Source organism: Saccoglossus kowalevskii, chromosome 20, assembly GCF_978046115.1.
Source record: "Saccoglossus kowalevskii chromosome 20, keSacKowa6.1, whole genome shotgun sequence".
Taxonomy (NCBI): Eukaryota; Metazoa; Hemichordata; class Enteropneusta; family Harrimaniidae; genus Saccoglossus; species Saccoglossus kowalevskii.
In genome coordinates this window covers 18,520,389-18,730,162 of record NC_140660.1, presented here as the reverse complement: position 1 = coordinate 18,730,162, position 209,774 = coordinate 18,520,389, and the positions used below count along the sequence as shown (strand labels likewise).

The following is a 209,774-nucleotide window of genomic DNA, read 5'->3' as shown; positions in this document are numbered from 1 at the left end:
CAAAAAATCGTCGGGGAAGTGAAAACTCATAGTAGATCGTTCTGTCGGGCCTGTGTTGAGTTTGGAGCACCGCGGAGGGCGCAACTCACGCTACCTTGTCAGGCGTGCTCCCGTGTGTGTTGTCACGTTTTCCGTACATCGATAGACTTGGGGGTCCACCTTTTGAAATCGTGGGGTAGATTTATTGATTATTCATTTTGCATGCCAGACATTGAGGGAAAAAAAACGCGACCATATTACTCTTATATGGACAATTTCACAAAAATCTCAATGTGTGATTTAATGCTCGATATGGGTTATATTTTCATGAGAATTCGTCGCGGAATACTGGTTCGGTGGTATGATATCAGTGTTTTGAAGGGCGTCGACCGTCGCACAGCGCATGCTCGAATTTTGTTTAAACAAACAATTTATTTTACTTTCCCATAAAATTCACGATTAAAATTAAAAAGGAGATATCTTATTGGCCGATTTAATAACATTGACACGTTTTCAAGCGACGTCGTTGCATAATGTGTTCATTGATTGGCTGGTTGGATTCATCTGCCATTGAAATTTATTAAGATGAAGGTAATGGTTTTGTTGCAATGTGAGTACCATATACGCGCTGTATATGGGTTCCATATTGAATAAGTCGCGCGATGACCATCGCCGTTTAGAAACTGTGTCAGTGCCAATGCTCTGAATACACACCAAATACGTGTGTCATCGTCCTGTGAGACCCGTAGCCTGATTTATTAGAGAGCAATGCTGAAGTTCGCACGTAGCATCTAACGTCAATAGTTCTACAAACATGTGACCATAGATATCGTTTTACAAAATGATGTATTATTTGTCATTTGATTTATCCGGTATTGTGGTGTTTAGAAACTGCTCTGTCTTTTTTTGTTGATTCTCAAGTTTTTCTTTTGAAATATATGTAGATCTCTTTCCCGATCTCATGGCTGAAAAGGTGTATCCCTTGGCTGGAATTCTGGCGTGATACAACAATAAAGGGACCCAATTTGACGGCGCGTCCATACCCCTCTAATGGTAACCATGAAGTTACAATGTTTGGCGCTACCGTAAACAGTGGGCATGTCAGAAGTAAACATAAGGGCGTGGCGAGTTCGAAACTGGGATATTGCCTTCATTTGAATTAGTTCACATAGTTCGATGTTTTTGTTTTTGTTTTTATTTTATTTTACTTACTTGCTAAAGTAAATAAGTTCGTTGAAATAGTACATCCATGTTAAACGTCAAACATCTCAATTTTCTCAATTATTATTATTATTATTTCCAAGGAAAGTGAGAGCAATCGTCACTGAAGTTCAAAAGCAGTTTAACGTGACATAGATTGAAAAAATATTGTGCGAATCCCCCTTGATTCTGGCTGCTGGCCATTTTCGATCATGAAATCGTCGGATTTCACCAGAAAACGCGCGATTTGTGCAGTTTTGAATAAAACCTAGTTAGCGATTATGAACAATGGTTATTAACATAACACCTGACCCCCTCTGCACTTTTTGTTTCGCATTTTAAGGTAAGAAATCAACATTTGAAACCGACAGGGTGTCGATTTACTAGGTGCCGTGTTTCACAACTTGTTTATTTATATACGTATAGCGGATGATTTTTTTTGAAAATTAGTATTTATTGATTTTCAGCCCCCAAGTGACTGTGATCAGTCAGCCTTCAAGTTGTTTGAATCCCTGTGACCATTAGATGCGGAACTTTGTGAATGTACTGGCATTTGGGCACACATTCAGCTGGTGCACACGTGGCAATAAAAGAACATAGAACACTTTCCTGGGGTATTTGAAACCCAAAATTGTCATTCCAGCTCAACAGCCAATCAGCGACGGCCTTACATTTAGTTGACAATTTCAGTTTCAAATACCCCGGCTTAGTGTTCTAGCTGACTGTGTGTGGGCACATCAAAAGCGTAAGCAAAGAAAAATTCATCGAACACACAACAAATGAATGGGAGGTCGAAACGACATATCTTGCTACTACTACTGTGTGTTTTTATTATTTATTCTTTTTTTTATTTATTATTTTCTAATTTATATTTCCAGTGAGTCATAAGTATTGTGATACATCGTTTAAAGCGGGGGAGTCGTCACCTTCGCATGCGGTAAACAGCCATAGCGTGTCCTTGTTTACAAACAAGCGTCTACCCATGAACCTTGGCGTATTTAGCGTGCGCTGTTATCGGGACTCAACTCCCGCGCATGCGCATGTGACGCTCCCCGCTTTGAAACTTTGTACTAATGATTAATATATTCAGCGAGTTTCATTTATAAATAATTGAATACAGACATATTATCACGTAACTTAGGGTACGACGCAATGCTTTAAAGGAATGTTAATTCATTTAATGTGACCTTTGACCGCAAGGTCTTGGCCTCTCGGTGACATCGATATCGGATAGCAATATGATTACATAAACTCCTTGTCCTTGTATTTCTAATGTGTTTTTTTTTAATGGAATAAATATATTTTAAAATAGTTATTTCTGCGGGACGGAGGTGGGTGGGTTTTTGCAGAGGAAGGGGAACTACAGAAAATTAAATCTCGGTGGTCGTCGCGCCATGTCCTGTTCGACAAACACGTATAAAATACATTCGAACACTCGCTGCGCGACGATCACCGAGTTTTAATACCGCCAACGGCCGCGGGGAAACTACAGAAAATTAACTGTATGTATACAAGCAAGCGCTTGATAGAAGCACGCAAAATATGAATTTATATGAGAAAATATCTAGCATAAAACTAAGTGAAAAAAAACACAATTTGAAAATGTTGTTCACCCCCACCCCCGTCGAGCTTATAATGGCCGGCCCCTTAAGGTAATTTCCCACGAGTGTGCGGTTTAACCAGGGATTGAGAGATTGGACGCTTTCATCGCCTGTCATTGATCTCATAATGGAGTTTTTGACGTTAGATAGTTTTAGAGTTCATCTAAGGTTGTTCATTATGTGGCACGTGGGGTTCGATCCACTGTTGAAAAACGCGTGTGAACAGGTTAACCCGGTGTCGACCCGAGATAGTTTAGATCAGGCTGGCCTCGAACCCGAGGCGGCAGTCGTCGTGCTGCGTCCTGTTCGATATGGGGACTCATAGCGACGTATACAACGCGTGTAAAATACATTGTTTATTTACATGAAATTCGAACATGCGCAGCGCGACGACCACCGCGCTTTAACTCAGCTAATGTGTCCGGCAGTGGTCCATATTCCATAACGTCACATTGCGGTTATAGTTCGGTGATTTTTTTCCTGTTTTATACTGGAAATAAGCAACATAGGTTACAGATCACTCAACTTCAAGGAACTGCTAATTTTCCTTGTTTTCCCAGTGTGAAAAGTGCGTTTTGTTTTGTCCGATCTATATATATATTTTTCATTGTTTTCTAAAAAGGCTAGCTTGCAATATTTGTTCTCCCATGATTTTAAATGGACGACCCCTAAGCTCGTATTCTCATGCGGACACCAGGGCATTTTCACTGACTGGCAACCATCACACTAAAAATCAAAGGCCGAAAAATCTCATGAAACTGCACTTTGGGGTAGTTGTTGAGACTCCCCTGAACAGTGTAACAAGATTACCCCTATATGTGCAACATATATAAATTCAGTTTCTCAGGATTGCTTCAAAGTTGAGTTTGCGCTGTTTCCTCGACTTTAGTTATTTTCACCGGCTCTTCGACTAGCGTTCCACAGCGGCTCGCACAGAATCCACAGAAATACATGGTACAGTGGTGCGTAGTTAAAAATTATAAATTTCGTCAAACTAATATTAAAAACACTGAATAATACACCATTGATGTAAATTGCGCCCTCTAGTGACGGACGCCATTGTTACGTCAATATGGCTTACATGTGAGAGCAATGTCGTTCAACTGGACAACTATAGTCATTTATAGTCATCTATAGTCATTTGTAGTCATTTGTTATCTATAGTCGTTTGTAATCAGTTGTCATCTAGAATATTAAAAAACATAATCTTCATTGATGAATCTTACTGGTCAAAACGATATCCTCGGGGGCGGAGCTACGTCACAAAATGTTCCACGTTGCTAGGACGCGCGCCTCTGTACATGTGTTTCTATGAGCTCTAAGCGTGCTGCTGTGGAACGCCGTCGAGCCGGTGAAAAGTCGAGAAAACAAGACAAACTCAACTTTGAAGTAATCCTGAACAACCAAATTTATTTATGTTACACACACAGGGCTAATCTTGTTACACTGTTTAGGGGAGTCTCAAAAACCATCTCAAAGTAGCGTTTTCTATGTTTTCACCGCGAGGGTTGCCAAGCGGTGAAAATGCCCGGATGTCCGCCCGAGGATTGACGCTTTCAACGCCCTTACCCAATTACGTCATAGATATGCTTCGAAGCTGGAGGGCGCAACTTATAGAAAAGACGTATTCGTACGAGGCATAGTAATAGCGATGAAATGGTATTGATTGTCTTCTATGAAGTCATTTGTTTTGATTTTCAAGACCGTTCAAGTTTAAGGAAATGCCTTTGTTGCGTCAGGAGTAACGTTGTTTGTAAACAAACAAAAATTGTGTAATTAATATTGATGAACTGTTTATTGTTCTGAGATGTTCTAAAAAACTTGAATGCCACGGTGCTTACTCATACCGCCATGGGGAAAACAAAGATGTTTCTGGCCAACCATTCAACCAACCCACCCCTACCGCCGGTGCAAAAACGTTTGAATCTTGTTTTCCAAAATTGTAATATTGTTGTTAATTGTAATTTTATTTCGTGAATATTGAATTGTTTCGTTCACAATGTTGACCAGATTACTGGACTAAACGTACAGTGTTCGAAATTCGTGTAAAGCAAACGATGCGTTCTACACGCGTTGTACTCTCGGCACAACAAAGGTACTAGTATTTCCTTCATCTTTATGAATATTTATAAATTACAATGGCAGATGATCAAACAGGCCAATCAACGAGCACGGAGCACAGCGACGTTATTGTTATTCAATCGGCCAATATACCCCTCTTGTTTCAGTTCGAAATTTATTATCAAATTTATAAATATTTATATAGATGGAAGGAATGCCTTTGTTGCGCCGAGAGTATATGTCGCAAGGAACGGACTAGTATATCGAAAACGACACATCGCGACGACCGCCGCCTCTTTAACTGTCGCGCGATTTGCAAAAAACATGGATATTTTTCTCTGGGTCCAATTAGCTAACAGGAATGAATTGTTATTATCACTCTTTTCAAATATAACACATAAATCCGTCGTGCTGTAGAGCGCTGCACTGCAGTATGATGCCAGTCGTGAAAGAAATACGTGGTCACGCAACTCACCCGTGACGCCATCAACGAAACCGAGGCTCCCAAGACTAGCCAACATCCGGGGAGATACAGAGCAATCAATTTCCGTCGGAGTTCACCGCGGGAGTTGCTTGCCCCGTTGAGGCTGATGAATAGACCAATTTTTACGCCGTGAATCAAATATAATTGCATCACACCACACACAGTGCTTTTGAAATGTTCCCCATGAATGTGAGGAGTATTGACAGAAGTTAAGTCCCCCAGCGACGCCGCACAAAGACGGACCTCATTGCGTTAAAGCTGTACTCTGAGAACGCACTTTTAAGTTTATTGATGTTTTGAGACTAATATGCGATAGTATTTGGCGCTAACAATCGAATATGAATTGCGGGAAATATGCCCATAATATTCAAATCGGCTTCCCAATCCGTATTCATCTGCTGTGCGAGAGATTTATAGTCGCGTTCCAAACCCCAATAAAAACCTGATTTGAGCTTCTAAGAAAGGCGTTCACGTGGTCGTCACGCCACGCATGCGCGAGATGTGGGTCCCATGCGAACAAAGATGGCGGTAATTCCCGGGAAGATTGGGTCGTATTATAATTTTCAAAAGTAACGAAGTTGATATTTAGTGCAAATCTCGTCCAGATCCAAACTCGTATAATATTTCGCACTTGCCACTTGGAGAACACATTGAATGGTGGGAGAATCGATGTTCATCAACGAAGATCTCGTATGTCTTGCACGGCGGTCATCTCATCATCGTCATCATGGAAACGGGTGCCATGACATCACTGTAACGTTACAAACTTTTGGTTACAAACAGTTGGTTGTTTAATAAAAACAATACCTAGACCCGCTGGCTACGCACGTGCAAACATCACCTAGACGACTGGTTATGCATTCTCATAGAAATAGAAACAGTTTTAGTTGTGAAATATATAAATCTTTATAAAAATCAAGAGAGTTGTCCTCACGATTATTCGTACATTTGATGCGTTTTATCAGGGTTTTGTATGAATAGTAATTGTTTCATATGACGTCAACGCCAATAATCATGACGTCATTTAACTTATTCGTGAAGACGTTCGATTTAGACAAATAATTGAGCAAAAAAAATAGAATATCGACAGGCGTATTTAAACTGTTCATTGTTTTATTATTTCTCAATGACTTTGTTCTCCGGAATCCACAACATAGTACCACCGAAACATTTATAGAAAAGTGACACAGTTGAGGTTGAAATGTTTCTATCGTATGCGCACGTCCATTTTGTTTATCTGTTTCACGCTGCACTACATTATTCGATTACGTCATTTCTATTTTAGTGAACTAAATGCGCGATCCACCAACACTCCTAACGCCATCAGCTCAGTAAATGTACTGTCAGTTTTAAAGCGCGGTGGTCGTCGCGCGTTCGAATTTCATGTAAATAAACAATGTATTTTACACTCGTTGTATACGTCGCTATGAGTCCCATATCGAACAGGACGCGGCACGACGACTGTCGCCCTTTAAATTCAGCCGCTCAAGTCAAACTCCAAGTTCTGGTTTAGTTCAAATTATGTGATGATTAGTGCGTCGCGTTTTTTTTATTTTTTTTTATTTTCCGAGACAAACATGTGTAAGCTAAACACGAAGTGAAAAAAATGCATGCAATTTGTTGCAGAGGAAAACTGTTTTCACATTCAAAAAATAAGACACCACGAAAAGAAAAATTGCACTGATCACACTTTTTCACCATCCCAATGATTTCAAACGGTTAACCCTTTAGTTTACCATTGTATATTAATGAGAAGTCACCTGGTTGATCGTTGAGTTTCGGCAAACTGGAAATGTTTTTTACTTTTCCTTTTTTCTGAAGGTCTATAACACTCGCAGGTCGATACTGTTAAGACGATTCGTGTTTTTAAACAAATATACATCATATTTGAACGAATTCGCGAAAATTGCAGTAAATATATCTTAGAGGTTTAACAAAAATAAAAACGATTGTCGGCGATTGTTTTAGCTTTACTTTTCATATTTGCTTCGGGCATTTGCTACTGAGTATGAGTAGCGTTCCGAAGGCACGTAAGTTCACAACGACCCGTCTCCAAAATAATTTACCTCTCTGTACTTCCATCGTCGCAATTTTACGGCAACCGTAACATCGTCGCAAGGAACGACCATTTTACGGCGACGGGCGAATCCTAAATGTTTTGGGGTATTTTAATTAGAGCGGAGGAGTCGTCACCTGCGCATGCGTTAGAAGGCCATAGCGTGTCATTGTTTACAAACAAGCGTCTACCCATGAGCCTTTGCGTGGTTAGTCACGGTGTGTATCAATAAATCAAAAAGTACTTTTCAAGAGTCCAACTCATTCCAGTTGATCGTCGAGTTTCGACAAAGTGGATTTTTTTTCCTGAAGGATTCTGATTATTCTTAGAATATTTGAAAATATTTGAAATTTAAGTCAAATTAGATACATATTTTTAGTTGGGCGTGTTTACACAACAAGGTTGTGTATGATTGGGTACAGAACCTTAACACATTTTAGCCAATCAGAAAGCAGCTTCTTTGTTGACAATTTTTCATGTGCTGTATAAATGGTACGGCTCAAATAAATAAAAAAAAAATCATGTAAGAAATCCTACAGCGTGAAAAAATACCCCACATAGTGGAATAAATAAATAAAGCAAATTCATCATAGAAAAAAAATTGCAAAAATTAAGTGAAGGGAAAATATTTTGCATAGTATTTGTGTCATCGCCCAGGCTAACAAGCGATGTGTTAAAATCATCATCCAAACATTCACCGATACACGAAATTGTTGGCGAATGACTGGGCTACATGTTACTGATAATCACTCGTAAACTCGAGTGATATTTTAGATTTAGATAGTGAAATGATACTGAATGTTAGCCCCCACACACAGATGTCCATGTTATGGTAACCGCGCGCTATTTTGATCAGAATGTTTGGATTACGATTACATTTTCGAAAAAAAATTAAAAACAAATATAAAAAGCCAACGCACGCATCAATTATAGAAAACAACATTTTTCTTGGCCTTAATTAGTGGTGTTGGGCGTTTTTACAAGGTGAATACCGGATGTTGTCACAGTGTCAATACCGGATGTTGTCACAGTGTCAATACCGGATGTTGTCACAGTGTCGATTCACTGCTTCTCGTTCTCGGGCATCCCCAGCTCGAACGTAAGGATAATTTACGGGGGTTGGCAACAATAGGTCAAGAGGTCAAACCTATAAATGTTGACTGTCTGACCTGAAAACTGATGACATTAGTACCGTCTATAATTACACAAGTATTGACGAACCGGGATGGGTGAGGCGAACTCAAATCCCATTCCAATATTTGTACTTACCCCCCGCCCCCCCCAAAAAAACACACGTTTGAACGTTACCGTGATGGGAAAAAAATATCCCTTGAACCGCCGCGTCAATACATACTTGGTTTCAAAGTTCACTACCATTTTGAGTAATTTTGAGCATGTTTAAAAAGTTGCTTTTATTTATTTATTTTTTGAAAGATACATTATCAAAGAAATGTTATTTTTACTTTGAACTAGATTTTGTAAATTTGATGATACCTTCAATGATTATGACTCTTTTGTTATGCGGTTCAAAATTATATTTTAATTTACAAGTCTCATTAAAATTGTATTAGTCTCTCATTTTTTTCAAAAAAACAACATAATTTACAAAGTTGTTCAAAGGAGATGAAATAAACACCAAAACAACTTTGATGAAGGCCACTGATCATACTCTACAAATAATTTCATGTTTAAAGCGGAAGTGTCAACACCAGGGCACGCGCGGGAATTGAGTCCCAAGCGACGATAACAACACACGCTAAACACGCAAAGGCTCTTGGGTAGACGCATGTTTGTAAACAATGACACGCTATGGCCATCCGACGCATGCGCTGGTGACGACTCATGCCAAGGTCAACTTTCGTCACCATTCAAATAATAAAACAGATTTCAAAATATTTTTATATAATTTTTCACTTATATTTTTCAAAAATGTTTATCAAGACTCATTATGATCGCCAATAGAAAATGTATGTCTATTTGGCCCAAAATGATCAACAAATATATTGAAAAATACTTAAAAATGAATGTAGTATTAAAATGATGATTAAAAGGCTAACTTCTTTACTAATAATTACAACTCATACGTAACTGACTTCAAAGTTTTGTGGATGCACAAAGATTCGCTGTTCACTGTTGTCAATACTATTAACTTTACTATTTCCAATAATATTATCATTACTTATTACTGTTATTGTTACTATTACTGTTACTATTACTATTATTATTACTATTACTATTACTGTTACTATTATTATTATTATTACTGCTGTACTGTTACTATTACTATTATTATTACTGCTGTACTATTACTATTACTATTACTATTACTGCTGTACTATTACTATTACTATTACTATTACTGCTGTACTATTACTATTACTATTACTGTTATTATTACTGCTGTACTATTACTATTACTATTACTATTACTATTATTATTACTGCTGTACTATTACTATTACTATTATTATTACTGCTGTACTATTACTATTACTATTACTATTACTATTACTATTATTATTACTGCTGTACTATTACTATTACTATTACTATTATTATTACTGCTGTACTATTACTATTACTATTACCTGTAGTATTACACATTACATTAATGGTACCATCTCAGAAAGCATTTTCATTGTGACTATTTGTCGAACTGGATATATATATATCCCGATCGCGATATACGCGAATCCCGATTGAAATATATATCCCGATCGCGATATATGCGTATCCTAATTGAAATATATATCCCGATCCCGATATACGCGAATCCCGATTGAAATATATATCCCGATCGCGATATATGCGTATCCTAATTGAGATATATATCCCGATCGCGATATATGCGTATCCTGATTGAGATATATATCCCGATCGCGATATACGCGAATCTCGATTGAAATATATATACCGATCGCGATATATGCGTATCCTAATTGAGATATATATCCCGATCCCGATATACGCGAATCCCGATTGAAATATATATCCCGATCGCGATATATGCGTATCCTGATTGAGATATATATCCCGATCGCGATATACGCGAATCCTGATTAAAATATATATCCCGATCGCGATATACGCGAATCCTGATTGAAATATATATCCCGATCGCGATATATGCGTATCCTGATTGAGATATATATCCAGATCCCGATATACGCGTATCCTGATTGAAATATATATCCCGATCTCGATATATGCGTATCCTGATTGAGATATATATCCCGATCTCGATATATGCGTATCCTGATTGAGATATATATCCCGATCCCGATATACGCGAATCCCGATTGAAATATATATCCCGATCGCGATATATGCGTATCCTGATTGAGATATATATCCCGATCGCGATATACGCGAATCTCGATTGAAATATATATACCGATCGCGATATATGCGTATCCTAATTGAGATATATATCCCGATCCCGATATACGCGAATCCCGATTGAAATATATATCCCGATCGCGATATATGCGTATCCTGATTGAGATATATATCCCGATCGCGATATATGCGTATCCTGATTGAGATATATATCCCTATCTCGATATATGCGTATCCTGATTGAGATATATATCCCGATCGCGATATATGCGTATCCTGATTGAGATATATATCCCGATCTCGATATATGCGTATCCTGATTGAGATATATATCCCGATATACGCGAATCCCGATTGAAATATATATCCTGATCGCGGTATATGCGTATCCTGATTGAGATATATATATATCGCGATCGCGATATTGTTTTATATCTCGGTCGAAGTATCTCCCCTTAGATCGCCTTGACACACTTTATACATGGCAGACATACTTAGTTCCACCAGAGACTTGGCCTGGGGTCGGTCGGGGTCGGACATAGGCTGTCCAGGACATTTTTTTCTACCTGTTGTTAAATTATATTTTTCCCGAATGGGATATTTATCCCGATCGTGGGCTAGTCCTGACTAAATCTTCATTAGAGACGCAGAGACGTTAGATTCGAGACAAATATGTTCTGCTCGAAATGCACTTGTACCCGATCCTTATACGTATCCCGTCTGTGAAACTATTTAAAAGGTTGACCATTAAAAACTCGACGGTGATTGTTTTAAAAAATATGCATTGAAAAAAACAGCATATTAAAACAAATCTACAGGGCAAAATATATTTATAAAAATCCTAACACGCAATTCTTGACAGAAGAAAAACAAAAACAAATTGCATCCACATCATACTTGAAATAAAAATCCAGATCAAAATCAATTGCCGGAAAAGATTCATTTTCTTACGGTTTCTTGGAACTTCTAATATTGGACGAAATTTTAAGCCCTACACGGAGATGCTATTTTGAGTGGCCGATTAATTTACATAATAAGGGTGGGCTCTTCCTTCAACGGTGACGTCACTATTTAGATCCGCCATTTTTGATTTCAGGCAGCAGAAGCCAGGAGGAAGCGAACTTTGATCAAGGTAGGCCGAAGTTTTTAATGATTTTACCCCGAACCCCGAGCTTTTCCCCGACACCGCGGACATTCAGCGCTTAGCGAAAAACGTGATAATGCATACGTGTCGCTGTTTCTTTATGGAAATTGACCAAAACCGCGCGAGAGGCGAGTAATTTTGGGTCAGATCGTGGGATACCCGACTCGAGTTTGTGTTGAATTCCCGAACACACTTATACACACTGTCAGCGTCTGTAAGTCATCTTGTTGCAATGACCTCGCATACTTGAATGACATCTGCGATTTTCCTTGCAACTTTATACGCTAGCTGTAATCCGTTAACCTGCTGACCGCAAACATCTCTCTTTTTCTCCTTTTGCGTGCAGACAAATCCTCGGCGTCTCGGTAATTGCTTGAGGTGAACTCGAGTATTGTAATCTGGCGTGAATGGTCGCTAGCCCAACCCACGCCTGGCCTCAACTTTAAATAAGACCCATCACACTTTATGACCTTCAAATGAAATCCGATCGGTCGTGCGCACTGTCGTTGTAACTAATTTTGCATGGGTTTTTTTTACCCGTAATTGTAAAATTGTGAGCGTTATGAATCACTTGTATATTTACAACGAGGCGAATTCTTGGAATTCTTAAACGTTATGTCTATGTGTTTTACGGCGTGCAGTCCTCAAATTAAGCAATTAAGGCGGTAAATTACTTTTGAAGTTGAACCCCAGCCATCTGTAACCTACATTTGCAGAAAAATGCTTTAAAATTTAGTTATGCAACTGTCTCAAGGATCCCTGGGTGTCAATTCCAGGATGTCTGAATCACCGGGGTCAGAGGTCACGTTGATGAATCAGTGTATTCGGCTTGGTTTTGGCAGGAAGACCAACAGTCTAGGAATCCTCTCAGTCTGGCATTTCTTTGGCAAGAGCAGTGACTGTTTATTTTAATCAGTTCGTAGACACCACGCTGTCGCTGTAGTTCAACTCTTGCATATTCTAAGACATATGCTGGATAGTTTGTTTATTTTTTTATATATGTTTTATTAAGGGTGACCCTTTCCATAAGTTGAAACATCTGTTATGAAGTACCACGCCTCTTTCACCTCTTTCTGAAAAACTACTAATTTGACACACTTTTTGTATGACAAAAATAACAATGCGTTTCCTTGTATTGCCTTTTTTAGTTGTTAAAAACGTTGCTAACTTGCAGAACAAGTTTGTAACTAGATGAAGTTACATCAGTTATGTTGAGACCCACAACAAAATATTTTTGCTCCTTTTTGTAAGGAGACACTGAGTCAATATTTATCCTAATTTCCCAATGTCACTGCTAAATATGGCAATCATTTGTTACCATGGTTACCTAATAGCTGTGCCCAAGTTTATTTATTCATTTAATTAGTTTCTTTGAAATCAAAACAAGAAGTTGTAGAGGCTATACATGTTCCCATGACAACATTTATTTCAACATTCCCATGACAACATTCACATTTATTGAAAATTTGTTAGATATAAATCATAATGGTATAAGGATAAAATTGAATAAGTTTTTAATCACTTTTATAGCTTTATTAAGATGATTTATATTTCCAAAATCAGAATTGAAGTTTATAGTATGAATATGAGGTTATTACGAGAATACCTCGAAGTATGCACGAAAACAGTACAGCTGGAGTATCGGCTGGCGTGCAGCGAACTTCTTTGTGTGTAGTCCGGTCAAACCCCGATGGCAGCTATGTTTGTTTTTATTATTAGAGGATGCTTATGTACGTAATCATTCCATATTTGGAATTCACATTTCCTTATACGGTAGGAGGAAAATACCCCGTAAACTACCGCAAAATTACGGCACGCTGTAACTTATGACGTTATGGTGACAGAAGTATAATAATATTATTTTTTTTATATTATTTTTTAAATATTTTTATACTTTTGTTCAATATTACATGTAACGTGGGATTACTCCACAGTAAACTAAAACACACTGAAAGAATATACTGCAAATGCATTAAGTATTAGGCGAGTTTTAATTTCACTAATAAGTAAAATCCGCTAATTAAATACTAGTACTGTAAAATACTTTATTTTCACTGGAATTAATTTTTTTAAAAGACTTTTCTCTATTTTGTATGGATTTTATTTTCACTGATTTCTGCCAAGTTGAATGTAAAATATAGGAAAAAAGGTATATTCGCTGGATTTTATTTTCACTGAATCATTCCTTCAGCGAAAATAGTGAAAATTAATTCCAAGTGATAATGAAGTATTTTACAGTACAAACCTGTAAAATTACAATAAGAACTCATTGTTTAACTGGCATATTCATGAACTTACTGATTAAAACCCTGTGAAATATGCTCAAAATATCTAAATAGTCATTCTGAAATTAAATGTCCGTAAAAATAAATGGTTTTACAATACTGTAAAATACTTTATTTTTGCTTGGAATTAATTTTCACTATTTTTGCTGAAGGAATGATTCAGTGAAAATAAAATCCAGTGAATACACTCTTTTTCCTATATTTTACATTCAACTCGTCAAAAATCAGTGAGAATATATTCCATACAAAACTCCAGCTAAAATAAAGTATTTCACAGTACTTAAAAAGTTTAATAATAAAAAAAGTCTCTCCTTCCCCCATATTGCGGCTGTATACTATTCACTGGATTTTAATATCACTGATAAGTAAAATTTTCTAATTTAAAACTACGTGAGCATGTTTGTAAAATAACAATAAATGAATTGAACTTTGATTCACATTGTTTAAATCCTGTTCATACTAGTGCATGCACTTATCTAACAAGGAACTTATGTTTGTGTTCTCGTATAGCTTCTTAGCTTTACTGTAAAACATGTCTTTTTCGCGAGCATGTCTTTTTCGTGAATTTAGCGAGAGAACTGATTCGCTAATTCAAGATGTCGCTAATGACTTTATTATCAATTCAAAATGGCCACCAAACAAAGAAATCAACAATGACGAGAGAGATTCGCTAAATCAACATTTTGCTATTATGTCATTTTACCACAAATTCGCTAAAATTGCATGCTGCTTTTTCAACATGTTTTACAGTATATTCTAACTATTCATTGCAGTATGCCATTTCCGACACAACAATCAACGCAAACGCATCAAGAAATGTTCTTGAGAAAAAATTAACCGAGAGTGAAACTCTATGCGCTACTTCCTATTGTTCTGCAATCTGTACTTTCTGTACATAATTTCACTATGTTGAGCATATTCACTGCGTTTTAATATCACAAATTTGTCAAAGAAACGATGAGTTTTATTGTTATTTTACATGTTCATGTAGATTTAATTTAGCGGATTTTACTTATCAGTGAAAATAGCGAAATTAAAACCCAGTGAATAATTAATGCATTTACATTTTAGACACTTCCAAGCTTCCTATCAACTGGCTTTACATTTTCATAACATTTTCTGAAGTGAGTATCATAGTCATCATTATTTCAACTTACATAAGGAATAATTCAAAACATGGTATGGTTTAACTATTTCCTGGTTTTTAGTATCATCTAAATTGATATCAACACAGAAATCAACACTTGAAGTTAACATTATGTTGTATTGTCTCCTTCACAAACCAGTGAATTTAAAACCTAGTGAATATCCCTACAACATGAAATCCACTAAAATTAAACCCAGTGAGTTATCCACAGAATGTATTGTTTCCTTCACAAACCAGTGAATTTAAAACCTAGTGAATATCCCTGCAACATCAAATCTACTAAAATTAAACCCAGTGAGTTAACCACAGAATGTATTGTTTCCTTCACAAACCAGTGAATTTAAAACCTAGTGAATATCCCTACAACATCAAATCTACTAAAATTAAACCCAGTGAGTTAACCACAGAATGAAAGCTAGTAAATATATCCTCAACATCAAATCCACTATTAAAAATCAAACCCAGTGAATATTCGTTCTCCTACAGTCTATAATTTATTGTGTTATACTACATCTATACATTAAATATGGAAAATAATATATAATAATATAAAAATAGAATGAATAATATCTATAGAACTCTGTACCATATGTTAATACTTCTAAAGGTGTATGTTTTCTGTTCTGGGCATACAAATTTAATACTTGGATAAATAAACAGTGATTATCTTTTTCTGTTTGCATAGTTTGATTGACATCAGACCTTAACTGTTAGGAAACTTGTCTCCTTGAAGTAGGCTATCTATTCCCAGGTATTGAACTACTGAATTACGTGATTAATGGTCAGTGGTGTTGTTTTGTTTATTTAGGTTACAAAAATAAATAGAATATACATATATATATGTTTTGAGTTGTTGATTTCACCGATCAAGTTGTTGATATTTCACTGATCATATTGTTGATTTCATCGATCCAGTTGTCTATTCACTGATCATGTTGTTGATTTCACTGATCCAGTTGTCTATTCATTGATATAGTTGTTGATTTCGCTGATCCAGTTGTTGATTTCGCTGATAATGTTGTTGATTTCACCGATTCAGTTGTCTATTCACTAATCCAGTTGTTGATTTCACTGATCCAGTTGTCTATTCATTGATATAGTTGTTGATTTCACTGATTTTGTTGATTTCACTGATCCAGTTGTTGATTTCACTGATCATATTGTTGATTTCACTGATCATATTGTTGGTTTCATCGATCCAGTTGTCTATTCACTGATCCAGTTGTTGATTTCACTGATCCAGTTGTTGATTTCACTGATCCATTTGTTGATTTCACTGATCCAGTTGTCTATTCACTGATCATGTTGTTGATTTCACTGATCCAGTTGTTGATTTCACTGATCATATTGTTGATTTCATCGATTCAGTTGTCTATTCATTGATATAGTTGTTGATTCCACTGATCCAGTTGTCTATTCACTGATCATGTTGTTGATTTCACTGATCCAGTTGTCTATTCATTGATATAGTTGTTGATTTCATCGACCCAGTTGTATATTCACTGATCATGTTGTTGATTTCACTGATCCAGTTGTCTATTCACTGATCATGTTGTTGATTTCACTGATCCAGTTATCTATTCATTGATATAGTTGTTGATTTCACTGATCCAGTTGTTGATTTCACTGATCCAGTTGTCTATTCATTGACATAGCTGTTGATTTCACTGATCTAGTTGTTGATTTCATTGATCCAGTTGTCTATTCACTAATCCAGTTGTTGATTTCACTGATCTTGTTGGTGATTTCACTGGCCTTGTTGCTGATTTCACTGATCTAATTGCTGATTTCACTGATCAAGTTGTTGATTTCACTGATCCAGTTGTCGATTTCACTGATCTAGTTGTTGATTTGTTCATTTTTTTGATTCCATCATTGCTTTCGGCATTGGTGTTTTTTTCTCATGTACGTACACTTTAGTTTACTATATGGTGTTTACGTTTAACAATAGGACATTGTGTAAAACTATTTTTAGCACCTGTCAGACTTTTGTGTTGTAAAACATTTCAATTGTTACTCGGCTCCACACTTGGCCAACACTTCCCCCTCATAAAGACTGACAGTGCTTGAACTCGGTCGCACTTTGTGAATCCTAGAAAAGTAAAACTGCAAAACAAGTCAAGTAAATTTTTTCGTAACTCTAGCAAGGTTGACTCTGTTACACATACTTGTTCAATATTTCATCATATCATTCTGTAAAATACTTTATTTTTACTGAAGAGATGATTCAGTTAAAGAAAACAGCGGATATACCCTTTTTCCTCTATTTTAAATTCAATTCATCACAAACCAGTAAAAATAAAATTTACACAAAACATGCAAAACTCTTTTCAGTGAAAACTGATTCCAGCTAAAATAAAATTGTTTACAGTATTTGCTCTATTAGAAGCGCATTTCCAATTGAAACTCATATACTGTAAAAACATTTATTTTCACTGACATTTAAATTCACTATTTTTGATGTTTTGAGCATATTCGCAATGTTTTAATTTCACAAATTTTTCGTGGAAACCATGTTTGTTCACGTACACCCAAATCTACCTTCTTCTCACATTAACATGCCGTTAACATGCCGGCTACCATATATGGGTCCTGTAATTAAACAATGTTAACATGTCGGCTACCATATATGGGTGCTGTAATTAATCAGCGTTAACATGCCGGCTACCATATATGGGTGCTGTAATTAATCAGTGTTAACATGCCGGCTACCATATATGGGTGCTGTAATTAATCAGTGTTAACATGCCGGCTACCATATATGGGTGCTGTAATTAATCAATGTTAACATGCTGGCTACCATATATGGGTGCTGTAATTAATCAGTGTTAACATGCCAGCTACCATATATGGGTGCTGTAATTGATCAGTGTTAACATGCCGGCTACCATATATGGGTGCTGTAATTAATCAGTGTTAACATGCCAGCTACCATACATTTGTATGTGGGTGCTGTAATTAATCAGTGTTAACATGCCAGCTACCATATATGGGTGCTGTAATTAATCAGTGTTAACATGCCGGCTACCATATATGGGTGCTGTAATTAATCAGTTTTAAATGCCGGCTACCATATATGGGTGCTGTAATTAATCAGTGTTAACATGCCAGCTACCATATATGGGTGCTGTAATTAATCAGTGTTAACATGCCGGCTACCATATATGGGTGCTGTAATTAATCAGTGTTAACATGCCGGCTACCATATATGGGTATCGTAATTAATCAGTGTTAACATGCCGGCTACCATATATGGGTGCTGTAATTAATCAGTGTTAACATGCCAGCTACCATATATGGGTGCTGTAATTGATCAGTGTTAACATGCCGGCTACCATATATGGGTGCTGTAATTGATCAGTGTTAACATGCCAGCTACCATATATGGGTGCTGTTATTAATCAGTGTTAACATGCCGGCTACCATATATGGGTGCTGTAATTGATCAGTGTTAACATGCCAGCTACCATATATGGGTGCTGTTATTAATCAGTGTTAACATGCTGGCTACCACATATGGGTGCTGTAATTAATCAGTGTTAACATGCTGGCTACCATATATGGGTGCTGTAATTAATCACTGTTAACATGCCGTTTACCATATATGGGTGCTGTAATTGATCAGTGTTAACATGCCAGCTACCATATATGGGTGCTGTTATTAATCAGTGTTAACATGCTGGCTACCATATATGGGTGCTGTAATTAATCAGTGTTAACATGCTGGCTACCATATATGGGTGCTGTATTTAATCACTGTTAACATGCCGTTTACCATATATGGGTGCTGTAATTGATCAGTGTTAACATGCCAGCTACCATATATGGGTGCTGTAATTGATCAGTGTTAACATACCGGCTACCATATATGGGTGCTGTAATTAATCAGTGTTAACATGCCGGCTACCATATATGGGTGCTGTAATTAATCAGTGTTAACATGCCGGCTACCACATATGGGTGCTGTAATTAATCAGTGTTAACATACCGGCTACCATATATGGGTGCTGTAATTGATCAGTGTTAACATGCCGGCTACTATATATGGGTGCTGTAATTGATCAGTGTTAACATGCCGGCTACCATATATGGGTGCTGTAATTGATCAGTGTTAACATACCGGCTACCATATATGGGTGCTGTAATTAATCAGTGTTAACATGCCGGCTACCATATATGGGTGCTGTAATTAATCAGCGTTAACATGCCAGCTACCATATATGGGTGCTGTAATTGATCAGTGTTAACATGCCGGCTACCATATATGGGTGCTGTAATTGATCAGTGTTAACATGCCAGCTACCACATATGGGTGCTGTAATTAATCAGCGTTAACATACCGGCTACCATATATGGGTGCTGTAATTGATCAGTGTTAACATACCGGCTACCATATATGGGTGCTGTAATTGATCAGAGTTAACATGCCGGCTACCATATATGGGTGCTGTAATTATTCAGTGTTAACATGCCAGCTACCATATAAGGGTGCTGTAATTAATCAGTGTTAACATGCCAGCTACCATATATGGGTGCTGTAATTAATCAGTGTTAACATGCCGGCTACCATATATGGGTGCTGTAATTAATCAGTGTTAACATGCCAGCTACCATATATGGGTGCTGTAATTAATCAGTGTTAACATGCCGGCTACCATATATGGGTGCTGTAATTAATCAGTGTTAACATGCCAGCTACCATATATGGGTGCTGTAATTAATCAGTGTTAACATGCCGGCTACCATATATGAGTGCTGTAATTAATCAGTGTTAACATGCCGGCTACCATGTGTTTATGTTTGTTATTCAGGAATCAGTATTTGTATGCGGCTTGTTTACAAATTTGTATAGCGTAAAGTAGTGAATACAGAGTAGCCAAGTGTCTTGAATGTATTCATCCTGACTATTCAATGAGATCTCATCAAGAACCTTTCGTCTTTTTGTCCTTCCCTTATGGTGTGCTCTTTTGTGAAAATCGTTTTGAATCTAGCTCGCCTTGAGAACTTCTGAGATTTTTTCGGCGTAACGTACAATGGTATGATTTAGGTAATGCATTCATTGAAACGTCTCCTGATGCTGTATCAGGAATGCAGTACTGGATCGACTGATATTAAAACATAACGAATGAATTCTCGAAAGTAAAGGAGCATCGTATGTTTCAGATTTATTTTATCGTGGTTAATCCTCTTGGGGGAGGGAGGAAACTGAAAAGCATGATAGTCTAGTTGCCGACTGCATTACGCTGTCTGCACAACTTTTATATACAGATTATTTTATGCAATCATTTTTTTGTAAATTGAATATTGGATTTTAAAATGGTTCCCGTGGTTTATAAATTCACTTGAATCAACTTGTGTATTTATTCATACCATATGGTATTGCTGATATTTAAAACACTCCACTAGTATTGATGATTACTGTAAAATACTTTATTTTCACTTGGAATTTATTTTTGCAATGAAGGGATGATTCAGAAGAAATAAAATTCAGTGAATCCTTTTTTTTTATCTATTTTTTACATTCAACTGATAGGTGTTCATTTCAGATTGTTTTTAGTAGTGTTGATGGTTACTGTAAAATACTTAATTTTCACTTTTTACTGAAATCAGTGAAAATAAACTCCATACAAATAGTCTTTTTAGTGAAATTTAATTCCAGCTAAAATAAAGTATTTCACAGTACTGTAAACACTGATAACTGAAGTTCGCTAGATTTTGTGACCATGTGAAGTAATAGAAACCATTATGTCACTGGAAAATCTGCGAATTTAAAATACAGTGGTTATGCTCAAATTGTCAAAACTGTAAAGTACCAGTACTTTCATTTTCATGTGGATTTTAATTTTCGCTATTTTCATTGAAAAGATGAATAGTATAATTTACATCATCAAAAATCAGACCGGTCACTGGTAGCATAGTGGTTGTCGCATCAGACTCATGATCGGTAGACCCAAGTTCAAATCGTACCTTAGGCTAAACATTGATGGGTCAACCCCTACCCTGGGTGAGTGTGCCACAGACTCAATGGGCAGGCCAATTCCACTGGCCAAGATTCATTCACTGACGAATGCGACTTGGGGGAACCTTTGTTAAGGTCCGCAGGTGCTTGTGTTCGACCGAGCCTGGTTGACGCCAGGATAGCACATTAAAATTGCCATTTGACAGAGAGATGGCCACACAGCCCTGTCATGTAGTCCCAAACATGAATATGACTTCTGTGGCAAAATGCACTATGTGTCAGCACTAGCACTTGCAATTTGCACATACAAAAAAAATAGTCAGGAGAGACAACGGTGACATTCAATGTCCAGAACTGTCGCCTGGCACAAAAATATTTAAAAAAAATCATCAAAAATCAGTGAAAATAAACTTCATACATGTACAAAACAACCAAAATGTTTTTTCAGTGAAACTTAATTCCAGTTAAAATAAAGTAGTTTCCTGTATCGTGAAATTAAACACCAGTCAAAATTAATACTTCTACAGTACATGTATCAGCTGTTCTTTCTACCCACTCCTCCTTTGCATCCGCTCATATCTATTCTATGTGGGATCATTCAAGGCTCTAAATTATTAGTGCCTCAATATGCACAATTCTCCTTATAAGGCTACTATTTTCTAAATAATTTTTTCTAATAATGACATTTTTCACATTCACTTGTTCTGCTTGACCTGATTACTGAATATATTAATGGCATGACAATGACAATAATTTTATTTCCTTGTATCCATCTGTAGTTGATACATTATTTATGCACAAAATATAAAAATAATATATAAATAAATATGGTTACAAGAAAAAGGGGACATAACGAAGCACTGCTTATTGATGATGTTCCCTGATTACACTCACTAAATTGGCAATTGCCTTAATGAGCGATTCAATATATTAATTACAAATAACATGAAATAACATGCATAACTTAATTTAACAACATCATAAAAGAAAAATCACATTTCATGATATTGCTTTTTGTACATTTGCTGGCTTCTCAGAAATGTAATCAACTTCAGGACCTGTCATTATTTACGGCAATAATTCCTGATGTGAACTGCTAAGCTTAGATTCTACTGTGAATAACTACTGTGCTTATCTTGTGAAAGGTGACAGTAGTTGACTTTGCTTCTTACGTAGTACGTCTTGTGAAAGTCATCTTGTGAACTGATTGATTGCGTGACCTCATGAACTGTCTTTATGTTTAGACAGTTGGTGTTCAACAAGTTAACACTTGTTATAAGCATCCATTACTTAGGGATGGACCATTATTAGTTTGAAGGGATTGGTGGAGTGTGTAGGGACTGACCAATAATAATGTAGAGGGATTGGATCTGTTTGTTTAGTGTTGTGTGTGCGGACAGACCAATAATACCACTCCATGATTTCAAATATACCACCCCATGATTTCAAATATACCCCCCCATGATTTTGAATATACCACCCCATGATTTTGAATATACTACCCCATGATTTTAAATATACTACCCCATGATTTTAAATATACCACCCCGTGATATTAAATATACCACCCTATGATTTCAAATATACCACCCCATGATTTTGAGTATACCACTCTATGATTTCAAATATACCATTCCAGGATTTTGAATATACCACCCCTCGTTTTCAAATATTCCACTTCAAGATTTTGAATATACCATCGCATGATTCTGAATATACCACACCCTGAATTCAGTAATCAGATCTGAATTTTTCTACTTTAAAAGCTATATCATCTTGGGTTGAATTTTCTGACTTTTGGAATTCACAGCAATTTAACACCTATGTTGATGCATGGCGGATATAGGCAAGACATTGTTGAGCCAGGTTGGTAGTTTGACCCGACCCCCCTACTTGTTCTATTATTGTATGGTATAATTAGGTTACTTACAGTAAGATGAGAGGATATGAGAACTAATCATGACCAAAGCACTTACTTGTGTGGTTACAGTTACGTGACAAGATTGTTAAATATGTTTGTGTGTCTGTCAACAACTAGAAGAATTCCTTACGTATGTGTTGCAATGCAAATGTATGTTTTGTAATATATTTTGTGTTTGTAACACAGAACTGTGTGTCATTGTGTGACTGTTGCATTGTAACACATACGTAAACAATTCTATTTGTCTATTTATAATAATGGTGTTTTGGCAATTTAATGCATACATACAGTGCATTTTACCACTGAAACCATATTCCATGTTTAGGACTACATGACAGGGCTGTGTGTCCATCTTCCTAATATCATAATCAACTCGTCAGAAATCAGTGAAAATATCCAAGAAATTGTTTCAGCGAAAATTAATTCCAGCTAAAATAAAGTATTTTACAGTATATTGTAACTTGTGTTTACTCATTTGTTTAATTCAAAAGTCTTCATGAACATTTAATAACATGCTTAGTGATGTCTTTTAACCTTCTCACAACCAGTTTCCTCTTTTCATCACATGCTTTGTGATGTCTTTTAACCTTCTCACAACCAGTTCCCTCTTTTCATCACATGCTTAGTGATGTCTTTTAACCCTCTCACAACCAGTTCCCTCTTTTCACCACATGCTTAGTGATGTCTTTTAACCCTCTCACAACCAGTTCCCTCTTTTCACCACATGCTTAGTGATGTCTTTTAACCTTCTCACAACCAGTTCCCTCTTTTCACCACATGCTTAGTGATGTCTTTTAACCCTCTCACAACCAGTTCCCTCTTTTCACCACATGCTTAGTGATGTCTTTAACCTTCTCACAACCAGTTCCCTCTTTTCACCACATGCTTAGTGATGTCTTTAACCTTCTCACAACCAGTTCCCTCTTTTCACCACATGCTTAGTGATGTCTTTTAACCTTCTCACAACCAGTTCCCTCTTTTCACCACATGCTTAGTGATGTCTTTTAACCCTCTCACAACCAGTTCCTCTTTTCACCACATGCTTAGTGATGTCTTTTAACCCTCTCACAACCAGTTCCCTCTTTTCACCACATGCTTAGTGATGTCTTTAACCTTCTCACAACCAGTTCCCTCTTTTCACCACATGCTTAGTGATGTCTTTTAACCTTCTCACAACCAGTTCCCTCTTTTCATCACATGCTTAGTGATGTCTTTTAACCTTCTCACAACCAGCTCCCTCTTTTCATCACATGCTTAGTGATGTCTTTTAACCTTCTCACAACCAGTTCCCTCTTTTCACCACATGCTTAGTGATGTCTTTTAACCCTCTCACAACCAGTTCCCTCTTTTCACCACATGCTTAGTGATGTCTTTAACCTTCTCACAACCAGTTCCCTCTTTTCACCACATGCTTAGTGATGTCTTTAACCTTCTCACAACCAGTTCCCTCTTTTCACCACATGCTTAGTGATGTCTTTTAACCTTCTCACAACCAGTTCCCTCTTTTCACCACATGCTTAGTGATGTCTTTTAACCCTCTCACAACCAGTTCCCTCTTTTCACCACATGCTTAGTGATGTCTTTTAACCCTCTCACAACCAGTTCCCTCTTTTCACCACATGCTTAGTGATGTCTTTAACCTTCTCACAACCAGTTCCCTCTTTTCACCACATGCTTAGTGATGTCTTTTAACCTTCTCACAACCAGTTCCCTCTTTTCATCACATGCTTAGTGATGTCTTTTAACCTTCTCACAACCAGCTCCCTCTTTTCATCACATGCTTAGTGATGTCTTTTAACCTTCTCACAACCAGTTCCCTCTTTTCATCACATGCTTAGTGATGTCTTTTAACCCTCTCACAACCAGTTTCCTCTTTTCATCACATGCTTTGTGATGTCTTTTAACCTTCTCACAACCAGTTCCCTCTTTTCACCACATGCTTAGTGATGTCTTTTAACCTTCTCACAACCAGTTCCCTCTTTTCATCACATGCTTAGTGATGTCTTTTAACCTTCTCACAACCAGTTCCCTCTTTTCACCACATGCTTAGTGATGTCTTTTAACCTTCTCACAACCAGCTCCCTCTTTTCATCACATGCTTAGTGATGTCTTTTAACCTTCTCACAACCAGCTCCCTCTTTTCATCACATGCTTAGTGATGTCTTTTAACCTTCTCACAACCAGCTCCCTCTTTTCATCACAAATTGACATAATAATCTTGTTTATAGTCTGCACTTTCCTTCTGCAGTTTAGAACAAAAATAGCCTAATTTTTTGAGTAAAGACTGAAAATTGACTAAAATTTTATCTGTTGGCTCCAAAATTGAATATAGAAATATTGAATAATTTAAGAAAAAAAGGCAGACAAATTTAGACGAGAATGTCTGGTAGTTTTTGAGTAAAAACTGAAAATTGACGCACATTTTGTTTGTTGGCTCCAAAATTAGGGTTCATTTTCAGAAATATTTAAGAAAATAAGAAAAAAGTGCAGGAAATGTTTGGGAGAGAAAGTCTGGTGGTGAAAATGCTTAAGCAAGTGCCATTTTCTTGGTTTCTTTGATTTACCCAAATTCAGACAAGTTTCACTGATTATAATTTAAGAGTCGAAATGTTATATGCGATCTCCAATCGTTGTAACGTAGGAATAAAATGCGATAGCATAATTAAAGCTATATTCTCGTCGTCAAGATTTCTGGAGTGCCGCCAAGTACCAATAGGATGTACTGTAAAATGACTAATTTTCACTGGGTTTAAATTTCACTGATTAAACCATTTCAGGCATATTCAGTGGGTTTTAAATTCACCGTATTTTCATTTAGATAATGTGTTCTATGCTAAATTTTACATATTCACTGGGTTTTAATTTAGCGCATTTTCCAGTCAGCGAAATAAGCCAAATTAAAACCCAGTGAATAATTAACCCCTTTACAGTATTGCACTACGTGTGTTTTGTAATCAATGATCTGTTCATTCAATTTATTATGAATTTTGAATAGCCCGAAGGATAGGCATCCATCGTACAGTGGTTTATAGTGATCGATTTTATTGCTTATAGAAAGCCGACAGGGTTTGGAATTTTATGTTTACTGGGGTCAGTTCCCGACACTCTGAACGATTATGCTTGTTCGATAAATCTGTCAAGACTAAAACCAAATCGTTATGAATTGACAGGTCTATATTAAGGTTGCTTGCTACGACTACTTTATTAAACATGTATTTTGTGTGTGTTAATGGATTCCATGCTTTCAGGGTGTATTTAGCGTACAATCTGACTTCTTAGACGTTTAATGCCGTCTTGACACATAGGGATTTTCTATGACACAACCGAATATTAACATTTGATAGACTACATCTTTTCTTGTAATCCCGCAATATACATTGACTTTAACTCTCGTTTTTAACTCTCGTTTACTCTCTGGGTAATCACTCATGTCTACTGACGTCAACTTTAGAAAAAATACGATTAAAGTACTTTATATTTATCATTTGTGTGTTTCCACAGACTGAAAAAAAAGCAAAACTATTGCTGTAATATCACTGATTATGAATTGTCTAATTTGCTTTTAAATTTTGTTTGTGATGGTGTTCTATCTTTGACCAACGTTCTGTGTACGGGGGTACGCTGTGTGAGGTTTCTGCTCGTACATAAAATTTGCATTTATTGAGTGACTGAACAATAATTCTAAAAATACATCCACTTGCCTGTATGAACCAATTTCTTTCTAATCCATAATTATCGACAGCATTAAAACCTGGAAACTCCAGACAGCCAGCCTCCTAACCATCTACTCTATAGAAGAAAGTATAATTAGGTTTTTAATTTTTTTAGCGAATATAGCAAAAATAACTTTCAAATGAAAATTATTTTACATTGTCATCTACTACACTATCATAGTTCGTTTTGTTTCTCATAAACCTTCGTTGAATTCTTGCTAAGAATTTACAGCCTAAATGTTGGTTTGAACTTTGACCTTTATAACCCATTAAAAATCCATGCAATGATCCAGTGTGCCCTCTGATTGGAATCCTAAAATTTACTGCTGAGTGAGGTTTTAAATAAAGATTGTAGAATGATTTCAGAAGTCGGTATAAAATGAGATTTTTTCATTTTACAAGTTTTTTTCCTTCAAATATTTCTTTTTCCCCATATTATTTCATTCAAAAATCAGTGAACATAAATTCCATATAAAACACCCAAAAAGTTTTTTCAGTAAAAATTAATTCCAGCTAAAATAAAGTATTCTACAGTATATCAGTGTATAACGTGTTAATGAACCGCTAGTGAATTAGTCCCAGTTACCCGTACTTGTAGTCACAACAGGTCTCAGTACGCTGTATCAACTCAGAGGGAACACTGCTTAGAACTATTGTGCACTTCATTTTGAATATTGATTTCTTAGCTTATGACATCATGGCATTGTTTGGAAGCATATTTTGAGACGTGATTCCTGCAGCCTTTCTCAAAGATGAACCGGAACAGGAAGTCAACAAAAGACAAAAGATTATTTCATTAGCATGAGGGAAAGTTGGTTAATAATAATAATCTTTAATCACTTCACATCCATGGATGAAAATCGAGACATGACAATAAAAAAAAATAAAAAAAAAAATACAATACAAACATTAATAAAAATATCTAATAACTACAAAAGAGGAGCAAAAAAAACTTTTAAGAAAAATGTTTTAAAGAAATAAATTATTACATTTATACATTATTAATAGTGACCTAATTATGTAATAGAGTTTATTCAAAAGTTTATTGTCTATTCTTGTTTGTGATTGATCCTTGCAATGTTTGGAGGACCGTGACATACATGTAGCTTGATCCGTCTTTGAGAATAGACCAGTATTCACATGAATATTGCACCCTTTGTTTCGGCCCATAAATCTGCCGTCTTCAATACGTGTACCCCTCAATAGGCAGGTACTGGTAGTAAAGCTTTATCGACATTCTGGTTGGATGTGTATGACACTGTGATGAAATTGCTTAAAAAGCATGATTTCATGGACACCTTTTTTCATTGACCTACTTTTATTTTTACAGTGCAGTCCGAGCGTAACTTAACATTAGCTAGCTTTAAGCTAGGTTAGTTTGCTTTCAAAACGGCCCAATATCTAAAGTACGGTCCAAGTGTCACATAACATTTAGCTAGCTTTAAGCTAGGTTAGTTTGCTTTCAAAACGGCCCAATATCTAAAGTACGGTCCAAGTGTCACATAACATTTAGCTAGCTTTAAGCTAGGTTAGTTTGCTTTCAAAACGGCCCAATATCTAAAGTACGGTCCAAGTGTCACATAACATTTAGCTAGCTTTAAGCTAGGTTAGTTTGCTTTCAAAACGGCCCAATATCTAAAGTACGGTCTAAGTGTCACATAACATTTAGCTAGCTTTAAGCTAGGTTAGTTTGCTTTCAAAACGGCAGAATATCTAAAGTACGGTCCAAGTGTCACATAACATTTAGCTAGCTTTAAGCTAGGTTAGTTTGCTTTCAAAACGGCCGAATATCTAAAGTACGGTCCGAGTGTCACATAACATTAGCTAGCTTTAAGCTATGTTAGTTTGCTTTCAAAACGGCCGAATATCTGAAGTACGGTCCGAGTGTCACATAACATTTAGCTAGCTTTAAGCTATGTTAGTTTGCTTTCAAAACGGCCGAATATCTAAAGTACGGTCCGAGTGTCACATAACATTAGCTAGCTTTAAGCTAGGTTAGTTTGCTTTCAAAACGGCCCAATATCTAAAGTACGGTCCAAGTGTCACATAACATTTAGCTAGCTTTAAGCTAGGTTAGTTTGCTTTCAAAACGGCCGAATATCTAAAGTACGGTCCGAGTGTCACATAACATTAGCTAGCTTTAAGCTAGGTTAGTTTGCTTTCAAAACGGCAGAATATCTAAAGTACGGTCCAAGTGTCACATAACATTTAGCTAGCTTGTAGAGCTGGCTTAAAGCTTTTTTATGATGCTGCCACATATCTAATTTATAAATTTACTTTGTTAACCCACAAGTGACTACTCAGAGTAATCTGCCTAAATATGTCTCATAATTAGTAATTTATGTAAAAAAATAAGTTAAAATTTATGTGACAATGCTATCCAGCAAGTTTTGCTTGGTATGAAAAAAATAAAATAATGATTCTTGATTCAATAATTAGTCACTTGTGGGTTAACAAAGTAAATTTATATTACTCTGTGTATTGACCGACCACAACATTGCAGTTATCGCAATATGATATATATGAGGTCAAAGGTCAAATCATTTCAACTTTATTAATATATATATTTTTTTTTACTAACAACTTAAACCAATTGTGTAATATTTCCACTTTAATTTTCATGCTGTGCTTAGTGGGAGTTCTCGTTAATTTCCAAATCGGTTTTTGATGTCGTGGTTTAGTCCAAAACGAGTGAAAGGAATCCTAAGTACAGAGTATTACATCCTGGTACTTGTGGAATTCGAGCTGACTTTGGAGTATACGAGCTGGCTATGAAATTTATCTTATTCTTGGTATTAAAAATAGTATTTCACATCCATTGTGCTGTATAATGTTTTAAACTGAAATTTATTCATTCAAAAAAAAAATTCTATTCTGTGTTTTCTAAAAAAATTTCACACATTGCAGACATTTTTAGTCCCCGTTCCAGGCGCAGTCTGAAAGGCGAACTATTAATTCTTATAGAACTAATACAGTAACTTTGCTCAGCAGTCATCACGGAGACCTAACTTGATTTTTGGAATCGCATTGTGGCTCAAGAACTCTACAAACTCGTTTCTGTATGATAGAGGGCACACTACTTACCACTTTGACATATCTGATTCCGTTGATAAAGTGATTATAAATATCAAGGCTAGACTATTAAAATACTAGGTATTTAATAATGTAATTACTGCGAAAGTGACAGGGAAAATAAAAAATAAATAAATTATTAGTTTTTAATTACAAGGTCATTCTCTACAATTCCAGGAGTCTTGTTTTTAGCTCCGCTGTCGACTTTGTCGAGCGGAGCTTATCATATGAGTGATTGTCCGTCGTCTCCGTCTCCGTCGTCGTCGTCCGTGTCAATGTTTTACTTTTTCGACTTCTTCTTGAAAACTACAAGCCTAAATGCTTTGATACTTGGTGTATATGTACCTTGGGTAGACCTCTCTTAGGTTTGTTCATTTCATGTTGATATCTTTAATTCTCTAATTTTGGTGAATATTTTTGTCATTTTTGGTAAAAACTATATTTTCGACTTCTTGTTAAAAACCGCAAGTGCAATTGCTTTGATATTACATCTATAGGTACTACATGTGGACCTCTCTCAGATTTGTTAATTTTGTAATGATATCTTTAATTCTTTAATTTTGGTGAATATTTTTGTCATTTTTGGTAAAAACTGATATTTTCGACTTCTTGTTAAAAACCGCAAGTGCAATTGCTTTGATACTACATATATAGGTACTACATGTGGACCTCTCTCAGATTTGTTCATTTTGTAATGATATCTTTAATTCTCTAATTTTGGTGAATATTTTTGTCATTTTTGGTAAAAACTGATATTTTCGACTTCTTGTTAAAAACCGCAAGTGCAATTGCTTTGATATTACATATATAGGTACTACATGTGGACCTCTCTCAGATTTGTTCATTTTGTAATGATATCTTTAATTCTCTAATTTTGGTGAATATTTTTGTCATTTTTTGGTGAAAAGTGATATTTTCGACTTCTTGTTAAAAACCGCAAGTCCAATTGCTTTGATACTACATATATAGGTACTACATGTGGACCTCTCTCAGATTTGTTTATTTCGTGATGATATCTTCAATTCTCTAATTTTGGTGAATATTTTTGTCATTTTTGGTAAAAAGTGATATTTTTGACTTCTTGTTAAAACCGCAAGTCCGATTGCTTTGATATTACATATATAGGTACTACATGTGGACCTCTCTCAGATTTGTTCATTTTGTGATGATATCTTCAATTCTCTAATTTTGGTGAATATTTTTGTCATTTTTGGTAAAAAGTGATATTTTTGACTTCTTGTTAAAACCGCAAGTCCGATTGCTTTGATATTACATATATAGGTACTACATGTGGACCTCTCTCAGATTTGTTCATTTTGTGATGATATCTTCAATTCTCTAATTTTGGTGAATATTTTTGTCATTTTTGGTAAAAAGTGATATTTTCGACTTCTTGTTGAAAACTGTAAGTCCGATTGCTTTGATATTACATATATAGGTACTACATGTGGACCTCTCTCAGATTTGTTCGTTTTGTGATGATATCTTCAATTCTCTAATTTTGGTGAATATTTTTGTCATTTTTGGTAAAAAGTGATATTTTCGACTTCTTGTTGAAAACTGTAAGTCCGATTGCTTTGATATTACATATATAGGTACTACATGTGGACCTCTCTCAGATTTGTTCGTTTTGTGATGATATCTTCAATTCTCTAATTAATTTATTTTGGTGAATATTTTTGTAATTTTTGGTAAAAAGTGATATTTTCGACTTCTTGTTAAAAACTGTAAGTCCGGTTGCTTTGATACTATACATATTGTTCATTTTCTAATGATATCTTCAGTTCTTTAATTGAAATGTGCATTGCTAACAGCGGAGCTATCTCAGCCGACAGGCTGCTTGTTGGTAAAAAGTGATATTTTCGACTTCTTGTTAAAAACTGTAAGTCCGGTTGCTTTGATACTATTCATATTGTTCATTTTCTAATGATGTCTTCAGTTCTTTAATTGAAATGTGCATTGCTAACAGCGGAGCTATCTCAGCCGACAGGCTGCTTGTTGGTAAAAAGTGATATTTTCGACTTCTTGTTAAAAACTGTAAGTCCGGTTGCTTTGATACTATACATATTGTTCATTTTCTAATGATATCTTCAGTTCTTTAATTGAAATGTGCATTGCTAACAGCGGAGCTATCTCAGCCGACAGGCTGCTTGTTGGTAAAAAGTGATATTTTCGACTTCTTGTTAAAAACTGTAAGTCCGGTTGCTTTGATACTATACATATTGTTCATTTTCTAATGATATCTTCAGTTCTTTAATTGAAATGTGCATTGCTAACAGTGGAGCTATCTCAGCCGATAGGCTGCTTGTTGGTAAAAAGTGATATTTTCGACTTCTTGTTAAAAACTGTAAGTCCGGTTGCTTTGATACTATACATATTGTTCATTTTCTAATGATATCTTCAGTTCTTTAATTGAAATGTGCATTGCTAACAGTGGAGCTATCTCAGCCGATAGGCTGCTTGTTGGTAAAAAGTGATATTTTCGACTTCTTGTTAAAAACTGTAAGTGCGGTTGCTTTGATACTATACATATTGTTCATTTTCTAATCATGTCTTCAGTTCTTTAATTGAAATGTGCATTGCTAACAGCGGAGCTATCTCAGCCGACAGGCTGCTTGTTGGTAAAAAGTGATATTTTCGACTTCTTGTTAAAAACTGTAAGTCCGGTTGCTTTGATACTATACATATTGTTCATTTTCTAATCATGTCTTCAGTTCTTTAATTGAAATGTGCATTGCTAACAGTGGAGCTATCTCAGCCGATAGGCTGCTTGTTGGTAAAAAGTGATATTTTCGACTTCTTGTTAAAAACTGTAAGTCCGATTGCTTTGATACTATACATATTGTTCATTTTCTAATGATGCCTTCAGTTCTTTAATTGAAATGTGCATTGCTAACAGCGGAGCTATCTCAGCCGATAGGCTGCTTGTTGATAAAAAGTGATATTTTCGACTTCTTGTTAAAAACTGTATGTCCGATTGCTTTGATACTATACATATTGTTCATTTTCTAATCATGTCTTCAGTTCTTTAATTGAAATGTGCATTGCTAACAGTGGAGCTATCTCAGCCGATAGGCTGCTTGTTGGTAAAAAGTGATATTTTCGACAGCTTGTTAAAAACTGTAAGTCCGGTTGCTTTGATACTATACATATTGTTCATTTTCTAATGATGCCTTCAGTTCTTTAATTGAAATGTGCATTGCTAACAGTGGAGCTATCTCAGCCGACAGGCTGCTTGTTGGTAAAAAGTGATATTTTCGACTTCTTGTTAAAAACTGTAAGTCCGGTTGCTTTGATACTATACATATTGTTCATTTTCTAATCATGTCTTCAGTTCTTTAATTGAAATGTGCATTGCTAACAGTGGAGCTATCTCAGCCGATAGGCTGCTTGTTGGTAAAAAGTGATATTTTCGACAGCTTGTTAAAAACTGTAAGTCCGGTTGCTTTGATACTATACATATTGTTCATTTTCTAATGATGCCTTCAGTTCTTTAATTGAAATGTGCATTGCTAACAGTGGAGCTATCTCAGCCGACAGGCTGCTTGTTGGTAAAAAGTGATATTTTCGACTTCTTGTTAAAAACTGTAAGTCCGGTTGCTTTGATACTATGCATATTGTTCATTTTCTAATGATATCTTCTGTTCTTTAATTGAAATGTGCATTGCTAACAGTGGAGCTATCTCAGCCGATAGGCTGCTTGTTGGTAAAAAGTGATATTTTCGACTTCTTGTTAAAAACTGTAAGTCCGGTTGCTTTGATACTATGCATATTGTTCATTTTCTAATGATATCTTCTGTTCTTTAATTGAAATGTGCATTGCTAACAGTGGAGCTATCTCAGCCGATAGACTGCTTGTTTGTTTTTTTTTTGGCGTCAGACGAGTGAGCTACTTTAATTTAATGTATTTTCGCTGAAGGAATGAGTCAGTGAAAAAAATCTCGTGAGAAAAATTTTCTCGTATATTTTACATCACCAAATATAAACTTTTTACTAAACTGCCAAAATATCTTTTCAACAAAAATGAATTTCATTTATAATAGAATCTCTTCAAAATACTGTAAACAGTTTTATTTTCACTGCTAAAAAATGTTGTGATTCAGGAATTTTATGGCATTCGTGAACGATTCTCACTATTACTTCCTCAGTGTACCACGGGCGTCTCGAGCCTGCCTAGTTTTTGTTCGACTGTTTTGTCGCATCACAACTGGGGCTACTCGGACAGTTTTTACTGCCCCTGCTCACAGTGCCTGGGAAGTTTATGAAAAAAAAATAGAGAACAACAAACGACAGGCAAAGTGGTGTTTAGGTAATTTTTTCAAAAACATATAATGCAACTGGGTGTGTTTTAAAAATGAATTGTACTCGTTTTACTCAAGTTTTGCTTGCAGAGTAACAGATCAATACAGTCACGTGACACTACTTCCCCAGTTTACGTTCGCTTAAACTACATGTACTTTCTTGGGGAACACTTTCGTTGCTACGGGTCACTACAGCCACGTCGCTTGAGGCACCTGATACAGGGGCGAGAGCGCACTCATGGTATTCCACAATTTTTACTGGCTTGTGATATTACAGCAGTGTTAGTTTGGAATTAATTAATATGTAGGAATTACTCTACTAAAATAACATGAACAGTGTATATAAATATGTTCAAGAAGTCGTCAGATGTAGAAGAATGCCACTGTAGATATATTTTGATATGATAATGCTCATGATAAAAATTTGTTCTCACAAAGTTTTTCCAGTCTTGCGTCGCTGTGTTACTGAGTCTCAAAAAGCTCTCAGCATGCCTTGCTGTGAGAGACTGGGGAAACTGAAAAACCACTGAAAAATTCTGCAGGAGTAGAAAATGTTGATATTGTCTAACCACTGTATCAACCAGTGTTCTCCCCAGGATCTTTTGTTATCCATTGTTGTTTTTAATCCAGAAAGTAAATTTGTTGTGAGATTATGCTTAAATTGAAGTGCCCCTTTAAAACAGACAAGACAAGAGTTTGTAGTTATGGAAATGTCTGCAATGTGTGATTACTATCAACACTCTACAATGTCTTCGTTCAAAATGCTTTTTGACATGATAGACTCATTCTCTGTGACTTTTTCTCTCAGTTGTGTATAATTATCATCATCACCTCAGTTGTTGTCTCCAGTTGCTAGGTTACCGAGTGTGTAGATTCCATAATTGGGTGGTCAGGTGATATTTCATAACCAGTTATTTGTGAGACAGCATACTGAACCTTTTTCACAAGCTTATTAGATTTCCACAACTCTTTCGTCTTGTTCAGAGATGCCCTGGACTGCCTGTATAGTTACCATGGTAACAAACTAAACAGTCTGAGCCTATAGTACCTCTCAAGCTAGCTTTGAATTTTCATAAAAATCTTTTTAAAGAGAGTATCTTTGTAACATTGTCATGAATAATTTCAACTTCTTCTTTGTAGTTTACGAACAAACAATCTTACTAATATTAGACATAAAAGGCAGATTATTTTGTACAATTTAAAAAATGTACATACAAAATGGTTTTGAAAGCAAGTTACACTAGCCTTAAGTCAGTTAAAAGCTAGCTAAAGGTTAAGTTATGCTCATACTGTACGGTAAATTATTTTTCCTATTTCACAAAGTCAAGAAAATCTAAGGCCTAATGCTTTTTTTTTTTAAAACTAAAATGATTTAATCAAATGCCGCAATGCGTTTGAAAAATGCAGAAAGCCAGAGGGGCTGTAGATGGTCTTGTAACACTAGAGGTCACACATCCTGGTATTTTGCACGACCCCCCCCCCCCCGAAGGTCACTCATCCTGGCATTACACACAACCCCTAAAAGTCACTCATCCTGGCATTTTGGACAACCCCTAAAAGTCACAACTTGTGGAGTCTGGGTGTCCAGGAATACTTCCTAGTAATATTACTGCAGTGTATGCCAGGTAAAATTGTTTTAACTTTCTGTGACAACAGCTTGCAAGTAATTAAAACAGGCAGCTGTGCAATATAAACAAACTGATTTGGGAGATTTTCAATAATCCTGGATTATTGAAAGAAATGATTATCCGTACAAATTTTGCTTTGATCTCATGATCAGAAGGTTACTGTAAGCTGCTTACATTTCGCGAGAGAAAAATTCTCCCAATTTTTGCGAGTTTGTAAAAATAATGAAATTTGACGGCAGTCAAAAATTCTTCAGCCCGTAGTAGATGTGTGTCAGCAACTTTCACAAAATATTTACTTCATAGATGCCATAAAACCTAAGAATTACGAACACATGGCAACAAAATTAAGCGTTGTAAATTACTAAAAATGAGGTGACCCTTACCCCAATGGGATTCATCTACTAAATGGATTTGACCTACTAAATGGATTTGACTTTTGGGGTAACCATGGTGATGGTCCACATGTGCATATATTTGACCTGGTCTGGTTGGCACGACGATCTCCCATTGATTTGTTAGACAGATAATCACACTGCTCACTATCATTAGTACTCGTAAATGTAGTTAATTAAAAATTTTCTTTAAAATTTAGAAATATCTCAAGATGAGTTAATTAAAATTACATGATGATGTATATAGAATATTTACTACTGTGGAATACTTTATTTTTTCGCTGGAATTAATTTTCGCTGAAAAGGCTTTTTGGGCGTTTTGTATGGAATTTATTTTCTCTGATTTTTGACCAGTTTAATGTGAAATATAGGAAAAAAAGTATATTCGCTGGATTTTATTTTCACGGAATCATCCCTTCAGCGAAAATAAATTCCAAGCGAAAATAAAGTAATCTACAGTATTTATTTTTCTCAATTTATGATTTACTAACTCTTAAATAAATCCAGATGCACACCATGTCATGTAATCCCAAATATCAGGTTATACAGTAATGGTTCCCAAGCTTTAATTTTCGATTAACCAATTTAGTTAGCATCACAATTATTACATTAGAGGAAATTAACATATTATAGATTCCAGAAGCAGATTTAGTGTAGCCACACCCCATGCTAATGCATTTACTGTATATGTAGTTAATTCATGTTGTTTGCAGAGAAATTCTAGAAAGATAGATTTAGAATTGAAATTTTATTCCGCATAACTTACAAATGTGATCTGTTCATATCAGGAAATACTGTAGATTACTTTATTTTCGCTTGGAATTTATTTTCGCTATTTTCGCTGAAGGGATGATTCCGTGAAAATAAAATCCAGCGAATATACTTTTTTCCCTATATTTCACATTAAACTCATCAAAACTCAGTGAAAATAAATTCCAAGCAAAACGCCCAAAAAGCCTTTTCAGCGAAAATTAATTACAGCAAAAATAAAGTATTCCACTGTAAGTCCCATTCTTATAATCGGTTCTTATAATCGTGAACTCCGGAAGCAGATTTAGATAAGATCTCGCCTGTTGGTGTTAGTCTATTTACTGTATACATTGTACAAGTAATCCAAATATCTTTCACGGCCTCCACAAAAAAAAAAAAAACGAGTTTACTGTATACCTGTTATCCAAATAACCTTATATGGCCTCTACAAGAAAAGCATGTAACACTATCCAAATATCACCAATGTTTTTTTTAGTCTATAATCACTTGTCTGTTGTAATTTATATCACGCCAAACAGTTTTATCCTTTTCAAACTGTCCCAGGCTTTTTATAACCGTGTTATGGTTTCCTGTTTGGGGTCAAAGGTCATGTGCTCCTTAAGATTATGTAAATAAGCACTGTAAATGTAATACCTGTGTTCAGGTGTTTGTATTGCCAGATTGGTTACACGTAGCTGACAACTTGAGGAATGTTTTTGGTTTGAAATGTAAACTTGGAATGGAGTTGAGTGCACTTCAAGCCTTAGTGGATTAATAAGGTTTATTGTTTATTATCTGTTTATTATCTGTTTAGGTGTAATATGGTGTAGTGAATATTATATCACATGTACACATATTGGAAGAATCAAGGAGCTTGCCAAAATAAAATTCCTATAAAAAATAATAATCATATTTCTGGTCATCTCGCACATTAGTAAACTTTTTTTTCAAAATTTTTTTTTCCAAAATTACAAAAAATGTTGCCTCTCTTTTGGAAAGCAAATTACGGTAAACAGAATCTTTATTCTTTTTTTCCAGATCTTGACTGTTTTTTTTTAGTGTGTCTGGGTTTGAATGTTTTTCGAAAACTTTCATAGAGTAAATGCGTTTTTTTTTAAACATATTCCAATACTGTTGCATTCACCAAAAAAAGTTGTGAAAACTGTTGTATCATTATTCTTCTGTGTGTTCATATTTTGTGCAAGCAAATAATGTATTTTCTTTAAATTTTGTAAAATTGCTTCCGATTGGCTGCCAAACCAGAAGAGCTATCTTGCAAACCAATCAGAAAATTCGTCTTTGCTGGATGAATTAGAAGTATTATGCGAGACTGCCTCTCATTGGCTGCCCCGCACTAACACTGTCAAATTTAAATTTTCTAAGCTGATTACAACCTTTACCTGCCAGTTGTAAAATTGCTTCTGATTGGCTGCGAAACCAGAATAGCTATCTTGCAAACCAATCAGAAAACTCATCTTTGCTGGATGAATTAGATGTATTATGTGAGACTGCCTCTCATTGGCTGCCCCGCACTAACACTGTCAAATTTAAATTTTCTAAGCTGATTACAACCTTTACCTGCCAGTTGTAAAATTGCTTCCGATTGGCTGCGAAACCAGAATAGCTATCTTGCAAACCAATCAGAAAATTCTTCTTTGCTGGATGAATTAGAAGTATTATGTGAGACTGTCTCTCATTGGCTACCCTGACAGTCACATGTCAAAATTGATAAATCAGCTGTCATTCCACAACTCAGGTCTAAACTAACAACTGATATCAGAATCACTTGATAAGATTTCACACTGTAATGGTATAAATTACATCACCCTAGGGGGTTAGACTATTAATTACATCTCGCTGGGGGGTCAGGCTATTAGTTACTTTATTTAATCTTGTACAATTTACTTCTAATCAGAGTAATCAGTTGTCAATGAGCAATTTGGGTCCTTTAAGGTTAATACAGTTTAGTCCATTTGACTCAAATATTTTGTCTGATTCAAAATAGTTGGGTTTAATAACTAAGAAGTGAAGAAAATTTATTATTCATATTGATTAGTAAAGCGACATACTTATTCTCCCCATGTGGAAATAATAGACTTGTTTATTATTGTTAGCTCCGCTGTCGACTTTGTCGAGTGGAGCTTATCATATGAGTGATCGTCCGTCGTCGTCGTCGTCGTCCGTCGTCCGTGTCAATGTTTTACTTTTTCGACTTCTTCTTGAAAACTACAAGCCTGAATGCTTTGATACTTGGTGTATATGTACCTTGGGTAGACCTCTCTCAGATTTGTTCATTTCATGATGATATCTTCAATTTTCTAATTTTGGTGAATATTTTTGTCATTTTTAGTAAAAAGTGATATTTTCGACTTCTTGTTGAAAACCGCAAGTGCAATTGCTTTGGTATTACATATATAGGTACTACATGTGGACCTCTCTCAGATTTGTTCATTTTGTAATGATATCTTCAATTCTCTAATTTTGGTGAATATTTTTGTCATTTTTGGTAAAAAGTGATATTTTCGACTTCTTGTTGAAAACCGCAAGTCCAATTGCTTTGATATTACATATATAGGTACTACATGTCGACCTCTCTCAGATTTGTTCATTTTGTAATGATATCTTCAATTCTCTAATTTTGGTGAATATTTTTGTAATTTTTGGTAAAAAGTGATATTTTCGACTTCTTGTTGAAAACCGCAAGTCCAATTGCTTTGATATTACATATATAGGTACTACATGTGGACCTCTCTCAGATTTGTTCATTTTGTAATGATATCTTTAATTCTCTAATTTTGGTGAATATTTTTGTAATTTTTGGTAAAAAGTGATATTTTCGACTTCTTGTTGAAAACCGCAAGTCCAATTGCTTTGATATTACATATATAGGTACTACATGTGGACCTCTCTCAGATTTGTTCATTTTGTAATGATATCTTTAATTCTCTAATTTCGGTGAATATTTTTGTAATTTTTGGTAAATAGTGATATTTTCGACTTCTTGTTGAAAACCGCAAGTCCAATTGCTTTGATATTACATATATAGGTACTACATGTGGACCTCTCTCAGATTTGTTCATTTCATAATGATATCTTTAATTCTCTAATTTTGATGAATATTTTTGTAATTTTTGGTAAAAAGTGATATTTTCAACTTCTTGTTGAAAACCGCAAGTCCAATTGCTTTGATATATTATACATATAGGTACTACATGTGGACCTCTCTCAGATTTGTTCATTTTCTAATGATATCTTCTGTTCTTTAATTGCCATGTGCATTGCTAACAGCGGAGCTATCTCAGCCGACAGGCTGCTTGTTTTGATTATTATTTTAACTTTGTTAGTCACCCAGGGTCTGTATATATGTTCACAGTAGTTTCAAGTACCCTGTTGAAAAAACAGTGATTAATTTGACAAGTTGAAGTATGCTTTGTGTGCTTAATGTATTATGGATCATACCATTGTGGTTTTGGGGGATAGTTAGTCCGGGAGGGACAGCATAAAACTTTTGAGTAACTAGGCCATTGTACGGAAGGTCACTATAGACGGTGGTTGACCTTTTGATGCCATAATTTCCAATACATTTTGAATATTTTTGTATATTTTTCTGCAATTTCTGTTAATTTCAAACCAAAGGAAGTCTTGATCAAAATTGTGTATATAATTCTAAACTGTTTAGCTCCGCTGTTGACTTTGTCAAGCGGAGCTTATTATATGAGTGATTGTCCGCTGCCTGTCGTCCGTGTCGACTTTTTACTTTGGGGAACAAAATTATTGCTTTGATACTTGCTGTATATGTACCTTGGGCAGACCTCTCTTAGATTTGTTAATTTTGTGGTGATATCTTCAATTCTCTAATTTTGATGAATATTTTGTCATTTTTAGTAAAATTAATTACCCATAGAGGCACAAGTCCAGAGCTGTCTCTATATTGTATAGCAATGTTTTAAATTTCATATGTATTCATCGTCAAGTCAAGATATGTTTCAGATTGTTTCAGTACATCACAGATACTGGGGAAATCGCAGACAAAGCTAACGATCAGTACTCACTAGAGTCAATGTTCATTCATGAAAATACTTTTTGGGTGTTTTGTATGGAATTTATTTTCACTGATTTTTGACGAGTTGAATGTAAAATATAGAAAAAAAGGTATATTCGCTGGATTTTATTTTCACTGAATCATTCCTTCAGCGAAAATAACAAAAATTAATTCCATAATACCCATCAAAAAATGAATGTTTTTAACAGTGTTTTTTTTTTGGTAGAAAAGTAGCATACTGTAAAATGATTAATTATTCACTGGGTTTTAATTTTGCTTATTTCGCTGACTGGAAAATGCACTAAATTAAAACCCACTGAATATGTAAAATTTAGCATAAAACAGATTATCTAAATGATAAAACCGCGAATTTAAAAACCCACTGAATATACCTGAAATGGTAAATCCGCGAAATTTTACAGTAGATTATTGGTTAATTTGGATAACATTAACAATAGAATATGTTGACCACCTCTATTGTATTTATTGTTATGTTATTGGTTCTATTGTTTATCCAAATTTTAACAGTTGGGAACCCCTCCTCTGAAATGCCCTGGGAAGAACCCTGTTTTTACACCGAATCTTAAACAGTAATCTTGTTTTTGTTGTGAACAGCGCCCTCATGAGGTGCATATTGGCCTTTGCAATTTCTTGTTTCAGCTGAAGACACCAGTTAATGAGACACCGATAAAACTCTGAATATTGGTTAAGTTAAGCTGACACATGCTGGACAAGTACTCCCTAGGGTAACTGGTTTATTTCACCATGTGAATGTCAGTAGTCGCAACTAACACTTGTCAGTCAACACGGGATGTAGATTTCACCGGGCACAGGTGGCGCTAAAACACCGTATCTCCCAGTGGACAACCTGACTACAGTGACTATATGTTCGGGAATTGATTGACTTGCTTTGATAGAAAGGTTATAACAGTCTCTTTTGAATTACTGTAAAATCATTTATTTACACTGACAGTTAATTTCACTATTTTGATATTTTGAGTGTATTCACTGGGTTTTAATTTCACGAATTTGTCAAGGAAATAATGAGTTTTATTGTTATTTTACACGTTCACGTAGATTTAATTTAGCCGAATTTACTTATCAGCGATAATACATTTGCAGTATATTGCCGCAATATGGTGGAGGGGAGACTTTTTTTTTACTATTAATCTTATAAGTATTATTCAAACTCATAACACCTTCCAGGAAAAAAATCTCGGAAAGACCCCAGAAAAACTGCTACAAAATATCGCAATTTTTCCGGTCTCGCTAAGTTAAGATAAATTTAAATTCAACATCAAAATGTATTGTTTTCTTCACAAACCAGTGAATAGTAAACACCTATTGAATATCCCCGCAACATCAATTTGTTTTTTTAAATTAAACCCAGTCGTGAATATTTACTACTGTCATTTTGTGCAAATTCTTCTCGGATTCTGTCTCCTCAAAAGTGAATCACCAAATGTTTGTTAAATTGTAACTAAATCATCTTGTACAAAAATAAAACATAATTTTTTAAAATTTGTTCAACAGTTTTCATCAAGAACTGTAGCTAAGGAGAAATTAGGTCTATTTCGTCAAAAATTATTGAAAAATTTGCAAAATGTTGTACCGCAATTTAGGCGGGGAAAATTACATCAAAGCCTAGTCACATGACCTATTCCTTTTAATGTTTGCCCCAGGTTCCCACTCCTTCTGTGAAGTCTCATTTCCCAATATGACCACTAGTTGGCGCTGTTCAATATTTTGTTCTGATATGGTTCTACTAAACTCTTTCTAACCACTCATGATATGGAAAAAATACTGAATAGACTCCTTGAACCAAAAAAGTCAGATTATTAAAATAACCTCATTAGTAACAAATAGTACGGATATAAACATGCTTTAATCTGTGAATGGTATATAATTACGGCTCAGAAAACTATCGTGACGGGAATCTATAACTGATTAAGTGCTCTGTATTACGAGGCTCACTTAACGTTCGGGTTAAACCATTTTAAAAAAGTGGGTGTGTCAGGCAAGATATATTATTTCATTGACTTTGTTGTTGATTAATCGCCTGTTAAATTGAATAACTTAACAATTTAGATCATCAGAATCTTGATGAGCATTTGAAAAAGGGTAAAATGAGGACAAAAACTGTTTTTATGTCGATAATAAATTATATTTACCCATGGAGTTTTTCAATGTTTTCTATAAGTATAATACGCAGTCCTGCTTAATGGTGTTGTAGATTGTTTTCTAGGAATGTCTCAATTTATGTAACGTCTCATACCCTACACAGAGTTAGAATAAACAGGTTCGGGCATTCAAGGTTTTCAAACAGCAGGTCAGTGATTTTATTCCAATCGGAATACTTTCAATTGTGCGTGAGAAGAGTGTTAGGCTGAGAAAAAATATGTCTCTGTTTCTCGTTTTCCCGCACGCATCATTTTGAACTATGCGCCTCAGACATTTTTTTTTTCCCTTCTAAAGCATTCCAAAATGCGTCTGTACTCAAACTTGTCTCAACTTCCCCCATTTTAGCTCAGTATTCAAAAAAAAAAATAAAAAAATCACCATGGAACGAGAAACAGCATTTTTTTTCCTGGCCTTAGGGACAGTCCCCAAATTTTGTAGCAAAGAATATTCTAGGAGGATCGGGCTGATTTGAATTTATTGGTTGTACTTTCATTATAATGGATTTATTCATTTATTATGAAAATGAAAAATAATTGGAATCTCTGGACACTTTATAAAAGTTTTAAAATATCATGAAAATGGTTGAAATTGTCATTTTTACACGGGTTTCTATGGTGATATTATTTATTCATATCTCAAAATATTGCTCAATGGCATGTGATGAAAAAGTCTGATATTGTTATTGACATGAATCCTAACATTCATAAAATTGACATTGTTTTTAGTTAGAACAAGTTTTTCATTGAACGAGTTTTTTGGTTTTGCATTGTATCCAATTTGATCTTCTCTACCATAATGCATTGCACATATGTGCAGTAACACTGATGTTTCATTAGTAATGAACATTGATTGAACACATTTAATGATGTTTTTTTTATTAGTGATGAACATTGATTGAACACATTTACTGATCTTTCATTAGTGATAAACATTGACTAAACACATTTACTGATGTGTAATTAGTGATGAACATTGATGGAACACATTTACTGATGTTTCATTAGTTATAAACATTGACTAAACACATTTACTGATGTGCCATTAGTGATGAACATTGATGGAACACATTTACTGATGTTTCATTAGTGATGAACATTGATTGAACACATTTACCGATGTACCATTAGTGATGAACATTGATTGAACACATATACTGATGTGTCATTAGTGATGAACATTGATTGAACACATTTACTGATGTTTCATTAGTTATGAACATTGAATGAACACATTTACTGATGTTTCATTAGTGATGAACATTGTCGGAACACATTTACTGATGTTTCATTAGTAATGAACATTGACGGAACACATTTATAGATGTTCCATTAGTTATGCACATTGAATGAACACATTTACTGATGTTTCATTAGTAATGAACATTAATGGAACACATTAACTGATGTACCATCAGTGATGAACATTGATTGAACACATTAATAGATGTTTCATTAGTTATGAACATTGAATGAACACATTTACTGACGTTCCATTAGTGATGAACATTGATTGAACACATTTACTGATGTTTCATTAGTTATAAACATTGATGGAACACATTTACTGATGTTTCATTAGTGATGAACATTGATGGAACACATTTACTGATGTTTCATTAGTTATAAACATTGAATAAACACATTTACTGATGTGCCATTAGTGATGAACATTGATGGAACACATTTACTGATGTTTCATTAGTGATGAACATTTATGATATAACAATCACAGATTAACACTGAACATGTACTGAAATAATCAGTAATGAACACCAAATGAACACTAATTGGTCAATGTTGAACAGTCCACTGTACAGTGAGCGAATGGTTCATTCCCTACAAAGGCGATGAATTCCCTTAAAATTGATTGCTTTCTATGAAAGGAATCTAAAGCCAACGGGGGAATAAGACTTACATAGAATTCTGGTTGTGATCAATTCACTCACACAGTGAATGAATACTAAGTAAGTTTGTGATGTCGTTGCGCAACATGCGATAAAAAACGCTTAGAGAGAACATAACATATTATGGGATGGAATTCTCGTAACTGTATTTCAGCGTTTATGGGCACTGGCATCATAAAAATTGACAGGTGTACTTTTGCTGTATATTTTTCTGATAAATTCTCTGTACATTTTAGTTGTTTTTATATGTTGAAAAAGTAATGAATCTCTGAAATCAACAAAAAAATGTTGTATAAATTTTGATCAGGTTTTATCACAAATTTAATTAACAAATAAGTATTAAACAAGTTTGATGAGAAATTATAAAATTGTAGAAAAATACACCAAAATTTAGACAGGACAAATTCCGTTGTATATTAAGCAATGTAATTATTTCAGAAATACAATATTGATTTTTTTTCGAAATAAATTTACTTTTTAGGCGCCAATGTCAACTTTTGTCACAATTCACAAAATTATAACTTGTTTCTTATTTCTTCAAAATTTTGATTAAGACCTTGTCCATTTGTTATTATTCAAATTATTCAAAACAAATTTTGAATAAAATTACAAAAATTGGCTGAATATTACCTAAAAATGGGTTAATATTTTGCTTTTGAAATAAGCTAGTGTTTTTTTGTTTTTGTTACAATTTGTTGACGGAGAACAACAAATATTAGAGTAGTAACAGTTTTATACTTGTGAAAACACCAACAAAGGTAAATTTTAGGAATGCATGCAATTGTTATTAAATTCTTACCAAATAATCGTATTCCTGTCTTATTTTTTTAATGAAATCTATTAATAGTGGCAGCCTGTACCTTTTTGGGTCAAAACTGTCGGGGGGGGGGGAATATGAAATGTGGAAATTTTCTGTCGGATTATCGAATCCGTGGAAAGGTTAAAGAGAGTTGACTATGTATCTTGTCTGCTCTGATCAGTATTTGTATTTGTGTATTTACGCAGTCATTTTACAAAGAGATCTGTAGGGATTTCTTGTCAGTCAGATCACTTGCAGTCCATTATACTAATCCTCTTCACGTCAATCTTAACAAATTCACAATTATTTTCTGCGGTTGTGCTTATATTTTTTTTTTGGTCAAAGTTTTGATGCAATATTTTTGAAATTCAAAAGCATTTTTTGTAATTTAATTGAGTTTAATAGACAATATTCGGTAGGTCTTCATCAAAATATGAAAAAGTTGTGCTATTATGTTTTATGCAATTGCAATTATGCTTTGGCCTTCTCATTGAGTCTGTGACACACCCACCCGGGGAACAGTGGCTTTGGCCTTCTCATTGAGTCTGTGACACACCCACCCGGGGAACAGTGGCTTTGGTCTCTCCATTGAATGACACACTCACCCGGGGGAACAGTGGCTTTGGTCTCTCCATTGAATGACACACTCACCCGGGGAACAGTGGCTTTGGTCTCTCCATTGAATGACACACCCACCCGGGGAACAGTGGCTTTGGTCTCTCCATTGAATGACACACCCACCCGGGGAACAGTGGCTTTGGTCTCTCCATTGAATGACACACTCACCCGGGGGAACAGTGGCTTTGGCCTCCTCATCGAGTGTGTGACACACCCACCTAGGGGAACAGTGGCTTTGGTTTCTCCATTGAGTCTGGCACACTCACCAGGGGGAACAGTGGCTTTGGCGTTCCCATCGAGTGTGTGACACACCCACCCCAGGGTACAGTGGATTTGGCTTTCTCAATGAGTCTGGAAAAATGCAAGAAAGTTTGGGAAACTGGAAAAGTCTTGGAAATCATTTGGTTCTTGGCGCTATAGACTCTATTAAACTGTCAAATTTCCCATGCAGCCTGTTTAGGTCAATTGATAATTATTCATGTTCACAGGCCACTTGAATGTAATTTCTGTAACTTTCTTTTAATTTTATGTTAATTAATGATTACTCAGCTTCCCAGGCTGCTCATACTCAAATTCTGTTATCCCTGTTTAGGTTAACTGATAATTATTCAGGTTCACAGGCCACTCGTACATAATTTCTCTAACCTTCTCCAAATTTTACATTAACTAATGATTATTCAGCTTCCCAGGCCCCCAAATTTCTGTTATCCATGTTTGTGATGATTATTCAGCTTCCCAGGCCACTTGTATGAAATTACTCCAATTTTCTTTCTATTTACGTTAACTGATGATTAAACTTGTTTTCTAAATGATCGTTTGACCTCGTCTCTAATCCCTGTCAGTTTATTGTTTTTACTGTCACCAAATTGATGTCTTTTATCCTGTAATATTCTATTTTATTTATCGTAATGACGTGAAATTGCTTGCATTAATCATCTTAAAGTCGTCAGAGTGATTAGTAATCTGGGAAGTGACGCTTTAGACGATAATATGATGTGCAAAAGTCGCTCACATCCTGTATGTATTATTTATACTTGACCTCTAAAGGTCACACATCCTGGCACTTCTTGGTGTCTTTGTTTTATGAAAGAAGTTATTTCTGACTTTATACCTTGGTTTTTGTAAACTTTTGTCATGGTTTGGAGTGGGGGGATAATCATGAAATTCAGGTTGGTTGACTTGACATAAAGCACTCTTCTTATTTTGAAATTCATCATATTTTCATTATTTTAGGTTAATTTTTTTTTAATTTTAATAAAAAAATTGTTTATTTCCCAGTGAAGAAAAAGAAACAAAGCAGACAATGACAAAAAAAAATGTACATCATGACAAACCCTGACTGGTATACGGTGGTGAAACTTAAAAAAAATAAATTTACTTTATTTAAGAGCTCCCATATATGAATTATTTTGCATTCATAATACTGAAAGATATGGGGTCAACTAATGAATTGTTGAGGTACAAAATCCCTAAAGCAAGGAAAATGAACAAAATTGACTTTCTAACAGTGGTTACTATGGTGAGATTATTTATTCGTGTCTCAAAATTTAGTAATATGCTCAGTAGTGTAAAATTTAGTTATCTCCCATAATGCATTGCATATATGTGCAGTAGCATGCTCAGTAGTGTAAAATTTAATTATCTCCCATAATGCATTGCACATATGTGCAGTAACATGCTCAGTAGTGAACAATTTAGTTATCTCCCATAATGCATTGCATATATGTGCAGTAACGTGCTCAGTAGTGTAAAATTTAGTTATCTCCCATAATGCATTGCATATATGTGCAGTAACATGCTCAGTAGTGTAAAATTATGAGTGTAGAATTATGCTCAAAATGCCTGAATCTGAATAAAACTGAGTTGTATAATTATTGACCACCAGAGGGCACTATATTGTTTGTGAATTGCTATACTGTATATGGAATGTAATTTTATTTTTCACTTCAAACTCGTTGTCACAGTGGGGCTCAGTGATATTGTGAAATCATTGTTTCCATGGTAATTTGCTTGTTTTGTCTTTTGCTTGATATAACCTTTTGAATGGCAGAATGTTTTTCAACAAAATTTTGGAGCAAATTTTTTACAGTTTTTTTTTTATTTTTTACAATTTCTTTGTTACACATTTGAAACAAATAAACATAATTTCTAATTGACTGCTACCTTTAAGGAAAATATTTGAAAAATGATATAGGTTTATTTTGTAAAAAGTGAGAAAGATGATTCATGGTTCAAAGAGTCAAAGGGTTACATTTCTAATCAAGGAAATATTGTAGACGGTAAACTAAAATTAAACCCAGTGAGTTAACCACAGAATGTATTGTTTCCTTCACAAACCAGTGAATTTAAAACCTAGTGAATATCCCTGCAACATGAAATCTACTAAAATTACACCCAGTGAGTTAACCACAGAATGTATTGTTTCCTTCACAAACCAGTGAATTTAAAACCTTGTGAATATCCCTGCAACATGAAATCTACTAAAATTACACCCAGTGAGTTAACCACAGAATGTATTGTTTCCTTCACAAACCAGTGAATTTAAAACCTTGTGAATATCCCTACAACATGAAATCTACTAAAATTAATCCCAGTGAGTTAACCACAGAATGTATTGTTTCCTTCACAAACCAGTGAATTTAAAACCTTGTGAATATCCCTGCAACATGAAATCTACTAAAATTAAACCCAGTGAGTTAACCACAGAATGTATTGTTTTCTTCACAAACCAGTGAATTTAAAACCTAGTGAATATCCCTGCAACATCAAATCTACTAAAATTAAATCCAATGAGTTAACCACAGAATGTATTGTTTCTTTCACAAACCAGTGAATTTAAAACCTAGTGAATATCCCTGCAACATCAAATCTACTAAAATTAAACCCAGTGAGTTAACCACAGAATGTATTGTTTCCTTCACACACCGTGAATTTAAAACCTAGTGAGTATCCCTACAACATTAAAACCACCCAAATTAAACCCAGTAAATACTTCCAAGTAATACATGGACATTTTGTCTCTAGTTAACCTGCAACAGCGCCACCAACGTAGAAAATGAGAAATTAACTAAAAATGATCAAGCATACAACAGATTTTATCTATGTGGCGTAACTTAATTTACTTTACTCATTGAGACAGAGTGGTGTATTACTAAGATTGGTCGTTATCCGTAAAAACATTTTATTTAAATCTTTTGTTATTGTGTCTTTTGTCTGCTAAGTAGAATTGTATATGTATGAGACAGATTCCAGGGAATTGGATGACTATTTGTGAACAATCTTTGCAAAATTAATGCAATAAAGATACATTAGAGTAGAAAGCTGAAAATAGCCCATCAAAGAAATATGCCCTGCACTCGAAATATCTCGGAAAACTGAAATTATGTAGATGTAAAAAGGCCATACGCATAGAAATTCTTGTTTGCATTAATATGATTTCTTGAATTAAATTCTATCAAAGAAATGTTCACTATTTTGTATTTTAAGCATAGTTTTTGAGATTTAAGTTCACAGATTCACCAATAAAATAACGAGCTCTAATAATATATTTTATATTTGTGTATTTAATTTTTCTTATTAAAAAAAAAATACTAACATTAAAACCTTATAAATTATTACTAATATTACAAAGTTAGGTGTTATTGAGCCCCCTTAGGCTAGTGAATAAAGATAGTTCCCTCTTTTCATCACAAATTCACAAAATAGTCCTGTTTATAGTCTGCTCTTTTCTTTAAAAGATTGGGACAAAAAAAGGATAATTTTTTGAGTAAAAACTGAAATTTAACTCAAATTTTGTCCGTTGGTCCAAAATTAGGGTTCATTTCTAGAAATATTGAGGAATATAAGAAAAAAGTGCAAAAAAATTTGGACGAGAAATTCTGCTGGTGAAAAGATTAATGCTTGTAATAGACGATAATGCATTTTTGTAGTTTACATGCCAGGGCATTAATTTTAGTGAGATGTGTAAGGTGTAAAAAGACCAGTTAAAGCTACGATTAGATCATACTGTATGTATTCTTACACATCACAGAAAATAGTCCTCAAAATGACAGTACTGTAAATGCATTAAATATTCACTGGTATTTAATTTTGCAATTTTCACTGAAAAGTGAAATCCGCTAAATTAAATCTACATGAACTTGTAAAATAACAATAGAACTCATTGTTTCTCTAGCAAATTCTTGAACCTAATCCCAGTGAAATTGCTCAAAACATCGAAATAGTGAAATTAAATGCAAGTGAGAATAAATGATTTTACAGTATCTTTCCATGATACACTAGGATTTCATTCTCAATAAATTATTTTCCAATCATCTGATCACAATATATAAATATGCCACAAAAATTATGAGATATCAATTAATTTGTATATGTAAGTTCAGTCACCCTGGATACTGTCGGTTTATAGCCAATCTTCAATCACAAAATTGTAATTTATTTATTAATTTATATATGAAATTATTGTCATTCATTATTCAGTTTAATGAACCAGTGATAATTGACATTGATAAAATGTCATAATTTTTCATTTGATTACGTGCAGTAAGTGTATTGAAACCCTGCACCAATCAGCTTTATCGTGACAGAAAGTTAAATTTTCGTTTGCCTGTTTTTATGAATTTCTTTTTAATTTTTTAAATAATTTTGGATCAAATTGACCTAATTTTTTATCGGCTACAAATCCTGATCAAAATTTTGGTAAAACTATGAAAAAAATTATGTGGGTTTAAAATTGTGAATTTTCACAAAAAGCTGACTGGGTTATTAATGCAGTAAGCTGAATTCATATTTTGTACCCATGACCATGTTATGCATAAATAGTAGCGCTTTCCTTTATTATTATTTTATTATGGTTTTATTTCAGACATAGTCCATATATAAAGAAAAAGATACAAACAAATATGTAATAAAATAAAATGACAAACCATACAGATTTGAAAACTATACTAAACTCAGTAGACTACTTTTGTCCAATGCTGCACTAAGGTAGACTTCCATCTCACATCACTATTGAGCAAGGCACACACAAGTGTATTGTTTGATGTTCGTAATCGATCCATAAAAGCATAAATTAGCTAGCTTTCTATATAAATTAATTCCAGTAAATGTGTTTGAACGGTTTTCAACGAACATAGTGCTTGCGCTACAGTCACGGGCGTACCCCAACAGTTTACGGAAAGCATTATTATAACTGACCCGAATGGCATTAACGGTAGATTTTCTATACATACACCATAATTGGCAGCAATACAAACTAGAACAGAATGTTTTAAATAGAAAAAGTTTGACTTTGTTGCTGCAGTTCTTAAATTTACGTAGCATGTTTGCCCTCACACAGAATAAACGTTTCTGACAATCAATGTCCGCATCGTCTTTCAGGTCACAAGCTATTTTAGCCTTTTTACCACCAGTTCCCTCTTCCCATTACAAGTTCACAAAATAGTCCCGTTTATAGTCTGCACTTCACTTCAGAAGATTGAGACAAAAGTACTAAAAAAATTTCAGTAAAAACTGAAAAATGACTCAAATTTTGTCTATTGGCTCCAAAATTAGGGTTCATTTTCAGAAATATTGTAAATATAAGAAAAAAGTGCAGAAAAATTTGGCTGAGAATGTCTGGTGATGAAATGGTTAACTCATCTTCTGCTGAAAGCCTCCACTTATGGCTACATGTAGAAATGAACCAATGATGTGTTGCTGAATAAATGCTCAGAATTTTTTCAAAAATTTTGTTCAATATCTGTTGCAACTTGAAAATTTCATCCATTTGATCTAAAATAAAAAAAGAAATTTATTGAAAAATATGTTGCATTTTTTTATAAAAAAATGTTGACAGTTGAGTTGAGTCAGTTTTTCTGAATTATTCCAAAAATCAGGTTTTTAAAAAGTGTCAAAAAATGCAATTTTTTTTAACTATATGCTCTATGGAATTGTTCTAATAATAGCAATTGTTGAAAAAATATTAGGACAATGTTGACAGTTGAGTTGAGTCAGTTTTCTTAAATTATTCCAAAAATCTGGATTTTAAAAGATCTCAGAAAATGTCTTAACATTATTGCTGCCGGTATATGGAATTGTTCTAATAATAGCAATTTTTGAAAAATATATTAGGACAAGTTTCTCAAAATATGTCACTGTAACACACAAAAGAATGCTATTTTATGGTGTCATGGGACAATAGCTCTTTGATTTCACATAATAAACCAATGAACATTGTCATGCGATTTATGACCATTTAAAAAAAAAATAATATGAGTAGCCTTCTACTTTAACTTCTGATAATAAAAGTATGAAAACATTACATAAAATCTTTAATTTAATTCAAACCTCTTTAAATCCCGGTGAGACACCGCAGTCAGTGTTTGTAAACGGCTCTGTTATTTTAAGATAATTTCACAGCTTGATATCAAGACTCGCTGTCAGTGTTTTACTGTGATTGATTTCTGACTTGAACATGTGTAACCTTAGAGTGTATTATTTTGAATTTATAGAAATTAATAATAATGCCAGCCACACTTCATAATTGAATTTTTTCTTGTTTATTGAAATAGCTGAAGTGGCGCTTAAGGGCAAGACATTTATTCTCGTTATTCATACCTTTGAAGCTTTCAGATTATTACAAAGTTAGGTGTTATTGAGCCCCCTTAGGCTAGTGAATAAAGATAGTTGATTTGTTTGCATATCTTCAAAGCTTTCAGATTATTACAAAGTTAGGTGTTATTGAGCCCCCTTAGGCTAGTGAATAAAGATAGTTGATTTGATTGCATATCTTCAAAGCTTTCAGATTATTACAATGTTAGGTGTTATTGAGCCCCTTTAGGCTAGTGAATAAAGATAGTTGATTTGTTTGCATATCTTCAAATATTCTGATTATTACAAAGTTAGATGTTATTGAGCCCCCTTAGGCTGGTGAATAAAGATACAGGTGATTTTACCACATCTTTCATGTCTTCGAAATTTCTGATTGTCACATAGACAGTACTGAGCTCTTTCAGGCTAGTAAATAAAGATATGATAAGTATAGCAATTTATGTACATAATTCATATCTTCAGAATATAAAGTATTAACAAAGTTAAATATACTTATTTAAGCACTCATAACCTGGTTAAAAAAATCAATATGGCTGCTTGTTCTACTTATCTTTCATGCATGAATTTCTTGGTACATAGTTGATTAGATTCTACGTTGATAATAATACTGTTAATCATTTTAACTTCACAATACAAGTGAAAATCATAAAAAATTGTAGATGTAATAATTGTCTTTCCTACAACATGCGATTTTTGTGGAATTTTGTCTTCATAACTGCCACGAAATCATTAAATCACAATTTTTTAGTTGAGGGTTTGACCATTCAAAATCATGGGGGTGGTCGTATGATTTGTTTAATAAAAATTTGAAAACTAGACACAGAGAAAAAAAATAGCATGCTAAGTGTTGTAGGAAAAGTTGTTGGCACATTAAAATGAAATAAAAATGTACAGCTAATACAACTTGAAAAACAAAATTTTCGTTGGTCACACTTTTTCAGCTCTATCATTGACTGCGGTATTGTGTGAATTTTGAGTATCGTAATTTTGTTCAAGCAAAAAAATTATTATTTTTAAAAAAAAATACTAAATAGACTGAATAATGCTTACAAATTTTTCAAAATGTGCTCCTAAATATAAATATAATTAATTTTCTTGAAAGTCACCAAGAGTAATGAAACTGGCTATGTGGCTATTTTGAATGGCAGCAAGGTAGTAAGACTGGGAGCATCTAAAGTACGGTAGTGGTTGTGGCGGCCTCTGTGAAAAACACATGACTTTAGCATTTGATTTATCATAGACATACACCAGAGAATGCATCACAGTTAATACAAGTTTACAGTGAGAATTCTGTCGAGATACATTGCTGAGGCAATGGCCTTGCCTGGCAAAGATGTGTGTCTTGAAAGTGTGTAATTTTATTTGGATGCAAAATACTGTAAAATACTTTATTTTAGCTGGAATTAATATTCGCTGAAAAGACTTATTGGGTGTTTTGTATGGAATTTATTTTCACTGATTTTTGACAAGTTGAATGTGAAATATAGGAAAAAAGATATATTCACTGGATTGAATGTAAAATATAGGAAAAGCATATTCACTGGGTTTTATTTTCACTGAATCATTCCTTCAGGGAAAATAGTGAAAATTAATACCAAGTGAAAATAAAGTATTTTACAGTAGTTTTAATAATTGCCAGGTCGACTCCCTTGCAAAGTACTACTGTGTGACATTGGTTGAAGCGGTAAAAACACACAACCGTTATGCGGATGTAAAATTTCAATATCAAATGTATGCAAAATAGTTCTCCGTTTTATCACTACTTTTCACATCATAAATAATAAGAAAAAATTCAGAGATTAGGTTAAGATTTGGAACCAACCATTTAATTTATAGGGGAGATAGGGAGGGATAGAGGGCAAACCGGGAGTAAATTTTGTATGAGTAATTTGGAGACCAAATGTTTAAACACTGTGCTAGAAATAGTTTTGTGAACTTGAAAATGAACTATAAAAATTGTTTCATTCATGTTAGTGTCTCACTTTATATTTGGCAGCCCCCCCCCCCCCCCAATTATAAATGTTGTGTTCCGTCTCTATTCATCCCCAGGTAGTACTAAATATAGGTCTATGAAAAGATGATGAGATTTTCGCTTTTCACCTCCCGAGAGACGTCCACACTGTTAACGGGGTCGCTGAGTTTACGCACTTTGCATTAATCAACGACTCACATCTTATTTGGCTATTCGGCTCATTCCTGCATCGCCATGGTAATGATGGATGACTTTGGTCATAAAAATAATATCAGGAAATTGGTTACATGGTTAGAATTAATTTAGTTATTAATGATGGTATTCTTGTATCAAGGCCGTTCTTAGAACGTTAGCGTAGTGGCATAGAATACATAATCAGTGTACTCAAGCGGTCTGTATTCGTTTAGCTTATGTAAACGACTTAGGCACCATACTCTGCTAACCTTTTCCCCACCAGACTTTCTCGCCCAAATTTTTCTGCGCATTTTTTTGTATTCGTCAATATTTCAATAAATTAACCCAGATTTTGGAGCCAACAGACAAAATTTGAGTCAATTTTCAGTTTTTACTCAAAATTTTGGCTATCTTTTGAAGGACAGATAGATTTCCCTGACTTCAATGTTAATTTAAGAACAGCACACAGACTACATCATTTCTTACAGCTTTTAACCCTTTTACCACCAGACTTCCTTGACCAAATTTTTTTGCAATTTATTCGTATATTCTTTGATAATTCTGGCAATGAACCATAATCAAATTTCAGTTTTACTCAAAAAATTGGCTATTTTGGTCCCATCATGCTGAAAGAAAGTGCAGACTATAAATGGAACTATTTTGTGAATTTGTGATGAAAAGAGGAAACTGGTGGTGAGAAGGTTAGAAGTTCTTCTCCAATAGAAGCAAATTGAAACCCACAGTTGCATGTATGTTACGTATGCATGTACGTTATAATTTACTTCCAATGTATATAGGAAATCAGACTAGACTAGCAGTAAGCTATTTTCTGATTTCCTTTTTACCCAATATATATATATATATATGTGTATTTTTCTTACCATTTGTTTTTCTGTATGGCTTACTTTTGTTTGTTTTTTGTTTTTTTCAGTGTTTCTTATTGTTATTATTATTATTATTATTATTATTATTGGGTAAATAAATAAATATTATTATTATTATTATTGTAGTCTTAATCATTAAAAGTATGGCTGTAATTTACACAAGTGCATACATTACTAATACAGCAAAATTATGATATTCTGTTTTCAAAGTACTGTAAATGCATTAATTATTCACTGGATTTTAGTTTTGCTATTTTTGCAGATAAGAAAAATATGCTAAATTTAAATCCATATGAATATGTAAAATTAACGATAATAGAAAACATTTGTTCCTTGGCAAACTTGTGAACTAAAGTTAGATGCCTACTAATAATGTTTAAACAAGTTAGTCATAAGTTAGGAAGTTAGTCAATGTTAATTGGTTTATTTTGTAAAATCATGAAGCTGTTCTCCCATGGCACAAAGAAATAGCATTCTTGACATAACATATAAAAACAATTACCAGTATTCGTTAAGCAATGATCATAGACGAAGTTTTATGATTAGACAGTCAAATGAGTGTAAAATACTTTATTTTCGCTATTTTCGCTGAAGGAGTGATTCAGTGAAAATAAAATCCAGCGAATATACCTTTTTTCCTGTATTTTACATTGAACTCGTCAAAAAGCGTTGAAAATAAATTCCACACAAAATACCCAAGAAGTCTTTTCAGCGAAAATTAATTCCAGTGAAAATAAATTATTTCACAGTACGATAGTGGCATTTTGAAGGGGATGGGTGCTTAGATGAATTAGAACCCAAAACTAGAAATGTCCCGAAAATGGAGGATGAGCGCTAAGTCGAGCATGGGCGCTAAGCCGGTTGAGTATGGTAAGAATTCCCAAAAGTAAAAAAGTTTTGCGCTTATTGTTTTAGCTAAATTAAAATTAGGATTATAACAAGAACCTGAATGACTAACAAAGTTAATTTATTATTGACAAACATGATGGTCCAAGAGGGAAAGATGTGCTTTATTAATCTTTTAAATATATTGAGAGGGAGGGGGCTAAAATGTTACTCCAAACATTTTGGCCAGCATATGAAGCTATGGTTGTCAATACTTTAAAATGTTTCTCTTTTATGTTAATAACACAGCAACTTTATTAGTCATCCAGGGTCTGTGGATTATGTGATCGGTACACTCAAACATCAGGGATTTGTTTTATTTTAAAGTGAACAGTTAGTCTTTAGAGATTCTATTCTTCTTGCTCGATTGGCGTACTTTTGTGAAGTTAACATCTCGCTGCCTTCCGACAAAGGAAAAATACATCAACTGTGAAATGCTATAGAATATACGTAATACCTGACGATTTGGTGCAAATTATTACGAGTCAGAGGTTAATTGTCAGGTAAATTCCAAGTGAATAAAATAAAATCTTCACTGGTGTCACTGATTTAATCTTAAAAGATTTGTTGATCGTAAAACTTTTATTTATGCAATTTGTTTGCTGTTATCAAACCAGTTTGAACTAGATGATACTGGAACTCGAACCAGTTTGAACCAGATGTCCTAAATTAAGATTGAATTCAGTAATAAGCTGGTTACTGTAATATATTTATTTTTACTGCTATTTCGATGTTCACAAACTTTGTAGGGGAAACAATGAGTTCTGTTGTTGTTTTACACATTCAAATGGATTCAATTTAAAGGTTTTACTTCAGCAGAAATCAGCAGAAATAGTGTAATTGGAAACCACCAATTAATTGTGTATACAGTATTCTATTTCAGGCCAGTATAGATCAAACCAGTTCGAACTAGATGATACTGGAACTCGAACCAGATTATACTAGAACTCAAACCAGTTTGAACTAGATGATACTAGAACTCAAACCGGTTTGAACCAGATGATACTAGAACTCAAACAAGTTTGAACCAGATGGTCCGAAATTGAGATTGAATTCAGTAAAAATCATCAAAAATGTGAAAGAAAGAAAGTCTATGATGATACAAATGTATAGATGATAGTAAATCCTTAAAAAATTGCTGTTTTTTACATTTAATTTTTTTTAACAGAGATAATCCAATATTTTTCCTACTAAAAATTTTTAAATTTGACAGCTATATACAATAACCCAACCCCTGCATTTTGAGATTTTCTGAGTATGTTTTTAGTGTTAGAGAACCACATGTACCTTAATGAAGATTTTTGAAATTCATTTTGTGATGTCTGTGTGTCTGCATGTTAGGTCTATACCCCAGTGCATTAATTATTATCTTAAAAACGCAAATGATTCATTCACTTAACCCATTTACAAAATGGTCATTGTAGTTATCTAACTATTAATCTACTTCGCTTACAAAGTGGTTTCCAAGTTTCTTGTATCACATGATAAACTGCTAAATGGCATGCAACTAAACCTGATAAATATGCGCATACAGAGAGTTATATACGTTGACCTAAATTAGAGCGAGAGAATCGTCACCTGCACTGAATTGAGTTCCAACCGACGATAACAACACGCGCTAAAAACGCAAAGGCTCATGGCTAGACGCTTGTTTGTGATCAATGACACGCTATGGCCATCTGACGTATGCGCGGGTGACGACAGCCCGCTTTAAAATGCCGGCGGCATAATAATATGGAGACATGCTTTAAGTGGTTCAAAAGGTTAATATATATATTTTATTGGTGATTGACCAAAGTAATCATGGGTAGACGCTTGTTTGTGAACAATGACACGCTATGACCATCTTACGCATGCAGAGTCGACGACTCTCTCACTTTAGCGTTTTGAAGTTTGTACTATTTAAATCCCTACAGTCGCCGAGCAGCGTGTATTCGAATATCGCGTAAACGAACGTTGTATTTTGGTCCAATATCGAACAGGTCATGACTAGTACCGTAAAATCTGTATTAGAAGCCACATCTCTAATAGAAGTTGCACCTATTCTTTTTCAACCATTCAGAATCAAAAATTCATAATGTAGATTTTCTAATAGCCACATTCCCTTCAGTTGCATTGTACCATTTTAATAGAAGCCACTGTTTCTAATACAGATTTTACAGTACTTTAATAGCAGTGTTCATTCAGTCTGAGTGTAACTTAACATTTAAGTTAAGCTGGCTTTCAGCTATCTTAGCTTGCTTTTAAAACTGACACGTACTAATATCTAAGTTGTGTGCAGTATTCTCGTCAAATACATCTTGTCTGTTTCAAAGTCTCTCTGTTCGCTCTTTCTTAATTTGTTGCACTATTCAAGTGTAAAACGATAACACCATAATTTTTTCCAACAATAACACAATTTTTATGTAATTTTGTTTAATTTCTTTGTTAATTTTTGACAAATACACGTAATTTCCCATTGGCTTTAGGTCTTAATCAAAATATTTTGAAAAAGTGGAAAAGTTTTGCTGTTTTAAATTGTGAAATGTTACAAACGTCAACAATGTTGCTCAAAGGATTAAATTAAACTGAATTGTAATATGGCTGACAAAACAACCATCTTTATTCACTAGCCTAAGGAAGCTCAATAACACCTAACTTTGTAATGATTTTCATAAATATTTATTTCATTGGCAGTTGAATACAACCAGCCAATCAGTGAGTGCAGTACTCAATGACGCCATTTTGAATAGAAACCTTTGACCAATAGAAACCTTTGATTTCAGTTTGAATATGAAGTTCATACATATTCATAGAAATCAAGAGAACTGGTTATATTGACAGAACAACTGCTTTAGTTTATGCTGTCAGATATTTTAATTAATTCAAATTGCGAAGCAAATAACCACTTCTGTGGTTAATGAACTATGCCAAGAATTCAGGAGTTTAGATTAGTTCAGGGTAAGGCGACCCACTATTTATAGTTCATGTCAATCATCCAATATTTTATAAATAAATTGTGAGCGAGATTCTAAATAGTTTATTTGGCTGTCACGTTTCTTTATAATTCATGGTTTTCCGTGAGAAATGAAATAGTGCCACTATAAATTTTGCAATTAATACGATTTGAAGAGACTCCATCATCAAGACTGCGTATTCTACTGCTGCGCTGTGGCTTTGTACGCCGACAGTATGAAACGTAAACGTGTCGTAATTCCTGTGAAATGCTTAATTATTAATTCTTACAGCTAGGAATTATTGTGATTTGATGTTTTTATTACTCATCCACAAAGACCAAAGTCGTCGACATTCTGTTATTTTGGGATTTTTGCTGACTAGCAAAATTGCGAACATTTGCCTCTCGCAACATTAAATCGGTTTATGGTACCTTATTGTCATAACGATCGTTTAACTAAAATCAAGAGTGAAACATAATTTTGACAATTGTTTTATTTTACTAGGTTGCCTTAAAATGCAAAACTTGACCTTTTCCACACCAGACTTTCTCACCCAAATTTTTCTGCACTTTTCTCTTATATTCTTCAATATTTCTGAAAATGAACCCTAATTTTGGAGCCAACTAGCAAAATTTGAGTAAATTTTCAGATTTTACTCAAAATAATTGCCTATTTTTGTCCCAATTTTGTGAGTTTGCGATGAAAAGAGAGAACTGGTGGTGAAAAGGTTGAAAACTAGTTGCCAAATATGTAAACATTTATTGTTCTATGAGAGCCTCCATTTATGTACATTCTGAATACGGTATCACTTTGAATCAAGAAACTTTGATGTACCAACTCATCCAATTTGATGTGCGAAATATTGACGTTAAAACTGAAGGCTTCACAGAACATGAACAACCTCAAATTACTCAATTTAATCAAAAAAGTCATAGAGAATGAATAATTACTGATTGGCATACAGATGTCATCGTCAGATTAAAGTAAAAAATTGTCAAGACGATGGAAATTATGGGATATTATGTTCATTTTGTCAAAAATTAAAAAAAATGTGAAAAGTGATGCCGCTCAAGGGGTTATGATTAAAAAAAATCTTAACAAACCATAAATTGTAGCATTATTGCAAAATTCGCAATAAATCAGTTTTATCTGCAATATTTAATATAAATCCTGAAATCGAGTCTAGTCAACATTTTCTTCAGTCTCGTAAAAATCTTTAATTACCGTACTCCAAGCGGTTCAGTTAGATCAGGTCACCTGTGTGGACATAGTAATAAAGTCTTAATTACTTCTGACACATTGGTTGAATAGATCAGGGTTGTGTCAGTTCAGTGTGAACATAGTTGTATCCAGTCTTAATTAGTTTTGACAAGTACAAATACTCAAATACATTGTACACAATATCAGTTAATCCCCGTCCATTCACATTATTAGTATTCATTGAGCTTGTCTAACGATTCCTCAGAGAAATAAATTTCCAGCATTAACGGCCGTTAATCTACTGCAGTAAAAGGTTCTTGGATTAAGCCACTGGGACGTTCTTAGGAATACTACACCGGGTACACGCTGGAGTAAGCACAAGTTTTCTTGCTTAGGGAGGGGCAATGGGTGTCATTTGATTTTTAATAGGTCTTTAATTAACCTTAACTACGCTATTATCAACTCGCTGAATTGATCGGTTTTCTTAATTCATTGAAAAGCGTCTAATCACTACATGCACGATGTAGAATGACCCTTTATTTTGTAAGGTACTGTAAAGGGTTAATTATTCACTGGATTATAATTTTGCTTATTTCGCTGACTGGAAAATGCGCTAAATTAAAACCCAGTGACAATGTAAAATTGAGCATAGAATACTAGTACATTATCTAAATGATAAAACCATGAATTTAAAACCCACTGAATATGCCTGAAATGCTAAATCAGCGCAATTAATTAGTCATTTTACAGTACTAAATTAGAGGTCTACTAATTAATGAAAATACTCAAAATTTACTCATTTTGCAATAAATTGTGCTCCAAGGCAATATTGACTTCAAAAAAACTGGAGGCCACCAGTCCAATTTTCGAGAAAATGATGGATGTTACTATTTTAGTGGATAGTGGTCATTTTGTCAGTATTATAACTCTTTTACCATAGGTTCCTATGGCAGAGATATTATATTATATCATATCTCAAATCATAGGCATTCACATTAGCATCATGTATTGTGAATGATGGGATATTTTTGTATGACCTTCCCGTATGAAATAAAATGTGTAGACTTTTACCTTAAAGATATATCGGTCGTGTTTTAACCCCCCCCCCTCCTCATGTTTTTTTTTAATCTTAATACCACTAAACTAACCAAATTTTCCCCATATATAAGGATGTATTTAAAATTGGCATGTATATTCTGTAAGCCTGTAAGCCAGAAATTATGTTTACCATATACTAGTATACTGCTTCTCGAAGCCCTAATATTATAGACGGGACCCCTGTTTTAGTCAAAAAGTAGATTCCATTTGTCATAAAGACACATTTAATTTTGTTAATGCAATCTCTTCTGTAAACTATTGAATTCTTGCTGCTAGAAATTTTCGCAATTGGATGTTTTATGGCATTCAATACAAAATTTCATAATTTTTCACAGAATTGCAGAAATTTGTCTCTTCAGAAAATTATAATCGTTTATAGTACACTATGATAATCACATATCCATGTAGATAACTGGAAAATAATATTTTCATCAATGAAAAATGAATTTTGTACTTTATACAAGGTTGTCCCTGATTGGCTAGCCAACCTCAACACCTAACAATTGGACCAATCAGAGAACAGCTTGTTTGTTGACATGTTTTTCTTCATATCAAATTTTGCCTTGTATATAAGATGTGATTATTGCCATGGTAGTTTTCACGCAATCTTTCGCGAGATAAAAACACCAAAAAATTATTAAAAAAATACTCTTCACTACATTATTTGTTGAAATATTTATTGTCAGTCTAATAAACTATGCTGATTGCTTTGCACACTATGTTCAAAATTAACCCAGATATTAGAGGACATTATTAAAATGTGAACAACATATAGTTGCTTGGCTGCCATGCATGTGATAGCATTGTTCTAGTAAGTCAAGGCAGGTTGCTATGCACTTATAGCAATCACTAATATAGTGTTTAAGGTCAAGAAGTTGTACCATGTGTGAGTCTCACTGAGCAAATGTTTACATATCATTTGAGCATGTGACTAAGTTGTGACTGTCATGTGACTGAGTTGTGACTGAGAAGTGACTGGCATGTGACTGTGAAGTGACTGGCATGTGACTGAGAAGTGACTGGTGTGTGACTGAGAAGTGACTGGCGTGTGACTGTGAAGTGACTGCCATATGACTGAGAAGTGACTGCCATGTGCCTGAGAAGTGACTGCCATGTGACTGAGAAGAGACTGGCATGTGACTGGCATGTGACTGAGTTGTGACTGGCATGTGACTGAGAAGAGACTGGCATGTGACTGAGAAGTGACTGGCATGTGACTGAGAAGTGACTGGCATGTGACTGAGAAGTGACTGGCGTGTGACTGAGAAGTGACTGGCGTGTGACTGAGAAGTGACTGCCATGTGACTGAGAAGTGACTGTCATGTGACTGAGAAGTGACTGCCATGTGACTGAGAAGAGACTGCCATGTGACTGAGAAGTGACTGCCATGTGACTGAGAAGTGACTGCCATGTGACTGAGAAGTGACTGCCATGTGACTGAGAAGTGACTGGCGTGTGACTGAGAAGTGACTGGCGTGTGACTGAGAAGTGACTGGCGTGTGACTGAGAAGTGACTGGCGTGTGACTGAGTTGTGACTGGCGTGTGACTGAGTTGTGACTGGCGTGTGACTGAGTTGTGACTGGCGTGTGACTGAGAAGTGACTGCCATGTGACTGAGTTGTGACTGGCATGTGACTGAGTTGTGACTGGCATGTGACTGAGTTGTGACTGGCATGTGACTGAGAAGAGACTGGCATGTGACTGAGAAGAGACTGGCATGTGACTGAGAAGTGACTGGCATGTGACTGAGAAGTGACTGGCATGTGACTGAGAAGTGACTGGCATGTGACTGAGAAGTGACTGGCATGTGACTGAGAAGTGACTGGCATGTGACTGAGAAGTGACTGCCATGTGACTGAGAAGTGACTGCCATGTGACTGAGAAGAGACTGGCATGTGACTGAGAAGTGACTGCCATGTGACTGAGAAGTGACTGTCATGTGACTGAGAAGTGACTGCCATGTGACTGAGAAGTGACTGCCATGTGACTGAGAAGTGACTGCCATGTGACTGAGAAGTGACTGTCATGTGACTGAGAAGTGACTGTCATGTGACTGAGAAGTGACTGGCGTGTGACTGAGAAGTGACTGGCGTGTGACTGAGTTGTGACTGGCGTGTGACTGAGTTGTGACTGGCGTGTGACTGAGAAGTGACTGGCGTGTGACTGAGAAGTGACTGCCATGTGACTGAGAAGTGACTGTCATGTGACTGAGAAGTGACTGTCATGTGACTGAGAAGTGACTGGCATGTGACTGAGAAGTGACTGGCGTGTGACTGAGAAGTGACTGGCATGTGACTGAGAAGTGACTGGCGTGTGACTGAGAAGTGACTGGCGTGTGACTGAGAAGTGACTGGCGTGTGACTGAGAAGTGCATGATTGCTATGTAACTGACAAGTGACTGTTGTGTGGCATCAAAATCAAAATCTGTCTTGGTATGCCATCTTTCATAACTCAATAATTAATTAATTAGTTTAATTTTCCATTGTCAGTAGAATCATTTGATGTACAATAGAATTAATAAAAATGAATACTTAAGCTTTGGGAATTGTACACTTAAAATGATCTTTAACTTACAGGGCATTGAGTTTAATTGGCACATGAGGTGCTACTGATTGATTCATCCCAGTCGTGTTTTGACTAATTTAATACGGTAAGTACACATTATCATCACATCACAATCATTTAATACAGACACCTTAAATGCGTGAAATTCTTGCAGGTGAACTGCTATCGAGTAAAGTAGTTAAAACTGTGAATTTTATGTGAATTTCGAGAGTAGAGGTTTGACACTGCAATTAGCGCTATCACGTTGTGTATGTGTGAATCTAATACAATGTATATCGTGAATTGCGTTAATTTTACAAGAGATAAATTTTGTCAGTGAAAATTTGTCTAGAGGGTCCTACGACACTGAGTGTGACATTTTGTCTTTATAAATGCCTTGCATTCATGAAATCGTGAAAGATCTTAAAAGCAAAAATAAAACGATTTAGAGTAATGTTAATGAAGGTTGTTGTAGCCTATAAAAAGCCCATGCAAAATTATGTCTCATAAGAACAACAAAAACTATCCTGCTTTTTGTTTACTTACTTGTTTGTTTGAATCTCTTGATTAATTAATGAATATTCATGAGCTGGTAGTGAATATAACATTTGAATATTCATAAGTTGGTGATGCTTATTCATACACTTAATGAATATTCATGAGCTGGTGATGAATAGGAACTGTTAATGAATATTCATGAGCTGGTGATGAATAGGAACAGTTAATGAATATTCATGAGCTGATGGTGAATAAGAACTGTTAATGAATATTCATGAGCTGGTGGTGAATATGAACTGTTAATGAATATTCATGAGGTGGTGGTGAATATGAACTGTTAATGAATATTCATGAGGTGGTGGTGAATATGAACTGTTAATGAATATTCATGAGGTAGTGGTGAATATGAACTGTTAATGAATATTCATGAGGTAGTGGTGAATATGAACTGTTCATGAATATTCATGAGGTAGTGGTGAATATGAACTGTTAATGAATATTCATGAGGTAGTGGTGAATATGAACTGTTAATGAATATTCATGAGGTAGTGGTGAATATGAACTGTTAATGAATATTCATGAGGTAGTGGCGAATATGAACTGTTAATGAATATTCATGAGGTAGTGGTGAATATGAACTGTTAATGAATATTCATGAGGTAGTAATTAAAGTGATGTCCTGGGGGAGATTTTAAAAATTCTTTTGCAATTTATTCCCAGTAGTAATCATAAAATTATTGAATCACTTAATGTTTTGTCATGCCTTACAGTAATTGTCGATAATATCCAAACAAATCATGATTATTGCATTATGTGATCTTTTTGATTCTGACAAACAATCACGGATGACCTTGCCTACTTTAATTTCTTCTCGTTGTGGTGAGATGACAACTAATTGTGCAATTATGCATGTATGACAGTTTAATACGCTATCCAAGAATTAACCGAGCTGACATTTTTTTTTTACCAATCACTGGTTTTGACTGTTGTGGTGGTTGCATGGAGCAATCAGCAGATTTGTATTGCAAATCCTACATATGGTTGAACACCTAAAACGTTGCCTCATTGAGGAGACCAAATCCACTTTGTTGAGTTTTATACACTAACTGATGGATGCTTTATTTTGGCTGGGCCTGGTTTCTATTCAATGGATCTACTAGATGCCATAAAACATTACTAGATAAATACTGTAAAACACATAGCTACATACCATTTTAGCTAATACATTGTATGCCAACAATCTCATTGCGAGAATATACTTTATTCTAAATCAGCGACATCTTGAATTAGCGAAATTACAGGTTAGGTAAATTAGCTAAAATGACATGCTAGCTAAAAAGACGTGTTTTACAGTAGCTTTGATCATGCATATCAGTGAAAATTAAAACTAATACTGTAAAATAACTTTTTTGACACGAGTGACCTTTTCACCATCAGTCCCCTATTTTCATCACAAATTCACAAACTAGTCCTGTTTATAGTCTGCACTTTCCTTCAGAAGATTGGGACAAAAACAGTCAAATTTTTTGAGTAAAAACTGAAAATTTACTCAAATTTGGTCTGTTGGCTCTAAAATTAGGGTTCCTTTCCAGAAATATTGAAGAATGTGAGAAAAAAGTGCTGACAAATTTGGGCGGGAAAGTCTGGTGGTGTTAAGAGAGATTTTCGAGATGTTTGTTTTCTGATTCAGACGATGTTTTGTGGTTTCCTATTAACCTTTTATACATGTATTTATTAAACGTTGAACATATAACCAGAGGTACATTACTTGGGGTTTGCAACTAGCATAGTACTGTATGGTGACATCATGTCAAGATCCCATTCAAGTCTCTTCTCGTAGATAGCGAGACTGAGGCTACGACCTTCTGACATGACGCATATCAATGTTCAAGGTTTGTAATGAAAAAAATAAACTTTTCTTGTCACTATCATAGTGAAAAATGTAATACATCGAAAATGTACAGAAAATATAGTTCTCGTAATCCGTCATATCGTGGGCAGCTGTTTTGATCCACCTGGACATCCCAGTATCCTAGTTACCTCGGGCATGCACATTCGCATTTTTTCTGAGTTGGAACGCTTATGCGAGAGCGAGATTGTGACGGGATCTTGGTATCATGTCACCGTAGTTACAAACCCCAAGTAATGTACCTCTGATATAACTTATTGTTGGGGTATGAAATATAACAAATTTTAAACGGCATCAATTTCCCCCCGAAAACATAATTTTTTCCTTTTGGCCAAATTTTAAACACTTGCTCAAAATGTTGTCCATTTCCTTTGTGATCGTTACATCGGCATCAGTCACCGGTCATGCCGGTAATACCATGATAGTTTAATATAACATATTCACCGTTAAGTGGAAATTGTGTTCAGCAAATCAAAGTGAAGCGTTTTTTTGGATTGTAACGTCATTAAGCAATACTGAATAGAAAACGTGCCTTCTATGAGGAGAGAAAACAAACGATTATTTCCTGATAAAATGTTTCACGATTACACGTTGAGACAACGCCTCTGAGCAATTACACTTGAAAACAAGATGTCAATATCAATAATCGAACACGCATCACTTTGATCGCTTTGTCTCCTTTTTTTTTCGCAAGCGTATTAACCCATGTGGATTTTTCTCTGCGTCTTTCATAAGGCCACCTTGGTTTTTCTTTGCGTTTCTCACAATAGGGGTACATAATAAGTTTAACCAGAGGTACATTACTTGGGGTTTGCAACTACGGTGACATGATACCAAGATCCCGTTTCAATCTCTCGCATAAGCATTCCAACTCAGAAAAATGCGAATGCGCATGCCCAAGGTAACTAGGATACTGGGATGTCCAGGTGGATCAAAATAGCTGCTCACGATATGATGGATTACGATAACTATATTTTCTGTACATTTCCGATGTATTACATTTTTTCACTATGAATGTGGTAATACATGTTTTATTGTTTTATTACAAACTGTCTATTTCATGTCAAAAGGTTGTAGCATCAGTCTCGCTATCTACGAGATGAGACTTGAATGGTACAGTACTATGCGCGTTGCAAACCCCAAGTAATGTACCTCTGATTTAACTCATTGGAATGTCATATTTCCCCCTCCAAATCACAAAGTTTTCAGGTGTTGAAAATTTACTGAATATAGTACAAACTGTAGTTATTTTGCTCATTAATATTAATGATTAACAAAAGGTGAATGCAATTTAGGTGGCTAGCTAAAAATAAATGAAATGTGGGAAACAGAGAAAAAAATGATGCTGGCTGTAATTTTCTAAACCAGCTATTATATAAACATAATTTATTTTTAAAGTAGCCCATTAAAAGTGGTAGTTTTTCTCTTCACAATTTTGGTCCAACATTTTGCACACATTTGTGAATTTTTCATATAATTTTGGTCTATATTACATAATTTCTTACTGGCTACAAAAAATCCAATCACAAAGTGATGTGTTCTAATAGTGGAATCGCCTCATGATGGTTATTTCACCACCAGTTCCCTCTTTTCATCACAAATTCACAAAATAGTCTTGTTTATAGTCTGCACTTTCTTTCAGCATGATGGGACCAAAATAGCCAATTTTTTGAGTAAAACTGAAATTTGATTATGGTTCATTACGAGAATTATTGAAGAATATAAGAAAAAAGTGCAAAAAAATTTGGTTAAGAAAGTCTGGTGGTAAAAAGGTTAAAAGCTGTGAGAAATGATGTAGTCTGTGTGCTGTTCTTAAATTAACATTGAAGTCAAGAAAATCTATCTGTCCTTCAAAAGATTGGGACAAAAATAGTCAAATTTTGAGTAAAAGCTGAAAATTGACTCAAATTTTGTCTGTTGGCTCCAAAATCTGGGTTAATTTCTTGAAATATTGACGAATACAAGAAAATGCGCAGACAAATTTGGGCGAGAAAGTCTGGTGGTGAAAGGGTTAAAAGCTGTGAGAAATGATGTAGTCGGTTTGCTGTTCTTAAATTAACATTGAAGTCAGGGAAATCTATTACAGGGTTTCAACACATAGCTGCTATAAAGGCCTCCATAGATTGCCAAAATGATAGGAAGAAAATAAAATCAGCTGGCGATGTGGGACTGTAAAATACTTTTAGCTGGAATTAATTTTCGCTGAAAAGACTTTTTGTGTGTTCTGTATGAAATTTATTTTCACTGATTTTTGATGAGTTAAATGTAGATAATAGGAAAAAAATTATATTTGCTAGATTTTATTTTCACTGAATCATTCCTTCAGCGAAAATGAATTCCAAGTGAAAATAAAGTATTCACTTTGAATTTTTTTTCACTATGTTATGTTTGCAGAAGGGATGAATTAGTGAAAATAAAATAAAGTGAAAATATCTTTTTTCCCCGCTTTTTAGATTCAACTCAATAAAAATGAGTGAAAAAACATCCAAAATGTGATTTAAGCAAAAAATTCTAAAATACAGTATTTTACAATATTAATGAAATTGTAGAAAATATAACAGAACAGGATAAAAAAAAATGTCAAGTATATTAACATGACTGCGTCTCAAATTGAGCTGTGCAATCACACTTACGACTGAATAACCCGATCTGATTCGCTGTGAATTGACCACTTAAATCGTCAAACTGAATTTTTCTCTCTCATAAACACAACGAAAAACGAACAAATCATACTTCTTCTTGTCTCAATTACCGCTTGACAAATACGATTGATCTACGGCTACGACCGTTATAAAAGGGAAACTTTAAAAGGTTGTTATTTAGTTCTTGTTAGACTAAAAACCTGAGCCATTCCATTAACTTACAACACCCCCTCCCTTGGGATTACAAGTACACTGCAGAGTAAATTAAAATTTGATTGCTTCAAAGATGTTTAACTGTTGTATATTATCAGGCCTTCACTGATTAATAAAGTTTATGTTTGGCTAATTGCTAACAATTAGACTGAGTATTTTAATTTTCATAGCATAAATCCCAGTGCTATTCTGTAGTTAATAAGGTTAATGTTTTATTAAATGCTGATTAGATATATTTTACTTTGTATATTGCACAAGTGTTAGACCCTATCTGATTAACAAAGTTGATGATTTATTAAATATAGGCACTATCTGATTAACAAAGTTGATGGTTTATTGAATATTTTTAATCATGCACACAATGAAAATTAACGAATAATTAACTTAAAAAAATCTCTCTTCCAGGATATAATTTAACAGAATTTCTGAGAACTGGTGTTCACGGAAGTCTCTGACTGCTTGTACATCCCTAATCGCTCCTAGGCTTAACTGTTTAATTTTCAAAGTCAACTTTTATCATGCTTGCCACAAACATTTTTTTTTTTTAATTTGTGACGAAGGCCAATAGAAAATGAGAAATTATGCTCGTCTGGTGCTAAATAACAACTTGAGAGCTGAGTTTTCAACTGTAATCATGTCATTCTTTTTAGCTATAACAGTTATCTCAGCTTGTCAAAAATTGAGGTCAAAGGTCGTCTTTACACTTCTTTGAAATGGATATGTACATGTGTTGATTTTATGATTGCTCACTAAGTGGTTTATTTCATCTTGTCCAAATAATCAAACCGATTTGTATCAGCGCGAGTGTTCATTAACTACTCCGATTGTCGGCTCTTAGAATGTGTTTGTTGTAAAGCCAAAATAGTTTTGGTATTTTTAAGTTACATTCAGTCTTTGCAAAAATATATATATATATTTATATATATATATATGTATGTCACTCTTAATACAGATAAAAAAAAACTCCATAAAATGTGTAAATAAAATGTATGCTATTATAGATGAAAATTATGATACATTAAAATTAAGATATCTTGATCTCACTCACTTTACCCTTCACTACTAATACTTGTACCTACAATGTAAGGGACCAACTATTTCAAATCATGGGGGTGGCTGAAAAAGAGTGACTCGTGCAAATTCTTTTTTACGTTGTCTTATCTGTATTTTTCTTTTTTTTGAATGACCCAACATTTTGCAGGCAATTTTTTTTTTGCTTTTTCCTAGCTTGTGAATTTTGTTTTTTAATCAAATCACCCCCATGTTTTCATATGGTCAACCCCTAAATGATTTTCATTGACAAGCTCCTCTGATTTTGGTGTTTATTGTTTACAAATCTAATCTATGATGTGGGAATACAACTTTGACTTTTGACCTTTGACTTTTGACCTCTTTGTGGACCAAAGTCAAGCCTAATATAATAAACTGCATCATTTTTCCATAATTTTACAACAGGACCTATGAGGAACTGGTAACGGTCTTTTTGGTCCAAAATTATCAAAAAAATTATCAAAAAATTCATAAAAATGTGCAAAATTTTGATCAAATCCTGTAGGCAGTGATAAATTATGTTTATTGGTCCAAAATTTAAAAAAAATTATAGAAAAATAAATAAAAATGTGCAAAATCTTTCACAAAATTTGTATATGAAAAATTAATGGAGATCAAAAGGCTAAGTCACTTTTACTGCTATTTCTGAGGCTAGAAAATAACATTTCGATTGCGACTTTTGTGTGCGACTTTTGGTTGAGTTGCCCGCCGTCCACTCTGATTTGCTGCGATGTTTCTTGTTTGCCACAGACCCTAAAACACCCAAAGACACAAAAGAACATCTTGATCACTATCAAATTGGCAAAAACAAATTCAAATTAAATCGATCAAAATGTATCCTATTAATTTGCTCACCTAAAAAAAAAAAAATTTCCCTTTGTATCCTATTAATTTGCTTACTCCGAAAAATAATTATTTTTACTTCCGTAAATTAATACAGTTTTTACGATACTCTCTGATGTCTGGCATCATACTAATTTATAGTGCTGCAATCATTGTGTCACAGTATTAGGTATGGATTCCATGTCACTCATGTAAAACAAATGGTTTACTTATGTTCTGTGTAAGGACACTATAATTAGATTACATCAAAGAACTAATATTTAGATTAAAATCCCAACAGAATGGTTGTTTTACGTAATACCGTAAAATCTGTATTAGAAGCCGCTACCCAAATAGAAGTCGCACCCATTAGTTTCAATAATTGAGAACCAAAAATTCACCATTTCTCATATGTGTAGATGCTCTAATAGAAGCCTCATCCCCTCAGTTGGATTGTAACATTTTAATAGAAGCCGCGGTTTTTAATACAGATTTTTACAGTAGATACTGAAAATGACTTATTTTAGCTGAAAAAGAAATTTTGGCTGCTTATTTTTCCTGATTTGTGATGAGTTGAATGTAAAATATGAGAATAAAGGTATTTTTTTGCTGGATTTTATTTGTAAGCTCCTAAATTCCTAGTAATAATGAGCAAGTTGGTCGACTCAGAAATTATTAAATGAGTTCATTGTCACATGGCATGATTAGTTAACCATTGGGTGACAGATTTCTTTCCCACCTAAAATTCAGTACAAATATTTTAAAATTTCGCAAAATTTTTCGTAAATTTCAAAACTATTTTGGGCCATACAGATAGTTTTTAATATTGCTTTTAGTTTTTGATCAAAAGGTTTCTCAATTTTTATCAACATTTCATTTGGAGAGGAGCAGACTGTAAAAAAAAATTATTTTGTAGATGGTGCCTAAAGTTGACAATGATGCTCAAAAAGTTAAGAATAAAAATCAAAACAAAAAACAGTTTCCAGCAATTTATTTTGTAGAATTTTTGTGTTCACGCAATTCTAAATTTGAAATTAGTATAAATACAGTGTAGCAAAATGCAATTCATTATAGCTATTAAAATTAGCAACATTAGCATGATTGTAGAGAAGGTAAGGCAGAGAAAAAAAATATCTCTGTTCCTTGTTTCCACGTGCATCCTTTTGAACTATGCGAACTTTTTTTCCTTCTAAAGCATTCCAAAATGCGCTTGTACTCGCACTTGTCTCAAATTTCTCCCATTTTAGCTCAGTATTCAAAAAAATAAATAAAAATATCGCCTCATTTTTTAATTTCCATGAAACGAGAAACAGGGAATTTTTTTTTCCTGGCCTAAATTAGCTAAAATACGTACTGGATTGATTGGTCCAGTATTATTCATTTCGCTGTTTATTTTGGCGTTAACGACCTCAATATACAAAATGATCGTGGCAATCTGCGCGACATGACGTGTATATATCTTCAGTGTGCGTGATATATTGCTTGTGAATTTGAAAATGAAATTGAACCATTGAAGCGTGGTTATTGCTTGTTAAGAACACGGTCATAAATTTCAATGTACACACTGAGGAGTTTATTATTTCCTATTTATTGCCGAGTTGTTGGAAAGTTAAGAAAAAATGCCTGGGACTATTTAAGCCTCTGAGTGTCAAAGTCAAATTATATCACTGTTCAGGGGTTGCGCTAACCCCATATTTTGCTTCCCTGACTCTAATTATTGAAGAGGGACCCAGTTTTTCAGGCATGCTGGGGTCCAATCTCTAATAAGGTTATGCAGGATAAAATTTCTATTTCTTAAAATTTTGTAAGTGGGACTCGTCTTGCCAAGATACTAACGCAAACCCTGTTAAATGTTTACGTAATTTTTTCATAATTTTTTGAACATTTTGATCAGGACTTGTAGCAAAAAGGAAATTATGTCAATAAGGTTCAAAATTATCAATTATAGATTAAAAACCTGTAGAAAAATATTTAAATACTTATTTATTGCCCAGTTGCTGGAAAGTTACGAAAATGCCTGGGACTGTTTGAGCTTTTGATCGCCAATGTCAAATTTAATCATTGTTCACGTAATTTTTTCATAATTTTTCGATCCATTTGGTCTAAAATTATCAATTATAGATTAAAAAATTATAGAAAAATATTTAAATACTTATTTATTGCCCAGTTGCTGGAAAGTTACAAAAAAATGCCCGGGACTATTTGAGCCTTTGATTGCCAATGTCAATTGTTATCACTGTTCACAAATTTTAAACCCATGTAATTTTTTCATAACTTTTTGAAAATTTTGATCAGGACTTGTAGTAAATAGGAAATTATGTCTTTTTGGTTCAAAATTATCAATTATAGATTAAAAAAATTATGAAAAATTGTTTAAATACATGTACTTATTTATTGCCCAGTCAATTTTTATCACTGTTCAAAAATTTTAAACCCATGTAATTTTTTCATAATTTTTCGAAAATTTTGATCAGGACTTGTAGTAAATCAATTATAGATTAAAAAATTATAGAAAAATGATTAAATGTTTTCACCAAAATTTTGACAGAAAAAATGATGGTGCTCAAAAGGTTAAAGGGGCACTTCCAGTTATGAAGCCTAATCTCACAACAAATTTACTTTCTGGATTAAAATTACAATGGATAACAAAAGATTAACTTTGTAAATAACATAAACAATAGTGTCCCATGATTCTTTGGTGCAATCACTGGGCTTGGAAGGTTCCCCATTAAGCTGGTAATCAGTATGGTCTTGGGTGTATCTTAGCATTTAGACAAACACTTCTGAAAATCATAACAAAACTACAAATATCAAAGTAATATATTGACAGAAAGGTAAAGGAAGTAATTGTACTTCATATTTATTCATTTTGCTGTATTTTTGTCCATTTAGGAGTTGGATGATAGAAAATTGTGTTTTTGAAAAAAAAACATGCACTGAAATAAGTCAGACTGACTGATTAATTAATTATTCATCTCATAAAATCACATCGACTTCAATGTCAATTTCAGTTTGAGATTTTTTTGTGTTTTTGCATGTAATTTATTTTCATCAATATCTGACAGATCGCATGCAAAATGTGGATATTTTCGGTATATTTTATTTTCACAGGTTTTCTCATTTCACTGAAAATATCGGAAACAGAATTCAGAAGGAAATGTAATCGACAATATATAAAATTAATCACATCATATTATTTCCATTGTTAAAACTAATGTCAATGGTGACCACTTAAAGTATACATTGACAGTTTCCATAGTAACCAAGCATTAATTGTACATTCAATATTGCTTAATTTATTTTGTACATTAGCCTTTATTCATTTGCTGCATTTTAAGATCTTTTGATATGATTTACCGAGGTTGTAAATGTTTTGTATCAGCTTACCTATGGCAGAAATATTTGATGAATTGATTTTCCTGTTCAGTGCGAGATCTCACGTATTGTGTTAAAGGTGCGAACTGAACTTCGGTCGCAAAAATCAGATGATTTAATTTTGAACTTGAATTTCATTTGCTTCAGCTCAATTTGGTAATGTTCATCTTTCATTGGGGAATATGTCATCGATATATTCTTACTTCATCAAAACTGACCATCATCAAACGCTTATAGTACATTAGTAATCCGAAAATGGTCTTTTGTTTCACCCTCGGGACGCTGTATTTTTTTCACCAAAAAAGTTGCCTCCACATTTAACTCGTCAAAAATCAGTGAAAATAAATTCCATACAAAACACCCAAAAAGTCTTTTCAGCGAAAATTAATTTCATCAAAAATAAAGTATTTTACAGTATGTCATGAAAATTAATGTTTAAAAAAAATATAAAGATCAGATTAGAAAATTATATTCAATGACATACTTTCTTGATAAAAAAAATGTATGTTGCATCTTAGTATCTAGGCAGTCACATTGGCATAATGTTGTTTCCGTAGAGCGCTAGGCCAGGGGGGTTACTTGCGCTGAATTTAATAAGATTAAGATAATGTCTACGTAATGTGTTGTAAAATCATTGAATTAAAGATAATAAAAAAAATCAAATTGTTCGTGAGTTGACACGAGAAAAGTAATCACTGAGAGCCGAATTAACTTAAAAACCGTTACCATGGTTACCTATTATCTGTATTATTTGTAGTTGTGAGTTAGCACTGTGCGGTGTCATCGGTTCATTTATATCGGTTGAGCATCGTGTGCATGCTCTTGTTAGAAATAATACCGCACTTAATACATTAAAAGCATGTCACTTTCGGTTAATTGTGAAATTGTTGCCGGGGCGTGTCGATACGTGATGTTGGATTGTAATGTTGTAATGTTCTCACGCGTGGTTGGGATATTTGTCACGCTTGTGTGCGATCACTGACATCCTGCCACTTGAACGTTTCGTAGCGATGTTTTCTCGCTTCCAGGATAATGCATGTAGTGACACTTTGCGTAATTTTCTTGCATCTATGATTGAGGCATTTTTCAATGGTTTTGTACAAATGGATTGGGTTTCTTTGCTCGCTTAGTGAAAGGAAAGTGTGTGCTCTAACATGTATATCTGCAATGTTTTTTTTTTATTTATTCCATTTGTGAAATTATATGTATTCAGAAAAGTGAAGCTACATTGATTATGGTAAAACCAGTTTAAACCTGTTCAAACCTTTATAAACTGGAAACCCATCTAAACCTGTTTAACCTTGTTGATTCCCATGTAAACTGAAAACTTGTCTAAACCTGTATAAACTGAAAACCCATTTAACCCTTTCGAAACATATGTAAATTAGAAACCTGTCAACACCAGTTTAACCCTGTATAAACTATAAACTTGTCTAAACCAGTTTAACCATATGTAAACTAGAAACCTGTCTAAATCAGTTTAACCCTGTGTGACCTGCTTGTATAAATCACATGTGAACACCTGATGTTCAGTTTAAACAGGTTTCACTGTATCAGTCTGATGTTCAGTTTATACAGGTTTCACTGTATCAGTCTGATGTTCAGTTTATACAGGTTTCCCTGTATCAGTCTGATGTTCAGTTTAAACAGGTTTCACTGTATCAGTCTGATGTTCAGTTTATACAGGTTTCACTGTATCAGTCTGATGTTCAGTTTATACAGGTTTCACTGTATCAGTCTGATGTTCAGTTTATACAGGTTTCACTGTATCAGTCTGATGTTCAGTTTATACAGGTTTCACTGTATCAGTCTGATGTTCAGTTTATACAGGTTTCACTGTATCAGTCTGATATGTAGTCTGACACATTGCCCAGACATAGAATAAGATTTCTGTGGTAAAATGCACTGTATGTATGCATTAAATTGCCATAATGACATTATGATAGGAAGATGGTCACACAGCCCTGTCACATAGTCCCAAACATGGAATATAGTTTCTGTGGTAAAATGCACTGTATGTATGCATTAAATTGCCATAATGACATTATGATAGGAAGATGGTCCCGCAGCCCTGTCGCATAGTCCCAAACATGGAATACGGTTTCTGTGGTAAAATTCACTGTATGTATGCATTAAATTACCATAATGCCATTATGATAAGCAGATGGTCACACAGTCACGTAGTCCCAAACATGGAATGTTTTTTTAGTGTGGAATAGATTTTTTTTGGGGGGGGGGGATATGTTCGGCGCAAAAATCAATTTTTAAGAATAATACAAGTGAAGCCTAATTTTCATTAAGAAAAAATATTTTATAGTTGTCATCTGTGCAGCGATGTTTTAGGTAAAAGTTCATTGACCTCTTGGGGGAATTTATAAAATCGTTGCCGCATGAGTCCAGACCATACTCAGCAGCGTACGATCAGCACGGTGTCTGCAACTCGTTATCAACGACATCTTCGATATTGTCGCAATTAGTGAGCGATTGTTCCACGGACAACATTACGTAACCCCACTCTTTGCATGAATCCATGCTGCAATCAACGAATTGATTTTCATAGTATATTAATCGGATCATGATAACAGTTTCAGACTCGAGAGTTTAAAAAACAATTTTAATGTCAGCACTTACTACAAAACTCCTATATAATCATTGAAATAGAAAATGGTAAAAAAAAAATTACAAAATGAAAATTTTTGTGATAATTTCATTGAAAATGGTAAAAAAAATGTACAAAATGAGATTTGTGGGATATGGTAAAAAAAATATACAAAATGAAATTTTTGTAATAATTTCATTGAAAATGGTAAAAAAATGGAATGTAATGTAATAATTTAATTTGCAATCCAGTTTGTTTTCCTGGGTGAAATGTACAAAATTCCCACCAATCACATGCAGCACCACAGTTATTACACATCATGTTCGATGTGGGACCCATGCAACGTGCATAAAGAGTTCAAATATCTTATTTGTTTTATCAAAAACAAGTGCTTTGTTTTTCATCGTGATGGTTTTACAGGCAGTGAACATGTCTGGATGTCGGCCCCGAGAATTGGTTCTCAAGTGTGTACATGCATTCCCGTCAGTCTGTTATGTTATGTACATGTACTAGATACAATGTTTTTTTTTTATTTTCTTGCCAATATTTTAGTACAACATTTTGCCCTTTTTCATGTATTTTTATCAAATTATTTATATAATTTTGAACAAAATAGACATTTTTTTCTATTGGCTTCAGGTTTCAATCAAAATTTTGGGGGAAAATGTGAAAAAATTATGTGGGTTCCAAATTTGTGAAAGGTGATTTTGGTGCTCAAGGGTTATAGTACTAAAAAATATTTAGTTTTGTTTTGTGAAAGTTGATTTTGGCGTGAAAAAAACAAATGCTGCTGTAATCTGTGAAATTTTTGTGTGAAGCTACAAAAAAAAATGTTTCGTTGATAAAAAACTAGTGAATATTCCTGAGTTGGCCAATTAGTATGTCTAAAAAAATCAATGCCATAAATTGATTCAGGTGGCGCACAGAGTGACACATACTCGCTGTATTGTTGACTTACTACTCTGTGTTGTTAGCATTATAGAAATGCTAGACGTCACATTTTGACAACTACATTACCTCGCTGGAAGGAAAAATGAATAATCGAATCTTAAACGTTTAGTGAAACATATTTATATAAAAAGTTTCTGTGGCGGCCATTTTGAATTTCAACAATGATCACTCTTCTATAGTGTATCATTATGCTTGCAAAAATAATATTATTATGTAGAGGCCGATCCCAAACAAGCAAGTACACCTTAGCAGTTACTGACTTCCTAAAATTGGAACTGACGTAACCATCGAACATCGAGTTGAGTGGGATTCAAGATGGCGTCATCATGAAACATGACTTATACGAGTCACCGCTACTCGCAATGACATAAAACAAAAGTTAAAAGATAGATTATTTCAGTCAGTTTTCAGAAAATGATTTCTTTATCATTAAAAAATATTTCTAGAGATGTTTAATCAATAATAAGCTTTCTCACTTTTCATAATGTGTGAAACAACAAACAAACAAACAGGAAGTGCACCATTTTCAAAATCTTGGGATACTTAAATTTCTTTCATTTTCACACATGTTATTCAAAGAACTTTTAAAAAACTTTGATTCTGATTCAGAGATATATTTATTTCTTCAAATTGTAATATGTCGCCCTCTGTTGGTGAATTTATGCAATGTCTTGATGTTACTTTTCACACATGAGATTTTTATGTTCCAAGGATTTTAATTTTATGGAGGCATTAAAAACAAATTACATTGATTCCTGCATAGATTCGTACAAATTTTCACACTTCTTATAATTTATGCTCTGGCAATTTAATCCATTGAACCAATGTTCAAGTCTATGTACAAGACTTTTCTCCAAAAATAGATATGTATGTTTGTGTTCACTTTCCACCAAAAAGATATGTTAGTTTGTGTTCTCTTTCCACCAGAAAGATATGGTAGTTTGTGTTTACATTCCACCAAAATGATATGTTTGTTCGTGTTTACTTTCCACCAAAAAGATATGTTTGTTTGTGTTTACATTCCCCAAAAATAATATGTTTGTTCGTGTTTGCTATCCACCAAAGGTATATTTGTTTTTGTTTACTTTCCAACAAAAAAATTTAGTTTTTATCAATCTCATATTAGTTTCTCTTTCTGTTTCAGTTATTTTCTTTTCTTATAAATCACCATATAACCAATCCGTGTACAGTTTGCAAAGTGTGAGAAGAAGGCAAGATGGCGTCTCTATCGCTGAAGATCAGCGTTGTCATGGCTAATGTGACTAAAACGATGCAATTTGATCCATCAACAATTGTTTACGATGCTTGTAGAATTATACGCGAACGAATCAAAGAAGCCAATGTTGGACAACGTAAGTTTGATCACGTTTCTGTTTGCTAATATAAAGTGCTGGGGATGGCATGACGATTAATTTTAGTGATCTTTGTTGCTAAGACAACAGTAACCATCACCGTCTTTGTAAATTTTTGTGTAAATTGCAAATTGATTTAATTCTCGCTGATTAACAACTTCAGTGCAATTGTCATCTTTCGCCTCGTTTTAAAAATTTGAAAGCTAATTTTTTTCCGTGTTTTCCGAAGACTTACAGCCAATGAGAAATTATGTCCATTTGGTTCAAAATTAACAAAGAAAATACGTTAAAATGTTGCAGCAAAATGTGATTTTCCAAGAGTTAATTACTTTAGTCAATCACCAATGAAATGTGTATATTAACCTTTTGAACCGCTTAAAGCGGGGGAGTCGTCACCTGAGCATACGTCAGATGGCCATAGCGGGTCATTGTTTACAAACAAGCGTCTACCCACAATCCTTTAAGTTTTTAGCGCGTGTTATCTCAATTCCCGCACGTATGCAGGTCACCCCCCCCCCCGCTTTAAAGCCACTTTCGTAACTTCTAAAGGTCACACACACATCCTAGTACTTTTGTTATAAAATGCAAAACTGTGTTTATTTATTGATATTTCAACATAGCCTTTTCAAGCCTTTTCACCACCTGACTTCCTCACCCTAATTTTTTTGCACTTTTTCTCATAATCATCAATATTTTTGGAAACCAACCCTATTTTTGGAGCCAACAGACAAAATTGTTGAAAATTTTCAGTTTTTACTCAAAAAATTTGGCTATTTTTGTTCTAATTTTCTGAAGGAAAGTGCAGACTATAAACAGGACTATTTTGTGAATTTGTGATGAAAAGAGGGAACTGGTAGTGAAAAGGCTAGACTTCATACACATGTTTCAGCTGCTTGAGTAAAATTGTGTATGTTTACATAATTATGTACCTTTCTGTAATTTCTTTCTCAATTTTGGACCATATGGACACAATTTTTCATTTGCTTATACTTCTTGATCACAATTTTTAAAAAAAGTCTGCAAAAATGAAGTTGTATGGAAGGTGACGATAGTTAACTTTGATATTGAAGGGTTAATATCATTGTAGTCCTTCTCTGATGCAAATGTCTGTTCGTCCCTGATAAATATGCAAAAGCTTGCATCTGATTGGTCCCCTGAGATGGGTCTGTTTAATTATGAATAAATTACTATGTGAGACTAGAGAGAGTGAGTAACAGCTCAAGGACGTATGTATCGCCACTTAGGAATGTTAAAACCCAATTAAAAAAAAAAAATGTCATTTTATATATCAACATTTAATAATATAATGATGAAGAAAATTGAGTAAAAATACAGTGTCAGCTAACTACTACTGTGGAATACTTTATTTTTGCTTGGAATTTATTTTCGCTGAAGGAATGATTCCGAGAAAATAAAATCCAGCGAATATACTTTTTTTCCTATATTTCACATTAAACTCATCAAAAATCAGTGAAATTCCATACAAAACGCCCAAAAAGCCTTTAAAGCGAAAATTAATTCCTGCGAAAATAAAGTATTCTACAGTATTTATGCTTATTTTTGCTGAAGGATGATTCAGTGAAAATAAAATTTTGCGAATATACCTTTTTGCCTTGCTGTAGTGTAGTGTAAACGAAGGGTAAGGTATTTTACTGTAGACAGATTTTGTAAACTGTTTTAATTTCGAGAGACAAAATTTCCGTGAGTCAGTAAAAATATTCCATTTGATCCAAAATTAACAAAGAAATTGTAGAAAAATACATAAAATTGTTGTACCCACATTTTGGTATGAAAAAAATATGTCTGTCAAAGTGTTGAATATAATTAATTAGCAATGGCTTTCGCAATCCTATCCCATCTGTCAGAATTTCTGGAAACTTAATGATGTCTTTAAGCTAGGAGAAGCAAAAAATACCATTAGACCAGAATTTTGAAACAATAGTTGAACTAAATAGTGATATTTGGCAAGAATTTTGCAAGAAGAAAACTTTGACACAGTGCAACGAAATGTTGTATTTGAGACGTTAGAAAGATTATGTGAGGTCTGAGTGTCAGATCAAATGTCGGTTGACCTAAATACCGAAGAGATACTATAGTGTAATCAGATAAAGTACTCATGAATGAAATTGTCATTCCGTACTTTGAAATAGTTGTGTGCTGTCAAATTAGAATTTCAGTAATGAAGCTTTCCATTCTTCCATTCTTTCATATACTCATGATTACTGTCTTTCAATAATTCACTAACTCCCTCACTCACTCGCTCGATCATTCACTTACTCACTCCTACTCACTCCTACTCACTCCTACTCACTTCGACTCGCTCACTCACTCACTCACTCACTCACTCACTCACTCACTCACTCTCACATGCTTCATTCAGTCATTCATTGATACACTCAATCACTCACACTCATACTCACACACTCATACTCACTTACTCACTCACTCACTTTCACTCACTCACACATACTTCATTCATTCATTCAGTCAGTCATTGATACACTCACTCACTCACACTCATACTCACTCATACTCACACTCATACTCACTCACTCACTCACTCACTCACTCACTCACTCAGTCAGTCAGTCAGTCAGTCAGTCAGTCAGTCAGTCAGTCAGTCAGTCAGTCAGTCAGTCAGTGATACACTCACTCACTCACACTCATACTCACACACTCATACTCACTTTCACTCACTCACTCACTCATACTCACTTTCACTCACTCACTCATACTCACTTTCACTCACTCACTCACTTACTCACACATACTTCATTCATTCAGTCAGTCAGCCAGTCAGTCATTGATACACTCACTCACACTCATACTCACACACTCATACTCACTCACTCATTGATACACTCAGTCACTAACATACACTCACTCACACTCATACTCACACTCATACTCACTCACTCACTCACTCACACATACTTCAGTCAGTCAGTCAGTCATTCATTGATACACTCACTCACTCACACTCATACTCACACACTCATACTCACTTTCACTCACTCACTTTCACTCACTCACACATCATTCATTCATTCATTCAGTCAGTCAGTCAGTCAGTCAGTCAGTCATTCATTGATACACTCACTCACTCACACTCATACTCACACACTCATACTCACTTTCACTCACTCACTCACTTTCACTCACTCACACATACTTCATTCATTCAGTCAGTCAGTCAGTCATTGATTCACTCACTCACACTCATACTCACACACTCATACTCACTCACTCACTCACTCATTGATACACTCAGTCACTAACATACACTCACTCACCCCTACTCGCTCATACTTACTCACCCTATCACCTACTCTCACTTACTCACTCATTCTCTCACTCACTCACTCTCTCATGCTTTATTCATTCATACACTCAGTCACTCACTCTTTATCAACTTTTGTTACTCTTCACATGTAAACCAACTTTAAATATTTTTTTTCATATTTTTTTTTCAAATTTTCATCACAACTTTTAACCACTAAGAAATTATGTCCATTTCATCAAAATGAAAATTTCTGAAAATTACGGCATTTTAACATGCTCAGTAGAATTTGGCTTGAATTTCTCTGTTACCTTCCGTAAAATAATTGTTTTCTATATTTTCACCAAAAATTTTGAACAAGCTTTGTAGTCAATTGGAAATTATGACCAATTGATCCAAAATTAATGAAAAAATTATAGAAAAATACATAATTTTGAAAAAATGTTGCATAAAAATTTTATTGTTTGCACAGAACAAGAGAAAATTAAACATACAGAATGGATTATGATAATAACTGTGATAGGTTGAATAACAGAAATCAAGAAATGCAAAAGGAAATATCATTTCTTGTTCTTACGATTACTGAAAAAATGGGATTTTTGATTATTTCATTTTTGCACCATCTTAAATCAAAATTTATCAGGTCCGTCATTTGCTCTTTAGTTTCACGTCATAAAAAAAAAATCAAAAATAATTTCACCTCCTTTTTCTCGTCCTGTAAAAAGGATTTTTTTTTTCTTTTTGCAGAAAGCTTTTAATTCTGTATCAAAAAACTGTATGTTTAACCTTTTCACCATTGGATTTTCTCACCCAAATTTGTCTGCACATTTTTCTTATTCTTTTTCTAATATATTTTTGAAAAATTAACCCTAATTTTGGAACCAGTGTACAAAATTTTCAGTTTTTTATTCAAAAAAATCTGCTATTTTGTCTAAATCTTCTGAAGGAAAGTGCAGACTATAAAATACAGACTATTATGTGAATTTGTGATGAAAGGGGAAACTGGTGGTGAAAAGGTTAAAATGTTATCTTTTTTAAAAAAAACAAAAACCTTCATATGGATTTTTTATTTTTGCACAAATTTTGATCAGGAACTGTAACAAACTAAATTCTTGATTATTTAGTCCAAAATTATTCAAAAAATTTAGAAAAATACATACAAATTAGCAAAATTTTGGTGGGAAAACTTTAAAGGGTAAATATAATTTGTCATACCTGAAGTGCAGTTGATATATGATATATGCAAATTAGATTTATGCAAATTAGATGTATTTCATGGGAGTTGAGAGAATATATAAACCTACTAATAAAAAAATAGTTGAAATTGTAGTTTCTGAGGTGCAGTCGGTATTTAGCTGTCTTTGATGGGATGAATTAAAATCCTTCTAATAAAAGAGTTTACTTTGGTAACAGCATCATTACAGTTCAGAAGAAAATAAATTCTGAGAGAATATTTGTGTTAAAATATAATTTGTGATATCTGAAGTGCAGCCGATATATGATGTATGCAAATTAGATTTATGCAAATTAGATGTCTTTGATGGGATAAATTTAAAACCTTCTAATAAATGATTGATGTCTATTTCCTGTAAGTGAAGGAATCTCAGCTGAGTGGAAAGTGATGTCATGTCATAATATGCTAATCATCTCATGCATATTCATGAGCATGAATATTCATGAGATGGAATTGAGGCCAGGGCTTAAATGACTTAGAGTGTTGTAGCTGGCCTGCCAGCATTGCTTGAGTGGGACTAGACTATGCAGACTGCAATGTCTTTCTTGAAAATTTTGTTTCAGCGAACGAATTTGGCTTGTTTCTGGCGGACGAGGATCCCAAGAAAGGGGTTTGGTTAGAAGCTGTACGTTCCATGGAATATTATCTTCTTCGTAGTGGGGTAAGTCGTTTCTATTTTTTGCTGCGGCGCTGCCCCATTATTTTTATGGGCCGAAATTACCAACAATTTTCAAGCTAATAGATTGTCATTAATTCTAATATACAGTGCTTTAATTAAACGAGTATTAGTGTCATGTTAAACTTAGAAACTCAGGGAGCTTGTGAAACACTTCTCAAATTTCAAGAATTTGCGTAGTTTTGTTCGGATCTCATCACCAACACCAGTGTGAAGAAAAGCTATCTTAAAGAAAATGTCTGACTTCCAAAAAAAAAAAAAAATCAAAGTTTCTCCGTACAAAAAATTGCATCCAGAATTCACTGAAATTTTCAATTTGGGATGAAGAGTGTGTGTTAGTAGGAATTGGATGGGATCAGCAAGGATCGTCTGTGTTAAATTACTCCATGGCTAAGTGACGGTTTAAATAAAGTACTATAAACTCCATTACTGTGGCCTTGCATGTAATCAACCCTGGTTCTAAAAGGGGCCACAAACGGGATGCTTCCACAATTCTCATCTATCATTTGCTGAGAATCTCCTCTCAAAAGAACAAAAAAGAAGAAGAGTTTTCCCATCATTGCTCTGTTGAGCAGATTTCAATAAATTCCAGAACTGCTTAATAAAATTGAAAGAATTCTAAATCTAAATTGCTGATAACTTAATTACTGTATGAAATGTGAAACACTGGGATGTGGAAGATGGAAATTAGATAATGCAATTTTAGTTAGCGTGGACCTAAGTTTCGTTTGCATTTTACCGCTTCTCTTGCATCGTATTCTGCCACAGGATTTTTCCTCATCGCTGTATTCTGCTAGCGGGATAGATTAACTGACTTCCTTGCGTCCGATATTGCTGTATTTTTTTTTATTATTTCCATACTTTCTATTAATTATTTATGCATTTGACTCTGATTACTTGTTGTTTCACCTTTTCTTTCATCAGCTTCATTTACCCAAGAGCTGACTCCTTCAATAAAAAATATTTTTATAAAATTAAAAAAAAATTATTTATTAAAATCTTAATTAATTATAAAGCAAAAAAATAGCTTGGAATAACTGAGAGAACAATCATTAAAAAAATTGACCTGGATAGACGTGGGTGATGGTATGGTTTGTGTATCTGCCTCATACCAGGGAGGCTGCGGGTTGGATTCCAGAATCAACTGTACACTTTGTAGTACAAGTCGGAGAACGTCATCAGTTTGCCTTGCCTTCCAAACATGCAGTAAGAAGTATGAGATGGTTTTCACACATGTACCTGCATTTTGTACCCAAAAAAAAAAAAAAAAAAAATCAGTAAGATGGCAATGACTTTGCAAAGATTTGTATTGACTAACAAATATTAAAAAAAAAATTTTTTTTTTTTTTATCAAATCTTCTGCATTTTGAGAAGAAAAATAATGTTGCAAGATACAAGAATTAAAGAAAGCACTCTTGATACAATACTGACTATGTTGCCATATAACGTCAGTTATTAGAAGTAGTTGTCATTGTATTAACAGTCAGGGCATTGTAATATCTTAGGCTCCAAGGAGTCTTTTTTTTCTCTCAACCAAAATGAGCAAAGCAAAAAGTCAAAATATCAGTGATGTTATATGTTATATGTAGTTAGTTAAAAATAAGAACAATTTGGCTTAAATTTAATAAAGATTTTGTGAAAGACATTGAAATGTTGCAACCCAAAATGTGGTAGAAAAAAATGATTGCGTTACTCAAACCTCCATAACCTTTTCATCATCAGTTCCCTTGTTTCATCACAATTCACAAAATTGCTCCGTTTATAGTCTGCACTTTCCTTCAGAGAATTGGGACAAAAATAGCCAATTTTTTTGAGCGAAAGCCTAAAATTGACTGGAAAATTTTTCTGTTGGGTCCAAAATTAGGGTCATTTCCAGAAAAATTGAAGAATTTTAGAAAAAAGTGAAGAAAAATTTGGGTGGTCTGGTGGTGAAAAGCTTGATGAATCATTCATACTTTTTAAATTGGATTATTTATAAGAAAAAATGTTATTATTGCGAATTATTCTAGTACATGTATGTCTTGAAACTTTGCATGTATCAATTTTGTTATCAGATTTTCTTCTGTTTTTTTTTTCTTGCATACCTTTTTTTTAACCCTTTGAATGATAAACCGTCTTTTTTTACCATTAACAAAATTAAACTGCGTTTTTTCATAGTTTATCAAGAAATGTTATCAAAATATTTAACCATCGCGAAAGTATATCTATTTGATTCAAAAGGATAAAAAATTATGAAAAAAAATACATAAAAAGTGAAAAAGCTTTTACAAAAATTGGGATGGGAAAAATTATGGTGATAAATAAAATTTAGTTTTCAAATTAGTTTTTTTTCGGGCCGAAGTTCTTAACTCTGCCCTATTCTGTTCAATCAAAAAGAGCTTGTTTATATCTAATCTTGGGTTTAGTGTCGCCATCTATATGTGAATTGGATCATAGTTTTATGTTCTGTTCTCCATAATTGAGTCCATTTTATTTATTTTTTTATTCTCCAATAATTGAATCCGCAGCCCTTAGAACATTCTGAATCTAATTCATTAAAAAAAAATTCACAGATAAATTTCTCTGAATATTTTATTTGTTTTCGTTTATAGGTCACTGAATTCATGACTGAATATAAAAAATAAATTTCTTGGCATCGATCTGAAATCAACTTTTGTAACCCCTATCAAAATAATTTTTTTTTTTTTATATTTTTAAACATTTTGATCAAAATATAGAGCTAATTGTGAATTAGGTCTATTTGATCCAAAATAATCACAGAAATTATTAAAAATTATTTTTGAATTCTGAAGTCAATTTTTGTTACCATTCTTAAAATAAAATATATTTTTTTTTAAATATTTAAAAAAAAATGTTTATCAAAATATAGAGCTAATTATGAATTAAATCTATTTGATTCAAAATTATCTTAAAAATTAGTTAAGAATTTACAAAATGTTGCTCGAAAATTTTGGCGGGAAAAATGATAGTATGGAGGATTAATCCTCTTTTTTTTGGAATGATTTTTCTTTTCTTTCACTTTTATGCAGCCTACTGGTATGTAAGCTTTTTAATCGCATAAAGATGATCTCTGTCTGGTTTTTAATGTACATGTCTGTTAATTTGTTTCTGTTCTCCTAAATTTTATATTAGTATGTCAGTTGTATTTCCATAAAATGTATAACAAAAAATATAAACAGTAGAAGATTTTTGTGATATTACAAGCAATAAAAGTAGGGGGACCACCCCCCCCCCCCACTCCAATGCAATAAAGGTGTTCAAATTGCGGCAGTCTTCACATCATGTTAGGTTTGATAGCAAGTTTAAAATAAAAATTTTTATTTTTACACAGAATTCTAAAATGGCCGCTGCCTTCTTTTAAGATAGATGTGGTTGATTTGAAGAGATTCTGAAACAGCATTACAAACGTTTTATATTTTGCTAAGCAATATGTTACATCAAGCACTTGACAAAAAGCAAATATGTAAATGGTTGCTTGGTTTGTTTGCTTGGGGATAACAATTTTGTGATTTTGCATAAAAAACTCAATCTGGTAGCCATTTTTAATCGAAAAATTGTGACAAATTAATATTTATTACAAATCTCATCACCTAAAATTTAGTTTGGGGATTTAAATATATTTCCATATTTTTAAATAATTTGGGAGTGCAGTGCAAAAATCCTGGAAAATTCTGTTAAAAAGTGAATTAGTAGTTTTTGCACAATCTCTTTGTTAACCTTTTCATCACCAGTTTTTTCTTTTCGTCACAAATTCACAAAATAGTACTGTTTATAGTCTGCATCTTCCTTCAGAAGTTTGGAACAAAAATAGCCAAATTTTTTGAGTAAAAACTGAAAATTGACTCAAATTTTGTCTGTTAGCTCCAAAATTAGGGTTCATTCTAGAAATATTGAAGAATATAAGAAAAAAATGCAGAAATATTTGGCAACAAAGTCTGGTGCTAGAAAGCTTTTTGAGCATCATGATTTTTTCAACATTTTTTGTGCTTTGCACATTTCTATGTAGTTTTAAGATAATTTCCGTTTTAATTTTGGATCAAATGTCATATTTTTTCATTGACTTAAGGTTTTGATCATTTTTTTTGAAAAAAAATGTTATTTTCTGTCAAAAAATATGCAGTCACTTGTGCAGACAAGTTTTTAGATTCAATTTAGAAATGAAAAGAATAACACCAGTGTAAGTGCAAATAAATACCAGATAACAAAAATATTATGTTGAAACTAAATACTTGATACCGGAAATCTAGTTAAATGGTACAAGATTTCCCTGCATGATATAAAACAATCTTTTCAGAATTGTAAAAATATTAACCCTTGATGCTGTTATAAAAAAATATTTACTTTATTTTGTAAAATGGTAAATACAATATTGCTTTGCCAGGTTCAACTTCCTGGCACACACAAAACTAGGGATTTAAACTCCCTAGCACACACAAAACTAGGGATTTAAACTCCCTAGCACACACAAAACTAGGGATTTAAACTCCCTAGCACACACAACTAGGGATTTAAACTCCCTAGCACACACAAAACTAGAGATTTAAACTCCCTAGCACACACAAAACTAGGGATTTAAACTCCCTAGCACACACAAAACTAGGGATTTAAACTCCCTAGCACACACAAAACTAGGGATTTAAACTCCCTAGCACACACAAAACTAGGGATTTAAACTCCCTAGCACACACAAAACTAGGGATTTAAACTCCCTAGCACACACAACTAGGGATTTAAACTCCCTAGCACACACAAAACTAGAGATTTAAACTCCCTAGCACACACAAAACTAGGGATTTAAACTCCCTAGCACACAAAACTAGGGATTTAAACTCCCTAGCACACACAACTAGGGATTTAAACTCCCTAGCACACACAAAAGTAGGGATTTAAACTCCCTAGCATGCACAAAACTAGGGATTTAAACTCCCTAGCATGCACAAAACTAGCTATATACACTGCCTAGATGAACAAAAACTAGCTATTTGAACTTTCTGGCATGCATAAAACTAGAGATTCAAACTCCCCAGCACACACAAAACTAAGGATTTAAACTCTCTAGCACACACAAAACTAGGGATTTAAACTGACAATTAGGGTTCATTTCCAGAAATATTGAGGAATTTAAGAAAAAAGTGCACTTGTTTCTTATACTAATTTTAGAGCCAAGGGACAAAATTTGAGTCAATTTTTACTCAAAAAATGTGGCTATTTTTGTCCCAATCTTTGACGTAAAGTATAAACTAAACAGGACCATTTTGTGAATTTGGGATAAAAATTGGAACTGGTAGTAAAATGGTTAAGGTCATCAAGCATGTCATCATCGATGAAATCAACAATCAGCGCGTATCACTAATTAGCTTGCTCATTTCACTTTATAATCGTTAATTGTCTTTCTAAGCAACTGTTATATGTCACGTTAATTGGTAGATCAATATTGACCATACTTCAATCACTGTGTGGTTGGATAAACAACGTATCATCATTCACGTCCTAATTTCCATTTGGTTGCCGTGGGTGATCCCAGGGGTTCTGTGCAAATCACCGGAGATGATATTCTACTTAGAAAAAAAAAAATTTGATTACAATTGTGGCTGACATAAAGAAATATACAAAATATAAAATAACTTAGAAATTACGCATTCTGTAATTTTAGTTTAGCATTTCAACCAAAACTTTGAGGAAATGTCAAGAAACAATTGAGTTAAATTCATTGTCATAAAGTTTCAGAGAAGATCCTGTGTTGTTGCTAGCGGTTACACTGAAGTCAATAAAGCCATGTACATTATGACTCATTTATGAACTTGATTTATTAACAACTCACACAGCAGTTACTCATTGTTTGAGATCGTGCAGTGACATAGGTTGTTCAAATGTCTGTGTAGTTGGTGGAAAATTGGAAGAACATCTTCCTAACCAATCTAGTCATCTCGTATGGGTTTAAATGAGCCTGAGTTAACGCAGTTACTCATTGTATGAGATCGTGCAGTGACATTGGTTGTTCAAATGTCCGTGTAGTTGCTGAAAAAAAGAGAGACATCTCCTAGCCAATCTAGTCGTCTCATATGGGTTTAAATGAGCCCCAGTTACCGCAGTTACTCATTGTATGAGATCGCACAGTGACTTGGGTTGTTCAAATGTTTGCGTAGTTGGTGGAAAAGAAGGAGGCATTTTTCTCGTCATCTCGTCTTAATGTGATATTTGTAATGAATAGGATGTGATGTGTTTGGGTTAATTCTGTTTTCTGAACTCTCGCTTGACAGATAATTCCTGATTTCAAAACTATGATTTTTTTTACATACAGTACAAAATATCTATCACTTTAAAGTCTGTATGCCTGCCACTTCAGCTTTGATGAGTTCAAAATTTTATTTGTTGTTAGGGAGTTCAGCTGAGGTTGGTTTGCATGCTAGGGAGTTAAAAATGTGACTTATTGCTTGGAAGATCAACTTTGATTGGTTTGCTTGCTAGGAAGTTCAGCTTAGATTGGTTTGCATGCTAGGGAGTTCGACATATTATTTGTTGCTAGGGAGTTCAGCCTAGGTTGGTTTTTACATGCTAGGTAGTTAAAAATGTGACTTATTGCTTGGAAGATAAACTTTGATTGGTTTGCTTGCTTGCTTGGAAGTTCAGCTTAGATTAGTTTGCATGCTAGGGAGTTCGACATATTATTTGTTGCTAGGTAGTTCAGCCTAGGTTGGTTTTTACATGCTAGGTAGTTAAAAATGTGACTTATTGCTTGGAAGATCAACTTTGATTGGTTTGCTTGCTTGGAAGTTCAGCTTAGATTAGTTTGCATGCTAGGGAGTTCGACATATTATTTGTTGCTAGGGAGTTCAGCCTAGGTTAGTTTTTACATGCTAGGTAGTTAAAAATGTGACTTATTGCTTGGAAGATCAACTTTGATTGGTTTGCTTGCTAGGAAGTTCAGCTTAGATTAGTTTGCATGCTAGGGAATTTGACATTTTATTTGTTGCTAGGGAGTTCAGCCTAGATTGGTTTTTACATGCTAGGGAGTTAAAAATGTGACTTATTGCTTGGAAGATCAACTTTGATTGGTTTGCTTGCTAGGAAGTTCAGCTTAGATTGGTTTGCATGCTAGGGAGTTCAGCTTAGATTGGTTTGCATGCTAGGGAGTTCAGCTTAGATTGGTTTGCTTGCTCGGCAGTTTGACATTTGATTTGTTGCTAGGGAGTTCAGCCTTTGTTGGTTTGCATGCTAGGGAGTTCAAAATTTGATTTATTGCTTGGGTATTCAGCTTAGATTAGTTTGCTTATAAGGGAGTTCAGCTTTGATTGGTTTGCTTGCTAGGGAGTTCAGCTTAGATTGGTTTGCTTGCTAGGGAGTTCAAAATTTGATTTATTGTTAGGGAGTTCAGGTTAGATTGGTTTGCATGCTAGGGAGTTCAATCATTATACTTATGAACAATTCTCAACATGACATAACACTTTGCGATGGCAATTGTAGTTATATGCAATGAAATAATAGAATTGCGAAGAAATGTCGCATTGTCAGCAATGCGATTGCGAGTTTTATAGCGATTCAGTAACCTCAGTTATAAAAAGTTTACCAATTACTGCAGATAAAATAAAGAGATTACCATCAAATTCCTCACTTTGGATGAAATAAAATGCAACCTGACACTCATGTTAGTGACTGTAAATATAGGTTGTGAACTAGCGTCCAATAAAAGTGAATCCATTGTGGCGAAGACGTTTTAAATTTTATAAGTAGACAAATTTTTCTATATATTTCCGACCTAATGGACATAGTCCTAGGTTGGCTACAGTTTTTGATAAAAAATTTTGAAAAAGTTAAAGCAGGGGAGTTGTCACCTGCGCATGCATCAGCTGGCCATAGCGTGTCATTGTTTACAAACAAAGCTTCTACCCATGAGCCTTTGCGTTTTTAGTGTGTGTTATGCATGTGCAGGTGACGACCCTCCCGCTTTAATTTTGTCAAAAATTTACTTCTATTGTCAAGTTCAGGGTCAAAGTTCAAAGGTTGATAATGAATGGTATAAGGGTTATCCTGTCATATATCATCAGGGAGTTGCATGTTTAACTTCTTTGTCTTAATACATGTATATTTATTGTTCGTAAATCTTTTCACCACCAGTTCCCTCTTTTTATCACAAATTCACAAAATAGTCTTATTTATAGTCTGCCTTCAGAGGATTGGGACAGAAATAGCCAAATTTTTTCAATTAAAACTGAAAATTGAATGTTGGCTCCAAAATTAGTGTTATTTTCAGAAATATATAAGAAATAAGTGCAGAAGTCTGGTGGTGAAAAGGTTAATGATCAAACACCTACTAATTCTGATTTGTTTTTTGTCGGTCATTTTGAATAAATATTACCATTTTTGAAAAAGATCACAAAGCTTAAGTGGATTTCCCACTCAAAGTTTCTGAGAAAAAATATATATCAAATATCAAGTTAGTAAATTAGACCCAAGTATATTGATGGGTTTATGATGGAAACATTTTGTACCTACTTAGAGTTAATTAAAAAGACTTTTACAGGGGATCATGAAAACAAATTATTGTCGTGTCTTTTATTTAGATTTTATCTTTTCGTGATAAGGTGGATTTCAGTGAATAATTTATGACCTTTCTGGATAGGCTTTCAAGAATACAGGAAATGATTTCTCAGGTTTTGTGTTCAGCTTTGTAGTTTCATTGATGGGAACTTTTCTGACTTTTTTGAAGAAAATTACAAACGTATATTCCGTTAAGGTGTGCATTGTTAAACGTCGGTCCTCATCAATGTCATTGTCGTCTGCGTTGTAAACTTTGTTCGACATTTTATTTGTTGCTTGGGAGTTCAAGCCTGTGTTGGTTTGCATGCTAGGGAGTTCAGCTTAGGTTTTGTGTTCAGCTTTGTAGTTTCATTGATGTGAACATTACTGACTTTTTTGAAGGAAATTACAAAAATATACTAGTATTCCCGTAAGGTGTGTGCATTGTTAAACGTCTGTCCTCATCAATGTCATTGTTGTCTGCGTTGTAAACTTTGCTGCAATGTTTATGAGCAGAAAGCATCATGGCGCCTTTGTGATAAATTAAAAAAAAATTAATATAATTTTAATAATAATTTACAGCTGCGCTTGGTACTGACTAGTCATCCATCCATGAAAGATTTATGATGAAATATTTTATATGGAGTCTCTTAACCGCTTTAATTTTGCGGGAAACAAATTTTGCAAGTCAGTGAAAATCGAGAAATGTTTGCAGCAGTGAACATTTTTCTGCAACAGAGTGTTGATGAATTTCACGAAATGTTCTTCCTAAATGCTGCATAATCCAGAGAACGTGAAAATTAGCGAGGAAAATTGAGCGATTTGCATTATTGTTATAAAATATGACAACCCCCACGGTCTTGCCCTGACTTCCATGACATATGGAAATCAAATTTTGGACTAAATTGAAAATATTTTTTTATTGCTTGCTTTCGATACGTTCAAAATGTGCCAGAATTGAATTCAATTTATACTGATTGATAGATTTATTCCCATAATTCTTTCTGCTCATAAACATTTTGATAAAGTTAACAACGCAGACGACAATGACATTAATGAGGACAGACGTTTGACTATACACGCCTTTCCTGTACTTACAGTACAATCCAAGCAGAACTTAACTTCCAAGCTGACTATCAGCTGACTTTGTCTTTTCATAAAAACTTTACAATTTTTAAAGTGAGTATTATGTTCATCAATAATTTCAACATATTCTTTGTAGTATTTACCTATGTTACTTATATCAGAAATATTTAGGTAGATTATGCTGCACAATTTAGATATGTGACAGTTTGGAAAGCAAGCTAAGCCTGCATTTCCTAATATGGTAAGATGAAAATACTCCGTAAAATACCGAAAAATTACGGCACGCTGTAACTTGTGGCGTTACGGTGATAGATGTGTAATAATGTACTTTACTATAGGACGAAATAACACCTTTTGCTGGCATGGTTTTTATGTGACTGTATCAATCATCATTAAAAACCTAACTCTTTTTCCAATGGCTAAAACAGGAAAGTTGTTACAGTAGTATTAAAAGTCTTCCTACATTGTAGTTTTCAGTAGCTTGCACTTGCACCAATCAACATTGCTCCCCTTCTATTTCAGTGAACCAATCAGTCTCCTTGTACTCGTAGAAGCAGACAACTTGAGTCCTCATTCTAAAACGATCACTGATTGGTCATTTGCTTCACTCATGAACATTCAAATAATAGTTGCACCAATTAGCATGCTCCCCTTCTATTTCAGTGAACCAATCAGTCTTCTTGTACTTGTAGAAGTAGACAACCTGAGCCCTCATTCTAATATGATCAGTGATTGGTCATTTGCTTCACTCGTGAATATTCAAATAATAGTTGCACCAATTAGCATGCTCCCCTTCTATTTCAGTGAACTAATCAGTCTCCTTGTACTTGTAGAAGTAGACAACCTGAGCCCTCATTCTAAAACGATCACTGATTGGTCATTTGCTTCATGAATATTCATATAATAGTTCACAAATACAGACCTTGTTTGAGATTGTCTTGAGTGTAGTGAGAATGATGTAGTTATACTTACTGTGTAATTTTCATGCGACACCCAGATGGAATTCTGTTGTTGTGTTCTGTGTAAAACCACTATATGTGAGTCATAAATCCACTTTGGCAAAGAGCAAATTTTAAAATGCTATTTAGGTATTATAGGACTAAATCTTGAGTGTGTTTTTTTCTTTCAAATTTGAAAGCCGATTAAATGGTTAGAATCTGTATTAAAGATACTGTAGCTAGATTTGGTGGCATCTTTTGCAGACAGCTTGTCTTGGAATACTCTGAAAGGGTTAATTATTCACTGGGTTTTAATTTCGGTTATTTCGCTGTCCCGAAAAATGCGCTAACTTAAAACCCAGAGAATATGTAAAATTTAGCATAGAACAAATTATCTAAATGATAAAACCGTGAATTTAAAACCCACAGAATATGCCTGAAATAGTAAATCAGCGAAATTTAAACCCAGTGAAAATTAGTCATTTTACAGTACTGTACTTCATTGGCTTTGTTGTACATGTGAATGACAGAAGCGAAAATAAATAAATAAATAAAATAAAATAAAATAAAAAAATGAATGAATGAATGAATGAATGAATAAATTAAAAAAATAAAAAAATAAATGATTGAATGAATAAATAAATTAAACAAATAAATAAATAAATAAAATTTTTGCTTTATGTTTGCTGCTACCGGAGATGTACTTCTGATACTGTAGAAGTAGAATACTCTGGATGGACATTTTGGCATTCCATCTCGTTAAATGTAAAATTATTCCCTGCCGTTCGAAATGCTGTAATTTTAGGGACATAAATACGATTTCATCAGTGGTTATTGAGGAAATCCACTTCCATCTTTCCGGTGGGCGTGGCATTCTTTCTCATCAAGTCCATCCGATTGACACCAGAAATTACATTCATTTTACCATGAAAGAGATTTCTCTGTTCTTTGACCTTTTTTTTTACTTGGATCTCGTTTACGATTTAACTACATAAGAGAAACAATGATAGCTCTGACAGGTCATGTGACTTTGCAGATACTTGTACATGTGTGTTCCTTCTGATTGTACATTATTGGGTTGTACCATTTCAGCTGTAGGGGGCGTTAGTTGTCCTCTATGATGGACTTCACAATATCTTTACTGCTTCCATTGTCAAGATAAACTTAACCATTTCAGGGCAGTTGTAAAATTCTGGCACCATCTACAAATTATTTTTTATACTCTGCTCCCTTCCATATGAAAAGTTGATAAAAATTGACAAACCATTTGATAAAAAACTAAAAGTAATATCTGAAACTGTCTGTATGGCCCAAAATGGTGATGAAATTTAGTGAAAATTTTACAAAATCTGAAATTATATGTCACTCTAAAGATTATATTCATTATTAATAAAAAGAAAAAAATTTCTTGAAAACCGAGTCATGTCGCTGAATGACTGTTTGATGGTGTCATAACTAAGCAAAATGCTATTTTTTTGCTTTCAAGACATAATATTCCTAATTTTCCCCTCGATATTAAGCTGCCCAACCTCTATTAAAAAATGGAAGAACCTGGAACTGATTGCTTCAAATTCATTCACTGCAATCGGCTTATCTCCAAATTCTAGGCAGGAGTATGCACTTTCAGAAAGTTGTTTTATAAAGCTAATTTTCTTTGATTGTTTTCAGAAACCTCTCGTGACAAGTTTGAGTTGTATTCGGCAGCGTGTTATAAAAAACTACCTTGTGACATGATTAACAATTTAATTTGAATAGACGTTTCTTTTCATAAAAATTGACGCCACAGCGTGCATGATCAGTGGCTTGTATTATGAGCATATTCCTATCGTTGACAGTCACCTGACCATACACAAATGGCTTTTTAAAAGCACTTTCTGCCGTGCCTTTAGTCTCGTCCATTTGAATTTCTTTATCTATCCATTTAAGTTGCGATTTCCTTTGTGCGACTGTATCTACTTCGGTTCAAAGCATTTGCCCGTAGGTGCAGACTTCCCTCTCTGCTTTCAATGTTTTATAAATAGGTGCACTCGTGTCTGTGGCCTGTATCCGTGTTTGACGATTGAGACAAAGTGACAAAGGTGATTGGGTGACAAAGCCAAGGTTGTTTGTCAAATGTATTCTCGGGAATGCAAATTATATCCGTTTTAGTCTCATAGCATTGCATCGCGAGCTGGCAGTGTATCGAAATTATTTCTATGAATCAGTTGCTAATTACTTGCAATGCATTCCGATGTATTCTACGTAATGCAAATTATATTCATTTTAGTTGCAACTTATGCTGGAAGTGTATCAAATTTATTTCTATTTAATAGGGTTTTCAATTATTTGCAATGCATGCTGGGAAATTTATATGGCATTCATTTACATTTTGTAATAGTTGTGTATTGTTGGGAAGGGTGTGGAAAATATTCCTATGTAATATGGTTTTCCAAATAGTTACAATGCATGATGGGAATTATAAACAAGTCATTTGTTATTGATATTTTAGTAAAAGCTGAAAATAATAACATTTTACCACAGTGATATTTTCATTGCTAAAGGAATGAAATAATTGCAAAAATATTCGAGTCAATGCAAAGCTACATAAAAGATTGTACCTGATTGGCTACTCAATCATGTCACCTAACACTCTGACCAATCAGAGGGCAGCTTGTTCATTATCAGAATTTGCCTTGTATATGTGCTTTGTCTCAACTGGCAATTTTTCCTTGTGACATTACCGGGGCTTACAATATTATGAACATATTGCAGAGTTCTATTTTTCTTTTCTACAATAAGTGATCTAATCAAGTTTCATACTTCATTTTGTACCCAGGATTTGCTGGAATACAAGAAAAAAACCCGACCTCTGAGAGTAAAAATGTTAGACGATTCATTCAAGACTGTTTTGGTGAGTTATATCACGTTTTATATAATGCTTCGTCGCCATTTTCAAATTACAGTCTGAGAGACTGACTGGTGTAGAAATTATTGGAGACGTGATGTCTCATGACGTTGCCGAATTAACATTTTTAGCTTTGCTGACGCTGAAGACATTACTGCTTGTTCGCTGTCGTCAAAATGTAAGCCAGATTACTTTCATGTCTACCTTATTTTGTTCATTTCACCTGATTTTTTTTTTTAGAAAATATTTTTGGTAACTGATATTTTTTGCACAAAAATCTTAATTACTTTCATATTTAGTTGTATAATATGCTCTCTTATCTTACATAGAACTGTACTCAAAACAAATATCTCCTTTATTGTATGCTGAATTATCAAAATTATTTATTCTGTTGTTGTTTTTTGTGCCAGGCGACAGTTCCGGACATTGAATGTCACTGTTGTCTCTCCTGACTTTTTTTTTTGTATGCGCAAATTGCAAGTGCTGGTGCTGACACATGCATTTTGCCACAGAAGTCATATTCATGTTTGGGACTACATGACAGGGCTGTGTGGCCATCTCCCTATCAAATGGCAATTTAATGCGCTATCCTGGCGTCATCCAGGCTCGGTCTAACACAAGCACCTGCGGACCTTAACCAAGCTTCCCGCCAAAGTCGCATTCATTAGTGAATGAATGTCGGCCAGTGCCATCGAGTCTGTGGCACACTCAACCAGGGTAGGGGTCGAGCCTTTTGATGTTCAGCCTATGGTAGGATTGAAACTTGGGTCTACCGATTATGAGTCTGATGCCACAACCACTATGCTACCAGTGACCGGTACCTGTACTATGTTTGTCAGTACACACACTACTAATAGAGCAAATACAGTACCAAAAGTCCGTTGGATGGGTCATTCATGGATATGTTCATTTCATGACAATATCTAAGGTGTTCTGGAAATCTGATTACTATGTCATCAAATGATGTCTTGTTTCTAAAAAAACCTAGCTGGCCTTCTGTCCTGAAATGTTGGTAGCCCCATCATATGATTGTTTCTAATAGATTGGATACTTCCATGGTATATTGGATACTTCCACTTTTTATTGGATAATTCCACGATATATTGGATACTTCCATGGTATATACCTTCATTGTATATTGGGTACTTCCATGATATATTGAGTACTTCCATGGTATATTGGATATTTCCATGATATATTTAGTATTTCCATGGTATATTGGATACTTTCATAGTATATTGGATATTTCCATGGTATATTGAGTACTTCCATGGTATATTGGATACTTCCATGGTATATTGGATACTTCCATGGTATATTGGATACTTCCATGGTATATTGGATACTTCCACGGTATATTGGATACTTCCACAGTATATTGGGTACTTCCATGGTATATTGGATACTTCCATGGTATATTGGATACTTCCACGGTATATTGGATACTTCCACAGTATATTGGGTACTTCCATGGTATATTGGATACTTCCATGATATATTGTATACTTCCATGGTATATTGGATACTTCCATAGTATATTGGGTAGCCCTATTGATATTGTTCCATGGTATATACTGGATATGTCAAGTTTATATCAGCTACACGATGCATGGTATATTTTGTAGATGCATGGTATATTTTGTAGATGCATGGTATATTTTGTAGATGCATGGTATATTTTGTAGATGCATGGTATATTTTGTAGATGCATGGTATATTTTGTAGATGCATGGTATATTTTGTAGATGCATGGTATATTTTGTAGATGCATGGTATATTTTGTAGATGCATGGTATATTTTGTAGATGCATGGTATATTTTGTAGGTTCGTGGTGTATTGTTGTACATTTACTTAGAGATCTAAAATTAACAAAGAAATCATATCTTTCCTTGAATTTTGCAAAAGCTGATAGCAGTGGTGCATTCAGTTCAGCAAAACTGTTAAATGTCCTTCTCACATGTTCATTTCCAAGATGGCTGCCATTCACAAGAGTAATGAGGCAATCTGAAAGTCGTGTAGCGTGCATGAAAACAACCTAAGATTAGCACCACGTCATCAGGCTGCTACAAATGAATCAAAATGTTCCCAATTTTGTTAAATGTGATTCAATTGCAAAGTGACAAACACCTCCTGCATCCAGGCTTCAAAATTGATGTTTGCTATTACGTTGAGGTTAATTTGTCACCTGTTCCAAGCAGGCCCAGCTGTCTGGTTGATGTTGTATAAAATTAAGACTCGTGCATCATGGCCGACCTGAACTGTCAACGTAATTAGTATAAGGTACATTCTGGTAATTAGTTAGTCAACGCAAGCTGCACTCATGTGATGCATGGTACGAAATCTCGTCCATCACACTGCGGTGAAAAACTAGCTTCATGCAGTATGTTGTCTTCTGCTCGTGAAAGTTCATTTTGCGTAATTGATTTTTTAGCTGTAGTTTGGATTTAAAATTAATTATCGATAGAATCTCAATTTGCAATCTACATGTTAAATTTCCTGATGAATACACCCTTACTGGGCTACAATAAGCATGAAGATAACAAAATAATGGCCGACAGTCAGCCATTTTGATTTTAAATTACTAATCCAACATTGACCTAAGTGTGGATGAATTTGAATAAATACTTAATTTTCGCTTGGAATTTATTTTTGCTGAAAGGGATGATTCAGTGAATACAAAATCCGACCACTATACCAATTTTCATATATTCTACATTCAATTCATCAAGAATCAGTGAAGATAAACGTCATACAAAGCACCAAAAAGGTCTCTTCAGTGAAAATTAATTCTTGCCAAAATAAAGTACTGTACACTAACCTGAACAACAGGTCACATGACCAAGTCCTGTACATGTATAACTTAAATATCAGAATCAAATTTGCTATCTTAGAAGTCTATGTTACTAACACTGTATACTGTATCATTAAAATATGATTCATTTTAACCATTGACAAATATGGTATTTGAATCTGTGAATCCGAATTGAATAGTCAAATATGAATGGGAAGCTAACTCTATCGTGGTTTTAAAAATAATGGCCTATATAGAACACTGAGAAACACAAAGATTCCTGCTGTATTACCGGGGTATGTCTGGTCAGTTTCATTACTCGTGAAATCACTGGCGACGTCTAATCATGTCAAAAATTCCATGTTGATAATTTTTGTCAGTTTCATCAATCACATCAATATTGGTCATGAAATTTGATTCAAAATGGCTGACTGGCGGCCATTTTTCTGTCTTTATTCATCAGTAGTATTCATCAGGAGAGTAAAATGTAGATTGCAAATTGAGATTCTACCAACAATTAATTGTAAATCCACTCTGACGCTAAAAAAGCAATTCTGAAGAACCAACTTTCATGAATGGAAGACAATCAGAAAGAGGCGAGTGAGTTTCATCACATCAAATATCGGTTGTGAAAGTCGTGACTACTTGATGAGTAGTCGTAGTCACTTCAAAATGGCAACCACGCTCAGCTGATAACATCCCTGTATGTCTTACTCAAATAAGCATGATTGTGTGAGTAATTTATCAAATGGCAAAACCACTATGTATGTGCGCGGTGACGAGACTACACTATACATATTTGATACTAACTGACAGTGAAGTTACTAATCTGATGTCAAACGTGGTCAATTAAGTTTCGCTCAATAATAGAATAGGGTAGGAATCAATATTTCAGTCACATCTCGTCCAAAATGTATCGACACCGACCAATGTTCAGCAAACTGTCAGGTTGCTTTTTGTTCTGATAATAAATCAATCTGTCAAGTCACTGTCTTGCTTTTTTTTTTGATATTTATAAACATTTTCTCGCTCAAATGTGTCCCGAGAGAGATTTTTTATCAATTTTTGTAAAAAATTACTAGAAATTTAAATATTATTGGAATTACCTGTAGTCATAAATGTGACACAGCTTGAAAAGTTACTAGAATGCCATCCAGATGTTCAATATAAAAGCTGACAGATTGTAGTTCAGCTCATCCTGTCGTATGCACCACATTTTCAAAAAATTTCTAATTTTTCCTAAATTTTCTGATTTATAATGTCTGTCCAATGTTTTTTTGTATTTCATAAATGTTTTTAAATCAAATATATTATTTTTAAATTATTGAAATGTGTGTAAAATGTTTCACTCATAGCTTCAGACACCATCCACAAAATAGTTCTATTTACAGTCAGCCGTCTCTGCAGAAAATGTTGACAAAATTTCAACTTTTTTAGTCAAAAACTGGAAGCAATGTCACATTTTGTCTGTTTAGTCTAAAATTAGGATTGAATTCAGTGAAAATTACAAAAAATGTGAAAAAATTTACTCTTTGAGCACCAAAGTCAACTTTATAGTATGCTCTTTTTCATAAAAAATTTTTGATAGAAAAACTAGTAGAAACAATGTCACATATTGTTTGTTGGTCAAAAATTAAGATTAAATTTAGTGAAAATTACTGAAAATGTGAACAAATTTAATGAAAGAGAAATATTTGGTACTGGAAAGGCAAATCATTTGAAAAAAAAACATTTTTTTTATAAAAATTCAATCTTTGACCACTCCTGATTTCTTCAATTTTTTTATTCTAATTTGTTTGAATGAAAACGTCTAACAGATAGTCACTTAATCTTATTTAAAAACCAAAAATTTTTTGAAATAAGTCCAAAATGTAACACAAGTTGCAAAATTGAATGCTGACGATTTATTTTTGACCCTTACCCTACATGTAGGTTGAACCGGAATATTCTTTATAATTTGGACTCAGAAATGCACAGATGGTCTTGAAGCATGGAATGTATCCTGTGATGCCTTAACCACTTCATCTCTATTTCTCCCTTTTGTAGTCTTTATCGTCTGCAGGCTTTATCGTCTGCTTCTTTCCTCACCAAATTCTGCTCAAAACTTTCAATAATTTTCCCTAATTTTGATGAAAACTTCTGAGTATTGTTAAACTTTATCTATTTGGTCCAAAATTAAGTTGAATTGAGTGAGAAAATATGAAAAAAAAATGTTTTTTTGTTTTTTGTGTGTGGGTTTTTCCCGTTTTGTGATTCAATATTTCATGACGACACAATTTCATGAAAGTCACTGTGCTTCTTGTTACAATGTAATTTACTCACAAAATATACATCGCATTGGACCTATCAAAAACAATGCAAAGTGATGACCGATGCATGACATTATAAACGGCAGTTAAATTTTCACTACCATGAAATTTTGAGAATTTTTTTCCCATCAAAATTAACAAAATTATTAATATATTTTGAAATTTGTCAACTGTGACAATATTCAGTATATTGTAGGATTTGTTAGTTTATTAATTTAATTTCGTTCATCCCCATCTCTTGGATGAATTTGCATATATAGTATGGTTGCCTGTTTTATATTCTTGACGGTGCTTCGGAAATCTACCCTGTAAAAAACACTAAGCCAATTTATAACTATAGCTGTATGAGTGGTCGTCAAATAACATACATATGTAGCTGTGAAAGGTAATGTATTCACTACTCTGTAACCAGTGTTCTGTAACCAGTAATTTGTAAGGGATCGATGTAAGATACGTTATTACTAAATGTAATATTTAGATTTCTACTAACATGTAGCTGTATGAGTGATCGTCAAATAGCATAGCTTTGGAAGGTAATGTATTCAATACTCTGTAACCAGTGTTCTGTAACCAGAAATTTGTAAGGGATCGATGTAAGATACGTTATTACTAAATGTAATATTTAGATTTCTACTAACATGTAGCTGTATGAGTGATCGTCAAATAGCATAGCTTTGGAAGGTAATGTATTCAATACTCTGTAACCAGTGTTCTGTAACCAGTAATTTGTAATGGATTGATGTAAGATACGTTATTACTAGATGTAATACTTAGATTGCTACTTGGTGGTAGCTGTATGAGTGATCGTCAAATATCATAGCTGTGAAGGGTAATACAGTATTCTAGTAATTTGTAAAAGATTGATGTAAGATACACTGTCACTAAATGCAATTTTTAGATTTCTACTTTGACTAGAAGTAGCTATTTCATAGCTTTGGAAGGTGATGTATTCAATACTCTGTAACCGGTAATTTGTAAGGGATTGATGTAAGATACATTTTATACAATGCATTACGTGTAGTCATCGAGTCTGTATCGGTTAATGTATTCACTACTTGGTAACCAGTTATTTGTAAGGGGTAGGGCCACTCGTTGCTATAATCTAACCAAGATCGTAAAATGTGAATTCATTCCAACCATAGACCACAGCCATGTGATGAATTCACAATAGGCCATTCCTTTATTGCTATTGCTATTATCAATCTCTGACACTCTACACAAAATAGTTTCGTTCAAAAACTTTTTTTTTGCAAATATCAACACAATTTTGATCAAAGTAGTGCGATTTTCTGCAGCTTGGTTCAAAATTATTTTTGTAATTTTAAGAAAATCCTAGAAAAATTGATAATGTTTGCACCATAATTTACACGCTTTAAAGAATGACCAAGTCGATGAACAGCTTGCTTGGAATTACCCTGCACGTTGTAAACTCTCCATCGTTGACTGAATCCATCTGTCCACTATCTTCTCAAGATAACCTTCACATGGCTACATTGATCAAGGGTTTCCGTGACAATGCCCGTTCATCATTCTGCGAACACCTGTACTCGCTGTCCAGAGACCACGTTACGTGTCTTTAGTATTAGTTGTGTATCTTGGCAATTGACAGGGCTATCGGCCTATACAGCTTTTGTAAATCCTATCGCGCTGCACTGAATGTTGATGAGTGTAATGTAGAGTGAATGTTGTAAAAAGATTTGTCATGATATGGGTTGTTGTAATTGAGCCTTGGAGTTTGATTCTCTGTATTTGCGATGGATCCTGTGTTGTTCAGTCTCAGCTTGTAATTTTGTGATGTATTTATTTTATCACCTAGGATGTGTTAATGCCTGTCTATGTCTACGTTGTCATCGTTGTTGTCTGTCTGTTGATATGGGTTGTTGTAATTGAGCCTTGGAGTTTGATTCTCTGTATTTGCGAGGGATCCTGTGTTGTTCAGTCTCAGCTTGTAATTTTGTGATGTATTTATTTTATCACCTAGGATGTGTTAATGCCTGTCTATGTCTACGTTGTCATCGTTGTTGTCTGTCTGTTGATATGGGTTGTTGTAATAGAGCCTTGGAGTTTGATTCTCTGTATTTGCGATGGATCCTGTGTTGTTCAGTCTCAGCTTGTAATTTTGTGATGTATTTATTTTATCACCTAGGATGTGTTAATGCCTGTCTATGTCTACGTTGTCATCGTTGTTGTCTGTCTGTTGATATGGGTTGTTGTAATTGAGCCTTGGAGTTTGATTCTCTGTATTTGCGATGGATCCTGTGTTGTTCAGTCTCAGCTTGTAATTTTGTGGTGTATTTATTTTATCACCTAGGATGTGTTAATGCCTGTCTATGTCTACGTTGTCATCGTTGTTGTCTGTCTGTTGATATGGGTTGTTGTAATTGAGCCTTGGAGTTTGATTCTCTGCATTTGCGATGGATCCTGTGTTGTTCAGTCTCAGCTTGTAATTTTGTGATGTATTTATTTTATCACCTAGGATGTGTTAATGCCTGTCTATGTCTACGTTGTCATCGTTGTTGTCTGTCTGTTGATATGGGTTGTTGTAATTGAGCCTTGGAGTTTGATTCTCTGTATTTGCGATGGATCCTGTGTTGTTCAGTCTCAGCTTGTAATTTTGTGATGTATTTATTTTATCACCTAGGATGTGTTAATGCCTGTCCACGTACACGTTGTCATCATTGTTGTCTGTCTGTTGATATGGGTTGTTGTAATTGAGCCTTGGAGTTTGATTCTCTGCATTTGCGATGGATCCTGTGTTGTTCAGTCTCAGCTTGTAATTTTGTGATGTATTTATTTTATCACCTAGGATGTGTTAATGCCTGTCTATGTCTACGTTGTCATCGTTGTTGTCTGTCTGTTGATATGGGTTGTTGTAATTGAGCCTTGGAGTTTGATTCTCTGTATTTGCGATGGATCCTGTGTTGTTCAGTCTCAGCTTGTAATTTTGTGATGTATTTATTTTATCACCTAGGATGTGTTAATGCCTGTCTATGTCTACGTTGTCATCGTTGTTGTCTGTCTGTTGATATGGGTTGTTGTAATTGAGCCTTGGAGTTTGATTCTCTGTATTTGCGAGGGATCCTGTGTTGTTCAGTCGTGGCTCGTAATTTTGTGGTGTATTTATTTAATCGCCTAGGATGTGTTTATGCCTGTCCATGTCTACGTTGTCATCATTGTTGTCTGTCTGTTGATATGATTGGTTGTAATAAAGCCTTGAAGTTTGATTCTCTGTATTTGCGATGGATCCTGTGTTGTTCAGTCGTGGCTCGTAATTTTGTGGTGTATTTATTTAATCACCTAGGATGTGTTTATGCCTGTCCATGTCTATGTTGTCATTGTTGTTGTCTGCTGATATGGGTTGTTGGAATTGAGCCTTGAAGTTTGACTCTCAGAATTTGTTCAGTCTCAGCTTGTAATTTTGTAATGTATTTATTTATCACCTAGGATGTGTTTATGCCTGTCCACGTTGTCATCGTTGTTGACTGTCTGTTGATATGGGTTGTCATAAAATAAATTAAAAATTGAGATATAAAGATGAAAATTACACTTTAGGACACAAATATGTTTTTGCTTTGTCTTTTACGATGTACATTCAGTTTGATACCACTCTGATCTTTCACTAAATTCACCCATGACTTGCTTTTGATACTCTTACAGGAAAGATTTGTCTCTTAACCTTCTCACCATCAGTTCCCTCATTCATCACAAATTCACAAAATAGTCTTGTTTATAGTCCTTCAGAAAATTTTGAGACAAAAATAGCCAATTTTTTTGAGTAATAACCAAAAATGGACTCAAATTTTGACTGTTGGCTCCAAAATTAGGGTCCATTTCCAGAAATATTGAAGAATATAAGAAAAAAGTACAGACAAATTTGGAGGAGATAGTCTGTTTGATTCATCTGTAATCACATGACTTGAATTTTCTAGGTTAACACATTTTCTACAGTACATAAATGTACAGTTTGTTTTGCTTGGAAAAATTGTAAGGAAAATAGTCCTGTTTATAGTCTGCACTTTCCTTCAGAAGATTGGGACAAAAATAGCTAAATTTTTTGACTAATAACCAAAAATTGACTAAAATTTTGACTGTTGGCTTCAAAATTAGGGTTAATTTCCAGAAATATTGATGAATATAAGAAAAAAGTACAGACAAATTTGGAGGAGATAGTCTGTTTGATTCATCTGTAATCACATGACTTGAATTTTCTAGGTTGACACATTTTCTACAGTACATAAATGTAGTTTGTTTTGCTTGGAAAAATTGTAAGGAAAATAGTCCTGTTTATAGTCTGCACTTTCCTTCAGAAGATTGGGACAAAAATAGCTAAATTTTTTGACTAATAACCAAAAATTGACTAAAATTTTGACTGTTGGCTTCAAAATTAGGGTTAATTTCCAGAAATATTGATGAATATAAGAAAAAAGTACAGACAAATTTGGAGGGGATAGTCTGTTTGATTCATCAGTAATAACATGACTTGAATTTTTTAGGTTGACACATTTTCTACAGTACATAAATGTACAGTTTGTTTTGCTTGGAAAAATTGTAAGGAAAATACCATCAAACAAAAAATGTTGACGTCTTGACAAAATTTAAACCAAAATATGTTTGCTACATATATCATGAGCAGATCTTTGTTCAATAAAATGTCGTCAGTGCTTTGGCCGATGATGCTATACACGTAATTAAAAATGTACACACATGTTCGTAATCCAGAATCATCTAAAAATATCATGTCGTCTTGGGGCACTCTAATTAAACATTATAATTTGTCCACAGCTGAGGTCAGGCCATTATATTTGCGGCCGCACACTGTTATTCCTAGCCGGGATGTTTATTAAGTATAATAAGTGGAGTACGTGTACTTGATCCCATCTGGCGGGAGTTAATGGAAGCTTCATTCCCAGGAGGAAAAAAGGTCTTTGTGATCGGATTATGAAATTAGTTCAATTGTCCAAAGATTATTTATGTGTCTGATAATATGTGGTTATTTTACGAGGATACTGCAAAGTATGCATGAAGGCGGTACAGATGGAGTATGTGATCTCAGCTGCATTACAATATGAAATGTAGCTATTCCAGACATTGATGTGTACTGGTGATTACAATCGGTAGATATATGTCTTTTTGTAGTAGTTACGAGGAGGTTTTCTAAAAACTAATATCTCGCGTATCATTTGTTTCTTGCTAGGATTTGAGGCTATGATCAAATACAATTTGTATTTTTAACTTAACTTCCAAGCATGTTATCTGACTTTGCCATTTCATAAAAACTTTTTAATTTTTAAAGTGACTATCAATGTCATCAATAATTTTAACTTATTCTTTGTAGTATTTACCTACATTACTAATATAAGACATATTTAGGTAGATTACCCTGCTTAATTTCAACTTGTTCTTTGTAGCATTTACCTACATTACTAATATGAGATACATTTTGGTAGATTACTCCACACAATTGAGTATGTAGCATTTTTGAAAGAAAGCTAAGCCATGCTGGCTATATAGCTACGCATTGAGTTAACTTGAAACCTACTGCAGATACATGTATGTAGTTGAGATTGCAGCCAGTAGATGTTTGCATTTATGAAAAAGTTCTAGAAAACTAATAACTCTTCTATATGGTTTTATCCTTGCTGTGGTTTGGGGATGTGATTACAAAACAGTAACGTAGAGACACAGTAGTGTAAAGAGTAAAACTGTATTAGCTGTGGTTTAACGGCTCTGGAGTCTGGTTTTACATGTACGACTTATTATGTAACAATTGCAGGGAAGTTTAGCAGTGTGAAAAGGAAAAATTATTAGCTGTAGCCTTGCAGCCCCGCTTGGAAAGTGGTTAAATGTACGCCAGTAGTCACACATACCAGGTGCTAGATTTATACCTGTGATATCTTAAACACAAACATTCTTTATCATTTTCTATTTAGTAAATTTCCTTTATGGATTGCCTTCTAATTAACTCAAATTTCTTCATCGGTTTTTAGCCAGTTTTTGATATAGCACCCTCTTCAACTGCCTATTTTCCTGTCTGTCATCTGAGCACCCATTTGAATATTTCCAAGAATGCCTTGCTTTAAAATGTTAAATGGCAGCGCGCAGAAAATAAAATCATGAAATGTTTCTAAAAACTGGAACAAAACTGCTTATAAATTCTGTCACTTTGTTATCAGGATTTAGTCTAACCTTGGATATAATTTATTTAAGATATTTTTGTTTCTGACCACTTAGGCAGTTTGTTTCAAATTTCTCTACCAGTTTTTAAAATTCTCAAAAACAGCTGGATCTGTGGTATAAATTGTTAGCCTCAAGCAAAATGCACAGATCATCAAAATATGACCCTAGGGTCATAAAACCAATGATTCTGGTGATCTATGTATTGCATCTCCTTGCAGAAATTATCAAAGTATTTGGTAGAAACCATTTATTCGCGTAGGGGTGGCTAAATATGACCCTAGGGTCATAAAACCAATGATTCTGGTGATCTATGTATTGCATATCCTTGCAGAAATTAGTAAAGTATTTGGTAGAAACCATTTATTCGCGTAGGGGTGGCTAAATATGACCCTAGGGTCATAAAACCAATGATTCTGGTGATCTATGTATTGCATATCCTTGCAGAAATTAGTAAAGTATTTGGTAGAAACCATTTATTCGCGTAGGGGTGGCTAAATATGACCCTAGGGTCATAAAACCAATGATTCTGGTGATCTGTGTATTGCATATCCTTGCAGAAATTAGTAAAGTATTTGGTAGAAACCATTTATTCACATAGGGGTGGCTTATCTGACCCTAGGGTCACAAAATCAATGATTCTGGTGATCTGTGTATTGCATTTCCTTGCATAAATTATCAAAGTATTTGGTAGAAACCATTTATTCGCATAGGGGTGGCTAAATATGACCCTAAGGTCACAAAATCAATGATTCTGGTGATCTGTGTATTGCATCTCCTTGCAGAAATTATCAAAGTATTTGGTAGAAACCATTTATTCGCATAGGGGTGGCTAAATATGACCCTAGGGTCACAAAATCAATGATTCTGGTGATCTGTGTATTGCATCTCCTTGCAGAAATTATCAAAGTATTTGGTAGGAACCATTTATTCGCATAGGGGTGGCTAAATATGACCCTAGGGTCACAAAATCAATGATTCTGGTGATCTGTGTATTGCATCTCCTTGCAGAAATTATCAAAGTATTTGGTAGAAACCATTTATTCGCATAGGGGTGGCTAAATATGACCCTAGGGTCATAAAACCAATGATTCTGGTGATCTATGTATTGCATCTCCTTGCAGAAATTATCAAAGTATTTGGTAGAAACCATTTATTCGCATAGGGGTGGCTAAATATGACCCTAGGGTCATAAAACCAATGATTCTGGTGATCTATGTATTGCATCTCCTTGCAGAAATTAGTAAAGTATTTGGTAGAAACCATTTATTCGCATAGGGGTGGCTAAATATGACCCTAGGGTCATAAAACCAATGATTCTGGTGATCTATGTATTGCATCTCCTTGCAGAAATTAGTAAAGTATTTGGTAGAAACCATTTATTCGCATAGGGGTGGCTAAATATGACCCTAGGGTCATAAAACCAATGATTCTGGTGATCTGTGTATTGCATCTCCTTGCAGAAATTATCAAAGTATTTGGTAGAAACCATTTATTCGCATAGGGGTGGCTAAATATGACCCTGGGGTCACAAAACCAATGATTCTGGTGATCTGTGTATTGCATCTCCTTGCAGAAATTATCAAAGTATTTGGTAGAAACCATTTATTCGCATAGGGGTGGCTAAATATGACCCTAGGGTCATAAAACCAATGATTCTGGTGATCTATGTATTGCATCTCCTTGCAGAAATTAGTAAAGTATTTGGTAGAAACCATTTATTCGCATAGGGGTGGCTAAATATTTGCATTTTTTCTTTCATAGAAATTAGTCTAACATTTGGTAGAAACCATTAATTCATAGGGGGTTATGTATTCATGTGTAACAGTCAATGATTCATGTTCCCTTACATTACACAGTGCTGTATTTAGTATTTTCAGCTTTTCTGTCAACACAGTTATATTCCTAAATGTTAATTTTGCGATGATATCTTTATTTCTCTAATTGTGATGAATATTTTTGTCATTTTTGGTAAAAAGTGATATTTTCAACTTCTTCTTAAAAATTGCAAGTCCAAATGCTTTGATATTACATATATAGGTACTACATGTGGACCTCTCTCAGATTTGTTTATTTTGTAATGATATCTTTAGTTCTCTAATTTTGGTGAATATTTTTGTCATTCTTGGTAAAAAGTGATATTTTCGACTTCTTGTTAAAAACCGCAAGTCCAATTGCTTTGATATTACATATATAGGTACTACATGTGGACCTCTCTCAGATTTGTTCATTTCGTGATGATATCTTCAATTCTCTAATTTAAATGTGCATTGCTAACAGCGCAGTTATCTCATCCAAGAGTCTGCTTGTCTAATCTACTTCTCCATTTATTTGCAGATTGATGATAGTCACAACTTAAGTCAAATCGTCATCACTATCTGTGCACGTTTAGGTGAGTTTATCCTGCAGCATTGTATATTTTTATACAACATGTACATTACAGTCTCCACCTATAGCAGGGTTAAAGCATATTTAGCATATCAAAACTGACACATATCTAAATAAATCTGTCTAAATATGTCTCATATTAGTAACATTGGCAATAAGGCAAAAAATAAGTTGAAATTATTGATGAAAATGATAATCACTTTAAAAGTAAGTTGCAATTTAAAAGCAACTTATGGAACCTAAGATACACCCAGACTTTACTGTATTCTATTCTATTCTATTCTATTCTATTCTATTCTATTCTATTCTTTATTCTATTCTATTCTATTATTTATTCTATTCTATTCTATTCTATTCTATTCTATTCTATTCTATTGAGAAGCACATACATCAGCGTGCATAGCATGTTGTTTGATGAAAAAAAATAGTTGTGAAAGTTACACAACATGTAAGACTGTAACTGCAATGCATTATGGGACAAATCTATTTTTGCGTACGTTGCACACCATCCAGTTGATACAGAGTAAAAATGTCATTTCTGAATCTGAATCTGAAAGGTAATAAGTAAACTTTATACACCACTGGTTATTGCGCCCCATGGGGAGAGATTTAAATTTACAACAAATGCAGCTTTTGTTCTCGTACCACCTGCAGTTCTGAAATATTAGATTCAAATTAGAAGTAATAGTTGTCCCCAGCGTACTCGCGTAATATTAATTTATTTGAAATTTAAAGAGTAATTAAGTCTATTGGGTTATTTATTTTGTGTTTTGCTTTGCTGCAATCGTTGTACTCAAATTGACTTTAACTTATTAGTTTATATTTATAAATTAACCTTTTGAAAACCATAATTTTGACGTTATTTAACAGTCAGACTAATTAGAGAGCTGCTTACATGACAGGGCTGTGAGACCATTTTTCTATCATTGGCGCAATGTTATTGGATAGTTCTCCATCATTAGCATTCCCCTCCCTATTGAGTGTGTATCACATACACGAACCTGATAGATTGGAGTCAACTCCCCTCCCCCAGTTTTCTCCACACGTCATTTGCATAATTTGATTTACTTTCTGCTCAGAATTCTATATATACTGTAAAATAAGTTGTTTTCGCTTGGAATTAATTTTCGCTATTTTTGCTGAAGGAGTAATTCAGTGAAAATAAAATCCAGCGACTATACCCTTTTTCCTAGATTTCACATTCAACTCGTCAAAAATCAGTGAAAATACATACAAAACACCCAAAAAGTCTTTTCAGCGAAAATTTATTCCAGCGAAAATAAAGTATTTTACAGTAGTAAGTTTCCAAAATAAAAATAAGCATTATTCAGTAATACATTTCTGCTGTTAAAACAAAGAACACAGTTATCGAGAATTCTGACTTGCAGTACCGCAAACAATTACTTTGTTAGTGAATGTTTAAAGTAGAACTGTATCAAGCACAGTGGGTAGATTAACTAGAGTTATTTATACATTTCCTTCTTTTTCTAAATCTCATCGTGTGTCTTCCCCTGACATGATGGGAAGGCCAATAGGTTAAGACAATAGATGCAGTAAAGCTCTTGAGAGAAGCTGTGCTCTGAATTCTTGATTGCTTCACTGATTATGATATAACAGTCACATCGCCATGCATTGTAGTAGTCTGAATGATTGGGAATATGGCCCGGGTAGTGTGGTTTGTGTGTTTGCCTCGCTTCAGGGATGTTATGGGATTCACTGATTATGATATAACAGTCACATCGCCATGCATTGTAGTAGTCTGAATGATTGGGAATATGGCCCGGGTAGTGTGGTTTGTGTGTTTGCCTCGCTTCAGGGATGTTATGGGATTCACTGATTATGATATAACAGTCACATCGCCATGCATTGTAGTAGTCTGAATGATTGGGAATATGGCCCGGGTAATGTGGTTTGTGTGTTTGCCTCGCTTCAGGGATGTTATGGGATTCACTGATTATGATATAACAGTCACATCGCCATGCATTGTAGTAGTCTGAATGATTGGGAATATGGCCCGGGTAATGTGGTTTGTGTGTTTGCCTCGCTTCAGGGATGTTATGGGATTCACTGATTATGATATAACAGTCACATCGCCATGCATTGTAGTAGTCTGAATGATTGAGAATGTGGTCCGGGTAGTGTGGTTTGTGTGTTTGCCTCGCATCAGGGATGTTATGGGATTCACTGATTATGATATAACAGTCACATCGCCATGCATTGTAATAGTCTGAACCTGGTTGGAAATATGTCCCGGGTACTGTGGCATGACGTGTTTGCCTCGCATCAGGGATGTTATGGGATTCACTGATTATGATATAACAGTCACATCACTATGTATTGTAAAAATTGGGAATATGGGCCAAGTACTGTAGCTAGCATGTTTGCCCAAGGGATGACATGGGATTTGATTCCCTCGGTTGACTGTGTAGTACAGTGGTTTGTGTACTTGTCTCTCATCAGGGAGGTTGTGGATTTTGTTTAATTCAACTGTTTAATCTTAGAGTACATTTTGCGATCAATAGGGTTTGGGAAAATGGTGTTCATCAAATGAAGACATAAAGCTTTCGTTTTGGTGTGCTGCTCCTGATCTCAGTGCTAGTAAAAAAAAATGAGGTATTCTTGTCACAATGAGTAGCGGATTTTCTCGGTGTTAGTAACTAGAATCTTCTCAAACAGAACCTATAAGGAGAACCTGTTCCTGGTTGGTTCTCAAAACAAATAAATCACAAATTTCAAAATAACATCACATCATCATCACATGGATTGTAAAATTTTGACATGACAACAGGAAGTTATCAGATATCCCACCATGAACAAAAATTTGTGTGTGTGTGTGTCTGTCTGTGTGTCTGTCTGTGTGTCTGTCTGTGTGTCTGTCTGTGTGTCTGTCTGTGTCTGTCTGTCTGTCTGTCTGCCTGTCTGTCTGCCTGTCTGTCTGCCTGTCTGTCTGCCTGTCTGTCTGTCTGTCTGTCTGTCTGTCTGTCTGTCTGTCTGTCTGTCTGTCTGTCTGTCTGTCTGTCTATCTGTCTCCCTTTACAGATGCCTTTGAAGGCCTTTAACATCAATTGTTAAATTACACTATTGTCCCCTTTTTGAAATATCAAAACTGTTTCAAAGATGTTGATCAAGACTTGTAGCACATGAGTCATTCAAAATTAAAACACAAAATTGTTGAAAAATTATAAATCTTTGCAAAATGTACCCAAAATTTGGTATGAACAGTTATATGGCATTCAGAGTTACGTTACTTTAATCCAAAGGAAATGCCCCAGTTTCCTGTGCTCCTTCTCTAGGCTGTGAATTTTGAACTCAACCTTTTCACCACCGGACTTCCTTGCCCAAGATTTGTTTGCACTATTTTCTTATATTCTTCAATATTTCTGAAAAAAAAACTCTAATTTTGGAGCCAACAGTCAAAATATGAGTCAATTTATAGTTTTTACTCAAAAGATTTTGTTATTTTTGCTCCAATCTTCTGAAGAAACGTGCAGACTATAAATACGATTTTGTTGAATTTGCGATCAGCGTATCCCAAGTGTGTTTTGTTCTCAAACATGACATACATGTATTGTACCTCTTGGGAATAGATGTGCTGTGCATGTATGATTATTAGAGTATGAGATTTGTTTAAGCAAACTGAACTGTGTACATCATAGGAGTTAGTATTTTAGATTGTTCTTCTTTCTTGTTCGTCCTGCTGTTCAAATATGCTGCTCGTTAAAAAGTATTTTAGATGTCTGTATTAAATTTGCCGTTATTTTTCTTGTCGTCAACAATTTGGTGCAACATTTTTTTGTAAATTTTTCCTCCATATTTTTTTTTGTTTAATTATGGACCAAATACTTAGAAAAAAATATTTTTTTGAAAGATGACCTTCGACCAAAAATGACAGCTTATGAGAATTAGTAGGAGATGTGTATGCGATGTACATTTTATGGATTGTGACTGACAAACAGATTGGGGTGTGTTGCATGTGTTGCATGTGTTGTTCAAATTTGTGCATATTAATAAGGTAATTTGCATATGGACTGACCAATTCTTTTCTTATAGGTGTAAAGTATTCCTTGTCTAAAGTTCCAATTGAATTTCAGTTTGTGCTGTGTTTTAATGTATAAATCTGTGTATACTAATTAGCTAATTTGCATATTAACTAACTGATTCTTTTATTTCATAGGTGTTACAAATCATGAAGAATATTCACTATGTAAAGATACAAGTGAAAGTCAGATTAAAGATGGTACTATTAATAGAGCTACACTTAGAAAGGTAAACTTCTCAGTCTGTGTATTTTTCTCTTTGACTGCTTGTCCAATTTTAAATATTAGTTGGCCTTATGGTACTTTCTGGATGATCCCTAAAGGTCACACATCCTGGTACTTTCTGGATGATCTCTAAAGGTCAGACATCCTGGTACTTTCTGGATGATCTCTAAAGGTCCTGGTACTTTGTAGGGGCAGAAATTTACTTTTGATGGGAATTTTTTGAATTTGAAATGGAAACAAGGAGATTCATGTGTTGTATTGGGAATTATTGTTTTTATGATAGCAGTACTCATAGAAAGTGTATGGAACATTCAGAAAGTACCAGGATGTGTGACCTTTAGGGGTCATCCATGATGCATGTTATGACACAACTTTCAAGTTGCTTTAAAATCATGTCTTGTTCTAATAGAGCAAATATGATATGGCTACCTCCAAATATACCAGGATGTATGATAAGCAGAGGTCAAAAAAAATTTATATATTTTATTGTCTTCTTTTAAATAGGACAAGGGCTCCCTGATGCAGAAAGATGAGAAGAAAATGGAGGAACTGAAGAAAAAACTACACACGGATGATGAATGTAAGTATTCTCACAGTGATGGTATTATTGTAAACCCTTTCCACTGATGAACATTTTCATGATTTTAGAATTTTGTGGCATTTGTGAAGACAAACTTTCACAAATTCACTGATTCACAAAATTTTCAGAAATTAGTCTCTTGTGAAATTGAAGCGTATTACAGTATTCTCGGGGGCGGAGCTACGTCACAGGACGTTCTATGTTGCAAAGACTAGCACCACTGTACCATGTCTGTTTGAGCTGCTGAGTAACACCGGTCGAACAGCCGGTGAAAATAGCTAAATTCGAGAGGAAACAGCACAAATTCAACTTTGAGCAATCCTAAGCTACTGAACGTATACGTGTTGCACATGCAAGGGTAATCTAGTTACTCAGTTCAGTAGAGTGTCAACAACCATCCAAAAGTACAGTTTTCTGTGAATTTTCAACTTGTTTTTACCGTGATAGTTGCCAGGCGATGAAAATGCCCGGATGTCCAACCTCGAGAATACCTCGCTCAAAAGTTTTATAACCACAAATCGCTCAATTAATGGATTGAAAAAAATTCTGTTTCTACATAACCAAATACTTATAAAGCCATGCAAGTAGAGAAAAACATGCTTTTTTGCTTGAGGCTCATGTTCAATAGTCCCTAAGTCCAAATCCTGTTTGCATTTGAACACACAAGGAAGAAAGGCTCGTATTCTGGATGAGATTATTGTCCACTTAAAAACAGGATTTTTGGAGAACTTAGGTTAAAAAGTCTGCAGATGTTTGTGTTGATGCTGGCTTAGTACATTAACCCTTTGAGCTCCAAAGTCAGTGTTTGTCATTTTTCACAAAATAAACCACAGTAATATTCTCAATTTTTTTCACAAATTTTGATCTAGATTTGTAACTAGTAGGAAATAAAGTCCATTTGAAAAAAAACTTTTGATGTTTTAGTTTTTCTAAAAATTTGATCTCTTTGGCCGGAGTTCTTTAACCTTTTCACCACCAGTTCCCTCTTTTCACAAAATACTCCTGTTTATAGTCTGCAGTTTTTTTCAGAAGTTTGGGACAAAAATAGCCACATTTTTTGAGTAAATTTAAAAATTGACTCAAATTTTGTTTGTTGACTCCAAAATTAGTGTTCATTTCCAGAAATATTGAAGCAAAATTTGGGCAAGAATGTCTTGTGGTGAAAAAGGTTAAGTGCTTCCTCTAGGCAAATTTGACTTATGGCAGATTTGATATTTTATCCAAGAATACAAGAGTAAATATTGATTGTTTTAAGATAAAAGTTCTCGGAAAAGTTGAACAGATGTTGGAATTTCAATGCCCCCAGATTTGAAATGGTTGTCTTCTTAATATATTTATTCAGAACCCCAGATTTAAATTGGTCCTTCCCTTAATGTATTTATTCAGACCCCAGATTTAAATTGGTCTTTCCCTCAATGTATTTATTCAAACCTCAAGATTTATATTGGTCCTTCTCTTAATGTATGTATTCAGAGCCCAATATTTAAATTGTCCCTTCCTTTAATGTGTTTATTCAGACCCCTGATTTAAATTGGTCCTTCCCTTAATGTGTTTATTCAGACCCCTGATTTAAATTGGTCCTTCCCTTAATGTGTTTATTCAGACCCCTGATTTAAATTGGTCCTTCCCTTAATGTATGTATTCAGAGCCCAATATTTAAATTGGTCCTTCCCTTAATGTGTTTATTCAGACCCCTGATTTAAATTGGTCCTTTCCTTAATGTGTTTATTCAGACCCCTGATTTAAAATGTTCCTTCCCTTAATGTATTTATTCACCCAGGCATTGTGTGTATTTTTGAATAAAACAGAATGACGTGAGTAAATATCAGTAAAAGTAAAAAAGCAGTGACGGACGCATGGAATGTTTAAACAACCATATTATGATGGATTGTTTGATAGCATCGCTGGCGCTGTCGAGTCCAGATTCCCGCTGGGGTATTGATCCAATATATCTATATCGTAATGCTCTTGGTGCCGACAAACCAGTATATTCAGAGACACTTCCATCGCTATGGTAATTTGGCAATTGTGCGCAAATATTTGTGTTCTGAAATGTTCAATTTCTGACGTAATAACTTTGCTATTGTAGCGTGGTCTTCCGTTAAAATAGGGATTTGAGTTCCGTTTATTGAAGCTTGTCGGTTAGGAAACGTGACTGTTAAGTGGTGGGGTATAAAGTAGGCTTATTCTATTGTGTTGGGTTGATCTCGCAGCCAGTTAGTTTCAGTAAAAAAAATGTATTGAATCTATTCCATCATGTATCTGCACCCCCCTCTGTTGATGAATTTCACTCTCTCCTTCAGACGTGATATAGTCTGTTGTGTTAATATAATAAATGCTACTAATTTATAAATTTTCACTATATGGGAATGGCCATCTTGAATCTTAGAGCCTGGATATTACAAAATCACAAGGAAATATAGTTTTCTACTTCTTAAAAAATTTAATTAAACATTTTGATGTCGAAAAAGTCTTAGCATACAAACACTACATTGGACGCAGAACCTAGAACTCCTTTCATGGGGTATTTGAAACCGAAATCATTATCAAACATAAAGAGCCAATCAGCGATAGCCTTAGGCACAGAACCTAGAACTCCTTTCATGGGGTATTTGAAACCGAAATCATTATCAAACATAAAGAGCCAATCAGCGATAGCCTTAGGCACAGAACCTAGAACTCCTTTCATGGGGTATTTGAAACCGAAATCATTATCAAACATAAAGAGCCAATCAGCGATGGCCTTAGGCACAGAACCTAGAACTCCTTTCATGGGGTATTTGAAACAGAAATCATTATCAAACATAAAGAGCCAATCAGCGATGACCTTAGGCACAGAATCTGGACTTTTTTATGGAGTATTTGAAACCAAAATAATCGACCATCTTCAGAAGCCATCTTGGGCAAGAACCTAGAATTTTTGTAAGGGGGTATTTGAAACCGATTTCATCATCAAACATGAGGAACCAATCAGCGATGGCCTTAGACGCAGAATCTAGAATTTTTATGGGGTATTTGAAACTGTAATCATATCATACTTGATAACCAATCAGCAATAGCATTAGCGCAGAACCTTGAATTTTTTTATTGGCTACATGTATTTGAAACTGAAATCATCATCAAATATCAGGGAACCAATCAGTGATGGCCTTTCAGTTAAACAATAATTTTGGTTTCAGATACCTTGACATAATCTGCTACAACATTCTTGCTGTAGACAAGAGAGACCCACAAGACTGTTTTTACCCCCTTCCCCGCCCATCACTTTGTTCACTCTTCTTTTAACCATTGTATTTGAAACCGAGAATGTGGCGATGAGAAAGAGTGAAAGACGATTAGAATGTCAAAAACAAGTCTTGTGGTTCACTCATTCTCAACCTAATCTCTGCAGCGATGTTTGTCGGTAGTCTATACCATCTTTTTGGGCGTTTTTGTATGGAATTTATTTTCACTGATTTTTGACGAGTTGAATGTTAAATATAGGAAAAAGGTATATTCGCTGGATTTATTTTTCACTGAATCATCCCTTCAGCAAAAATTAATTCCAAGCGAAAATGAAGTATTTTACAGTAATATAATGCATCTGGCGCTTTTACAAGCTCATGAGTGAGAGTTGTCAAATTCCATGCGACCAATTCGGTGTGAATTCTCGTAAATTTTTATATGTATGTCATTTTTACAGCTGACAGTTAAAAAAAAAGACACAGTAGTCTTTTTTAACTAAGACGGTGTTGGCAATAATATCAGGGCTCGTTTATTTAATAGTGAGACGATAGTGATGAATTCATGTCACTGTGGAGCCTGTGTTGATTGGAATTTTAGGGAACTTTTCAGTTCCTGCATGGATTACTTCTTGCTAGGGAACTACTCTTTTATTGAAGTGCATGTGCTGCTTTACATGTATGTTCTCAACCAATCACCAAAGATGATTACATCTGATTTGCATGTAATTTACATAATTTGATTACCCCTTCTTGCTAGGGAACTTCTCTTTTATTGAAGTGTGTGTGCTGCTGTATGTTCTCAACCAATCACCAAAGATGATTACATCTGATTTGCATGTAATTTACATAATTTGATTACCCCTTCTTGCTAGGGAACTTCTCCTTATTGAAGTGTGTGTGCTGCTTTACATGTATGTTCTCAACCAATCACCAAAGATGATTACATCTGATTTGCATGTAATTTACATAATTTGATTACCCCTTCTTGCTTGGAACCTCCTCCTTATTGAAGTGTGTGTGCTGCTTTACATGTATGTTCTCAACCAATCACCAAAGATGATTACATCTGATTTGCATGTAATTTACATAATTTGATTACCCCTTCTTGCTAGGGAACTCCTCCTTATTGAAGTGTGTGTGCTGCTTTACATGTATGTTCTCAACCAATCACAAAGATGATTACATCTGCTTTACATGTATGTTCTCAACCAATCACAAAGATGATTACATCTGCTTTACATGTATGTTCTCAACCAATCACAAAGATGATTACATCTGATTTGCATGTAATTTGCATAATTGTGGATGTTCAAAGTTTGCACCAATCATATAATGCCTATAATATAATTATTAGCATATATTTTTTATCTCTGGATGATAAAATATTAATTTAATTTACTCAGTTGATTGATTAGTTGAATCATAGTACAAAAAATATAAAAAAAGCCTAAAAATTAAACGTGACGTTAAATTATTTGAAAGTACATGTAATTCTAATATATTTATTATTAACCTAATACAATACATGATTAAATGTATCTCTGAGCAGAAACAGATTATAAAAATAAAGAAATTTTGTTCCTCTATGAAAATCGCAAATTATTGGAGCAAAAAATATCACAAAAATTTCAAGCAGCGAAAATTGAATGGTTAATAGCAAATTTTGACTGAAACAAATCATTGGTGTTAAATAGGAATCATTTAATAATAAAATTTGACAAGCTGAAATGAAAAAAAAATTACTTGCATTTTTCTGTTGACTGAAATAATACATTGCATCGTGCGTGGGTTTTAATAAACAATTTTTTTTTTAATTTGACAAACAGTTGTTTAAAAAATTATAACAATTTGTGATTACTGACATTTTAAAATAATATAATAATAGTCTTTTTTTTTCCTTTAAAATTGTTACGAAAATTGATTAAAAACGTTAAAATGTTAAAATTTTATTAAAAATTAGAAACAATGTTAAATTATGTCTTTTTGGTCCAAAATAAAGATTGAATTCTTAATTACAGAAAATGTTAACGAATTTACCCTTTGAGCGCCAAAGTCAGCTTCAGTCACAAAATTCCCCCATTTATAGTCTGCTCTTTTCACACAAAATGTTTACAAAAATTTGTGACAATATTTATAGACAATAATATATTTTTGTTTGGTTTCAAATTAAGACAGAATTCAGTGAAAATGTCATCCATTTATAGTCCGCTCTTTTCTACATAAATTTTTTATGGAAATTTAAGACAATATTCAAGCAATGGTATATTTTTGTTTGGTTTCAAACTAAAACGATAATCAGTGAAAATTGAAAAAAAAAAATACAACATTTTTGAGTGGTAAAAAGAATTTGGTGCTCAAAGCTTCAATAATTCGCTTTTATTATAAATTATGAATAAGCAGCACATCTCATACATTCTAAAACATGAAATCTTTATGACATATTTCTTGTCACCAATTACTGGTTTGAATAATTCATATCTCATATAAAATATTCAACATTTTTCTGTAAATTTATGATCCCCTCTTGCGTTATTATAATGATTTGTTCAGCTCGTAGGAAACGTTGACAAAGATTTCATGAATATTTGATGTTCGCTGACGGGAAAAATTGGCACCTGGAGTGAAATATGACATCATAGTTTAATTATACTGTCCCGTTATGTAAAATGGCTGACAATTTACGGAAATGATTGAATAAAACTGACAAGCTTTAATAGTTACCGAGAAAGTAGTCGGTAAATAAGGTTGAGATGGAACACAAATAGGGAAAAATTTTATGAAATCTTTGATTTTATTTTTACCCCCAAAACAGTGTTGTCCTACCCTTAAACATGTGCACTCCACATTTAAACATGTGCACTCCACATTTAAACATGTACACTCTATGCTTAAACATATGTACTCCACATTTAAACATGTACACCCTATCCTTAAACATGTGCACGCCACATTTAAACATGTAAACCCTATCCTTAAACATGTGCACTCCACATTTAAACATGTACACCCTATCATTAAACATGTGCACTCCACATTTAAACATGTACACCCTATCCTTAAACATGTGTAGTCCACATTCAAACATGTACACTCCACATTTAAACATGTACAGCCTTTGCTTAAACATGTGTACTCCACATTTAAACATGTACACTCCACATTTAAACATGTACACCCTATGCTTAAACATGTGTACTCCACATTTAAACATAAATACCCTTCCTATATGTTCTTGATCCTGACGCCTGTAAAATACTGAAAAACATTAGAAAAAGTGTAACTGTACAATTAATTTTAGCTTCCTCAAACTGAATATTTAGGTTGAAGATGAGATCTGCTCAGTCTGTCGTTATCGTTATCGTTGTCGTCGTTAACATTAATAATTTGTTTACTTTCACAGTAAATTGGTTGGATCATACAAGGACATTACGTGAACAAGGTGTAGAGGAAGGTGAAATGTTGATATTTAGACGGAAATACTTCTATTCTGACCAGAATGTTGACTCCAGGGATCCGGTACAACTGAACCTTTTGTACATACAGGTAATGTTAAACCAGGGTTTCTATTATCAAAAGTGGACATATATATTTATTTTTGCTGAAGGGATGAATCATGTATTATGATCAACTCAGCAAAATTAAACTTCATAAAAAACACCCAAGATTAAATTGTGTATGTATTCAGAGCCCAAGATTTAAATTGGTCCTTCCCTTAATGTGTTTATTCAGACCCCTGATTTAAATTAGTCTTTCCCTTAATGTGTTTATTCAGACCCCTGATTTAAATTAGTCCTTCCCTTAATGTGTTTATTCAGACCCCTGATTCAAATTGGTCCTTCCCTTAATGTGTTTATTCAAACCAAGATTTATATTGGTCCTTCCCTTAATGTGTTTATTCAGACCCCTGATTTAAATTGGTCCTTCCCTTAATGTGTTTATTCAGACCCCTGGTTTAAATTAGTCTTTCCCTCAATGTATTTATTCAAACCTCAAGATTTAAATTGGTCCTTCCCTTAATGTGTTTATTCAAACCTCAAGATTTATATTGGTCCTTCCCTTAATGTGTTTATTCAGACCCCTGATTTAAATTGGTCCTTCTCTTAATGTGTTTATTCAGACCCCTGATTTAAATTGGTCCTTCCCTTAATGTGTTTATTCAGACCCCTGATTGAAATTATGTGTTTATTCAGAACCCCAGATTTAAATCGGTCTTTCCTTCAATGTATTTATTCAAACCTCAAGATTTAAATTGGTCCTTCCCTTATTGTATATATTCAGAGCCCAAGATTAATTAATTACAGCTAAAATTAAAAAAAATTGTAAAAATTATATTAGATATGTTGATACGTAAATGGAAAATTACAAATTTTACTACTTCAAAAAAAAATCAAGTGACAGCCCAAAGATTTTCCCCAAATTAAAATCTGTTGATCCTTGTACCAAGGAAAACAAATCCCTTGCGAAAATTTCATGAATATTCGTCCATAACTCGTCCATATCTTGCTTGACAAATAGACAGATAGACAGACAGACAGACAGACAGACAGACAGACAGACAGACAGACAGGCACCTGCAAAAACATAATCCCCTTGATTGAGGTAAAAAAGTGTTATAGGTAAATTAAATTGAAAATGCCTGAACACTCTGCAATTACTGTATTTTTAAATTATTGTTCGGAATGTTGATGTAAGTCCAATGACCCATGATGCTTCACTCTAATTATGATTTTAATTGTTATCATCATTCATTGCCAATCTGGAATAAATTTATGATTATTATATTCAACATTTTTGACAGTTGTTTCCATATTTAAACCACTCTTTCTGTTGTGAGCGCTTTCAGTAACGTGGCATCATGGGGAATATGCACAGGAACCCAAAATTTGGCTAATGTCTTTCTCGCCCAAATTTGTCTGCACTTTTTTCTTATACTTTTCAATATTCCTTTAAATGAAGCCTAATTTTGGACCCAATAAACAGAATTTTAGTCAATTTTCAGTTTTTACTCAAAAAAATTGGCTATTTTTGTCCCAATATTCTGAAAGAAAGTGCAGACTATAAACAGAACGATTTGTGGATTAATGATGAAATTTTTTTTAATTAATGATGATTAATGATGATTTTTTTTTTTCAGTGTCGTGATAATATTTTAAATGGCACCCATCCAGCTACCTTAGATGAGTCATGTCAGTTGGCCGGTACGCAATGTCAGATTCAGTTTGGCAATCACATTGAAAACAAACACAAGCCAGGATTCCTTGAGTAAGTATCGAAACACTGAATGTGACCGAGTATGATGTTTTGTTAAAGAGCGTTAGTCGTCGCATCACGCGTGTGTTATCTCCCATAATGCATTGCTTATATGTGCAGTAACATGTTCAGTAGTGTAAAATTTAGTTATCTCCCATAATGCTTTGCATATATGTGCAGTAACGTGCTCAGTAGTGTAAAATTTAGATATCTCCCATAATGCATTGCATATATGTGCAGTAACATGTTCAGTAGTGTAAAAAATAGTTATCTCCCATAATGCATTGCATATATGTGCAGTAACATGTCCAGTAGTGTAAAATTTAGTTATCTCCCATAATGCATTGCTTATATGTGCAGTAACATGGCCAGTAGTGTAAAAATTAGTTATCTCCCATAATGCATTGCATATATGTGCAGGAACATGTCCAGTAGTGTAAAATTTAGTTATCTCCCATAATGCATTGCTTATATGTGCAGTAACATGCTCAGTAGTGTAAAAATTAGTTATCTCCCATAATGCATTGCATATATGTGCAGTAACATGCTCAGTAGTGTAAAAATTAGTTATCTCCCATAATGCACTGCATATATGTGCAGTAACATGCTCAGTAGTGTAAAAATTAGTTATCAAACTGTCTTAAATGTTTTGGTAACATTTCTCAATTTTTTCATGATACATAGTCGTCATGATCATTCAGACATACGACATACTTACACTTTAAATATATTCTGTTTGCAGTTTGAAGTTATTTCTTCCAAAGGAATATGTGAAGACGAAAGGTTGCGAAAAAAGAATCTATGCAGTAAGTTACCGTAGACTTTAAAATGATTTACTTTAGCCGGAATTAATTTTCACTAAAATGATTTTTTAGGGTGTTTCGTATGGAGTTTATTTTCACTAATTTTTGACAGGTTGAATGTGTAAAATATATGAAAAATGTTTATTGTTATTTTATTTTCATAATACTGTAATAAATTTCAAGCAAAAAATAAAGTTTGCAAAAATTGTCTAAAATAATCGGTCGTCATAAACCATTGTTATTTTATAACAGCTAATGAGTTAGGTGGTCATTAAATTAGCATAGCAAAGAAGTGTGAATAAAAACTGCTAGCGAGTTAGGGGGTTAATATAAGCAGAATAGTGTGGATAGTAAATATTTTAAAGGAGTTTGGGGGGTCATGAACATTTTCACACGAATTTTGACCAATTTTGTCAAAAATTATGACTTCTACTTTAATTTCTAATTGAGGCAGTCAAAAATTAAGTTTTTGATTTCCAACTATCAAACAAAAAATTGCATCTCTCTCAAAAGCGTTATGGGATAGGCCGTTAGTGGTGTGGTTTTTTTAGTGTTTTAATTTTATCGTATCTTATTTCAGGAACACAGAAAGTTGCTAGAAGTGTCAGAATTAGATGCTAAAGTCCGATACACACAACTCTGTAGGTCTCTGAAGACATACGGCATCACATTCTTTCTTGTCAAGGTACGTGTGTTTCAATTGTCGTCCTAATTTTTTCAAGAGACAGATTTTCTTGGACTGTGTTCTCACTGGGAACTAAATATGAGGGACAGAATTGTCCAATCTGTTTAGAAAATATTTCACTAACTACGTGAACATGAAGTATTTCCCTTATGGTAAAGATTAATACATGTCTGTTATACTGTAAAAGAGTTAATTATTCACTGGGATTTAATTTTGCTTATTTCGCTGACTGGAAAATGCGCTAAATTACAACCCAGTGAATATGTAAAATTGAGCATGAAACACATTATTCAAATGATAAAACCGTGAATTTTAAACCCACTAAATATGCCTGAAACGCTAAATCAGTGAAAATTAAACCCAGGGAAAATTAGTCATTTTACAGTAAATAATAATGAATGTTTATTATGCAAAAATGTAAAAGAGTAAAAAATCTGGAACAAAAATATAAACATATAAACCATGAAGCAAATGTTTCATGTCTGGTGAGAACACTACTTGAATTTTAAGGGAAAACTTTTCTAGCAGTCAAAACTTTACCCGGGGTAAGTAAAATATATTTTTCTGAAATTTGATCTAGAATTCCGTAAAATTTCGATAGAATTTCTATAGAAAAGGTGCCAAATGTCTGTTAAATTCTATGGAATTTCTATAGAAATTTTATACACTTCTATAGAATAATCAATACAAATTCTATAGAATTTCTATACAATTTTTTCGTAAGGTACTACCGTAATAGAGTAAATATAGTAGCCTTCATTAGAAACACTGCAAACTTCTTGACTGAGGCAGTACAGGATCACATTGACCAAATCAAAGATGGCTGTACTATTTTCATTTACACTTTGTTGTATTCGCTGATTATTCAAACTTTTCCGAAAATATGAAGTCTTTAACGAAAATACTGTAAAACCGTTTATTTTCACTGGAATTTTATTTTGCCATATAATGCTCTATGCTTATTTAGTAAAATTAAAACCCAGTGAATAATAAATGTATTCACAGTATTTAAGTTTTCTGTCATTTTCCATCTCAGTCATTTTATGTCACATTCTTTTGCTCAAATTTTTGAAATTAAAAAAAAGAAATTAAATTTTATCAAATAAAAAGCACAATTTCTTTGACAAATTTTAAGATAAAAAAAAAAAAAAAACGCTCCTGCATCAATTTAGGAAAACAAATTGGCCAGAACCGTTTTTTTTTTTTTTTTTCTAAGCCAAGAAAAATGTGTATTTTTAAATATTTCAACTGCGTGTCATTCATGATTAATTTTATACTCAAATTATTTATGTCATTTTTGTTGAAAGTCTGTTTTGTATTGACAGTTAATTATATTGCCACTGAATTATTTAATTAAATTCTTCGCACTTTTTTGACCGTCGCTCATTGGGATTACGATTCGTTATTCAGAACGCCAGGCACTGTCAGTTTTGCAATGCTCATTTAATTTCTTTTTGTAGGTGATCTGATCAGCTGTTGTTTGATCTGTTGGTGTGTCTCTTTTCACTTTCTTAAAATTTACATTGTACATTGTCATTTTCTGAACACTGTATTAATTGCTGTTAACCTTTTCACCATCAGTTCCCTCTTTTCATCACAAATTCACAAAATAGTCCTGTTTATAGTCTGCAATTTTCTTCAGGAGCTCGGGACAGAAATAGTCAAATTTTTTTGTAAAAAATGTAAATTTACCCAAAATTTGTCTTTTGGCTGCAAAATTAAAGTTCATTTCCAGAAATATTGAAGAATATAAGAAAAAAAGTACAGACAATTCAGGGGAGAAAGTTTGGTGGTGAAATGGTTGAACCGACATTCTGACTGCATATTGGACCTAGAACAAAAGAAAACGTAATGTCTCTAATTAGCATATGGTCAACCCATCCATTTTTCGGTGATTTACAATAATGATTACTTAACCTTTTTACCACCAGTTCCTTTTTTTTCATCACAAATTCAAAGAATAGTCCTGTTTATAGTCTGCACTTTCCTTCAGAAGATGGGACAAAAATAGTCAAATATTTTTTAAGTGAAAACTGAAAATTTACTCAAATTTTGTCTATTGGCTCCAAAATTAGGGTTTATTTCTAGAAATAATGTAGAATATAAGAAAAAAGTGATGAAAAATTTGAGTAAGAAAGTTTGGTGGTGAAATGGTTAAATATTGTTCAAGATTATCTTGAAAACCTAGTTAGATTTAAAGGGGCACCTTTCAGTTAAGCCTAATCTCACAGCAAATTTACTTTCTGGATTAAAAACAACAATGGATTACAAAAGATAGATTAACATTGTAAACATAAACAATGTCCCATGATTCTTTGGTGCAATCCCTGGGTTTTGAAGGTTCCCCTTTAAGGGCAATCATTCCGATATACCCCTCAAAATAAATGGTACATTCCAATCCCAATGTACACCTCCAAATGTATTGTACTCTACAATCCCGACATACCCCTCTAAATTAATGGTACACTCCTTTCAAAAAGCACAACCTAGGGTTTGCTCTTTAAATGCCTTGCATCACAAAAAAACCTTCTCCAAGTATGCTTTCAGGCAGAACAGACATGTTCAAATATTTGGTTAGTTATGTTTGCACGAAAACTCAATAATACTAGCAGTGGGATTTCGAGAATACGTGCCACTGTATCTTTCCTGTTCATATTGAATTCCACGTCAAAACGGACACGCTGAATTGTGCCAGGAAATGTGACTAAATTATTTAAATGGACACGACCAGTGACAGTGTGCTCTCCTTTAAAATCATTCCGCTTTGGACATCCAAAATCTATCTACTGTTTCGCATTCTTGAATAAAAATCGAAAATTATCTAATAGTGGGTATGTGATTGTCATGGAAACATTGATGTGACAATGAAAAATGACATCATAGTTGTCTCTCTTCTCTAAATCTATTTTTTTTTTTATGTTTTCCAAAACAGTAAATATAAAAACACCAAAAATGTCCTAATAGTGGAGATGTGACTGTCATGGAGTAATTGATGCGACAATCTAGTTCTAGTCTCCTCATTTAAAAATTAATTCACTTCGGACATGTCAATTTTCTTTTATGTTTTGCAATCTTGTGTAAAAATGAATCACCGAAAATGATCTAAATGGTGAAGATGTGACTGTCATGGAAACAGACTATAGTAATTGTTATTAAAAGCATGCAGTTTTACAAAATGATACTGATCAGAACTGGATGGCGAAATAATATTTCCGTTTCTCAATCTTGGGTAAATTTTTTAGACAAGTGTTTGCATTCAAAAATTACAGTAGATGCCATTCAAGAACTTTTTCATGCAAAAAATAATTTTTAATGGATGCCAAAGTCAGCTTTTGTTGTCATTTGAAAACTACTGTATCATACGTCCTCTACGTAAGGTCCAAATACATAAAAAAAAACATAAAAATGTGCAGTCAGTGCAAAATTATGTCCTTTTGATCCAAAATTAACAAAGAAATCGTAAAAAAAAAAAAATGAAAAATTTCTGTCAGTTTGAAAATATGACACAAAAAAATACATAAAAATGAACATGGAAAATGGTAAACAAATAATACCAACAGATTTTCTTGTAATGTAGACTTTGCTTGAGAAAGATTTACAATATATCTGAGTTTTCAGTACTAAGGCTATTAGTCAGATTTAATCTTTAATCAAGTAAATGTAAAACTAATGTTTGAAATTTAAAGATTAATCTGGGTCAATCACTAACCTTTGCCCTCTGACCCTTAAACTATGTATCTTTATTAGATTAACCTCACAGTTTGAGCATATATTGTTTTATGTGTCTTAACCTTTTAACCACCGATTTCCTCTTTTCATCACAAATTCACAAAATAGTTCCGTTTATAGTCTGCACTTGTCTTCATAGAAATGGGACAAAATAAGCCAAATTTTTTGAATAAAATCTGAAAATTGACTCAAATTTTTACTGTTTGCTCCAAAATTAGTGTTCATGTCGAGAAATATTGAAGAATATAAGAAATCAAAGAAAGCTTAGAAAGAACTCCCATGTGCTGAGAGTATTGGAGACACATTAAATATAATTCGAAATTACTTAGCTGAAAACTAATTATGCAAATCAGAAAATTAATATGACCAGATTTGAGTGTAAAACTAATGAGGTCTGCGCAATGTAACAGAAAATCTATGTCTCCAAGTTTAATTGAAATGTGATTAGAACCAAAAAATTATGAATTATTATGCTTATTAGGGAATTAATATGAACAGATTTTTACCCCAAACTAATTAGGTTTGTACATTGTCCTAGAGCATCTTTGTACTAAGTTTCATTGAAATGGAATAATTAGCACCGTGAAAACTCCAAAATTTCGACCCCTCTAAAAATTTGACCGCCTATTTATTTGCCGGGTTTCGGTGTTTTATTTACCTCCAAATTTTCGACTCCACTAAAAATTGCCGACTCATTCTTATTCGAAAATTGCGACCAGTTTTAGTTTTCCCCCAAACGAAAAAAAAAACGATGTGAGCGTTCAAACGGGACCTTCCTCAAAGGCATGAATGCGGGTTTCTGATTGACTGAGAGATTTTTATTTTATTGGTAACGAAAATATATTCTAAATAAACGAAGTTTCAAATAAAAACGAACACAAAAATCTTGGCATGCTGCGTTTCTGAATTGTTGATTATTACTGTACTCAGTAGTGATTATAATAATGTACACAAAATAAATTTGTTGAATGGTTATGAAATACAAATAAAAGTCAACTTAGTTTCATCGTAAGCGAATGATTCCGGTCTCGTATAAACGTTTGATGCTGTAGGATATCCGCCATGTTCTCTTAGGTCAAATAGGTCAAATCGCTAATTAACCAATCAAAAAGCTGGATGATGCGAAAACGGCATGATTTTTTTTAAATAAAAAAATTAGTTGTTTTTAAAAAATAAACTGGTCATCTGAAGAATAATTTAACATTGTTCACAGTGATAACAGCTCATTCTCGAAAGGAAGCTTACCCGCTCACGCTAGTCACGATAAAAATCATACACGTGTACTCTTGAATAGACAGACGTCAATGACTACGGTAAAACTTAGACTCTATTTTAGCCGGCAGGATTGATTGAAATGTCCGAAAAATGACGCCAAAATACACCTTAAAAGTCCCATTTTATTTTCTTAAATCCCATTATATTTTTTAATCCAAGGGCGAATTTACGGCAGAATTTGGTCCCTCAAATCACCGGTACGGTGCTCAAATAAGGGACACGTGAGCTTTGATTCTAACCGGATACATTGCACTGGGTCGGGGAGATCGTTTGCTAAACTTCCATGTATCTTTTGTCCAATGGGTACCTGTACTTCGAACATTCGCAAGTTTTCCTAGGTAGTGCGAGACAGCTTTGTCTTTTGACCTATTAGTTTTGTGCTGACCTCTTCTCCGCGTCTTGATGTTTTGTTTTGCTTGTCATAATACTCACTGATTGATGACTTTGTTTAGATTTTGAGTTACAACTCGGCCACGACCTTTGCTTTTACCGTGAAACATGAGGAAGTTTACGTCAATTGACGGACATTGCATTTTTTAAAAACTAATGAAGCACACTGTCTATCATCCCCATTTTTTTTTGCTGATTTCTATTCTGAAAAATTCGACCGTCCGAAAATGCACCTTAATTTTGACTCTAAAAACACGTCACATTTCTAACACAAATTATTTAAAACCGGTCGAAATTTTGGAGTTTTTACGGTACTTTAGATATCAGTGTGAAAGATTAAAATTGGTTAATTATGCAAATTAGGTAATTAATATGTACAGATTTTAACCCACAATTATTCAGGTCTGTCTATTGTCCTACAGCATCCATGTACATTCATTGATATGTGATGTATAGTACCTGAGATATCAGTGTGAAAGTTGGTTAATTATGCAAATTAGGTGATTAATATGCACAAATATTTACCGGAAACTAATTGGGTCTGCATAATTCTAGATTCATTGAAATATGATGATTAGTACTTTAGATATCAGTAGAAAAGCTGAAAATTAATTATGCAAATTAGGTAATTAATATGCACAATTATTTACCCTAAAACTAATCAGGTCTCTGCATAGTCCTAAAGGATCTATGTACCAAGTTTCATTGAAATGCGATGATTAGTACTTGAGATACCCGTGGAAAAGCTGAAAATTAACTAATTATGCAAATTAGGTGATTAATATGCACAAATATTTATCGAAAACAATCAATCTCTGCATAGTCCTTGAGTATGTAAGTACCAAGTTTCATTGAAATGTAATGCTAACTACTTATATCAAATGCTGAAAATTAATTAATTATGCAAATTAGGTAATTAATATGTACTGATATTACCATAAAAACTATCAGGTCTGTGCAGTGTCGTATGACATCTATGTACCAAGTTTCATTGAAATGTGATGATTAGTACTTGAGATATCAGTGGAAAAACCGAAAATTGACTAATCATTATGCAAATTAGGTAATTAGTATCCACGGATTATTACCAAAAACTAATCAAAACCTAGCATTAGTTCAGAGCATCTATGTACCAAGTTTCATCAAAATCCAATGAGTGGTTGTTTAGATATCAGTGGAACAGTCATGGAACCACTAAAAAATAGCTAATTATCATGCAAATTAGGTAATTAATATGCACGGATTTTTACCAAAAATTAATCAAATCTGCGCATATGTTCAGAGCATCTATGTACCAAGTTTCATCAAAATCCAATGAGTGGTTCTTTAGATATCAGTGGAACAGTCATAGAACAGCTAAAAATTAGCTAATTATCATGCAAATTAGGTAATTAACGAGCATGGATTTTTACCAAAACCTAATCAAATCTGCGCATTGGCCCAGAGCATCTATGCACCAAGTTTCATCAAAAACCGATGTATGGTTCTTGAGATAGCAGTGGAACAGTCGGACACACATACACACATACACACATACACACATACACACATACACACATACACACATACACACATACACACATACACACATACAGACACACTAACTGCAAAGACTCCCATTTTGTGCTTCGCACATGGGAGTCAAAAAGTGGAGAAAAATTTGGACAAGAAAGTCTGGTGGTGAAAATGTTCCGATTGCTGTCAGTTTCTTCTAAAATTTGCAAAAAAACATTGTTGAATAAAAAGTAAAAGATGATTTATGATCTGATAAAGAAATAAAGTGGAAATTGTTATGATTTCAACTTAATCACGTTCGGATTCTAAAAATATACCAGTGATGTAATTATGCAAATTTACAGTTTGCATGGATTTCAATATTATTTTTTTTCACTCAAGAAATTTTTTAGACTTGATTTTCTTATAAATCAATTAAAAATGTCAACCAAGTTCAATTTTTTTTCTTGTTTCAGGAGAAAATGAAAGGAAAGAACAAGCTTGTACCGCGGTTGTTAGGAATTAACAAAGAGAGCATTGTGAGAGTGGATGAGAGAACCAAGGAGGTGAGAAATTTGTAACACTCAATCTTATTGGCTATTCAGTATTATACATACTATTGTTGGCCAATCAGAAAGAGTCTTTCAAAATCAAATGTTGCGTTGAAGCTTATATACATGTAAGAATTTGATAGGTTGAAAAAACCTGTCAACAAACAAGCTGCTCTCTGATTGGTTTGATTATTGAGTATTATGGTTTGATAGCCAATCAGGCGCAGCTTTGCATTGGCCTCATATCACTGATGGTTTTACTCTGAAATGCTCATACTGTAAATTACTTTATTTTGAGTGGGAATTAATTTTCGCTGAAGGAGTAATTTAGTGAAAATAAAATCCAGCGAATATACCCTTTTTCCTATATTTTACATTTACCTTGCTAAAAATTAGTGAAAATAAATTCCATACAAAACACCCAAAAATTTGTCTCAGCGAAAATTAATTCCAGCTAAAAGTATTTTACAGCATGCGTATTCTACTGTTCTATATTGTTCTGCGCGCAACTATTGGTAAACAGTTCGAAACATAAGCATTACAGAAATTACTTGATTTCACACAAAAAGCTAAGACCAAGCATGACACACCATTTTGACAATAGTTTTAATTTACCGGTACTAGCTTTGCTGTAAATGTGCTATTTGCTTTTAGCAAATCTTTTAAAACTAGTCCGTTATCAATATGGAAACATTTGTTGTTCCCTGTTTTCATCACAAATTCACAAAATAGTCCTGTATATACATGTAGTTTGCAATTTCCTTCAGAAGATTGAGACAAAAATAGCCAAATTTTTGGGGGTAAAAACTGAAAATTGATCCAGATTTCTGCTGTTGGCTCCAAAATTATGGTTCTTTTCCAGAAATATTGAAGAATATTAGAAAAAAAAACACATTTTTGCAAGAAAGTCTGGTGGTGAAAATCAAATCCCTTTGCTTGTTGTTACTGATTATGAGGTGCCAACTTGATGCGCCAATTATCGGCGTTAAAACCGAAGTTTCACAACCTCAAATCACTCAATTAATCAAAAAAAATCACAGGAAATGAATAATTACTGTTTGGCATACAGATGTCATCGTTGTCAGTAATTATGTAAAGTACCAACAGTTAAACACGTCAGTTGTTAAGCATGGTTGACAGATTGGTAAGGGATGGTTCATTTACTTATATGGGGGGGGGGGGTATTTCCTGTCACAATTATGTAAAGTACCCACAGTTAAACACTTCAGTTTTGTTAACCCTATTGACAGATTGGTAGGTATGGTACATATACTTGTAGGGTGGGTGCACACCCTTAAAAAATGAATAATAATGTATGTTATATTATTAGCAGTATTATTATTATTTTTTCAAGCATTTAGCAAAGGCACCCCTCCAAGATGGCCATTGTGTCAATATTTCTATCTCTTCTATGTTCATTTTTTCTCCTGAGTAATCATATTAAATGAAAATTTTTGTGATAATAGATATTGAAGACATGGCCATTGACGTGTGTAAGACGATGGGCGGCATCACCGAAAAGTTTCACGCTTGACTTCGGTGACTATTCTGAGTCTTACTACTCGGTTCAGACAACTGAAGGTGAACAGATCTCAGCGTTGATTGCCGGATACATTGATATCATTCTTAAAAAGGTGAGAATTTAATCAAAATATCTTTAAAATTATGATAACTGTAAAATTTTCATCTTTGTGTCATCCGACAACAAATTCCAGTATTAGGATTCTCGCCGACAATTCTTATTTATATCATATATTGCTAGCCATATTGCCCATATCATCAAAAATGAAAGAAAAATGTTTGTCATCGTTGTTGTAATCGCTAATATGAGGTTATTACGAGGATACTGAAAAGTATACATGAAGACAGTACAGCAGGAGTATTGATCGATGTGAAGCTGAGATCAATGCAACAACGTACTGTCTGAGTGCATACTTTTTCGTTATCCTCGTAATAACCTTATTATTATACATCTTTTCCTCTCAAGGATACATCATGGGAATGCCAAAATACAAAACGTTTAGAACAGAAATATTTTTTAACTTCTTTATGTCTGGTCAAACCCTGTGGGCTGCCATGGTTACTAATACTATTCAAAACTGTATCTTAGTCACCTAATTCATCAGTATGAATTCTTCCCTTAGTTAGTTCGAATGACAGTTCAGACTCAACATTGAAGTATATTTACTATTTTATCATTGGGCACCATTGTTTTTATCAAATATTTACATCAATCGTGTTTTTGTAGACTGCTTTTCCAATACTAAAACTTGTTTGTATTCAAAATTGTCTATGACAATGCATATTCATTTCTTTTTTACATATTTTTAAGATGAAGATATAAATTGATTGAAAGTTTAACATTTGTTAAATAAGTTTTTGAAATACAGACATTAAAGTTGGATTTGGAGCAACAAAACAGAAAACAAAACATTTCTCCTTTCTGCCATGTGTGGCGCACCGGTATGCGGGAGAAAAAATGTGTGAGGTGATGTTTTCAAACTAACGCACTTGATGATGAAAAACAAAAACTATTTGGAGGGGCGGGGTCTTACTAATTTTGATTAATAAGACTATTAAATGGTTAAATCCTATTTGACTGAATAATTCTTGCTGAAAGCTACCTATTAGCAAATTGAATTTTTCGCAATTGGTAAAACGGATTACTCATTTTGTCAATTTATCAAACGACTTCAGTGCTTTGCTCTTTGACCTCAATTGACCTTGATATATACACATGTGATCTTTAATTTTATAGAAGTATTCTCGTTAATTTCTCGTGTCATTAATAAGGATTGCTTGTGAAAGATCTTAAATGGAGTGAGATTTTGTCGATAATGACCCCATTTATCATTATGGAAGCCATGTGCCCTTGGTTATTTACCCTTGTTTAGAGTTTCATGATGCATAATGTTTTTCAATTTTTTTTATTTCGTTGTTTATTTTTTAAGAGCAGTGTGACGAATTGAATATATTCAGACAATATTTTCTGTCACCCATTTTTGCTGTTTGATTAATGTGAGTGAGTGATTAGTTTGATTAAAAACTAAATTTCTCAAAACTTTCCGTGAATTACAGTACCAGTTTAAGTCTAACTTATGGTAACTTAACACTCACTATCAGATGCAGCATTCTAAATTCTTTGTCACACCGTTGTGAGTCAGCGATTTGGAAAAGAATTCAAATTACTATCTTTGAAGGCGAGTCTGTCAACATTTAGTGACAATTTATCGCAGATTTCGCATTCTAGTGATGTCTTTCACAGAAACCCCCTGGAGAAAATTCTCAATGTTTAATCGTTTAATTTCGGGTTTTTTTGAATATTTAACTTTTTAACTAGAGACACAGAGCGTCCCACGTGAGCAATTAACGATTGCGAGTCAGTACATTAAAATGCAAATTATTCGAAGATACATGTGCCTACTTTTAGTCAACGTCTGTAAAAGTACATGCATTCATTTAAAGTCAATTTGTAATTTAACACGAATGTTTGCTGAATACTCAATGTTTGGTTTATCTTACACGCGTAAAGTTGGTTGGGATTGAAAAGGAAGTGACATTTTACATGCAGTATACCCAGTAGTTTAATACCCGATAGTACCCCTGGCAGATTGATTATCAATAATAACATTACTTATTTCTTGTATAATGATTTAATTTTTAAAGTTGCATATTTTACAACTACATGTATGTAATACATCACTCCTAGAACAGGGTAAAGCATTATATGTATTAAAAAATATGTAATATAATCTAATATATAAATATAGAAATCATGACATTCATTGACAAAGGTAGCCTCATGCAGTGATCAGTGTCTACTGTTCGCATCTATATATATAGCTTAATTTAGAATGTCTGAATTGTGAACTCGTATTTTGTTGTTTGTTACTCCTTACTCGTCAAAATTTCGTAGTCGATATATTGGTCAGGAAAACCTTACAGTCTTGCAGTATGGGAATGTAATTTTGAGTGACTAGGATGATAAGACATCCCCGGAAATTGTTAAATGTGAATTAAAATGCATCTTTTGGAAGAAAAAATAACTATTTTGACACGAAGTGCTGTCTTCCCTGTGCCGTACTTCAGTCCTTTCCGATGTCACCACAATCCAAAACTGGTGATACATACAGCTTGTCTATCATCGTTACTCGTTCCCAGCATGCATTTCATGCTTGGCGATAATAAGAATTTTTTTAAGTAGTTGTTTCAAACATGTTCTCGAAACATTGTTGTTTTTTTTCAGAAAAAGGGAACAGATCGTCTTGGAATGGAGGGAGAAGACGACGCCATGTTACTGGAAGATAATGTTTCTCCTGCTAGAGCTACCATCATGCAACACCAGACGAACAAGATAGGACATGCAAGTACGGGATCTGTAGCGCTACCAGCCATCATGCGAGCAGGTGGAAGTAAGTGTAGTTTTCATGACCGTAGGGGGCAGTGTTTATGGGGGTTCTGTAGCACTACCAGCCATCATGCGAGCAGGTGGAAGTAAGTTTAGTTTTCATGACCGTAGGGGGCAGTGTTTATGGGGGATTTGTAGCGCTACCAGCCATCATGCGAGCAGGTGGAAGTAAGTGTAGTTTTCATGACCATAGGGGCAGTGTTTATGGGGGATTTGTAGTGCTACCAGCCATCATGCGAGCAGGTGGAAGTAAGTTTAGTTTTCATGACCGTAGGGGGCAGTGTTTATGGGGGATTTGTAGCGCTACCAGCCATCATGCGAGCAGGTGGAAGTAAGTGTAGTTTTCATGACCATAGGGGCAGTGTTTATGGGGGATTTGTAGTGCTACCAGCCATCATGCGAGCAGGTGGAAGTAAGTGTAGTTTTCATGACCGTAGGGGGCAGTGTTTATGGGGGATTTGTAGTGCTACCAGCCATCATGCGAGCAGGTGGAAGTAAGTTTAGTTTTCATGACCGTAGGGGGCAGTGTTTATGGGGGTTCTGTAGCGCTACCAGCCATCATGCGAGCAGATGGAAGTAAGTTTAGTTTTCATGACCGTAGGGGGCAGTGTTTATGGGGGTTCTGTAGCGCTACCAGCCATCATGCGAGCAGGTGGAAGTAAGTTTAGTTTTCATGACCGTAGGGGGCAGTGTTTATGGGGGTTCTGTAGCGCTACCAGCCATCATGCGAGCAGGTGGAAGTAAGTTTAGTTTTCATGACCGTAGGGGGCAGTGTTTATGGGGGATTTGTAGTGCTACCAGCCATCATGCGAGCAGGTGGAAGTAAGTGTAGTTTTCATGACCGTAGGGGGCAGTGTTTATGGGGGATTTGTAGTGCTACCAGCCATCATGCGAGCAGGTGGAAGTAAGTGTAATTTTCATGACCATAGGGGCAGTGTTTATGGGGGATTTGTAGTGCTACCAGCCATCATGCGAGCAGGTGGAAGTAAGTGTAGTTTTCATGACCGTAGGGGGCAGTGTTTATGGGGGTTCTGTAGCGCTACCAGCCATCATGCGAGCAGGTGGAAGTAAGTGTAGTTTTCATGACCGTAGGGGGCAGTGTTTATGGGGGATTTGTAGTGCTACCAGCCATCATGCGAGCAGGTGGAAGTAAGTGTAATTTTCATGACCATAGGGGCAGTGTTTATGGGGGATTTGTAGTGCTACCAGCCATCATGCGAGCAGGTGGAAGTAAGTGTAGTTTTCATGACCGTAGGGGGCAGTGTTTATGGGGGTTCTGTAGCGCTACCAGCCATCATGCGAGCAGGTGGAAGTAAGTGTAGTTTTCATGACCGTAGGGGGCAGTGTTTATGGGGGATTTGTAGTGCTACCAGCCATCATGCGAGCAGGTGGAAGTAAGTGTAGTTTTCATGACCGTAAGGGGCAGTGTTTATGGGGGATTTGTAGTGCTACCAGCCATCATGCGAGCAGGTGGAAGTGTAATTTTCATAACCGTAGGGGGCAGTGTTTATGGGAGATTTGTAGTGCTACCAGCCATCATGCGAGCAGGTGGAAGTGTAATTTTCATAACCGTAGGGGGCAGTGTTTATGAGGGATTTGTAGTGCTACCAGCCATCATGCGAGCAGGTGGAAGTAAGTGTAATTTTCATAACCGTAGGGGGCAGTGTTTATGGGGGATTTGTAGTGCTACCAGCCATCATGCGAGCAGGTGGAAGTAAGTGTAGTTTTCATGACCGTAGGGGGCAGTGTTTATGGGGGTTCTGTAGCGCTACCAGCCATCATGCGAGCAGGTGGAAGTAAGTTTAGTTTTCATGACCGTAGGGGGCAGTGTTTATGGGGGATTTGTAGTGCTACCAGCCATCATGCGAGCAGGTGGAAGTAAGTGTAGTTTTCATGACCATAGGGGCAGTGTTTATGGGGGATTTGTAGCTCTACCAGCCATCATGCGAGCAGGTGGAAGTAAGTGTAGTTTTCATGACCGTAGGGGGCAGTGTTTATGGGGGATTTGTAGTGCTACCAGCCATCATGCGAGCAGGTGGAAGTAAGTGTAGTTTTCATGACCGTAGGGGGCAGTGTTTATGGGGGATTTGTAGTGCTACCAGCCATCATGCGAGCAGGTGGAAGTAAGTGTAGTTTTCATGACCATAGGGGCAGTGTTTATGGGGGATTTGTAGTGCTACCAGCCATCATGCGAGCAGGTGGAAGTAAGTGTAGTTTTCATGACCGTAGGGGGCAGTGTTTATGGGGGATTTGTAGTGCTACCAGCCATCATGCGAGCAGGTGGAAGTAAGTGTAGTTTTCATGACCATAGGGGCAGTGTTTATGGGGGATTTGTAGCACAACCAGCCATCACGCGAGCAGCTGGAAGTTTTAACAACCACAGGGGGCAGTGTTTACACTGCTGGACTGTTTGACAAGATTTTGTGAAAATTTGAATTTGAAACTTCTTGATGACCCCAGTATTGAGCAAATAGTCTGGCAAAAATGAGTTATTTTCGCTTGTCTTCTGATAACACTTGTTCCATCGGTTTTTAGCTCCGCTGTCTACTTTGTCGAGCGGGGCTTATCATATGAGTGATTGTCCGTCGTCCGTGTCAATGTTTTACTTTTTCAACTTCTTCTTGAAAACTACAAGCCTGAATGCTTTGATACTTGGTGTATATGTACCTTGGGTAGACTTCTCTCAGATTTGTTCATTTCATGATGGTATCTTCAATTCTCTAATTTTCGTGAATATTTTTGTCATTTTTGGTAAAAAGTGGTATTTTTTCGACTTCTTGTTAAAAACCGCAAGTCCAATTGCTTTGATATTACATATATAGGTACTACATGTGGTCCTCAGTCAGACTTGCTCATTTCATGTTGATATCTTCAATTCTCTAATTTTGGTGAATATTTTTGTAATTTTTGGTAAAAAGTGATATTTTTGACTTCTTGTTGAAAACCGCAAGTTTGATTGCTTTTATATTACATATATAGGTACTACGTGTGGACTTCTTTCAGATTTGTCCCGTTGCTTTTTATATACATATTGTTCATTTTCTAATGATATCTTCAGTTCTTTAATTGTAATGTGCATTGCTAACAGCCGATAGGCTGCTTGTTTATATGTTAATCTAGAAAGTCTGAACAATTCTCATTTTCATACATTCAAACACCAAATGACGCGCCATTGTCAATAATGTTAATGATATCATCATTTGAAAAGCTTCATTAGCCACCCAACTATTTGGGAAGAAGACAGTTCCTACTTTATTTCACACCTCCATCATTGCTCTCTTTTATGTATCGCCATGGTGATAGATAAAGTGTAACGCCTGATGGGCGGAAGGATGTAATGTCGATTTCTGATGTTTTCTATTATCATTCTGTTCGTCTTTGTATTAACTATGAAATCTGTTTCCTGTGAGACGGACTTCACTGACTGATTAAGTCGTTGTGTTGTTATTTTCGTATTAACTGAAAACAGAGATGGTACGGCAAGCCTGTTCAAAATATGCTTTAGACGCAAACACTTAGCTTTTGTTAAGGCCTAGAGAAGGTTTAAAATATGAGAATTTTGTTGATTATGCAGAAGAAAAAAATAACTATTCTATGAATCTTACCTATCCATATTTTTGGTGAAACTCAAAATTTAATTTTGCACAATTTAACCTATTAGCCATTTCTACCCATATATATAATTTTGTGCACATATTTTTGTTGTTGATTTAGTCGAACAGAACATACTATCCTCGGGGGCGGAGTTACGTCACAGACGTTCCACGTTGCTACAACGCGCACCACTGTACCATGCATTTCTATGGGCTCTGTGGAACGCCGGTCGAGCCGGTAAAAATTCGAGAAAACAACACAAACTCAACTTTAAAGTAATCGCGAACAACCAAATTTATATATGTTACACACGTAGGGCTAATCTTGTTACATATTTCAGGGGGGTCTCAACAATCATCCCGAAGTACCGTTTTATGCGAGTTTTGGTCTTTGTTTTCACCGCCGCGGGTTGCCAGGCGGTGAAAATACCCGGATGTTCGCCCCGAGGATAAAGAAATCCACTATTATGACTAACTTGTATTTGTTGGTCACTCTTTCTAAAATTTCTGAAATTTGGTAAGCCATAGACGTGCAAAAAGGAGTCTGTCATGTGTCAGAATCGTTGTCGTTGTCATCTTTATCTTGGAACTTGATGCAAATAGATATGTGACTATCTGTCATGAGTTGTCGTTGTTGGCATTGTTATCTTGGTACTTGATGGGACTAGATATGTGTAAATATCTGTCATGAGGTATTGTCATTGTCAGTGTTATCTTGGTACTTGATGGGACTAGATATGTGTAAATATCTGTCATGAGGTATTGTCGTTGTCAGTGTTATCTTGGTACTTGATGAGACTAGATATGTGTCAATATCTGTCATGAGGTTTTGTCGTTGTCAATGTTATCTTGGTACTTGATGGGACTAGATATGTGACAACTTCTGTCATGAGTCATCGTTGTCAGTGTTATCTGTCATAAGTTGTTGTCGTTGTCATTGTTATTCTGATGGTCATATCATTTTTATAGGTGCAGCTAGTTACAGTACTGGTACAATGCAACAAGCTCAGCATGGAACAATGAAAGGACAGGCACATAGTGCACATACTGCCCCTCTGGTGAGTACCTCTCCTCTCTTTTAGTATCTTCCTCCAGAGCAGATACTCTGGCTCTTAACACTATGTTTAGAAATGGTTATTAGTCATTACCAAAATATATGCCAGGTAAACAGCAAGTCTTAGTATTGGGGCAGCAAGTTAGCAATTCGCTGACAATCAGTTGCACCTGTAAACATTTGAATTCACACTGTCAACATTTGAATTCACACTGTAAACATTTGAATTCACACTGTCAACATTTGAATTCACACTGTAAACATTTGAATTCACACTGTAAACATTTGAATTCACACTGTAAACATTTGAATTCACACTAAACATTTAAAATCATACTGTGTACATTTGAATTCACACTAAATAAACATTTGAATTCATACTGCAAAAAGTTAAATTCACACTGCAAAATGTTGAATTCACACTGTAAACATTTGGATTCACACTGTAAACATTTTAATTCACACTGTAAACATTTGAATTCACACTGTAAACATTTGAATTCACACTGTAAACACTGTAAACATTTGAATTCAAACTAACATTGAATAAATTACTGAACTAAGATTAGTAATAACTGAAATAATTAAAAAAAAACAGTAGTTCGAAATAATGGCATTTATTTTTAATGTCATGAGTTGTTGTTGTCATTGTTATTCTGATGGTATAATGTACATGATAACATCTTTATGGTGATGATACTGTTTTGTGGCCTCCAGTTGTTCACCCAACCTACCCTCGATTCCATCTTACGTCGCTTCGGCAGCAAAAGCGATCAAATAACTGAGAATTTGCTAGAATGCAGTATTGGCGATATATGCTCTATCCATTACTCAATGCTGTATATGTTTTGTTCTTCAATTAGTGGTAACCATGACAACATTTGGTTAATGTAACTTGATTTCTAAAGGCATTATATGGGGCCATTGTAACCGACGGCAACCTTAATTCGTTATATTGAATCATGCCAAACAATGAAACTATTTTAATATTTTGAGTTTCCGTTTTATAAGTGAGTGGCATCTTATATGTATTATTATTGTTGGTACGCAAATGTAATAATGAAAGAACAGAAAATCAAATAAAACTGTAATTTTTAAAGAAACCTGGAAATTTAATTAAAAGAATTAGTATGCCCCCTAGTTTTTGATGCTGGTACCGTGTATTCTGCTACTAGTATTTTTTTTTTAAATAAGCACTGATCCGTGCATTCTTCAATCAGCCATTTTTCTTTTTTTTCCTTTTTTTTTGCAACTTTCACTCTGTAAAGTCCAATTAAAATTTCACTGTAAGTTATAAAATTTTTTTGTGATTTATTGATAGAAGGCAAAAAGAAATAAAATGTTCAAGTTATCCCTTTTTTAAAGCTTCAGTATTCATAATGACTGAAAGCTATTACATCACTTTGCATGAAAAAATGGAAAATGTTTGACAGATTGTGACGTCAAACTGATATAGGTCATATGTACTTTACCAACAATGTCTTCATTAAGAATCTTCTTAAAAAAAATGATTTAAATATAAAATTTGCATCATTTGTCAAATTGATTGATAGTTACTCCGTTTGATATCAGGTCTACAAAGGCCGATTTCAGTCGAGCCTACCAGAGGTTAAAACAAGTCAATATTTCAAGTGATTAATTTGATGTCTTTTACATATACGCTTGTTAACGTTAACTGTATAAAATGATAGATCATTGCCCTTATATGGTAATTAGATGAAACTAATTTAAATATTTGGCCATTACAAAAAAAAGGGTTGTTTCTCACTGTATCACTTTAATTTTATTAGGGCCATTCATAAAAAACATAAAGTTTCCGTTAATAAAACTGGAAAATTGATGATACTGTAGGTTACTTAATTTTAACTGGATTTGATTTTTACTAAAAAGATTTTTTGGTGTTTTGTTTGAGTTAGTGTAAAAAATATGAAAATTAGTGACACTTTGAATTAGCTAGAAGGACATGTTTTACAGTAACTTCCAAACTGGTTTTGTTTTTTCATAGAATTATTGTCATCAATAATTTCAACATATTCTTTGTAGTATTTACCTATGTTACTTATATCAGAAATATTTAGGTAGATTATGCTGCACAATTTAGATATGTGACAGTTTTGAAAGCAAGCTAAGCCTGCTGTAAGTCGATTTAAATCTAGCTAAAGTTTGAACTTAGACTGTACTGTAACATGGTCATGTATGCATAACTTTGCTAGGAAAAGTTTATAATCTTTTAATTTTCAACTTGCCAAATGTTAGTAGTTTACTGCTTATGTTACTGATATAGAAAGTATTTAAGCAGATTACTCCACATAATTCAGATCTGTAGTAGTTAGTCCTCGTTTCAGGTACAGCCTGAAAAAAAGGGGAGTGTAGTTTCTTATTTCCATTTTCTCTGAAATTCTGCAGCAGATATCGATGAAACTTGGCAGGTTGATGAATAATTCTCTGCCGAATATGCACGTAATAGTTTGGTTGCACTTGTGTACTCTGAGATTTTGGACTCGGGTCAATGGAAGTTTTCAGTTATCAGTACAATACTACATTAAGTGAGGGAAATCACTTTATGATGAGTTGTACCCACATAGAGTACATAATAATTCACCTGTTTGCAGATGTTCCATGTATTATTTTAACATGAGTGTTTTTTAGACTGTGACATTCATGTCTTTTTTTCAAAGCAAGCTAGGCTCGCTGTAAGTCGGGCTTAAATCTAGGTAAATGTTGAGTTACACTCGGACAGTACTGTATGTCAGCGAATACTAATAGACTAAATACAGACGTATCGTTTTCTTCTCTAATCATGACATTCGTTTTAAGCGATGCATAATTTTGCAAAGACGTTCGATTGGAACAACCAAATAAGTAACTAAAAGCGACAGACGTATTTATATCTCTTAAAGCATTCTGCGGTTACGTCAGTAAAATCTTGTAAGCATGACAAATGGTCTTGGAGAAAAAAAAATCTTCATTTCCCTTTTAAAGATTAGCGTTAGTATTTGTTTGCCGTTATGTGCTTATTTACTTTTACATGCATTCATACTATGAGTGTGTGACTGAAATATGTGATGTAATTTTACTTTGTAAAGACGTGCGTCTAAGTGGATGTATTAGTAAAACAGGAGGCTATATGGCGTACAATTAGTTGCCTCAGCAAATGTTTCGTCTTAAAACAAATGCGATGTTTTAAATGTCATATTGACGAGCTTGGAAGTCTGCACTGTCATCGTTAGTCCAACATCATCAAAAAAAAAACAAGTTTGGCTGCTTATCCTAGGGGAAATTAAATTTGCAAAGATGCATTTAAATTTTTTTTTATATTATGAAATTTGTTTAATTTTGGGAGAGACAAAATTTCATGAGTCGGTGAAAGTCGTGCACTATCATCTTTAGTCCAACAAGACAAATAAAAGGTTTGGCAGCTTTTCCTAGGGAAAATTCTAAACATTTGCAATGATGCATTTCATTTTTTTTTTGTTTAATAGTAAATTTGTTTAATTTCACGGAAAACAAAATTTCATGAGACATTTCATTTAGTAGCAGTGAAAATTTCAATGTTGGTGACTTTAATGAAATTTTGGCTTAACAAATGCCATCGAATCCGAAATCATAAAAAATTACAACCAGCGAAAATTAGATGTTTTACAAATATGGATGTGTTCATGCTTTGCTACGCAGGGTGTGAACTCCATTTTAATGTTTCAATTATTCATATTTTTTTACATTTGCTTATCATATTTATCATCTCTTTATTGATGCATGTTATTTTTTCTTGATGTTGACAGGCAGCAGCTCCCAAGCAGCCGAGTTTAACAACAGCACAGCAGTCTTTGATGGGAAATATTTCTACTGCTATTTCTGAAGTGGATAGAGCACATTCTGATTTAGATAGACCAGCGGAATTACCACCTCTTGGCACTGACCCTGTAAGTATGCTGTACTCTGCGCGTCTGTCTGTCTGTCTGTCTGTCTGTCTGTCTGTCTGTCTGTCTGTCTGTCTGTCTGTCTGTCTGTGTGTGTGTGTGTCTGTCTGTGTGTGTGTGTCCATTAGTTTGGTTAAAACATCAATTGGCAGTCTTCGATAGGGAATATTTCTACTGCTATTTCTGAAGTTGATAGAGCGCATTCTGATTTAGATAGACCAGCGGAATTACCACCTCTTGGCACTGACCCTGTAAGTATGCTGTACTCTGCGCATACGTCTGTCTGTGCATGTGTCCGTCTGTGCATGTGTCCATCTGTGCGTGTGTCTGTTAGTTTGGTTAAAACATCACTTTGCATCTTATTTATTTGGCCTAAGTGATTAAAAAAAATTCAAAGTATGTAGGTCTCATACCTACCTTTTTGTTGGCACTATACCCACCACTTGGGGGCTCTACACCCACCACTTGGGGGCGCTACACCCACAACTTTCAAGCTGTGTCTCTAAAGCTGTATTCAAACTATTTGTGGGCCTATTATTTGATACTTGTGGTACACATTAGTTTCATGGTAAACTAATAACTCCAACTTACTGCTGACAAATGTTTTGCCAAAAAATTCATGAAATTTTGGGGCAAGAATTCTTAAAAAATAATTTCAGCCAAATCACTCAGCCAGTTCGGGGCTATGTACTACCATCATGCATAGTATGCTGTACTCTGCGCGTACGTCTGTCTGTGTGTGTGTCTGTCTGTGTGTGTGTGTGTCCATTAGTTTGGTTAAAACATCACTTTGCAGTCTTTGATGGGAAATATTTCTACTGCTATTTCTGAAGTTGATAGAGCACATTCTGATTTAGATAGACCAGCGGAATTACCACACCTTGGTACTGACCCTGTAAGTATGCTGTACTCTGCGCGTACGTCTGTCTGTGCATGTGTCTGTGTGTGCATGTGTCCGTCTGTGCGTGTGTCCATCTGTGCGTGTGTCTGTTAGTTTGGTTAAAACATCACTTTGCATCTTATTTATTTGGCCTAAGTGATTAAAAAAAATTCAAAGTATGTAGGTCTCATACCTACCTTTTTGTTGGCACTATACCCACCACTTGGGGGCTCTACACCCACCACTTGGGGGCGCTATACCCACAACTTTCAAGCTGTGTCTCTAAAGCTGTATTCAAACTATTTGTGGGCCTATTATTTGATACTTGTGGTACACATTAGTTTCATGGTAAACTAATAACTCCAACTTACTGCTGACAAATGTTTTGCCAAAAAATTTATGAAATTTTGGGGCAAGAATTCTTAAAAAATAATTTCAGCCAAATCACTCAGCCAGTTCGGGGCTATGTACTACCATCATGCATACTTTGCGTTATCCTCATGATGAACTAATTTTTTATCACAAATCCAGAAAATATTTTTTTTTTTCAAATGACCATCAAATTTCTAATATCCTCTGGTATTTTATTAAAAATAATATCTGTGATTTGTTGATCGAATTATTATTAGGTCTAATGAGGCTACATAAACTTATATTTATTTTCTTTGCAGGCCTCTTTAAAATGGAAGCAGGACACTTTGGATGTGAGTCGGCAAAATATCCAATCACAACTGGGAGCTATGTCTGCGGCAACTGCCGGAATCGTTACTCTGACAACGGGTGATCCAGATGATACTAACTACACTGCTGTAGGATCTGCTGTCACAACTATGTAAGTATCTGTTATTTGCATATATTTGCATACAATTTGCATTGGTTGTATATTTTTGAATAATGTTTCCATCTTGGGTTATTTACATATTATCCAAATGTTATTTGCATATCGTTTGCATGTCATTGGCATATCAGCTTCTAAATGCTCAGTCAGCCCATGAATATTCATCATCACTCATGAATATTCAGCACCAGTCCATGAATATTCATCATCACTCATGAATATTCAGCACCAGCTCATGAATATTCACCATCACTCATGAATATTCAGCACCAGCTTATGAATATTCACCATCTACTCATGAATACTCGTTATTGCTCATAACTATCCAGCATCTGCTCATAAAAATATTCATTATCAGCTCATGAATATTCACCACCAGCTCATGAATATGCATTATCAGCTTATGAATATTCATTATCAGCTCATGAATATGCATTATCAGCTCATGAATATGCATTATCAGCTTATGAATATTCATTATCAGCTCATGAATATGCATTATCAGCTCATGAATATTCATTGCCAGCTCATGAATATGCATTATCAGCTCATGAATATTCATTGCCAGCTCATGAATATGCATTATCAGCTCATAAATATTCATTATTGCTCATAACTATCCAGCATCTGCTCATAAAAATATTCATTACCAGCTCATGAATATGCATTATCAGCTCATGAGTATGCATTATCAGCTCATGAATATTCATTATCAGCTCATGAATATTCATCACCAGCTCATGAATATGCATTATCAGCTCATGAATATGCATTATCAGCTCATGAATATTCATTATTATGAATATTTGTTAGATGCTGACATTTATTTCATCCATAATAAATTTCAGCTAAAATAGATTGCATTGCATCTCAATATTCCACATCTCATAGCGTACTGAAGTGGTGACAGAATTCAAAAACAACGTTATGATAAATTAAGTTGGAAATTTCATATTCGGTATTGTCTCGATAACCCAGTGGATGTTGACTTTTGGTAACCCAAAGTAGAATGGATATTACAAAATTCTCTACTGGGATTCAGAGACCAATTCTGTTGAATTGAATTTTAAAGTCTTTACGTGTCGAACTCTTTAGGGACTCGCATTCTCTACGAACTCATTAGAAATAAGAACAAAAGTGTTCAATCTTTCTAAGTTGCTCTGTAAGGAAGATCAATTCTTAAAATGTTCTGCAAGAATCTTTGCACTGTCAACAGCGTGTTCAATATTTCTAAGTTGCTCTGCAAGGAAGATCAATTCTTAAAATGTTATGCATGAATCTTGGCACTGTCAACAGCGTGTTCAATCTTTCTAAGTTGCTCTGCAAGAAAGATCAATTCTTAAAATGTTATGCATGAATCTTGGCACTGTCAACAGCGTGTTCAATATTTCTACGTTGCTCTGCAAGGAAGATCAATTCTTAAAATGTTCTGCAAGAATCTTGGCACTGTCAACAGCGTGTTCAATATTTCTAAGTTGCTCTGCAAGGAAGATCAATTCTTAAAATGTGTGGCACTGTTGACAGCAAAACAAGCAGCAGGCCAGCAAAACTGAGTCCAGGTTCCTTTAGGAGCCTCTTTCTGAGATCACCTGAGAAATTCTGCCAAAGGAAACTGTGAGGGCACTAGACCTTTAAAGATGGTACATGAACTTAATCGTATTTCGAAAATTGGAAATTGAATTTTGCTCAAAATACGAACATAATATTTGTATTATTCATATATTTTGAACAAATAAAATGGTAAAAAATTGGAGTAAGGGAAAAACAGACTATTTTGTGAGAAGTTAAGTTGGTTGGCATGATAATTGTGAAATCAGGGTGATTTCCCATAATCCCACAATAGCTGGCTACTATTTAAATAGATGATCAGATTTTGTAGATTTTTGCACTATGGGGTTATTTTATGATGTTTATTACTTTTTGTTCAAAACTTGAAAAAACGGAAAAAATGTTTAGTCTTTTGGATGAAAAAGTCTTATATTTTGTTTAGTCTTTAAGATGAAGAATAGGTACTTATGGTTCTCAAGAAATATTACAATATTATGATGAATTTATGTTTTTCCATTTTCTGCATATTTTCAGAATATTTCAAACTGGGTAAAATATCGTACTTTTGACAAATCACTAATTAGTTTCCATTTAAGAACAGCTGATCGATATTCTGATTACTGTCCCTGCTTCTTTGTCTGCGCACATGAAGCATTTCCTCAGAAATTCTGCCGAAAAAATATCAAATTAAACTTTGCACGTTGATGGACAATAATGTGTTATGCGAAGCAATTTATTTCCAAATCAGACTATCGTAGATATTTCACCTCCCAGAACTTATCAAGCTTAAAAGCAATTGTCTGTAAGCATGTATGGGGAAAATACAACTCTTTTACTGGCTTAGTCATAAATCGTGGTCCGATGCGAAATTACCACGACTGGTCTATTCTGAGACACATTCATTGCTATTAATTATTCATGATATGCAATGATGTCATGAAACCCAGTAGAACACTAGAAAGGAAGAAAGATGTGCACTTGTGTGTAGGATGTCATGAAAGTTGGTATGCGCTTGCGCTAAGAATTCTATGTGTTATAGTTGTGTAGAACGGATCGGGCCAAGCATTTCCTATTCTTATTGGTTGGCAGCTTACAATTAATATATTTATCACCTCAAAAACGTGGTGACAACTCTAGAGGGCGTAGCGGAACAGACCAGTCGTGGCAATTTCGCGTCAACGCAGAAGATTCTACAAACTCATTCTAAAGGCATTATCGTATAATAAAAACAATCAAACTTTTTTTGTGTCAAGTCATGTGATTTAACTGACAAATTAAAATATTGTTTTCCAGTTCTTCTAATCTTCCAGAGTTGGCAAAAAGCGTGAAATTGTTGTCAGCACTTTTAGGAGATGATGTCGATGGACAAGGCCAAAAGTTATTGGATGCAACTCGAAAACTTGTTGGTGCATTCTCGCACCTTCTCAAAGCTGCACAACCTGGAAGTAAAGAGGTGAGTTACCGAGCATGCTCAGGAAAAAAATTAGCATATTTGATATATATTTTCTGATTGGTTGATGTTTCCTCCAATCATAAAATGTCTTTCATTAATTTGTTTGGTGGTTATGTATTGCTCATCCCGATTGGTTGACTCTAATATGGTAATTTTCAGGAATACCATTCAAGGACTGCAGAAGTTGTTTTTATGAGTAATAATTTGTGCATGCTTGCCTTGTGATTTCTTTACTAAATTGGTGTGGCCATTCCATTCTCTGAGAGGGGAAGATGAGAGAAACAGCTTGTTCTTTCCTTGCAACATTAGGAACATTTTCTGTTTTTGTTTTTTTTGTTGTTTTTTTTAATTTCTTTTAATCACTCTTGATCATTTTGCTAAATATGAGAAAAAGTTGCGTACAAATTTGTTATTTCTTTTCATTAGAATTTGGGAAAAAACAGTGGCAGCAATTATCCCTCAAAATCTCTCTAATCCCCCCTCTATGAAATGGTCAAGTCCCAACCAAGTCTCCCTGCATGCAGTGAATGCATTCCCTTCCTGTATGATGTTATTATTAATAATTTATAAACCTTTCATTTTAGCAAAAAAATTAAAATATTCTGATTTATAATAATTTTCTATCCAGGCGAGTTCAAACTACCTTTTTATTTTGGTGTCAAACTTAAAAAAATTAATAAATAAATAAAAAAAGAAAAAAAGAAAAAAAAACAAAAAAAAACAGTGCTGATGATTTGGTACTTTGTTAATCAAATGCCTATATAATGATGTTATCCCATAATATTTGCTGTTGTCATAGTAATTGCCTTGTTTGTTCATTTATTCCCACTAACCTAAGGGATCTCTTAGGAGACGATCAGGGGTAAGTTGCCATCCTGTACAACGTGGTAACGTTTGATTGCGTATTCTATCCCGTGTGTCCATTACGTCTAACCCTGTTTTAGTCTAAATTAAAAAAACTTGTTTTGATTGTTTCACTTTTTCAGGATTTTATGCTTGACATAATTATTATTGTTGAATAAAAAACCATGCAAATTGGATTACTAATTTGTATAATTTGAACTACTAAACAAGCAGTGTGATATCTTTGAATACCCATCATGCAAAGTACTATTTTGCGTTAAGACAATTTCTCTGAATTATACTGCATACAAAAATTCAATAATTTGGATTACCCAGCATGCAATGGCATATTTGCATATTTGAATATTTAGCATGCAAAGTTTGAATTTGCAAAACAATTTGCAGTGTGACACTTGCATATTAAATATGATATATTGAAAATTTGCATGCTGGGTATTATGTAAATTCATTTGATTAGTATGAATTGCCCTTGTGCAATGTATTCTGGCAATTGTCTTCAATATGCAAATCAACACTTTGCATGCTGTGTAATTCCAAGAAAACAACTACTACATTTGCTAATTTGCATTTTTACGATTTTGTTTTTTGGCATAATTTGAAAAAGTGAAACAATTCTGAGCATTTGTACCTTTCCTTATGCATATTATACTATTTTATTTATAATAATCACTAAAATCAATTCCCATAATAATTCTCTAATATTAATTTTGCGTTGATGTATTTTATTTTATTTTTCCTGCCTTTCATGTTTGTTAAGTTGAGTATCTGCTGTGAATGCAATGAAACAGCGCCCTCGATTGTATTTGAGTACAATCCTTTTTTTTATGTGTACATGTATGTTCTCATAGGCTTTTACCACAAAAATAAGCAATATTAAAAAAAAAAATATTGAGAAAAACTGACTTTTTTTTTGCACAAATTTTTTGAGGAAAGTACTTTACATGTTAAAATCCAAGATCTGTCATATGTTTATCAAGTTTGGTTGTATAAACATTGAGCTGATTAATTGGAATTAATTAATATGTTTTGGTTGTTTTTGTTAAGCTTGATTTGTTTGGAATATTTTGTTGATGTTTTTTGTTAAATTCAGTGCATTTGTTTATGTTTACAGTGGTTACATATTTGTTGATATTAATAAAATGTTTGGTGACGGGAGTATGTAGGCCATTTTAATTTGTCAATCAAATTTTTGTGATTTTTGGATTATCCTAAAATTCATCTTTAAATAGACCATTTTCCGTACACTGCGAGAATCACGCGTAATGCGTGAAATCGAACGTAAAAACAGGACAAACAAAGGTCATAGCGTCGTAGTGATGTCAAACGTCGCGTGGGATTCGACAAACGCAAAAGTATTTTGGGGACATTTCCATGCTTAATAATGTGCTGTCCACATTTCATGATAGGCAATTTCGATTAAGTAAGGGTATTCGGAAGCAATATTCCTATGTCGAAGATCGGCCGGTCGGTGTGAGCTACGAAATAAGGAAACTCGAGTTCAAAATCAAATCGTTCGATTTTTGCGGCAGACGTTCGACGCGCGTCTTTCATGCATCTCGCGAGATCTGGCAATTGTACGGAAAATCACCTATTGGGCGGTCACCTGTTTACATGCAAAAATTGAGTCTCAAAGGACGATAACAACACCCGCTAAAAATGCAAAGGCTCATGGGTAGATGCCTGTTTGTAAACATTGTCATAGGTGTCTGTCACATGTGTAGATGATGACTCCCTCACTTTAATTCTAAAAATCACAAAAATTTGTTTTGATGCAATTTTAATTTTAAAACTAATATTTTCACAATAAATATACTTATGCTCTCAATATTTACATATTTTGACTAAATTCGGATATCCTGATAATGGTTATGCCAATTTACATATCTCCATGGTGATTGTATCAATTTACATATCTCCATGTTGAATATATCAATTTACATATCTCCATGGTGAATATATCAATTTACATATCTCCATAGTGGTTGCATCAATTTACATATTTCATTGACAGTGTGTTTCCAGAAATCAAATCAGTTCAATTTTCAAATTGGCAACCAGAGAGAAAGAATTATTTTGAGATGAAGAGAGAAATCAGTTATTATAGCAACAAACCACATTAATAATAAAGTGCTGGTATTTAATCTTTTTTTCGTGTATTGTCAATTTTAGCCTCGTCAGAGTTTACTAACAGCCGCTAGTAACGTTGGACAAGCAGCTGCCGATGTACAGAAACAGATTGGCGAGTTGGATGAAGTGGACCCTAGATTCCAGGTAAATGTGATAGCGCCCTCGGCAGCCATACTTGTCATACATGTACTTGTTTTTTTGTCACTCATTCTAATATTGAATATTTTGAGCAAAAAAATTATTTTGTTTATTATATCCAAGATTACATACATCAGAGAGTAGACAAAATATAGTTCTGTGCACTTGACATGTCACATGTCAATGCCGGGTTGACTTTATGAATGAATAAATTATAAAAAAAAACACAGTACTGGTGTTTATGATTACTTAAGACTTGCTACTTTTTTAATTGAATTCATTTATAATGAGGTTATCCCATAATATTTACTGTAGTCATGGTAATTGTCTTGTTTTTTCATGAGCTGTTCTACATGTCATGTATTTGAATGACCGCTGAGATCTCATCAAGGTTGAGAGAGCCATGTGACTTGGTTTTGCCCCTCAAATAGTATCCCATTCTCCCCTGTCATTAAGTCCACTGTTCCCCTGACTTGTGTAACCATGGTGATTTGCAGTACATGTGCGTCCTGTGTCTTTCGCGCATTATGCGAGATTTTGCAGCGGAAAATTACCTATATATACAAACATTGGAATTACCCAGCATGCATTTCATCTAACAATATTTTTTCATGCATTTAATCTGCAGGATATGTTGATGTCACTAGCCAAGGCAGTCGCCAACGCCACTGCAACTCTCGTTCTGAAAGCAAAGAGTGTTGCCAGCAAAGCCGACGATCAGCAATCACAGAATAAAGTCATCCAATCGGCGACGTCATGTGCACTAAATACCTCACAATTGGTGGCATGTACTAAAGTAAATATTGTGTTTTATCTAAATAGCGCCCTCTAGTGACATGTACCCTCTTGTGATGACAAGATTTTGTTCCTTGTGTTTGATACATCATTTGAAAAGTGCCCTCTAGTGGCCTGTTGTGATTAAAAAAAAAGATTGATTTTGTTTTTTCTCGAATAAAATGCTGTCGCTCATAGTCAAATAGACCTTGTCTATGACCCCTAAAGGTCACACATCCTGGCATTTTGCACGATCTCCAAAGGTCACACATCCTGGCATTTTGCACGATCTCCAAAGGTCACACATCTTGGCATTTTGCACGACCCCCAAAGGTCACACATCTTGGCATTATGCATGACCCCTAAAGGTCACACATTCTGGCATTATACATGACCCCTAAAGGTCACACATCCTGGTATTGTGCACGACCCCTAAAGGTCACACATCCTGGCATTATGCATAACCCCTAAAGGTCACACATCCTGGTATTATGCATGACCCCTAAAGGTCACAAATCCTGACATTTTTTAATGTCAACTGAACATTCAACAGCATAAAATTACTTTATTTCCTTTTCAAAAGTTCTGATTTAACCTTTAAATATGTATGTTTCGTCCATTTTTTCTAGGTTGTGGCTCCTACGATCAGTAGTCCAGCATGCCAAGAACAACTGGTGGAGGCCGCCAAGCTCGTCGCCAAGTCTGTGGAAGGTGTTGTTGATTCATCGCAGGTACGAACGGCAATATAAATTTAAATTTGTGTCTCCTTGTGATCAAGCATTGATTTAATGTAGAAATGTTGTAAGCGGTCGGGACTGATTATGTTCACATTTTACCTTCATTGTTGTTGTTCATTTACGATATCTGACTGACTTACAATGTTACATCAAATCAATGTTTGACGCTTAGAGTGTCCATCATTTCTCTCATATGTAGACCATTTTAATTTGTAAAATTTTCGTGATTTTTTTATATTACCCTAAAATTTAATATTTATAGCGGGCGGCAGTCACTAGCTTACATGCAAGAATTGAGTCTTAAGCTACGATAACAACACACGCTAAAAATGCAAAGGCTCATGGGTAGATGCTTGTTTGTAAACAATGTCATAGTTGTCTGCCGCATGTGCAGATGATTACTCCATCTTCAACATTCTATCCCATCACTATCATTCTTTGATGCAACTTGACTTGATTGATGGGTTAGGCTTATCATCGGATTGGTCTGTAATGGCACTCGGCTGACGAACGCAATAAATTCAACACCGTCTTCAATATAATCATAGGTTTCATAGATTTAAAATAAATCTGTACCATGTTTACTCTATTAGTATTGCATTTTAATAATCCAGTGTACAACACATACATGTGCTTATATTGGAGATGCATTTCTATCAGAACAAATACAGTATATCAAATTTATGGAATTCTACGACTGAGATTTTCGGGAATTTCTGAGGTTTAATATTTTATTTACAGACTGCATGTGAGGATGAAGATCTTCTGAAGGGGGTGGGTGAAGCGGCGACCGCAGTGACCAAGGCGCTAAACGATTTATTACAACATGTTAAGAAAGGTACCAGTAAACCTACTCAGCCGGCGGATAAATATGATGCAGCCTGTGATACTATCTTGACTGCCACTGATAGACTATTCAGTAGCATGGGTGACGCTGCTGAGATGGTAAAACAAGCTAAGATTTTAGCAATGGTAAGGCGAATTATTTGTTTTTTTTCATACTCATTCAAATTATAAAAAATTTCACTTCTTGTTTCTAATGTCACCTCCTGTTTCTGATGTCACTTTCTGTTTTGATGTCACTTCCTGTTTTTGATGTCACTTCCTGTTTTTGATGTCACTTCCTGTTTGTTTTGATGTCACTTCCTGTTCGTCTTGATGTCACTTCCTGTTTTTGGTGTCACTTCCTGTTTCTGATGTCACTTCCTGTTTTTTTAGTCACTTCCTGTTTCTGATGTCACTTCCTATTTCTGATGTCATTTCCCATTACAAAGAAAATAACACAATCATCATCTTGTGGAGCTAGCTTTTCAAAATGGCCACTGTATCTAGGCAACCATCCAAATGTCATAGCTGCCAAGTGCCATGTTACACTTTGTTACTTGTTTATTTGTTGCTAGGCAACTTCACAGTTAGTTAATGGTATTAAAGGGGAAGCCGAAACTGCTGACGACGGTGATCAACAGAAGAAACTTTTAGGGGCAGCTAAGATGTTGGCTGATGCTACAGCGAGAATGGTAGAGGCAGCAAAGGTAAAATAAGTTTAAATCTATAGCCAGTAGTTCTACAGTCAGTAGTTCTACAGTCAGTAGTTCTACAACAGACTGCTAGAAATTTTCATATAATCCGTGGAATTGTTTTATCAGAGTCTGTAAGCATTGCCAAATATTTGTCAAAAAATATTAAACAAGCAACATGAAAATGAAAGCTTAATTTATCACTATTTCAGTCATTTTTTTCTTTTGCAGTTTGCAATTTGATTATGTCAGTCAAAAGAGACATTCAGTCTCTGGAACTCATAACTGACACAAACATTTGAAAAAAAGTTCAAGTTCACCATTTTTTTTTTTATTTCATTCTTTGTCAGGCGTGTGCCGGGAATCCAAATGATCCCGTCCAACAGCAAAAACTACGCGAAGCAGCAGAAGATTTACGAGCCGCAACAGACATTGCCGCCAGCAACGCATTGAAGAAGAAACTTATTGGTAGACTTGAGGTAACTATACAATGAATGAGTTTGTCCATTTTTGAAAAAAAATATAGTTGTCCATGTTTGTTTATTGTTTATTTACTAGTGAGACCATTCTTTTTTACTCGAAGATGTGAAGTTGCAGTTATCGGCCATGTATGTTTATAGTTTCTACCTGTGAGGGCGCCCTTTATTATTATAATACTGTAAAATACCTTATTTTTGTTTGGAATTAATTTTCGTTGAAGGTATAATTTACCCTTTTCCCATCTTTTACATTCAACTCGTCAAAAATCAGTGAAAATAAATTCCATACAAAACACCCGAAAAGTCATTTCAGCAAAAAATTATTTCAGCTAAGATAAAGTAATTCACAGTACATAATTATTTGGTTGTTTTATAGTAATAGTAATAAGGGCATTAGGGCAACTTAGTTGACAATCATAATTTGTTATACCATTGTCCTTGGGCCCTAATCAAGGTTGTCAGTCGTTATTTGTCATGTAGTTTGGAACCTTGTTTCCATAGAAACTATCTTTTGAATTTACTTCCAATCAGACTCTCACTCTCTCTCACATTTTATTTTTGGTTGTTGGATACATGTAAAATTTAATAACCTTTGAATGTTCATTTTGTCTCTTGCAGCATGTAGCTAAACAGGCTGCCGCTATTGCAACTCAGACTATAGCAGCTGCACAAGGTGCTGGAGCATCCAATAGAAATCAAGCTACTCAACAACAACTTGTTCAAGAATGTAAGGTAAATGTAACTCACATTTTGATTGGCTAACACATATCTCCTGAGAGATAAACTTTGAATTATGTAGATTGTAAGGTAATAATAATACTTACTTTGATTGGCTAATGCAAATCTCCTGAGAAATGACCTCTGATTGATTCATATCGATGTAACATTCATTTTGATTGGCTAATGCTAATGCAAAATCACCCACAAAATGGATCCTGTGAGGGAGCACACTGTCGACCATGATTTATTTCATTGTCTGTAGTTTGTGTAATTGTTATTTTGGTTGCTTTCAGACTGTTGCCGAGCACATCCCTAAGTTAGTGACCGGAGTCAGAGGGTGTATGTCTAATCCGAATAATCCTAGCGCACAACTTAATTTGATAAATGCAAGTCAGAATTTCATCGCCCCTGGAGCCAGAATGGTGGCCGCTTCCAAGATGGCGATGTCTACGGTCGGTGATCAGGCGTCTGCTTTACAGCTTGGCAACAGTGCTAAGCACATGGCAACTATTCTGTCAGAATTGAGATCGGTGGCCGGCAAGGTAAGTTTTGTTAGCTCCGCTGTCGACCTTGTCGAGCCGAGCTTATCATATGAGTGTTTGTCCGTCGGTGTTAGTCCCTCGTCGCCGTTGTCCGTGTCAATGTTTTACTTTTTCAACTTCTTCTTGAAAACTACAAGCCTGAATGCTTTGATACTTGGTGTATATTTACATTGGGTAGACCTCTCTTAGGTTTGTTCATTTCATGATGACATCTTCAATTCTCTATTTCGATGAATATTTTTGTAATTTTTGGTAAAAAGTGATATTTTCAAATTCTTGTTGAAAACTTGATTGCTTTGATATTATATTTATAAGTACTACATGTGGACTCCGCTCCTGATTTGTTCATTTTCTAATAATATCTTCTGTTCTTTAATTGAAATGTGCATTGCAAACCTAACAGTGGAACTATCTCAGCCGACAGACTGCTTGTTCATATTTCAAGATAGAAATCTGTGTTTAAGAGTAATTTGAAGTTATCACACGAATATCGGAATGTGTGCATGATGCCAATCATCATACCAACTGACACATAACAGATGTTGATATTAATTGGAAACCTGTCCTGCCTGGGATTTGTCTTGCTTTTAGTTATAATTTAATGATGGATAACAGCCTAAAATGAAAACAAAAATGTTTCACACTGTGCAAACTTTTGTGTTTTACGACCCAGGACTTCATTGACCTCTAGAAATGTATTTTTGCTCCTCGGGTCTCAAGTTGGATGGATCTTTTTTCACAAGACACTGCGAACGACCACTTAATGCTATATCGCTATCACAAAAGAGAGTGTTTTAAATGAGTTTACTCTAAATCAAAAACAAAAATTGATAACAAGTGCTGATACGTCTTTTTATGGTAAATGCTGTTGTTTTTGTGCTAGATGTATTAAAATTGTTTCCTCTTTTGGAAGATAACAAAATAAAACAACAATGACAAGACAGAGGCTAAATGTACATTTATGCAAATGAACTGAATATGCATAATTGACTGATGTGACTCATGAAGCATGTATACGTATATGAAAAACAGTCAAGAAGAGATAGTAGAAATTTAGTTAGCTGTTGTACAAATATTTATGCAAATCAACTCATTAATATGCATACTTGTACTGTAGAGATTCTGATTCAGCTCATGAAGCATGTATACGTGTATGAAAAACAGTCAAGATGAGACTGAGGAGAAATTTAGTCAGCTGTTGTACAAATATTGATGCAAATTAAGATGACCATTTTTTTTGAATACATTAAAAGGGTTAGATAAAGATAAAAATGAGTTAGCCAAATATTTATGCAAATCAACTCATTAATATGCATACTGTAGAGATTGAAATTGCCAAGGATACATTTACAGAATTTGAATCATTATTAATGATAAATATAATGTAATGTAAATGATTTCTTTAATATGAAATTATATGCAAATTTGTTCAATAATGCTAATTTGTTCATTAATATTCATCTTATTTTTGGCTAGGCACAAGAAGCCTGTGGGTCATTGGAAATTGACAGTGCCTTGGACACAATAAGAGGGTTAGACCAAGAACTGGGAAAAATAAAAGAAACCGCCAAAGAAGGAAAACTTCTACCACTCCCAGGAGAAAATGTAAGTGTAAAATTTAATTACCGAAATATGAAATAAAAGGGAACATTATGGCAATGATAACAAATTTATCGTTTGCAATATTTATAATGTTGAATATTTTTGTGGTAACAATAATTGGAATTTTGATGTGATTGTCATCAAGTTTTATTACTATTATGAAAACAGTTGTCAGAGTTTGATTTTGGTGTCAAGCAAGATTTAGAAGGTAATTTGAAATGTGTTCCATTACTGCCATTCAAGTATACCTGTATTTTACATTGTATTAAAAAATATTAGGTTTTATATTTTCTATTTTAAAACTTAGAAGTATCAACTACATGTAGCTTGCATGAACACTAAACTAGATTTCAGGCCTCAATCTAGATTTGTTTCCAATAGAAATAGAAATGCCAAGGTTATCACAAAATGGCCGCTGTTGCTATGGAGAAAGGCTTTGTAATAGTTGATGAGGACCTTGAATTATTTATAAAATGATTGTGGGCTTGAGGTGCGGCAGAACTGGAATTAACAAATTTGCACAGGAAAAAAATCATTATAAAAAAAAAATTTCAAGAAAAAAAACTCACATACTGTAAAATACTTTATTTTAACTGGAATTAATTTGGGTGTTTCATTTAATTTAACTGATTTTTGATGAGTTGTATGTAAAACATAAGAAAAAATGTAGATTTGCTGAATTTTATTTACACTGAATCATCCCTTTAGCAAAAATAAATTCCAAGTGGAAATAAACTATTTCACAATAGTGGAAATAAAAAAAATTACAGTAAATTTAACAAAGTAAACAAATAATTTGACTAGTTTTTCTGCCCCTCTTAAAGTTACAATTGGTCCATCCCTCACCGTATCTCTCATTATATTTTACCTCACCAGGCTGATACAAGTGCCTTACAACTCGGTGCTACATCCAAGATGGTGGGTTCATCCATGGCTCAGTTACTGACTGCAGCCGCTCAGGGCAACGAAAATTACACTGGAATCGCAGCACGGGATACCGCACAAGCCTTAACTGCTCTGACGAACTCAGTACGTGGAGTTGCAGCCACAACTAACGATTCTAATGCACAAGAATTGTTGATTGATTGCGCCCGTGATGTGATGGATAAGTCTCAGTGCTTGATGGAGGAAGTGAAGAATGCCTTAGCCAATCCTAATCACCCAGATAACCAGCAGAAATTAGCTCAGGTTAGCATTTATATTTGTTATATTTGCCATGGCCATGCACCCCCTTACCCTGGGGAGCAGATCCCCTGGCAACCGTAAAATTCTGATTGACCAGGGATCACATGTAGCCACAGTCTTCAACTGTGACTTGTCCAATAGTAATTTTTGCCCCAAGGAAGCCATAGAATGTGCGGTATTTAAAAGGGAGCGTATGTATGATTTTGTGATAAAATATGTGCAACCTTAATTTGCATGAGACTTGCAGTTTTACAAAAATGTGTACTATTTTTTCAAAAGCAGATAAAAGATATGGGTTTGAAACATGCATGATGTGCTGGAATAGGTGCCTTTTCATTCAACTACGAGATCTCACGAGTTGTGCTAAAGTCACGCACTAAACGATTTGATTTTGAACTCGAATTTCTTTATTTCATAGCTCACATCAAAAGGCTCATCTTTGACAGGGGAATATTGCGTTTGAATACCCTCACTTCATTGAACTTGACCATCATCAAATGTGTACAGCATATTACTAAGCATGGAAATATCCCCCGAAATACTTTCGCATTTGTCGAATCGCACAAGACGTTTGTCGCCTCTACAGTGCTTTGTTTGTCCTGTTTTTTTTACGTAAGATTTCATGCATCATGCGGGATCTCGAAGTGAAATAAAATGGACCAAAAATGTGTGGCAAATATGTTTACAGCCATTTACACTAGATACGTTTCATTCATTGTGGTTTATGAACTGATTTAGGTGTTTCTTTGTTTGTTAATCTTTGCTTCACAGGTTGCTAAGGCAGTGTCCAACGCTTTGAATAATACGGTGAATTGTTTGCCAGGACAACGAGACGTGGATAAAGCTATCAAAACCGTTGCGGACGCTAGCAAGACTTTAATGACAGGCAAGGTACGTTGAGGGCGCTGTGCTACAGCCAGCCTTCCCACAATGCAATTTTAACATTCTTGCTTGTTCTTCGAATTGAACTTAATTCTGAGCTAAAATTAACAAGTTTCCGGTTCTGTCGTTCTTTAGAAACTTGCACGCTTTAGGGTAAAAAAACGTTCCAATTTAGTCTACATAGGTGGGTTGATTTCGCCATGTGAATGAAAGCTCAGCAGAATGCTGGTAACCATGGAAACCAGTGAATAAATTGTGCGAGCTAGAAATCAACCTGTCTATTCTCGCATCGAATCAGATTGATGCCGATGTAACTCTAAACTTGTTTATTGTTGCAGAGTAACTGTGTCAATACGGTCTGATACTAATGTGTTTTCATAATACTGTAAAATACTTTATTTTAGATGGAATTAATTTTCGCTGAAAAGACTTTTTGGGTGTTTTGTATGGAATTTATTTTCACTGATTTTTGATGAGTTTAATGTGAAATATAGGAAAAAATTTATGTTCACTGGATTTTATTTTCACAGAATCATTCCTTCAGTGAAAATTATTTCCAAATGAAAATAAAGTATTCCACAGTAGTCTTCTCTCCCTTTATTGCATGTAAACTTCTAAATTAACATCATTTTGTTTTGTTTTGCAAGATTGAACAATTATGCGTACTTACTTCAAACTTTTGGCCGTGCAGGTCATAGCTCCAAAAATGGTGTTTCAGCTCGCTTGTTGCTTGAGTTACAGTTATACGATTATTATCATAATTTTGTGTTTATATTTAGTTACTTATTAACAGCTATGTTTGCCCATTTTGTTTGCATTAAAAATTAATTTCCAGAACTTTCCCCTCATACTATGAATAACAATGTAGCCTTCTGAATACCAACGTCAACATGTTTCACCTTTCAAAAAATAATTTTTTTAATAATTTTCAAATAATTTCGATTGTGATGAATAACCAATCAAAAATTATGTCTTTTTGGTCAAAAATTAATAAAAAAATTAAAGAAAAATGCATAAAAATGTTTGGTTTGTAAATTGACGGTGTTCAAACGGTTAGTAACTAATGTTGCATGTATTTCATTCCCATTCATTTTAATTTATGCATGTCCCAAAGCAGACCGTGGTTCAAGTAGTCGACCGCTTCTCAACATTACCGTTAAGAGTATCCGACACCGTTGATTCCAGTCCCGCCATGCGAGGAATTCATCCGCAATATTCAACTTATCACCCACGTCATGTATGTATTAAAGCACCAATCACAGCATGCTATTTATCTAGGTGCGCGTTGTGTCGCTCAAACGAACGAAAATCGTCACTGAGGCGATGCGATATGAAATGTATTTGATAGTTAACCATTTCACCACCAGTCTCTCCTTTTCATTACAAATTCACAACACAGGCGCTTTATCGTCTGCACTTTCCTTAGAAGATTGGGACAAAAAATAGCCACATTTTTTTGAGTAAAAACCGAAAATTAACTAAAATCTTGTCTGTTGGCTCCAAAATTAGGATTCATTTCCAGAAATATTAAAGAATACGAAAAAGAAATGCAAAATTTGGATGAAAAGTCTGCTGGTGAAATGGTTAAATAAATCACTTCAGCTACTGACGATTATAGCTGCTATAAATAAAACATTTTGATATCATCATGGTCGCTGCATGTTTCTTGAAATGTCTTCAGATTACAAAATATCGCCTTTCCATATATCCTGTTTAGGGTTATATAATGAATTGTTCATTCATTGTACTGCTATGTATTAAAGCAACTTTCATTCTGTTATTATTTTGATCTTAGACAAAAATGGCTACTGAGATCTCTTTGAGAACGAGAGAACCATGCGACTTCTTCTTGCTGTTTAAATATTGTTCCATTTCATGGTTATCTAGATCAATGGAGCAGTAGACAACGATTGGCATGAGAAAATTGAACACTTTTTGGAAGGGGGGCAAAATCAAGTTAGGTAGTTCTGTTGCCATCAATGAGATCTCGGCGGCCATTTTTGTTGTATTTGTACAGAAACTACACAATACGATTATTTATTCAATGGTACACTGTGTTTTGTCACTAATCTTCCACAAATGTGCATACCGGTACAAGTCTAGTATTAATTTCCCCCCCCCCCCTAATCCAACTAGTCTTGTAAGCTTACTTTTAATAGGTCGCAGCAGTTCAGCTGTTTGCTAAGTACGACACCCTAATCCACACCCAAGTCATCTGCAATGAATTGCAATTTAAATTATGACCTTCATGTTACTGCTCCAATTTTCACCATAGAGGGCATGCTTTCTTCATTTAAATCCCTCTAAAAAATGAGCACAAATATTCCAGAAAATATCTTTTGTAGAATTTTTTTAAAATATTATTTTAAAGTGAAATTAGTAATAGAAAGCATTTAGTATGAAACACCAAAATCACTTCTATCACTCTGTCTATAGTGGTTATTTGAAGACTGTAAACGCTTTCCATCATACTAAACTGGTCACCAAATTTAACAACTGCTTTCTTGTTTTACAATACAATCTGAATGAGCTACGGCAAGCCGAAAAAGGTCTTGATTACATACAGCGCCACCAGTGGCTGTTCCTGGCTCCATGCATCAGGGAAGAGAATGAAACACTTTTAGAGAGGGCAAAAGTGATTTTTGTTGTTTTCTTGCTTTCAATTACATTTCCATCTAAGGTGTAATGAAAGAAAATGCATTCTGGGAAGTTTTGGAGCTTAGCAACGCTTTGTGAAAAGTAGTTGTTCAATATGGTAGATAACGTCATGTACATGTGGTATATGGCGTAACTCGTCACCCAATCACAGATTGATTCAGCGCTGCAAACTGTCGAAATTATGTTATCTAAACAAATTTTTGTTCTTTTTGTCCATTTTATTCATGTTCATTCATTTCATTGATGTTTTTCCTTTGTTCCTTTCATTCATTCATTTGTTTATTAGTCCCCGTTCGGACGAAGTCCGAAAACAGGGACTTATAATTCGGTCTCCGTCCATCCGTGTGTCCGTGCGGAGTCATATCTCAGAATCCCTTGGACCGATTCTGTTCATTCTTTGCATGTGCCTAGTACTTTATGTGGGACATATGCACATGCAGTGGTTTAGCGATTCGATTCAAAATGGCCGACTGGCAGCCATCTTGTTTTTTGAAAATGTTGTATTTTGGACATGCTTTGTCAGTTTTCATTCAAACTTGGTACATAGATTATACATGTTAGGATACATGTCCCCGACCGTCCGTGAGTTCCTGAGTCTGTTCGTCCGACCATCCGTGTGTCCGTCGTCCGTGCGTGCGTCAGTCTATCCAACGTCATATTTCAGAATCCTATGGACCGATTCCGTTCATTCTTTGCATGTGCCTAGTACCTTATGTGGGACATATGCACATGCAGTGGTTTAGCGATTCGATTCAAAATGGCCGACTGGCAGCCATCTTGTTTTTTGAAAATGTTGTATTTTGGACATGCTTTGTCAGTTTTCATTCAAACTTGGTACATAGATTATACATGTTAGGATACATGTCCCCGACCGTCCGTGAGTTCCTGAGTCTGTTCGTCCGACCATCCGTGTGTCCGTCGTCCGTGCGTGCGTCAGTCTATCCAACGTCATATTTCAGAATCCTATGGACCGATTCCGTTCATTCTTTGCATGTGCCTAGTACCTTATGTGGGATATATGCACATGCAGTGGTTTAGCGATTCGATTCAAAATGGCCGACTGGCAGCCATCTTGTTTTTTGAAAATGTTGTATTTTGGACATGCTTTGTCAGTTTTCATTCAAATTTAGTACATAGATCATACATGTTAGGATACATGTCCATGACGATTTATTTTGCAATTGGATCAAAGATGGTCGACTGGCTGGCATCTTGTTTTTATTTTTTTATGCGGTATCTTTGACGTGCTCTGTCAGTTTTCATTCAAATTTGGCACATACATGTACTTTATACATGTTAGGATGCATGTCCATGACAATTTGTTTCAAAATCTGGTCAAGGATGGCCGATTGACAGCCATCTGACTTTTTGGCCTTACTACTATATTTCCACAATTTATGTACCATTTTCATTCGTATTTGGCACATACATCATACATATCAGTGTGTTTCATAATCAGATCAAAAATGGCTGAATAACGACTGTTTTTATTTCGGCCATATTACTATGACACGAAACACATGTTTTGATGTAAATAAACAAACTGTTGTATACGCCACTTGGAACTCAAGTTTCAAGGACACGCTCGCGACAACCCCTTTGCTTTAATATGACGAGCACAAAGAGAACTTAACGGGGACTGTGTCATTTTCAATGACTTGTTTTATTTATGTTCATTCATTTCATTGATGTTTTTCCTTTGTTCATTTCATTCATTCATTTGTTTATTTATTTTATTCATGTTCATTCATTTCATGGATGTTTTTCCTTTGTTCATTTCATTCATTCATTTATTCATTTGTTTATTTTATTCATGTTCATTCATTTCATTGTTGTTTTTCATTTGTTCATTTCATTCATTTGTTTATTTCATTCTTGTCCATTCATTTCATTGATGTTTTTCCTTTGTTCATTTCATTTCATTTCATTCATTCATTTATTTGTTTATTTCATTCATGTTCATTCATTTCATTGATGTTTTTCATTTGTTCATTTCATTTCATTCATTTGTTCATTTCATTCATGTTCATTCATTTCCTTGGTGTTTCTCATTTGTTCATTTCATTCATGTTCATTCATTTCCTTGGTGTTTCTCATTTGTTCATTTCATTCATGTTCATTCATTTCCTTGGTGTTTCTCATTTGTTCATTTCATTCATGTTCATTCATTTCCTTGGTGTTTTTCATTTGTTCATTTCATTCATGTTCATTCATTTCCTTGGTGTTTCTCATTTGTTCATTTCATTCATGTTCATTCATTTCCTTGGTGTTTCTCATTTGTTCATTTCATTCATGTTCATTCATTTCCTTGGTGTTTCTCATTTGTTCATTTCATTCATGTTCATTCATTTCCTTGGTGTTTCTCATTTGTTCATTTCATTCATGTTCATTCATTTCCTTGGTGTTTCTCATTTGTTCATTTCATTCATCTTCATTCATTTCCTTGGTGTTTCTCATTTGTTCATTTCATTCATGTTCATTCATTTCCTTGGTGTTTTTCATTTGTTCATTTCATTCATGTTCATTCATTTCCTTGGTGTTTCTCATTTGTTCATTTCATTCATGTTCATTCATTTCCTTGGTGTTTCTCATTTGTTCATTTCATTCATGTTCATTCATTTCCTTGGTGTTTCTCATTTGTTCATTTCATTCATGTTCATTCATTTCCTTGGTGTTTCTCATTTGTTCATTTCATTCATGTTCATTCATTTCCTTGGTGTTTCTCATTTGTTCATTTCATTCATCTTCATTCATTTCCTTGGTGTTTCTCATTTGTTCATTTCATTCATGTTCATTCATTTCCTTGGTGTTTCTCATTTGTTCATTTCATTCATGTTCATTCATTTCCTTGGTGTTTCTCATTTGTTCATTTCATTCATGTTCATTCATTTCCTTGGTGTTTCTCATTTGTTCATTTCATTCATCTTCATTCATTTCCTTGGTGTTTCTCATTTGTTCATTTCATTCATGTTCATTCATTTCCTTGGTGTTTCTCATTTGTTCATTTCATTCATGTTCATTCATTTCCTTGGTGTTTCTCATTTGTTCATTTCATTCATCTTCATTCATTTCCTTGGTGTTTCTCATTTGTTCATTTCATTCATCTTCATTCATTTCCTTGGTGTTTCTCATTTGTTCATTTCATTCATGTTCATTCATTTCCTTGGTGTTTCTCATTTGTTCATTTCATTCATGTTCATTCATTTCCTTGGTGTTTCTCATTTGTTCATTTCATTCATGTTCATTCATTTCCTTGGTGTTTCTCATTTGTTCATTTCATTCATGTTCATTCATTTCCTTGGTGTTTCTCATTTGTTCATTTCATTCATGTTCATTCATTTCCTTGGTGTTTCTCATTTGTTCATTTCATTCATGTTCATTCATTTCCTTGGTGTTTCTCATTTGTTCATTTCATTCATGTTCATTCATTTCCTTGGTGTTTCTCATTTGTTCATTTCATTCATGTTCATTCATTTCCTTGGTGTTTCTCATTTGTTCATTTCATTCATGTTCATTCATTTCCTTGGTGTTTCTCATTTGTTCATTTCATTCATGTTCATTCATTTCCTTGGTGTTTCTCATTTGTTCATTTCATTCATCTTCATTCATTTCCTTGGTGTTTCTCATTTGTTCATTTCATTCATGTTCATTCATTTCCTTGGTGTTTCTCATTTGTTCATTTCATTCATCTTCATTCATTTCCTTGGTGTTTCTCATTTGTTCATTTCATTCATCTTCATTCATTTCCTTGGTGTTTCTCATTTGTTCATTTCATTCATCTTCATTCATTTCCTTGGTGTTTCTCATTTGTTCATTTCATTCATCTTCATTCATTTCCTTGGTGTTTCTCATTTGTTCATTTCATTCATCTTCATTCATTTCCTTGGTGTTTTTCATTTGTTCATTTCATTCATGTTCATTCATTTCCTTGGTGTTTCTCATTTGTTCATTTCATTCATGTTCATTCATTTCCTTGGTGTTTCTCATTTGTTCATTTCATTCATGTTCATTCATTTCCTTGGTGTTTCTCATTTGTTCATTTCATTCATCTTCATTCATTTCCTTGGTGTTTCTCATTTGTTCATTTCATTCATGTTCATTCATTTCCTTGGTGTTTCTCATTTGTTCATTTCATTCATCTTCATTCATTTCCTTGGTGTTTCTCATTTGTTCATTTCATTCATGTTCATTCATTTCCTTGGTGTTTCTCATTTGTTCATTTCATTCATCTTCATTCATTTCCTTGGTGTTTCTCATTTGTTCATTTCATTCATCTTCATTCATTTCCTTGGTGTTTCTCATTTGTTCATTTCATTCATCTTCATTCATTTCCTTGGTGTTTCTCATTTGTTCATTTCATTCATGTTCATTCATTTCCTTGGTGTTTCTCATTTGTTCATTTCATTCATGTTCATTCATTTCCTTGGTGTTTCTCATTTGTTCATTTCATTCATGTTCATTCATTTCCTTGGTGTTTCTCATTTGTTCATTTCATTCATGTTCATTCATTTCCTTGGTGTTTCTCATTTGTTCATTTCATTCATGTTCATTCATTTCCTTGGTGTTTCTCATTTGTTCATTTCATTCATGTTCATTCATTTCCTTGGTGTTTCTCATTTGTTCATTTCATTCATCTTCATTCATTTCCTTGGTGTTTCTCATTTGTTCATTTCATTCATGTTCATTCATTTCCTTGGTGTTTCTCATTTGTTCATTTCATTCATCTTCATTCATTTCCTTGGTGTTTCTCATTTGTTCATTTCATTCATGTTCATTCATTTCCTTGGTGTTTCTCATTTGTTCATTTCATTCATGTTCATTCATTTCCTTGGTGTTTCTCATTTGTTCATTTCATTCATCTTCATTCATTTCCTTGGTGTTTCTCATTTGTTCATTTCATTCATGTTCATTCATTTCCTTGGTGTTTCTCATTTGTTCATTTCATTCATCTTCATTCATTTCCTTGGTGTTTCTCATTTGTTCATTTCATTCATCTTCATTCATTTCCTTGGTGTTTCTCATTTGTTCATTTCATTCATCTTCATTCATTTCCTTGGTGTTTCTCATTTGTTCATTTCATTCATGTTCATTCATTTCCTTGGTGTTTCTCATTTGTTCATTTCATTCATCTTCATTCATTTCCTTGGTGTTTCTCATTTGTTCATTTCATTCATCTTCATTCATTTCCTTGGTGTTTCTCATTTGTTCATTTCATTCATCTTCATTCATTTCCTTGGTGTTTCTCATTTGTTCATTTCATTCATCTTCATTCATTTCCTTGGTGTTTCTCATTTGTTCATTTCATTCATGTTCATTCATTTCCTTGGTGTTTCTCATTTGTTCATTTCATTCATGTTCATTCATTTCCTTGGTGTTTCTCATTTGTTCATTTCATTCATCTTCATTCATTTCCTTGGTGTTTCTCATTTGTTCATTTCATTCATCTTCATTCATTTCCTTGGTGTTTCTCATTTGTTCATTTCATTCATGTTCATTCATTTCCTTGGTGTTTCTCATTTGTTCATTTCATTCATGTTCATTCATTTCCTTGGTGTTTCTCATTTGTTCATTTCATTCATCTTCATTCATTTCCTTGGTGTTTCTCATTTGTTCATTTCATTCATGTTCATTCATTTCCTTGGTGTTTCTCATTTGTTCATTTCATTCATGTTCATTCATTTCCTTGGTGTTTCTCATTTGTTCATTTCATTCATCTTCATTCATTTCCTTGGTGTTTCTCATTTGTTCATTTCATTCATGTTCATTCATTTCCTTGGTGTTTCTCATTTGTTCATTTCATTCATGTTCATTCATTTCCTTGGTGTTTCTCATTTGTTCATTTCATTCATGTTCATTCATTTCCTTGGTGTTTCTCATTTGTTCATTTCATTCATGTTCATTCATTTCCTTGGTGTTTCTCATTTGTTCATTTCATTCATCTTCATTCATTTCCTTGGTGTTTCTCATTTGTTCATTTCATTCATGTTCTCAAGTTCGGTCATACCTAATGTCAAACACGAATATTTTTTTTTAACCAAAATCATAAGGAAAGCTAAATGGTTGTGGTCACAGGCTCGTACATTTACATAAAGTAGTGTCAAAGATTGAAATTTATGTTAACAATTGTTTGTATATTTTCCTTCAGATTTCACCAGCAAACGTAAACTACCAAGAAGCACAGAGTCATGTGAACACCGCTGCCGCTGGATTGAACGTTGCGGCGAGTCAATTGATTGCAGCCTCTAGGGGTACACATGGGCAGCTTGCTGACTCTGCAGGCAAATTTACAGTTGATTTCCAGACCCTGCTGGATGCTGGTCTTAATGTTGCTGGATCTACTCCAGTAAGTAGTCAGTCTTTTAAAATAATGAGTAAAAACTAGTATTCCTCTTACTTATTAGTCACAGAATTGAATATTTAGGTTTCGGGAAATTTTTCTTCAAATCTAAAAATTATTTTTTTTAAATAATCTAATTTGATTGAATTTTTCGTGTTTTAATTATTTCTTTATGAGAACATAAGTTTAACAAATTTAATCCCAAATTTTATAATCTTTCAAAAATATTGCTGAAAAAATATAATCTTTCCAAGTCGGGTTTATGTCTATATAATTTCCAATTAACAGTAATTTGTTTTTTAAGTGTAAACTATGATTTATGCGTCCTCTGAACCATAAATCACTTTTGTTGTATTTTAGATTTTTTAAATATGACTTATTTTGACCATAGAAACTCCTCTTCAATTTACGTAATCACATGTGCTAGTACCGTAAAATCTGTATTAGAAGCCACACCCCTAATAGAAGTCGCACCCATTCTTTTTGAATAATTGAGAACCAAAAATTCATCATTTCTTATATGTGTAGATGCTCTAATAGAAGCCGCATTCCCTCTGTTGCATTGTACCATTTTATTAGAAGTCACAGCATCTAATACAGATTTTACAGTAATAGAGCAAATACGGTATTTTTTAGTTGTGAACAATAATTTTTTTATGTACCCCCCCCCCAATGTTGTTCAGCCCTTATAATATACTGTTTATAATTTCCAGAATCAAGAAGGACAAAGCAAGATGGTTGGAAGTCTGAAAACCATATCAATGGCTTCAAATAAGTTACTATTAGCAGTCAAGTCACTCTCCGCTGATCCTAACGCACCTAATGCAAAGAATAATCTTGCAGCAGCAGCCAGGTAAATAATATTACAAGACATATTATTGCAAAGATTGTACCTGATTGGCTACTCTGCCATAACACCTAACAATCTGACCAATCAGAGAGCAGCTTATTTGGAAGTTTTATTTTATCTATCGCATTCATAAGGATTAGTTGGTAAAGGTAGTTCCACAGGTAGAAGCTATGGGGTAGAAATAGTGAGCGCTGTAACTACAATGATATTAACAATCAGATATGAACCAGTAGTTGGTGATTACTATGTTTATCTTGGAGGTGGGAGGGGGAGGGGGGTTACCCATCTAAAAAGCAAAGCCAATTGTGACAAAGAATAAGTTGAAATTGTTGATGAGAATGATACTCGTTTTGAAAATTAAAAAAGGTTTGAGTCGAGTCGAGTCGAGTCGAGTCGAGCTGAGCTGAGTTGAGTTGGACTGTACTGTAGATTTTGTTGAATGTCAAATTTTGTCACTTTTTACATTAACAAAAACTTTGTAATTTTGTCAATATTTTTTTCGAAATTTGATCGTCATAAGGAAATGATGGTCATTTGGTTCTGAAATTAACAAAACAATTTATGGAAAATATTATTGTTGTCAACGTGCCTAATTTACGTATTATCATTGCCTCCCACAGAGCGGTCACTGAGAGCATCAACCAACTTATCAATACTTGTACCCAGAGTGCACCGGGGCAAAAGGAGATTGATAATGCATTGAGGAATATAGAGATGATAAAGTCGATGTTGGATAATCCGACGGAACCGGTCAATGATTGGTCCTACTTTGATTGTCTGGATGCTGTTATGGATAAATCCAAGGTAAGACTGGAGACTGGGAAAAGGCAAAACAAGTAACGGAAAGTCAGTGGACATCATATATTCCTTTTCTTGATGATATACTGTAGAATATTTTATTTCCGCTTGGAATTTATTCTCGCTTTTCAGCTCCGCTGACGACTTTGTCGAGCGGAGCTTATCATATGAGTGATTGTCCGTAGTCGTCGTCCGTGTCAATGTTTTACTTTTTCGACTTCTTCTTGAAAACTATAAGCCTGAATGTTTTGATATTTGGTGTATATGTACCTTGGGTAGATCTCTCTCAGATTTGTTCATTTCATGATGATATCTTAAATTTTCTAATTTTGATGAATATTTTTGTTATTTTTGGTGAAAAGTGATATTTTTGACTTCTTGTTAAAAACAGCTAGTCCGATTGCTTTGATACATATTGTTCATTTTCTAATGATATCTTCTGTTCTTAATTGAAATGTGCATTGCGAACAGCGGAGCTATCTCAGCCGAGAGGCTGCTTGTTTAGCTGAAGGGATGCTTCAGTGAAAATAAAATCCAGTGAATATACTATTTTTCCTATATTTCACTTTCAACTCATCAAAAATCAGTGAAAATAACTTCTGAACAAAACAAAACACCCCAAAATAAAATTCAGCAAAAATTAATTGCAGCTAAATAAATTGCAGCTAAAATAAAGTAGTTTACAGTATGCTGTACTTTTCATCCAAATTTTGCATTTTTTTTTTCGTATTCTTTAATATTTCTGGAAATGAATCCTAATTTTGGAGCCAACAGACAAAATTTTAGTTAATTTTCGGTTTTTACTCAAAAAAATGTGGCTATTTTTTGTCCCAATCTTCTAAGGAAAGTGCAGACGATAAAGGTCCTGTGTTGTGAATTTATTGTTGCTATTTTTCACCACTTGAAATGGCAAGTCTTCTTGCTTTGATACTCTGATACTCTCTCAGATTTGATCATTTCGTCTTTTGATTAATATTCCTGTAATTTGGGGTAAAAAAATGTTATTTCAATTACTTGACAATGTACCGTAAAAGGTTTAATTATTCACTGGGTTTTAATTTTTCGTTGACTGGAAAATGTGCTAAATTAAAACCCAGTGAATATGTAAAATTTAGCATAGAACACATTATCTAAATGATAAAACTGTGAATTTAAAACCCACTGAATATGCCTGAATAGTAAATCAGCGAAATTTAAACCCACTGAAAATTAGTCATTTTACAGTATTATTGTATGTAGGTACTCAGTGAATATCTGTCATTTTGGGTAAAAAATGATATTTTAATTACTTGACAATGTATTATTGTATGTAAGGTACTCTGTGAATATTTCTGTCATTTTGGGTAAAAAATGCTATTTTAATTACTTGACAATGTATTATTATGTGCTAGGTACTCGGTGAAAGCATGGGTGGTATGACGCGGCACGCCAAAAATGCTGAAGTTAGCGAATTCGGTCAATGCGTAGATAACGCTGGGGGCGCTGTTTGCGGTCTTACCGAAGCTGCTTCTCAGGTGAGTACAAATAAAACATTCTTCAATTTTGAAAATTTTTCATTTTTGTTTTCTTGATTAAACATTGAAACTGAACAAAAGTTTTAAATTGCTGACAAGTGTATGTGAAACAGAGGCTAACTTTGAACTGTAGAGGGAGCACTAAACATTTGAGGCACTGTTTACTTATATATGTAAATCTGTATAAGCAGCTGTGGCGTCTATTAAAATGATACACGTACCATGCAATAGAGGGAGTGTGGTTTTTATTAGAGAAATTGCACATATGAGAAAGGGTGAATTTTTAGTTTTCACTTGTTCAAAATAAATTGGTGCGACTTCTATTAGAAGTTTATTTATGTTTTTTCTGCAATTGTGGTCGGTACATGAATCCAATTTTATGATAGTGTAAATGTTGAAAAAATTTTGTCTGAACTCTGGATATTTTCATAAAATATGTTGATGTCTCCAAATAAATATGGCTATGGGGAGCATACTTGCCCTTATGTAATAAAGGCAGTTCTAAAGAAAATTCACATTTTGTAAAGAAAATTAGTATAAAAGCGAAAAAAAACTGAGGCCTCAATTATTTTGCATGCATCTGCAGACGATATTGTACAGTTCCAGACATCTTGAAGACCTCTATGCTCAGCAGTCAACACTACTCATATATTTCAACTTTAGACACCTTTTTTTATCAAGTCAAACATTATATGAAGCATATTTATAGAATTTATTTATCATGTCTGTGTTAATTTTGGTACAGATGGACACAACTTTCTATTGACTACCAGTTTTGATAATTTTGGTCAATATTTTGTCATTTTTGGTAAAAAGTGATATTTTTGAATTATTGTTGAAAACAGCAAGTCTGATTGCTTTGATACTATGCATATTGTTCATTTTCTAATGATATCTTCAGTTCTTTAATTGAAATGTGCATTGCTAACAACAGAGCTATCTCAGCCGACTCAGGCTGCTTTTTGAAAAAAAATATGCTAAAAAAATCAGTCTGGTGAAAAGTGACAAAAATATGTATGGTAACGATTCTTGTTTTCTCCACAGAGTGCTTATTTGGTTGGTATATCAGATCCATCTAGTGTTGCGGGTAAACCAGGACTTGTTGATCAGTCTCAATTCGCTAGGGCTAACCAAGCTATCCAGATGGCATGCCAGAACCTACTTAACCCGCAAAGTAATCAGCAACAGGTAATCCTGCTTTGTGATTGGTCAAAAGTGTAAAATTGTAAAGGAAGTTGAAATGCATTTTGGGAAATTATGCAAATTATGCAAATTTTTTGGTTATGGGTGGTCCTTTCACATGAACACTTCTAACCAATCCCAAAACTGGAAAGGAAAAGAGATGCATTTTGGGAAATTATGTAAATTAATTCGGTATTCTTTTGGGATAGAAGTGGTCCTGAATTGTGAAGGAAGTTGAGATGCATGTTGGGAAATTATGCAAATTACATCATGCATGGAACTGTGCGCATAAATTATGTATATATAATGTTTTTGTGTTTCATATTTTGTAGGTTTTGTCTGCCGCCACCGTGGTTGCTAAGCACACTTCTTCTCTCTGCAATGCTTGCAGGATGGCTTCCTCTCGAACCAACAATCCTGTTGCTAAGAAACACTTTGTTCAGTCGGCCAAAGATGTGGCCAGCAGTACAGCTAACTTAGTTAAGAGCATTAAGGTATGACGATTATATGTATAGGGGTGGTAAGGTCACTTAGGAGGGGTTTAGATTATATTTGTTTGTCAGGTGACCAAATATGTCCCCTACAATCTGATATCCTGTGTATGATTGGGTGAAACTGACCATGTGACCAAAACATGCACCTGATTGGATAAAAATAATTATGTCTCGACCAACCTATGGTGGGAATTTAAATTAAGTCCTGCTGTGAACTGATTTAATCTAAGATTGGTCAAAAGTAGTCATGTGACCTGTAAGATTATGCAGATTACTTATATTACCATATATGGCCGTATATGGACTCACTTCATGTGATGTGTATTTCTAATTTTCTAGGCCTTGGACGGTAATTTCAGTGATGATAATCGCGCCAAGTGTGCAGCGTCAACAAAACCCTTACTGGAGGCTGTCGATAATCTCTGTACGTTTGCGTCATCACCAGAATTCTCTAGCGTTCCTGCTAAAATCAGCATCCAGGTAAATAATTTTTTCCTTTCTTTGTTGGTTGGTTTGTTTAGCTATTAATAAACCATTAGCGTGTTTCTGCTTTATATGATTAAAGCCAGGGAGTCGTCACCTGCTCATGTGTCAGATGGCCATAGCGTGTCATTGTTTACAAACAAGTGTCTACCCATGAGCCTTTGCGTTTTTAGCGCGTGTTGTTATCATCACTTGGGACTCGATTTCCGCCCGTGCGCAGGTGATGACCCTGCCGCTTTAATTCATCAAAATATAGGCAGGTTTAAAGCTAGGTTGTGATATGCATAGTTGTGCGTTTGCCTTCCCAATCCTAAGACCTAACAGACTAATCAAAAAGCAGCTTGCTTGTATTTTTCAACGTCTCAAATTCTGTCTTATATATATATATATATATATATATATATACTGTAGAATACTTTATTTTTGCTTGGAATTTATTTTCGCTATTTTTGCTGAATGGATGATTCCGTGAAAATAAAATCCGTATATACTTTTTTCCCTATATTTCACATTAAACTCATCAAAAATCAGTGAAAATAAATTCCATACAAAATGCCCAAAAAGCCTTTTCAGCGAAAATTAATTCCAATCGAAAATAAAGTATTCTACAGTAAATGCTTTGACTCAACTGAAAATACAGGGTAGCCAAATTAGCTGTTTCTTAATAACATTACATTTTCATATAATTATTAGAGTGATGGTGCCCTCTTACAGATTTATACAGAATACTTTTGTTTTTATGTCACAGTTAGTTGCATTACTTATACCTGATTCCCATAAATCTGAGCTAACAGTGCCCTCTATCATTTGTGATTTATTTCTAGGCGAGGAAAGCACAGGAGCCGATTATCGTTGCTGGAAAGGCTGTTATTGAAAGTTCGTCAGCATTGCTGTTAACAGCCAAGCCATTGATTGCTAATCCTAAAGAACCCTCCACATGGCAGCTCTTAGCGAGTCATTCGAAGAACGTCTCAGATTCGATTAAACGATTGGTCTCTGCTATCAGGTATGGACTAATTAGCGTACTCGTACATAATACTGGTTCAGATTTGTACCAATGTTGAGAACAGACAGTAGTAAGACATTTATGCTAACAGAGAAACAAGGGTGTTAGAAAGTTCGCTCAGATTTGACTTGCAAACAACATGCATCTAACTGACTTGTAGATGCAAATAACCGTTGAGATCTTGTTGAGGGAGAGAAAACCATGGGACTTGTTTTTGCCTCTCAGTTAGCATTCCATTTTCTCCCTTCATTGCATTGATCATTGTAACTATGGTATTTGGAACAGTTGACTCGATGACGAGGGAGAGTAGGATACTATTTGAGGGGCAAGATTTGTGGCTCTCAAGGATGTCTCCGTGGCCATTTGCATCTCAGTTCTGTTGTCTTGTTTGTATGCGTGGTGAATTTCATTTGATTTGTTAGGAGGTCCTGTGGTTAGCTACTTGGCTCTAATAGCAGTGATGCATTAAAGCGGGAGGGTCGTCACCTGCGCACATGAGAGAATTGAGTTCCAAGCGATGATAACAACACACTCTAAAACGCAAAGGCTCATGTGTAGACACTTGTTTGTAAACAATGACACGCTATGTCCATGTGACGCATACCCAGGTGACGACTGTCTCGCTTTAATGTATAATTTGAAATGGAAAGAAGTTTTGTCAGTCTGTGTTAACGTTTTTGTGCCATATTGTTTTCCACCATAATTTTAGCTAATAATTAATAATATTTCATAATTATATGTATTTTTATATAATTTTTTGTTGTTAGTTTTTGACAAAATGGACATAATTTCTCATTGGATATAGATCATGATTATGTTTGTAAAAATATGGGATGGGATGCCTACTCAAAATTGTTCATAAATCGCATGTCAATGTTCATTAGTTTATTATGTAAAATCATGAAGCATGTTCCATGGTACAATTATTTTGTGTATTACAGTTATGCTTTTTGAGAAATATGTCTTAATATGTCTTGAAAATTGCTCTTTTTAGAGCAATTCCATAGAACACAATGTTAAAAAAAAATGCATTATTTGACACTTTTTAAAACCCAGATTTTTGAAATAATTCAGAACAACAAAACGTACAAAACGTTAATCATTAACAATATATGATTTTTTCAGCCTATGTCACCAGGCTAGATTTTGAGATATATTTTATGACTAGTCTTCTACCTTAAATGAACTGACATATTTAAATTACAGAGACAAAGCGCCGGGACAGAAAGAATGTGATGAAGCCATTGACACCATTAACGGTGTAATTAAAGAATTAGACGAAGCCTCATTGGCCGCTATAAACCAGAACCTTGTTACGAAACAAGAGTCTAATTTACAAGGTTTTCAAGAACAGATGGCTAACTGTACTGGTGAAATCAATGAAGGTATCGATAGAGTGGTACAGGCAGCCAAGGCCCATCCTGAGCAGCTGGGACACCAGGTAATGGACATTGCAACTAACTTGTCTAATGTTCTCTGTTAATGGATTACAGAGGAAACTGAAACACTGATACAATAATTTGTTATACATTAGGGGGTGTATTTCATTTTTTTAGATTACATTCATTCCTTATATAAACACTAATACAATAATTTTTGATAAACTAGGGGAAGTTTAATTTTTTTAGAATACATTAACTGTTTGCATAAACTCTTAATTACTCAAGCCGTGCCTTATGAAAATGGCGTTTCTAATAAGAAAATAAGTTGTTACTTAGGGATTAAAAGTTCCCACATTGAAAATCCATCTGGAGTTACGATTGACCCATACCATTTGTGAATGTGCCATTGCAACTGTCAAGATAATTCACTAATGGAAGGGACTTGGTTCTAGTAGTATTTGATGTGTCTATTTGACTGCATTACATTTTATACCGTATTCTTAAAATAATTATATAATTTTCTTCTTTTCAAGATTTATTTAAAAAAAAATACTTTCTTTATGAACACACACAGTTTTTGACACCACAGTTTCTAGAATGCGGAAAGTAGTAAAATACATTTTTCTGTTCATTGTAGGTTTCCAGTATGGCTAATTATTTCATTCCGTTGGCATCTGGTGCCATTGGGGCAGCCTCAAAGACGGTCAATTCGCAGAGACAGGCTGCCTTACTTGAATTACCAAAGACTGTTGCAGAGTCAGCATTGCAATTGATGTATGCTGCAAAGGAGGGAGGAGGTAATCCAAAGGTAAGAGCCATTTACTCACACATGTACATGTCATGTGATCCCCATGTATGTGTCATGCAGTCAACATGTGATCTCCATGTATGTGTCGCGCAGTTAACATGCGATTCCCATCTATGTTTCATGCAGTTAACATGTGATTCCCATGTATGTGTCATGAAGTTAACATGTGATTCCCATGTATGTTTCATGCAGTCAACATGTGATCTCCACGTATGTGTCTTGCAGTTAACATGTGATTCCCATGTATGTTTCATGCAGTTAACATGTGATCCTTATGTATGTGTCATGCATCTGTCATGTGATTATCAGATACCAATCATGTGATACCCTTGTCCTAAAATACAAACTTTCATGTTATTTCAATGTTTTATTTGTTTTTAGAACACCCACACACATTCTGCCATTGTTGAGGCTGCTGAAGGCATGAAAGAAGTTATCGAAGACCTCAACAAGACATTAGAAGAATCGGCCAGCGAGTTTGGTATTGTAACAACCATGGTAGACAATATTACAAAGTCTCTAGCCAAGGTACGAATATCATCATCGATTTACAGGTTGTTTTGGCCACATGATTCAATATTTTTGTGAAACAGTGAAGTTGGATATATTGAGAATTGAGAACTAAAATAAACATCAAATAAAACTTGTTATTTCAAATATGGAATCATTGTTGGTTTAGTCGCACATCCCTGCCGCAACATGAACAATTTCCCCTGCAAAAATAAAATTTAGAACTGCTAATTGAAATTTAGATTATCTGCCTGTATTGAGGGAACTAAAAATTAGGTAAGATGTGTTGCAGTACTGTTTGATGCTGCAACACAAAATTAGTTACTTGATTCTTGACTCTGCGAGTCTTGGTGTTGATGCACCCTTGAAACACACTAGAATACTGCACATGTGGTTAGGCACTGTTTGTGAACAAATGTGTATTGCAGTTTTAAAAGTCTAAATGCTGCAATTCTAGAAATGCAAGAGGTGTAGCAGTGTATTAGTGCTGCAGCATGCACGATACGCATGTAGATCTGTATTTTGTCAGAATAACTTGTCCTTTCGATCACCAACTTTATACTAATCGATCGATTGACAACATGAATGTAAATGATCAAATAATGTATTGCCCAGTGATGTTTTTTTGATAATGAAACTTAAATAAATTGCTAGTTATGTTAGGAATTTGACTGTAACATTTGTTTGCACCTTAGACGGATGAGCCAATGGATGACGATGAGGAACTCAGCGGTTTTGTCGACTACCAGACGAACATGGTGAAAAGTGCGAAGGCTATTATACGCACCACGCACGACATGGTAACGAAGTCAGGTACAAACGTTGGTGAGCTCGGCGCTTTAGCTAATACCTTGTCACATGACTATATTGGACTGACCAATGATGCAAGAGGAGCTATGGCCACGAGTAATAATGATGAGGTAATTTGATTGTAATTATAATCATGCAGTTATCAAAAATGTTATCATGTGGCTATCATGTGTTTGTCATGTGACTTCCATGACATTGTCATGTGATTCTCACCTGCCTGTCATGCAGGTATCATGTGATCCTCATCTGCCTGTCATGCAGGTATCATGTGATCCTCATCTGCCTGTCATGCAGGTATCATGTGATCCTCATCTGCCTGTCATGCAGGTATCATGTGATCCTCATCTGCCTGTCATCTTCTCACATATGGCATATATTCAAGGTATATATGACCAAACAAATGTATTATTTTTCCAAAATTGTTTTTCTTTTCTTTATTTTACTTTTGTTGTGATTGTCTCATCATGTAGGTATCCGATAGAATAAAAGGTTCTGTACAGGATCTTGGTAGATCTACAATCAACCTAGTGAATAATGCCGGCATGGTTCAAGGCAACCCAACAGATGCCGTATCCAAGAAAGAATTGGTTGATAATGCTAAAGTTGTGTCTGAAAAGGTGAGGTGCCAAAATATAGTGGTGGCTTAAAAGACTACTTTTATGTTGTAGTTTGAGTGATGACGCCCTCTTACGCTTTTATACAGAATACTTCTGTCTTTATGTCATAGTCGATTTTTTCGATTTTAAATTTTGTCTAAAATCATTGAAAACAAATTTGCCCAGTATTTTTTGTAAGAAAATTAGTTGTTTCAGTTATGAAGATAAAAAAACAGATTTTACAGTGTGCAAAATTACATTGAACTTTGTCAACTGTGTAAACACCTTAGGTTGTGACTCCTCCTTCTCTGAAACCACTGACTCCATCATCTGTTTGTTCTCATAGTCATCATATGTGTTAGCAGCTTTGCAGTCTGGTTCCCGTGGTACCCAGGCCTGTATCAATGCAGCCAGTACCGTATCCGGTATCATTGGTGATCTGGATACCACTATTATGTTTGCTACAGCTGGTACACTGAATGCCGAAGTGGATGGTGATCTGTTTGCTGACCATAGGTATAAATAACATTGCTACCTCACTCATATGTTAGATTATAGACAACGACTTTATATATAAAAAGGATGTTCACACCAAATTACAGATTACATGCCGTACATACTTCTATTATTACATGTATGAGTTAATACCATCAGGAAACCAGTTTAGATTCCAATATTTTATATGTTCAAAATTGGGGGTTCCCGAATTGATAGCGTTCATGCCTTCATCATTTGTGCGCTTGTGCATATCGCGTGACCTGGGGTCATCAAACCGGAAGATTTTGAACGTTCTGAATGCGCACAGTATATTATATGTAAATTACTTGCAAATTCTGACCATATATGGAGAATTCCTTATTAACATTTTGATGTATCTGTAGGGAGAATATATTAAAGACAGCAAAGGCATTGGTTGAAGATACAAAGACATTGGTGTCTGGTGCTGCATCAAGTCAAGAACAGCTAGCTGCTGCAGCACAATCTGCAGTCATCACTATCACCAGATTGGCCGATGTTGTCAAGCTTGGAGCTGCAAGTCTGGGTGGTGAAGGACCTGAAGCACAGGTTAGTTACTGCAGCATGTGTTGCTGTACTGCTTAGTACTGCAGCATGGAATTTACAATTAACTGCTACAAGTCTGGGTAGTGAAGGACTTGAAGCACAGGTTAGTTACTGCAGCATGTGTTGCTGTGCTGCTTAGTACTGCAGCATGGAATTTACAATTAACTGCTACAAGTCTGGGTAGTCAAGGACCTGAAGCACAGGTTAGTTACTGCAGCATGTGTTGCTGTACTGGTTAGTACTGCAGCATGGAATTTACAATTAACTACTACAAGTCTGGGTGGTGAAGGACCTGAAGCACAGGTTAGTTCCTGCAGCATGTGTTGCTGTACTGCTTAGTACTGCAGCATGGAATTTACAATTAACTACTACAAGTCTGGGTGGTGAAAGACCTGAAGCACAGGTTAGTTACTGCAGCATGTGTTGCTGTACTGCTTAGTACTGCAGCATGGAATTTACAATTAACTACTACAAGTCTGGGTGGTGAAGGACCTGAAGCACAGGTTAGTTACTGCAGCATGTGTTGCTGTACTGCTTAGTACTGCAGCATAGAATTTACAATTAACTACTACAAGTCTGGGTGGTCAAGGACCTGAAGCACAGGTTAGTTACTGCAGCATGTGTTGCTGTACTGCTTAGTACTGCAGCATGGAATTTACAATTAACTACTACAAGTCTGGGTGGTGAAAGACCTGAAGCACAGGTTAGTTACTGCAGCATGTGTTGCTGTACTGCTTAGTACTGCAGCATGGAATTTACAATTAACTACTACAAGTCTGGGTGGTGAAGGACCTGAAGCACAGGTTAGTTACTGCAGCATGTGTTGCTGTACTGCTTAGTACTGCAGCATAGAATTTACAATTAACTGCTACAAGTCTGGGTGGTGAAGGACCTGAAGCACAGGTTAGTTACTGCAGCATGTGTTGCTGTACTGCTTAGTACTGCAGCATAGAATTTACAATTAACTGCTACAAGTCTGGGTGGTGAAGGACCTGAAGCACAGGTTAGTTGCTGCAGCATGTGTTGCTGTACTGCTTAGTACTGCAGCATGGAATTTACAATTAACTGCTACAAGTCTGGGTAGTCAAGGACCTGAAGCACAGGTTAGTTGCTGCAGCATGTGTTGCTGTACTGCTTAGTACTGCAGCATGGAATTTACAATTAACTACTACAAGTCTGTGTAGTCAAGGACCTGAAGCACAGGTTAGTTGCTGCAGCATGTGTTGCTGTACTGCTTAGTACTGCAGCATGGAATTTACAATTAACTGCTACAAGTTTGGGTAGCCGAGGACTTGAAGCACAGGTTAGTTGCTGCATTGCTTAGTACTGCAGCATAACATTGACAACTGCTCATTGAAATTTAGATTATCTTGCCTGTATTGAGGTAACTAACGATTAGGTAAGATGTGTTGCAGTATTGATTACATGATTCTAGTCTCTGCAAGTCTTGGTGTTGACGCATCCATATAATATGAGTGTGCACTATTGTTTGATTCTGTAGCTATGTTTGTGGGGGGGGGTGTTGTAGTCTAAATTTAGATGCTGCAATTATTGATGAAGAACAGGTAGGATGTGTAGCAGTATTTTAGTGCTGCAGCATGCATGATAAATAAAAACTTGTCCAATGAATTTCATATCACCGCTGCATGTATTCTAATGCTTGTATACCTCCATAACAACCATTCTCATTTGACCAAGACACACAGACATCTCATTTGCATAAATTAACCTTCCAATATTCTGGTTATTTCAAATAACTAACAGGTGCTGTTGATTAACGCTGTCAAAGATGTCGCTTCGGCCCTCGGTGAACTCATCACAACGACTAAGATGGCAGCTGGGAAACAAGTTAACGACCCAGCTATGATCAGATTGAAAAATTCTGCTAAGGTAGAGAGAAAAAAAGTTCCTATTTCTGTCATGAGAGCTGCTGTTTTCCATCTGACATCATAATGCAAATTGATTTAAACCAGTCATATCCAGTTTACCGTCATGATTCCAGTTCATTCCAGCTATATCCAGTTTAAACAAGTCACACCCTGTTGCAAACTAGTTAACATGATATGGTTTCTTTTTAGCCATATCCCGTTCACACCAGCCATATCCGGTTCACACCATCATTATCTAATTCACACCACCCTTACCTAGTTCACACCAGCCTTATCTAGTTCACACCAGCCTTATCTAGTTCACACCAGCCTTATCTAGTTTACACCACCCATACCTAGTTCACACCAGCCTTATCTAGTTCACACCATCATTATCTAGTTGACACCATCATTATCTAGTTCACACCAGCCTTATCTAGTTCACACCAGCCTTACCTAGTTCACACCAGCCTTATCTAGTTCACACCAGCCTTATCTAGTTCACACCAGCCTTATCTAGTTCACACCAGCCTTATCTAGTTCACACCAGCCTTATCTAGTTCACACCAGCCTTATCTAGTTCACACCACCCATACCTAGTTCACACCAGCCTTATCTAGTTCACACCAGTCTTATCTAGTTCACACCACCCTTACCTAGTTCACACCATCATTATCTAGTTGACACCATCATTATCTAGTTCACACCAGCCTTATCTAGTTCACACCAGCCTTACCTAGTTTACACCAGCCTTATCTAGTTCACACCACCCTTACCTAGTTCACACCAGCCTTATCTAGTTCACACCAGCCTTACCTAGTTTACACCAGCCTTACCTAGTTTACACCAGCCTTATCTAGTTCACACCAGCCTTATCTAGTTCACACCAGCCTTATCTAGTTCACACCAGCCTTATCTAGTTCACACCAGCCTTACCTAGTTCACACCATCATTATCTAGTTCACACCAGCCTCATCTAGTTCACACCATCATTATCTAGTTCACACCAGCCTTACCTAGTTCACACCATCATTATCTAGTTCACACCAGCCTTATCTAGTTCACACCAGCCTTATCTAGTTCACACCATCATTATCTAGTTCACACCAGCCTTACCTAGTTCACACCATCATTATCTAGTTCACACCAGCCTTATCTAGTTCACACCAGCCTTACCTAGTTCACACCATCATTATCTAGTTCACACCAGCCTTATCTATTTCACACCACCCTTACCTAGTTCACACCATCATTATCTAGTTCACACAAGCCTTACCTAGTTCACACCACCCTTATCTAGTTCATACCAGCCTTACCTAGTTCACACCATCATTATCTAGTTCACACCACCCTTACCTAGTTCACACCAGCCTTATCTAGTTCACACCACCCTTACCTAGTTCACACCAGCCTTATCTAGTTCACACCAGCCATATTCAGTTCAACTTTTAATACATGTTGTATCTTTTCCTTTGCTGCAAATTAATGAATGGTGTAATTCATCTGTTAAATGTTGTTGTTTCCTAGGTGATGGTAACCAATGTAACATCTCTGTTGAAGACTGTGAAGACAGTGGAAGATGAGGCAGCAAGAGGAACCCGTGCTTTAGAATCAACAATTGAAATTATTGGGCAGGATATCAGGGTAATTCATTATTGGTTTGTGAATAATTACATTTAATTCACTAATATTGGTCTCAGCTTGCAAAATAAAGCTTGAATCAATGAATATGTATCAACTAATTTTGGATAATTTGTTAGTGAGTAACTACCACTGACTAGCCATAACTAATATTGATCTCAGATTGCAAAATAAAGCTTGAGTCAATCACAATGTATCAACTAGTTTTGGATAATTTGTTAGTGAGTAACTACCACTGACTAGCCATAACTAATATTGATCTCAGATTGCAAAATAAAGCTTGAATCAATGAAAATGTATCAACTAGTTTTGGATAATTTGTTAGTGAGTAACTACCACTGACTAGCCGTAACTAATATTGATCTCTGATTGCAAAATAAAGCTTGAATCAATCACAATCTATCAACTAGTTTTGGATAATTTGTTAGTAACTACCACTGACTAGCCATAACTAATATTGATCTCAGATTGCAAAATAAAGCTTTAATCAATCACAATGTATCAACTAGTTTTGGATAATTTGTTAGTGAGTAACTACCACTGACTAGCCATAACTAATATTGATCTCAGATTGCAAAATAAAGCTTGAGTCAATCACAATGTATCAACTAGTTTTGGATAATTTGTTAGTGAGTAACTACCACTGACTAGCCATAACTAATATTGATCTCAGATTGCAAAATAAAGCTTGAATCAATGAAAATGTATCAACTAGTTTTGGATAATTTGTTAGTGAGTAACTACCACTGACTAGCCGTAACTAATATTGATCTCTGATTGCAAAATAAAGCTTGAATCAATCACAATCTATCAACTAGTTTTGGATAATTTGTTAGTAACTACCACTGACTAGCCATAACTAATATTGATCTCAGATTGCAAAATAAAGCTTTAATCAATCACAATGTATCAACTAGTTTTGGATAATTTGTTAGTGAGTAACTACCACTGACTAGCCATAACTAATATTGATCTCTGATTGCAAAATAAAGCTTGAATCAATCACAATCTATCAACTAGTTTTGGATAATTTGTTAGTGAGTAACTAACACTGACTAGCCATAACTAGCACTGGTTATGACTCTAAATTGTCACTCATTAGTTATAACTGTTACCTATATGATGTGCTAGTCTGGATGATTCTTCATTATCCCTGATATAACTGACTATCTGGGACTAACCTTCCTTCACAATGTATCAACTAATTTTGGATAATTTGTTAGTAACTAGCACTGACTAGCCATAACTAGCACTGGTTATGACTCTAAATTGTCACTCATAAGTTATAACTGTTACCTATATGATGTGCTAGTCTTGATTATTCTTCATTATCCCTGATATAACTGACTATCTGGGACTAACCTTCTCTAGCACTAACCAGCTTTAACTAGCTTCACATTTCAGTATTCTTTAGTTTAGATATAAGGAGAAACCCACACTGAGCATTGACTAGTCAGACATTATTTTGACAAATTCTTTTATCATTCATAGGCATTTAACTCGCCAGGTATGCCGGGTAGGGTCGCAACACCTGAAGAGCTTATCAGAGCAACCAAACCGGTTACCTTGGCAACTGCTAAAGCTGTTGCTGCAGGTAACTCTGGTCGTCAAGATGATGTCATAGCAACTGCCAATTTGGGCCGAAAGGCAATTTCCGAACTCATTGTTGTTGTTAAGGTAATTATTGAAATAAATAACCACATGGAAGCCATTTAGTTTAGTTTGTTCTAGCCATGTCAGTTAAGACCAGTTGATACTATCAGTTTAGTCCAGTTTATGCTAGTTTTGTCCAGGTCAATTCAGTTTAGTCCAGTTCATGCTAGTTTTGTCCCGTTCAATTCTATTTTTTTCCAGTTCAATTCAAGTATTATTCTCTGTATAAATTACAATTTTTGTGTTCAATAACATTAATTATAGTGATAGTTTAATGTGTTTGTTTTTATTCTGATTAGGGTGCGGCTGCTGGTGCTGACAACCCAGAATTGAGAAATCGTACACTTTATACTGGTAGGGAATGTACCACTGCATATAAAGGGTTATTGGAACATGTACAGTATGTACGTAACTATTTTGATCTTTCTCAATATAATTATGGATTTGGGGAAGTACTTTTTATACAGAAATCTCAATTAGGAAAGAGTTTTTATACGGTATTCTGAATTAGGAATGAGTTTTTATAAGGAATTCTGAATTAGCAAGTAGTTTTTATAAGGAATTCTGAATTAGAAGTAGTTTTTATAAGGAATTCTGAATTAGAAAGTAGTTTTTATAAGGAATTCTGAATTAGAAAGTAGTTTTTTATGAGGAATTCTGAATTAGAAAGGAGTTTTTATAAGGAATTCTGAATTAGCAAGGAGTTTTTATAAGGAATTCTGAATTAGGAATGAGTTTTTATAAAGAATTCTGAATTAGCAAGGAGTTTTTATAAGGAATTCTGAATTAGGAAAGAGTTTTATAAGGAATTCTGAATTAGGAATGAGTTTTTATAAGGAATTCTGAATTAGGAAGGAGTTTTTATAAGGAATTCTGAATTAGGAAAGAGTTTTTATAGGGAATTCTGAATTGGAAAGGAGTTTTTGAAAGGAACTCTGAATTAGGAAAGAGTTTTATAAGGAATTCTGAATTAGGAAGGAGTTTTTATAAGGAATTCTGAATTGGAAAGGAGTTTTTAAAAGGAATTCTGAATTAGGAAAGAGTTTTATAAGGAATTCTGAATTAGGAATGAATTTTTATAAGGAATTCTGAATTAGGAAGGAGTTTTTATAAGGAATTCTGAATTAGGAAAGAGTTTTATAAGGAATTCTGAATTAGGAATGAGGTTTTATAAGGAATTCTGAATTAGGAAGGAGTTTTTATAAGGAATTCTGAATTAGGAAAGAGTTTTTATAAGGAATTCTGAATTGGAAAGGAGTTTTTGAAAGGAATTCTGAATTAGGAAAGAGTTTTATAAGGAATTCTGAATTAGGAAGGAGTTTTTATAAGGAATTCTGAATTGGAAAGGAGTTTTTGAAAGGAATTCTGAATTAGGAAAGAGTTTTATAAGGAATTCTGAATTGGAAAAGAGTTTTTATAAGGAATTCTGAATTAGGAATGAGTTTTTATAAAGAATTCTGAATTAGCAAGGAGTTTTTATAAGGAATTGGAAAGGAGTTTTTATAAGGAATTCTGAATTAGAAAGGAGTTTTTATAAGGAATTCTGAATTAGCAAGGAGTTTTTATAAGGAATTCTGAATTAGGAATGTGTTTTTATAAGGAATTCTGAATTAGCAAGAAGTTTTTATAAGGAATTCTGAATTAGCAAGGAGTTTTTATAAGGAATTCTGAATTAGGAAAGAGTTTTATAAGGAATTCTGAATTAGGAATGAGTTTTTATAAGGAATTCTGAATTAGGAATGAGTTTTTATAAGGAATTCTGAATTAGGAATGAGTTTTTATAAAGAATTCTGAATTAGCAAGGAGTTTTTATAAGGAATTCTGAATTAGCAAGGAGTTTTTATAAGGAATTCTGAATTAGGAAAGAGTTTTATAAGGAATTCTGAATTAGGAATGAGTTTTTATAAGGAATTCTGAATTAGGAAGGAGTTTTTATAAGGAATTCTGAATTAGGAAGGAGTTTTTATAAGGAATTCTGAATTGGAAAGGAGTTTTTGAAAGGAATTCTGAATGAGGAAAGAGTTTTATAAGGAATTCTGAATTAGGAAGGAGTTTTTATAAGGAATTCTGAATTAGAAAGGAGTTTTTATAAGGAATTCTGAATTAGCAAGGAGTTTTTATAAGGAATTCTGAATTAGGAAAGAGTTTTTATACGGTATTCTGAATTAGAAAGGAGTTTTTATAAGGAATTCTGAATTAGGAATGAGTTTTTATAAGGAATTCTGAATTAGAAAGGAGTTTTATAAGGAATTCTGAATTAGGAAAGAGTTTTTATAAGGAATTCTGAATTAGGAATGAGTTTTTATAAGGAATTCTGAATTACGAAGGAGTTTTTATAAGGAATTCTGAATTAGGAAAGAGTTTTATAAGGAATTCTGAATTAGAAAGGAGTTTTTATAAGGAATTCTGAATTAGGAATGTGTTTTTATAAGGAATTCTGAATTAGCAAGAAGTTTTTATAAGGAATTCTGAATTAGCAAGAAGTTTTTATAAGGAATTCTGAATTAGCAAGGAGTTTTTATAAGGAATTCTGAATTAGGAATGAGTTTTTATAAGGAATTCTGAATTAGGAATGAGTTTTTATAAAGAATTCTGAATTAGCAAGGAGTTTTTATAAGGAATTCTGAATTAGGAATGAGTTTTTATAAGGAATTCTGAATTAGGAATGAGTTTTTATAAGGAATTCTGAATTAGGAATGAGTTTTTATAAAGAATTCTGAATTAGCAAGGAGTTTTTATAAGGAATTTTGAATTAGCAAGGAGTTTTTATAAGGAATTCTGAATTAGGAATGAGTTTTTATAAAGAATTCTGAATTAGCAAGGAGTTTTTATAAGGAATTCTGAATTAGGAAAGAGTTTTATAAGGAATTCTGAATTAGGAATGAGTTTTTATAAGGAATTCTGAATTAGGAGTGAGTTTTTATAAAGAATTCTGAATTAGCAAGGAGTTTTTATAAGGAATTCTGAATTGGAAAGGAGTTTTTATAAGGAATTCTGAATTAGGAAAGAGTTTTATAAGGAATTCTGAATTAGGAATGAGTTTTTATAAGGAATTCTGAATTAGGAGTGAGTTTTTATAAAGAATTCTGAATTAGCAAGGAGTTTTTATAAGGAATTCTGAATTGGAAAGGAGTTTTTATAAGGAATTCTGAATTAGGAATGAGTTTTTATAAGGAATTCTGAATTAGGAATGAGTTTTTATAAAGAATTCTGAATTAGCAAGGAGTTTTTATAAGGAATTCTGAATTAGAAAGGAGTTTTTATAAGGAATTCTGAATAAAATGATATTAGGAATCCAGAATTAGACTTTGAAGCTGTTACATATAATTTGATAACAAGTTCACACCATCAATTTGATATTGTCGGTTTGTAAATTCGTATGCATCATAATGTGCATCAATTTGGTATAGTTTCTGTTTTTGTCAGTTTTTACATAAAATACACAAGTCATTTCATATTGTCTAAAATATTGGACAGTTGTTGGCAATTGACAACAACAAAAAATTTGACTAAACAGTCATTTAATGTTGAATTGTTTTCATATTCTGATTGTTTCTCTACAACAGACAATTAATAAACCATCGTTAGAAGCCAAACAAAAACTGGTTGAGTTTTCCAAGAAAGTGGCAACCTCAGTCGGAGAATTGGTGCAGTGTGCTGAGGCTCTGAAAGGTAAGCCTAGCAAGTTGATTTTTTTTTTTGATTTTTTTTTTTTTTTCCATGTTGGTTTGTTTGATTAGTCTGAATAATTTGTTTCTGCAAATTTCAAGCTTTGAACTCTACTTGGCCATAATCGATTAATAATTCATCTAACTTGAAGATATCATTGTGATTATACAATATTAATCTATTTTTGATGCACTGTATTAATTTGTCAGGTTCTGACTGGGTGGATCCAGAGGATCCGCATGTGATTGCAGAGAATGAACTTTTGTCCGCTGCGTCATCCATCGAAGCTGCAGCAAGAAAACTGCAACAACTCAGACCAAGGCAGCAGCATAGGGTTAGTATAATGCAGTTCATTTAGTAGCTAACTTTGTTTTTGTGGTTGTGGGAGTAGTAAAATGTTAAAACCAGTTGGATCTAGTTAATTCCAGTTTATAACCACTTGGGATGGGATGCTGTGTGTTTGTATAACCGGAAGAAACCGACTGAATCCAGTTCATTCCACTTGGAATGGGGTGTGATGTGTTTCTATAACCAGTAGAAACCGACTGAATCCAGTTCATTCCACTTGGAATGGGATGTGATGTGTTTCTATAACCAGTAGAAACCGACTGAATCCAGTTCATTCCACTTGGAATGGAATGTGATGTGTTTGTGTAACCAGTAGAAACCCGGCTGAATCCAGTTCATTCCACTTGGGATGGGATGTGATGTGTTTGTGTAACCAGTAGAAACCGGCTGAATCCAGTTCATTCCAGTTTATACCACTTAAGATGTGGTGTGTTTGTATAACCAGTTGAAACCGGCTGAGTCCAGTTCATTCAAGTTTATACCATTCGCCATGTGATATGTTTGTTATTTGGTTGGTGGTTTCACCAAATCAACCAGTATCAGACATATATCCATGGAGTGTGGAAACTCATCAAGTGCTGACAAGAAGAAAGGAAAAAAAAGAAGTCATGTTCTGCAAATATTAATGAAAAATTAGTAATATAGAATGAAGCTTATGATGATAGTGGGTGTGGATAAAATATTGTAGTTAGTCTAAAAATATAGTTTGAATATATGGGAAGAAATGATAATAAATAAGAACAGCATTTTATTGAGCTTTTCTTATAGTGATTTTAGAAGGTAGAGCATCCTTGTAGTGGAATTCCTCCCTGCTCCTGTCCTAACAATCTTCTCATTATCGTTCTCTGACAGGAAGCCGATGAAAACCTCAACTTTAATGAACAGATTTTAGAAGCTGCTAAGGCCATCGCGTCAGCTACAAGCGCATTGGTGAAGGCAGCCTCTGCTGCTCAGAGAGAACTTGTAACTCAAGGAAAAGTGAGTAGTAATCTTTGGGAAAATGACTTCTTCGTTTAAAGGCCCGATTTTTGTATCGACTGGTAGGGTGGGACAAATATGGCTGATTATTCTAGATTACCAGTTATCAATTGTGCAATGTACATTGAAAGTAAACATTTGTATATATACTATGTTTACACAGCAGCATTCTATCAGAGCCAAACTACTGCTCCTCCCTCCGATTAACAGGAGATTATCTCCAATGCGTTTACACGGACGGGGCTGAACGAGAGTCGAGATCCACCCGAGTTCAATTCAGTTCGGTCAGAGTTGAACATAACAGCTTCCTCAATTACTTATAAAAAACAACATGACTGAAAATGCTTTTGGTGTTGTGCTTGTGTTGTTTCTTTACATGACACGATGCATGTCAGAGTATTATCCTGTTGAGCTGAGAAAGAAAAGAAACGGTCATCACGAGTCTAAGACAATACTCGCTTAAGTTATTATCATGCTAAATTACCTTTTTGTCATTGTTCAACTGTTGTGATATGTGTAATAGTTTTCAACCTAAACATGGGAGGAATACGTCATCGTGGGAGGAATACGTCATCGTGGGAGGAATACGTCACCGTACCATGACTACTTTTACGATTTTTATCTTTAATGTCTTTAAAAGGGTTCTTCAATTTCCATTGAATCTGTTAAGTCGTCCTTTTAAGTTTTTGACGCATAATTTTGTACACCATTTTTCTGTTTCCCATTGAGCTATAAATCTATCGCAGTATTTCTTTACCCTGCCAAATAGATATAAGGACCAGTGCCTCTGCCCAAACCAGAAATTACAGTCAGTCGGTTGAGGGCGTGATTTCGACTTGATGGTTAGGCCCCGATGCTTATACATAGTTTTAGGTGTTTGTATTGTGTATTATCAAACAATGTATATGTCGTTGTGTGTTTCATATCAAACACAAAGGGTCATGACCTTTACAGTATGTGATTTTGCTCGTTCATTTCATTTCAGATTGGTGCCATACCAGCAAATGCTTACGATGACGGCCAATGGTCATTCGGACTCATTTCTGCTGTAAGTAATGCTATACATATTATATTTGTTTCCTAGTTACATTTTTGTTTTATTTTTAGAGCTAAATTATTTTTGACTCCCATGTGCGAAGCACAAAATGGGAGTCTTTGCAGTTAGTGTGTCTGTATGTGTGTATGTGTGTATGTGTGTATGTGTGTGTGTATGTGTGTATGTGTGTCCGACTGTTCCACTGCTATCTCAAGAACCATACATCGGTTTTTGATGAAACTTGGTGCATAGATGCTCTGGGCCAATGCGCAGATTTGATTAGGTTTTGGTAAAAATCCATGCTCGTTAATTACCTAATTTGCATGATAATTAGCTAATTTTTAGCTGTTCTATGACTGTTCCACTGATATCTAAAGAACCACTCATTGGATTTTGATGAAACTTGGTACATAGATGCTCTGAACATATGCGCAGATTTGATTAATTTTTGGTAAAAATCCGTGCATATTAATTACCTAATTTGCATGATAATTAGCTATTTTTTAGTGGTTCCATGACTGTTCCACTGATATCTAAACAACCACTCATTGGATTTTGATGAAACTTGGTACATAGATGCTCTGAACTAATGCTAGGTTTTGATTAGTTTTTGGTAATAATCCGTGGATACTAATTACCTAATTTGCATAATGATTAGTCAATTTTCGGTTTTTCCACTGATATCTCAAGTACTAATCATCACATTTCAATGAAACTTGGTACATAGATGTCATACGACACTGCACAGACCTGATAGTTTTTATGGTAATATCAGTACATATTAATTACCTAATTTGCATAATTAATTAATTTTCAGCATTTGATATAAGTAGTTAGCATTACATTTCAATGAAACTTGGTACTTACATACTCAAGGACTATGCAGAGATTGATTGTTTTCGATAAATATTTGTGCATATTAATCACCTAATTTGCATAATTAGTTAATTTTCAGCTTTTCCACGGGTATCTCAAGTACTAATCATCGCATTTCAATGAAACTTGGTACATAGATCCTTTAGGACTATGCAGAGACCTGATTAGTTTTAGGGTAAATAATTGTGCATATTAATTACCTAATTTGCATAATTAATTTTCAGCTTTTCTACTGATATCTAAAGTACTAATCATCATATTTCAATGAATCTAGAATTATGCAGACCCAATTAGTTTCCGGTAAATATTTGTGCATATTAATCACCTAATTTGCATAATTAACCAACTTTCACACTGATATCTCAGGTACTATACATCACATATCAATGAATGTACATGGATGCTGTAGGACAATAGACAGACCTGAATAATTGTGGGTTAAAATCTGTACATATTAATTACCTAATTTGCATAATTAACCAATTTTAATCTTTCACACTGATATCTAAAGTACCGTAAAAACTCCAAAATTTTGACCGGTTTTAAATAATTTGTGTTAGAAATGTGACGTGTTTTTAGAGTCAAAATTAAGGTGCATTTTCGGACGGTCGAATTTTTCAGAATAGAAATCAGCAAAAAAAAATGGGGATGATAGACAGTGTGCTTCATTAGTTTTTAAAAAATGCAATGTCCGTCAATTGACGTAAACTTCCTCATGTTTCACGGTAAAAGCAAAGGTCGTGGCCGAGTTGTAACTCAAAATCTAAACAAAGTCATCAATCAGTGAGTATTATGACAAGCAAAACAAAACATCAAGACGCGGAGAAGAGGTCAGCACAAAACTAATAGGTCAAAAGACAAAGCTGTCTCGCACTACCTAGGAAAACTTGCGAATGTTCGAAGTACAGGTACCCATTGGACAAAAGATACATGGAAGTTTAGCAAACGATCTCCCCGACCCAGTGCAATGTATCCGGTTAGAATCAAAGCTCACGTGTCCCTTATTTGAGCACCGTACCGGTGATTTGAGGGACCAAATTCTGCCGTAAATTCGCCCTTGGATTAAAAAATATAATGGGATTTAAGAAAATAAAATGGGACTTTTAAGGTGTATTTTGGCGTCATTTTTCGGACATTTCAATCAATCCTGCCGGCTAAAATAGAGTCTAAGTTTTACCGTAGTCATTGACGTCTGTCTATTCAAGAGTACACGTGTATGATTTTTATCGTGACTAGCGTGAGCGGGTAAGCTTCCTTTCGAGAATGAGCTGTTATCACTGTGAACAATGTTAAATTATTCTTCAGATGACCAGTTTATTTTTTAAAAACAACTAATTTTTTTATTTAAAAAAAATCATGCCGTTTTCGCATCATCCAGCTTTTTGATTGGTTAATTAGCGATTTGACCTATTTGACCTAAGAGAACATGGCGGATATCCTACAGCATCAAACGTTTATACGAGACCGGAATCATTCGCTTACGATGAAACTAAGTTGACTTTTATTTGTATTTCATAACCATTCAACAAATTTATTTTGTGTACATTATTATAATCACTACTGAGTACAGTAATAATCAACAATTCAGAAACGCAGCATGCCGAGATTTTTGTGTTCGTTTTTATTTGAAACTTCGTTTATTTAGAATATATTTTCGTTACCAATAAAATAAAAATCTCTCAGTCAATCAGAAACCCGGATTCATGCCTTTGAGGAAGGTCCCGTTTGAACGCTCACATCGGTTTTTTTTTCGTTTGGGGGAAAACTAAAACTGGTCGCAATTTTCGAATAAGAATGAGTCGGCAATTTTTAGTGGAGTCGAAAATTTGGAGGTAAATAAAACACCGAAACCCGGCAAATAAATAGGCGTTCAAATTTTTAGAGGGGTCGAAATTTTGGAGTTTTCACGGTGCTAATTATTCCATTTCAATGAAACTTAGTACAAAGATGCTCTAGGACAATGTACAAACCTAATTAGTTTGGGGTAAAAATCTGTTCATATTAATTCCCTAATAAGCATAATAATTCATAATTTTTTGGTTCTAATCACATTTCAATTAAACTTGGAGACATAGATTTTCTGTTACATTGCGCAGACCTCATTAGTTTTACACTCAAATCTGGTCATATTAATTTTCTGATTTGCATAATTAGTTTTCAGCTAAGTAATTTCGAATTATATTTAATGTGTCTCCAATACTCTCAGCACATGGGAGTTCTTTCTAAGCTTTCTTTGATTTTCATTTAAAACTTAATTTGTTGTTTATTTCCCTTTTTTTGTAGGCTCGTAAAGTTGCCGTGGCAACTAATAATTTATGCGAAGCGGCTGATGCGGCAGTCCAAGGGCATGCAAGTGAAGAGAGACTGATTTCTTCCGCTAAAGCTGTAGCTAGTTCCACTGCTCAGCTGTTAGTGGCATGTAAAGTCAAAGCTGATACATTTAGTGAACCAATGAGACGATTACAGGTAAGTTGTAACAGAGTCACTGATTGCCTAACCAAGCTAATCAGACAAGTATATAGTCTCTGATTGGCTAACCAAATCTAATTACCTTACTGCTAGCCAATCAGGAAGATTTATAGTCTCTGATTGGATAACCAAATCTAATTACCTAATTGCTAGCCAATCAGGAAGATTTATAGTCTCTGATTGGCTAACCAAGTCTAATTACCTAACTGCTAGCCAATCAGGAAGATTTATAGTTTCTGATTGGCTAACCAAGTCTAATTACCTAACTGCTTGCCAATCAGGAAGATTTATTGTCTCTGATTGGCTAACCAAATCTAATTACCTAATTGCTAGCCAATCAGGAAGATTTATTGTCTCTGATTGGCTGACCAAGTCTAATTACTTAACTGCTAGCCAATCAGGAAGATTTATTGTCTCTGATTGGCTGACCAAGTCTAATTACCTAACTGCTAGCCAATCAGGAAGATTTATTGTCTCTGATTGGCTGACCAAGTCTAATTACCTAACTGCTAGCCAATCAGGAAGATTTATAGTCTGATTGGCTGACCAAGTCTAATTACCTAACTGCTAGCCAATCAGGAAGATTTATAGTCTGATTGGCTGACCAAGTCTAATTACCTAACTGCTAGCCAATCAGGAAGATTTATTGTCTCTGATTGGCTAACCAAGTCTAATTACCTAACTGCAAGCCAGTAGGGAAGATACATAGTCTCTGATTTGCTAACCGAGTCTAATTATCTAACTGCAAGCCAATCAGGGAGGCCATTGTGTATTGGGTGAATTTCAGATACTAGTAGATATCTATCTATTGATAGATATATACTGTAGAATACTTTATTTTCGCTTGGAATTTATTATCGCTATTTTCGCTGAAGGAATGTTTCTGTGAAAATAAAATCCAGCAAATATACTTTTTTTCCTATATTTCACATTAAACTCATCAAAAATCAGTGAAAATAAATTCCAGGCAAAATGCCCAAAAAGCCTTTTCAGCGAAAATTAATATCAGCGAAAATAAAGTATTCCACAGTATTACAATTTGTCATCCAGGGACAGTATAACAAGTCATTCTGAATTTCACCCAATACACAATATAATGCTTTTCTACTAAAAACTATTCAAATTTTGGCTTGATTTTTGAAAATGAAGTGGTAAGATGTAGTGGTCAAAATGTTTTTCATAAAATAATAATATTGTCATTAAAATATATTCAAATTTTGTTTTTGTATGATATGACATTTTTAGAGAGTGACCTTCTCGAATTGACCGATGGGCGTCAAAAACGGTATGCGAGATCAAAATAAGCGTCGAATTGACTAATAATCAAGCTATGCATATTATTTTTGTAAAACCTTGCATTATTAGTTTTACCTTTTTAATTTATTTAAATAACATTATTACGAAAAAATAAAACAATTGATTATAGCTTACGAAAATGCACCTTGCTGACCCTCAAGAAAAATGTTCACCCCGGCTCTCAGGTTCACAAAAATTTGTCTCCCAGGAAACTAAGCGATTTAAAGAATATCAAACTAGTCTCTATTTTGAAATGTTTGCTGTAAATGTATTATTATTATCGTAAACTCTGTTTTGTTTGTTTTTTCAGTCTGCTGGAAATGCAGTTAAACGTGCGTCAGATCACTTAGTACGGGCAGCGAGTCAGGCGGCTGAGTGGGAGGAGGAAAGATGTGGGGTAGAGCTAAACAAACGAATGGTTGGAAGCATCGCACAGGAAATACAAGCGCAGGAAATTATTCTTAAAAAGGAGAGAGAATTGGAAAAAGCCCGCAAACAGTTAGCAATGATAAGACAAGCAAAATATAAAAACAAACCCCATGATGAAGACTCAGATTAGACAACCACCCCTTTATAGAAATGGTATAGTCTAAACCCCTTCATAAAATTGTCATCTCCCTTCAAAATTTGAATACGGATATGCATAGATTTAATCTTTGGGTATCTGAAAATCAACGACTTTTCACCGTGCTGTTGATAATTCTGAAAGTTCAGCGTTGATTTCAGTTACATCATAATCGCCTCATGAATATTCATGAGGTTATTTGATTATTTATCGAGGCATTAAACTAATTTTTTCAGACAATAAACTTCTTGGGATTATGAAAAAAACAGCAACAAAGTAAGCCAGTACTGAGATAATGCAGCTGACGATGTAAACATTTTTTGTCAATTCATGTTGTCCACACTTGATTTGCCTCGCATGATGAGTAGCCAGACTACTGACCGACTACGCCAACTCAGTAAATCGTCCTTCTCGTGACTAACAATATAGTACATTTGGGATAACCTAATACTTGCCTGTGTCATGTCACCCCATTTACAGAATGGAATGAGCTAACGCTAATATCATTATCAACAGATGATTGCCACAATCATGTTGTCACCCCCATTTACAGAATGGAATGACCTAGAAGTGGATCATTTTACAGAATCCAACAAAATTACTTAAAATCATTTTTTAACAAAATTTGAAAGTTTTGAAGCAGAATTTTTGCAGTAATATGTTGCAGTTATTTTATAAATTTTTTCTCATCAAAAATAATTGTATTGAATAAAAATTATGAGAAATGTTTTGACAAATAAATTTTCAGTGTGACTTATAATAGTCTTCTTAAAAATAAGTTTAAATTTTTCCAGCTTGGAAGGTTGCATCAAGTTCTTTGCTTCCAACGGGGATTGTAGTGGGAAGGAAGTTTAGACAAGTTCAGTCCAGACTATTTTTAACACAAGGGTGGTAGGTTGTATAAAATAGGGTGATCATTATCAACTTTCAGAGAAATCATTTACAAAATCTATTTTTAATGTCTTTATGCACCGGGTTTGAAATTGTGGCTTCCAATTCTTTATCCTGAAAATAGAATTTGAAAAAAAAACGAATTCAACATGTGTGATTTTCAAGCAATCTTCTTATGTGTTTCAATCTGTCTCTGTCTTTCCCGCTGGTACTCTTCTTCGCCTTATTTTGTTGAATTTATTTCTTTTTCAACCTTTTCAAGTTTTCCAAATATGGTATGACTGATCATATAAGGTACTTAATCATACCAACAGTTTCCCCCAAATATGGTACGACTGGCCATATATGGTACTTGCTCCTAATAACAGTTTTCCAAATATGGTATGACTGTCCATATATGGTACATTTGTACCATGTTTTCTAAGTATGACATGAATATTGAAAAGGTTGATTTTAAAAATTATAATTTAGCGAGAAACCTCGAATTATTCTACCTATGATTTATTTGAGTTTTATTCCATTACTAAATCACTGCCACAAAACATCTGTACTTATCTGTGACTTTGAATGTGGGCATCAGCAAAAACTGTACAATCGTTGAATGGCAAATTTCAAATCGTATAATTTTTTCCATATTTTTACAACTAATTTTGTAAAAACTTATAGTCGTTGTGAAATTATATCAGTTTGATTCAAAACTAATGGAAGAATTTGAAAAATGACTGAAAATATTGAAAAATTTCAATCCAACCTGTAGACAGTTCAGTCTAAAATTATGGAAGAAATTATGGAAAAATACATAAGTATGCAAATCAAGATTGTTGATGCCCTAATTCTGGCCACACACAACTTTGAGCTGCTTACAGATTGTTCATGTAAAAGTGCATATCATAAAATAGCGCCCTCTACCATTGGAATAATAAAAACAAGTAGCACAGGGTGTGAAATTTTATTTTCCTGGGTTGAGGGCGCCGTTATGCTAACAGTGTAGTGCACTCTCTAAAAAGTAGCTCCAATAAATAGACCACTTTCCAAGAATTCAAAGTTATATGTTTTGTATGCGGGCACATTTTGGGGTGTAACGTAAACTTGTACATGTGATATTGTGCTTTTGGGTGTGCCAATCATCGGGTCAAAAATAAAATTTCATTCTATCGAGTATCAACAAACCATTGTGCGGCCGACGTATTTCTCAGCTCCAGTCTCACTAGCCCCTTCTGGGAAAGTGGTCTATTGTGAAAGTTTACTTTTCAGTGATAGTGAGGGTGCTGTTGAAAGCATTTCTTGGAATGTAGGATGCATGTGACAAAAAAGAGTATGGCTTTTGAGTTGAAAAATGTTTATTTTGGGAAAAATCTTTTTTCAATCTGTTATATATATGTAAATTTAAAACTTTGCAGTTTGTATTCAATAGTGAGTAATTGGCATACTAGATAAGTTAACATGCTTCAAACATTGCACACAATTGTCTAAAAATAGAAACACCTAAGCGCTTAGTTGCTTACTACAACAATTCCTTGAAAAATACAGTAAAACAAAATGTACTAAAATATTTTTGATTTTCTATTTTTTCCCTTCCAATCTTATTTTATCTAAATTTAATTTTTCATTTATTATAAAGATTTAATATACAAAGATTTTACAATTAAATATGCAAATGAGCCTAGGTCATGTGACTAAAAGACTGCATGTGGTGTGAAAGACATTTTGTAGAAAATTACAAATTTTTTTTCTTTTAGTTTTTAATTATGTATTTCGTGTATCTTGAACTTTTGCAACCCTCCCAGATTGTTGGTTGACCTTTGACCTGTCACTAATATTTCTGAAAACATTCTTTCTTTATATTGAAAAAAAGCATTGTCATATTCTGGCCGTTTGGTCCAAAATTACGAAAAATACAAAATAAAATGTATAAAAATTATAGTTAGGGGGGAAAAAAATCAGGTGAAAGGTCAAATAGTTCACAGAATATGGAAAGTGTTTGTGTTTTGTCACCTCTCTGTGATGAAAGTTTCATCTTTTTTTGTTGTTTTATTTTTTTTTGTTCCAGTAACACATATCATGTAGGGAGAAAGGGGTGACCAAATGGAGGCCCGCTCAGTGATTGTATAGCTTTTTTTATTGGATGACAATCAATTAACATTTCCATATATGTTAAGACTAAACTACCAAATATGGTATGGTTGACCATATATGGTAAAAAGACCATGGAATACAGCAATATTTCATCCAATCAGAAGCAAGCTCTTAATGAATATGTTACAAAAGCCACAGGTCTTCCAGCTGACTTTGATCTCTATTAAAATGACTTTATTTTACGACAGTTACCAATACTAATATTATATCGTTGATTTCTATTTTTTTTATTATTTGTTTTAGATTTTGGAGTATACAGTTAAAAAATGTATTACAGGGCCATGCAGATTTAATGTATTGTTTAACAGTCTTATTACAATAAATTTTGATGGTATGAGAATACATGAAGTTTTGTATTGTTTTGTTATTAAAGGGAAAGTTATATGTGCTGGTTGTTATCGTCGTCGTCATTGTTAATAATTGTTTACTAACTTTACTAATTCTATTCCAAACTGTATCAAACTTGGTCACCTAATTCACCAGTATAATATCTTCCCTTAGTATGAACGACAGCTGTCCTGTGTGAAAATATGTAAAAATTGTGAAAGTACTTGTCAAATCTGAGAAAACATTTTGACTATTTCTACATATTCAGAGGTCACTGGTTCCTGAGCGAATATGCATTGGTGTATGTGTTCAATGAAGTACATCATTTATCTTGTAATAAATATCATTGGTAATTTATCTCCCAAATCCCATGGGGATACTAACGGTCAACTCGTGGAGAGAGCTGTTCCACAGTCGAATACACATTTGCAAATAGTGTGTGAAGTAACCATTCAGTCTTTTGATAAAGTAATCAGTGTGTTGATAAAGTAATCAATTTGTGTGTCAATGAAGCAACCAATCAGTGTGTCGATAAAGTAACCATTCAGTGTTATGATGATAGTGACCAATCAGTGTGTCGAAGTAACCAATTAGTGTGTTGATAAAATAACCAATCAGTGTGTCGATGAAGTAACCAATCAGTGTTATGATGATAGTGACCAATCAGTGTGTCGATGAAGTAACCAATCAGTGTGTCGATGAAGTAACCAATCAGTGTGTCGATAAAGTAACCAATTAGTGTGTTGATAAAGTAACCATTCAGTGTTATGATGATAGTGACCAGTCAGTGTGTCAATGAAGTAACCAATCAGTGTGTTGATGAAGTAACCAATCAGTGTGTCGATGAAGTAACCAATTAGTGTATCGATAAAATAACCAATCAGTGTGTTGATGAAGTAACCAATCAGTGTGTCGATGAAGTAACCAATTAGTGTGTCGATAAAGTAACCATTCAGTGTTATGATGATAGTGACCAGTCAGTGTGTCGATGAAGTAACCAATTAGTGTGTCGATGAAGTAACCAATCAGTGTGTCGATAAAATAACCAATCAGTGTGTCGAAGTAACCAATCAGTGTGTCGATAAAATAACCAATCAGTGTGTCGATGAAGTAACCAATCAGTGTGTCGATGAAGTAACCAATCAGTGTGTCAATGAAGTAACCAATCAGTGTGTTGATGAAGTAACCAATCAGTGTGTCGATGAAGTAACCAATTAGTGTGTCGATAAAATAACCAATCAGTGTGTCGATGAAGTAACCAATCAGTGTGTTGATGAAGTAACCAATTAGTGTGTCGATAAAGTAACCATTCAGTGTTATGATGATAGTGACCAGTCAGTGTGTCGATGAAATAACCAATTAGTGTGTCGATGAAGTAACCAATCAGTGTGTCGATAAAATAACCAATCAGTGTGTCGATGAAGTAACCAATCAGTGTGTCGATGAAGTAACCAATCAGTGTGTCAATGAAGTAACCAATCAATGTGTTGATGAAGTAACCAATCAGTGTGTCGAAGTAACCAATCAGTGTGTCAATGAAGTAACCAATCAGTGTGTTGATGAAGTAACCAATCAGTGTGTCGATGAAGTAACCAATTAGTGTATCGATAAAATAACCAATCAGTGTGTTGATGAAGTAACCAATCAGTGTGTCGATGAAGTAACCAATTAGTGTGTCGATAAAGTAACCATTCAGTGTTATGATGATAGTGACCAGTCAGTGTGTCGATGAAGTAACCAATTAGTGTGTCGATGAAGTAACCAATCAGTGTGTCGATAAAATAACCAATCAGTGTGTCGAAGTAACCAATCAGTGTGTCGATAAAATAACCAATCAGTGTGTCGATGAAGTAACCAATCAGTGTGTCGATGAAGTAACCAATCAGTGTGTTGATGAAGTAACCAATCAGTGTGTCGATGAAGTAACCAATTAGTGTGTCGATAAAATAACCAATCAGTGTGTCGATGAAGTAACCAATCAGTGTGTCGATGAAGTAACCAATTAGTGTGTCGATAAAGTAACCATTCAGTGTTATGATGATAGTGACCAGTCAGTGTGTCGATGAAATAACCAATTAGTGTGTCGATGAAGTAACCAATCAGTGTGTCGATAAAATAACCAATCAGTGTGTCGATGAAGTAACCAATCAGTGTGTCGATGAAGTAACCAATCAGTGTGTCAATGAAGTAACCAATCAGTGTGTTGATGAAGTAACCAATCAGTGTCGATGAAGTAACCAATTAGTGTGTCGATAAAATAACCAATCAGTGTGTCGATGAAGTAACCAATCAGTGTGTCAATGAAGTAACCATTCAGTGTTATGATGATCGAGTGACCAATCACTGTGTCGATGAAGTAACTATCGTTATTACCATGTGGATACATATATTTTTCATGTTATTTAACCATAACTTCACTTCTTTTTATCAGATTTATTTCATTGTTGTATGTAACTATCAGCGTGTATTATCTTCAGTTATGTTATCAAAATTGAGTAGTTGTAGTCAAAGTTTCTATAGATTTATGCTGTTTTCCTGACGCAAAGAAACACACTTTGGCCTGTATTCAGCCATTTCTATCAGTTTACATAAGTGTATTCTCCCTGATTGGCTCAATTAAAACAACCAATCATATTAATTGACGCCAAGGATTAAAATTCCAAGGTGTGAATCCACCCTTGTCTTTAAATAGACAAAGAGTGTTAATTAAGACAGACTTCATCCTTTGTACTCCACGTGATACATTGTTCCAAATCGTCCTAGCGTATGTAGTTTTTCAACTAGTTCTATCTCGTTGCTGTACAACTGAATAAATGCGTGTTCACCATTAGATTATTGCACATTGGTATACCGTCCACTGCTTGATGTATCTACAGTCTATCTGGTGAGATTTAAAGATCCTATACTGCTTGTGGCAGTTTTCCCCCACAGTAACAAATCAGTGTGTCGATGAAGTAACCAATCAGTGTTATGATGATAAAGTGACCAATCAATGTGTCGATAATGTCACAGTAGTTTACTACCTAAATAGTAGGTATACCTACTTGTCAATATCAGGTCAGCTAGGTATACCTACTTGTCAATATCAGGTCAGCTAGGTATACCTACTTGTCAATATCAGGTCAGCTAGGTATACCTACTTGTCAATATCAGGTCAGCTAGGTATACCTACTTGTCAATATCAGGTCAGCTAGGTATACCTACTTAACAATATCTGGTCAGCTCGGTATACTAGTACCCACTTGTCAATATCAGGTCAGCTAGGTATACCTACTTGTCAATATCAGGTCAGCTAGGTATACCTACTTGTCAATATCAGGTCAGCTAGGTATACCTACTTTTCAATATCAGGTCAGCTAGGTAAACCTACTTGTCAATATCAGGTCAGCTAGGTAAACCTACTTGTCAATATCAGGTCAGCTAGGTATACCTACTTGTCAATATCAGGTCAGCTAGGTATACCTACTTGTCAATATCAGGTCAGCTAGGTATACCTACTTGCCAATATCAGGTCAGCTAGGTATACCTACTTGTCAATATCAGGTCAGCTAGGTATACCTACTCGTCAATATCAGGTCAGCTAGGTAAACCTACTCGTCAATATCAGGTCAGCTAGGTAAACCTACTTGTCAATATCAGGTCAGCTAGGTAAACCTACTTGTCAATATCAGGTCAGCTAGGTATACCTACTTGTCAATATCAGGTCAGCTAGGTATACCTACTCGTCAATATTAGGTCAGCTAGGTAAACCTACTCGTCAATATCAGGTCAGCTAGGTATACCTACTTGTCAATATCAGGTCAGCTAGGTATACCTACTTGTCAATACCAGGTCAGCTAGGTATACCTACTTGTCAATATCAGGTTAGCTAGGTATACCTACTTGTCAATATCAGGTCAGCTAGGTATACCTACTTGTCACTATCAGGTCAGTTAGGTATACCTACTTGTCAATATCAGGTCAGCTAGGTATACCTACTTGTCAATATCAGGTCAGCTAGGTATACTTATATCAATATTTGCGTTTCTCTGATTTGAGATAAAACCAAACTATGAGACATGTCACGCGTTGTGATGGCAACACGCAACGTGTATACAAACGCGCCCTTTTCTTCTTTCTTTCCTCCCTCTTCGTCACCCTTCCTTCCTCCCTCTTTACGTACTTAATTACTATTTATTTAGGTATGTATTTGTTATATCATTGTCTCCAGAAAGAGTAGTACAATTTTTAATTAATAAAAGCAACACGGACACAACGGTAGTTGATAAGTATCCTCGGGAGCGGGCATCCGGGCATTTTTACCGTCTGGCAACCATCACTGTGAAAACAAGGGTCGAAAACTCTCAGAAAACGGTACTTTGGAATAGTTGTTCAGACTCCCCTGAACAGTGTAACAAGATTACCCCCCGCGCGTGCAACATATATAAATTTGGTTGTTCGGGATTACTTCAAAGTTGAGTTTGTGTTGTGAATTAATGAACGAATTTACGTTACAATCCCATGCTACCGAACAACCTGGCCTTTATGCCGAACAAAGCACTGTCTACGATATACTGCAAAGTAGAAATAATTTACCCATTTAATCGCTGTTGATTTTTGTACAAAATTCCAAGAACACAAAACAAACAACTGACAACAATCGACAAAACAAAAACTGCCGTGTACACTACACAGTCACTGTAGTGAAAGCATAAACAAAGATACTGTGGAAGTCATGACAAATATTAATACAGAATAAATGTAAGTGAATACAATATTTATAACAAAATCTTTGACAACCCCTAATATTGCAAAACGGTTAGTTGTGGACTGAACTTTAAATCTCATTTGGATTTCCGCATGAAGTTACACAGATCGAAACACAAAAATGCTTTATTAAAGCGGGGAAATCGTCACCTGCGCATGTGCCAGATGGCCATAGCCAATCTCCCAGGCAGAGTTCTATTCCACGTGATCTAACCGCAAGGAACTCTGGGAAGGAGAATGGGCCATAGCGTGCGTTGTGTCGTCACCGGAAGCGCTGTCCCAGCACAAACCTGTGTCATATGACGCCTTACTAGCCGATTTTGGCTAAAATTCCGCTCCGCCGCCTCTTTACAACAGTGTTTATACGCGGAACTTGATATTGCTTTTTACAATTTGGGTTGTCTTTGAATCACATATTTTAGTGAAACATTGTTTATAGAGTGAAATGTTATTGTCATACATAATTCAATCTTTGAAACAACAGAAACTAACACATAATAACGATAATCAAATTTGTGTTTGAAGTTCTAAAGAACTTGCGTAATTTCCGGTTTCAACTAGTTTCAACTCGATAAAATCACGCGTAGAACGTCTTCCGAACCAGACACTAGAAGCGGAAGCTTATTGCAGATTTGCGCAATTTGGGCCCAGTTTGTTCTTACAAGTTTTCTAAGTTTCATTTATCATTATTTAGTAAACAGGCCCATGAAACGATTTAATATATCCGTAAAAT

General features: G+C 34.6%; 1 protein-coding gene and 1 non-coding gene across 2 annotated transcripts; both read left to right on the top strand.

Annotated features, from left to right (window-relative positions):
- Positions 1-11,797: 11,797 nt before the first annotated feature.
- LOC100369361 (talin-1-like) lies at positions 11,798-204,316 on the top strand. The gene is made up of 55 exons (XM_085494559.1): positions 11,798-11,852; positions 80,063-80,270; positions 85,348-85,445; positions 98,817-98,891; positions 112,498-112,552; positions 116,723-116,814; positions 117,315-117,390; positions 124,015-124,157; positions 125,749-125,876; positions 126,607-126,670; positions 127,248-127,352; positions 134,717-134,806; positions 136,258-136,425; positions 139,038-139,203; positions 143,762-143,850; positions 147,629-147,769; positions 149,318-149,478; positions 152,326-152,485; positions 155,519-155,620; positions 156,243-156,410; positions 157,018-157,119; positions 157,867-158,097; positions 158,526-158,657; positions 158,993-159,121; positions 159,740-159,853; positions 160,135-160,383; positions 161,860-161,988; positions 162,862-163,173; positions 163,942-164,061; positions 165,170-165,289; positions 172,856-173,053; positions 173,761-173,900; positions 174,518-174,701; positions 176,087-176,209; positions 177,254-177,397; positions 177,724-177,885; positions 178,225-178,365; positions 179,193-179,374; positions 180,581-180,815; positions 181,394-181,564; positions 181,946-182,092; positions 182,770-182,994; positions 183,355-183,501; positions 183,827-183,996; positions 184,362-184,545; positions 186,307-186,432; positions 187,938-188,054; positions 189,543-189,728; positions 190,004-190,108; positions 193,271-193,376; positions 193,583-193,707; positions 194,574-194,699; positions 195,685-195,747; positions 198,895-199,077; positions 200,687-204,316. Exons 2-55 carry the CDS (start codon positions 80,135-80,137, stop codon positions 200,933-200,935), a joined length of 7,794 nt encoding a protein of 2,597 aa, XP_085350685.1. The 5' UTR covers positions 11,798-11,852; positions 80,063-80,134; the 3' UTR covers positions 200,936-204,316.
- On the top strand, positions 194,194-194,294 carry Mir190 (microRNA mir-190). Its single transcript, NR_037548.1, has one exon. It is a non-coding gene; the product is annotated as a microRNA mir-190 (primary transcript).
- Positions 204,317-209,774: the final 5,458 nt, after the last annotated feature.

What these genes read in the sequence shown, in the direction of transcription:
- LOC100369361 (XM_085494559.1), top strand. Translation starts at nt 80,135, where the DNA reads ATGGCGTCTCTATCGCTGAAGATCAGCGTTGTCATGGCTAATGTGACT. An exon ending in ACTTAGTTAAGAGCATTAAG is followed by an intron (nt 177,886 to 178,224) that starts GTATGACGATTA and finishes CTAATTTTCTAG; the next exon opens with GCCTTGGACGGTAATTTCAG. An exon ending in GATCTGTTTGCTGACCATAG is followed by an intron (nt 183,997 to 184,361) that starts GTATAAATAACA and finishes ATGTATCTGTAG; the next exon opens with GGAGAATATATTAAAGACAG.